Source organism: Mauremys reevesii, linkage group 11, assembly GCF_016161935.1.
Source record: "Mauremys reevesii isolate NIE-2019 linkage group 11, ASM1616193v1, whole genome shotgun sequence".
Lineage (NCBI taxonomy): Eukaryota > Metazoa > Chordata > Testudines > Geoemydidae > Mauremys > Mauremys reevesii.
The window spans coordinates 75,946,629-76,221,709 of NC_052633.1; the positions used below are offsets into that span (position 1 = coordinate 75,946,629).

Below are 275,081 nucleotides of genomic sequence, written 5' to 3' on the forward strand. Positions count from 1 at the left end.
GAGCAACCACAGATGCTACAGACTTTCTAGATAACAGGTCAGAAGTAGTCTCCTTCCCTTGGCCATGAACAAGTTCAGGAATCTTTTCCTTCTTGCTACAAGTTGTCAAACTGTCAGTCGGTAACACAATTAAATCACCTTTATGCTCTCCTTGTGCCCTGGCTGGTATCACCCTGATCAGACAGAGTTGCTGCACCCTTTTCCAACCACACATTAGCAACTGGCAAACTACAAGCACCAGAACTGTCTGGTCTCTGGGATTTTGCTAAGACACTAACTGGATGCAACCTAGTCACAGTGCCATTCCCCCCAGCAGACACAAACTCAGGACCATTCCCTTCCTGGGCTTTAGCTGTATTTACAACCAACTTCGAGACAACTGAATCACCTCAACCATTACAGGCTGACAGGCACCTTCTGTCTGCTCCACAGACACAGAAGAGCCGGAGACACATTCTCCTTTACCAGACACACAGCTTGGGATTTTACTTCCCTTGTCCCAGCACACAGGGCTGTTCACAGACAACTGCTTGGAGACTGGGGTAGCTTCCTTTATAGGCAAGTCAATACTCCTGACAGACACAGGCACATTCCTCCACTGTCACATTTCTCCACACAGGAAACAGGTAAGGGATATGGACACTCATCTTCCACTATCCCTCCTTCCCAAATTGCTGATTAGACAAAGCCATCAGCTCACAAGGCTGCCTAGTCTCCTGCAAACTTTCCCTACCAGGCACATTGCCTCTCCCAACAGATAAGCTGCTGCTCTTTTCACTACACTGAGCTACTTTTAGCAAATCACAGTTACCCATTTCAGGTTTACTTCTACAAGCTGCACTAGCCACCAATCCATTACCCATTACAAATTTACCCTCTCCTTCCTCAGTTAGGGATTTAACCTGACCATCTACTTTAATCTGCTCCTGAGAAACATTTTCCTCACCAATGAGATCTTTCTGCTCTTGATCTAACTCCAGATTCACTTCTGAGACATCAGACAGACATTCAGAAACTTCATTCCCAGACAAACTGCTTTCTTGCACAGACAAACAGATATTTCTCCCCAGGTTATAACTCCCATCTCCCCAGCCATAGCAAAACTGGTTAAACATAGAAAACTGCCCAGAGTAACCCCATATATCAACACAGTTATAAACTGGATTTTCAAGAGGATACAGTCTCTGCCGTTCTTCCCTTGCTTTTTTGACTTGGAGCTGGAGTCTAGCAGTTTCTTGTTGTATTTTGTGAGTCTCCTGCTGCACCTTGCGAGTCTCCTCCTCAGCAGCCAGCACCTCCAGACGTCCCTTACGAGCTTTTTCTTCTCTCTTAGCAGCCTCTCTCTTTCTCTCAGCCGACTCTCTTTCTCTCAGCCGCGCTCTCTTTCTCTCAGCCGCTCTCTTTCTCTCAGCCGCCTCTTTCTCCAGCTGGGCCAAGACTTGCTTCTCTTCCATTCGAATTTTTGCCAGGTCTTGCTCATAATCAAACTGCAGGCTGTCTCTCAAGGCTTGCAGTTTCCTTGCTTTTTGTCTCATGGTCACTGATCTTTAACCAACCAAACTCTCAATCCCACATTTAAATTTTGGATAGCGTGGGGTTCTGACCCAAAGCTTAATTGACCTGGTTCTGTGGATCCTGCCGACTACGCCACTGTGACGGAGCTGTTCTGGCGGGACCCAACTGAGAGTGCCAAATCAGGACCAATTGCTCAAACAGGGCAGTTACAGCCCTAGGCTGGGGTTTTTCCACCTCTAAGGCAAACCAAACCAGCCAGACAAAAGGACTTTGGTCTCACCCCACTGGCTAACCACAAGTCACACAAGCAATTTCCTTAGACACTCCAGTCTCCCAGTATCACCACCAGTGCACTCGTCCTGGGGATAAATGGTTATGAAAACCAACACCCCAATAAAAGAAAAAGGTTCCCTCGATCCCAAAGGACCAAGCCCCAGACCCAGGTCAATATACACATCAGATCTTACCCACAAATCACGCTGTTGCCAATCCTTTAGAATCTAAAATCTAAAGGTTTATTTACAAAGGGAAAAAGGTAGAGATGAGAGGTAGAATTGGTTAAATGCAATCAGTTACATACAGTAATGGCAAAGTTCTTAGTTCAGGCTTGCAGCAGTGATGGCATAAACTGCAGGTTCAAAATTGAGTCTCTGGAAAACATCCCCCACTGGGATGGGTCCTTCAGTCCTTTGTGCAGAGCTTCAGTTTGTAGCAAAGTCCCTCCAGAGGTCAGAAGCAGGATTGAAGACAAGATGGAGATGAGGCATTAGGCTTATATAGACTTTTCCAGGTGTAAGAATCCCTTTGTCTTCACTGTGGAAATTTACAGCAAAATGGTGCCTTGAGTCACATGAGCCAGTCCCTGCATACTCTGCTGAGTCACAAGGCGTGTCTGCCTTCTCTCCATGGGTCAATTGTGTAGCTGATGGCTCTTTAAATGGGCCATCAAGCCAGCTATGCCGGGCTAACATCAGCTTATCTGGGACACTTCCCAGAGGCAGAGCAGAATACAAACTATAGACATTACAGAGCCAATACTTATAACTTTAACTACAAATGATACAGACATATAGACAGCATAATTATAATCAGCAACCCATAATCTGGTCTTAGACACCTTAGATGACCCCCTTTATCTAAGATTTGGTGCCACTGCAGGACCTTGGTTGCAACCCATGTTCTATATGGTCCCAATTTATATCAATAACGTCACAGCCCCATAGGCCGCACCCCGGCCACCCTGTGACGTTTGGAGTGTGAGCTAATCTCTCACTGGAAGGTGACAGGGCCAGAAAGGGTTAATTACCCCCAGACCCACCTGCCCCAGGGCCGAGCTTCAGAGCCTGGTTAGGAAGATCTGTCAATGACCAGAGCTGGGCCATGCAGCCGCCTTGGTAGCGGAGCAGGGGAGGGGTTTGCTCAGGGCTCGGGATGGCAGCAAACAAGGCTTGTCTAGCGCTAGAGCTTCGAGTCAAAGATCAAAACAGGAATATTAACAGTTAGGAAGATGTCACGGCGTGTGGGGGCGTCCGGCCCTGCACCCTCTGCCTGGGGCCCACAGTGACTCTCCGCCAGCCAGTAACACAGAAGGTTTATTGGACACAGGAGCACAGGACACAGCAGAGCTTGTGGGCACGGCCAGGACCCCTCAATCGAGTCCTTCTGGGAGTGCAGGGAGCTTGGATCCCAGCTTGGGATTCCCTGAACTCCCCTCACCCAGCCCCAAACCGAAACTGACCCACCCCTCTCCAGCCGGCTCCCTGCCTTTGTCCAGCTCCCGGGCAGAGGTGTTGACCTCCCCCCGCCCCCGCCTAGCTCAGGTTACAGGCTCAGGTCCTGTCCCTCCCCGGCTCCCCCATCCCCCACGCAGACAGCCCCTGCTCCAACACAGAAGATACTTGAGGGAAATAGTATTATTGTCTCGGTGTCTCTTTGCAGGTTGTGGTGACCTGTATCTGAGCTGTTAATGGATAAATGACCCTGTGCTAATTGCCAGGATGTCTGGGAGAAGGAGAGTTGAGCCGATTGTTTTCTCAGGCTAAAGGCGGCTGGAAATGTATAAGAACCTGGGACACGATCCTGCTTCATCTCAGATCTGCTTTGGGTTTCCCGCAGCGCGGCGCTGGGCTGCAGGGGGTCGGTGGGGGGCTCTCCCCTCGCAGTCAGCGCTGACCCCAATGCCTCATAGCCCTGGGGTCTCCCTGCAGCTGTCGGGGGCCAAGAAGGGGAAACCTTAAGCCCCAAGGATTGAGATCCCCAGTCACTGACTGGAGCCACCCTGAATATGGACCTTGGACTGTAACCTCTGGACTGTTTCTAAAAGGACTTTTGGCAACTACAAGCTCATCTCTGCTGTGTCTGAACCTCAAGAATTGAATTCAAGTCTGTCTGTAGATTGATCTTTCAACCAACACTCTCTCGCTTTTCTTTCTTAATAAATTTTAGTTTAGTTAATAAGAACTGGCTGTAGTGTGTGTTTGGGGTAAGATCTAAGTTATAATTGGACCTGGGTATGCGGCTGATCCTTTGGGGTTGGAAGAACCTTTTCTTTTATATGATGAGAGAAGATTTTCAGGAATCATCAGCATCCCTGACAGGTGTGTCTGGCCGGAGGCCTGGGGCTGGGCACTTGAAGGGAGCTGCGGGGTTTGGATTCTGAGGAACCAGGGAGGTGCTACAGAAGCTGTTCTGTGCTGGTTGGTAAGTCTCAGTATTGGAAGATCCACCAGCGTTTGGGGTTTGTCTGCCCCGGTCTGTTTGCAGCTCACCCTCAGCTGGCTCCCACGGGCAGCACTGTTACACACACCCCTCTCTGTGCCCCACAGGCCACTCCACGCCCACCGGCCTTGGCCCCTCTCTGTGCCCCACGGGCTGCTGCCTGCCCACCCCTGTCTCTGCGCCCCACAGGCTGTTCCCCCCACACTGGCCTCGGCCCCTCTCCGCACCCCACAGGCTGCTACCCCCCATCAGGCATCCCTCCCCTCTTGTCTAACCCCTCAGGGCTGGGGGACGCCCGGCCCCGCCAGGCTCTGCTGGGCTCCTCCTGTGGACGCCCCATGGAAAACCCCTGCTGAGATGGGGCCGGTCGGAGGCAGGCGCCCTTGGAGCTGGCAGGGCTAATGGCAGCAGAGGGTCACTGTGGGGGCCAGGGGGTTGCCGGGAGGCTGGAGAGCCAGGCACCAGCAGGGGTGCCACCCCGGGACAGGCCAGAGGCTCTGGGGCAGGCCTGATGGCCCCAGAGGGGTTATGGGCCCCGGGGGCGGGGGGAGGGAGGACGGGCCCCAAGAGAGGTAACAGGAAGAGCGACCAGCCCCTCGGGGGTTACGGGCCCCGGGGGGTGGGGGTTGTTGTTGCAGGAAGGGGAGCGGCCCCGCGGGGGTTACAGGCCCCGGGGGGTGGGGGTGGTAACAGGAAGGGGAGCGGCCCCGCGGGGGTTACGGGCCCCGGGGGGTGGGGGTTGTTGTTGCAGGAAGGGGAGCGGCCCCGCGGGGGTTACGGGCCCCGGGGGGTGGGGGTTGTTGTTGCAGGAAGGGGAGCGGCCCCGCGGGGGTTACGGGCCCCGGGGGGTGGGGGTTGTTGTTGCAGGAAGGGGAGCGGCCCTGGGGTTACGGGCCCCGGGGGGTGGGGGTTGTTGTTGCAGGAAGGGGAGCGGCCCGCTGGGTTACGGCCCCGGGGTGGGGTTGTTGTTGCAGGAAGGGGAGCGGCCCCGCGGGGGTTACGGGCCCCGGGGGGTGGGGGTGGTAACAGGAAGGGGAGCGGCCCCGCGGGGGTTACGGGCCCCGGGGGGTGGGGGTTGTTGTTGCAGGAAGGGAGCGACCCGCAGGGGTTACGGGTCCCAGGGGTGGAGGTGGTAACAGGAAGGGAGTGGCCCCTGGGGTTACGGCCCCGGGGGTGGGGTGGTAACAGGAAGGAGCGGCCCGCGGGGGTTACGGGCCCCGGGGGGTGGGGGTTGTTGTTGCAGGAAGGGGAGCGGCCCCGCGGGGGTTAACCGCACAAGCCGGCCAAGGAGAGATTCCACAAACAAGCCCGTGGTGGAGCGGGGCCAAGATCCGGGCTGGGCGCCCCTAGGCTGCAGAGCTGGAGCTGGGAGGAAGGGGGTGTCCGCGGTGGGGGGGCGGGGGGGGACCAGCTCTCCCAGCCAAGCGCTGGAGCAGGGCAAAGCGGATTCCCGTGCGCTGACGCTGGGCTGGGCCAGCCGCCAGGATGCCTGAAATGTCCCATCCTGCTGGGGCCTGGCCAGTGGTTAAACTCCACCTCATCTCTGCGCATGGAGCCCAGCTCCCCCCCAGCACCAGGCCCTCTCCCATGGGTCCCCATCAGTGCCCCACCCCACCCACGGGGGGCCATGGGGCCCATCTCAGCCCAGCCAGCTGGCCAGCGCCAGCCCTGAGGAAGCCTTGTGGGGTGAGCTGGGGGCACCAGGCCAGTCGGAGGTGATGGATCAAGAAGCCAGGAGCCCCTTTTCCCCTGGGCCCACCTGGGTCCAGCCGATTCAGGTGCCCAGCCTGGGCCAAGAGGCGCTTTCTGGGTGTCCCTTGCGGGGGCCCAGAGGCCGGCGGGCCGGGCCGGGCGCCAGCTGAGACAGAACAATCTCCTATTTAGACAATAAGACGCCCTGAGCCGAGGGAACGGCCGGCGGGTTCTTCCTACTTAGGAGAAAGGCTCCTCGGAGCCGCATGGCTGTAAAAGGAGCGGGGAGCCGGGCGCGCTGGGGCAGACGGGCCGGGGGGGCAGTGGGGGGCCACGTTCCCAGCCTCTGTGTTCATCACACAATGATGAATCCTTGGGAGAATGCGGGAGGGATGGGATGGGGGCAGGGATGCACAGGGAGAGGCCAGTTCCTGCCCCCCAAGTGGGGGGTGCTGCAGAAAATGGGGCAGGGGGTCCCGGGAATGGATCTGCTGCCTGTGCCCCACACACGTGTCCTCTCAAGCAGCAGCTGAACCTTTGTGAGCTGAGCAGCCGGGTCTCTGGCTCCCCCAGCACCCAGGGCCATGGGGGGCTCTCTGCATGGGGGGTGCTGGTGGCGAGGAGGGATGTGGGGGGGGGAATGGAGGTCAGGCGGCTGGGGGGGGAGGTTGCCTGAATGCAGCTGGTTTCACTCATGTCTAAGTCGGGCCATGACCCCTCTGAAATCCAGCCTCTGGCGCAGCATCCCAGGCCTCCAGCCCCTCCCAGCTGCACCCGGGTGCGGGGCCGAGCTGTGGTTCCCAGGCAGTGGGTCAAAGGGGCAGTGGGGCCGGCCCTGGCGCCTTCCCCTCCAGGCCCTGCTGGGGGCTCAGCCATGTGTATCCTCCCCCTGGTTCCCCTCTCCGCCAGGCCCTGCCCTGTCATGCCCAGCAATGCCACCCCCCTGGGGCTCCCCCCGCATGGCTGTCCTGTCCCCCGCCACTCCCCTGTCACCGTGAGCTGAGTCGGACACCGGCAGTTCCCCGGCTGGTCTCGGCATGGCCTGTTCGCACCCCATCACTCGGGCAGGATTCCCGGGTGTGGTGACGTGGGCCGCTCTGGGTCGCCCCGGCTGCCACCTCTCATCGTTGGTGGAAGATCCTGGTTCTGCTCAGGTCCCGGCTCCCCGCAATCCCCTCTGGGAACCTCCCTCCCAGGCTGGGGGCTGCCTCTGGCAGAGTGGGGCCAGTGAGATGGGCCTTACGGGCTAGTCCCCCCACACCAGACCCTGCCCCCCAGCCCTGTGGTTCTTCGGGGCAGGGCCCCCCTCCCTCTGTCTGTGCACAACAGGGCCCGGTCCCCTGGCAGGGCATCAGGAACATGGTGCATTGCCACGTGCTCCAGCCGGGGGACGCCGTCCTGGCCCACGGACTGAGATCCACAGCGCTGAGCCTGCCCTGGCTACGGGGGTCTCTCACCCCGCTCGGGCTCAGCCACACACCAAGGGGCTGGCGGTGGGAATCATGGCACGGGGGCTCTGGGGATGCAGGAGATCTGGATGGCCAAGAAGATCCCGTCTGGCCCTGGATCGAGCCATCGGAGTGCGGCCTATTGCTCGTGGTTCCCTGTCCCTCGAGCTCAGTGCTAGGCACAGGGACCCAGGAACGAAGAGCAGAATTGGCCCCGGTAGGTGCCTGGTGTGAACAAGTAGGAATTTTCTGGTGTGTGCCTCAGTTTCCCCTGCATGCTGCATTGTTACCCAGGGGGTGGGAAAGGGCTGATAGCTCTCCGGGCAGGCAAAGCGACATAGCCAGGGGGGCCGCCGGGCTCCCTGGGCTGGTCCAGGTGACTCATCACCCGCCTGTCGGCCCGCGCTGGCTGCGTGTCCCTGCAGACGCTGGTGGGGGGGGGCGCTGCCCCCCGAGATGGTACAAGTCTCTGTCCCAGAGTGTGGGGGAGTCAGGGCCCCGCACCCCCACTTCCTGCGATTCCCCGGGGCTCTCAGCCAGCCAGTGACACAGAAGGTTTATTAGCTGACAGGAACACGGTCCCAAGCAGGGCTTGTAGGTACAGAGACCAGGACCCCTCAGCCGGGTCCATCTTGAGGGGTGGGGAGCTCAGACCCCGGTTCTGGGCCTCCCTCCGTCTCCCCAGCCAGCTCCAAACTGAACCCCCCTCCATCCCTCTCACTCAGCCACCCCACCCGGCCCCTCCTCCAGCCTTTGTTCAGTTTCCCCTCCCCCCCGCCCAGCCCAGGCAGAAGGTGTCACCTGGCCCCAACCCCCTCCTGGGCTCAGGTTACGAAGGAGCCGGGCAGCCGCCATCCCTTACGTGCTGGCCGTCAAGTATCATCCCTCAGTGAAGTCCCCCCCTTACTTCCCATCCCCATCTAGTATTGGTGCAGCACCCCGGGGAAACTGAGGCATGCCCCGTGTTAGCAGAAGACAGTAAACTAGTAAAACTCCCATGCGCCATTCCCAGGTTAATACTCCCTGCTCCCTACTCAGTCACAGGCTCCATCGGGGCCTGTCTCCGTGGGACTTGCTGCCCGGGGCTCACGGAGGGGGCTGCAGGCCCAGGGGTCCAGCCCCAGGAGGCGATGAAGCCGCGTGACTTCCCCTGGAGGGAGAGCGAGACCCCTCGGGGACCTGGTCCACTGATGGGGCCTCCCAGAGCCTGTCCCCACGCTGGGGCCGTGACCCCAATCCTGGGGGGGTCTGAGACACCAGGATTCCTCCTCCCTCCTGTGATTTCACTGACACCTGGCGCCTTCCCCGCAATCCCTGTGGGGCATGGGGGGGCGTGTTGGCTGATCCCCAGGCTGGGCTGGGGCAGGGCCCCGCTGATGGGGTCGGATCCCGAAGCGCCAGTCAGTATCTGCAGCCCCTGCCTGCCGCAACCGGGGCTCCCTCCACCCTGCCAGCCGGCTCCCCGCTTCTCCGATTCCTTTCCTACGCCGTGAGGGCCAGACCTGGTGCCTCAGCTCTCCCTGGGCCCGATCCACCCCCGGGTGGCTCCAGCGTAACGAAAGGGGTGAGCCCAGAGCTCGGATCGGGGTGCAGGGATCACGCTGGGCGGGGCACCGCTTGGCAGGAGGAAGCTTGGGGCGGGTATGGACGGGACGCTGCCCATCGCCGGCCAGCCGGCTCCCTGCTCGCTCCAGGCCCAGCCCCTGCCTGCCCAGCAGTGCCCCCGCCCCCTGCGACACAGGCCTGCAATGATCCCTCACGCTTTGGGGCCTGCTTCCCGGTAGCTGCCTCTCCGCGGGTGCTGGAGCTGGCAGCCTGCCGGGGCCAGGGCAGCCGGGCGGGAATTGTCTCCCCTGGCCCATGGCTGGCAGAGCAGAGGGCTTGGGGTGACTCACCGCCCAGAGATTACAGTGATACCCGCAGGGCGAGGGCCCTGTGCAGGGACCTGCTTCCCCCATGGGGGGGACCCCGCTTGTCCCCCGTATGCAGGGGCGGCTCTAGGGATTTTGCCGCCCCAAGCACGGCAGGCAGGCTGCCTCCGGCGGTTTGCCTGCGGGAGGTCCGCCGAAGCCGTGGACCAGCGGATCCTCCGTAGGCAAGCCGCCAGAGACAGCCTGCCTGCCGCCCTCGCGGCGCCGGCAGAGCGCCCCCCGCGGCTTGCCGCCCCAAGCACGTGCTTGGCGTGCTGGGGCCTGGAGCCGCCCCTGCCCCATGCCTTGTGGGGAGCAGGAGCTGGGCCAAGTGGGGGGGCAGGTGGGGTTGGATCGTGGGGCAGGTGCAGGGTGCAGGGGGGTTGGATCGGGGGGTCGGAGTGGGGAAAGGAGTTGGATCGTGGGGCAGGGATGGGGGGGGTCGGGGTTGGATTCTGGGGCAGGCAGGCCGGGGGGGGGGCAGGCGTTTGGATCCTGGGGAAGACCTGGGGGCAGGGGCAGGCGTGGGGGGCGGGGAGGTTGGATCGTGGGGCAGGTGTGGGGCGCAGCGGATTCAACTGTGGAGAAGGCATGGGGGGTTGCAGTGGGGGCAGGGGGGCTGGATCATGGGGCAGGCGTCGGGGGCCGGGGGCAGGTAGGACGGATTCTCTCCCTCACACAGTTCGATGTTTTTCCTCTCCCCCTGCCCCCCTGGTATTGGGATGACACCCCCCCCATCTGGACATACCTTCCCTTTAAAGGCCGGCTCCATCCCTCAGGCAGGGCCCAGCCCCCCCTGGGAGCTGCAGCATTACGCCATCCGCTCCCGGCCTGGGAGGGGCGCCAGCTCTGGGGGGGGCCTGGCTGCCCAGGGGCTCCAGCTGGCCCCGTGGGCTGCCCCTGCAGGGCGGGTCCGGGGGGGAGGACCCCGGGGTGGGGGTGGGCGAGAACAGGCTGTTTGGAAGCAGCCACGCCTCCCCCATGGGTGCACAGGGAACGGGGATGCTCTGGCAGCTGAGGCACCGGCTCTGCGCCCGAACTCCTGGGTCCTCTTCCTGGTGCTGCCTGTGACTCAGTGGGTGGCCTGAAGCTAGTCCCGGGACCGCTCCGTGCCTCAGTGTCCCTGTAGCTGGCTGGCAGGTTCCAGGATCCTGCCCCTCCGCCCACAAGGATGCCAAGCAATCAGGGCCTCTTGTCTCCAGCCAGGGTGTGGGGTGCGGCGCATCGCCCTGGGGCGGGGCTTTGCTGTCTGAGTGTGACGACGTGGGAATGTTCTTAATGTTTTCTCCGAGTGCTGTGTGGGTGCCTCGGTTTCCCCTATGCCTTTCTCCAGTGTCTAGAGGGGTGTGATTGGTGCAGAGCCCTAGGGGGCAGGTGTGATGGTGTCTGCACAGAGACTGGCGACTCCCTGTCTGCTGGCAACTGACGGCCTGGGCCCCTCCCCGGCAAGGTGCCAGCTGAAGGTGCTGGAGACACAGAGATCAGGGGCCTCGTGGCCCGGGGAAGGGACGAAGGCAGAGGAGGGGCTGGACAGTGTCAGTTGGGGGCTGGCTGGGGACATGGAGGGAGGCCCAGACAGACCTCCTGGCCTCCCCTGGCCCCCCACGATGGACCTGACTGAGGGGGTCCCGTTGTCTGTACCCGCAAGGCCTGTCCTGGGCTGTGTTCCTGTCGTCTAAACAAACCACCTGTGTTACTGGCTGGCCGAGAGTCCCGGTGAATCGCAGGAAGCCGGGGGTGCAGGGCCTTGTCGCCCCCAACTCCGTGACACTGAGCGCCCCTGGAAGGGGGGAATTGGGGCGGGGTGTGAGGTGGGCTCCAGACGCTACCTGGGGGCAGGATTGAGCCCCCTGCCTCCTTGGCTGTAGAAGCCTCCCCAGCTGCCGGTGCGGTGGGGTTTCCCCCTCGGCCCGCTGGGTCCCTGGGGGCAGGGGCTGTGTAGCTGGGGTCCCCTCCTGCGCCCACCTGGGGAAACTCACCTGGGTGCAGCACCTGGCATTGCTGCTCGCGCTGCCCCCGGGGCTGAGGGGAGTGAGGAGCAACACCAGGGCTCCCTGCAGCCAGGTCACCGTCCCTCTGCGTAACGGGAGGGCACGGAGCAGCGGCTCCTGGTGTCTCACCCCCCGGCCGACCTGGACGCACGAAGCCCTTGGTGTTGCCCGATGTGTGTGTGTGTAGGGGGGTGTCTGGCACCGAGCCGGGGGCCACGGGCAGAGCCCCCACAGCCTGGCGCCGAGCCAGGGGCCACGGGCAGAGCCCCCACGGCCCAGCACCAAGCCGGGGGCCACGGGCAGAGCCCCCACGGCCCAGCACCGAGCCGGGGGCCACGGGCAGAGCCCCCACAGCTGGGCGCCGAGCCGGGGGCCATGGGCAGAGCCCCCACGGCCTGGCACCGAGCCGAGGGCCACGGGCAGAGCCCCCACAGCCTGGCACCGAGCCGGGGGCCACGGGCAGAGCCCCCGCGGCCGGGCGCCGAGCCAGGGGCCACAGACTCACAGGTCAGGCCCACTCTTGGCCCCGTGTGGTCCGGGGGGGGAGCCCCCTGCAGTGCGTCAGCCCTTCTCGGGGGTCCACTCTCTCTCGGGGTCAGGCCCCTCCTCCTCCTGGAGCTGCACCTCTCTGAGACTCAGCACGTCTGTCTGTGCCGTGGGCCCCCTCAGGGAGTCCCCTCGCTCTGGGCCCCCTGGGTCCCTACCCCCCCAAGGGGATTATACCCCCCGGCCCCGTTCTCTAGCCCGGAGCGACTCTCAGCCAGCGTAACACAGGAGGTTTATTGAGCGTTGAACCCAGCACAGGAAACTCTCCGGCCTCAGGCCTGGCCTCCCTCAGCCCAGCACATCCCAGTCCCCCTGCAGCCAGGGGGGCTCTGCCTGTTCACCCTCTCCAGCCCCGAGCCCCCTGCTCCCAGCTGGGCCTCCGATACCCCCGGCCCCAAGCCCCCCCTGTCCATTGGCTTCTCTCCAGGGAAACAGGGTCGTAAACAGGCAGGCCTGGGTCTCCTCTCAGCCCCCCTCTGGCTGGAGCCGGCTGGGCAGGTCACCGGGGTCCTCTCCCCGCAGCCCATTGTCCCCCACTGGCCAGAACCGGCTGCGACTCCTGAGCCGGGTCTCTGGGTCCCCAGGTCCCCAGTCGCTGGGGTCTCCATCCTCCAGGCCGGGCCGGGTCCTGAGTCCCTCTCCGGTCCCGTGTCCCAACAAACTCCCTCTCCCCTCCCCTCGTTACACCGGTGACACCCGGGGACACTGAGCCCCCCCCGCCTGCAACCCTGGAAAACACAGAAACCCAGCAACCCCCCCCACTTCCTCACAGACGGCGAAATCTGAGGGGCCGGGGGGGGGAGGGGAGGTTCGCCCCGCCCCACCTAGCACGTCAGTGGCGGCGCCCGGGTACAAAGGAGGTGCCCCAGCCCCAGGCCTGTGCCTTGCCCACTAGGGGGGAGGGAACAAGGCCCAGCCGCCCGGGGAGCAGGAGGGGTTAACTGGCCCCCTGCCCATCGGTTTCCTGGGCTATAAATACCGGGCGTGGGGCTGCTCTGAGCCACTCGGCTATTTCGGTCCCGAGCCGCCTGCCCTGGGAATGTGCTGGCCGGGGAGCGGCTCCTGGCGCTGCGGGGGCGGGTGGGGGGCAGCCCTGGGGATGGCGTCAGGGCTCCCAGAGTGACTCAGCCCGGTGCTGGGGAGCCGGTGGGTCTCCGGACCCGCGGGGGGGGCTGGCCCGGGCCCCTGCCCCGGCTGGGCTGTGTAGGGCGGTCCCCACGCAGGGCCTGGGACGGGGTCACGGGGGCAGAGGAGCCCCGGGCTGGGCAGCAGGGCCCCTCAGGGGGGTGGAGACCCTGGTCTCTCGGCCGGGGCTGCCGTTGGTGCCAGTGGGACTGTCCTGCCCTGCCCACGTCCCGACGGGCGCTACGGGGAGCTGAGACCGAGGCCCCTCATCGCACCTGCCCCACCTGGTCTGGGGGGTCCTGCCCAGCAACTCTCCCCCATGGGGCTGCATTAGCCCCAGCGCCTGCCCAAGGCCCAGGCAGCCTGCGGTGCTGGGAGTGTCCCGCTCCCCTGGCCCGGCTGGGGCAGGCGATCACACCGGGGGAGCCCCTCATTTGGTGTATGCAGCACTTTGGGGGCCCTGGGAGCCACCCCCTCCCCCAGCAAGACCATCCAGTCGCCAGCCCCTCACCTCCTGCAGGAGGCTTGTCCCGGCTCCCCCCCACAGGGCAGGTAGGGAAGGGGATGAACCCAGCCGAGGTGGGGCAGGAGTGGTTGGCACCCAGCACATGCTGCATGTTCCAGACAAGAGCACCCATGGGTGGGGAGACCCAGGCAGCCCTGGAAATGCCAGGCCGGGGGGGGGGCAGGGCTCTGGGCTGCGGGGGCCAGGGACACTGGGCTGCGGGGGACCGGGGGCTCTTGGCTGCGGGGGGCCGGGGACACTGGGCTGTGGGGGACCGGGGGCTCTGGGCTGCGGGGGACGGGGACACTGGGCTGCGGGGGGCACCCCGAGCTGTGAGGGGCCAGCGGGGCCCAGTGGTAGTTCCAGGACTGTCCGGCCAGCCCTTGCCCCCGCCCGCTGGCCCGCCCTGCCCCCCTGGAAGCCCCAGCTGTCTGCACTGTCACTCCGGCCCGGCGGGGCTGAGCCGGCTGATGTCAGAGGGATACAAATAGCCGGAGCCTGGGTCCCTCCCCGACTCCTCTCCCTCGGCTCCCGCTCGCTCAGCAGCCTCTGCAGCCACCCCAGCTTCAGCCTCCGCCCGGGCTCCTTCCAGCCGCCACCATGAGCCAGTCGTACTCCTCCAGCCAGCAGCGGGTCTCGTCCTACCGCCGCACCTTCGGCGGGGGCTCCCCGGCCTTCTCCCGCTCCTCCGTGGGGGGCAGCAAGGGCCTGGCCAGCTCCGTCTCCTCCCGGGTCTACCAGGTGTCGCGCGGCCCCGCCGTGCCCAGCCTGGCCAGCCTGCGTGTCACCCGCGTGGCCCCCGTGCGCTCCTACCAGGGCGGCGGGGAGCTGCTGGACTTCAGCCTGGCCGACGCCCTGAACCAGGAGTTCCTGCAGACCCGCACCAACGAGAAGGTGGAGCTGCAGGAGCTGAACGACCGCTTCGCCAGCTACATCGAGAAGGTGCGCTACCTGGAGCAGCAGAACGCCCTGCTGGTCACCGAGGTCAACCGGCTCAAGGGCAAGGAGCCCACCCACGTGGCCCACCTCTACGAGGAGGAGCTGCGCTCCCTGCGCCTGCAGGTCGACACGCTCACCAGCCAGCGGGCGCGCGCCGACGTCGAGCGCGACAACCTGCTCGACGACCTGCAGAAGCTGAAGCAGAGGTGAGGGGGGGCCTGGTGGGCTGGAGTGGGGGGGGACCGGCCTGGGGACCCGCCTGGCCCTGGGCCCTCAGCCCCCCGTCACTGAGCCCCACACACCCCCTGTCACCGCGCCCCACACCCCCTATCCCTGCACCCCATACCCCCTATCCCTGTGTCCCACACCCCCCCCATCCCTGTGCCCCATCCCTGCACCCCACAACCCCTATCCCTGTGTCCCACCCCCCCCTCCCGGTGCCCCAGCCCTGCACCCCCCATCCCTGTGCCCCACACCCCCTATCCCTGTGCCCCATCCCTGCACCCCATACCCCCCATCCCTGTGTCCCACACACCCCCTGGCCCTGTGCCCCATCCCTGCGCCCCACACCCCCATCCCTGCACCCCATCCCCATCCCTGTGTCCCACACCCCGTCCCTATACCCCATCACTGAGCCCCACACACCCCCTGTCACCGCGCCCCATCCCTGCACCCCCCGTCCCTGTGCCCCACACCCCCCATCCCTGCACCCCATCCCCCCCATCCCTGTGTCCCACACACCCCATCCCTGTGCCCCATCCCTGCGCCCCATACCCCATCACTGAGCCCCCACACACCCTGTCACCGCAGCCCATCCCTGCACCCCCATCACTGAGCCCCATTCCTGTGCCCACACCCCCATCCCTGTGCCCCATATCCCCATCACTGAGCCCCACAGCACCCCGTCCCTGTGCCCCACCCCCCCTAACCCTGTGCCCCATCCCTGCACCCCCTACCCCCATCACAGAGCCCCATTCCTGTGCCCCACACCCCCATCCCTGTGCCCCATATCCCCAGCACCCACCCCCAGCAGGGATGCAGCAAGGTGGCACGCCCCAGCATCCACCCCAGAGCTCAGCACCCTTTCCTGCCCCAGCACCTGCCCATCCCTAATGCCCAGGGCCCTGCCCCATACCCCCCATCCCTAATGCCCACAGCGAGTCCGCCCAGGCGGGGTCCTGGGGGGGCCACAGGGTCCTGCCCCCCACTGCGCAGTCAGACGTGACTCTCAGCCAGCCAGTGACACAGGTTTATTCAATGACAGGAACAGGGTCTAACACAGAGCTTGTAGGTACAGAGAACGGGACCCCTCGGCCGGGTCCATCTTGGGGGGGTGGGGAGCCCAGACCCCGGTTCTGGGCCTCCCTCCATGTCCCCAGCCAGCTCCAAACTGACACCCTCCAGCCCCTTCTCTGCCTTTGTCCCTTCTCCGGGCCACGAGGGCCCTGATCTCTGTGTCTCCAACACCTTCAGCTGGCACCTTGCCGGGGAGGGGCCCAGGCCGTCACTTGCCAGCAGACAGGGTGTCACCAGTCTCTGTGCAGACACCGTCACACCTGCCCCCTAGGGCTCTGCACCAATCACCCCCCCATCCCACCACCTAGATACCTGAGAAAGGCAGAGGGGAAACTGAGGCACCCACTGTATTCGGAGAAAACGTTAAGAACATTCCCACTTTGTCACAGGGGGTACCTGGGAGCCCCCTGCCCCTACCCAGACCCAGAGCTCCGTGGCACTCAGCTGCCCTCAGCCCAGGGCCACCGTGCAGCGGTGCCGTGGGGAGGGAGGAGCCGGTGCCCGCAGAGGAGAGCATGGCAGTGCCCGATGCGGCCCACCCAAGGCCAGGCCAGAAACGCAGGAGCCCGAGCAGCACAGCGTGATCTCTGGGGCAGCCCACGGGCACTCCGGGCCCCCGCTTGCTCTCTGCTCCTCCGCACCCTGCGTGTTTGGGGCCATTACGCAGGGGTCGCCCCAGGCACAGGGGGGAGCTGCCCCATCGCAGCCCCTAGCCCCGGGGCCATGCCAGGAGGGGGGCTGGCAGGGGGCTGGCTCATTTCAGCTGTGCAAAGCAGCAGCCCTGAGGGTGCTGTGATTTATGCCAGAGACCCCCCCCCCACGCCTTCCTGTGCCAAGCGGCGCTGGGGCTGAGTAGAGAGCCGGGCCTGGCCTGGCCGCGCTGCATGCTGGGACCGCTCGTCTCCCCAGGCCCCACACGGTCTCAGCACTCAGGGCTGCCTCGTGCCCTCCTGGGGAGGGGAGAGGGGGAAATGCAGCTGCCCTGGGGCCACGCCCGCACAGCCAGACCACCGTGCCCACGACAGCAGGAGCCGAGGGCAGCGAGCCCTGTGGGGTGGGGAGGCCAGGCTCCAGGGGAGGGTCCCGGCAGGCACCATCAGGATCATGCAGCGCTGGGCGGAAACCTGTCTGGGCCCCTACCTCTGCCCCACTCACCCCGCCCCGCCCGCAGGCTGGGCTGCTGGAGCTCTGCCCCGCCCCACAGAACTCGGGTCCGGGGGGGCGCAGCTGGAACCGTGGGAACCCTGAGCCGGCTCCAGGACGTGCAAGGGGAAGGATGTCTCTGCTCTCGGGGGCCAGTCCCAGTGCAGCTAGAGGCACAGAGGGAGCTCGCTGTGGGGGGAGCCCTGCCCTGCAGGCTGGGGGGAGGGAGCTGCACGCTGTGGGGCATGGAGAGGAGGACTTGGCTTTCAGAGGGGCTCCCTGCGCTGATCCCACAGCTGATGCTTAGGTGGTGGCTGGCTCGGGCAGGGGAGCTCCGAGGGCGAGATCTGTGGATCAGGGCGGGCACTGGGCCCCCAGCGGCACGGCTCGTGCTCCAGGCACGTTCTGAGCCAGGCCGCTCCGGACCGGTGCCCGCTTCCACAGAGCAGCTGGGCTGGCTGGCTGGGGTGCCGGACGGGCACAGGCTGAGCGCACGGGACAGGGGAGGGAGCCAGCCCTGGCACCATGCCACACCCAGCCCTGGCACTAAGGGGGTGAGGCTGGAAAGGGGCAGCAAAGGGAGACCTTGTGGGACTGGCAGACTAGGCGGCGTCCTGTCCCCTGTGTCACTGGGGGGGGCCTACCCCACAGACAGGGCCCTCAGGGTCAGGCCCGCAGCCGGAGGGCACCACAGCAATGTCTAGGCCTGGCAGAGCAACACGGGGCAGGTGGGGGAACCCCTCCCACGTGGCTGGAAGATCTGTGTCCAACCCAGCGACGGGTCTGTGCCACCCCCGCCCGCTCAGCCTTGGTGTGCCAAGAGCCCCGGTCTCGTCCGCCGCTGGCACCATGGGGCTGCAGGGACAGGGGACCGTGATCCCAGCCCTCCAGAGAGCAGGGCCTGGGGGGGGCTATGCAGGCAGCCTCCTCCCCGGCCCCTGAGGGCCGGCTGCAGCTCCTCCCAAAGGAAGCGGAGCAGAGACCCAAAGCCCCGGTGACCAGCTCCCCTGCCCTACAGCTCCCGGCGCTGCCAGGCAAGGGCCGGCCATGAGCCGCGCTGGGGGGGCTGGGCCGGGGAGGGGGGGGCCTTGTCTCTGGGCTCCGCCAGGGCTGAACGTCACCGAACTGAACGAAGCCAGAACAGCTGGCGTCAGCGCCCCCCCAGCGGCTCTGCTGTGGCCACCATGAATCGGCAACCTGCACCGGGAGCCCGAGCCGCAGCCTCTCCGGGCAGGACCCCCGGCTGCACTGACCGCGCGGGAAGTCCCTGCTCCACCTGCATCCTCCACCTCCCCATCCGGGGTCCCTGAGCCCCATGTACCCCCCAATTCACTGCCCAGGGCCCCCCCACCTGCACCCTCCACCCCCCATCACCCCATCTGGGGTCCCTGAGCCCCATCTACCCCCCAATTCACTGCCCAGGGACCCCCCCACCTGCACCCTCAACCCCCATCACCCCATCTGGGGTCCCTGAGCCCCACGTACCCCCCAATTCACTGCCCAGGGACCCCCACCTGCACCTCCACCCTCATCACCCCATCTGGGGTCCCTGAGCCCCACGTACCCACCAATTCAGTGCCCAGGGACCCCCCCCACCTGCACCCTCCACCCCCATCACCCCTTCTGGGGTCCCTGAGCCCCATCTACCCCCCAATTAACTGCCCAGGGACCCCCCACCTGCACCCTCCACCCCCATCACCCCATCTGGGGTCCCTGAGCCCCATGTACCCCCCAATTCACTGCCCAGGGACCCACCACCTGCACCCTCCACCCCCATCACCCCATCTGGGGTCCCTGAGCCCCATGTACACCCAAGTCACAGCCCAGGGACCCACCACCAGCACCCACCACCCCCATCACCCCATCTGGGGTCCCTGAGCCCCATGTACCCCCCAATTCACTGCCCAGGGACCCCCCCCACCTGCACCCTCCACCCCCCATCTGGGGTCCCTGAGCCCCAGGTCCCCCCCTTCCCCCATATCGGAGCCCTGTGTCCCCGAATCTCCTCTCCCTGCCCCTGGTATTGCAGCCCCAACTCTGCAGCTCCCCCAGCCCCCCATGCTCCCGCCCCGGCCCCTCGGCCGGCTCCCCTATAAGGAAGGGGCCGGCGTGCGGCGCGGGGTGACCTCAGCCTTTGTGCTGGGCTCTGCTTTTGACTATAATAGGGAACGGGAGGCCAGGCCTCTGGCCCCCAGCCAGCCCGCCGGGAATGCGGAACAAGGGGGCCCCCCCGTCCAGCGCCTGGGGGCTGTGCCGGCCCAGGAGCCCCCTCCCCTGGCAGCCTGCCTGTCCCTGCTTCCTCCCTCTGGCCTTGGGCTGCCCCCTGGACGGCCCTGCCTGCCCCCCAGCCCCCGCCTGACGCCCCCTCTCTGCCCCCCAGGCTGCAGGAGGAGATCCACCTGAAGGAGGAAGCTGAGAATAACCTGGCTGCCTTCCGAGCAGTAAGTGCCCGCGTCTGCAGCCTGGCCTGCCGGGCCCTGGCAGGGACCCCCCCCGGGAGCAGAGAACCGGGCTCCCTGCCCCCTCCCCCGCCGAGAGCCCCAGGCTACAGACCCTCCCTCCCTCAGTGTCTCCAAGCCCCCCCCCGCCCCCCAGCTGGCTGGGCCGGCCTGGGCACCCAGCACCTGGCACCCCAGGGCTCAGCTGTTCCGACTGGCGGCAGGTGGGGCCCAGCGCCAGCAGGAGGTGCCCCGTGGGCACAGAGCAGCGGGGCTGCAGGGTTAGCGTGGGGCAGAGCTCTGCCCACACCCCACACACCCGGAGGGTGACCGCTGGCCGCCAGGTTCCCCCATGGCCCCATGCCAGGTCCCCCCGCCCCCTGGGCACGGTGCCCTGCCCCCCGTTACTGCCCCGGGGCCCTGCCCCCCATTACTGGCCTGGGGCCCTGCACCCCCTGGAGCCCTGCCCCCTGATTACTGCCCTGGGGCCCTGCACCCCCTGGAGCCCTGCCCCCTGATTACTGCCCTGGGGCCCTGCACCCCATGGGGCCCTGCCCCCCGTTACTGCCCTGGGGCCCTGCCCCCCATTAGGGGGGAGGGATAGCTCCGTGGTTTGAGCATTGGCCTCCTAAACCCAGGGCTGTGAGTTCAATCTTTGAGGAGGCCACTTAGGGATCTGGGGCAAAAATTGGTCCTGCTAGTGAAGGCAGGGGGCTGGACTCAATGACCTTTCAAGGTCCCTTCCAGTTCTAGGAGATTGGTATATCTCCAATTATTACCTTATTACCCCATGGGGCCCTGCCCCCCATTACTGGCCCGGGGCCCTGCTCCCCCTGCCCCGAATTACTGTCCTGGGGCCCTGCCCTGCCCCCCACTACTGCCCCGGGGCCCTGCCCCCCCAGTTACTGCCCCGGGGTCCTGCCCCCCCCATTACTGCCCCGGGGCCCTGCCCATCCCCCCAGTTACTGCCCCGGGGCCCTGCACCCCCTGGAGCCCTGCCCCCTGATTACTGCCCTGGGGCCCTGCACCCCATGGGGCCCTGCCCCCCGTTACTGGCCCGGGGCCCTGCTCCCCCTGCCCCCCGATTACTGTCCTGGGGCCCTGCCCATCCCCCCAGTTACTGCCCTGGGGCCCTGGCCACCCCCCCCAGTTACCGCCCCGGGGCCCTGCCCATCCCCCCCATTACTGGCCCGGGGCCCTGCACCCCCTGCCCGCCAATTACTGCCCTGGGGCCCTGCCCATCCCCCCAGTTACTGCCCCGGGGCCCTGCCCATCCCCCCAGTAAATTCCCTGGGGCCCTGCACCCCCTGCCCCCTCCGATTACTGCCCTGCCGCCCTGCCCCCACCCCTTGGTTTCTGTCCTGGGCCCTGCCCAGTGTGGAAGGTCCCCGAGTCAGGGCTGGCTAAGGCCTGTGGTCGCTGCTGACCCGGTGCCGGGGTGTGAGGGGCAGTGGGGCTGGAGCTGGGCTTGGGCTGGGGGTCAGTGCTGGATTGGGGTGACTGGGGGGCTGGGGTGGGAGCTGTCTGGGGGTCTTTGCTGGGGTGGGGGTGAGTGGGGGGGTGGTCTTGGGGCTGTCTGGGGGTCAATGCTGGGTTGGGGGGTGACTGGGGGTCAGCGCTGGGCTGGGGGTGACTGGGGGGCTGGGCTGGGTTGGGGGGTGACTGGGGGTCAGTGCTGGGTTGGGGGGTGACTGGGGGTCACTGCTCTGACGCTGCCCCCTGGCTCCAGGAAATCCGGGACCTGCAGGCCCAGCTGCAGGAGCAGCACGTCCAGGTGGAGATGGACGTGTCCAAGCCAGACCTGACGGCCGCCCTGCGCGACATCCGCGCCCAGTACGAGAGCATCGCCGCCCAGAACATCTCGGAGGCCGAGGAGTGGTACAAGTCCAAGGTCAGGCCGGGCGGCGCTGGGGGCTCTGCTGGCGCCCTGGAGGTGGGGGGGTCGGCACTGGGCTGGGGGGCGTCTGGGGGCTGTGCTGGGGAAGGTGTCTGGGGTCAGGGCTGTGCTGAGGGGAAGGTGTCTGGGGGTCAGGGCTGTGCTGGGGGGTGTCTGGGGGCTGTGCTGGGGGTGTCTGGGGCTGTGCTGGGGAAGGTGTCTGGGGTCAGGGCTGTGCTGGGGCGTCTGGGGCTGTGCTGGGGTGTCTGGGGGCGGTGCTGGGGAAGGTGTCTGGGGCTGTGCTAGGTTGGGGGTGTCTGGGGGCTGCGCTGGCCATGGAGGCGGGGGCTGGGCTGGGGCCCACAGTGCACACACTGCCCCACGCCCCTGGAGCTGGCTCCTGGCTCCCAGTCCGGGGCAGGGCGGCTGGTGTCCGGTCGCAGTGTGGGGCTCTGGGGCTGAGTTGCTGCCCGCCGGGGCCTGTGGGGAGCTCAGAGCAGCGCCAGCCCAGCGCCCGCGGCCGCGTGAGCCCCAGCTGTGCCCCGGCCGCCGGCTCAGCTGCCCTCTCCGGGCCCCTCCCTGCAGGTGTCCGACCTGACCCAGGCCGCCAGCAAGCACAACGACGCCCTGCGCCAGGCCAAGCAGGAGATGATGGAGTATCGGCACCAGATCCAGTCCTACACCTGCGAGATCGACGCCCTCAAGGGCACGGTGAGCAGCGGCCGGGGCCGGGGCCGGGGCCGGGGCAGGCAGCGGCTGGCGGGAGCCGGCCGGGAACCCGCTGTCCGGGCAAACGGCCCCCACAGACGGGAAGGGCAGGGGACAGGCCTCTCGCAGCTCTGCCCCGTCCCTGCTGGGCCCTGGGGCGCTCTCCTGTCTTGGGGTGCGAGCCCCCCGCAGAACCCACTCGCCTTCCCACTCCGGGCCCTCCGTCGCTGCAGCTCCCTGGCAGCCCAGAGCGCCACCCGGGGGCCGAGGGGGCCAGTGCGGGCACGGTCCTGAGCGGGAGCGGCCAGAGACACGGCTGGGGAATCCTGGCTCTGCGGAGCAGCCAGGGACGCCCGGCCCCCGGCCCCCACTGGCAGAGAGCCAGCGATCCGGCCCCCCCACCTGGGTCCAACCCCCCCAAAACTAGCCCTGTGCTAGTCCCATCAGCCTTGTACTGTCCCGGGGTCACGGGCTGGGGGCTCGGGCACCGCGCTGAGTGACACCAGCCAGGACTCTGGGGCAGCGTCTCCCCTCAGGGCCACTCGCCAGGGCCAGGACCCTGCCCGGCTTCAGCGCCTCCTGGCTCTGACCTCGGAGCGTTCAGCCCCCTGCTCACCCCGGGAGCCCCCCACAGCGAGTCCCCCGACCCCTGGGGAGCCTCCCACCCCCCCAAAGGGCCCTGCCCCCCACTCGGCAGCCAGCCGTGACTCCAGCCAGCGTGGGACACAGACGGGTTCTTAGCCGGGAACCCAGCACAGGACAGAGCTTGTGAGCACAGAAATCAGGGACCTGCAGCAAAGTCCAGCTTGGGGGGATCCAGGGCCCAGCATCCCCCCTCCCAGCCCCACATCCCAAACCAGGTGACTGACTCGCTTCCAGCAGCCCAGCCTCAGTCACCCCCGGCTGCCCCCCTGCGGCCTTTGTCTCCTTCCTGGGCAAACAGGGCCCCTGGTCTCTGGTCTCCAGCCCCTCCGGCTGGCTCCGGCGGGGAGGGGCCCAGCGGTCAGTTGCTGGGATACAGGGTGTTGGCCATTGTCTGTGCCCAGGCAGCCAGTCGGGGTCACAGCTGCTCTCTGGGGGTCCTTGCAACAGTCACACCCCCTGTCCCACCGCCTAGATCCTGGAGTAGCACACCGGGGAAACTGAGGCACACACAGTATTCAGAGAAAACATTAAGAACATTCTAGGGGAGGGACAGCTCGGTGTGAGCACTGGCCTGCTAAACCCAGGGTTGGGAGTTCAATCCTTGAGGGGGCCACTTAGGGATCTGGGGCAAAAATTGGCCCTGCTAGTGAAGGCAGGGGGCTGGACTCGATGACCCTTCGGGGTCCCTTCCAGTTCTAGGACTGGTATATCTCCAATTATTATTATAACCCATCCAGCTGCACCAGGTCCCACCAGCTCCAACATGATTCAAAATGAATAGATAACACCCCCCCCAGCCCTGTCCCTGTGTGGTGACCCCTGTCACGGCGTGTGGGGGAGTCGGGGCCCTGCACCCCCGGCTTCCTGCGATTCACGTGACTCTCAGCCAGCCAGTAAAGCAGAAGGTTTATTAGACGACAGGAACACAGGCCAGGACAGGTCTTGCAGGCACAGAAAACAGGATCCGCCCAGTTAGGTCCATCTTGGGGTCCCAGGAGCCCCACAGCCGCACTGGGGGGTCAGAGTCCTGTCTGTGCTTCCCTCCATTCCCCAGCCAGCTCCTGAAAACCCCCTCACTCCCCAGCGTCTCCTCCCCCAGAGGTGTCCCCTGGCCTCTAACCCCTTCCTGGGTTCTCATGTTACATGCTCGGGCATCTTCCCTCAGGCCAGTCCCCCACCCCCCAATGCAGCTCGTCCTCGCAGGCCACCCCCCACTCAGCATTCACAGCCCACAGTAAGAACAGACCCAGTTCATCACAACCCCCCATACACAGCCCCGTCCCTATGGGGCTACCCCCCTGTAGCCTGTCTCCTTGGTCCTGGCTCTGCCCCATCATGGACCCCCAGGATCGGGGCCACGGCCCCAGCGTGGGGACAGGCTCTGGGAGGGCCCATCAGCCGGCCAGGCCCCTGAGGGGTCTCGCTCTCCCTCCAGGGGAAGCCACGCGGCTTCACCGCCTCCTGGGGCTGGACCCCTGGGCCTGCAGCCCCCCTGCCCCCCCCCGTGAGCCCCGGGCAGCGAGTCCCCCTGAGACAGACCCCGAGGGAGACTTGTACCATCTCGGGGGGCAGCGCCCCCCCCGCCAGCGTCTGCAGGGACACGCAGCCAGCGCGGGCCGACAGGCGGGTGATGAGTCACCTGGACCAGCCCGGGGAGCCTGGAGAGTGAAGGTTACAGCCAAGTCCCTCCTGGTCAGCCCAGCCACACTGCAGGGACCCCTCGGTTCGGCTCCGTCTCCTCGTCCGTGGGATCTCCTCTGGCAGCCCCTGGGTGCGCCTGACTGCTCCCTTCGCAAAGGTGGGGCCAGCCACGGTCATTGGCTGCCTGGTGTCTGGGGCCTGGTGACTGGCTTTGCCATTGTCCCCATGGAGTCTCCACTGATATGGGGTCGGCCTCAGCCCGTCCCCCTCCGTGACCCACGTAGCCCCAGACAGCCGGGCGCCATGCACAGCTGTGTCTTACCCTGCCCCGAGTGCAAGCGGTCCCTTCCCCCGCCCAGGTGACACTGCAGCGCAGAGGGGAAACTGAGGCACACACAGGCTTCATACAACGATGATGTAAATTCCCACTGTCCCCCCCGGGGGTGCCGGCTCTGACACGCGCTGTCCCCACAGAACGACTCCCTGATGCGGCAGATGCGGGAGCTGGAGGAGCGCTTTGCCGGGGAGGCGAGCGGCTACCAGGACACCATCGCGCGGCTGGAGGAGGAGATCCGGCACCTGAAGGACGAGATGGCGCGGCACCTGCGCGAGTACCAGGACCTGCTCAACGTCAAGATGGCGCTGGATGTGGAGATCGCCACCTACCGCAAGCTGCTGGAGGGCGAGGAGAGCCGGTGAGCGGGCGTCTGCCCAGCCCGGCCCCTGCCCCTGCCGCCCCGGGTGTCGGCTACTGGGGGAGCCCCAGCGTGGGGTGTCCCCAGGCAGTCCCAGGGCAGGGCCCCCAGCCAGCCCAGCCCGGTGTCTGTGGGGCTCAGGGCACCTCTCTCAGTGTGGCCGTGGCACTAACCCCTTTTCCTTCTCCGTGTGCTGCAGGATCAGTCTCCCCATCCAGACCTTCTCGGCGCTCAACTTCCGGGGTGAGTGCGGGGCAGGGCCCAGGCAGGGCAGCATGGCGGGTGCCCTGAGCCCCCTGCGGTGGGGCTGCAGGAGGGCCCATGGCTGCTGTCTGTGCTCCCAGCCAGCCCTGGCCTGGCCCAGCCTGCCGGCCTGCTGCTTTACCCAGGCCAGCCAGTGCCTGAGCCCCCACCTGCCCCCAGCCCCTCGCCTTGTGCCTCTGCCCCCTCACCCGCCATGGCCAGCTCCTCGCCCCATCCCCCCATGGCCCAGCCCTGCCCCCCACCCCCAGCCCCTCGCCCCATCCCCATGGCCCAGCCCTGCCCCACCCCCAGCCCCTCGCCCCATCCCCCCATGGCCCAGCCCTGCCCCACCCCAGCCCCTTTCCCGTCCCCTCACCCCAGCCTCTCACCCCATCCCCAAGGCCCAGCCAGCCCCCACCCCTAGCCCTCGCCCCATCCCCAAGGCCCAGACCGCACCCCACCCCAGCCCTCGCCCCATCCCCATGGTCCAGCCGTGCCCCACCCCAGCCCCAGCCCCTTTCCCCGTCCCTCACCCCAGCCTCTCACCCCATCCACCAAGGCCCAGCCCGTGCCCCCACCCCAGCCCTCGCCCCATCCCCATGGTCCAGCCGTGCCCCCACCCCCAGCCCCTTTCCCTGTCCCCTCACCCCCAGCCTCTCACCCCACCCCAAGGCCCAGCCCGTGCCCCCACCCCAGCCCCTCGCCCCATCCCCATGGTCCAGCCTATGCTCCCCACCCCCAGCCCCTCGCCCCATCCCCATGGCCCAGCCTGTGCTCCCCACCCCAGCCCCTCACCCCCCGACCCTGCCCCAGGCTGACTCTCCTCCCACCTGCAGAGACCAGCCCAGAGCAGCGGGGCTCAGAGGTTCACACCAAGAAGACCGTGATGATCAAGACCATAGAGACGCGTGATGGGGAGGTGAGCGGGGGGGGCCCATGCACACGGGCCGGGGCTCACCTGGCTCTAGCCATGGCGGGGGGGGGGGGGGGCGAGAAGCCCCAGCTTCCAGGGGTCCCACTGGAGTGGGGTGGGGGGCTCGGATCTGTCCTGGCTCCAGGGGGGGTTTCGGGCCCCCCTCCCGCCCCCGTGGCACTGCACTGCAGGCTGTGCCTAACGTAGACGCCTCGGCCGGGATCCAGGCTCCTGCCACCCACGTGCCCGGGCCCGGTGTGGGCGGGCAGTGCGGCCGGCTGGCACAGGCTGTGCCCTGGTCTCTGCAGGACGGAGATCCAGGGCGACCCGGCCGGAAGGGAGGGTGGCGTTTGCCCCTTGCGCCAGCCCCCGGGCCAGCGCGGTGCCAGTCCCTGGGGCTCCCCGCGGGGGCGCTGCGGGGCTCCCGTCTCACCAGGGCTCTCTCCCGAGCAGGTGGTGAGCGAGGCCACGGAGCAGAAGCACGAGGTGCTGTAGATGGCGCCGGCCGGGCGGCTGCGGAGAGACGATTGGCACCGTCCGTCCCCGCCGATGCCCCCATCTCACCCCACTCCTGCCCCAGCCCCTCCTCCATTGTCCCCAGGGCATAACTTCCCCCGCCTGCCTCCCCCCACACCCCCATCTCTCTCCTGCTTCTGAAGTGCTGTGTTGGGAGCTCGCCTGGGGGGCCCAGAGTCAGAAGTGGGGCTGGGTGTGGGGAGCAGGGGGACACAGGGCCGCAGCTCGGGGGTGGGGGAAGGGGGGGCCATTGCAGGCTCCCAGCAGCAGATTCTGCATCCCAGCCCCGTGTCCCCTGTACTCACGCGCACCTTCCCTGCACTCCCAGGGCCTGGCAGGGGCCTGCCTCCGCCCTGCCCAGCCTGGGAGGGGAGATGGAGACTGGCCAGCCCCCCGCGACCCCCAGCCTGGACCAAAGCCATGGAGCTCCCCGTAGTGCCCATCGCCCGGGGAACTGGGGCTGCTGCCGGCTCCGTGGGATGGCGAGGATGGGGCGGCCCCGGCCCCCAGGAGTGTGCCAGGGTCAGGCTGGGGGAGTCTGCAGGAGGCTCCCCACGGGCAGGGAGCAGGGCGCGGTGGGACCCGCGGGAGCCTAGAGAGGATCCGGGTAAGTGAAGGAAGCAGGCGAGGGAGAGAGAGGCAGAGAGAGATGGACAGAGGCCAAGGGGCTGGGGGCACCGCACCCCCACCCGGCCCCCGCCCCACAGCGTGTACGCGACTCCCCCAGGCTGCTGAAATAAACAACGGAGCACGACCCTGCCTCTGAGTGCTGCTTGCGGAGCCGGGCTCGCCCGCCTGCCGGCCTCTCGGGGGTCTCCGGGCGCACCCCGGGGCAATCCTGCCACTCGCCCCTCTCCAGCCAGGGCCAGCTGGGGGGCTCCCTGCATCTGGGCTGAGGGATTGAAGACAAGATGGAGGAGATGCAGCTTCCTTTTATAGTCTCTTGCCATGTGGCCTCTCTTCCTTTGTTCCAAACACAAGCTGCCCAGCCCATGGCATGAAAACCCCCTTACAGTCCTGGCCATAGGCCTGGCCCTGCCTTGCTGAGTCACAAGGTGTCTCTGCTTCTCTCAGTGGGTCAGTTGTAGCTGATGGCCCTTAATGGGCCCTCAAGCAGGCCAGGCAGAGCTGACACCAGCTTGTCTGGGGTGTCCCCAGCAGCCCAGCACAAGTGTGAAATACAGACAGGACAGAGCCAATACTCATAACTTTAAATACAAAAATGATCCATGCACCCAGAGAGCACAAACAGAACCAGCAACCCAGAACCTCGTCACACCCCTCACTCGACAGCCTCTGTACAATGTTTGGTGCCACTACAGGGCCTTGGTTGCACCAATGATCTGTACGGTCCCAGTTCAGATTAATGATGCCACCTCCCGGGTGCTGGCTGTGAGGTGAGTGTCAGGGGTGACGGGGCGAACCAGGCCCAGGAGCTCCCTGCTGGAGGCCTCAGGGTCCTGCCACATCCATCCCGGGAAAGGAGCAGTGGAGCGAAGTCCTCCAGTGGCCTAGAGAGGCTGTGCAGGAAGCCACCAATCAGGGGCAGGCTACAGGGGCCTGGCCAATCGGAGGGTTGCAGGCCGGTACAAAAGGCGCTGCAGGGAGGCCCAGCCCAGAGGCAGCTCCCTGCTGAGGCTAGAGGGTGCAGGGGGGGCTCTTGGCTGGCAGGGCATGGGGCAGCGAGGGGCCTGAAGGCCAAAGGGCCCTGCGCTAAGGGTGGGGCAGTGCCAAAGGCTGGGCTGTGAGCCGGGGCCAGGGGAACGGAGAGCAGGTGTTTTTAAGGGACACACAGCGGCGCGTAGCTGCTATTCTTAGGGTCCCTGGGCTGGGGCCAGAGAAGGGGGTGGGCCTGGATCCCCCCCAGGCCACTCAGTAAAGTGGCCTACAACTGGACAGCGATTAACCCCTCCCAGAAGGGACCTGAGCTACTCATGGCCCAGCTGAAGAGTTGGGGCCAGAAGAGACCAGGAGGGTGGAACCGGCGCCTCCAGAGAAAGCCCTGGGCGTAGGGCCCCGTACCGGGGCGGGGCCTGTTTAAAGACCACAGACGCACCTGACCAGAAGGGGGCGCTTGTGAGAGGTGGGTGCCAGGCCATTACTCTGATTGGATTTGTCATTGTCTCCTCAAACGCTCCGTTGCTATGGGGACCCAGCCCCCGACAGCTCGGTGACCCCCACACCTACATCTCCTGGCCTGCCCGGAGACAAGCAGCCCTCTTCCGCCCACTGGGTAACAACGCAGCACATAGGGGAAACCGAGGCACAAACAGAACTCACAAAATATTCCCACTTAATGAGAGGGTAAGCGAGGGCTTAGATCCTTCTACAGCTGCGACTCAGTGGCCAGTTCACCAGGGACGGGACGACGTCCTACAGGAGCAGAGGAGGAGGAGGCTGGGTGGGCCCTCGGGCTCCAGGGCGCAAGGGGCAGTGCACAGCTGGGGCAGGGGCCCACAGACAGGCTGAGGGAGGAGCCGCCCAGCGTGAGGCGTAACGCGAGGTGCTGGGTTCCCCACCGGCTCCGGCAGGATGGCAGCGTGAGCCGTGGGGGTGCGGGGCACAGGCTGGAGGCTGGGGTGGGTTAGATTCCTTGTTCCCCAGGAAGGTGGGTCTGAATGACCTGGCTGGGGGGCTGAGTCGCAAGGGGGGGACAGGCCCACGGGTGCCTGAAGCAGCCGCGCCCCCAGCCTGGCGTGTGGAACTGGGCCCGGCCGAGCCGGGAGCTCCCTGGTGCTGGGGTACCTGCGGGGCCGGGCTGAGGGGAGCACAGGAACGCAGCTGGCAGGGAGACTCCTGCCCCGCCGCGCCTGGCCCCACGGGGCTGAGCCAGGGGGGCTGCTAACCAGGGAGCCCCGCCTGGTGTCGGCCAGCAGCTGGCAATGGCAGCCCAGGGCCCCGCACTGCTGTCCAGCCTCTCACAGGTACCAAGGTGCCTGGCATGCGGGTGGGGGAAGGGCCCCTCCAGGAGCTGGCTGGAGGGACCGGGCCTCCAAATGGGGGGCCAGCCCCATGCCCAGGGATCAAGGAGCCTGGGCCCAAACACCGCCCAGCGTGGTGCCCGGCCTGGCTGCAAAGGGGAGGAGAGGCTGCAGCTGCGGCAGCATCCGTCCCTCCCCAGGTGCAGCCCTGGGCTGGGCTCGCTGGAGACCCTGGGAGACATTGGCAGGAGCTGTGAACTCCAGTGTCCCAGCCACATCCCAGCTGAGGCTGTTCCCTCTGTCCCCCTCCTCACCAGCAGCCTGGAACAATTGCTCTGAATTGCCTCGTGGTGTCTGTTAACTCTGAACCCTAATGATGACAAGACACCCCCCAGCGCTGGAATCTGTGCCACACTAAAACTGTGGGCACGGTGAATACATGGGATCAGGAAATGGGCGCCTGGATCCAGGCCCAACCTCCATGCAGCTGCCGCAGGCTCGCCCGGAGGCTGAAAGAGCCGGGAATGTAGGTGGCGTTGAGGCTGCGGCATGTCCCGGAGGAGCAGGGGGCCCTGGGGGGTCTGGCATGGGACTGCTTAAGAGCTGGGCCGGAGCTCAGATGCCGGGGAGCCGTGACTCTGGAGTTTGTTCGAAGCAGCTGATCTGACAGCGACTTGGCCACGGGGTCTGCCCTGCCAACGCTGCGTGTTAGCTCGTGGCGGGGGGGACCGGGCGTTACTTCGGGGCCCTCGGGGAGGCGCCTGCTCCAGCACAGAGACCCCGGGGGGGGAGAGCTGGGGGGTGACAGCAGAGAGCAGACGCTCGTCCCGGCCCAACATGGACTCACCCCGCGGTGACGCGGCCAATGTGTTCGCCCCGAGCGGCCGCCGGCCGCTATTTATAGCAGGGTTACTAATGGGGGCCAGTGCTTGGGGGCGGGGAGGGGGACCTGGCAGCAGGTGGCTGTGGCAGTGCTGCCCATTTCCAGCAGGTGGCAGTGCGGCACGCTGAAACTCCGGACCCGCAGCCCCCTCCTAGCCCAGCCCTGGGCTCCCCCCCCCCCCATAGCTCTGCCGGTGCCCCTCACTCCCGACCCACAGCCCCTGCTAGCCCAGCCCTGGGCTCCCCCCCGCATAGCTCTGCCGGTGCCCCTCACTCCTGACCCGCAGCCCTCCTAGCCCAGCCCTGGGCTCCCCATAGCTCTGCCGGTGCCCCTCACTCCGGACCCGCAGCCCCCTGCTAGCCCAGCCCTGGGCTCCCCCCCATAGCTCTGACGGTGCCCCTGACTCCCGACCCACAGCCCCTGCTAGCCCAGCCCTGGGCTCCCCCCCCCCATAGCTCTGCCGGTGCCTGACCCGCAGCCCCCTGCTAGCCCGGCCCTGGGCTTCCCCGTCCCCCAGCTCTGCCGGTGCCCCTCACTCCTGACCCACAGCCCCTGCTAGCCCAGCCCTGGGCTCCCCCTGTGATGGAGTGGGAATTTTCTGTAATATTCTGTATGACTAGTGAGTGTGCCTCAGTTTCCCCTCTATGCTGCACTGTTCACTAGGTGGCGGGAACAGGTGGTTGATGTTCTGCAGAGGCCCAGGGAGACAGGTGTGCCGAATGCCCAGCTGTGTGGGGCCTGGGCCTCATGTCTGGGGAGAGTCTGAGAAGACAATTTGTCTGAACTGCCCCAGCTGGCCCAGGCTGCGACGTGCTGTTTTCTGGGCTAACCGAGCCCTTTCCGCGCTGTGCCAGACACCCAGTCACCCCCTGCTGTCACCCCACTGGCTGAGAGTCACTGCAGAGGCTGGCGGGGGGCACTGCTCCCTTTGGGGGGACAAGTCTGAGACCTGATGGGGGTTCCCGGCTCCAAGGGTCGGTCCCAGGAGGTGGGGAAGCCCAAGGGCTGACCCCAGGAGTGACCCACGGGACACTGAAGGGCTCTTCCCAGGGACTGTTCCAGAGCACGGACCTGTGAATCCGTGACACCTCCCTGAGCTCTGCCAGTTCCCCTCAATCTCAACCCACAGCCCCTTGCTGCCCCCCGAGCCAGGTGCCCCTGGGGGCTGTGGCTCCTGCTCTGAACAGTGCTGGGTTCTAGTCCCGCCATGCTGAGTCCCTAGTTACCCGGGCGACAGAGCCCAGAGATGGGGGGTGGCCCCAGTCGGACAGCAGGGCCTGCTCCTCGGGGGTGCAAAGAGGCTGCTGGGGGGGACGCTGGGGCTGGCCCGTCCCCCAGCAGGGCAGCAAGCAGGGCCTGCAGGGGCTGGGGTTTGCAGGCGCCCGGTCTGGCTCGTGCGCTGAGTGCAGGGGGCAGGACGTGTTGTTCTCCTGAGGGCCTGAGCAAAGGGCAGCAGAACTGTGCTTAGCCTGCCCTGACTCAGGGGTCGCCCTCCCCGAGCCTCACCGGCTAAGTGGGGGTGGGGGGCCGAAGGCCGACGAGATGAGGGCTGAGGCAGGCGGGTGTGTGGGGATGAGGCTGGCTGAGGAATCCCAGCTGCTGTTTGAGCGGCTCCTGTCCGGCTGCTCAGACTGTTCCCGGAGGGTGATTTGCAGGGCTGGCGTCCCGCCGACGGGGCAGTGAAAGGCAGAGAGGAAACCGCTGGCCGTGAGGGTCTCGGGCCCTGCTGAACGCTGGGTTACGTGGGGAGGCAGCAGCTGCAGAGGCAGTGCCCCCCCCCCCGCTGGGGTAGGAGGTGAACCCCAGAACACAGCTCTGGGTCTTCGCTGACTGACAGCAGCTGTGAGTGGCAGGAGAGGGGAGGGCTTTAAGGGGACAGTCGTTCATCCGACTTTCCCACCACATGGCGGGAAACTGAGGCAGCGGATGCGGCCCAAGGCGCGGGGGGAGCGGGGTCAGGTTTGCACATGGCTGCCTGCTGTTGAGTGGGTTGTGGTGTTTCCTCAAAGCGATGCTGGGTCCCTTGTTAGTTACACACACACTCAGTGTGTGTGTGTGTGGGGGGGTGTCAGTTATTCCCAGGTTACGGGCTCCGGGTTGTGTTTACTTTGTAAAGTAAAACTATTTCCCCGTGTTTATTCCTCCCCCCGCCACACACCTTCTTGTCAACTGCTGCCAATGGGCCATTCTCATTACCACCACAAAACGGTAATCGCCCCCGTAACTGATCTCTCTCCAGCCTGGGTAGGGTAACACCCACTGTGTCCCGTTCTCTGGGTATATATGTAGCTTCCTTCTTGACAGCCGCCAATGCACAGCCGAGCTTTCTGGCTTGGCCTGTGAAGTTCTGAGTCCTGCATGGACGTGTCACTTGCCCACGTGACTCCAAACTCCATCTTGTAGCTGGGATTCTACACGGGGGGCGAAGGGGGGTTTCCACCCAGAAGAGAGAAACCATATAACGTCCTGGGAGACCCTCCATTTCGTCTTCAGCGGGCTCAGGAGATGGCCTCTGCACCCCCAGAGGTTACCGGAGAGAGACTGGGACAAAGGACGTGCTAAGGCCAGGGGTGAAAGTAATTTACAGGACTTATCAGTACTGCAGAGTCCTGAGGGGGCGTGGCCTCATCCAGAAGAGGTGTGGCCTCAATTGGAAGGGGCGGGGCCTCTCAAGATTTAAAGGCGCTGGGGCATCAGCTGTGGCTGGGAGACCCTGGGCCTTTAAATCAACCAGGGGCTCCCAGCTGAAGAGGTGGCTGGGAGCCCCCCGGGGCTCAGGGGCAAATTAAAGGGCCTGGGGCTCCGGCCGCAGGGGGGAGCCCCGAGCTTTGCAGGGCTGGGGCAGGGATTTAAAGGGCCCAGAGCTCCTGCCGCTGAGGGGAGCCCCGAGCCCTTTAAATCCTGGCCCCAGCCCAGCCGCCAGAGCCGCGGCCGGGATTCAAAGGGCTCTGGGCTGCCCGCAGCCCCGGGAGCTCTGAGCCCTTTAAATCTCAGCTGTGGCCGGGATTGAAAGGGCTTTGGCTGCCCGCAGTGGCGGGGACCTCTGAGCCCTTTCAATCCCGGCCGTGGAAGCTGGTGTGGTCCCGCATGGCGCACTGGCTCTTGCCGCTACGCCGTGCCGGACCAGACCGGCTTCCTTTCACCTCTGGCTGAGGCTTGGAGGGGGAGGCGGAGGGGTTGTGTTGTACAGACAAAACGACACAGGAGCTTTTCAGGGGGCAAGACAAAGATGCCACATTTATTATGAAAACAATTTGATTTATGACCAATAACTAATATTTTAATCCTTATACACACACATTATACCTAATACCTACCCCCCGCCCCCCCCCCCCCCATTTACACATACAGTGACCGCCCCGGCCTGGAAACACCCGGCCCCTCACGCCCGGCCAGTGACCGCCCCGGCCTGGAAACACCCGGCCCAGTGACCGCCCCGGCCCAGTGACCGCCCCGGCCTGGAAACACCCGGCCCCTCACGCCCGAGGGTGTCTCTGGACCTTGCACAGCTCCCAGGGTGGAGAAAGCTGGGGACCGGGCGTGTGTTGGGGTCACCCAGGCTGGGCCTGGCCCCCGGCTGGAGCGACACACACTCACTGGGGCCGGGGGGCCCTGCGTGCTGCCAGGCTGGCTGTGAGCGGCCCGGGCAGGGAGCTACGACAGCAAAGCGTCGTGGGGCAGCCGGGGGGGGGTCACAGGGCAGGCGGTGAGGCCCCCCCCCCCCGGGCGGGGTGGCCCCGCGATTGGACTGTGACCAGGCCGCCAAACGAGGTCTTGCCCCCAGCTGTTCAGATGCCCCGTCACTGGGCACGTCTCAGGATCCCCAAATGCAAACGAGCCCCAGTGGTCCCCGACTGACCAGGAATTGATTGACGGACCCAGTGGTGAGTTGCAAGGGGATTTTCGGAGAAAAGCTCCAGTTATTGGCAATCCTCAATTGTGATAAACCAAGCAGAGCCGAGATCAGAAAAGCCATCACCATGATGAAGAACAGGAAGGCGGCTGGACCTGACAACATCCCAGCAGAGGCCCTGAAAGCAGACCTGGATGCTTCAGTGGAAATGCTGTACCCCCTCTTTGAGAAGATATGGGAAGAAGAAGTGATTCCGGCTGACTGGAAAGAGGGATATCTCATCAAAATCCCCAAGAAAGGAGACCTCAGCAACTGTGCCAACTACAGAGGAATCACACTCCTGTCGGTGCCAGGGAAGGTCTTCAACCGAGTCCTCTTAGAGAGAATGAAGGATGCCGTCGATCCACAGCTACGAGATGAACAGGCAGGTTTCCGGCAGAACAGATCATGCACGGACCAGATAGCAACGCTCCACATCATAGTCGAGCAGTCTATGGAGTGGAACTCCTCGTTGTACATCAACTTTGTTGACTATGAGAAAGCGTTCGATAGCGTGGATCGAGAGACCCTCTGGAAGCTCCTTCGGCACTATGGCATCCCAGCAAAGGAGGTTAACCTGATCAAGAACTCATACAATGGTATACACTGTAGAGTGATCCATGGAGGGCAGCTCACAAACAGCTTCCAGGTGCGAACCAGAGTCAGACAAGGATGCTTGTTGTCACCACTTCTCTTTCTCCTCGTCATCGATTGGATTATGAAGATATCCACTTACGAGCGTAGGAACGGAATCCAGTGGACGTTGTGGACCCAGCTTGATGACCTGGACTTTGCCGACGACCTTGCACTTCTTTCGCACAGTAAACAGCAGATGCAAGAGAAGACCAGCGTAGTGGCAGCCATGTCATCACAGGTTGGCCTCAACATCCACAAGGACAAGACCAAGATCCTAAGGATTAACTCCATCAGCAACGACCCAGTCACACTGAATGGAAGCCCCCTGGAAGAAGTGCAGTCCTTCACCTACCTAGGTATTATCATCGACCGGCAGGGTGGCACAGATGCAGACATCAAAGTAAGGATTGGTAAGGCAAGAGCAGCCTTCTTACAGCTCAAGAATATCTGGAGCTCCAGAGAGCTGTCTTTGGCACTAAAGATTCGACTGTTCAACTCCAACGTGAAACCAGTCATAGAATCATAGAATCATAGAATCTCAGGGTTGGAAGGGACCTCAGGAGGTATCTAGTCCAACCCCCTGCTCAAAGCAGGACCAACCCCCAACTAAATCATCCCAGCCAGGGCTTTGTCAAGCCTGACCTTAAAACCATCTAAGGAAGGAGATTCTACCACCTCCCTAGGGAACCCATTCCAGTGCTTCACCACCCTCCTAGTTAAAAAGTTTTTCCTAATATCCTACCTAGACCTCCCCCACTGCAACTTGAGACCATTGCTCCTTGTTCTGTCATCTGCCACCACTGAGACCAGCCGAGCTCCATCCTCTTTGGAACCCCCTTTCAGGTAGTTAAGTCTGCTATCAAATCCCCCCTCACTCTTCTCTTCTGCAGACTAAACAAGCCCAGTTCCCTCAGCCTCTCCTCATAAGTCATGTGCTCCAGCCCCCTAATCATTTTTGTTGCCCTCCGCTGGACTCTCTCCAATTTATCCACATCCTTCTTGTAGTGTGGGGCCCAAAACTGGACACAGTACTCCAAATGAGGCCTCACCAGTGCTGAATAGAGGGGGATGATCACATCCCTTGATCTGCTGGAAATGCCCCTACTTATACAACCCAAAATGCCATTAGCCTTCTTGGCAACAAGGGCACACTGTTGACTCATATTCAGCTTTTCGTCCACCGTAACCCCTAGGTCCTTTTCTGCAGAACTGCTACCCAGCCATTCGGTCCCTAGTCTGTAGCAGTGCATGGGATTCTTCCGTCCTAAGTGCAGGACTCTGCACTTGTCCTTGTTGAACCTCATCATATTTCTTTTGGCCCAATCCTCTAATTTGTCTAGGTCCCTCTGTATCCTATCCCTACCCTCCAGCGTATCAACCACTCCTCCCAGTTTAGTGTCATCTGCAAACTTGCTAAGGGTGCAGTCCACACCATCCTCCAGATCGTTAATGAAGATATTGAACAAAACCGGCCCCAGCACCGACCCTTGGGGCACTCCACTTGATACCGGCTGCCATCTAGACATGGAACCATTGATCACTACCCTTTGAGCCCGACCATCTAGCCAGTTTTCTATCCACCTTACCATCCATTCATCCAGCCCATACTTCTTTAACTTGCCGTCAAGAATACTGTGGGAGACTGTATCAAAAGCTTTGCTAAAATCCAGAAATAGTACATCCACTGCTTTCCCCTCATCCACAGAGCCGGTTATCTCGTCATAGAAGGCAATTAGGTTAGTCAGGCATGACTTGCCCTTGGTGAATCCATGCTGACTGTTCCTGATCACTTTCCCCTCCTTTAAGTGGTTCAGGATTGATTCCTTGAGGACCTGTTCCATGATTTTTCCAGGGACTGAGGTGAGACTGACTGGCCTGTAGTTCCCTGGATCTTCCTTCTTCCCTTTTTTAAAGATGGGCACTACATTAGCTTTTTTCCAGTCATCCGGGACCTCCCCCGATCGCCATGATTTTTCAAAGATAATGGCCAATGGCTCTGCAATCTCATCGGCCAACTCCTTTAGCACCCTCGGATGCAGCGCATCCGGCCCCATGGACTTGTGCTCATCCAGCTTTCCTAAATGGCCCCGAACTACTTCTTTCTCCACAGAGAGCTGGTCACCTCCTCCCCATACCGTGCTGCAGAGTGCAGCTGTCTGGGAGCTGACCTTGTCTGTGAAGACAGAGGCAAAAAAAGCATTGAGTACACTAGCTTTCTCCACATCCTCTGTCACTAGGTTCCCTCCCTCATTCGGCAAGGGGCCCACACTTTCCTTGACTTTCTTCCTGTTGCTAACATACCTAAAGAAACCCTTCTTGTTACTCCTAACATCTCCGGCTAGCTGCAACTCCAAGTGTGATTTGGCCTTCCTGATTTCACTCCTGCATGCCTGAACAATACTTTTATACTCCTCCCTGGTTATTTGTCCAATCTTCCACTTCTTGTAAGCTGTTCTTTTGTGTTTAAGACGAGCAAGGATTTAACTGTTAAGCCAAGCTGGTCGCCTGCCATATTTACTTCTCTTCCTACACATCGGGATGGTTTGTTCCTGCAACCTCAATAAGGTTTCTTTGAAATACAGCCAGCTTTCCTCGACTCCTTTCCCCGTCATGTTATTCTCCCAGGGGACCTTGCCCATCAGTTCCCTGAGGGAGTCGAAGTCCTACTGTATGGAGCTGAAACCTGGAGGACAACCAAAACAACCACCAGGAAGATCCAGACCTTCATTAATAGCTGCCTCAGAAGGATTCTCCAGATCCGCTGGCCAGACACCATCAGTAACATCCACCTCTTGGAGAGGACCCATCAACTCCCAGCAGAGGAAGAAATCAGAAGGAGAAGGTGGGGCTGGATAGGACATACACTACGCAAGCAGCCAACCAACATCACCAGACAGGCACTGCAGTGGAACCCCCAAGGCAAGCGGAAAAGAGGCCGTCCAAGAAATACCTGGCGACGCGACCTTCAGGTTGATAGCAAAAAAATGGGCTATACCTGGAACCAGCTAGAGCGAATGGCCCAGGACAGAGGACTCTGGAGATCTGGGGTTGGCGGCCCATACCCCGGTTGGGGTGACGGGCATGAATGAGTGAGTGATCGGCAATCCGCCCCACCGGCTCCCGGGCGTCCTGGGACCCGGCTCGCTGCAGCTTTGAGGGACTCGCTCGGATTAGAGCTCGAGAAGGGGAAGTTCAAATGGCTGGATTTAAACCCCTGATAAGAGAAATTCAGAGAATTTGAAGAAGTTGTGGGTGATGCCAAGCAGTGACGGAGGCTTTCCCGTGTTTTTGGAAATGTTTATACTGGGCTTGTGGTTTGGAGCATCAGTGCAGCTTGGGAGAATTCCTTTTCTCCTTTGAAAATAACTGTATCACGATGAGCATGAGCCAGGAAAGCAAGAGAAACCGGATTCTCCTCTCATATGTAAGTGGTTTGACTTCAGAACTGAGCCGGGTCGGCTTTGTGCAAGAATTCAGAGGCTATTATCCAAGAAGACGTAAGCTGCAGTTCAAGGAGCAGTCGTTGTCACACAGCACGTTCAGGCTGAGACTGATACTTCCATATTTCTGAATCTTTGAATGTGACGGAGCAGGGAGGGGCAGACAGACCTGGGACTGTCCCGTGGGAGTTTTACTGGGGCTGTCTGCATGGGGGAGGGGAGAGCAGGGGGTGACTTCACTTGAGGGACGGGACCTGAGCCTGTAACCTGAGCTCAGGAGGTGGGGTGGGGCCAGGTGACACCTTTGCCGGGAAACTGGACAAAGGCTGGGGGAGGAACCGGGGGGAGGCTGGGTGAGATGGCTGGAGGGGGGGTTCAGTTTGGAGCTGGCTGGGGAAACTGAGGGAGCCCCAGGGCCGGAGTCTAAGCTCCCTACCCCCCAAGATGGACCTGACAGAGGGGGTCCTGTTGTCTGTACCTACAAGCAGGGCCGGCTTTACGCCGATTCCCCGGAATCGGGCTCTGCACTGAAGAGGGCCCAGTGCCCACACCTAAGGGGGCCCTGCTCCGGGGGTCTTCGGCGGCATTTCGGCGGTGGGGGGGTCCTTCGGTGCCACGGAAGACCCGGAACAGACCCCCCGCCGCCGAAGTGCAGCCGAAGCCCCGGACCACCGCCGAGTATTCCAGTCGGGCCCCTGGGTCATAAAGCCGGCCCTGCCTGCAAGCCCTGCTTGGGACTGTGCTCCTGTCGGCTAATAAACCTTCTGACTCCCCACACGCCGTGACATTGAATAATCTATAATTCTTGAATATTCATTACACTGATCACAGGAACACATCTCTTATCTCATACAAAGAAAGGAAAGAAAAGGCTTCTCCCAGAGACTGCACTGGTCACCGTGCCTGAGCTCCGGAAGGCAAACGCAGTGTCCTAGCTGTGGGGTTCTCTCTCTCTCTCTCGCGCGCGCGTGCAAAAAATGTGCACTTAGTTCCAGGCGGAATTTGTGTGGCTTCAACTTCCAGCCCTGGGCTCATGTTCGACCTTCCGCTGCGGGATTGAAGATTCCCGACATACGGGTCCTTACAGACTGCGACCTTGTCACCCCTTAACCGTCTCTGTTAAACTAAATCCACTGGGTTCTTGTGTCTAGCTAGAGGCAGGTTTTCGAACCTTTCATCGTTTTCTAATCCTTTAATCCATCTTCTCTGTCTGAACCCGCTTCAGTTGATCAACCTCCTTCCTGACCTGTGGGCCCCAGAACCGGCCCCAGGGTTCCAGCAGCGTCACACCAGTGCCAAGGACGGGGGTAAAAGAACCTCTCGGCTCCTACTTGAGATTCCTGTTTATGCAGCCCAGGACCGCACTGGGAGCTCATATTCAGCTGATTCTCCACCATGACCTCAAACTCTTTTTCAGTCCCTGCTTCCCAGGCGAGAGTCCCCCGCCCCGTACGCCCAGCCGGCAGCTCTGCCCCTAGACGCAGAGCTCGACATGTGCCTGCCTTCCCAAGCCAGCCAGGTCTCCCTGGCCCTATTCTTTACCTGCCCCCGAGTGCCGTGTCTGCTGCAAACTTCCTCAGTGATGACTTTGGGTTTTCTTCCAGGGCACTGCTAAAAATGTTAAATAGCACAGGGCCCAGAGCCCATCGCGGTGGGACCCCCCGAGAGGCAGACATGTCGAGTGATGATATTCCATTTATAATTACATTTGGAGACCTATGCGTTAGCCAGCGCTTAATCCATTTACTGTGGGCCATGTTAATTTTATAGTGTTCTAGCTTTTTAATCAAAATGTCACGCCGTACCAAGCCGAATGCCTTACAGAAGTCAAAGTCCATTACGTCTGTGCAGTTACCTTTTATCAGGCAGGCTTGTAAGCTCATTGAAGAGTGAAATCGGGTTTGTTTGACAAGACCTATTTCCATAAAAGCTGCTTGGGGAGGGTGTTTGCAGCAGGTAGCGAGGTGCTGGGGCTCTCCCCACAGTCTTACACGGACAGAGCTTTGCAGCTCGCACGACTGTTGAAAGCTAATTGGAAGAGCGGAGGCTCGAGAGGAGCTGCGGAGTGTGGGTGCTAATTTCCAGCTGTAATTCCCAGCCCTCGTACTGTCGCTGACTGGGCCTGCACCTGTGAGCGTGTTAACCGTTCACTTTCCAACGTGAAATGCTCGCACGCGCTGGCCTAGCCATCGAGGGGAATGAAAAAGCCAAGCCCGACTAAGCAGATCATTTGAAGGTGTTTTTGAAAACTCTGGACTTTGGGGCTAATCTCAGGCTTCCTGGGGTGTGACTCAGGATTTGTGATCTCTTGTGGTTGGCAAGGCTGTGGGGTCGCTGCCCCCGGCCAGGGAAACTGGCTGATTTTGGGGGAAATGGGCCCCCACCCCCCAGGTAGCCCCGCCCGTGCAGTAGGTGTTGGGGGTGTGAGGGTCGGCATAGCAGGGCCAGCAGCCTGGCCTGGCACTCGTGTTCCCCAGCCGGGCGCTCGCACTGTCTGTTCCCCTCACATGTCTCCCGCGGCTCCGTGACAGGGCTGCAGCTGCCTCTCGGAGCCGGCCAGGGGGCTGGGCCGCAGTGGCTCCCTCTCGGCCTTGCGGCTAATATGGAAAGGCCCGAGCCCCCGGCTATCTTTGCAAGTGGAGCTGAGCTGTGCGGGTCCGCGCACTCGGCTCTGAGTGGGGGAGGCAGCCAAGGAATGTGACACATCAGAAGGCAGCTGCTCTTCAGGAGAGGGGGCAGAAGAGCTCGGTTCTGCCGGGCTCCACGGACCTGGGGGGGGACCCCAAGGTCTGAGGCCAGAGGGAGCCTGCAGCAGGGGTCGGGGGCTGCAGGGAGCCGCGCCCCAGGTAGGCGAGGAGCAGGTGCTGGGTCACGGAGCGGAGCTGGGGGTCGATCTCAGCACGGTGCAGCTCCCGGCTTGGCGTGCGGCGTGGGCCCCCTCTGCACGTCTGGCTCCACTGTGCAGGCAGCAACCTGAGACCCAGCCTAAAAATAACCCTGCACTCACCCCCGGAGCTGCGACCTTCGGGGCTTCGTCCGGCTGGGCAGGCACCGAACCGAACGCCACCTGCACCGGGCAGCGGCCTTCCCTCCTCTCGCCCCCTGGCACGTGCCCGGCGGCCGGGGGCAGCTCCAGGCACCAGGCTGTGCGGCAAGAGGGAGAAACGGATCGTGGGGCTGCCCGGGGGTCCAGCTGCAGCTGCCTTGAGTCCAGGGCCCTGGGGACAGGCTCGGCAGGGTGCAGGGCTGCAACGGGAAACCCCGTGAGGGTTGAATTCAGCGGCCACGAGCCATGCACCGAGCCCAGGCGCCAAGCAAATCTGGGGAGGAGGCCGGGGGGCTGGCGCGCACACTGGGGAGGCCCGGAGTGGCCCCTCCAAGTCCCGGCATCCCCCCGAAGCGTGCCAAGGTCACGGCGGTGCCCGAAGCGGGGGCAGCTCGCCCAGCAGCCCCGGTCTTTGTGCGGAAGCTGAAGAACGCGGCCATTGGCACCGGCTGCGACATTCGGCTGCGAGTGGCTGTGGTTGGGAGCCCCCCGCCCCACCTGCGCTGGTACAAAAACGAGGCAGAAATCCCCCCGCGGGGAGAGGAGTATGGTACCCTGTGGATCCGGGACAGCAAGCTGGAGGACGCCGGCGTCTACACCTGCGTGGCCCAGAACGAGCAGGGCGAGGCCATGACGAGCGCCGTGCTGGCCATCCTCGATATGGAAGGTAAGGTGGGGGAGCAGGGTCTGAGGCCAGAGGGTGAGCGTGTGTGTACACAGGGGACCCTGCCCGATGCAGCTGCCTCTGGGGTGGGACACAACACCTCTTACCAGCCGCACGGCCACACTGGGTATCCAAGTGGAACTGCCGGAGCCGAGCTTTGCCATGTGAATTTGCACCACACGCGGCAGGCGATGCCCCGGGAGAGCTCTGAGCAGCTGACGTGTGGGGATGGAGCAGGTGCCCCGGGGCAGGGCTGAGGCCTGTTGTCATACTGGTGAATGTGGCCCTATGGGGCTGGAGACGGGGGCGCTGGCGTGGTGAAGCCCTGCGGGCCGACTGTGGTGAGAGACTGGGAGAGCTGGGGGGAGGGGGACCTGGGGGCCGGTGCAGGGAGCTGGAAAGCCGAGCGCTGGGGCAGGAGAGCGAGCGCGGTGCAGCGGTTACTGGGGAAGCCAGTGGCACGGCGGTGCCAGCCAGACACCGCAGCCCCAATGCACCTTCCAGCTGGCACGGCGAGGGGGTGGGGCCAGCTGAGCCCCACATGGAGCTGCCCAGTTAGAGCAGCTGGAATACGAGCCCCCGCTGCTGGCCAAGGCCTGTGCACCAAGCCCTGAGCTGAGTCCCAGCCAGGTCGCTGCACCTCATGGTGCCCCCCCGACCCTGGGCTACCAGAGCCGGGTGCCATGGGGGGGGTAACACCCTCAGGGGGGCTGAGACAAGTGCCAGACAGCAGAGCCCATTGGCCAGAGCCAGCATGGGCCAAGCCCATTGGTCAGGGACAGTGGGGGAGGGGCACCCTGCAGTGGGCGGTGCCCAGTGGTCAGTTACGGTGGGGGAGGGGCACCCTGCAGTGGGCGGTGCCCGGTGGTCAGTTACGGTGGGGGAGGGCACCCCGGCAGTGGGCGGTGCCCGGTGGTCAGTTACGGTGGGGGAGGGGCACCCTGCAGTGGGCGGTGCCCGGTGGTCAGTTACGGTGGGGGAGGGGCACCCTGCAGTGGGCGGTGCCCGGTGGTCAGTTACGGTGGGGGAGGGGCACCCTGCAGTGGGCGGTGCCCGGTGGTCAGTTACGGTGGGGGAGGGGCACCCTGCAGTGGGCGGTGCCCGGTGGTCAGTTACGGTCGGGGAGGGGCACCCTGCAGTGGGCGGTGCCCGGTGGTCAGTTACGGAGGGGGAGGGGCACCCTGCAGTGGGCGGTGCCCGGTGGTCAGTTACGGTGGGGGAGGGGCACCCGGCAGTGGGCGGTGCCCGGTGGTCAGTTACGGTGGGGGAGGGGCACCCTGCAGTGGGCGGTGCCCAGTGGTCAGTTACGGTGGGGGAGGGGCACCCTGCAGTGGGCGGTGCCCAGTGCTCAGCTGCTCGCAGTGCCCAGTGTTCCCAGGGGGCACATGGCACCGGCCACCCCTGGGTGTCAGGGAAGCGGGCAGCTGGGGGGCTGCTTGGCGCTGTGTGCTGCGATCCCGGGGCAGCCAGCCCCTGGCGGTCTGGGGCTCGCAGGGGGTGCGGCTGGCTGAGAAGGGCCCTGGCCTGCCGCCTGCCTGGCTCGGGGATCCCGGCGGGCCCCTGGTGTACCTCCGGGGAAGGGCCAGTCCAGCACAGGGGGGCCTGGCACTGCCCGGCGCAGCCCCCTTCCCAGCGCCGGACCTGGCCCGGCACCTGGGCTTTGGCCAGCCTGTCGGGTCTGCAGCCGGGGGGAGGAGCAGGACTGGGGCCGTGCCGCCCCGCAGAGCAGCTGGGAGCCTGGGGAGCCAATGGGGCATGGCAGGGTTAGGGGTCGTGCCCCCCCGGTGACTCCTCCAGCAATGGGGGCTGCTGTGGAGCCAGGTGGGGGCAGCTTCTGCCTCGCTGACCCCACTGCTGGCACCATGTCAACGTGAGGGGGCAGGATTGGGGAGGGTCCAGGCCCCCCAGCCCCAGCGCTGCCTCACGCCCCCATGTCCCTGTCCCAGGCTCCCAGCCCCTCCCCACAGGGTCCCTGACTGCATGTGGGGAATAGCTGTGCCCACTGCCTGGGGACCGCAGGGGATTTGGCTCCCAGGGTGGCACAGGCCCTGGCAGTGCTGCCCCTCCCTGGCGGCTCCCTGTGGGGCTTAGCGAGGCGGCGCTGGGCCTGGCCTGCTGGGCAGGAGCCCGAGGGGGGCCAGCCTGGGGTGTCCCTGCCGGCAGTGCCTGGCCTCAGGGGATGGGCAACGGGGCAGGGTCCTAGCTCAGCCGCCCGGCGAGGGTCGGCCTGCGGGAGGGACACAGCACCCTGGCAGAGAGCCCCCGCAGGCCTGCTGCGCCCCGAGAGGTGAGGGGTGCCCACCTGGGGCAGGGCGGTACTGGAGAGGGGTACGCTGGGGGGCAGGCGGGAGCATGCCTGGCGCTGGCAGGATGGGGGGCACCGCATGCTGCAGGGTTATTCTTAGGGCCCTACCTAGTTCACAGCCATGAAAAACGCGTCACATGAAATCTGGTCTCCCCCTGTGAGATCGGGTCCTTTGTGCGCTTCTACCCTGGACTGCACCGATTTCGGGGGAGACCAGCGTGTCTCAGACTGGGGGCCTGACCCAGAAGGGAGCTGCCGGTGGGGGGCGGGGCGCAGGGTTATTGTAGGGGGGTTGCGGTATTGCCACGCGGACGTCAGGGCTGAGCAGCCGGAGAGCGGAGGCGGCTGGCCAGGCACCCAGTGCTGAAGGCGGCGCCCTGCCCGCCGCAGCACAGACGTGAGGGTGGCAATACCCCATCCTGTGCCAGCCTCACGTCTGCGCTGCTGCTGGCAGCGGCTCTGCCTACGGGCTGGGATCCTGGCCAGCCGCCACCGCTCGCCGGCTGCCCAGCTCTGACGGCAGCGCCACCACCAGTAGCAGCACAGACGCAAGGGTGGAAGTTTTGCAACCCCCCCTACAATAACCTTGTGCCCCCCCCCCAGCTTTTTGGGTCAGGACCCCACAGTTCCATGGTGACATTTCAGATTTAAATGGCTGAAATCATGAAATTTACGCTTTTTAAAATCCTGTGGCCAAGTAATTGACCAACATGGACTGTGACTTTGGTAGAGCCCCAGTTGTTCTGGATCTGGTGGGGGAGGGGATGGCTGTACTGCCTTGGGGAGGCTGACGGGAGGGCGTGTTATACTGGGGGGACTGTGGGGTGGACTGCAGGGGACCATGGCTTGCACTGTGTCGTGGGAGGTGGGGGGCCATGGGGGGCCCTGTGTTGTGGGGTGACTATGCCTGCAGTATCAGAGGGGTAGCCGTGTTAGTCTGGTTCTGTAGAAGCAGCAAAGAATCCTGTGGCACCTTATAGACTAACAGACGTTTTGCAGCATGAGCTTTCGTGGGTGAATACCCACTTCTTCAGATGCAAGTGCCTGCAGTGTGGAGGGACCGTGTGTGGCCCTGTGGCGTGGGGGGCCTGTGCCTGCAGTGTGGGGGAAGAAGTGGGGGTCCATGGGGGGCCCTGTGTCATGGGGACCGGGCCTGCAGTGTGGGGGAAGCTGGAGGATCCGTGGGTGGCCCTGTGTCATGGGGCAACTGTGTCTGCAGTGTGGGGGAAGTGTGTCGTGGGGGGACCATACGTGCAGTGTGGGGGTAGTGTGGGGGGGCTGTGTGGGGCTCTGTGTCATGTGGGGACCATACGTGCAGTGGGGGGTAGTGTGGGGGGGCCGTGTGGGGCTCTGTGTCGTGTGGGGACCATACGTGCAGTGTGGGGGTAGTGGGGGGGGCCGTGTGGGGCTCTGTGTCGTGTGGGGACCATATGTGCAGTGGGGGTAGTGTGGGGGCTGTGTGGGGCTCTGTGTCGTGTGGGGACCATACGTGCAGTGGGGGTAGTGTGGGGGCTGTGTGGGGCTCTGTGTCGTGTGGGGACCATACGTGCAGTGGGGGTAGTGTGGGGCCGTGTGGGGCTCTGTGTCGTGTGGGGACCATACGTGCAGTGGGGGGTAGTGTAGGGGGGCCGTGTGGGGCTCTGTGTCGTGGGGGGACCATACGTGCAGTGGGGGGGTAGTGTGGGGGGGCCGTGTGGGGCCCTGTGTCGTGTGGGGACCATGCGTGCAGTGGGGGGGGGCTGTGTCGTGTGGGGACCAAGCGTGCAGTGTGGGGCAAGTTTGTGGGGGGCCGTGGAGGGCCCTGTGGTGTGGGGGGACCAGGCCTGCAGTGTGGGGGAAGTGTGTGGGGGCCCTGTGTCGTGTGGGGACCATGCGTGCAGTGTGGGGGGGGCCTGTGTCGTGTGGGGACCAAGCGTGCAGTGTGGGGCAAGTTTGTGGGGGCCGTGGAGGGCCCTGTGGCGTGGGGGGACCGGGCCTGCAGTGTGGCGGAAGCAGGGGGGACCGTGCGTGGCCCCAAGGGCTTGTTACTGTGCGCTGTGTCTGTCGTGGGTGGGGGCACCTTGCATGGGGGCAGACGGCTCTCCCTGTGGTGCTGTGTGCGCCTGGCTCCCCCCTCACCCGCGCGGCTCCGGGTGATGCTGGCCTGGTGCCCCCTGACACCGGTTCCCGCTGGCCTGGTGCAGTTGCCTTCGCTCAGGATTGTGAGCCGGTGACCCGCTGCGGTGGCCCTTCGGAGCCACGTCTCTGAGGAGTGGAGCAGCCGGGATGCCCTCCCTGACGCCAGCTTTGAAAGTCGTCCTGCCTGGCCGCTCTCCCTGAGAACCGGGCCTGCCGGGCGCCCGGCAGCCCGGAGCGAAAAGCCGTCCCTGCAGCTGAGGTGCCAATCCTGGCCGGACATCCTGGAGCTTTCAGCACGGGCCGTAACCGTTAATTCAAGATTGAGCTTTAGCTCCTGAGACTCCCGGGTTGGCAACGTTACAGCAGGCGGCTGCTTCAGAAGGGGGCCCTGGGGCTGCGTGGAGCATGGGGGGGTCTGCGCAGGTGGGGGCAGCAGGCGGGGCGGGGGCTGGCGGAATCCATGGAGGGCTCGGGCACCGAGCTCCTGAGAGGCGCAGGGGCTGGTGGCACGTGGTGCTGCTCGGTGCAATGGGCATGAGAAGGCGGCAGCACCGTGCCCTGCCTGTGCTGGGAGGGCAGGAGGCTGCGGAGAAGGGAGCTGCGGTAGCCAGAGTGAGTGGAGGCAGTGGGGGGGGGAAGGGCTCAGGGGCCAGGCCGATGCCAGGGCTGTTTACTGGAAGAGCTGGAGGGGGCTGGTGCTGGGTTGGGGGTTCCTCTCGCCCCCCCCGCCCCCGCTTTCATCTGCGGGCCCCCAGCTGACGGAGGTGGAGATTCACCGCGTGAGTGGCAGCCGAGGGGAGATGTCGGGAGACGTGCCCCTGCCGGCGTGTGTCTGACTGGGCTGGCTCTGGCCTGGGGCAGCGGGGAGCCTGATTCTGCCGGCCCTGTGCCGTGGGCACCGCTCACACCTGGGCACCGCCAGCGTCCCGCCCTCCCAGCTGGGAGTTCCGCCCTCGCGGAGCCCGGGGCCGTCGACGCGCTCCCTGGCTGGGCTGAATGAGACCGAAGTGGCAGGCAGGAGGCTGGGACCCCTGGACTGACTGGGGGGCTGCCTGAACAGGGGAAGGGGAGGGTGGGTGTCGACGTGCCCAGCTCCAGGGCAGAGCTCGTGGCTCTCGCTGTGGGATGCGTGGGCCAGGCTGGCAGGTCCTGCTCAGTGAGCGGCAGCCGCCGGGGGCCAAGCTGAAAAGTCTCATCTCATATGGGACCCGGTCCAAACCCCTCATCATTTTAGTTGCCCTTTTCTGAACTTTTTCTAGCGCCAGTCTAGCTTTCTGGAGATGTGACGGCGCTGCCCAGGGGAGCCAGCTGAGGTCACTCAATCAGGGTGAGCTGCAAACAGACCGGGGCAGACAAACCCCAGACGCTGGTGGATCTTCCAATACTTCGATTTACCAACCAGCACAGAACAGCTTCTGTAGCACCTCCCTGGTTCCGCAGAATCCAAACCCCGCAGCTCCCTTCAAGTGCCAGCCCCAGGCCTCCGGCCAGACACACCTGTCAGGGATGCTGATGATTCCTGAAAATCTTCTCTCATCATATAAAGAAAAGGTTCTTCCAACCCCAAAGGATCAGCCACACACCCAGGTCCAATTATAACTTAGATCTTACCCCAAACACACGCTACAGCCAGTTCTTATTAACGAAGCTAAAATTTATTAGAAAAGAAAAGCGAGAGAGTGTTGGTTAAAAGATTAATCTACAGACAGACTCAAATTCAATTCTTGAGGTTCAGACACAGCAGAGATGAGCTTGTAGTTGCCAAAAGTCCTTTTAGAAATAGTCCAGAGGTTACAGTCCAAGGTCCATATTCAGGGTGGCTCCAGTCAGTGACTGGGGATCTCAATCCTTGGGGCTTAAGGTTTCCCCCTCTTGAAACCCAAAGCAGATCTGAGATGAAGCAGGATCATGTCCCAGGTTCTTATACATTTCCAGCCGCCTTTAGCCTGAGAAAACAATCGGCTCAACTCTCCTTCTCCCAGACATCCTGGCAATTAGCACAGGGTCATTTATCCATTAACAGCTCAGATACAGGTCACCACAACCTGCAAAGAGACACACAGACAATAACACTATTTCCCTCAAGCATCTTCCTAACTGTTAATATTCCTGTTTTGATCTTTGACTCGAAGCTCTAGCGCTAGACAAGCCTTGTTTGCTGCCATCCCAAGCCCTGAGCAAACCCCTCCCCTGCTCCCGCTACCAAGGCGGCTGCATGTCCCAGCTCTGGTCATTGACAGATCTTCCTAACCAGGCTCTGAAGCTCGGCCCTGGGGCAGGTGGGTCTGGGGGTAATTAACCCTTTCTGGCCCTGTCACCTTCCAGTGAGAGATTAGATCACACTCAGCACATCACAGGAGACCACATCTGTACACAGTATTCGAGATGTGGGCGTACCATGGATTTATATAAGGGCAATAAGATATTCTCTGTCTTACTCTCTATCCCCTTCTTAATGATTCCTAACATCCGGTTTGCTTTTTTGACCGCCTCTGCACACTGCGTGGACATCTTCAGAGAACTATCCACGATAACTCCAAGATATTTTTCCTGACTCATTGTAGCTAAATTAGCCCCCATCATATTGTATGTATAGTTGGGGTTATTTTTTCCAATGTGCATTACTTTACATTTATCCACATTAAATTTCATTTGCCATTTTGTTGCCCAATCACTTAGTTTTGTGAGATCTTTTTGAAGTTCTTCACAATCTGCTTTGGTCTTAACTATCTTGAGCAGTTTAGTATCATCTGCAAACTTTGCCACCTCACTGTTTACCCCTTTCTCCAGATCATTTATGAAAAAGTTGAATAGGATTGGTCCTAGGACTGACCCTTGGGGAACACCACTAGTTACCCCTCTCCATTCTGAGAATTTACCATTAATTCCTACCCTTTGTTCCCTGTCCTTTAACCAGTTCTCAATCCATGAAAGGACCTTCCCTTTTATCCCATGACAGCTTAATTTACGTAAGAGCCTTTGGTGAGGGACCTTGTCAAAGGCTTTCTGGAAATCTAAGTACACTATGTCCACCAGATCCCCCTTGTCCACATGTTTGTTGACCCCTTAAAAGAACTCTAATAGATTAGTAAGACACGATTTCCCTTTACAGAAACCATGTTGACTATTGCTCAACAGTTTATGTTTTTCTATGTGTCTGACAATTTTATTCTTAACTATTGTTTCGACTAATTTGCCTGGTACCAATGTTAGACTTACCGGTCTGTAATTGCCGGGATCACCTCTAGACCCCTTTTAAATATTGGCGTTACATTAGCTAACTTCCAGTCATTGGGTACCGAAGCCGATTTAAAGGACAGGTTACAAACCCTAGTTAATAGTTCTATAATGTCACATTTGAGTTCTTTCGAACTCTTGGGTCAATGCCATCTGGTCCCGGTGACTTGTCTCTGTTAAGTTTATCAATTAATTCCAAAACCTCCTCTAGTGACACTTCAATCTGTTGCAGCTCCTCAGATTTGTCACCTACAAAAGCCAGCTCAGAAGCTTCGCCCAATCCCCCCGCTGATTCCTGGTTAGTCCTGCCCTTCCCCGGCCGGCCCAGCCCCGCATTAGCAGCCGTCACTTGTGCCCCCTCGGCTTTGCTGCCTGGAGCTGGACCCAGCTCGGGTGTCCTGGCTGGGCTGGGGCATGATGGGTGTCCCATGCACTCGCCTTGGCCTGCTGTCCGGGGCCCTCGGTTCCCTCTAGGCTGCGCAGCTGCACAGCCGGCTACAAAGGGCCGCGTGGCCACAGGGGCCTGGAGAGGAGAGAGGTAGGGGGTGGGCAGGGAGCAAGTTGGGGCATGCAGTGGGGGCCGCTCCTCTGGCCCCAGAGCTCCTGCTGCCGGCAAGAGAGGGCTGGGGGGGAGTCCTCTGGCCCCAGCACCGGGGGCAGCCTGCTCCCCAAACTCCTCATCCCCAGCCCCACCCCAGAGCCTGCACCCCAGCCAGAGCCCTCACCCCAACACTCTGCACCAGCACTGAGCCCCCTCCTGCACCCCAAACCCTCATCCCCCGCCCCACCCCACCGCCTGCACCCCCAGCCAGAGCCCTCACCCCAACACTCTGCACCAGCACTGAGCCCCCTGCTGCACCCCAAACCCTCATCCCCAGCCCCACCCCAGAGCCTGCACCCCAGCCAGATCCTCACCCCAACTCTCTGCACCAGCACTGAGCCCCCTCCTGCTCCCCAAACCCCTCCTCCCCTGCCCCACCCCAGAGCCTGCACCGCCAGCCAGAGCCCTCACCCCAACACTCTGCACCAGCACTGAGCCCCCTCCTGCTCCCCAAACCCCTCCTCCCCAGCCCCACCCCAGAGCCTGCACCCCCAGCCAGAGCCCTCACCCTCCACACCCCAACACTCTGCACCAGCACTGAGCCCCCTCCCACACCCCGAACTCCTCGGCCCCACGCCCACCACACGTCACCTCCATATTGGTGCACAGAGCAAGACTCCTTGCGCACGCGGCTATCACCAATGAGGGGCTGTTGCCCAGCTCTTGCTACGCTCCCAGAGAGCCTCCCTCTCGCAGGCACCACGGCAGCTTGCGGCGGGAATCCAGCGAGGCTCCCGGCCGGGTGCCGTGCCTGGCTGGCTGTCACCCAGCGCCCGGCTCGGGCGGGTACTTCTCCTGCTCCTCTCGCAGGTGGGGCAGCCGGGGCGGGTCCAGTCACTGCGCCCAGTCAGCGGAGACGCAGCCCCCCATGGCCACGCCTGGAACGTGGATTTCAGCCCCGTGGGCAGCGAGTCCCTCCTGCTGCCTGGCCTCTGTCTGATACTTCCCCTCCCTGCAGACGCCAGCAGCTCTCCAGGCCCATGTCCCCAGGGCTCCTGGTCTCTGCTCTCCTGGCTGACACCAGAGCTCCTGTAACCCCCCAACGCACCTCCCCACTGGGGGCCGGCTCGGCCAGGCCCTGCAGCACGAGCCCCGACGGCCCTTGTCGCTCCGCGCCCGGCTGGTGTCACCGCGCACGCTGTGGTGGGAGCAGCTGGGCGGGGGTGGATCCTGGGATAGGTTATCCCAGAACTGCCCCACGGGCCTCTGGGCCCCTCCCGTTGGGATGCAGGGCTGGAGGGGGGGGTCTCCAGCCCGGCCCGCTCTCCGGAGCCGTCTCAGGCCTCCGAGGCCAGGCAGCCTCCTCCCGCTCTGCCCTTCGCAATGCCCTGGGCCAGCCTGCCCTCAGCCCGGGGGAGCTGCCCCCTTCCCCAGCAAAGCTCAGCTGCAGCCCTGCCCAGAACCCAGCCCAGCCCGTGGGCCCAGCCGCGCGGCCACTTCTTCTGTAGAAAGGCCCCAGGGAGGCTAGCAGGCTCCCGCTGCTTCCTGGCCCTGCTGGGTAACCCTGGCCTTCCCAGGACGGGCTCCAGGGCTTTCTGACCTGCCCCTGGCACTCAGTGGGGCGGGGCTCTGCCAGCCAGGACCTGGCCTGCTCTGCCTGGGGTTTACCTCAGTGCTATCCTGCAGCAGTGAGTTCCACAAGTCATGCACTGCAGCCGGCCACACTTCTTACCACCTGCCAAGGTGCTGCCTTTGGAGCAGGGTGACCCGGTGTTAGTCTCATCTCCCCCTCTCCGTGTGCCCAGCAATGGGCAGGCTGGCAGCAATTCCTGGTAGTGGGTTCCGGGGCGGTGCAGGGATAAGAACATAACATCAGAGTGGGTCAGACCAAGGGTCCATCCAGCCCAGTGTCCTGTCTGCCGACAGCGGCCACTGCCAGGTGCCCCAGAGGGAATGAACAGAACAGGGAATCAGCAAGTGACCCATCCCCTGTCGCCCATTCCCAGCTTCTGGCACACAGAGGTAGTGACCCCATCCCTGCCCAGCCTGGCTAATGGCCATTGATGGACCTGTCCTCCAGGAACTTCTCTAGTTCTTTGTTGAGCCCTGTTATAGTCTTGGCATCCTCTGGCAGGGAGTTCCACAGGTTGACTGTGTGTTGTGTGAAGAAGAACTTCCTTTGGTTTGTTTTAAACCTGCTGCCTCTTAATTTCATTTGGTGACCCCGAGTTCTTGTGTTATGAGAAGGAGGAAATAACACGTCCCTAGTTACTGTCTCCACACCAGTCATGCTTTTATAGACCTCTATCATATCCCCCCTTAGTCGTCTCTTTTCCAAGCTGAACAGTCCCAGTCTTATCAATCTCTCCTCATACGTCAGCTGTTCCATACTCCTAATTGTTTTTGTTGCCCTTTTCTGAACTTTTTCCAATTCCAATAGATCTTTTTTGCGATGGGGCGACCACATCTGCACGCAGTGTTCAGGGTGTGGATGTACCATGGATTTATAGAGAGGCAACATGATATTTTCTGTCTTATCTCTCCCTTTTCTAATGGTTCCTAACATGCTATTAGCTCTTTTGGCTGCTGCTGCACATTGAGTGGATGTTTTCAGAGAACTCTCCACACTGACTCCAAGATCTTTCTTGAGTGGTAACAGCTAATTTAGACCCATCATTGTATATGTGTAGTTGGGATGATGTTTTCCAATGTGCATTATTTGCATTTATCAACAGTGAATTTCATCTGCCATTTTGTTGCCCAGTCACCCAGTTCTGTGAGATCCTTTTGTAGCTCTTCCCAGTCTGCCTGGGACTTAACTATCTTGAGTAGTTTTGTATCATCTGCAAATGTCGCCACCTCCCTGTTTAACCATTTCCAGATCGTTTATGACTATGTGGAATAGGACTGGGCCCAGTACAGACCCCTGGGGGCACCACGATTTCCCTCTCTCCATTCTGAAAACTGGCCAGTTATTCCTGCCCGTTTCCTGTCATTTACCAAGTATCAGAGAGGAGCCGTGTTAGTCTGGATCTGTAAAAGCAGCAGAGTCCTGTGGCACCTTATAGACTAACAGATGTTTTGGAGCATGAGCTTTCGTGGGTGAATCCCCACTGCGTCGGATGCAAGTCATGCAATGTCTTTTACCAGTTACTGATCCAGGAGGGAACCTTCCCTCTTACCTGCTCAGGCAGTGAATTACCCACAGGAGACTCCGTCCTGGCCCTCCCCCCAAAACCTCTCAGTGCCACCAGCCCCACTGTTGTACAGACAAAACTACACAGGATCTTTTCAGGGGGCAAGACAAAGAGGCCACATTTATTATGATAACAGTGTGATTTGTGACCAATAACTGATACCTTAATCCTTATACACACACATTATACCTAATACCTACCCCCCCCCGCCCTCCCCACACACCCACCCACACACATGCGCACACACGTTCTGCAGCTGCTGCATAGTTACCACTCCTGGACATAGCTTGAGTTCATGGCTTGAGTTTGCAGCTTGGCTTCGTAGCTTGTGGCGGTAACTGGCCAGGAAAGCCGGGCACAAGGACGAGCTGGGTCTCTGTTGGGCAGGCACCGATGCCCTTCCATGTTGGCAGCAGAATGTTACTCTCCTCAAAGTCTCCCATCTGACCCATCCTTTTTGTAGGCTTCAGTCTGAATCCAGAGTCTCTAGGTCTTGCTGTGTCCTGCTGCCTCTGGGTTTGGTGATTGATCACCCGTCAGTTGCAGGCCTGACTTTCAGCCTGGGACCTGGCTTTGATCTTCCTTCTATTGCACCTTTTCTTTTTAGGGTGGCCTCTGCTTACTTTGTTAGGGCTCTTGTCTGCAGCTTCAGCCGGTGGGGTTTGAACTCTATTTCATCAGGACAGGCTGGGGCTGGAGGTTGATTCCATCATCCATACATGCCTCAGTCACACATCTAAACTAAACTAATAAGATTACAGCAGGGTTTGCAAAACTGAAGGTTGGAGGAAGCTTTTGCAAAATGGAGTGAGCGTTTTAAAATGGGGTTTGAATTACACGGTGGCAAACAGTGAACAGAAGGTACAATATAGACAAGTGTAGTGACTGGTGACCAGAAGTTACATTAATAAAGTGAACAATTAAAAACAATTTCATTTATCAGTTCTACATTATCCCTCTCTGTACATCTGCCTGGTATCCCCAGGCACCCTCCAGAGAGAGGCTGTTCTGCCCTGGGATGAGGACGTGGCCTTAACCCGTCTGGCTTCTCTGCCGCTTGGCCGCCCCGGGGGCTCCTCCTAGGGCCGAGACAGTGGGGGGCTTGTTGGGGGCCTGTGTGATGGGCCGGCTGAGGCTGGGAGGCTACGGAAGAGCTAGAGAGCAGCAGGGCGTGAGGGGGGTGGGAGCGCTTGGCCCCTTGCTGTGGGGCTCTGCTCGGCCTGGCCCACAATGCTCCGTCCTAGTGCAGCGGCTCCGTGGCAGGCCCTGGCTCGGAGGATGGGGGCTCCCCGGCGGCCCTGTCAGCCCTGGCTCAGGCAGGGGGCAGCGCTGGGCCTGCGGGACTAGTGCTGGCTGCACGGGGGGCTTCGCGTGCCGGGGCCGGCCAGCCCGGCCTGCTTGTGATGTGTGCTCCCTGCAGCTGTCCAGTCAGTCACCGCCGCCCCTGCCCCGCTCCCTGCTGCGCTGCTTGGGATTTATTTTTGCCGTGGAATGTGCCAGCCCCTCGGATTCTAACGGGGCAGCAGGCTCTTGTGTTACATGCCGGGAGAGACCGAGAGCCCGGCCCGCAGGCGGGTAAATATAGCACTCGGGCTGCAGGCCGGGCACCTTCGCCTCTCCCCACGGGCCCGAGCGCTCAGGGCTGGGGCCGGGCGGAGAAGGGACGGGTTTCCCCGTCCCTTCCCACGCCGGCACGTCCGGCTCGCTGGCTCCCCCAAGGCCTCGGCAGAGCCGTGCAGGCTGCCGGGCTCTCTGGCAGCAGCACTCACGTCTGCAGTGCACCGGGAGCAGCTGCTGCTCCAGCCCAGACGTGGGCCACGGGCTTGGCCTGGCCATGCGGGGGAGGAGACGTGAGTCTCCTGGGCCCATGCTGCCCCCGAGGATGACCCCAAAGCCCAGTTGGTAACGGTTCGCGATTCCCCGTCTCTGACACGTCCGCTCGAGCCGTCCGTGCCAAGCCCAGGCTGGGCCGAGCACCGACCACGGGACCCAGGGACCAAGTGATTACGGGGGCCAACAAATGAGAAAAGCAGGGCCTGAGGTGGAGGTCAGAGGCTCCAAACGAGGGTACCGGGTGGGGACACCGAGCAGAGGACCCCGGACAGCACCCACTGCTCCTCGAACGCGTCGAGGGAGCCAGCGGCCGCTGCCCAGCGGAACTCAGCCCGGATGCATGAGACGAGGGAGGAACGGAAACAGGCCCCACAGCCGTAGAGCCCCCCTCGTCCAGCACCTCCTCCTGGGAGTAGACGGAGCATTTGGCCAGGGCCAGGAGAAAGTTGACCAGGACATCCAAACAGGATGTTAGGAATAATTAAAAAGGGGATAGAGAATAAGACTGAGAATATATTATTGCCCTTATATAAATCCATGGTACGCCCACATCTCGAATACTGTGTACAGATGTGGTCTCGATATTCTAGCACTAGAAAAGTTCAGAAAAGAGCAACTAAAATGATTAGGGAGGAAAGATTAAAGAGGCTAGGACTCTTCAGTTTGGAAATATATAAAATCATGAGTGATGTTGAGAAAGTGGATAAGGAAAAGTTATTTACTTATTCCCATAATACAAGAACTAGGGTCACCAAATGAAATTAATAGGCAGCAGGTTTAAAACAAATAAAAGGAAGTTCTTCTACCTGAGGAGGTTGTGAAGGCTGGACTATAACAATGTTTAAAAGGGGACTGGATAAATTCATGGTGGCTAAGTCCATAAATGGCTATTAGCCAGGATGGGTAAGAATGGTGTCCCTAGCCTCTGTTCGTCAGAGGATGGAGATGGATGGCAGGAGAGAGATCACTTGATCATTGCCTGTTAGGTTCACTCCCTCAGGGGCACCTGGCATTGGCCACTGTCGGTAGACAGATACTGGTCTAGATGGACCTTTGGTCTTACCCGGTACGGCCTTTCTTATGTTCTTATGTTCTTATGACTTTGTGGGGCCCGGATGGGGTGTGCACGAAGGAACAGGTGCAGCCAGAACCGCAACAAGAGGTTCTGGAGGAGCCGGAATAGGGGCTGCAACCTGGCGCATTCGAGATAGGCGTGCGCCAGGTTCTCCCTCACGCCGCACGGGCACGGGTGTGAACTGCGCCAGGTACACGCCCGTGCTCACGGCTCCGTGAAGGAGCCGCCAGCCGACGTCCCTGGTGGGCCGTGGGACCAAGGTGGAATAAAGGCTGCCCCCCGGCGCTCCTCACCCTCTCGAGGTGGGCGGGAGGTCCTGGCAGCAGGGACGTTGCAGCGCGGTTCACGGGCTTCACTGCAGGGCCAAGCCTCCCGGGCAGGACAGAAACCTCGGTGCCCCAGGCAGGCAGCCCCCCGAGCCGGAGCCTGGGAGCTGGCTACGTAGGGCGGGTGTGTTCCAGGCTGCTGACTCTGGGTGGGGCTGCTCGCTGCCATGAACGGGGCCGGGGCCCAGAGCTCGCGGGGCTGGAGCCGGCATGGTGCATATGGAACAGGAGCCCTAGATGTCGCTTGGGGCTGGCCCTGGCTCCTGCCAACGACACCCAGGACCCCCTGGCTGAGGGTCAGTCACTGCCCGATTGCACAGAGGGGCCCGGCGAGTCTGGCAGCCCAGGGAACAGAACCCAGGAGTCCTGCTCGCTCCGTGTCACGTGGGGCAGCAACGGGCTCCGGGGCCTGATCCCTGCGGGCGCTGCCTAGTGCCCTGCCTGCCGGCTGCTGTCGTGTGGCACGTGACCGGCCCGGGCTTGGATGGCTGTGGGTGTGAGTCGGTGGGGGGACGTCGCCAGTGCGGGGCGTCTGTGTACTGCCTCTGGGGTCCTGAGGGGGACGCTCTGGTGGGGCTGGGCGGGTGGCATGTGCCGGGCAGTCAGGGCATTGTGGTGGATGGAATTTGATCGCTATTGTCTGTCTGTCGTGGTGCCATCCGCAGTGTGCCAGGCGCGGGCAGGCACAGAACGGCACCGGGGGGCAAGGGGGGCAGGGTGCTGTGTCCAGGGCAGGCGGTTATCAGACTAGGGCGTGGAGCTGTGCTGATCCCGGGGCTGAGGGGCGAGGATGGAGGTGTCTCCCTGTGGGTGGGGGGGTCTCTGTGTGAGTGGGGCACAGGGCGGCGTGCTCTTCCGAGGATTGTCTCGGTGGGGCTGGGGGTCCGTGACTGTTCTGGGGGGCGCGTGGGCTGTGAGGACAGCGGGGTGTGGCTGTGATTCACGGTGTGTGTTACGGTCCCTTCTGGGAGCCCCAGTCGTGGGGCAGGCCCCAAGGTGCCAGGGGCTGGACAGATGCAGAGCCAGAGCCAGGCCCTGCCCCATAGAGCTCCCCGTGGGAGCCGAGACGCAGCCCCGGGGCCAGGCACTAGGGAGCAGCGAGACAGGACTGGTCAGCGGGATGGGCAGAGATCCCCGGCCCAGCGCTTCCAGGACAGGTGCAGTGAGCAGGGGTAAGGGAACGGGCCCCCCACAGCCCTGAGCTCCCCGGGCCCCCAGCCCGGCCCCCTGCTCTGAGCTGGGAGCTCCTGCCATCGGCTTCAGGGAGTGGGGAGAGCCCTGCCCCCGCCTCCCCCTGCCTCCCTACTCCTGCCTCCCCTGCCCCCTCCCCCGCCTGTCCCCTCCCTGCCTCCCCTCCCCCACCTGTCCCATCGTGCAGCCCCCCTCCCCCGCCTGTCCCCTCTCCCCGCCGCCCTACTCCTGCCTCCGCTGCCTCACCTCCCCCGCCTGGCCCCTCCCTGACTCCCCCCCGACCTGTCCCCTCCCCCTGCCTCCCCGCCCCTCCCCGCCTGTCCCCTCCCAGAACCTGCCAGCTCCTCCCCCACCTGTCCCTCCCCCTCCCCGCCTGCCTGCTCCCCTCCTCACCTGTCCCCTTACTGCTCCCCTCCCCGCCGCCCTACTCCTGCCTCCTCGTCTCCCCTCCCCTCCTGCCTGCTCTCCTCCCCCGCCTCTCCGCCCCTCCCCGCCTGTCCCCTCCCCTGCCCCCGTCTGTCGGTGGGGGCGGAGGCAGCCCCCGCGGCTGCCTGCGCAGGCTCGGCGGTGGCTCGGTGCGCGGTGGGAGCCGAGCCAGGCCGGGCCGGGCCGGGCCGGGCCATGAAGCGGCGCTGGGGAAGAAGCGGGTCCAGGTGAGGCCGCGGCCGGGCCGCTGTCCAGGGTGCTGCGCGGGGCCGGGCCGGGCGCAGCGCGGGGATCGGTCCCGGGGCCTCCCGCGGCGCCGCGGCTCGGGCCGGTGGGGCCAGGTCCCCGGGCGGGTCCCCCCGGGCCGGGCTGCCCAGACCCCACCAGCCCTGCCCCCGCCCTGCGAGCGCCAGCCCTCTGGCACGGCAGGGGAAACTGAGGCACGGCGCGGGGCGGGTCTGGCCCGGGGTTACCCGAGTGACGGAGCCGGGAGCGGCGTCCCGAGCACCTGGGTCCTGCCCGGCCCCTGCTCCTGCCCCTGGGCCTGGCCCCTGCCCCTGCCCGGCCCCTGCCCTGCTCCTGCCCCTGCCCTGCCCCTGGGCCTGGCCCTGCCCCTGCCCTGCCCCTGCCCCTGGGCCTGGCCCCTGCCCTGCCCCTGGGCCTGGGTCCTGTCCTGCCCCTGCCCCTGCCCCTGCCCCTGCCCCTGCCCTGCTCTTGCCCCTGCCCTGCTCCTGCCCCGGCCCTGCCCCCTGCCCCTGCTCTGCCCCTGCCCCTGCCCCTGGGCCTGGGCCTGGCCCCTGCCCTGCCCCTGCCCTGCCCTGCCCTGCTCCTGCCCCTGCCCTGCCCCTGGGCCTGGCCCCTGCCCCTGGGCCTGGGTCCTGCCCTGCCCCTGCCCCTGCCCTGCTCCTGCTCCTGCTCCTGTCCCTGGCCTGCCCCGGCCCCTGGCCCCTGCCCCTGCTCCCGGGCCCTGCCCTGCCCCTGCCCTGCTCCTGCTCCTGCCCCTGGGCCTGGCCCCTGCCCCTGCCCCTGCCCTGCTCCTGCTCCTGCCCCTGCCCTGCCCTGCCCCTGGCCCCTGCCCCTGCTCCTGGGCCCTGCCCTGCCCCTGGGCCTGGCCCCTGCCCCTGCCCTGCCCCTGGGCCCTGCCCTGCCCCTGGGCCTGGCCCCTGGCCCCTGCCCTGCCCACCCCCAGAGCCCTGGCCTGGCCCCCCTCCCCAGAAGGCCGGAGGAGGCTTTCCGCGGGTTTCCCGTTTCCTGTGGGGGCTGCTGGCACACGCTGCTCCTGCCTGTGGCCACCCCAGCTACTGCCAAAGCAGGGCCCTGGCATCTCCCAGGGCTTTTTGTGACCAGGGTTGGGGGGCGGGGGGCAGAGATGCTGTGGGGCTGGGCCAGGGCTGGGCTTGCTCCGTGTTTCCTGTCCCCAAGGGGGAGGGGCCGGCCAGCCCCAGGGCAGCCAGGAAAGCGCCTGTTAATGGCACTCGATTGCGTTTTCATTTTCAAATGGAGCCAGAATGATCCGTTGACGGTGCCGTTAATCTGCTCATCCATCTTCCCCCGGCCTGGAGCTTGGGCTCCCAGCCAGAGCCAGCGCTGGCAGTGACCAGGGAGGGGACGCCCAGAGTCACGGACTCCTACATGCCAAGGCCAGCAGGGACCGGCAGGAGCATCTGGTCTGACCCTGCAGAGCACGGCCAGAGACCTGCCCCCCCACCCCATTCCTAGAGCGGAGCCGGCAGAGAAACATCCCGGCTTGAGGTTCAAATGGTCAGGGATGGAGAATCCAGCACGACCCGGGTAAACGGTTCCAGTGATTCCTCACCTCCCTGTGACAAATGTCCAGTTCCCTCCTTGGGTCGTGTTAGACCCTCCTGTGCCAGAGTGAGGAGCCCAGGAAATGTTTGGTCCCCATGCGGCTTGTTCTAGGCGTGATCATGTCACCCCGACCCGTCTCTGGTTCAGCTAACTCATGATAGACCCAAAGAGTTCCCTGTCCTGGCTCTGCTCTGCCCCCTCCCCTGTTTATCAACTGCCTCCTTGAACTCTGGGCACCGGATTCCAGCAGCGTCGCACCAGTGCCAAGCACAGAGCCAGATAACCTCCCTGCTCCTGCTCAGGATCCCCCTGCTCAGGCAGGCCGCATCGCATTAGCCCTTCTGGCCGCAGCGCCACACTGGGCGCCCCCAATCAGCTGATTATCCAGCATGACCCCCCCCCACATCCTTGTCAGAGTCGCGGCTTCCCAGGGCAGGGGCGTCTGCCCGACGTGCTTTGTTCCTGGAGCTGGACCTTGACACTTAGCTGGATTAAAACACACATTGTTAGCAGTGATCCAGGTCGCGCTGTATCAGTGACCCGTCCTCTTCCCGAAAGCGCCTCCAATATCTGTGTCTGCTGCAAACTTTGTCCAATGATGAGCTTTTGTTTTCTTCCACGTCACTGATAAAAATGTTAACTGGTGTAGGGCCAAAACCTGATCCCTGTGGGACCCTGGCACGGAGTCACCGGGCAATGCTCTGGAACTAGGGCTGTCACTTCATCACAGTTACCTCACACGAGCAACTCAAAAACATTAACTGGGATTAAACCAATTCATCGCAATGAATCGCACTGTTAAACAACAGAATACCAGTTACATGTATTCAGTGTTTTGGATGTTTTTCTACATTTTCAAATAAATTGATTTATTTTACAGCACCGAATACCCAGTGCACAGGGCTCACTTTATATTATTATTTTTATTATAAATATTTGCACTGTAAAAATGATAAACAAAAGAAATAGTCAAGTATCAGAGGGGGAGCCGTGTTAGTCTGGAGCTGGATCTGTAAAAGCGGCAAAGAGTCCTGTGGTACCTTATAGACTAACAGACGTATTGGAGCATGAGCTTTCGTGGGTGAATAGTATTTTTTAATTCACCTCAGACAAGTACTGTAGTGCGAACTCTTTATCATGGAAGTTGAACTTACAAATGTAGAATTATGTACAAAAAATAACTGCACTCAAAAATAAAACAATGTAAAACTTCAGAGCCTACAAGTCCACTCAGTCCTACTCCTGGGTCAGCCAATCGCTCAGATAAACAAGTTTGTTTACACGGACAGGAGATACTGCTGCCCTCTTCTTATTTACAATGTCACCTGAAAGTGAGAACAGGCGTTCGCATGGCACTTTCGTAGCCAGTGTTGCAAGGTATTTACATGCCAGATACACTAAAGATTCATATGCCCGTTCATGCTTCGGCCACTATTCCAGAGGACATGCTTCCATGCTGATGATGCTCGTTGAAAAAATAATGTGTTAATTAAATTTGTGACTGAACTCCTTGGGGGAGAATTGTATGTCCCCTGCTCTGTTTTACCAGTATTCTGCTGTATATTTCATGTTAGAGCAGACTTGGATGATGACCCAGCACATCTTCATTTTAAGAACACTCACAGCAGATTTGACAAAACTCAAAGAAGGCACCAATGTGAGATTTCTAAGGATAGCTACAGCCCTCGACCCAAGGTTTGGGAATCTGAAATGCCTTCCAAAATCTGAACGGGACGAGGTGTGGAGCTTTCAGAAGTCTTAAAAGAGCAACACTCCGATGCAGAAACTACAGAACCCGAACCACCAAAAAAGAAAATCAACTGTCTGCTGGTGGCATCTGGTTCTGATAATGAAAATGAACTTGCGTCGGTCCGCACTGCTTTGGATTGTTATCGAGCAGAACCCATCATCAGCATGGACGTTTGTCCTCTGGAATGGTGGTTGAAGCATGAAGGGACATATGAATGTTTAGCGCGTCTGGCACATAAATATCTTGCGATTCCAGCTACAACAGTGCCATGCGAACGCCTGTTCTCACTTTCTGGTGAAATTGTAAATAAGAGGAGAGCAGCATTATCTCCTGCAAACCAAACTTGTTTCTCTTAGCGATTGGCTGAACAAGAAGTAGGACTGAGTGGACTTGCAGGCTTTAAAATTTTATATTGTTTTATTTTTGAATGCAGTTATTTTTGCACAAAATTCTACATTTGTATGTTCAACTTTCATGATACGTTCACCAATGTAATATACGCCATCATATGCCATCAATGCCCCTCTGCTATGTACATCGGCCAAACTGGACAGTCTCTACGGAAAAGGATAAATGGACACAAATCAGATATTAGGAATGGCAATATACAAAAACCTGTAGGAGAACACTTCAACCTCCCTGGCCACACAATAGCAGATCTTAAGGTGGCCATCCTGCAGCAAAAAAACTTCAGGACCAGACTTCAGAGAGAAACTGCTGAGCTTCAGTTCATCTGCAAATTTGACACCATCAGCTCAGGATTAAACAAAGACTGTGAATGGCTTGCCAACTACAGAACCAGTTTCTCCTCCCTTGGTTTTCACACCTCAGCTGCTGGAACAGGGCCTCATCCTCCCTGATTGAACTAACCTCGTTATCTCCAGCCTGCTTCTTGCTTGCATATATATACCTACCCCTGGAAATTTCCACTGCTTGCATCCGACAAAGTGGGCATTCACCCACGAAAGCTCATGCTCCAAAACGTCTATTAGTCTATAAGGTGCCACAGGACTCTCTGCTCCTTTCATGATAGAGATTGCACTACAGTACTTGTATTAGGTGAATTGAAAAATACGATTTCTTTTGTTTTTTACAGTGTAAATATTTGTAATAAAAAATAACTATAAAGTGAGCCCTGTACACTGTGTGTTCTGGGTTGTCATTGAAATCAATAGATTTGAAAATGTAGAAAACATCCACAAATATTTAAATAAATGGTGGTCTATTATTGTTTAACAGCACAATTCATTGTGCAATTAATCATGATTATTTTTTTTAATCATTTCACAGTCCTATCTTGAACTACTCCGTATGAAGCCAGGCAGGACTCTGGGGGAGCCTCCTCTCCCTCGGAGCAGCCTGTCTGCAGGGCAAGAAGCTCCCACGGCTTCAGCTCCTGGGTCTCTCCTTGGAGCATTCAGCATCCTCTGCCCCTCCGTGCGCTTCCCCCAGCGAGTCCGCCCAGGCGGGGTCCTGGGGGGCCACAGGGTCCTGCCCCCCCACTGCGCAGTCAGACGTGACTCTCAGCCAGCCAGTAACACAGAGGTTTATTTGTCGACAGGATCACAGCGTAGAACAGAAATCCGTGACTTTCCATCTTGGCTGAACTTCTGAACCTCCCCCGTTCCAGTCCCCCACAGCAGCCTGCCAGCTTCCTGCGCTCTGACCACAGACCCCCATTGCTCCCCCTTCTTTGTCTCTCTTCCAGGCAAAGAGTCACCTGGTCCTCACCTGGTCGCACCCCCCTCCTGGGTCTCAGATTACAAAGGGCACCGGCCATAGCCTATGTGCCCCAGAGGTCTCAGCCAAAGTCACACACCCCTATTCCCACCACCGAGATATTGGTGCAGCGCACAGGGAAACTGAGGCACACACTGTACTCATGCAGAACAGTAACACTCACATACAACGTAACAAGGGAAAAGCCCCACCTCTTGACAGACCCCCTGGAAACACAGCCACTCAATGACGAGTTCCCAGTTACAGTTACCGTTTGAGACCTAGTAGTTAGCCAGTTTTTAATCCATTTCCTGGGTGCTGTATTCATTTTATAATGTTATTGGATCAAAATGTCATGTGGTACCAAGGCAGCTGTCGTAGCGAAGTCTCTGATGTCAGCACCGTCGGCTTTATCATTTCTTACACATTTGGAGTCTCACCAAAAAAGGCTATTCAGTTAGTTTGACAGGATCTGTTTTCTATAAACCCAGGTTGCTTTGCATTAATTCCCAGCCCTCCTTTCATTCTTTATTGTCGAGCCTTGAATCAGCTGCTCCATTCTCTTGCCTGCGATTGATGTCAGGCTGACAGGCCCAGGATTACCCGGGTCGTCCTGTTTACCCCATTTAAAAATTGGCACAACATTAGCTTTCTTCCACACTAAGCAGCCACTGCCTAACTAGTGCATCACGGCATGGGTGTGGGCGTGGGCGTGGGTGTGTGTGCGAGGGCGTGGGTGGGTGGGTGGGCGTGTGGGTGTGCATGGGTGGGTGTGGGCGTAGGTGGGCATGTGCGTGCGTGCATGGAGGTGTGGCTGTGGGTGTGCGCGTGTGTGCATGGGAGGGTGTGTGTGCGTGGGCATGTGGGCGTGGGTGTGTGTGGGCGTGTGGACGTGTGGGGGTGTGTGCGTGGGTGGGAGTGTGCGTGCGTGCATGGAGGTGTGGCTGTGGGTGTGCGTGCGTGCGTGGGCGTGTGGGCGTGCGTGGGCGTGTGTGTGCATGGGTGGGTGTGCGTGCGTGGGCGTGTGGGCGTGGGTGTGCATGCATGTATGGGTGTGTGCACGTGTGTGCATGGGTGGGCGTGTGGGTGTGCATGGGTGGGTGTGGGCGTAGGTGGACATGTGCGTGCGTGCATGGAGGTGTGGCTGTGGGTGTCCGCGTGTGTGCATGGGTGGGTGTGCGTGCGTGGGCGTGTGGGCGTGGGTGTGCGTGCGTGTATGGGTGTGTGCACGTGTGTGCATGGGTGGGTGTGCGTGCGTGGGCGTGTGGGCGTGGGTGTGCGTGGGCGTGTGGGCGTGGGTGCGTGGGTGTGTGTGGGCGTGTGGGTGTGCATGGAGGTGTGACTGTGGGTGTGTGTGGGCGTGTGCATGGGTGGATGTGACTCACGCTCTCCCCAGGCACCTTCTCCCAGTTTGGAGCTTTCTGTAAAAACTCCGAGTGCGCTGGAGGGCAGCGGCTGGTGCTGGGAGACCTCGGGGCAGTGGCTGAGTCAGGGGCCTTTAATGGCTGGATGCTGACACCTGGATGTTGAGACGTGGCCTCTGGGTGGGTGAGGGCTCTGGCTGGGGGTGCAGGCTCTGGGGTGGGGGTGACGCTCTCTGTGTCTGGCCCTGCTGCCTGGCTGTCTCTGGCTGTTTGGCGCAGGGGCTGGAGCGGCAGACGGCAGGGGAGTGGGTACCTGCCTGCCCGGCTCTGGGCCGCGTGGAGCCAGATCTGCCGGGGAGGCAGGAAAGGGGAGTCCCGGGGCCGGGTCTTTGGTCTGTCGGCGGAAGCTGGAGCTCTGCTAGGCGGGTGCCAGGGGCTCCATGTGTCCCCATTGTCCCATTCCTCCCCTGGATGCCCAGAACGCTCCTGCCAGGCCTGGAGTGGGGCAGGGGCGGAGGGTGAAAGTTCCCGTGTTGCTGACTGTGAAATGCCCTGGCCTGGAGCACAGGGCATTATTTCCCCTCCTCTGCCTCCTTGGCTGGAGCCTAGCGCTCCCCCTGGGCCGCGCCTCTGCTGCCGGCACGTCGGGGCACCCGAGGCAGCTCAGGACCTCGCAGGCGTCACAGAGGGGCCCCAGGGTCAGGCCCCAGGGCTCTGTTCCCCGAGTGCCTTTGCTTCCTGCATAACATGCCCTGACGCACACACGGGCACCCCATGCACACAGCTGGGCACCTGTAACACGCACACCCGTTACTGTGCGTACCTGGGCACCGCGTGTATGCACACCCCTTCGCTGCATGCACCGGTTACACCCCCCACGCACACACCTGGGCACCGGTTACACCCCCCCCCACGCACACAGCTGGGCACCTGTAACACCCCCCCCCCGCGCACACACCTGGGCACCTGCAACACCCCCCCACGCACACACCTGGGCACCTGTAACACCCCCCCACGCACACACCTGGGCACCTGTAACACACCCCCCCCGCGCACACACCTGGGCACCTGCAACACCCCCCCACGCACACACCTGGGCACCTGTAACACCCCCCCACGCATACAGCTGGGCACCTGTAACACACACACCCGTTACCGTGCGTACCTGGGCACCGCGTGTATGCACACCCCTTCGCTGCATGCACCGGTTACACCCCCCACGCACACACCTGGGCACCGGTTACACCCCCCACGCACACACCTGGGCACCTGTAACACGCACACCCGTTACCGCGCGTACCTGGGCACCGCGTGTATGCACACCCCTTCGCTGCATGCACCGGTTACACCCCCCCCCATGCACACAGCTGGGCGCCTGCACCACGCCCGTCACTGCCCACATGCAGTAGCGTGACCATATGTCCCCTCAGGCTGGGACAGCCCCCTTTGAAGCCCTGGCCCGAATGTCCTGACTTTTTTGGCAAAATTAAGCATTTGTCCCATTTGCTTTTCCCAATCAGTTGGGAAGAGCAAATGGAACAAATGCCCCATTTTGCCAAAAAAGTGGGGTGTGGCCCCATGACATTATTGTGAACTGGGACCGTAGCGATCATTGTGGCAACCAACCTCCTGTAGTGGCACCAAACATTGTACAGGATTGGCACCAGCGTGATTGGTGGGTAAGATCTGATGTGTCTATTGACCTGGGTCTGGGGCTTGATTCTTTGGGATCGAGAGAACCATTTTCTTTTACTGGGGTGTTGGTTTTCATAACCATTCATCCCCAGGACGAGTGCACTGGTGGTGATGCTGGGAGGCTGGAGTGTCTAAGGAAATTGCTCGTGTGACTGTGGTTGGCCAGTGGGGTGAGACCGACGTCCTCCCTGTCTGGCTGGTTTGGTGCAAAGGACCCAGCCTGGGGCTGTGACTGCGGCTCTGAGCGATTTGTCCTGAATTGACTCTCTCAGTTGGGTCCCGCCAGAACCAGCATCGTTCCTGTAAGAGGCAAGAAGCAGGATTGAAGACAAGATGGAGGCGATGCAGCTTCCTTTTATAGTCTCTTGCCATACAGCCTGTGCTTCCTTTGTTCCAGACACAAGCTGCCCAGCACATGGCATGAAAACCCCCTTACAGTCCTGGCCATAGGCCTGGCCCTGCCTTGCTGAGTCACAAGGTGTCTCTGCTTCTCTCAGTGGGTCAGTTGTGGCTGATGGTCCTTAATGGGCCATCACGCAGGCTGGGCAGAGCTAACACCAACTTGTCTGGAATGTCTCCCAGCAGCCCAGCACAAGTGTGAAATACAGTCAGTACAGAGCCAATACTCATAACTTTAAATACAAAAATGATCCCTGCACCCAAAGAGCACAAACAGAACCAGCAACCCAGAACCTCGTCACACCCCTCACTCGACAGCCTCTGTACAATGTTTGGTGCCACTACAGGGCCTTGGTTGCCACAATGATCTGTACGGTCCCAGTTCGTGTCAGTAACACCACACCTGCTCACAGGAATTCCTTTGCTGGCTACGTATGTTCACCAACTGCAGCTCCTCTGTGCTATGAACATCTACACAGGCGCTCTCCTGCCTGCTTGTGAATCTACCACCGCCAGCCACTTAGAGTCTGGACTCTGGTTTATAGAGATACCAAACAAATCCCAAGTACCTAAGGGTGAGTGTTTGCCTGCTCTCCCCTGCATCCGTGTGAGTTCAGTCGCAAGGCTGTTCTGCTCTGTCCTGAGTTACAGACGCCTCACTCACAGGGTCGGCACGGACACAGTCCTGTCCCAGCACCACTGTCTTCCCCACCAGCTGGCCAGGCACAGCCACTTGGTCATAGGGCTGCTCCACGTTTGTTCTTAACAGCTCTTACTCCACCTGAGACCTTCGCCAAGCTCCCCACACTGGCTCTTGCAAAAAGAAAGTCAGTGGATCCACTCACAACAGAACGTTTCTGGCTGTTAGGAACTGAAACTTCCTTGATTAAATCACATCTACACCCTTCAGTTGCAGCAAACTGCTTGCACAGAGCACCCTGAAAATTCTTCTCTTCACGAATCTTTCTAGGCACCAATTCCCCTTTACCGTGCTCCCCAGAAGCATTGCTCGGCTGAGCCACTATCAACTCCTGAGTTTCACTCACACCCAGAATCACCTCTGGCCCATCCGGCGGATTCCTGCACAATCCCCTTTCAGGCAAACTCACTAGATAGAAGGTCAGAAGCCTTCTCCTTCCCTTTGCCACACACAAGCTCAGGAATCTTTTCCTTCTTGCTACAAGTTTCCACACCATCAGTGGGTAACACAATCAAAACACCTCTCTGCTCTCCTTGCGCCCTGGCTGGGGCATCACCCTGAGCAGACAGAGCTGCTGCACCTTTTTCCAGCCACACGCTAGCAACAGGCAAAGCAACAGCACCCGAATCTTTTGGTCTCTGGGATTTCACTAGGACACTAACTGGATGCACCCTAGTCACAGGGCCATTCTCCCCAGCAGACACAAACTCAGGACTATTCCCTTCCTGGGCTTTAGCTGTATTTACCACCAACTCCGAGACAACTGAACCACCCTCCACCATCACAGGCTGAAAGGCCCCTTCTGGCTGCTCCACAGGCACAGAAAAGCCGGAGACACATTCTCCTTCACCAGACACACAGCTTGGGATCTCATTTCCCTTGTCCCAGCACACAGGGCTGTTCACAGACAACTGCTTGGAGACCGAGGTAGCTCCCTTCATAGGCAAGTCAATACCCCTGACAGACACAGGCACATTCCCTCCACTGTCACATTTCTCCACACAGGACACAGGTAAGGGATGGGGACACTCCTCTTCCACTATCCCTCCCTTCCCAAACTGCTGACTAGACACAATGGCGTAGCTAGGGGGAGAGCAGGGGGAGCGCCTGCTCCCCCGAGCCCAGAATTCCCCAAGTGGCGCCTTTTCCACTTGTCCGTGATTTCAGCGGCACGCCGCTCCGTCTGTCGGCGGCCTTGCGCATGCACCGCTCCGTCTGTCGGCGGCCTTGCGCATGCACCGCTCCGTCTGTCGGCGGCCTTGCGCATGCACCGCTCCGGCTGTCAGCGGCCTTGTGCATGCGCTGCTCCGTCTGTCGGCGGCCTTGCGCATGCACCGCTCCGTCTGTCGGCGGCCTTGCACATGCGCTGCTCCGTCGGTCAGTGGCCTTGTGCATGCGCTGCTCCGTCTGTCAGCGGCCTTGTGCATGCGCTGCTCCGTCGGTCAGGGGCTTTGCGCATGCACCGCTCCGTCTGTCGGCGGCTTTGTACATGCGCCGCTCCGTCGGTCAGCGGCCTTGTGCATGCGCTGCTCCGTCGGTCAGGGGCTTTGTACATGCACCGCTCCGTCTGTCGGCGGCCTTGCGCATGCATCGCTCCGTCTGTCAGCGGCCTTGTGCATGCGCTGCTCCGTCTGTCAGCGGCCTTGTGCATGCGCTGCTCCGTCGGTCAGGGGCTTTGTACATGCACCGCTCCGTCTGTCGGCGGCCTTGCGCATGCACCGCTCCGGCTGTCAGCGGCCTTGTGCATGCGCTGCTCCGTCGGTCAGGGGCTTTGTGCATGCACCACTCCGTCTGTCGGCGGCCTTGCGCATGCACCGCTCCGGCTGTCAGCGGTCTTGTGCATGCGCTGCTCCGTCTGTCGGCGGCTTTGTACATGCGCCGCTCCGTCTGTCAGCGGCCTTGTGCATGCGCTGCTCCGTCGGTCAGGGGCTTTGCGCATGCGCCACTCTGTCTGTCGGCGGCTTTGTACATGCGCCGCTCCGTCTGTCGGCGGCCTTGTGCATGCACCGCTCCGTCTGTCGGCGGCCTTGCGCATGCACCGCTCCGTCTGTCGGCGGCCTTGTGCATGCACCGCTCCGGCTGTCGGCGGCTTTGTACATGCGCCGCTCCGTCTGTCAGCGGCCTTGTGCATGCGCTGCTCCGTCGGTCAGGGGCTTTGTGCATGCGCCGCTCCGTCTGTCAGCGGCCTTGTGCATGCGCTGCTCCGTCGGTCAGGGGCTTTGTGCATGCGCCGCTCCGGCTGTCAGCGGCATCTCAGCGCATGCCCAGGGCCGCCAAAATGCCGCCGAAGGACATGCGCCTTTTTTCTCTGCCGCTCCTCCTCGGCAGCAACCCTGGCTACGCCACTGACTAGACCAAGCCATCAGCTCACAAGGCTGCCTAGGCTCCTCCAAAATCTCCTTGTCCTCCTCGCCCTTGTCCCAGCACCCAGGGCTGGTTACAGAGAAATACTGGGAGAGTGAGGCAGCTTCCCTACCTGGTAAACCGTGTTCTCCACACTGCACGGAGCTGCTTCCAGCAAAGCCCTGCCACCTTTCCAGGTTCCCTTTTACGAGCTGCACCAGCCACCAATCCATCACCCATCAGAAATGTCCCCTTTCCCCCTCAGGCAGGGCTTCAGCCTGACCAGCCACTCGAATCTGCTCCTGAGACACATTGTCCTGACCCATGAGCTCTTTCTGCTCTTGAGCAAACTCCAGATTCACTCCTGAGACATGAGACAGACATGCAGAAACTCCACTCACAGACACGCTGCTTCCCACCAGGCTAGAGCCCCCTCCCCAGCCAGAACATACCGGGTCAAATTCCGGCGACGGCTCCGAGTTCTCCAGCATCCCAACATTGCGAGAAACTGGGCTTCCCAGAGGAGGCAGCTGCTGCTGTTCTTCCCTTGCTCGTTTGACTTGGAGCTGGAGTCTGGCAGTTTCTCGTTGTGTCTGGCGAACCCTCCTCAGCAGCCAGCAGCTCCAGACCCCCCCACGAGCCCCCTCCTCTCTCTCAACAGTGTCTCTTGCCAATTCAGCCCTTCCTCCCCTAGCTTCTCTCTGTCTTCCAGCAGCTTCCTTCCCCAGGGGGCACCGGTAACACCCCCGTTCCTGCCCGCACGGGGCACCTGTTACACACCTGTCCCTGCCCCCACGGGGCACCGGTAACACCCCCGCCCCACGCACACACGGGGCACCGGTAACACCCCCGTTCCTGCCCGCACGGGGCACCGGTAACACCCCCCGCACACACGGGGCACCGGTAACCCCCCCACCCCACGCACACACGGGGCACCAGTAACACACACAGGCCTTTGTCACATACAGGACTAGCACCACTAATCCAAGCAGCCCCCTGCAGCCCTGGGCCTGGTTCCTGGACCCTGGCCCGTCCTTGCAGCCGGACTAGCTGTTACCCAGCGCGTCCCCCGCCTGGGGCTGCGGCGCAGGGAGCCGGAGAGAGCAGCGGTGGTTAGGAAAGCGGGTGCTGCCGCCCCGGAAGCTGCTGGCCGTCCTGCCCCTGCTCTGTGGCGATTTGCCCAGCCGGATGGGCCAGCAGTGCCCCAGTCTGCACTCAGCTCACGGCGCTTCTCTGTCCGCGGCCCCCGGCCAATGCCAGCGCACCAGGGCCCGTCCTCGGCCGCAGCCTGGGGACACGGAACCCCTGGCACCTCTGTAATTGTCTGCAGATCAAAGGCCTGGGTGATGGGCCCACTGACGACTTCCAGCGTCTCACCCCCAGCTCAGCCTGGAGTCGGAGAGCTGGGCTGGATCTCAGAACAAGCTGGGCCGGGGAGCTGGCTCTGGCTGGGACTCGGCCCTGGGGGAAGGCTGGGGACCCCCTCACCGGGACCGTCACTGCACTAGGGACCAGCCCTGCCCTGGCCCCACCCGCATTTCCAGCTCGAACTTCCCGGGCACGGCTGTGCCCACGTCCCTCTGTGCTCCAGAGCCCTGGTGCCCGGGCCAGGCTGGGCACTGGGGCTGCCGGCACGGTGCCGAGGGGCGATGCTGGGCCAGGCGCTGGAGGGATGAGCTGCTCCAGGAGCTTTGCAGAGGGAACTGCCCAGGACCCCCCGTCTCCTCGGCCGTGGGGCTGGGCGCTGGCTCTCGCCGGGCGGCTGGCCGGAGGGGTAACGCTCTTCTCTTTTCCTTTGCAGAAACCCGGCCACTCGCGGCGCTTCGGGCGCTTCACGCATGGTGCGTTGTTCCTGGGACCCCCCCCGGGACCCCCGGCCCCCTCCCCCGCTCTGCCGCCCGGGGCTCTGCACTCCTGTGTGCAGCCAGGGAACAGGCCCTGCCCCCCTCGGACCTCCCGTCCCTTCCCTGGCCGGGCCCCCCAGTTCTCCGGGGCTGCTGCTGAGCCCCGCGGTGCTCACCGGCCCCTCCAGCCAGGGCAAGGGGGTGAGCCTGGGATTGCTCCTGCTGGAGCGTCGGGCTGGGGGGGGTGCAGGGCAGGTGGGCGACAGCCGGGGGGATCGGCTCCCTGGTGGTGGGGAGCGAAGCTAGTGTGGGGCAGGGTGGGGCTGTGATGGGGGCAGGTGTGCAACGTGTCAGGGGGGTCTGTGAGTGTGCACACCCTTGTGAGGAGCTGGGGCGGGGCTGGGCGGGCCGTGTGTCGGGGGGGTCTGTGAGTGCGCACACCCTCGTGAGAGGAGCCGGGGGGTCTGTGAGTGTGCACACCCTCGTGAGAGGAGCCAGGGGTCTGTGAGTGTGCACACCCTCGTGAGAGGAGCCGGGGGTCTGTGAGTGTGCACACCCTCGTGAGAGGAGCTGGGGCGGGGCTGGGCGGGCCGTGTGTCGGGGGGGTCTGAGAGTGCGCACACCCGCGTGAGAGGAGCCGGGGGGGCTGGGAGTGTGCACACCCTCGTGAGAGGAGCCAGGGGTCGGTGAGTGTGCACACCTCGTGAGAGGAGCTGGGGCGGGCTGGGTGTGCCGTGGGTCGGGGGGGCCTGTGAGTGTGCACACCCTCGTGAGAGGAGCCGGGGGTCTGTGAGTGTGCCATGTCGAGGGGGGTCTGTGAGTGTGCACACCCTCGTGAGAGGAGCTGGGGTGAAGCTGAGTGTGCCGTGTTGGAGGGGGTCTGTGAGTGTGCACACGCTCATGAGAGGGGCCAGGGTGAAGCTGGGGGTGCTGTGGCGGGGGGGCTGTGAGTGTGCAGACGCTCATGAGAGGAGCCAGGGAGAGGCTGGGTGTGCTGTGTCGGGGGGGGCTGTGAGTGTGCACACGCTCGTGAGAGGAGCCGGGGAGAGGCTGGGTGTGCTGTGTCGGGGGGGCTGTGAGTGTGCACACGCTCGTGAGAGGAGCCGGGGTGAGGCTGGGTGTGCTGTGTCGGGGGGGGCTGTGAGTGTGCACATGCTCGTGAGAGGAGCCGGGGAGAGGCTGGCTGTGCCGTGTCGGGGGGGGCTGTGAGTGTGCACACGCTCGTGAGAGGCGCCGGGGTGAGGCTGGGTGTGCCGTGTCGGGGGGGGGCTGTGAGTGTGCACACGCTCGTGAGAGGCGCCGGGGTGAGGCTGGCTGTGCCGTGTCGGGGGGGCTGTGAGTGTGCACACGCTCGTGAGAGGAGCCGGGGTGAGGCTGGGTGTGCTGTGTCGGGGGGGCTGTGAGTGTGCACACGCTCGTGAGAGGAGCCGGGGAGAGGCTGGGTGTGCTGTGTCGGGGGGGCTGTGAGTGTGCACACTCTCGTGAGAGGCGCCGGTGAGGCTGGGTGTGCGGGGGCTGTGAGGCTGTGCTGTGCTCGTGAGACGCCGGGAGAGGCTGGGTGTGCTGTGTCGGGGCTGTGAGTGTGCACACTGCGTGAGAGGCGCCGGTGAGGCTGGCTGTGCCGTGTGTCAGCTGGGCGTCTGGGACCCGTGCCACGCTGGCTGTGCCGCTGTCGGCAGGCTGGCGCTGATTGCACGCTGGCTCTGCTCTCTGCTCCCCATTGCACGCTGGCTCTGCTCTCTGCTCCCCATTGCACGCTGGCTCTGCTCTCTGCTCCCCCATTGCACGCTGGCTCTGCGTGTTTCAGGGGCAGCTCCCATGCACGCTGGCTCTGCTCTCCCCGTGGGACCCGCCCCCTCGGCTGAGTGCCCCACTGCCCCGCCAGGCTGCCCGCAGCTCGGCAGGCCGGGCCGATAACCGGCGCTGATTCTCTCTCTCCTGCTGCCCCGATGGACGCTGGCTCTGCTTCCTGCTCCTGCAGCAAAGCTCGGTAGGAAACCGCTCATTGCCCTGGGCCCCGCTGGCCCTGCTGCTCCCCCATTGCACGCTGGCTCTGCTCTCTGCTCCCCCCCATTGCACGCTGGCTCTGCTCTCTGCTCCCCCCATTGCACGCTGGCTCTGCTCTCTGCTCCCCCCATTGCACGCTGGCTCTGCTCTCTGCTCCCCCCCATTGCACGCTGGCTCTGCTCTCTGCTCCCCCCATTGCACGCTGGCTCTGCTCTCCCCCTGCTGCTCCCCCCCCCATTGCACGCTGGCTCTGCTCTCTGCTCCCCCCATTGCACGCTGGCTCTGCTCTCTGCTCCCCCCCATTGCACGCTGGCTCTGCTCTCTGCTCCCCCCATTGCACGCTGGCTCTGCTCTCTGCTCCCCCCCATTGCACGCTGGCTCTGCTCTCCCCCTGCTCTCCCCATTGCACGCTGGCTCTGCTCTCCCCTGCTCCCCATTGCAGGCTGGCTCTGCTCTCCCCCCGTGCTTGGCTCTCCCCTGCTGCCCCCCATTGCAGGCTGGCTCTGCTCTCCCCTGCTGCTCCCCATTGGACGCTGGCTCTGCTCTCCCGCCGTGCTTGGCTCTCCCCTGCTGCTCCCCCCCATTGCAGGCTGGGTCTGCTCTCCCCCGGTGCTTGGCTCTCCCCTGCTGCTCCCCCCATTGCACGCTGGCTCTGCTCTCCCGCCGTGCGTGGCTCTCCCCTGCTGCTCCCCATTGCAGGCTGGCTCTGCTCTCCCCTGCTGCTCCCCATTGCACGCTGGCTCTGCTCTCCCCCGTGCTTGGCTCTCCCTGCTGCTCCCCATTGCACGCTGGCTCTGCTCTCCCCTGCTGCTCCCCCCCATTGCACGCTGGCTCTGCTCTCCCCCTGTGCTTGGCTCTCCCCCCTGCTCCCCCCCCATTGCACGCTGGCTGCTGCTCTCTGCTCCCCCCAGCTGAGCCCCCCCCCCACTGGGGACGCTGGGGCGGAGGGGCTCTGTCTGCTTCTCCCCACCTGTCCCAGGTGGGGTCTTGGCACTTGCCTTCTCCCGCCGCCCAGCAGCGACCTGGGTTAGGTAGGTTGGGGGTTCCCAGCCTGGGAGGCCCCAGTGGTGCTGCCCGCCCAGCCTGCGCCCTCACCACCCCCTTCTGTCTGGCTCCAGACTCGGAGACAGGCGAGGACGACGCCAGCGACCCCCAGGGGATGCAGCGCAGTGAGCTCCAGGACGAGACGCCTTTCAGCTCCCCCACAGGTGAGCGGGAGCCGGCCGGGGCGCTCGAGGCAGCTCTGCAGGGGCTGGGAGTGGGTGGGGTGGGGGCCATGGCCAGTCCTGGCTCCAGTGGGGGGGTGGTAACGATGCTGGTTCTGGCGGGACCCAACTGAGAGAGTCAATTCAGGACAAATCGCTCAGAGCCGCAGTCACAGCCCCAGGCTGGGTCCTTTGCACCAAACCAGCCAGACAGGGAGGACGTCGGTCTCACCCCACTGGCTAACCACAAGTCACACGAGCAATTCCCTTACACACTCCAGTCTCCCAGTATCACCACCAGTGCACTCGTCCTGGGGATAAATGGTTATGAAAACCAACACCCCAGTAAAAGAAAATGGTTCCCTCGATCCCAAAGGACCAAGCCCCAGACCCAGGTCAATATACACATCAGATCTTACCCACAAATCACACCGTTGCCAATCCTTTAGAATCTAAAATCTAAAGGTTTATTCATAAAGGGAAAAAGGTGGAGCTGAGAGCTAGAATTGGTTACATGGAATCAATTCCATCCAGTGATGGCAAAGTTCTTGGTTCAGGCTTGCAGCAGTGATGGAATAAACTGCAGGTTCAAATCAAGTCTCTGGAGCATCTCCCGCCGGGATGGGTCATTCAGTCCTTTGTTCAGAGCTTCAGTTTGTAGCAAAGTCCCTCCAGAGGCAAGAAGCAGAGATGGAGATGAGGCATCAGCCCTTTCTTTTGCCATCTGGCCTCTCTTCCTTTGTTTCAGACACAAGCTACACCAGCCCAGCCCCATGGCATGAAACCCCATCCTGGCCATAGGCCTGGCCTGCCTGCCTGCTGCTGAGTCTCTGCTCTGCTCTCTCTCTCTGGTCTCAGGTTCTGTGGCTGATGGCCCTTGCGGCAAAGGGGCCAGGGCAGGAGACTGACACAGTGTCTGGGGTGGTGTCCCCAGCAGCCCACAAGTGTGAAATACAGACAGGACAGAGCCAATACTCACTATAAAATTAAAAAAAAAATCTGCACCCAGAGAGAGAGCACAAACAGAACCAGCAACCCAGAACCTCGTCACCCCCCTCACTCGACAGCCTCTGTACAATGTTTGGTGCCACTACAGGGCCTTGGTTGCACCAATGATCTGTACGGTCCCAGTTCAGATTAATAACGTCACAGTGGGTGTCCTGGCCAGTCCTGGCTCCAGTCTGGTTGGGGGCCTGGCCGGTGCCAGCTGGGAGCGGGCAGGGGCTCTGGCCGGACCCCTCCAGGCGCCACCTGCCAGTTCACCCCTCTCTGCTCTGCGCAGGGGAGTCGGACACGCTGGTGGACAGCTCCATGAGCACGTCGGCGCTGGGCCAGTCGCAGGCGGAGGAGCGCTCCAGCTGGTCGGGCAGCCAGCAGACGGTGGTGGAGAAGGAGCCGGAGCCCGGCCCCCCAGTGAGGGGGCCCTTCCTGCGCCCCGGGGGCTGGCAGCCGCAGAGGACCCCAAGGCAAGCACATGCGCAGGCCCCCCGCGGCGCCGAGGTCAGGCACCTGGGGGTGGAGCCGCTGCTACGGGCGTCGCGTGCTATTCTGGTGGGCACAAGCTGGGGGTCGGAGGAGAGCCTCTCGGTGGCCAGCGACCCCTACGGCAGCGCCTTCAGCCTGTACAGAGGACGGGCGCTCTCGCTGCACGTGTAAGTAGCTGGGGGAGGCTGCGGAGGGGGCATCGTGCTGGGGCCATCTCCTCCCGACCCCCGCAGCCATCTCAGCCCTCAGCCTTGGGTCTTTCTTTGCCTCCTTCATCCCTGGGGGAGGCACGGGGCCTCTGAGCACGGGGGGTGGGGGCGGGGCTGTGCAGCTGGCAGCGGGAGCTAGTGGGGAGCTGCTCTGGGGCCGCGGGCAGGCAGAGGGCTTGGGAGTGGCAGGGCCCGGCAGGCAGTGTCACGCTCCTGCCCCCTTCCCACCCCCCGGGCCCACCCCCCAGCTCTGCTGACTCCAGCACAGCGACAAAGCCACTGCCCTCCTAGCACTGCAGCCCCCCCTGCGAGCTGCTCTCCCTGCCGGCCCCCCGGCCGCCCTGCTCCCGCCGGCCCAGAGCAGCCTCCTTGGACTCCCGGCTGGGATCCAGGGGCAGGGCCCTCCTGGGGGCAGGGCGCCTTTCAGGAACGGCCCTGGGGACACTCATTCCACCCCCGCTGCGGCCCCTGCCGGGCTGCTGGGACCTGCCTGGCCCAGGGGTGGGGGAATGGGGGGCGCCATCTGCCCAGCTGGCTGCTGTGCTCAGGGGCCCATCCCGCCCGTTCCTGCCACCTCCATCTCGCTGTCTTGTGTTCGAGGCTCCTCCAGGTTATCACCTTCATCGCTCTGCTTCCCGCCCCCGCGGACCCCAGCCCTCCTCGCCCCCTGCCCGCGGGCACAGCCGGGTCATCCCCACGCGTCCAAGGGGCTTGGGGAGGGGGCGGGTCCGTGGGCATCCCGCTGAGCCCGTGTGTGTGTCTGGGTGTGCCCACGTGTGTGCATGCCCGTGTGTGCGTGTATGTGTGTGTGAGCGTGCCCATGAGTGTGTGTGCACGTGCCCGTGTGTGTCTGGGTGTGCCCATGTGAGTGTGCATGTATGTGTGCATGTGAGCGTGCCCATGAGTGTGTGTCCACGTGTGTGTCTGGGTGTGCCCACGTGTGTGTGTGTCTGGGTGTGTGCGCATGCCCGTGTGTGCGTGTGAGCGTGCCCATGAGCGTGCCCACGTGTGTGTGTGGCTGGCTGTGACACGGGGCTGGGGAGATTTGCCTGAGTGCTGCGGCAGCGGGGGGTGAATTCCCCTCCCCCCGTTGCTGGTCCCGCCCAGGGCCCGGCCGTTGAGCCGAATAACCCGATTGCCGTGGTTCGCCCGAGCCTGCTCCCCGCTCGTGGGCTCCGCAGCCGCCCAGCAGGGCTCCAGCTCTAGCAACCCCCAGCTGCCTTGGCCGTGCCAGGCCCCGGGGGGCTGCCGCCCAGCGAGCCCCAGGAGGCCCTGGCCTCACTGCCACCCACATCCGTACCAGCCCGGCCGGTCGGGCTCCCCCCGAGCCCAGGGCTGTGACTGCTCCAGAGCCAGGGAGAGGGCAGGCCCAGGTGCCCCCGGACCATGCCGTGCATGGTAAGACCACAGCACCCCTGGCTTGCTGGGCACAGCCTGGGTGGTATCCACAGCTCGTCCCCTGGTGCCAGCCTCTGTCCCGGGCGCCAGATCCCAGTGGGGCCAGGACCGCGGCCCAGAGAAGGGAGACGCCCCAGTAGCTCCTCCAGCCCCTCTCGCAGGGCAGGGCAGGGCAGGGCAGGGCTGGCTGTCCCAGGCGGGTTCTGGTTCCCTCGGCGGGGGCATTCCCAGCCGGATCTCCCCCACCCCGTCTTTCTGACGTTTATCCAGCCCTGCTCCGGCTCTTGTACCAGGCCGGGGTCGCCCGCATTCACACCCCCTCCCAGCCCCGGGGGGCAGGGCTGCATGCCAGGCTGACTCTGACACCCCCCCTTTCCCTTCTGCCTGCAGCAGCATCCCCCAGGGCGGGTACAGGAGAGACGACCTCAACGGCAGCACCTCGGAGCTCTCGCCGAAGCCTGGGGCAGACCCCCAAAGGCCTCCGGCCCAGGCGCTGGCCTCCAAGCCTCCTGTTCTCTGCCTGCCGTCTCCCAGGGTGGGCCAGTACCCGGCCCAGCCGCCCGGAGCCGCGTCTCAGCCGGCCAGCCGAGGTCCTGGCGTCCCCTCTCCCACGCCCCTGACGCCCCGCCGCACGGCCCTGATGCCGGTGGAGTACCAGGACACGGTCCCCGAGGAGTACGAGGAGAAGGTCCGGAAGCCCAAGTCTCTGGGGTACTCGCAGGCCAGCACGCTGGAGTCCCGGCCCCAGACCCCGCTGAGCGAGACCTCCAGCCGCGTGTCGGTGCTGCGGCCGTCGCCCAAGCTGGCGCGCTCCGGCTCCAAGATCTTCGAGAAGCTGAAGTACTTCGAGGAGCGCCGGAGGAGCCTGGAGCAGAGCGACAGCCCCGTCCCGGTCCACGCCTGGCTGCCCCTGCGCAAGACGCGCTCCTTCGACCAGCCCGACCTGGGCCAGCGCCCACTCACGCCGGGCGGCTCCCGGGAGGAGCTGCGGGACGGGGTGCGGTCGGAGCTGGGCGGCCCGACGTGCCGGCGCCAGGCCTTCCGCCACAAGGCCGCCTCGTTCGACGAGCGGGGCCGCTTCGCCAGCCGGGTCGGCAACATCGAGCTCAGGTTCTCCGAGGAGCTGAGCCGCATCAAGAAGACTGTCTCCAAGCAGCAGCTGATGAGGTCGCAGGAGCTGGCAAAGGCCGGCCTCCCGCGGGCCCCCTCACCCCAGGGCCCCAGCCAGCTCTCTGCCCCCCGGGCGCTGGAGGCCCCGAAAGGCCAGCTGCCCAAGGCCCCGCCGCCTGTGGAGAACGCGCACGGGATCCAGCAGCTGGCCATGGCCAGCGTGGGGCTGGGGGGGCCCGGAGACGGGGCGGAGCGGGCGGCCACGCGGAAGCCGCTGCTCCGGAGCTGCGCCCTGGCCAGCCAGCCCCGGGAGGAGGCCAGAGGCAGGAGGAGTGTGGAGCCGGAAGGTGCTGAGGGCAAGAGGAAGGTGGAGCAGTGCCCCTTATCGCTGGGGCGGGGGGACCTGCCGGAGGCCGGGACCCCCGAGGGAGCCGCATGCCTGGATGGGGGCCCAGCTGGCCGCGACGGCAGGGCCCCCGGGGCTGGGAGCGAAGCCCTGACCACCAGGCCCACAGGCCAGCACGGGCCGCACAGGAAGCGGGCCGTGGGCCAGGAGGTGCGGTTCTTACCCTGGGCCAAGCCCGGGCCGGAGCTCGGAGCCGGCCTGGAGGGGGCCAGGGCAGGGCCGCGCGGCACAGGCAGGGATGCCGAGCAAAGGCAGCTGAAGGTCACAGAGAAGAAGGAAGGTGCCCGGCTGGCTCAGGAAGGGCGACGCGCCCGGAGCAAGGGGAAAAGCCGCCGGCCCCGGCCCACCTCGCCAGAGCTAGGTAGGGGCAGCCGCTGTCCTCCCTGCGGGCGGGCGGGGGCCCCCAGTACCCGCACACAGGGCCCAGCCAGCCCCCTTCGGTCCCGTACGGCCAGGAGCCCCCCAGAGAGCCGGGCACTTTGGGGTCAGAGCTGGGGGCAGGAGACCTGTCTTCAGTTCCCACCTTCCCCAGCGACCCCTTGGGCAAGTCCCTCAGGCAGGGGGCTGACCGCTTGGGCTGCCCCGTGGGCCCTGCCAGGGCCAGGGCGGGCGCGGGGTCGGGGCGTTCCTCGTGTGCCAGCCGGAGAGGCTAACAACAGTATCAGACACGCCAGCCTGAGCCCAGAGTGCCCTGCTGTGCCCCCCCAGCAGCGCGGGGCGGGCACCAACGCACCCTGCTGCCCGCTGCCGGGGAGCGTTACCGCTGGGGGGGGGCACGGGCGCTCCGGCTGGGTCTGGGCAGCCCCCGGGACGAGGGACCCTGGCCCCGGGTGGCTCTGCTCCGGAGCTCGGCCAGGGCAGCGCTTGGGGCTGGGCACACTGCGGGCTGATGGCAGGGACTCCGGGGCTTCGGGAACGTTCTGTACCGTTGTGCTCTGAGCGGGCGGGGCAGAGGGGGGCTGGGGGCTCGGCTCACTGAGTGGGTGTGGGCAGGGCCAGCTTTAGGCCTATTCCACCAATTCCCCCGAATCGGGCCCCGCGCCCAGTGAGATCCCTTCCCTGGCTAGAGGCGCCTTTTTCATTTTTACTCACCTGGCGGCGCTCCGGGTCTTCAGCGGCACTCGGCAGCGGGTCCTTCAGTGCCACCGAAGCCCTGGAGCGAGCGAAGGACCCGCCACCGAAGTGCCGCCGAAGACTCGGAGCCGCCCGGTGAGTACAAGCCCCACGTGGCTTTTTATGTTTTTCTTTTAAGTCATCCCTGCCGGGGCCCTGCCGAAACTGTTCGAATGGCACACGGCTCCCACCCCCCCGCCCCAGGGCTGGCATCGCCGGTGCATGAGCTGAGCCCACTGGGCTTTGCACGAACCCGAAGCCTCCCTGTCTGGGCGCAGTGTTGTGCCCCTGGACGCCTGGCTAGAGAGGGCACCTCCCCAGCTGCACACTGAACTCCCAGGAAGCCCTGCTGCAGGGAGTGTGGGGCAGGTCCCTTGGGAACCCCCCCTGCCCTGCCCGGGTCCAGGAGTGGCCTGGTCACGGTGCCGGGCTGAGAAGCCAACGCAGCTCCCAGCGGGTGCGGCAGGGGGCCAGTCCCTGAGGCCGACTCGCCCATGAGTGCCCAGACGCCCGCTCCATCACCTCCCCAGCTCCCTTTTCTCTTCTGAGCTCCCCCCTCTGCCAGTGCCGGGCGCTGCCCTTCGCGCCCGCTCGTTGGGACCGCGTGCCAGGCAGGGAATGTCACTGCACCGAGGCCCTGGCGCAAGGCCTGGCTCTGGGCGGTGCCCTGCTCTGGGCCGCGGAATAGCCCCAGGCCCTGCCCGCAGGCTGGGGGGCTGGAGGTGACGGGGCAGCCTGGAGCCTGCATTGCTCTGCAGCAAAGGGAGACGGCCAGCGAGCCGTGGGGATTCCCGGGGGTTAGCTTGGGGGAGCTTGTTGGACGCGTGAGGGTCCAGACCCGGGGGAACGACCCCTCTACCCGCCCCCCCAGGCACACCCAGCTGGGATTCACTGCACTGCAGTGAGCTGCCCCGTCACCAGGGGGCGCGCTCCCTGCTGCCTCACTCTATGGCCCTTTCCTGCTGCAGGGACCCTGCTGCGGCTGCTCTTCGTGCCCTGCTCTATGGCTCCCTAAGGCCATTCTCCCATGCATGGGGCGCCCCCTTGGGGCTGGCTCAGGAACTGCCTGCCCATAAAACTGGCTGCTGCCAGCGGGGGGTTAGTGGGGGCACCCAGAGGGGGGGCGTCTCCCTGGCAGCAGGAAGCCTTGTGGGTCTGGCCGGGGGCACCGGGCGCCGTCCCCTCCTCTCTTGCAGGTGGGACCTGCTAGCTAGTCCTGTGTCTCCCCAGAGGAGGGGTCCCCCAGCCCTGTGCCCAAGGTACCCCCATGTGCCCCCCTGGAGCAGGGGTCCCCCAGCCCTGTGCCCAATGCACCCCCATGTGTCTCCCCAGAGGAGGGGTCCCCTAGTCCCAGCCCTGTGCCTGATGTGTCCCCCCGGAGCAGGGGCCCCCTAGTCCCAGCCCTGTGCCCAATGCACCCCCATGTGCCCCCCTGGAGCAGGGGTCCCCAAGCCCCAGCCAGGGTGCCGGGCTCCTTGGCTGGAGCAGCTCATGCTCATCTCTGCAGGTCCCTGGTTCAGTCCCAGGCCTTGGCCAAGGTGTCACACGGGGACCGCTGCCCCCCATGGCAGGGGACGGGTGGGAGCCCAGAGGTGCAGTGGGAGAGCTGGGCAGAGCAGGAGACGCCTCTCCCCTGCATAGCTCGGAGCAGAGATGGCTGCACCCCAGGGCAGAGCCCAGCTCCAGCATCGCTCCCCCCACTCATGGAGGGGGCCCAACTCCCACGCTGGTGCATGAGTCACTGCTTGGGAGAGGTGGGCTGGGCGGGACCCATGGCTGCTGCTGCCCCCTCTGCTCAGCCGTGGGGGGGCTCCACGCAGCCTCTGTCCCTGTCCCGCTCAGTGCCACGGGGCTGATCTCTCCCCGCTCAGAGTCATCCGATGATTCGTACGTCTCCGCTGGCGAGGATCCCCTGGAGGCCCCGGTCTTTGAGATCCCCGTCCAGGACGCTGTGGTGACGGTGGGCGCAGAGGTGCTGCTGAAGTGCATTGTCACAGCCAACCCCGTGCCCGAAGGTGAGCGCCGCAGGCCGCCGGAGCCCTGGGCAGGGCCGGGAGGGGCTGGTGGCGTGCTGGCCAGCGGGGCTAGTGAATCGGGAGCTCGCCCCGTCCTCACACTGACTCGGTGGGTGGCCTGGGGTACGTCCCTTCCTCCCGGGGGCGGGGGGGGCACCAGCGCACGTTCTAGACCACAGGAATCCTGACCTGGACGGGGGCTGGGCCGGTCTCTCCTGGGGGCTGCCAGGTGCTCGCTGCAGAGCCCAGGGCAGGTGCTTCGGGAGTGAAGCTCCGGCTGGGCTGTGCAGCACGTGGGGTTGGCCAGGCGGAGTGGGGCTCAGGGCTGCCCTGCCTGCGCTCCCCTGGGCACCACCTGGCAGCGTGGGGATGTTTGCGTGATGGCCGACTGCACTGTGGAGCTGCCCCTCGTGCCCGGACACCGCGGCCGGGTCTGAGGATGGCACAAGCTGGAGAATGGCAGTGACTCCAGCTGTGCTGGGTGGGCAGGAGCAGGTGACGGAGAGGCCCCGCACGCAGCACCCTGTGGGCAGCCCCGACTCGAGATCCGGGGCAGGGGAACGACGCCCCGGCTGGCAAAGGGCCTTGCCCAGCATCACCCCGAGGCAGTGGCAGGAGGCCGGAGTCTCTGTCCCAGCACTGTCTGTATCTGGGCTGGGGGCTGCTCGGCCCTGCTGCCCTCGCTGACCCTCTGGGGGGCAGGGGAATCTGTGTGGGCAGCAGGGGCACAAGGGGGAAGGGGAGGGAGCAGAGCCCCCTGTTCTCTGTCCAGAGAGACGGGGTGCCCGGCGCGGGCCACCTGCAGCAGCGTGTCTCCAGACCAGCCACTAGGGGGCAGGAGAGTCACGGGAACCGCAGCGGGTCTGATCCTGGCTACACCTGGGGGGCATCATGCCCCCAGAAATAACGGGGAGCAGTGCTGCCCCCCCAGGCCCCAGCGTAGTGATGGGGGTCTCGACGGCGAGGGGCGCGCGGTGCCCTGCCCCCGGCAGTGAGGGGGGGGCCTGATGAGGGGTGCGGGGTGCCCTGCCCCCGGCAGTGAGGGGGGGCCCTGACGGCGAGGGGCGCGTGGTGCCCTCCCCCGGCAGTGGGGGGGGGGGCCTGATGAGGGGTGCGGGGTGCCCTGCCCCCGGCAGTGAGGGGGGCCTCTGACGGCGATGACAGGCGCATGGTGCCCTGCCCCCGGCAGTGGGGGGGCCCTGATGATGAGGGGTGCGTGGGGGGGCCCTGCCCCCGGTGACCTGCCCTCTCCCACCCCAGTGTCCTGGAGGAAGGACGGCGTCCTGCTGAGGGGCAGCGCCGGGCGCCCCATCAAAGTGGAGGGTGAGCGCCACACGCTGCTGCTGCCGAGCGCCCGGGGGGCCGACGCCGGCCTGTACACGGTCACGGCCGCCAACGAGGTGGGGGAGTCGTGCTGCAGCGCCAGGCTGAGCGTGCGGCCGGGTGAGTGCGGGGGCGCGGGGCCCGCGGGGGGGGGCGGCTTAGCCCGAGTGGGGTGACCGGACAGCAAGCGGGGACCAGCGGGACGGGGTGGGGGGACTAGGAGCCTGTATACGAAAAAGCCCCAAATCGGGACAGCTGGTCCCCTCAGCCCGAGGAGGAGGAGCCGCAGGCCGGAGCCGGGCTGGGCGGGGGAGGCCGAGCGCCGGGCAGGCTCCCAGCTCCGCTCCTGCTGTCGCTGGCAGGACCCAGGCTCCCTTACCCTACAAGGCTGTGTCTGAGCCGGGCGTGACGTGCTGCCAGCCGGGAGCCCGGGGGGGCCTGCTGCCCGCTGCCTGCCTGGGCTCCGCGCCCCCCGGATCCCCGGCGGGGCCCGTCAGCGCCTGGCACTGCCCCCAGCCCTGCTCCTCGCCCCCCGGATCCCCAGCAGGGCCCGTCAGCACCTGGCACTGCCCCCGCAGCCCCCAGCCCTGCTCCGCGCCCCCTGGATCCCCGGCGGGGCCCGTCAGCGCCTGGCACTGCCCCCACAGCCCCCAGCCCTGCTCCGCGCCCCCCGGATCCCCGGCCGGGCCCGTCAGCGCCTGGCACTGCCCCCAGTTCCTGGCACAGCCCCCCAGCCCTGCTCCGCGCCCCGGATCCCCGGCGGGGCCCGTCAGCCCCTGGCACGGCCCCCAGCCCTGCTCCGTGCCCCCCCGGATCCCCAGCCGGGCCCGTCAGCGCCTGGCACTGCCCCCAGCCCTGCTCCGTGCCCCCCCGGATCCCCAGCCGGGCCCGTCAGCCCCTGGCACTGCCCCCCCCGCCCTCAGTCCTGCTCTCGCCCCGGATCCCCAGCCGGGCCGTCAGCCCCTGGCACTGCCCCACCGCCCCAGTCCTGCTCTCGCCCCGGATCCCCAGCCGGGCCGTCAGCGCCTGGCACTGCCCCCACCGCCCCAGTCCTGCTCCTCGCCCCCCCAGATCCCCAGCCGGGCCCGTCAGCCCCTGGCACTGCCCCCACCGCCCCCAGCCCTGCTCCTCGCCCCCCCGGATCCCCAGCCGGGCCCGTCAGCGCCTGGCACTGCCCCCACCGCCCCGGCGCTGCTCCTCGCCCCCGGATCCCCAGCCGGGCCCATCAGCGCCTGGCACTGCCCCACCGCCCCAGCCCTGCTCTCGCCCCCGGATCCCCAGCCGGGCCGTCAGCGCCTGGCACTGCCCCACCGCCCCAGTCCTGCTCTCGCCCCGGATCCCCAGCCGGGCCGTCAGCGCCTGGCACTGCCCCGCAGCCCCAGCCCTGCTCCGCCCCGGATCCCGGCGGGGCCCGTCAGCCCCTGGCACTGCCCCCGCAGCCCCCAGCCCTGCTCCGCGCCCCCCCCCGGATCCCCGGCGGGGCCCGTCAGCACCTGGCACTGCCCCCACCGCCTCAGTCCTGCTCTCGCCCCGGATCCCCAGCCGGGCCAGCCCCTGGCACTGCCCCTCGCCCCGGATCCCCAGCCGGGTCAGCGCCTGGCACTGCCCCCACCGCCCCAGTCCTGCTCTCGCCCCAGATCCCCAGCCGGGCCCATCAGCGCCTGGCACTGCCCCCACCGCCTGGCGCTGCTCCTCGCCCGGATCCCCAGCCGGGCCCATCAGCGCCTGGCACTGCCCCTCACCGCCCCAGCCCTGCTCCTCGCCCAGGATCCCCAGCCGGGCCTGCCAGCGCCTGGCACTGCCCCCACCGCCCCAGTCTGCTCCTCGCCCCGGATCCCCAGCCGGGCCTGTCAGCACCCCAGGGCGCCCGGTCACCAGCAGCAGGTTCACCCAGCCCGTGCCAGGGCCGCCCCCCTTCAGCCGGGCTGGGGGGCGAAGCTGCCCTGGGCTGGCCGTGCCCGGGGGGCACCCGGCGGTACCGCCCGCTGGTGCTGGGGTGGGGGCAGCGCCTGACGGTACCGAACTGGACCCCCCTCGGGGGGGGGCACCGCTCCCATCACACCCGGGGGGGCGGGGCCAGCAGAGAGCGGGGCCGGCCTGGCTGCGCCCATCCCCGCGGCGGCGGGTCCGGCCCCGCCCCGGCGTGTCGCGGTCTCCGCTCCCCGGCCGGGCTCGCTGCGGGGATGGAGCCGGCCGGGTCCTGCCGCCAGCCCCTGCGGGAGCCGCCCGCCGCCCGGGGTGAGTCGCGGCCCGGCCCGGCCCGCGGGCGCTGGGACCCCGCAGAGACTGGCCGGGGAGGGGGCGTGTCCCCCCCGGGACCCCCCTGCCCGCACCGGGTGTGCCCGGCTCCCTGCCCCAGGGACCCCTGCCCGCACCGGGTGTGCCCGGCTCCCGGCCCCCCCCCGGGACCCCCCGGCCCGCACCGGGTGTGTCCGGCTCCCTGCCCCCCCCCGGGACCCCCCTGCCCGCACCGGGTGTGCCCGGATCCTGCCCCAGGGACCCTCCTGCCCGCACCGGGTGTGCCCGGCTCCCTGCCCCCCCGGAACCCGCCTGCCCGCACCGGGTGTGCCCGGCTCCCTGCCCCCCCGGGACCTCCCTGCCCGCACCGGGTGTGCCCGGCTCCCTGCCCCCCCCGGGACCTCCCTGCCCGCACCGGCGTTGGCCCCCGAGGATCCGGGCTGTCGGGGGCTCTGGCGGTTCCCCGAGGGGGGTTCCTGCGCTGTGCCCCTAGTTCTGCACCCAGAGGGCTTCCAGGCCACAGAGCCCCCGGCTGGGCACCCCCTGCCTCTCTCCTGGGGGGAGGGGACCTGGGCCACTGTTCCTGCAGCTGGCGCCCCCCCAGCCTGGGCTCCCCGCTCGCGATTAGCCCCTTGTGTACTAGCCCGGGCGGGGGGCAGGGGGTGAGCACGTGGGGGGCCCTCTGCTGTCGGGGGCAGGGGGCACGTGGCCTGTCCCGGGGGTATCTGACCAGGGCTCCCTGGCCTGCGAGTGGCTGGGACGGGGCTGGCAGCCCTGAGCCCGCGATGCTCAGCCCCTGCCCCTCAGCATCCCGCTGCCCCTGCCTCTGTGCAGCTGCTCCGGGCAAGCCAGGGGGCAGGGGCTGGGAGTGCCCGGGGGGCGGCGGGGGCTGGGAGTGCCTGGGGGGGGCAGGGGCTGGGAGTGCCTGGGGCGGGGTGTCCGGAGTGGCTGGGAGTGCCTGGAGGGGCAGGGGTGTCCGGGGAGAGGAGGAGTGTCCGGGGAAGGGGGTGTGCCCAGGGGCGCAGGGAGTATCTGGGAGTGCCTGGAGGGTGGGAGTACCTGGGGCAGGGGCTGGGAGTGCCTGGGGGCAGGGGCGGGAGTGTCCAGGGGCGTGTCGGGGTGGGGCTGGGAGTGCCCAGGGGTGGGAGCTGGGAGTGCCGGGGGGGGCAGGGGCTGGGAGTGCCTGGAGGGCGGGGGGGTGCCCAGGGGGCCCAGGGGGGGGAGTGTCAGGGGGGAGTGGTGGGAGTGCCCGGAGGGACGGGGTGTGTGTCCAGGGGGGGAGGAGGGGAGTGCCCGGGGGCTCACCAGCCAGGCCCAGCCTCCTCCCGCCCCCGGCAGCCTTCAGAGCCGAGCCCCAGGGCCCTGCCCCGGGGTGACCGGCCTCCGTGCTCCCAGAGCCTGTTCCCCTCCGCGGCAGGACCCCGGCGCTGCCTGAGCGCGGCTGCCAATGTCACCTTCAGCCCTGGAGGGGCGACGGGCGGCGGCTGCCTCGTGAGCCAGCCCGGTCCCCTATCTCAGCCCTTCTTGTCGGCCTGGCCTGGCCTGGCCTGGCCTCCTTCCCACGCTGGGCCGGGCAGCCTGGCCTGGCCTGGCCTGGCCTCCTTCCCACGCTGGGCCGGGCAGCCGCACCCCTGCACTCGCCCCTGGGCTCCGGCCCCACGGCCTGGCCTGGCCTGGCCTCCTTCCCACGCTGGGCCGGGCAGCCGCACCCCTGCACTCGCCCCTGGGCTCCGGCCCCACGGCCTGGCCTGGCCTGGCCTGGCCTCCTTCCCACGCTGGGCCGGGCAGCCGCACCCCTGCACTCGCCCCTGGGCTCCGGCCCCACGGCCTGGCCTGGCCTGGCCTGGCCTCCTTCCCACGCTGGGCCGGGCAGCCGCACCCCTGGGCTCCGGCCCCGCGGCCTGGGCTCTGCAGGGGGGCTCCCATGGGGCTGCTGCAGGGCCCCATCCATCCCCTCCTCTCCGGCTGGGGTGTCAGGGTGAGACCCCCCCCCCCAGGGCTTGAGAGCCGGCAGGGCCGGGGGGAGGGATGAGGGAGCTGAGCTGTGTCCTGCTCTGCCCTGGGCGTGCTGCCACCCTGGGTGCCCCGCTGCCCGGCCTGTCCCACGGGACCTCGCCCGCTGCTCCCATCCCAGCCTGGGGTTGCCAGGGCCAGCCGACCCGGTGCCCTTACCCGGCTTTGCTGCCTGCTCTCTCCTGAGCCAGCGCCCCCTGCGGAGAGCCGGGGGTCCCTGCCGCCCCCCCCGGCCCTGGCCAGCCCCATCACGTCGGACGAGGAGTACCTGAGCCCCCTGGAGGAGTTCCCAGCGTCCGGGACCCCCCAGCACCGGCTGGCCGGGCAGCTGCAGCGCACAGTCGACCTCGGCGCCGCCCGCAGCCCGGTGGAGACCAACTTCAAGGCTGCCCCCACCTTCGAGGTGAGGGGGTGGGTCCCGGGGTGGGAGCCCCCCGTCCGCCCGCAGGTCCTGGTGCCCCGGGGTCACTGGGTTGGGCTCTGCCTCCCTGAGCCCTGCCCCCCGGGCTCTGGGACAGCGGCACCCACCTCCTCTTGGCTGCTCTTGCGGTGCTGGGGTGACCCTCGCTCCTGCTCCGGTGCCCGTGGGCAGCCCTGTCTGACGCCCGCCCCCATGTGCTTCCCGTCCCAGCTGGCTCTGGGTGACCTGTCGGTGCTGGAGGGGCAGGACGTCAGCATGAGCATCCGGGTCCGGGGCGAACCCAAACCCATCATCCACTGGTGAGTCCTCCGGCGCGGGCTCCCCGGCCGTGGGGGGAAGGGGTCCCGGGCCCTGGTGCCGTTAGTGTTACTGTAGGAACTCTCCTGCAACAGGGCGGCAACAGTCTGAATGGGAATGGGGCACGGGGCAGGGAGTGGCTGGCCCAGGGGGGCGGGGAATGGGGCACGGGGCAGGGAGTGGCTGGCTTGGGGGGGCGGGGAATGGGGCACGGGGCAGGGAGTGGCTGTCCCGGGGGGGGCGGGGACTGGGGCACGGGGCAGGGCGTGGCGGGCCCAGGGGCGGGAATGGGGCAGGGCCTGTCTCCTCTAGGGGGTGCTGGCTCCCGTCCGGCCCCAGGGGCCGGGAGTGGCCGGCTCAGGGGGCAGGGAATGGGGCAGGGCCTGTCTCCTCTAGGGGGAGCTGGCTCCCGTCCGGCCCAGGGGCAGGGAGTGGCCGGCTCAGGGGGCAGGGAATGGGGCAGGGCCTGTCTCCTCCCGGGGGTGCTGGCTCCCGTCCGGCCCCAGGGGCAGGGAGTGGCCGGCTCAGGGGGGTGGGGAATGGGGCAGGGCCTGTCTCCTCCCGGGGGCGCTGGCTCCCGTCCGGCCCAGGGCAGGAGCAGGGTCTGGCTGGGGCAGGAGGCGGGGGAGAACCGTGGGTTGGGTCAGTGCCAGGTGGGCCACGCTCTCCGAGTGGGGGCCGGCTCTGACTGTCCCCCCCGCAGGCTGAGGAACCGGCAGCCGGTGAAGGTGGGCCGGCGGCTCTCCGTGGCGGAGGGGGAGGGCGGCTCCTGCACCCTGCACATCCTGGCGGCAGAGCGCGCGGACGCCGGCTTCTACGCCTGCAAAGCCATCAACGAATACGGCACCAAGCAGTGCGAGGCCAAGCTGCAGGTCCGAGGTAACGGCCAGGCCTGGCCGCGCCCCTCACGCTGGGCTGCGGGGGGCCGGGGGGCCCCGAGAGGAGCTGCTCCCAGGACAGGGTGAGGCGCCTCTGCCTGGCCCTGCTGCTGCCTGGCCCTGAGTCTGCAGGGACGGTGCCTGGGCCAGGGACCATCCCCAGCGCGGCACCCGGCACTGGGGGGGGGGTGGGGGGCGGGAGAGCTGGATCCCAGGGGAGATGGACAAACTGCTCTGTAGAACCGAGAGAAAAGTCAGATCTGTCCTGCCCTCCATTCCTGCCATTCTGTCCCAGCCCTGGGCTCCCCCCAGCTCTGCCGGTGCCCCTCACTCCCGACCCGCAGCCCCTGCTAGCCCAGCCCTGGGCTCCCCCCAGCTCTGCCGGTGCCCCTCACTCCCGACCCGCAGCCCCTGCTAGCCCAGCCCTGGGCTCCCCACACACAGCTTTGCCGATGCCCCTCACTCCCGACCTGCAGCCCCTGCTAGCCCAGCCCTGGGCTCCCCACCCAGCTCTGCCAGTACCCCTCAATCTCGACCCGCAGCCCCTGCTAGCCCAGCCCTGGGCTCCCCCCAGCTCTGCCGGTGCCCCTCACTCCCGACCTGCAGCCCCTGCTAGCCCAGCCCTGGGCTCCCCCCAGCTCTGCCGGTGCCCCTCACTCCCGACCTGCAGCCCCTGCTAGCCTGGCCCCGGGGCCCCTCTACACACAGCTCTGCTGGTGCTCTGTCACGGAGTCCCCGGGCGCTGCTCTGGAACTGCTCCCCACCAAGCCAGGCAGGACTCTGGGGAGCCTCCTCTCCCTGGGAGCAGCCTGTCTGCAGGGCAAGAAGCTCCCACGGCTTCACCTCCTGGGTCTCTCCTTGGAGCATTCAGCCTCCCCTGCCCCTCCATGCGCTTCCCCCAGCGAGTCCGCCCAGGCGGGGTCCTGGGGGGCCACAGGGTCCTGCCCCCCCACGTCGCAGTCAGACGTGACTCTCAGCCAGCCAGTAACACAGAGGTTTATTCGATGACAGGAACAGGGTCTGAAACAGAGCTTGTAGGTACAGAGAACAGGACCCCTCAGCCGGGTCCATCTTGGGGGGGGGGGGGAGCCCAGACCCCGGTTCTGGGCCCTCCCTCCATGTCCCCAGCCAGCTCCAAACTGACACTGTCCAGCCCCTCCTCTGCCTTCGTCCCTCTCCCGCCAGGAGGCCCCTGATCTCTGTGTCTCCAGCACCTTCAGCTGGCACCTTGCCGGGGAGGGGCCCACGCCGTCAGTTGCCAGCAGACAGGGAGTCGCCAGTCTCTGTGCGGACACCGTCACACCTGCCCCCTAGGGCTCTGCACCAATCACCCCCCCATCCCACCACCTAGATACCTGAGAAAGGCAGAGGGGAAACTGAGGCACCCACCGTATTCGGAGAAAACATTAACATTCCCACTTTGTCACACCCCTTGATCCCGACCTGCAGCCCCAGTCCTGGGCTCCCCATCCACAGCCCTTCCAGTGCCTCTCAATCCCGACCCCACAGCCCCCTCCTACCCCAGCCCTGGGCTTCCCCCTGCTCTGCCGGTGCCCCTCACTCCCGACCCGCAGCCCCTGCTAGCCCAGCCCTGGGCTCCCCCCTGCTCTGCCGGTGCCCCTCACTCCCGACCCCACAGCCCCTGCTAGCCCAGCCCTGGGCTCCCCCCTGCTCTGCCGGTGCCCCTCACTCCCGACCCCACAGCCCCTGCTAGCCCAGCCCTGCCGGTGCCCCTCACTCCCGACCCGCAGCCCCTCCTATCCCAGCCCTGGGCTCCCCTGCACAGTTCTGCTGGTGCCCCTCACTCCCTGCCTGCACTGTAGTGCCAGGCCACGTGTCCGTGGGGTTGGTCCCTGCTGCTGGAGTTTCGTGGCGTCCCGCCTGGAGGAGAGCTGTGCCCATGGGCACACGGGTGGCTCCATCTCAGCCAGGTTCTGCCCCCCGTCCCCGTGTGCCTTGCCGTGCGCAGGACGCCCGTGGCCCGCTGGGCCGTGCTGGGGGCTCCTGGCTCTGGTGTTTCCTTCGCTGCCCCCGCAGTGCCCTGCAGGATGCTGTGGCACCGATCCCTGGGAGACCCGGCACCTCCCGGCCACGCCAGCTGCTGCCCCCTTGCAGACGGCCAAGGGGCAGCGGGAGCCCAGCAGCAGGGCTTGGGCCCAGGCCTCCCACCTCTCAGGCTGCCGGCTGGGGGGGGCAGTTCTGCTGCCTGGGCGCTGGCCTGGCCCATCCCGTTCCCGCCCAGCACGGGGGTCACCCGGCAGCTCCGGTGAGACGGAGCCTGTTTGAGTTACGAGCCGACGGCCGGGCTGGGCTGCAGAGCCCCGGGGCAGACGAGACCCCTGCTGCCCCAGCAGACGCCCAGCCCCGGGGATGCCGTGTGCCCGTGTCCCGTGCCCGTGTGCCCGTGTCCCGTGTCCCGTGTCCGTCTCGGCTGCACTAACCCTGCCGCTTGCTGACTGCGGTTTTTGTCTGTACACAGGGGGAGTGCGCTAAGGGGCCGCGGCCTCGGGGTCTCTCTTAGGCGCCGGACCTCGCCTTGCGTTCTTGCCGTCTGCTCCGAAGGGACGGAGTGACCCAGGGGCAGGGCCTGGTGCCCGGGCCTGGCCCCCGACCCGCCGCCACCTCCTGGACTCTGGGCCGCAAGGCTAATGGACTCGCTGGGCGGTGGGCGGGGCCAGGCCGGCATAGCACAGTGCCGGCGCCAGGGGGCGCTGCTGGGCCACGCCCGGCGGCTGCGTGATGCTGTCTGTCTCGCTCTGTCCGTGTGTCCGCGTCTCTGTGTCCTGCTGCTCCTCGTCAGCACTGCCAAGGAGCAGGGAGCCTCTGCTGAGACCGTGCCGGCCGGGACTGCGCAGCCTGGGAGCGAGCACGCCTGGGGGCGGGGGCAGGAGACCCCTCCCCGGGGAGCAGCCTCTGCCCAGCCAGCATCGGGCGCAGGCTGTGAAGTAGCACAAACGGCTCCCCCCAGTGCACTGTGCCGGCAGGGCCCCTGCGGCACCCCGGGGGTCCCGGCGGGGGGAGCGGCCCCAGGGGGCTGGGGCTGGGGCTGGGACCTTTTTGTAGCTCTAATAAAGTGTGTTTGGTGAAGCGCCGTGTGGTTTGTTCGTGGCACAGACCCCCAAGCTCTGTCCGATCCTCCTGCCCCGTCACCTCTGTTGTGGGGCCAGGCGGCCCCTGCCCTCCGCTGCCTCCTCACTGTCCTAGGGCCACACATCCTGCCCCCCTTCCACGGGGCCTGCCCCCGCCGGCGTGTCCCTGGGGGGCCCTGACCCCGTTCCCGACATGTCCCAAGGGCCCTGCCCCCCCCTTGCCCAGGCACCCTGCCCCTCTCCCATTCATTCCCTGCATGTCCCAGGGAGCCCTGCCCATCCCCCCATTCCCGGCGCGCTCTGCCCCTCTCCCATTCCTGTGTCCCGGGGGCCCTGGGCTCCCTGCATGCCCCCCACCCCTCCCAGCGTTCCCGGTCAGTGGCTCAGGTGCGTTTCTCTCTCCCCAGCGCACCCCGCGAGCCAGGCCCTGGCTGTGCTGGCGCCGCTGCAGGACGTGACGGTCGGGGCCGGGGAGCTGGCGCTCTTCGAGTGCCTGGTGACGGGCCCGCCGGACCTGGACGTCGACTGGCTCTCGCGGGGGCGGCTGCTGCAGCCCGCCCTGCTCAAGTGCAAGATGCACTTTGATGGGCACAAGTGCAAACTGCTGCTCACCTCCGTGCACGAGGACGACAGCGGCGTCTACACCTGCAAGCTGAGCACAGCCAAGGGTAAGGGGCTCCGCCCCCAGCGTGCCGGGGTCACCACTCGCCCGCGGGGGGGTGACACCCACTCCCGAGATCCCTGAGGGACCAGCCCGTCCGTGGGGACCCTCTGGGCTCCCCTCTGCCAGGCCCGGGCTGGGATTGCTGGAAATGCCTCATTTGAGGCTGGAGCCTGCCCTGGGTGGGCAGACCAGTCACCTTAACAACCCGGGGAATTGCAGACCAGTCACCTTAACAACCCGGGGAATTACAGACCAGTCACCTTAACAACCCGGGGAATTGCGGACCAGTCAGCCTAACAACCCGGGGAATTGCGGACCAGTCACCTTAACAACCCGGGGAATTGCGGACCAGTCACCTTAACAAACCGGGGAATTGCAGACCAGTCACCTTAACAACCCGGGGAATTACAGACCAGTCACCTTAACAACCCGGGGAATTGCGGACCAGTCACCTTAACAACCCGGGGAATTGCAGACCAGTCAGCCTAACAACCCGGGGAATTGCGGACCAGTCACCTTAACAACCCGGGGAATTGCGGACCAGTCACCTTAACAAACGGGGGAATTGCAGACCAGTCACCTTAACAACCCGGGGAATTACAGACCAGTCACCTTAACAACCCGGGGAATTGCGGACCAGTCACCTTAACAACCCGGGGAATTGCAGACCAGTCACCTTAACAACCCGGGGAATTGCGGACCAGTCACCTTAACAAACGGGGGAATTGCAGACCAGTCACCTTAAGAACCCGGGGAATTACAGACCAGTCACCTTAACAAACTGGGGAATTGCGGACAAGTCACCTTAAGAACCCGGGGAATTACAGACCAGTCACCTTAACAAACTGGGGAATTGCGGACCAGTCAGCTTAACAACCCGGGGAATTGCAGACCAGTCAGTTTAACAACCCGGGGAATTGCGGACCAGTCACCTTAACAAACGGGGGAATTGCAGACCAGTCACCTTAAGAACCCGGGGAATTGCGGACCAGTCAGCTTAACAACCCGGGGAATTGCGGACCAGTCAGCTTAACAACCCGGGGAATTACGGACCAGTCACCTTAACAAACCGGGGAATTGCGGACCAGTCAGCTTAACAACCCGGGGAATTGCGGACCAGTCAGCTTAACAACCCGGGGAATTGCGGACCAGTCAGCTTAACAACCCGGGGAATTACGGACCAGTCAGCTTAACAACCCGGGGAATTACGGACCAGTCACCTTAACAAACCGGGGAATTACAGACCAGTCACCTTAACAACCCGGGGAATTACAGACCAGTCACCTTAACAAACTGGGGAATTGCGGACCAGTCACCTTAACAACCTGGGGAATTACAGACCAGTCACCTTAACAAACGGGGGAATTGCAGACCAGTCACCTTAACAAACCGGGGAATTGCAGACCAGTCACCTTAACAACCCGGGGAATTACGGACCAGTCACCTTAACAAACCAGGGAATTGCGGACCAGTCAGCTTAACAACCCGGGGAATTACGGACCAGTCACCTTAACAACCCGGGGAATTGCAGACCAGTCACCTTAACAAACCGGGGAATTGCGGACCAGTCAGCTTAACAACCCGGGGAATTGCGGACCAGTCACCTTAACAACCCGGGGAATTGCAGACCAGTCACTTTAAGAACCCGGAGAATTGCAGACCAGTCACCTTAACAACCTGGGGAATTACAGACCAGTCACCTTAACAAACGGGGGAGTTGCAGACCAGTCACCTTAACAACCCGGGGAATTGCAGACCAGTCACCTTATCAAACCAGGGAATTGCGGACCAGTCAGCTTAACAACCCGGGGAATTACGGACCAGTCACCTTAACAACCCGGGGAATTGCGGACCAGTCACCTTAACAAACGGGGGAATTGCAGACCAGTCACCTTAACAACCCGGGGAATTACAGACCAGTCACCTTAACAACCCGGGGAATTGCGGACCAGTCACCTTAACAACCCGGGGAATTGCAGACCAGTCACCTTAACAACCCGGGGAATTGCGGACCAGTCACCTTAACAAACGGGGGAATTGCAGACCAGTCACCTTAAGAACCCGGGGAATTACAGACCAGTCACCTTAACAAACTGGGGAATTGCGGACCAGTCACCTTAAGAACCCGGGGAATTACAGACCAGTCACCTTAACAAACTGGGGAATTGCGGACCAGTCAGCTTAACAACCCGGGGAATTGCAGACCAGTCAGTTTAACAACCCGGGGAATTGCGGACCAGTCACCTTAACAAACGGGGGAATTGCAGACCAGTCACCTTAAGAACCCGGGGAATTGCGGACCAGTCAGCTTAACAACCCGGGGAATTGCGGACCAGTCAGCTTAACAACCCGGGGAATTACGGACCAGTCACCTTAACAAACCGGGGAATTGCGGACCAGTCAGCTTAACAACCCGGGGAATTGCGGACCAGTCAGCTTAACAACCCGGGGAATTGCGGACCAGTCAGCTTAACAACCCGGGGAATTACGGACCAGTCAGCTTAACAACCCGGGGAATTACGGACCAGTCACCTTAACAAACCGGGGAATTGCGGACCAGTCACCTTAACAACCCGGGGAATTGCAGACCAGTCACCTTAACAACCCGGGGAATTACAGACCAGTCACCTTAACAAACTGGGGAATTGCGGACCAGTCACCTTAACAACCTGGGGAATTACAGACCAGTCACCTTAACAAACGGGAATTGCGGACCAGTCACCTTAACAAACTGGGGAATTGCAGACCAGTCACCTTAACAACCCGGGGAATTGCGGACCAGTCACCTTAACAAACCGGGGAATTACGGACCAGTCACCTTAACAACCCGGGGAATTGCGGACCAGTCACCTTAACAACCCGGGGAATTGCGGACCAGTCACCTTAACAAACCGGGGAATTGCGGACCAGTCACCTTAACAACCCGGGGAATTGCAGACCAGTCACCTTAAGAACCCGGAGAATTGCAGACCAGTCACCTTAACAACCTGGGGAATTACAGACCAGTCACCTTAACAAACGGGGGAGTTGCAGACCAGTCACCTTAACAACCCGGGGAATTGCAGACCAGTCACCTTAACAAACCAGGGAATTGCGGACCAGTCAGCTTAACAACCCGGGGAATTACGGACCAGTCACCTTAACAAACCGGGGAATTGCGGACCAGTCACCTTAACAAACAGGGGAATTGCAGACCAGTCACCTTAACAACCGGGAAGTGCCGACCAGTCACCTTAACAACCCGGGGAATTGCGGACCAGTCACCTTAACAACCCGGGGAATTGCGGACCAGTCACCTTAACAACCCGGGGAATTGCGGACCAGTCACCTTAACAACCCGGGGAATTGCGGACCAGTCACCTTAACAACCCGGGGAATTACGGACCAGTCACCTTAACAATCCGGGGAATTGCGGACCAGTCACCTTAACAAACTGGGGAATTGCAGACCAGTCACCTTAACAACCTGGGGAATTGCAGACCAGTCACCTTAACAACCTGGGGAATTACGGACCAGTCACCTTAACAACCTGGGGAATTGCAGACCAGTCACCTTAACAACCCAGGGAATTGCGGTCCAGTCACCTTAACAACCCGGGGAATTGCAGACCAGTCACCTTAACAACCCGGGGAATTGCGGACCAGTCAGCTTAACAACCCGGGGAATTGCAGACCAGTCACCTTAACAACCCGGGGAATTACAGACCAGTCACCTTAACAAACTGGGGAATTGCGGACCAGTCACCTTAAGAACCCGGGGAATTACGGACCAGTCAGCTTAACAACCCGGGGAATTGCAGACCAGTCACCTTAACAACCCGGGGAATTACAGACCAGTCACCTTAACAAACTGGGGAATTGCGGACCAGTCACCTTAAGAACCCGGGGAATTGCAGACCAGTCACCTTAACAACCCGGGGAATTGCAGTCCAGTCACCTTAACAAACTGGGGAATTGCGGACCAGTCAGCTTAACAACCTGGGGAATTACAGACCAGTCACCTTAACAAACGGGGGAATTGCAGACCAGTCACCTTAACAAACCGGGGAATTGCAGACCAGTCACCTTAACAAACCGGGGAATTGCAGACCAGTCACCTTAACAACCCGGGGAATTACGGACCAGTCACCTTAACAAACCGGGGAATTGCGGACCAGTCAGCTTAACAACCCGGGGAATTGCAGACCAGTCATCTTAAGAACCCGGGGAATTGCAGACCAGTCACCTTAACAAACCGGGGAATTGCGGACCAGTCAGCTTAAGAACCCGGGGAATTGCAGACCAGTCAGCTTAACAACCCGGGGAATTACGGACCAGTCACCTTAACAAACCGGGGAATTGCAGTCCAGTCACCTTAAGAACCCGGGGAATTGCGGACCAGTCAGCTTAACAACCCGGGGAATTGCAGACCAGTCACCTTAACAACCTGGGGAATTACAGACCAGTCACCTTAACAAACGGGGGAATTGCAGACCAGTCACCTTAACAACCTGGGGAATTACAGACCAGTCACCTTAACAAACGGGGGAATTGCAGACCAGTCACCTTAAGAACCCGGGGAATTACAGACCAGTCACCTTAACAAACTGGGGAATTGCGGACCAGTCACCTTAAGAACCCGGGGAATTACAGACCAGTCACCTTAACAAACTGGGGAATTGCGGACCAGTCAGCTTAACAACCCGGGGAATTGCAGACCAGTCAGTTTAACAACCGGGAAGTGCGGACCAGTCACCTTAACAAGCGGGGAATTGCAGACCAGTCACCTTAAGAACCGGGTGCGGACCAGTCAGCTTAACAACCCGGGGAATTGCGGACCAGTCAGCTTAACAACCCGGGGAATTACGGACCAGTCACTTTAACAAACCGGGGAATTGCGGACCAGTCAGCTTAACAACCCGGGGAATTGCGGACCAGTCAGCTTAACAACCCGGGGAATTGCGGACCAGTCACCTTAACAACCCGGGGAATTGCGGACCAGTCAGCTTAACCCGGGGAATTACGGACCAGTCAGCTTAACAACCCGGGGAATTACGGACCAGTCACCTTAACAAACCGGGGAATTGCGGACCAGTCACCTTAACAACCCGGGGAATTGCAGACCAGTCACCTTAACAACCCGGGGAATTACAGACCAGTCACCTTAACAAACTGGGGAATTGCGGACCAGTCACCTTAACAAACTGGGGAATTGCGGACCAGTCACCTTAACAACCTGGGGAATTACAGACCAGTCACCTTAACAAACGGGGGAATTGCAGACCAGTCACCTTAACAAACCGGGGAATTGCAGACCAGTCACCTTAACAACCCGGGGAATTACGGACCAGTCACCTTAACAAACCAGGGAATTGCGGACCAGTCAGCTTAACAACCCGGGGAATTACGGACCAGTCACCTTAACAACCCGGGGAATTGCGGACCAGTCACCTTAACAAACCGGGGAATTGCGGACCAGTCAGCTTAACAACCCGGGGAATTGCGGACCAGTCACCTTAACAACCCGGGGAATTGCAGACCAGTCACTTTAACAAACCGGGGAATTGCAGTCCAGTCACCTTAAGAACCCGGAGAATTGCAGACCAGTCACCTTAACAACCTGGGGAATTACAGACCAGTCACCTTAACAAACGGGGGAGTTGCAGACCAGTCACCTTAACAACCCGGGGAATTGCAGACCAGTCACCTTAACAACCCGGGGAATTGCGGACCAGTCACCTTAACAACCCGGGGAATTACGGACCAGTCACCTTAACAAACCGGGGAATTGCGGACCAGTCACCTTAACAACCCGGGGAATTGCGGACCAGTCACCTTAACAACCCGGGGAATTACGGACCAGTCACCTTAACAACCCGGGGAATTGCGGACCAGTCAGCTTAACAACCCGGGGAATTGCGGACCAGTCAGCTTAACAACCCGGGGAATTGCGGACCAGTCACCTTAACAACCCGGGGAATTACGGACCAGTCACCTTAACAACCCGGGGAATTGCCGACCAGTCACCTTAACAAACCGGGGAATTGCGGACCAGTCACCTTAACAACCCGGGGAATTGCAGACCAGTCACATTAACAAACCGGGGAATTGCAGTCCAGTCACCTTAAGAACCCGGAGAATTGCAGACCAGTCACCTTAACAACCTGGGGAATTACAGACCAGTCACCTTAACAAACGGGGGAATTGCAGACCAGTCACCTTAACAAACCGGGGAATTGCAGACCAGTCACCTTAACAAACCGGGGAATTGCGGACCAGTCACCTTAACAACCCGGGGAATTGCAGACCAGTCACCTTAACAACCCGGGGAATTGCAGACCAGTCACCTTAACAAACCGGGGAATTGCAGACCAGTCACCTTAACAAACCGGGGAATTGCGGACCAGTCACCTTAACAAACCGGGGAATTGCGGACCAGTCACCTTAAGAACCCGGGGAATTGCGGACCAGTCACCTTAACAAACGGGGGAATTGCAGACCAGTCACCTTAAGAACCCGGGGAATTGCGGACCAGTCAGCTTAACAACCCGGGGAATTGCGGACCAGTCAGCTTAACAACCCGGGGAATTACGGACCAGTCACTTTAACAAACCGGGGAATTGCGGACCAGTCAGCTTAACAACCCGGGGAATTGCGGACCAGTCAGCTTAACAACCCGGGGAATTGCGGACCAGTCAGCTTAACAACCCGGGGAATTGCGGACCAGTCAGCTTAACAACCCGGGGAATTACGGACCAGTCAGCTTAACAACCCGGGGAATTACGGACCAGTCACCTTAACAAACCGGGGAATTGCGGACCAGTCACCTTAACAACCCGGGGAATTGCAGACCAGTCACCTTAACAACACGGGGAAGTACAGAACAGTCACCATAACACACATGGGAAATGCGGAGCAGTCACCTTAACAACCTGGGAATTACAGACCAGTCACCTTAACAAGCGGGAATTGCAGACCAGTCACCTTAACAAACCGGGGAATTGCAGACCAGTCACCTTAACAACCCGGGGAATTACGGACCAGTCACCTTAACAAACCGGGGAATTGCGGACCAGTCACCTTAACAACCCGGGGAATTGCAGACCAGTCACCTTAACAACCCGGGGAATTACAGACCAGTCACCTTAACAAACTGGGGAATTGCGGACCAGTCACCTTAACAACCTGGGGAATTACAGACCAGTCACCTTAACAAACGGGGGAATTGCAGACCAGTCACCTTAACAAACCGGGGAATTGCAGACCAGTCACCTTAACAACCCGGGGAATTACGGACCAGTCACCTTAACAAACCAGGGAATTGCGGACCAGTCAGCTTAACAACCCGGGGAATTACGGACCAGTCACCTTAACAACCCGGGGAATTGCAGACCAGTCACCTTAACAAACCGGGGAATTGCGGACCAGTCAGCTTAACAACCCGGGGAATTGCGGACCAGTCACCTTAACAACCCGGGGAATTGCAGACCAGTCACTTTAACAAACCGGGGAATTGCAGTCCAGTCACCTTAAGAACCCGGAGAATTGCAGACCAGTCACCTTAACAACCTGGGGAATTACAGACCAGTCACCTTAACAAACGGGGGAGTTGCAGACCAGTCACCTTAACAACCCGGGGAATTGCAGACCAGTCACCTTAACAAACCAGGGAATTGCGGACCAGTCAGCTTAACAACCCGGGGAATTACGGACCAGTCACCTTAACAAACCGGGGAATTGCGGACCAGTCACCTTAACAAACCGGGGAATTGCGGACCAGTCACCTTAACAACCCGGGGAATTACGGACCAGTCACCTTAACAACCCGGGGAATTGCGGACCAGTCAGCTTAACAACCCGGGGAATTGCGGACCAGTCAGCTTAACAACCCGGGGAATTGCGGACCAGTCACCTTAACAACCCGGGGAATTACGGACCAGTCACCTTAACAACCCGGGGAATTGCCGACCAGTCACCTTAACAAACCGGGGAATTGCGGACCAGTCACCTTAACAACCCGGGGAATTGCAGACCAGTCACTTTAACAAACCGGGGAATTGCAGTCCAGTCACCTTAAGAACCCGGAGAATTGCAGACCAGTCACCTTAACAACCTGGGGAATTACAGACCAGTCACCTTAACAAACGGGGGAATTGCAGACCAGTCACCTTAACAAACCGGGGAATTGCAGACCAGTCACCTTAACAAACCGGGGAATTGCAGACCAGTCACCTTAACAACCCGGGGAATTACGGACCAGTCACCTTAACAAACCGGGGAATTGCGGACCAGTCACCTTAAAAAACCGGGGAATTGCGGACCAGTCACCTTAACAACCCGGGGAATTGCAGACCAGTCACCTTAACAAACCGGGGAATTGCGGACCAGTCACCTTAACAAACCGGGGAATTGCGGACCAGTCACCTTAACAAACCGGGGAATTGCGGACCAGTCACCTTAACAACCCGGGGAATTGCGGACCAGTCACCTTAACAACCCGGGGAATTGCAGACCAGTCAGCTTAAGAACCCGGGGAATTGCAGACCAGTCAGCTTAACAACCCGGGGAATTACGGACCAGTCACCTTAACAAACCGGGGAATTGCAGTCCAGTCACCTTAAGAACCCGGGGAATTGCGGACCAGTCAGCTTAACAACCCGGGGAATTGCAGACCAGTCACCTTAACAACCTGGGGAATTGCAGACCAGTCACCTTAACAAACGGGGGAATTGCAGACCAGTCACCTTAACAACCCGGGGAATTGCAGACCAGTCAGCTTAACAACCCGGGGAATTACGGACCAGTCACCTTAACAAACCGTGGAATTGCAGTCCAGTCACCTTAACAAACCGGGGAATTGCAGTCCAGTCACCTTAAGGACCCGGGGAATTGCAGACCAGTCACCTTAAGGACCCGGGGAATTGCAGACCAGTCACCTTAACAATCCGGGAGTGCGGACCAGTCACCTTAAGAACCCGGGGAATTACAGACCAGTCAGCTTAACAACCCGGGGAATTGCGGACCAGTCACCTTAACAACCCGGGGAATTGCAGTCCAGTCACCTTAACAACCCGGGGAATTGCGGACCAGTCAGCTTAACAACCCGGGGAATTGCAGACCAGTAACTTTAACAACCTGGGGAATTACAGACCAGTCACCTTAACAAACGGGGGAATTGCAGACCAGTCACCTTAACAACCCGGGGAATTGCAGACCAGTCACCTTAACAACCCGGGGAATTACGGACCAGTCACCTTAACAAACCGGGGAATTGCAGTCCAGTCACCTTAAGAACCCGGGGAATTGCAGTCCAGTCACCTTAAGAACCCGGGGAATTGCAGACCAGTCACCTTAAGGACCCGGGGAATTGCAGACCAATCACCTTAAGGACCCGGGGAATTGCAGACCAGTCACCTTAACAATCCGGGGAATTGCGGACCAGTCACCTTAACAACCCGGGGAATTGCAGACCAGTCAGCTTAAGAACCCGGGGAATTGCAGACCAGTCAGCTTAACAACCCGGGGAATTACGGACCAGTCACCTTAACAAACCGGGAATTGCAGTCCAGTCACCTTAAGAACCGAAGTGCGGACCAGTCAGCTTAACAACCGGGAATTGCAGACCAGTCACCTTAACAACCTGGGGAATTGCAGACCAGTCACCTTAACAAACGGGGGAATTGCAGACCAGTCACCTTAACAACCCGGGGAATTGCAGACCAGTCAGCTTAACAACCCGGGGAATTACGGACCAGTCACCTTAACAAACCGGGGAATTGCAGTCCAGTCACCTTAACAAACCGGGGAATTGCAGTCCAGTCACCTTAAGGACCCGGGGAATTGCAGACCAGTCACCTTAAGGACCCGGGGAATTGCAGACCAGTCACCTTAACAATCCGGGGAATTGCGGACCAGTCACCTTAAGAACCCGGGGAATTACAGACCAGTCAGCTTAACAACCCGGGGAATTGCGGACCAGTCACCTTAACAACCCGGGGAATTGCAGTCCAGTCACCTTAACAACCCGGGGAATTGCGGACCAGTCAGCTTAACAACCCGGGGAATTGCAGACCAGTAACTTTAACAACCTGGGGAATTACAGACCAGTCACCTTAACAAACGGGGGAATTGCAGACCAGTCACCTTAACAACCCGGGGAATTGCAGACCAGTCATCTTAACAACCCGGGGAATTACGGACCAGTCACCTTAACAAACCGGGGAATTGCAGTCCAGTCACCTTAAGAACCCGGGGAATTGCAGTCCAGTCACCTTAAGAACCCGGGGAATTGCGGACCAGTCAGCTTAACAACCCGGGGAATTGCAGACCAGTCACCTTAAGGACCCGGGGAATTGCAGACCAGTCAGCTTAACAACCCGGGGAATTACGGACCAGTCACCTTAACACACCGTGGAATTGCAGTCCAGTCACCTTAACAAACCGGGGAATTGCAGTCCAGTCACCTTAAGGACCCGGGGAATTGCAGACCAGTCACCTTAAGGACCCGGGGAATTGCAGACCAGTCACCTTAACAATCCGGGGAATTGCGGACCAGTCACCTTAAGAACCCGGGGAATTACAGACCAGTCAGCTTAACAACCCGGGGAATTGCGGACCAGTCACCTTAACAACCCGGGGAATTGCAGTCCAGTCACCTTAACAACCCGGGGAATTGCGGACCAGTCAGCTTAACAACCCGGGGAATTGCAGACCAGTAACTTTAACAACCTGGGGAATTACAGACCAGTCACCTTAACAAACGGGGGAATTGCAGAGCAGTCACCTTAACAACCCGGGGAATTGCAGACCAGTCACCTTAACAACCCGGGGAATTACGGACCAGTCACCTTAACAAACCGGGGAATTGCAGTCCAGTCACCTTAAGAACCCGGGGAATTGCAGTCCAGTCACCTTAAGAACCCGGGGAATTGCGGACCAGTCAGCTTAACAACCCGGGGAATTGCAGACCAGTCACCTTAAGGACCCGGGGAATTGCAGACCAATCACCTTAAGGACCCGGGGAATTGCAGACCAGTCACCTTAACAATCCGGGGAATTGCGGACCAGTCACCTTAACAACCCGGGGAATTGCAGACCAGTCAGCTTAAGAACCCGGGGAATTGCAGACCAGTCAGCTTAACAACCCGGGGAATTACGGACCAGTCACCTTAACAAACCGGGGAATTGCAGTCCAGTCACCTTAAGAACCCGGGGAATTGCGGACCAGTCAGCTTAACAACCCGGGGAATTGCAGACCAGTCACCTTAACAACCTGGGGAATTACAGACCAGTCACCTTAACAAACGGGGGAATTGCAGACCAGTCACCTTAACAACCCGGGGAATTGCAGACCAGTCAGCTTAACAACCCGGGGAATTACGGACCAGTCACCTTAACAAACCGGGGAATTGCAGTCCAGTCACCTTAACAAACCGGGGAATTGCAGTCCAGTCACCTTAAGGACCCGGGGAATTGCAGACCAGTCACCTTAAGGACCCGGGGAATTGCAGACCAGTCACCTTAACAATCCGGGGAATTGCGGACCAGTCACCTTAAGAACCCGGGGAATTACAGACCAGTCAGCTTAACAACCCGGGGAATTGCGGACCAGTCACCTTAACAACCCGGGGAATTGCAGTCCAGTCACCTTAACAACCCGGGGAATTGCGGACCAGTCAGCTTAACAACCCGGGGAATTGCAGACCAGTCACGTTAACCACCAGGGGAATTACAGACCAGTCACCTTAACAAACCGGGGAATTGCAGACCAGTCACCTTAACAACCCGGGGAATTGCAGACCAGTCATCTTAACAACCCGGGGAATTACGGACCAGTCACCTTAACAAACCGGGGAATTGCAGTCCAGTCACCTTAAGAACCCGGGGAATTGCAGTCCAGTCACCTTAAGAACCCGGGGAATTGCGGACCAGTCAGCTTAACAACCCGGGGAATTGCAGACCAGTCACCTTAAGGACCCGGGGAATTGCAGACCAGTCACCTTAAGGACCCGGGGAATTGCAGACCAGTCACCTTAACAATCCGGGGAATTGCGGACCAGTCACCTTAACAACCCGGGGAATTGCGGACCAGTCAGCTTAACAACCCGGGGAATTGCGGACCAGTCACCTTAACAAATGGGGGAATTGCGGACCAGTCAGCTTAACAACCCGGGGAATTGCGGACCAGTCAGCTTAACACTCCGGGGAATTGCGGACCAGTCAGCTTAACACTCCGGGGAATTGCGGACCAGTCACCTTAACAACCCGGGGAATTGCGGACCAGTCACCTTAACAACCCGGGGAATTGCGGACCAGTCACCTTAACTTCCATCCCGGAAAGATAATGGAGCAAATCGTTAAGCAAACAATTTGCAACCCCCCCAGCCACTGCCCCCCTCAGCCCCTAACCGCCCAGCCGCTGCCCCCATGGAGTGGAGAACACGCCCTGAGCCCATCCAGCGGCTCCTGGTGTCAGGCCCCGGGGGTGAGGGGAGCCCTGAGCCCCTCCTGACCTGGTGCTGCAGGATCCCCCAGGCTCAAACCACTCCGCAGCCCCCCCTCCGCCCACGTCTCCATGGGCCCAGCACGCAGCCCCCCCTCCGCCCACGTCTCCATGGGCCCAGCACGCAGCCCCTCACCCCCTGCCCTGTCCTGCCTTGCAGAGGAGCTGACCTGCAGCGCCCGGCTCACCGTGCGCCCGTCGATCCAGCCGCTCTTCACCCGCAAGCTGGAGGACCTGGCCGTGGTGAAGGGACGGACGGCGCGTTTCGACTGCAAGATCAGCGGCACCCCCACGCCCACCGTCACCTGGACCCACTTCGGTAGCAACCCCCCCCGTGGCTGTGCCCCAGGCCCTGCCAGGAGACCCCCCCCATCCCGGCTGTGCCCCGGGCCCTGCCAGGAGACCCCCCCCCCCGCGTGGCTGTGCCCCGGGCCCTGCCAGGAGTCCCCCTCCCCCCGCGTGGCTGTGCCCCGGGCCCTGCCAGAGACCCCGTGGCTGTGCCCGGGCCCTGTCAGAGACCCCCATCCCGGCTGTGCCCCGGGCCCTGCCAGGAGACCCCCGTTGCTGTGCCCGGGCCCTGCCAGGAGACCCCCTTCCCCACCCTGGCTGTGCCCGGGCCCTGCCAGGAGACACCCCCGCCCCTGTGTCTGTTCCCGGGCCCTGCCAGGAGACCTCCCTCCCGGCTATGCCCTGAGCCCTGCCAGGAGACCCCCCCTCCCCAGCTGGGCCCCGGGCCCTGCCAGGAGACCCCCCCGTGGCTGTGCCCCAGGCCCTGCCAGGAGACCCCCTCCCCATCCCGGCTGTGCACCGGGCCCTGCCAGGAGACCCCTCCCCACCTGGCTGTGCCCGGGCCCTGCCAGGAGACCCCGCCTGGCTGTGCCCGGGCCCTGCCAGGAGACCCCATCCCGGCTGTGCCCGGGCCCTGCCCGGAGACCCCCCCCCGTGGCTGTGCCCCGGGCCCTGCCAGGAGACCCCCCGTGTCTGTGCCCGGGCCCTGCCAGGAGACCTCCTCCCGCCCGGCTGTGCCCCGAGCCCTGCCAGAGACCCCCCGTGGCTCTGCCCCGGGCCCTGTCAGGAGACACGCCTCCCCTGTGCTGTGCCCGGGCCGTGCCAGGAGACACCCCTGTGGCTGTGCCCCGGGCCGTGCCAGGAGACACCCCTGTGGCTGTGCCCGGGCCCCGCCAGGAGACCCCTCCCACGACCCCTGCTCCTGGAACGCGGCCAGGGCTGTGATCTGCCTGTGGCGTCCCCTCCCCGCCGCGCCATGCAGCCCTGGGCTGTGCCTAGCTGCAGCTGGCTGCCGGGCCTCTGCTCCAGGCTGCGGGTTCCCCCCTCCCCTGCTGAGGCGGGTTTCTCTGCCCCCGGCTCCAGGCCAGCCCGTGGAGGAAGGCGAGAACGTGCGGCTGCAGCAGGAGCGGGGGCTGCACTCGCTGCTCATCGCGCATGCGGACAGCGAGGACGAGGGGCAGTACGGGGTCTGTGCCGCCAACGCGCAAGGCCAGGCGGAGTGCTCCGCCGAGCTGTATGTGGAGGAGCCGCGGCCGGCCGCCACCTCCCACAGGTCAGAGCCGGCCGGGGCGTGGCTGGGGGACCCTCTGCAGTGGGGCCTGGCCGCCCCAGGGGACCCTCAGGGTGACAGATCCTAGGGGAACGGGCAGGGGGATCTCCCTAGGCGCCATGGGTCAGTGCCAGCCGGTGCTCTGCTCCGCCGCTCGGCGTCTGGCCTGGGGGCCCCCCCAGCTGTCCAGAGAAGTGGTGGGCTCGGGGGCGGGGGGGCCCTTCCCTAGCCCCCCAGGGGACTGGGACGTGCTGTTCCAGGCCGGGATGCTGGCAGCCGTGAGCTCCTGTCCCGGCTCTGGCCTGGCTCCGGAGCTCGCTGCTACCCCCAGCCGTGGCCAGCGCTCGGCCAGGCCTGGCCCCGGTATTTAGGCAGCGTCGCCCAGTTCAGCGTCCGTTCCATCGCCCCCTTCGCGGCCTGCGTGTGCCGTTCCCAGCGTACACACCGCTGCGCTCTGGGAGCGTCCGGGCCGCGTCTCGGAACCGCACCGACCCAGACACACGAGAGCTGCTCTGGGGTTGGTCGGTGACTCAGAGGAGCCGGGAATGGCTCTAGCGGCTGTCGGGTTTCGGAGCTGGCTGTGCAGCTCTCGGCCTCTCCCCCGCCGTTAGAAAGGGGGTTTCTGCTGCAGGGCATTGTGGGCCGTTGGCCGTTGCCGCTTGTTGTGGAAAACCAAAGTGAGCAAAAGTTTCCCGAGGACGCTGCAGCGTGTTCTGGCTTTCCAGGGCGTTATCTCTGGGTACCTGGGAAGTGATCCACAATGGCCAGGCAGGGATGTCCCCCCGCCCCAGCTCACCTCCGTCACCTGGCCGCTCCGCTTCTCCCCCTAGTCCCAGCACTTGTGCTGCGCGTGGCTGGCAGGAGGGGGAACGCGGCGGGGCCAGGGCGGGGATTTGGGGAAGGGGTTGTAATGGGGGTGGGGCAGGGACGGGGAAAGGGGGGGGGTGGGGGTGGGGCCGGGGGCGCGCTGGGAAAAGTTGGTGCCTATGGCTGGGGGAGGGGCTGCAGGCAACTGCAAGTCCCTTTGGGGGTGACCGACGTCAGCCCTTGGGTCACTTGCAGTCACTAGCCCTGCCAGGAGTCCCCCCTAGTTCCCGTGCGCTGTGGGGAGGGGGGCAGCGGCTTCCCTGCCATTCGGGTGCTCAGTAGCCCCCTCCCTTGCCTGCAGGGACCGGCCCCCAGCGCCCTGGGGTGGGGGGCAGGTGTTGGCTGGTGGCTGAGGGTGGGCACCCCAGGAGCAGTGTGGGCTGGGAGTCAGCACTCCCGGGTGCTTCCCCGGTGTCGCGGCGTCCCCGGGCCGTGCTCTGGAGCTGAAGCTCACCCGGCTGGGTGACAGTGCACCCGTAAGGCGTTGGGGGGGCTCAGAAATGTAGGTGTGATAGAACTGGGGTAGGGTGTTGCTACGTGTGCCATGTAACAATCTGTGTACAGGTTCTGGTCTGCTGGTTACGTCCAGCCTTGCTGTGCGCAGGCACCATGGGTGTGGTCGGAGTGATGAACATTGGCTGCACGATGGCTTGATTCCTAAGTAGCCTTAGAACATTTGGTCACTTCCTGGGAAAGGAACGTGCGAGTTCAGTGCTCAGTCAGGAAGCACTTAACAGACTAAAGAGCTTGGAAGGCTCCAATCCCCGTCAGTCGTCTACCTGAGAGGTTCAAGGTAGCCTGTGGGTAATGGCTGCTGCCTGCAAGGCCTGAGTCAGGCACGGGCAGGTGACTTGCCCAGGTGATTCCCAATCTCCATTTTGTGACTGGATTCTACACGGGGGGAGGAGGGGTCTCCACCCACAGAGAGAGTCTATTTAAACCCCTGGGAGACCCCTCCATTTTGTCTTCAGCTGGCTAAAGAAGGAGCCTCTCCACCCCCCCAGGATACTTAAAGGAAACTGGAACAAAGGACAGTGACTGCAGGGGGTGGGAGTGATTGCTGGACCCAGGCTAGAAGATTAGCCTGTAAAAGGGAGATTCTGGATCTGGTGAGGATCTTATCTGTGTTCAGTTTGATTAGACAGAGATTTGTGCATTTTATTTTATTTGGCCTGGTGACTGACTCTGTTCTGCCTGTTACTACTTGGAGCCACTTAGATCCTGCTGTCCGTGTTTAATAAAATCACTTTTTACTGATGAATTAACTCAGAGTGTGTGTTAATACCGGGGGGGGGGACGGGGACAGCTGTGTATCTCTCGCTATCAGTGTTACAGAGGGTGAACAGTTTGAGTTTACCCTGCATAGGCTTTATCCAGGGTAAACCGGATTGATTTGGGTTTAGACCCCACTGGGAGTTGGGCGTCTGAGTGCTAAAGCCAAGCACACTCCTGTGAGCTGCTTTCAGGTCAACCTGCAGCTCTGGGGCACGTGGTTCAGACCCTGGGTCTGTGCTGGAGCAGACGGGAGGGTCTGGCTCAGCAGGACAGGCTGCTGGGGCCCCGAGCTGGCAGGGAAGGCAGGGGCAGAAGTGGCCTTGGCACATCGGGCGGCAGCTCCCGGGGGGGTTCTGTGATCCAACCCGTCACAGGGGCGTAGTCGGCAGGATCTGGGCACAGCTGGTTGCTCTGAGACACTGGTGGTGATTGCAAGTGAGTTTTACCTGTGGTGGCTGGAGAACAGACAAAGTGGTTACTGGTTTGTTATTTTCTGTTTGCTTATTTCGGGTGAGGGAAATACGGACAGAAAAGGAAGCAAAAGAAGTACAAGAAGGAAGATCAGAAGAAACTAAACCTGCCCAGGGTGCAAATTGCCCAGAAAGGCCGAACACGGGGCACTGGGGAAGTCTCTGGTAACTAAGAATCCCCTGAGCTGAGCACACCCCAGTGTCAGTGACCTGCAGAGGCGTGTGGCCCAGCACAAGAAAGCAGGAAAATGACCATCAGTGACGCAGCAACTCAGCTAGAGCTGTCCAGACTGGAAGCAACAGAGAAAGAGAATGAACATGAAAGACTGATGGAGAGGGAGGAGGCTGCCCACGGGAGAGCTACGGAGGCAGAAACAGCCAGGGAGGAGGCTGCCCACTGGAGAGCTACGGAGGCAGAAACACCAGGGAGGAAGCTGCCCACGAGAGAGCTACGGAGGCAGAAACACCAGGGAGGAAGCTGCCCACTGGAGAGCTACGGAGGCCCAGAGGGAGGCCCAGAAGCATGAACGGCTGTTATGGAGCTGAGGAGACAAAACCCTCCTGCTGGCTCCACTTCCCCAAAAATCCACAAATGGGAGCGACTGTGTCCACAGCATGACGAGTCCAGTGATATCGCGGAGTATTTCATCACCTTTGAGAGACCGTGCACCCTCCATGCCATCCCTGAAGGTCAGAAGATGGCCACATTGACTGGCAGAGCTCTGGACACATTCAATAAGATGCCTATTGATGATGCTTCAAACTATGGTAACTTTAAGGAACTGGTTTTGAAACCGTTTCAGGTTACACCTGAAACCTGCAGGGTTAAATTCAGGTGTCTTAAGAGGGGATCTGCATTGAGTAATGTGGCTTATGCCAATGAAACGAGAGGGTTGGTAGGTAAGTGGGTGCGGGGGAAGGCGTTACAAGCTTGGAAGGGATGTGTGATGTGGCTACTCAGGAACACTGCCTGGATGTGTGCAGTGATGCTGTAAAACAAGATGTGTGGGACAAAACGGTCAATGCAGCGGGTGGATTAGCTGCGTTTGCAGACTCTTATGAGCAAGCCCAAACTGCAACTAAACACAAACCACTGGCAGAGGGGTCCAGGGCTGGGGGAAAGCAGAATCCCCGTTTTACCCTGGGTCTGGGAAAAAAGAGGCTGGGCCGTCACCTCCCCATTCTCCTGTTGTTCGTCCCAAATTCCCTGTGCAAGCAGAGGAGCCCAGGAGGTGCTGGCATTGTGAGCCACTGAGCACCTGAGGAGTGAGTGTCCCTCACTGAGTAGAAACAGGCACCAAGTAACACGGGAAGCTGCAGCGTCTCAGAGCCAGGCTGTGGCCTCCTTCCACACAGGAGTTGTAAAGCTTCCCTCCACACAGCCAAGCAAGGAGCAAATCCATGCTGTTAAAATGAATGGTGCAGGGCTTCGGGGATGGTGAATGGTGCAGGGCTTCGGGGATGGTGAATGGGGCAGGGCTTCGGGGATGGTGAATGGGGCAGGGCTTCGGGGATGGCTGAGATTTCTGTGGGCAGGAGGGACCTGATCCAGGAGAAGGATTTGTTGCCAGGTACGATGGCAGGATTAGAGCTGGTCGGGGGTTACAGAGGCCTTGCACCTTTAGCTGAAGTGCACATTTTGCTGGCCAGTGAGAGGTCTGTCATAGCTGGAGCAGGGTCACCTTCCCTTTTGGGCACGCCAGGAGCAGTGTGGGCTGGGAGTCAGCACTCCCGGGTGCTTCCCTGGTGTCGCGGAGTCCCCAGGCCCGTGCGCTGGAACTGAAGCTCCCACGGCTTCACCTCCTGGGTCTGACCTTGGAGCATTCAGCATCCTCTGCCCCTCCGTGCGCTTCCCACAGCGAGTCCGCCCAGGCGGGGTCCTGGGGGGGCCACAGGGTCCTGCCCCCCCACTGCGCAGTCAGACGTGACTCTCAGCCAGCCAGTGACACAGAGGTTTATTCGGTGACAGGAACAGGGTCTAACACAGAGCTTGTAGGTACCACGAGCCGGACCCCTCGGCCGGGTCCATCCTGGGGGGCAGTGAGCCAGACCCCCACGTCTGCCCTCACTCCCCAGCCAGCTCCAGACTGACACCCCCTCCAGCCCCTCCTGTCTGGGCTTTGTTTTTTTCCTGGGCCAGGAGGCCCCTGATCTCTGTGTCTCCAGCACCTTCAGCTGGCACCTTGCCGGGGGAGGGGCCCAGGCCATTCATTGCCAGGAGACAGAGTGTCTGTCTGTGCCGACACCATCACACCTGCCCTCTAGGGCTCTGCACCAATCACCCCCCCTTCTCCAGGCCTGGCCCTGCAGGGCGGCGTGAGAAACCAGACCCCACGCAGCTGCCCTGGCCCCTTCCAGCGGGTGACCCTTGGGGACGGAGCGGAGCTGCCCCCCTCACGACCCGGGGCAGTCTGTGCACAGCCCTCCGGGGAGCAGCGGCTCCCAGCTCAGCGACCCTGGGGGCCCTCCTGGCCAGGGTGCTCTGAGCCCTGCTCCGTGGGAAGATCTGGGGGTTTCCGGTGGCGTGTGGGCCTCAGCCCCCACACTGGTCCCCTTAGAGCTGCCCACGCTGCCCCAAGCTCTGGTGAGGTGGGGGGAGGGGGAGCCCAGCAGTGTGCCCCACTGGCTCCCAGGTGCCCCTGCGGGGCCCGGGCCAGCTGGTGCAGCGGGCGTGTCTTGGCTGTTGCAGCTCCAAGCTGGAGAAGATGCCGTCCATCCCGGAGGAGCCGGAGCTGCCGGAGAACGAGGTGGAGCGCTTCACCATGCCCGACTTCCTCCACCCGCTGCACGACCTGGACGTGGTGGAGTCCAAGGAGGCGGTGCTGGAGTGCCAGGTGGCCGGCCTGCCCTACCCCACCATCACCTGGTTCCACAACGGCACCAAGATCCGCAGCTCCGAGGACCGCAAGATGACCCAGTGTAGGGCTCTGGCCGGGCCGGGCCTGCTCTTCCCAGGGGTTGCGTCACACCGGGCCCGGCCTGAGCCACGGCCGAGGCCCGGCCCCCCTTACCCGCAGCAACCGCTTCTCCAGTCATAGCCCTCGCTGCTCCCCCAGCCTGCCCCTCGGGGGCCCCCTCGGCCAGCTGCTCCAAGGGGACCCGCCAGCAGAACTGGGGTCAAAGTAAATGGAATCACAGCGCCCCCTGCTGGGAGAGGCCGGGCCGGAGTCACCGGGAGCTCCCCCCAGCCAGCGCTTCCGCCCCGCCCCCCACAGCGCCCCCTGCTGGGAGAGGCCGGGCCGGAGTCACCGGGAGCTCCCCCCAGCCAGTGCTTCCGCCCCGCCCCCCACAGCGCCCCCTGCTGGGAGAGGCCGGGCCGGAGTCACCGGGAGCTCCCCCCAGCCAGTGCTTCCGCCCCGCCCCCCACAGCGCCCCCTGCTGGGAGAGGCCGGGCCGGAGTCACCGGGAGCTCCCCCCAGCCAGTGCTTCCGCCCCGCCCCCCACAGCGCCCCCTGCTGGGAGAGGCCGGGCTGGAGTCACTGGGAGCTCCCCCCCAGCCAGCGCTTCTGCCCCATCCCCCACAGCACCCCCTGCTGGGAGAGGCCGGGATGTGGTAGCCAGGAACCTCCCCCCCCAAAGCCAGGAACCCCTACCCCGCCCCCCACAGCGCCCCCTGCTGGGTGAGGCTGGGCCTGGCGTAGCCGGGAGCTCCCCCACACCCAGTGACCCCTGTGCTCCCATCTGCGCACTGTGCCCTGGTTCCCAGCATGCCCAGCTGGTGCTCTGCTCTGATTGGCTGCTCGGGAGCGTAGCACATCAGCATCATCTGTCCTCCTGTGGTTTTCACCCCGTCTCCCCGCAGACAAGGACACCCACCGCCTGCTCTTCCCGGCCGTCAGCCACGCCCACGCCGGCGTCTATAAAAGCGTCATTGCCAACCGGGTGGGGAAGGCCACCTGCTACGCTCACCTCTATGTGACAGGTGAGGGCCCCGGGCGCGCCGGCCTGTGGGGAGCGGGCTCACGGGGCGCGGCCGGGGGGAGAAGGCGGGAGCTCGGGCGCGGGTGGCTGCGGAGTGCCGTGCCGAGGCCGGCTGTCCCCAGGAGCTGCTGCACGACCACAGCCCTGACTAGCCCCTGGCCACGTGGCTCTGTCCCGTCGTCGCGCGCTCCCCTGCTCCTCTGATGGGCCACGGGGGCCCGCGGCTGGCGCGTGCCAACGTGGCCGTGGTTTCTGGTGACTCCGCTGGAGGAAGCCGGGTCTGTGTCTTCGGGGCACTGCCGGGCGCTTGCCCCTACACGGAGCCCCCGAAGCCCTGGGGAGTCACTGGAGCTGCGGTGGCCAGTGGCTGCCCGGCAGAGCAGCCTCTCAGCGGGCAGGACGGGCGCGGGGAGCAGAGCACTGCCAGTGAGTGGGGAGGGGTGGCTGTCCCGTCCCGGATGTCTCTCCACATGGCATGCGGCCCTGTCTCTCAGCTGCTCCCCACACATGCCCGCCATGCATGTGGGTCTGGGATCAGCCTGCCCAGAGGTTGGGGGGCCTGCTGAGCCCCCCCGTGCCATGCCTGCCTGTTTCTTTCAGACGTGGTGCCGACTCCCCCCGACGGGCCGCCCGTTGTGCTGGCCGTGACCGGCAGAGCCGTCACGCTGACCTGGAACAAACCCAAGTGGCTCGACTCAGCCATAGGTGAGCTGGGCTGGGGGCTGGGTGGACAGGCTGGAGACCCCCCACCGCTGGCACCGAGACCCCACGACAGCCCTGGCTTCCACCAGCACCTCTCATTGGGCTTGGTGCATGGCTGGGGGGCAGTGTGGGGGGAAGGGAGCTGGGGTGTCTGGGTGGGGGTGATGGGCGCCCTGCCCGCTGAGAGGCTGCTCTGCCTGGCAGCTGCAGTGACTCCCCCAGGGCTTCTGGGGCTCCCTGTGGGGTCAAGGCGCCGGCAGGACGGACCCCCAGCGCCCCGAAGACGCAGTGGCTGAGGGTCATTAACGCCAGTGGCCCCTGGGCAGCCGCGGCGAGTCCCTGCAGCTGTCACAGGTTGAGCCGGGCCCTGGCAGCGACTCTTCCTGGCCACCGAAAGTTCACCCCAGCCCAGCACGCGGGAGGTGATTATCTCCAGGGGCTGGGGTGGGGGGGAGGGAACAGATGCAGAGTCCGGGCTGTGGGGGAGGGCAGCTGGGCCAGGCTGAGGCTGTAGGGGGCAGCAGGGCTGGGGGCAGGGTGGCCAGGCTGGGCAGGGTCGGGGGGGTTGATGTGGAACAGATGGAGGAAGGTGGGGCAGGGCCAGGGCTGCAGTGGGAAGGGAGAGGGGAACTAGGCCAGGCCGGGGATGGAGTGGGAGGGGGAGAAGGGCTGGGCAGGGCCGTGGGGCACTGGGAAGGGGGCAGTGGGAGGGGGAGAAGGGCTGGGCCAGCCTGGGGAGGGCTGCCCCCAGTGCCTGGGAGGACCAGTGGCCAGGTGGAGCTTAGAGCTGAGCCACATGGGGAGCCCCCCAGGCGTGGTGGCCTGGCTGGGCTGGGACCCATAGCCGTGGGGTGGGGTGGAGATGGTGCCGGGTGGGAGCCCTGAGAACATAGCACGGTCGTGGCCTCTCCTCTGCGCAGACCCCGCCTCGGTGACCTACACCATCCAGCAGCAGGTGCTGGGCACCAGCCAATGGACCATCGTGGCCACCGGCCTGCCAGACACCCGCTGCACATTGCACAGCCTGGCCAAGGGGCCACGATACCTCTTCCGAGTGCTCACGGCCACCCCCAGGAGCAGCAGCAAGCCCTCGCCTCCCAGCGAGCCAGTGCAGCTCCTGGATCGGGGTAAGAGGGGCGGGGGGAGCTCCGGGCCACCACCGGGGAGCTGCCGGGCCCCCTTCACTCTCCAGCCTGGGCTGTCTCCCACAAGGCTTTGCTAGTGACCAGCAGCAAACCCCTCCAGGTGCTGTGATCACTCAGCACAGCCGCATGTGGAGCTCCACACCCAGCTCGATTGCATGAATGCTCCCGGAGCCGGTCACACAGGGAAAGGCACCAGCCCATCCCCCCAGCTCCCCAGCCTTGCACCCCGGAGCTGCATCGTCCGGCCCCGGGCAGACGCCTGGCCAAGTTCATTACCCAGTCGCCCTCCCTCCCTGTGCACAGGGCACGCACCAGCCGTGGTAACCTGGGCTGAGATTTCCCCAGCTCTGGTTTAGGTGAAGTATAAACCAGGTTTATTAACTACAGGAAGGTCGATTGTAAGTGTTTAGCTGTGGGAGGCATAAAAAGTCCGTGATAGTTACCAAAGACAATAAAATTCAAGCACCCAGCCTGAATCTTAAACCGTATTACACTAGGCAGCATTTGGATCAAGCAGTTTTCTCACCCCACTGGATGTCACAGGTCTTCACACGCTGGCTTCTCTCTCCAGCCTGGGGCCAGTCTCCTCAGCTGGAGTCTTTGTCTTCCCAGCATTCTTGTTGCTTCTAGCGTAGGTGGGGGAGGAGAACGGCAAAATCACAGAATATCAGGGTTAGGAGGGATCTAGTCCAACCCCCTGCTCACAGCAGGACCAACCCCAACTAAATCACCCCAGCCAGGGCTTTGTCAAGCCGGGCCTTAAAAACCTCTAAGGAAGGAGATTCCACCACCTCCCTAGGGAACCCATTCCAGTGCTTCACCACCCTCCTAGGGAAATAGTGTTTCCTAATATCCAACCTAGACCTCCCCCACTGCAACTTGAGACCATTGCTCCTTGTTCTGTCATCTGCTACCACTGAGAACAGTCTAGATCCATCCTCTTTGGAACCCCCTTTCAGGTAGTTGAAAGCAGCTATCAAATCCCCCCTCATTCTTCCCTTCTGCAGACTAAACAATCCCAGTTCCCTCAGCCTCTCCTCATAAGTCATGTGCTCCAGACCCCTCATCATTTTCATTGCCCTCCGCTGGACTCTCTCCAATTTATCCACATCCTTCTTGTAGTGTGGGGCCCAAAACTGGACACAGTATCCAGCTGAGGCCTCACCAATGCCGAATAGAGGGGAATGATCACATCCCTCGATCTGCTGGCAATGCCCCTACTTATACAGCCCACAATGCCATTAGCCTTCTCGGCAACAAGGGCACACTGCTGACTCATATCCAGCTTCTCGTCCACCGTAACCCCTAGGTCCTTTTCTGCAGAACTGCTGCTTAGCCAGGCAATCATATCCGCCAACTCCTTTAGCACCCTCGGATGCATTAGATCCAGCCCCATGGACTTGTGCATGTCCAGCTTTTCTAAATAGTCCTTAACCTGTTCTTTCCCCACAGAGGGCTGGTCACGAATCTAAAATCTAAAGGTTTATTTAAAAAAAAAAAAAAGGTAGAGATGAGAGGAATTAATTAAAAAAATGGAAATTCCATACAGTGATGGCAAAGTTCTTAGTTCAGGCTTGTAGCAGTGCTGGAGTAAACTGCAGGTTCAATTTGAGTCTCTGGAATACACCCCCCGCTGGGATGGGTCATTCAGTCCTTTAACATCAGCTTGTCTGGGACACTTCAGACAGACAGCATAATCATATCACCTCCTCCCCATGCTGTGCTGCCCAGTGCAGCAGTCTGGGAGCTGGCCTTGTCTGTGAAGACCACGGCAAAAAAAGCATTGAGTACTTCAGCTTTCTCCACATCCTCTGTCACTAGGTTGTCAGCCAGCTCCCCTAGACTCCTTTCCCCCTCAGATTAGCCTCCCAGGGGATCCTGCCCATCAGCTCCCTGAGGGAGTCAGAGTCTGCTTTTCTGAAGTCCAGGGTCCGTATTCTGCTGCTCTCCTTCCTTCCTTGTGTCAGGATCCTGAACTTGACCAGCTCATGGTCACTGCCGCCCAGGTTCCCATCCACTGTCGCTTCCCCTGCTAATTCTTCCCGGTTTGTGAGCAGCAGGTCAAGAGGAGCACGGCCCCTAGTTGGTTCCTTCAGCCCTTGCACCAGGAAGTTGTCCCCAACACTCTCCAAAAACTTCCTGGATTGCCACTGTCCCTTATTTTATACCCTCGGTGCCGGGAGCCCAGACATGTCCTGCTGGGCTTTGCTGAGTCGCAGGGTTGAGCAGAACCCCAGTGTGGTGCTTGGGCAGTTGTCATTGAATTGTAAATCCCTGATTCCAACTCTCCTGCTGAGACTCTCAAACTTACCACATATTTCAGTAACAACCATCCAGCAAAATCCCAGAACTTCCTACACCCGAACGCTAGACACAGGGGTGCCAGGTGTCCCGTTTCCTGGCAGCTCCGGTCAGCGGTGCTGACTGGGCTGTTAAAAGCCCGACCGGTGGTGCAGGCAGACTCCCAACCTGGCTCCATGTGACTCCCGGGAAGCTGCCAGCATCTCCCTCTGGCTCTGAGGCGGAGGGATGGCTACTGGGGCTGTGTGTGCTGCCCCCAACGCCAGCGCCAGCTCAGCTGCTCCCATTGGCCAGGAATCGCAGCCAGTGGGAGCTGAGGGGGCGGTGCCTGCAGGTGCAGGCAGCACAGAGAGCCACCCCGAACCCCCTCCCAACCCCCTGCCCCAGCCCGGAGCCCCATCCTGCACCCCAAACCTCTCATCTCCAGCCCCCCCGCAAAGCCTGCAGCCAGAGCCCTCACCACCCCACCCCCAGAGTCTGTACCCCCTCCCACGCCCCAACCTCCGCCTGAGCCCGAAGCCCTCTCCTGTCGGAGTCCTCACCCTCTTCTGCCGCAGCCTGCGCCCCAAACCCTGACCCCATCACAGAGCCCACAGCCGGAGTCCTCACCCCCTTCCCAACCCCCTGCCTCAGGCCGAAGCCCCATCCTGCGCCCCAAAACTCTAATCTCCGGCCTAACCCCAAAGCCCGCAGCCAGAGCCCTCAACCCCACCCTCCAACGCCCTGCCCCATCCCGGATCCCCCTCCCACACCCTGAACCCCTCCTTCCTGGCCCCACCCTCAGCCCAGAGCTTATACCCCCTGCCCCATCCCGGATCCCCCTCCCACACCCTGAACCCCTCCTTTCTGGCCCCACCCCAGAGCCCTCACCGCCCCCTGGACCCCAACGCCCTGGCCCAGCCTGGTGAAAATGAGCGAGCGAGTGAGGGTGGGGGAGAGCGAGCGACATAGGGAGGGGGATGGAGTGGGGGGTGGCCTCGGACAAGGGACAGGACAAGGGCCTTGGGTTTCTGCACATAGAAAGTTGGCCGCCCCAGGCATGCGTATTCGGAGAGAACGGGGGGTTGCAGGAGCTCCTGACCTTACCGATCACCATGACACGACCGTGGGGAATGACGGTTCCGGGGGGGCTGCTTTGAGGTACAGGGGGGCCCGTGGCACAATGGCCGGTCCCTTCTCCAGTGGGCAGGGCTGCCGGGGAACCGGGGGGGAACACGTCCCCCGTGGTGAGGAACCCCCATAGCTAGGGGTGTGGTGGGGAGCGGCCCTGCTGGGTTGGTTTCTTTCTGGGCCTTGTCCCTTGGCAGAGGGGCAGAGAAGGGGGCTCAGGCCGGGCCCCCCGGGCCAGGCTGCGGTTGCCGTGGTGACTAGGGGCTGTGTTGGCAGGTCCGTACCTGGAGGAGGCTCCCGTCATCCTGGACAAGCCAGACGTGGTGTATGCAGTGGAGGACCAGCCAGCCTCCGTCACCGTGACCCTGAACCACGTGGAGGCCACGGTCACCTGGAAGAGGTGGGGTGCAGCTCCGCCAGCCCCAGGGCTCGTGCGCCAGGACGGCCACGGCGTGACTGGGACGTCTGTCAGCCAGCACCCTGGGGGGCTCCCTGTGGCCCTGCCCGCTGGGGGGAGCATCTCCAATTCCCCCTGCACCCCCCGAACCATTGCTGAATTGTATACGCAGCTGCGGGGGGAAGGGGGGGGCTCCTAGCAACTCCAGCTCGGTCTCTCTCTGTGGGGAGGGGGCTCCCAGCGACTCCAGCTCGGTCTCTCTGTGGGGCGGAGGGGGCTCTGGCTGGGGGCTCCTGGTGACTCCAGCACAGTCTCCCAGCAGGGGGTGCTGCGGGGGCAGGGGCTGGCTGGGAGGAAGGGGCTCCCAGCGACTCCAGCTCGGTCTCTCCCTGCAGGAGGGGCGGGGACTGGCTGGGGGTTCCTGGCAACTCCAGCTCAGTCTATCCCAGCAGGGGTGGGGCAGGGGCTGGCTGGGGGCTCCCAGCGACTCCAGCTCGGTCTCTCCCTGCAGGGGCGCTGTGGGGGTGGGGGGGCTGGCTGGGGGGGCGCTCCCAGCGACTCCAGCTCAGTCTCTCCCTGCAGGGGGCGCTGGGGGGGGCTGGCTGGAGGGGGGGCTCCCAGCGACTCCAGCTCAGTCCCCCCCAGCAGGGGGCACTGGGGGGGGCTGGCTGGAGGGGGGGCTCCCAGCGACTCCAGCTCAGTCCCCCCCAGCAGGGGGCGCTGTCGGGGCGGGGCGTGGCCGTGCGGCGCTCCCGGTGACGGGGTGTCCTTCCCCCGGCAGGGGCGGGTTGGTGCTGGAGGAGCGGGCTGGCGAGTGTGAGCTGAGCATGGCTGACGACGAGCAGCACTGCCTGCGGCTCTGCCAGGTGCACCGCGGGGACGCTGGGGAGCTCACCTGCGAGGTGAGCAACAGGCACGGCGCGGACAGCTGCTCCATCAGCCTGCAGCTGGCAGGTAGGTGAGGGGTCCTTATCCCGCGTCCCAGCCGGGGGCGGAGCCTGGCCCGAGCCAGTCACACACAGCAGCTGAGGGGCGGAGCCTGGGCACCTGCAGGCCGCAGCCCTCCCCGTCGGGGGGCGGAGCCTGGGCACCTGCAGGCCGCACCCCTCCCCGCCTGGGGGCGGAGCCTGGGCACCTGCAGGCCACACCCCTCCCCGCCTGGGGGCGGAGCCTGGGCACCTGCAGGCCGCACCCCTCCCCGCCGGGGGGCGGAGCCTGGGCACCTGCAGGCTGCACCCCTCCCCGCCTGGGGGCGGAGCCTGGGCACCTGCAGGCTGCACCCCTCCCCGCCTGGGGGCGGAGCCTGGGCACCTGCAGGCCGCACCCCTCCCCGCCTGGGGGCGGAGCCTGGGCACCTGCAGGCCACAGGCCACACCCCTCCCCGCCTGGGGGCGGAGCCTGGGCACCTGCAGGCCACAGGCCACACCCCTCCCCGCCTGGGGGCGGAGCCTGGGCACCTGCAGGCCGCAGGCCACACCCCTCCCCGCCTGGGGGCGGAGCCTGGGCACCTGCAGGCCAGGGCGCGGAGGCAGCCGCCTGCTCCTGCCTGCGCTCAGGAGTGGCACGTCTCTCGGTCCCCAGAGGCGCCGCGCTTCGAGTCCATCATGGAGGACCTGGAGGTCGGGGAGGGCGAGACGCCGCGCTTCGCCGTGGTGGTGGAGGGCAAGCCGCTGCCCGACATCATGTGGTACAAGGTGAGCCCCGGGGGGAGCCAGGGACGCCAGTCAATGGATGGGACCTACCAGTGCCCCTGATCCCAACCTGCAGCCCCCTGCCAGTCCAGCCCTGCCCTGCCCTGCCCTGCCCCCCTGCCCCTGCCCCTGCCCCTGCCCCCAAACCACAGCCCCTGCTCTCCCAGCCCTGAGCTCCCCAGCTCCGCTGCTGCCCCTCACTCCCGACCCGCAGCCCCCTGCTATCCCCACCCCGGCCCCACCCCCAGCTCTGCTGGTGCCGCTCACTCCCGACCCGCAGCCCCCTGCTGTGCCAGCCCTGCCCCCCCAAGGGAACAGGGGTCCTGGTCACCCAGGGTTCTCCAGGAGGAAGGTGGGTCCCAGGTGCTCTGGGAGGGGGCCAGGACCCCTGGCTGCCACGCCGGGTGGTTGTGTCCCTGGCATTGGGCCAATGGTTATGCGGGCCCCAGGAGTGGGTGGCTGAGCTGAGGGGTGCCTGACGCCCACACTCCCCCCAGGACGAGGCGCTGCTGGCCGAGAGCAGCCGCCTGACCTTTGTCTACGACGACAGCGAGTGCTCCCTGGTGCTGCTGGGCGCCACGGCCCGCGACAGCGGCGTCTACACCTGCACCGCCCGCAACATGGCTGGGGAGGTGTCCTGCAAAGCCGAGCTGGTGGTGCGTGCAGGTAGGGCCCTGCCAGGTCCCCCAGCCTCTCGAGCCCTGGGGCCCGGGGCCAGGCCTGGGGAGAGGGGAGCAGGCCTTGGGGACGTGCTCATTGCAATGCCAGCTAGCCCTCGCCCTGCCCTGTGCCCCGGTGTCGGCTGGGCCCTCATGCCGTGGCTCTCCTTGCCTTCCAGCCCAGCCGGAGGCCGCGGCCGCGGTGGCAGAGGAGGGGCATGCGGCCCGGCGGCTGACGGACGACTACGAGGTGCACGAGGAGATCGGGAGGTGAGGCGGGAGGGAGGCGGGTGCCTCTGGCGAGGGGCCATCCCCAGGCGATCGCACAGCAGGGCACTGACCTGCGTTGGCCTGGTGCCCGGGCTCGGCCCTGGGTCCCTGCTCCCAGGCGCTAGGGCTGGGTCTCCCGCCGGGGCAGGGGCAGGGTGTCTCAGCCCCCAGAGCAGGCTCCGTGTCCATGGCCTGGCGCCAGCTTCTCTCCTGAGCCTGGCAGTGCCCACGGGGATGGCTCTTGGCAAGCCCGGGGGGGTCAGCAGCTTGTCCCACCCACAGCGGGCGGGGCTGGGGCTCCCCTCCCTGCATCACGGGGAATCAGGCCCCATTTTGGGGGAGGGAGGAGTCAGAGGCTGCCTGTCTCAGCACCTCCCAGGCTGGCATGGGAGATTGGAGCCAGCCCCGCAGTGTGGACTGGGCAGGGGGTGGGGGTGTCCCTGCAGCTGGGGAGCTCCCCCTCCTGCCCTGCAGCCCTGGCTGCCTGGTGACCCACGGAGCGGCGACGGGGCAAAGTAAGACACGGGTACCGTGGTGCCAGCCAGCCAGTCAGAGCCAGGGGCGGTGGGAGAGCTCGAGAACTGCAGCAGCCAGCAAAGCAAACAGCTCGTTAGGGAAGGGAAGGAGAAGACAGAAAATACCATAATGCTGCTATTAAATCCACACTCCGCCCGCCCCCAAATACTGCGGCAGAGCTGGTCACCCCGGCTCTGAGAGACAGTAGAGCTGGAAACGGTGCGGAGCCGGTTCCGAGTCTGGCCCAGCTCCCACGGGAGGAGATGAAATAGCCTGGAAAGGAGCCGGCCAGGGGGATGCGCCAGGGCTGTATAGTCATGGCGGGTGTGGAGAGTGAGTCGGGACGTGTTTCTTCACACCGCGCCCAGGCAGCCTGGGGAACTCCTCGCCACAGGACGCTGTGAGAGCCAGACTGTAAAAGTCTTTGCTAAGTTCACGAAGGCTGGGTCCAGCAATGACTCTTAGCCAGGACGTTCGGGGTACAGCCCCAGGCTCTGGGTCCCTAAAGCTCCCGGTGCCAGGACCCAGGAACGGGCGACAGGCTGGATCACACGACAGTCACCCTGTTCTGTGCATTCCCTCCTGCCCCGGCCCAGCCGCTGTCAGAGGCAGGACGCTGGGCCGGCCGGATCATTGGGCTGACCCAGGGGAGCCGTTCTTAGCTTCTTTACCCACTGCTGAGAGCGGAGACCTGAGCCCCCTGCCAGTGCTCAGCCCCCGCCACGTGCTGCCCCCAGTCCCTCCCTAGACAGGTTCCCCAGGGTGTCCCAGCCTCCTGCCAGCCCCTCCATTGGTGCCCACACCACGTCCCAGGCTCCTGCCAGCCCCCCGCCGAGCCTGGCCCCCTCCTGCAGCTCCCCGTGTGTTGCAGGGGGGCCTTCTCCTACGTGCGGCGGGTGAGGGAGAAGAGCAGCGGGCTGGACTATGCAGCCAAGTTCATCCCCTGCCGGGCCAAGGCCAAGCAGTCGGCGCGCAGGGAGCTGCAGATCCTGTCCCAGCTGGACCACGAGCGCCTCGTCTGCTTCCACGACTCCTTCGAGAAGAAGAACGCCGTGATCATCGTCATGGAGCTGTATCCGCCGGGGCGTGGCCGGGGAGCAGCCCCGGGGCCTGCCTGGGTCCCCGCCTGCCACTGCTTGGTGGAAGCTCACAGCACTGCAGACCCACGTGCTGCAGTCTGAGATGGCAGTGACAGGGCGCAGCCGTGTGGGGGCGGGGAGATCACAGCCCCGGGGGCCCAGCAGGGAGCAGCACGGGGGGGCTTGCGGCACTGGGGTCCAGGCAGGGCGCAGCCGTGTGGGGGCGGGGAGATCACAGCCCCGGGGGCCCAGCAGGGAGCAGCACGGGGGGGCTTGCGGCACTGGGGTCCAGGCAGGGCGCAGCCGTGTGGGGGCGGGAGATCACAGCTGGGGCCCAGCAGGGGGGATGGGGCTTGGTGCCGGGTCCCGGCAGGGCGCAGCCGTGTGGGGGCGGGGAGATCACAGCCCCGGGGGCCCAGCAGGGAGCAGCACGGGGGGTCTTGCGGCACTGGGGTCCAGGCAGGGCGCAGCCGTGTGGGGGCGGGGAGCTCACAGTGCTGGGGCCGGGCTGTGGGGGGATGGGGCTCGCGGTGCCGGGTCCCGGCAGGGCGCAGCCATGTGGGGGGGCGCGTGGTGTCAGGTCCTGGCAGGCTGGGGCCGTTCTCCTTGACGGGCCCCAGCTGCACGGAGGAGGAGCTGCTGGACAGGATGGCGAGGAAGCCCTCGGTGTGCGAGTGGGAGGTGAGTGCCGGGCCGGCAGCCGCCTGCAGAGCCCTCACCCTCCGCCTGGTTCCACCTGCTGGTCACCTCGGGAACTGCAGGGGCGGGGACCTCGGACCAACCCCGGGGGTGTCACGGCGTGGGGGGGTCAGGGCCCCGCCCCCACGTCCTGCGATTCCCCGGGGCTCTCAGCCAGGCAGGGACACAGGAGGGTTATTCGCCGACAGGGACAGTCCCAGGCAGGGCTTGTGGGTACAGCCAGGACCCCCCAGCCGGGTCCCTCTGGGGGGCGGGGAGCTCAGACCCCAGACCTGGGGTTCCCTGGCTCCTCCCAGCCAGCCCAGAACTGAACCCCCCCACGCAGCCGACTCACCCCCCCCCCCCGGCTCCTCCTCTCCCTTTGTCCAGGCCAAGGTGTCACCTGGCCCCACCCCCTCCTGGCTCAGCTCCCCAAAGTCACCCCCTGCTCTCCCCTCCCCCAGGCAGGCAGCGCCAGTAAAGCTAGAGACATCCCCAGGTCAGCCACCCCCCCCCTCCCGGTGTCACACCGGGGCAGTAACCTGGGTCCCGTCCTCTGCCCGTGGGGGGCTGCTCAGGGGGCCTCCTGCCTGGACACTGCCACCACCGGCCTTGTCTCCTGCAGGTTCGCTCCTACATGCGGCAGCTGCTTGAGGGGCTTCGCTACCTGCATCGCTGCAGCATCCTGCACCTGGACGTGAAGGTGAGCGCGGGGCAGAGCTCCCCCCCAGCGAGCGCGGGGCAGAGCTCCCCCCCAGGCTCCCCGCTGCGGTGCCCTGCTGGGCCAGTGCTTCTCTTTGCTTGGGCTCCCCCACGGCACCTGGACTGGGGGCTCCATCCCCTGCCCTCACCCAGCTCTTGCATGTCACGGCTTTGCTGCCGTGGAGTCCCAGGGCCCTGTGCCCCCCATGATACCATCCCCAGCTGGGCCCTTGCCCTGCCCTGTGGCCCCCCCGGTATCGGCTGGGCCCTCACCCGGCCCTGTGCCCCCCCCCCGGTATCGGCTGGGCCCTCGCCCTGCCCTGTGCCCCCCCCGGTATTGGCTGGGCCCTTGCCCTGCCCTGCCCTGGGCCCCCCCCCCGGTATCGGCTGGGCCCTGCCCTGCCCTGCCCTGGGCCCCCCCCCGGTATCGGCTGGGCCCTGCCCTGCCCTGCCCTGTGCCCCCCCCGGTATCGGCTGGGCCCTTGCCCTGCCCTGCCCTGTGCCCCCGGTATCGGCTGGGCCCTTGCCCTGCCTGCCCTGTGCCCCCGGTATCGCCTGGGCCTCGCCCTGCCCTGCCCTGTGCCCCCGGTATTGGCTGGGCCCTCGCCCTGCCCTGCCCTGTGCCCCCGGTATCGGCTGGGCCCTCGCCCTGCCCTGCCCTGTGCCCCCGGTATCGGCTGGGCCTCGCCCTGCCCTGCCCTGTGGCCCCGGTATCGGCTGGGCCTCGCCCTGCCCTGCCCTGTGCCCCCGGTATCGGCTGGGCCTCGCCCTGCCCTGCCCTGTGCCCCCCCCCGGTATCGGCTGGGCCCTCGCCCTGCCCTGTGCCCCCCCCCGGTATCGGCTGGGCCCTCGCCCTGCCCTGCCCTGTGGCCCCCCCGGTATCGGCTGGGCCCTCGCCCGGGCCGTCTCCCTCTGACCCGTGTCCCCCGCTCTCCCGCAGCCGGAGAACCTGCTGATGGCCGGCAGCGACCAGGTGCGGCTCTGCGACTTTGGCAACGCTCAGTGGCTGGCGCCGGAGGGGGCCCAGTACTGCAAGTACGGCACCCCCGAGTTCGTGGGCCCGGAGATCGTCAGCCAGAGCCCCGTGTCCATCGTCACCGACGTCTGGTAACGGCCCCTGCCGCCCCCGGGGACCCCGGCTGTCCTGATGGGACCCTGCCTGGGAGGCGGGTGGGTGCAGGATGCCCACAGGAGGGGCTGGGGTGAGGTCGGTGGCCCCACACCGCCAGGAAACACAGAGGGGAACCCCGGGGGGCTGGGGCGTGGCGGGGGGCAGGCCCTGGAGTGAGTCCGGGACCCCTTGTTATACAGACAACACGACACAGGATCTTTTCAGGGGGCAAGACAAAGAGGCCACATTTATTATGATAACAGTGTGATTTGTGACCAATAACTGATACCTTAATCCTCACACACACACATTATACCTAATACCTATACACACATACACACACGCACACACACACACCCACTCACACCCACGCACACACACACGTTCTGCAGCTGCTGCATAGTTACCACTCCTGGGCATAGCTTGAGATCGTGGCTTGAGTTTGCAGCTTGGGTTCGTAGCTTGTGGCGGTAACTGGCCAGGAAAGCCGGGCACAAGGACGAGCTGGGTCTCTGCTGGGCCGGCACCGATGCCCTTCCATGTTGGCAGCAGAACGTTACCCTCCAAAGTCTCCCATCTCACCCAGCCTTTTTGTAGGCTTCAGTCTGAATCCAGAGTCTCTAGGTCTTGCTGTGTCCCGCTGCCTCTGGGTTTGGCGATTGATCACCCGTCAGTTGCAGGCCTGACTGTCAGCCTGGGACCTGGCTTTGATCTTCCTTCTATTGCACCTTTTCTTTTTAGGGTGGACTCTGCTTACTTTGTTAGGGCTCTTGTCTGCAGCTTCAGCCGGTGGGGTTTGAACTCTATTTCATCAGGACAGGCTGGGGCTGGAGGTTGATTCCATCATCCATACATGCCTCAGTCACACATCTAAACTAAACTAATAAGATTACAGCAGGGTTTGCAAAACTGAAGGTTGGAGGAAGCTTTTGCAAAATGGAGTGAGCGTTTTAAAATGGGGGTTGAATTACACGGTGGCAAACAGGGACCAGAAGGTACAATATAGACAAGTGTAGTGAATGGTGACCAGAAGTTACGCTGCTGAAACAGGGCAAGTCTCAGTGATTTAAGCCGGAATTGGACTGAGAGTGAAACGCACAAGGGCAGCTGGCTGAGCAGCTCTGGCTCTTAACAAGCATCTTCAGTGTCAATTAGCCAGTTCTCGGGGTAACCGGCTTGATGAATGAAGGTTGTTTCATTCGTAAAACTTTACTTATGAAGTTACATTAATAAAGTGAACAATTAAAAACAATTTAATGTATCAGTTCTACACCCTCCCCTGCTGCACTTGTGCCAGGTGCCCCCCCGGCCTGGGCTGGGGGGCTGGGGGCCTCGGGCTCCTGGGCTGGCGCCCGCTGGCCTGTAACCGTCGCCTTCTCTCCGCAGGCCCGTGGGAGTCATCGCCTACCTATGGTGAGGGCCCCTGCCCCCCGGCCGCCCCTGCAGCGCCCCTGCCAAGCGCCCCACACCGTTCCCATGGAAACAGGCCACGGCAAAGGAAGCAGCCCCTGGCTGGGCCAGGGGCCTGTGGGGGGCCCCCCCATATCAGCCATCCCCGTCCCACTGCCCCCAGCCTCCCTCCCTTCCCCCCCCAGCCGGCCCCATTCCCAGCTGGCCCCAATCCCTCCCTTCCTCGCAGCCCGTCCCACTGCCCCAGCCTCCTCCTTCCCCAGCCGGCCCCATTCCCCAGCCGGCCCCCAATCCTCCCTTCCCTCACAGCCCGTCCCACTGCCCCCAGCCTCCTCCCTCCCCAGCCGGCCCCATTCCCAGCCGACCCCAATCCCTCCCTTCCTCGCAGCCCGTCCCACTGCCCCCAGCCTCCTCCCTCCCCAGCCGGCCCCCAATCCTCCCCTTCCTCGCAGCCCGTCCCACTGCCCCCAGCCTCCCTCCTCCCTCCCCAGCCAGCCCCAATCCCTCCCTTCCCTCGCAGCCCGTCCCACTGCCCCCAGCCTCCCTCCCTTCCCCCCCCAGCCGGCCCCATTCCCCAGCCGGCCCCCAATCCCTCCCTTCCCTCACAGCCCGTCCCACTGCCCCCAGCCTCCTCCCTCCCCCCAGCCGGCCCCAGTCCCTCCCGGGCACAAGCTGGCTCTGGGCAAGGGCCACGCCTGGTGCAGGCACCCGGCCTGTTGGTGGTGGTGTCTTGCCTTCCCGTGTGCGCCACTGCCTGCCCTGCCCGCGGCCCGACTCCCCTCCCCACGGGGCGCCCGGGACCGACTCCTCTCCCTCCCCGCAGGGCCCGACTCCCCTCCCGCAGGGCCAACTCCCCTCCCTCTCCCCATGGGGCCCGACTCTCCCCTCTCTCCCCCCCATGGGGCCCGACTGCCCCTTCCCTCCCCCGCCATGGGGCCCGACTCCCCCTCCCCCGCGGGGCGCTGGGCCGGCTGGCGTCACCCTGGCTCTCCTTGCCGGCAGCCTGACGGGGATCTCCCCGTTTGTGGGCGAGAACGACAAGACGACGCTGCTGAACATCCGCAACTCCAACGTGGCCTTCGAGGAGAGCATGTTCCTGGGGCTGACGCGGGAGGCCAAGGGCTTCCTCATCAAAGTGCTGGTGAACGACCGGCTGTGAGTACCCCGGGGCCTGGGCCCCCCCCCCGCCTGGGGCCATTGCCCCCCCGGGCCTGGGCTGTGGGCCCCACCCTCCGTGGGCCACCCCCCCCCCCCGCGCCTGGGCTGTGGGCCCCACCTCCTGGGCCATCCCCGCGCCTGGGCGGTGGGCCCCACCCTCCCTGGGCAAAGCGTTACGACCATTCCCAGTTCATCCCACCAGCCCCGCGTGGGAGCTGGGGCCTGAGATCCCTGGGCTGTGGCTTGGAGCAGTGACAGAGCCTGGGGCTCAGCCCACGTCCCTGCCCAGGCCTTGGTGCCCCAGTGGGGGGCCCGTGGGTGCCCGCTGGGCCCTGCCACACCCCCCAGGGCTGGTCCCACCCGTCCCCCAGGCTGCTCAGGTCTCCCTCCTGCCACCGCCGGGCTGGGAGTGATGGGGAACGTCTGGGAGCACCCCATGCCAGGGTCCCCCGTGCCCGGTGCTGGAGCTGGGCAGGGAGCACCATAGGCCAACTCCCCCGGTGCTCAGGGACCAGAACTGCCCCAGGCTGCCCCCGCATCCAGAGGGAGATGCCCCCCCTGCCAGGCAGCGTGCCAGGCAGTGCCATGGTGCTCTGGACAGATCCCCTGATTGTGCCAGGGGCCTGATGCCAACCCCATTGCCAGGCCTGGCCCTGCTCCCCCTGGCAGCCGCGTCGGCGCTGAGCCGTGGGGGGGACTCGCCCCGGGTCTGACCAAGGCCCTGCCCTGTTTGCAGGAGACCCAACGCGGAGCAGACGCTGGAGCACCCCTGGTTTAAGGTGAGTGGTCGGCTGGGTCCAGCCCAGGCAGGGACCTCGCATCTGGGGGGCGGCGACGGGCAGGGTGGGGGGGCGGACCAGGGGGGGGCATCAGTGGGCAGGAGGGGGTCTGGCAGGGGTTGTTGGCGGACGGGCCCATCGGGCGCTGGCGGGCAGGAGGGGGTGGCCCAGTGGGCTGGGGGTCGGAGGGCAGGAAGGGAGGCAGCCTGGTGGGGGGTGTTGGCAGGCAGGGAGGGGCCGCCCATTGTGTGGGGGCGTTGGGCAGGAGGGGGCCGCCCATTGGGGGTGCGTGGGGGGTGCGTTGGCAGGAGGGGGCCGCCCATTGTGTGTGGGGATGCGTTGGCAGGAGGGGGCCGCCCATTGTGTGTGGGGTGCGTTGGCGGGCAGGAGGGGCCGCCCATTGTGTGTGGGGGTGCGTGGCGGGCAGGGAGGGGCCGCCCATTGTGTGGGGTGCGTTGGCAGGCAGGAGGGGGCCGCCCATTGTGTGTGTGTGGGGCGTTGGCAGGAGGGGCCGCCCATTGTGTGGGCGGGAGGCGTTGGTGGGCAGGAGGGGCCAGCCCATTGTGTGTGGGGCGTTGGTGGGCAGGAGGGGGCCGCCCATTGTGTGTGGGGGTGTTGGCAGGGAGGGGGCCGCCCATTGTGGGGGCCTTGGCGGGCAGGAGGGGCTGGCCCATTGTGTGTGGGGTTGGTGGGCAGGGAGGGGCCGCCCATTGTTTGTGTGGGGGCGTTGGGCAGGAGGGGGCCGCCCATTGGGTGTGTGTGGGGGGCGTTGGCAGGAGGGGCCGCCCATTGGGGGTGTGTGTGGGGGTGTTGGCGGGCAGGAGGGGCCGCCCATTGGGGTGTGTGGGGGGCGTTGGCAGGGAGGGGCCGCCCATTGGGGTGTGTGGGTGGGGGCGTTGGCAGGAGGGGGCCGCCCATTGGGGGTGTGTGTGGGGCGTTATGGCAGGAGGGGCCGCCCATTGGGGGTGTGTGGGGCGTTGGCGGGCAGGAGGGGCCGCCCATTGGGGGTGTGTGGGGCGTTGGCAGGGAGGGGACGCCCATTGGGGGTGTATGTCGGGGTGTGTTGGCGGGCAGGAGGGGCCGCCCATTGGGGGTGGGGCGTTATGGGCAGGAGGGGCCGCCCATTGTGGCGGGGGCCTTGGTGGGCAGGGAGGGGCTGGCCCATTGTGTGTGGGGGGGGTTGGCGGGCAGGGAGGGGGCTGGCCCATTGTGTGTGGGGGGGGTTGGCGGGCAGGGAGGGGGTCGGCCCATTGGGGGTGTGTGTCGGGGGGCGTTGGCGGGCAGGGAGGGGGTGGAGGCAGCCGGCAGCCCCCAGATGCTCCTCTCCGCTCTCCGCAGACCTTGGCCAAGGGGAAATCCATCAGCACCGACCACCTGAAGCTCTTCCTCTGCCGCAGGAGGTGGCAGGTAAAGGCAGGGGCGGCCGGGGCCCAGGGAGGGCTGGGAGCAGCTGATGCTGCCATGGGGCGGAGATGGAGCGAGTGGGGGTGACGCCCCCAGTGCAGAGGCCTGTGCTCCTGTGGGGGGTGCATGGAGCCTGGCTGGGCCCCTGTGTGGGGAGCAGAGAGGGGGTGGGGGGCTCCCGCGCCAGGCCCAGCGAGATCAGTGGGGAGCAGTTCGTCCCGGTGCTTTCCCACGGCCCCCAGAGCCTGTGGCAGGGCCGGGAACTGAACCTCAGGCCAGCCCCACCCCGAACCACCGGCCCACACGTCCCAGGGACTGTGGGGTGGGGGGTGCTTGAGGCAAAGCCCCTGCCACCCCCTCTGGCAGCTCAGGGGCCTCCGGTCCCGCTGCACAGCTCCCTGCAACCCCCTGCCCAGTTCTTCCCTTCCCCCCACGGCTCCCCCCAACCCCCTGCCCGATTCGCCCCTTCCCCACGGCCCCCAACCCCTGCCCGATTCTCCCTTCCCCACGGCTCCCTGCAAGGGGCTCCCCTTCCCCCACGGCTCCCCCAACCCCTGCCCAATCCCCCTTCCCCACAGCTCCCAACCCCTGCCCGATTCTCCCTTCCCCACGGCCCCAACCCCTGCCCGATTCTCCCTTCCCCACGGCTCCCTGCAAGGGGCTCCCCTTCCCCACGGCTCCCCAACCCCTGCCCGATTCTCCCTTCCCCACGGCTCCCAACCCAACCGCCCCCCCGGCCCTGCAGGCCCCAGTGCAGCTTCTGACCGATCTGCCCCCCGCCCGCAGCGCTCTCAGATCAGCTACAAAGGCAGCCTGGTGCTGAGAGCCATCCCGGAGCTGCTGGAGGACACGTCCAGCCACCTCTCCATCGCCCTGCCCCGGCACCTCAAGGACTCGCCCGCCCTCTCCTCCTCCTCGGACTCGGAGGAGCTGGACGAGCTGCCCCTGCTGCCCATGCCCCACCAGGTGGAGTTCTCCGGCTCCCGCGTCTCCCTCAACGAGCTCCCCACGGACGAGGAAGCCCTGGGCCAGGCCGAGGGGGCGCTGGAGGAGGTCCCCGTGCAGTGGCAGGCGGAGGTGCCAGGCCCGGGGAAGGGGCCCGCGGCGGCGGAGGGGCCTGGCTCCGCACATGAGGACTCCGCCGAGGCCCAGTCGCGGCCCGGGTGCCCCCGGCAGGCCCTGCAGAAGGGCTCCAGCCTGGAGTTCCCGGAGGGGGGGCGCCCGCCTGGCCGGAAGGGTGAGCTGCGGCGGGGCAGCTCTGCGGACAGCGCCCTCCTGCTGGGCCTGCCGGCGGGCGAGGAGCCCCCCCCGGCGCTGAAGAAGGCGGCGTCCATGGAGCTGCCGCGCCGGAGCCCCAGCCCGGGGGGGGCGCATCGCAGGCAGGCCGAGGAGGAGCGCGCCCAGCGCCTGGAGCTCGTGCGCCAGCGCCTGCTGCGGGACGGCCCCATGGAGCCCAGGGTCAGCGGCCTGCGGGGGCCGCTCCTGGAGACCCTGGAGAAGAAGGTGCGGCCCCCCCGGCCCGCAAAGCAGCCGCCCCCGGGGGCCAGGCTGGTGCGGGCGGCCTCCAGCGAGGCGGCCCCGCAGCACCCGCCCCCAGCGCCGCGCCTGCTGCAGAAGAGCAGCTCCTTCAGCCAGGGCGACCTGGAGCCGGTGCTGGTGCACCGCCGCTCGGGCGCCCCGCTCGAGATCCCCGGGACGCGCCTGGAAAGCCAGCGGCTCCAGGAGTCCCCCTCGCTCTCCGCCCTGACGGAGTCCCGGCCCCCGACCCCGCGGGAAAGTTCCTCCCCTGAGCAGGGCCCTGTGCCGGGGGGCGCGGCCGGGCCCAGAGCCAGCTTGGCAGCTGTGGGCAAGAAGCCTCAAGAAAAGCCTCTGCCGCGGCCTGCAGCTGCCCCGGTCCCCCTGCAGGCAGCTCCCAAGCCCAGAGCAGCCCTGCCCGAGCCCCCTGCCCCGGACTCCAGGGCCCCCAAACCCTCCTCCTACGCACAGGTGAGCCAGACCATCCAGCTCCCGCGCGCCCAGCCCCCGCTGCCCGCCCGGAGCCGCGCCCCGCGCCCCAGCCCCGCTGCCCGCCCGAGCCGCGCCCGCGCCCCAGCCCCCGCTGCCCGCCCGAGCCGCGCCCGCGCCCCAGCCCCGCGGCCCGCCCGGAGGCGGCGCCGTCGCGCTCCAGCAGCGCCCTGCCCATCAAGGACATCGACTCGGAGGAAGTCTTCGAGGCCAAGTTCAAGCGGGGCCGGGAGTCGTCGCTCAGCCGCGGCCTGAAGCTCCTCGGCAGGCCCCACTCGGCGGAGCGGCGCCCGGCCAGCCCGCTGGCGCGGGAGGAGGGGATGTACCGGCCCGGCCCGGCCGGGGCACCGCTGCAGCTCGCCAAGGGCCCGGCCCAGAGGGCCCAGTCGGTGCAGGAGCTGCGTGAGCCGGAGGAGGCCAGCTTCATCCGCAGGATGTCCCAGCGCCTGTGGCGCACGCCGCCCATGGAGCGCAAGCAGCCCCCGGAGCAGGAGTCGGGCCGCGAGCCCCCGAGCCGGGGCCGCCGTCTCTCCTGGAGCCTGGGGCTGGGCAGCTCCAAGGACAAGCGGGACTCGGCGAGCCTGAAATCGGAGCCAGGCCGGAGCCAGGCCGGGTCGGAGCCCCCCGGCAGGGAGCCCGGCGAGTCGCCCGTCGTAGCCATGAGGCGGAAGATCAGCTCCACCATGGAGCGCCTCTCCCAGCGCCTGCGCAGCCCCTCGGCCGACAGCGGGGAGGCGGAGGGGCCCGGGGAGCGGAGCCCGCTGCGGAGGTCCAACTCGGAGGGGGAGAACCTGCGCAAGATGGGGATCCCGCAGAACCAGCTGGCGGCACAGTCAGCCCTGGCGCCCTCCGCCGAGTCCTTCCAGTCGCAGAGCAGCACCCGCTCGGAGGCGGGTGCCAGAGGTGAGCGGGGACGGGCCCCTGGGGCTGTGCCTGCTGGGGCCCGCGCCGGCCCTGGGGCAAAGCCAAAACTGCCCTGCCTGGCTCCCAGCCCAGACCCCTGCCCACCCCTGCCTGGCGGAGCTGGGCCCCGGGGAGCAGCACCCCCCACTCTCCAGCCTGCAGCCAGAGCCCCTCTCTGGGCCCGCTGGGAGCGTGGGCGGTGGGGGGAAGAGGGGAGCCCCTGGCAGGGCTTGTCCCGACACATGGCCCCCACCCGGTGGCACCGCGGGCAGCTCCTGGGTGAGGTGTAGTCAGCCTGGCCCCGGCCCCTCTCCCCGCAGCTCCCAGCGAGGGCCAGAGACGCTCCCGGTGGGACCGCTGGGGCCTGTCCCGCGCCAGGAGGGACAAGGCGGCCTCGCAGCCCAGCATCCCGGCCAGCCTGCGGCAGGAGGACGGCACCATTGTGGGCAGGCAGTACGTGCGCAACGAATCGGGTAGGTCCGGCTGTGCCCGTGTCCTGCGCCGGGCGGGGAGCCCCCGGCAGAGGGGGTTGGGGGGTGGCTCAGGATCATGGGGGGAGGTGTGGGGAGAGGCCATTTGGGGGGGCTGCAGCTGGCTGGGACAGGTGGCTGGGGAGCACGTGTGGGGAGGAGAAGGGGGCAGAGCCCCCCAGCCCCCCGGCCGGGAGGAGCCCTGCAGCCCAGCGGAGCCGGGAAACCGAGCCTGCAAAGACGCCGTGTGGGCTGCCGTGCACCCGACGCCCCCGCACTCCGGAGGACAGTGCCCGAGGCAGCGCCGGGCAGCGCCGGGCACAGGGTGCTGGGCTCATGGTGCCCCGCTCTGAGCAGCCTCCCCCTCGCCCCGGGCAGGGACCGGCCCTGGGCAGCTCCCCACAGCAGGGCAGGCCCTGCGGCACCCGGCCCTGGGTGCTCCGTGTCCCGCTGCCATCACACGAAGGGGCAGGGGCAGGGGAGGGGGCCAGGCCGGGGACTGGGGGGTACTTAACGAGGAGCAGCCGATCTGTGCTCTGGGGGTCCCACACTTATCCCCTCCCCCTGGCCAGTCGTCGGAGCAGGGCTCTGCCCCTCCAGGGCCAGCAATGGGGGTGGGAGAGACGCTGAGCCAGGGGCCCAGCTGGGAGCCCCACATGCTCCTTCTGGGGGCTGTGCTCACTGGGAACCCCCATTCCACCCTCACTCACACCTGCCGTGTCCCCTCTGCTCCCCCAGACTTCCCCCCCGTTTTCCACATCAAGCTGAAGGACCAGGTGCTGCTGGAGGGCGACCCGGCAACCCTGTTCTGCCTGCCAGCTGCCAGCCCGTCCCCCAAAATCCTCTGGATGAAGGGTAGGTCTGGGATCTGCTGCCCGGGGGCCCAGGGCTGAGGACTCTGCGTGTGGGACTGGTGCCGGGGGCTCTGTGCCCGCAGGACCGGTGCCGGGGGCTCTGTGCCCGCAGGACCGGTGCCCGGGGGCTCTGTGCCCGCAGGACCGGTGCCCGGGGGCCCAGGGCTGGGGGCTCTGTGCCCGCAGGACTGGTGTCTGGGGGCTCTGTGCCCACAGGACCGGTGCCCGGGGGCCCAGGGCTGGGGGCTCTGTGCTCGCAGGACTGGAGCCCGGGGGCTCTGTGCCCGCAGGACCGGTGCCCGGGGGCCCAGGGCTGGGGACTCTGCATGTGGGACTGGTACCGGGGGCTCTGTGCGTGTGGGACTGGTACCGGGGGCTCTGTGCGTGTGGGACTAGTACCGGGGGCTCTGTGCCCACAGGACTGGTGCCCGGGGGCTCTGTGCCCACAGGACCGGTACCGGGGGCTCTGTGCCCGCAGGACCGGTACCGGGGGCTCTGTGCCCGCAGGACTGGTACCGGGGGCTCTGTGCTCCAGTACGAATAGGTCAAGCAGGTCCTCTCTGGTTTGGGCCCCAGCCGTCCACTTGCGGGCATATCCCTGCGCCCGGTTGACCAGTTGCAGGTATGTGACCTCCCGGGTCTTACGTTGACCCCGGAACCTCTTCCGGTACATCTCCGGGGTCAGCCCAAACTCGCGGAGCAGGGCCTCTTTGAACAGGTTGTAGTCCCCCGCCTCCGCCCCTTTCATTCGGCTGTACACCTCCACGGCGGTGGAGTCCAGTAAGGGGGTGAGGAACTGGATCCTGTCTGCAGGGTCAACCCGGTGCAGCTCACAGGCGTTCTCAAAGGCCGTCAGGAAGGTGTCTATGTCCTCCCCCTCCTTACGCCGGGCCAGGAAGTTCTTATCGAAGCTCTTTGTAGGCTTGGGCCCCCCCTCACTCACCACTGCCGGGGCCTCCCTGCTTTTCAGCTGGGCCAGGTCCAGCTCATGTTTGCGTTGTTTCTCCCTCTCCCTTTCCTCGAATTCACGCTGCTTCTGCCGGTCCTCCATCTCCATCAGTTTGATCTCTCTCTCCAAGTCCAGCCGCCTGAGTTCCACGGAGGCCAAGCGTCGCCGGGATGATTCCCGGCTGGCCGGGGGGGTCACGGTGCCCTCGGTAGCTGGGCTCCCCCTCCCCCTAGGCCTAGGGGTGGGAGGTCTCGGGGAGCCCTCAGCGGCCGGCTGACCACTCCCAGCGGGGACAGACACTGGTGCCTGCGCTGCATCTGCCCGGCTGCTTCCCTCAGAGACAGGGACCGGTTCATCCCTGCGATCTCTCTCCTCCAGCCGGGCAATTAGCTGGTCCTTGGTGAGCTTCCCACAGTGCAGCCCCCTCTGCTTGCACAGCTCCACCAGCTCACACTTGCGCTGCTGGGAATACATCTTCCTGCTGGCCACTCGCAGGCCGGGGTGCTCGCCGCTCCCCACGGGTTCCAGGGGGACCCCTCGTGTGCCAGTCCGTGAGGTCACCCCCGCTCTGCCAGGGTCGAGCTGCAGACTCCTTCGCCCCGGGGATCGCTCACTGTGATCCCCCGGGGGGACCCTGTTACTGCAAAGTCCTGCTCTCTGGCCACACTCGCCCAGGGGTGAATCGCCCCTTCGTTTTACTGCTCCCCAGTCACTTACTGCAGGAAGCGCCGTCCACGGGGTGCCGCCAATCCCACCGCTGCCACCAGTTGTCACAGAGTGTGGGGGAGTCCGGCCCTGCACCCCTCTTCCTGGGACCCACAGTGACTCTCAGCCAGCCAGTAAAACAGAAGGTTTATTGAACAACAGGAACACAGGATACAGCCCAGCTTGTGTTCAGAGCCAGGACCCCTCAATCTGGCCTATCTGGGGGGTTCAGGGTGCTTGGATCCCAGCCTAGGATCCCCTGTAAACCCACCACCCAGCTCCCAAACTGAAGACTGACTCCACTCCACCCTTCCCTTTGTCTAGCCCCAGCCAGAGGTGACGACCTCCCCTCCCCCAGGCCAGGCTCATGTTACAGCTGCAGACCTGGCTCTCACCTACCAACCACACAGACAGTCCCTATTCCATCACACCTGGACCCCCAGGATCGGGGCCTCGGCCCCAGCGTGGGGACAGGCTCTGGGGGGGCCCGTCAGCCGGCCAGGCCCCCGAGGGGTCTCGCTCTCCCTCCAGAGGAAGCCACGCGGCTTCACCGCCTCCTGGGGCTGGACCCCTGGAGCTGCAGCCCCCCTGCCTCTCCCATGAGCCCCGGGCAGCGAGTCCCCCGGAGACAAACCCCAATGGAGACTTGTACCATCTTGGGGGGCAGCGCCCCCTCCACCAGCGTCTGCAGGGACCCGCAGCCAGCGTGGGCCGACAGGCGGGTGATGAGTCACCTGGACCAGCCCCGGGAGCCCAGAGAACAGAAAGTTACAGCGAGACCATCCTGGTCAGCCCAGAGCCCCCCGTCCCTCTGACCTCCCTTTGTCCCAAGGCAGGTGAACCCAGAGTCCTCGGCAGCCAGCACTTAACTTCCTGCCCCCGCCCCGCCCCCGCTCCCCGCCCTTTGTTCCCGAGCCCAGCGGGGGATGCGGCTCAGCTCCCTGCCCAGGGGTGGGGGGTGCAGATCTCTCTGGGGCGCTGGTTGCTGGGCATCTGTGTCTGGGCAGTGGGATTTGCCACTGTCTTCTCAGAGCTCCACTGATATGGGAGCTAAGGCCCAGACAGCTGGGAGCCTGTCACCCCTGTGTTAGCCTGCCCAGAGAGCGACAGGCCTCTCTATCCCCAGGTAACTGCAGCACATAGGGGAAACTGAGGCACATACAGGGTTCATAAAAATATTACACAAAATTCCCAGGTTGTCACACCTAGTCCCTTTGGTCTGGGGTTCTCCCCCTGCTGCCGGGTGCTCCCAGAGGATGCGGGGAGTCGCTGTCGGGGAGGAGACCGGCACAAGACGAGTCTTTAGGCTTTAGTTGATGGTTTCTCCATCCAGATGTGGGGTGTTCCCAGCTCTGAGCCAAGCCTAGCCCGGCTGCTGTCACTGGCTCCTCTTTCAGGGAGAGCGTAAAAATTGCTGTGGGAGAGCAGCTCTTCCATCAGTGTCCAGCCCCGGCCGGGCGCCCGCTCAGCTCGCCCGGCCCGACGGGGAAGTGAGAGGGAGGCAGGCGTTCGCCAGCATCCAGACACGAACTCCCGGTTCTGGTCCCTGTCCTATCGCTGCGAACCCGCAGGCCAGCTGGGCAGATCCCAGCCCCGTCTGGCTGAGCCCTCGGGACCTAGCCATGGGCTGGTGCCTGGCCTGCCTGTGTCACGCCCGTGTGTGCCCATTTCTCAGCCCCTCTCCCTGGTGAGCCTGTGCTGCCGGCTCTGTTCAGGGACCGAAACCTCCCTTGGACCTAAACCCGCAGGAGGCAGAGGGAAGGGGCCTCGGGCCGGTGCCTGCCGGGCGCTCTGATGCCCAGGTGGAGGTTGTTTGGGTATCAGGCCTGCCATGGGGCGGGGGTGCTGCTGCGCAGCTCTGAATGCCGAGCAGCCAGGGGGCTGGGGTCTCGCTGCCGGCCAGCCCTGCTCATCCTCCCTCCCCACAGACAAGCAGGCGCTGGTGTCCGACGCCGCGGTGAACGTCGTCTCGTGTAAGGATGGCCGCCAGCTGCTCTCCATCCCCAAGACGTGCAGGAAGGATGCAGGCCTGTACGAGTGCACCGCTGCCAACGCCCTGGGCACGGCCACCAGCTCGTGCACTCTGGCCGTGGCACGTAAGGGCCCTGGGCGCGGGAGGGCGCTGGCTGCAGCGGGTCCTGTGGGGCGGCCAGGATCGGAGCCGCCCCGTTCCTGCCCAGGGAGCGCTCGGGGGGGGGGGGCTGCCAGGCCCTGTCTGCCAGGCCCCCCTGCAGCCACTGCCCCAGGGCACTCGGGCAGGAGCCAAGGGATGGAGGGTCTGTCTGAGGCCTCCACCAGGGCTGAGCGGGGTGGGGAACAGTGCAAATTACCGGGGCCCGGTGGTCTGGAAGGGGGCCCAGGGCCTGGCTTCGTCGCCCCTGTTTAGCCGGGCCGCCCTTGCTGGGGGGCCCGAACCTGCTCCCCGCAGCCCTGGCCCCCGCGCTGCGGGCGAGGCAAATGCCAGCAGTGCAGACCCGGGGGCTGGTCACTCGACTGGCGAGTAGGCCCCAGCCCTCTGGTGCCACCAGCGCTGCCTGTGACCCTGGTCTGGCTAGGCCGGCCCGGCCCCCTCCCTGACCCCTCTCCATTCCCTGCCTCCCCCTCGGCCCCCCATGACAGTGCGCTCTGTCTCCTGCCAGGCCTGCCGGGGAAGCCGGGCACCCCGGAGATCCCTCAGAAGTACAAGAACACGGTGCTGGTGCTGTGGAAGCCTGCGGAGAGCCGGGCCCCTTGCACCTACATCCTGGAGTGCAGACTGAACGGTACGAGGCCTCCCGCGCCAGCCGGCACCACCTGGGCCCCTGGGCAGGGCTGGCAGGGCCTGGGTTCCCCGGGGGCAGCTCCGGGACCGCGCTCGTCAGTCCCCTCAGCCCTGTGCTGCTCTCCCATGACTGGTGCTGGGTCCCCAGGGTACAACCTGGGACTGTGGGGCCAGCAGCAAACCCCTCCAGGTGCTGTGATCACTCAGCACAGCCGCATGCGGAGCCCTGCACCCAGCTCGATTGCATGAATGTTCCCGGAGCCGATCACACAGGGAAAGGCACCAGCCCAGCCCCCCGGCTCCCCAGCCTTGCACCCCGGAGCTGTATCGTCCGGCCCCGGGCAGACGCCTGGCCAAGTTCATTACCCAGTCGCCCTCCCTCCCTGTGCACAGGGCACGCACCAGCCGTGGTAACCTGGGCTGAGATTTCCCCAGCTCTGGTTTAGGTGAAGTACAAAGCAGGTTTATTCACTACAGGAAGGTCGGGTGGAAGTGGGAGGCATCAAAGGTCAGAGGCAGGTACCAGAGACAATAACCTATATGGGCCCAGTCTGAATCTTAAAGCTTATTCCTAGGCCCTGCCAGTGTCACGGGCCAGGAAATTAGCCCTTCCTGTGAAATCTCCTCTCCCCCATGCCACCGGGGGCGTCCCAGCTGCGAGTCCCGCCTGGCTGGGGAGGGACAGGACTTGTCCTTCCCCTGCTCAGGGGAGGGGGGATCAGACCCACCTCTGGGGACCTTTCGGGTTGGGACCCCCACGGTTACAACACCGTGAAACCTGAGGTGTAACTGACTGAAAACATGAAATTAACCGATTTTCCCACTCTCTGGCTGTGAAATTGATCAAAATGGCTGGTGAGTTTGGTAGGGCCCGACTTACACTAGGCAGCATTTGCATCAAGCACTTTTCTCACCCCACCGGATGTCACAGGTCTTCACACGCTGGCTTCTCTCTCCAGCCTGGGGCCAGTCTCCTCAGCTGGAGTCTCTGTCGTCCCCGTGTTCTTGTGGCTTCCCGTGTAGCTGGGGGAGGAGAAGGCCAGGGCATGCCGCCCCCGTCCCCTATTTGATACCCTCAGCCCGTGTGCCCAGACGTGCCTGGGGGGCTTTGCTGAGTCGCAGAGCTGAGCAGCTCCATTGTGCGGCGCTCGCACCATTGTCACTGACTTGTAACCGCTCGATTCCTGCTCCCCTGCTGGTCACTGATCCCTGGACACTCCTGGCAGCAGAGACTCACCAGGGGCCACCATTCAGCCCCGTCTCCTCCCTTCAGACGTGAACAAGGGGCTCAGCAGATCACACAGCGCCCGTGGCCTGCTCTGTGTGAGAGCTCGCACCCCTGTAGGGGGGTCACAGGCTGTTAGGTGTCACAGGATCTCTGCAGTCTCCAGGCCTCGGGGCCTACGCAGCTCAGGGGTCTGTGGGCAGAGGCACGGGCACCGGCTGCTGGCCCCGCACTGGAGAGCCCCCGGCAGCCCTTCTGAGGGCCGAGGAGCCCCAGCAGCACCTCCGGGTGCCTGCCCCTGCTGCAGGGATGGGATTGAGGACCCTGCTAGGGGCCCCTGCTGCCCAGACCCAGGGCACCATCTCCCTGCAGATCCCAGCGCTGCGTCGAGCTCCCACCGCAGCCAGTGCCCAGCCGGGCGCTGACGGCTGCACGTCCCTCCCCAGGGGAACGCGAGTGGAAGACCATCGGCTCGGGCATCCCCGACTGCTACTTCAACGTGACGGAGCTGCCCGCCAGGAGCACGGCCAGCTTCCGGGTCGCCTGCGTCAACAAGGCCGGCCAGGGGCCCTACAGCAACCCCTCGGCGACGGTGGCCATCGAGCCCGACGGTGAGCGAGCTCCTGGGGGCCCTGGCCCAGCCCCACCCCCAGCGCAGGCAGCAGAGCCAGGCCGGGGACATGGGGATCGTGGGGCACTGGGTGGGGGTGGGGCCTGTTTGTGTGTCGTGGACCAAACTAAAGTGGGGGGTCCCCCTAGCAGGCGGGGGGGGCATGTGCTGGCCTCTGGGGAGGGGTGGGGGGCTCCCAGCTGCCCTGCTCCATGGCTGCGGGGGTTGGGGGGATCCTGGTCGCTGCCCCCCATCTCCCCATGGGCGGGGCGGGGCAGGGTGCTCACTGGCCGTCTGCTCTTTTGTTCGCTGTCTAGATCCCAGCGCTGCCCCCAAGAGAGCCGCTTCCAGCCGCTTCACCCAGCCCCCTCCTGCCCAGCCCGCACCCCAAGCCGTGGGGGCCCCTCCCCCCACCCCACCCCGCAAGCACAAAGGGGTCGTGCACATGCCCGGCCGGGCACCACAGGCGCCTGTTCCCGGGGGCGCCTCTGCCGCCATCCAGCCGCCTCCCCGTGCCGAGGCAGAGCCTGCCCCCCAAGAGCAGCTCAGCCCCCCTGCCGCCCCCCCAGCAATTGCTGGGTCTGGCTCCCCAGAGCTGGCGTTAACGCCATCCAGGGCTGCCCCTCCGCGCCCCCTCGCCACCCACACAACCAGCCAGGCGGTGCAGGGCTCAGCCGCCCCTCCAGCCCAGCCCCCTTCCCGGCTCTCCCCCATCGCTCCAGCATCGGCCACGCCCGTGTCCCCCTCCCCCAAAGCGGCGCCCATGTACATGGTCACCTCCTTTGTCTCCATGCCGGCTGCGACGCCCCCCACGGAAGCCCCGTCCCCTCTCCCCAAAGAGGCGGTGCCATCGGCCACGCGCTTCCCGGGCCGGAGCGCCACCCCGAGCAGGGAGCCCGGCGGCCCCGCCAGCAGGCGGAGCCCCCCAGAGGCACAGGAGGGCACAGCGCTGCGCCAGGGGGTCCCCCAGAAGCCTTACACCTTCCTGGAGGAGAAAGCGAGGTTAGTGCTGGGGTTCGGCCGGAGCAGCTCCTGGGGTCCCCGGCCGTGTGCCACGCTCTGCATTGCCTCGGGGGGGGGAGGGGATCTGAGAGAGCGAGATCCAGGGGGGCCCACCTGACCCTGTGTCCCGGCATCACGGACCCCCAGGATCGGGGCCACGGCCCCAGCGTGGGGACAGGCTCTGGGGGGGCCCGTCAGCCGGCCAGACCCCCGAGGGGTCTCGCTCTCCCTCCAGGGGAAGCCGCGCAGCTTCATCACCTCCTGGGGCTGGACCCCTGGGCCTGCAGCCCCCCCGCCCCCCCCATGAGCCCCGGGCAGCGAGTCCCCCGGAGACAGACCCCGAGGGGGACTTGTACCATCTGCAGGGACACGCAGCCAGCGCGGGCCGACAGGCGGGTGACTCGTCACCCGGACCAGCCCCGGGAGCCCTTGGGCGCCCGGAGAAGTGGAGGTTAAAGCATCGGCCAGAGCCCAGGCACAGGCAGGGAGCCCCATGGCCCAGGCTCTGCCTCAGGCTGCCCCAGCCGGGGCACAAGGCCGGCGGCTGGCCCAGGGCTGAAGAGCTGTGGTGCAGCCCGTGGGGCTCGGCGGGAGGCCGGGCGCTGGGGCCTGGGTCACAGTCCTGCAGCCCGAGCCCGAGGGAGCTGACCCGGGCCAGCCGCAGCCAAACCGTGGGGCTGTTCTCCCTGTGTCTGACGAGCTCGGCTGGGAGCCCCCGCTCCTGCCAGCAGCCGGCTCTAATCCCCCGTCCCTGTTCACTGGCTGGGGGTTGTGCCCCCCCCCCCCGTGACTGGCTTTGCTGGGATTCCCCACGGATGTGGGGCTGGGCCAGGCCAGTCCTTGGTAACCACCCCCCCCAGACAGCCCGGCGACATTCACACCGACATCTCTGAGCCTCCCCGAGAGCAAACCGCCCCCCAGTAACCAAGCAGCTTGTTGGGGAAACCAACACACCAACGCTTCCCCCTTGGCCACGCCCAGGTCGCCCTGGAGCACCTGCCCCACAGCCTGGGGCTCTCCCCTTTGTGGGGTGCAGGCTGCGGCCTGGCAGCCTGCAAGTGGCCCCTGGAATCCGGGCTCAGCAGGTGAAGACCGGCCTGGCGCCCAGCCCAGTTTCTCCGGCAGTGCCAGCACCGGTGTGGCAGGGCTCCCTGGGCTTGGCTCCGGGCAGGGGTGGGAGGGACGCGGGGGGGGGCAGGGAGATGTCCCCGGCATGGCTGCTGCCGGGCCTCACCGAGGCAGCTCCCTGCTGGGTTTGGGGTTCGATCCCCCCAGGCCCAGCCTGGTTCTTCCCGTAGCTTTTGGGTCAGGTCTGGTCCCTGGCACCAGCCGGCATCTCCCCAGCTCAGTCCTGGCCCCCTTGGCTCTCGCCCTCGGGCAGCCCACCCCACTGGCCCCCTTGGCCAGTTTCCTCCCCGGCAGGGAGGCCAGGGCAGGAGCTGCCCCCCGCCCGCGGGAATCTGGAGTCACTCTCGGCCCACGCGGTAAGTGGTGGGGGGGCTGCCAGACGTGCCCCTGCGCCCAGCAGACCCAACCTGCCCCCCACGGGCCTGGCCTCCACCTCAGCTCCTTGTTTTCCCGCTGCTCTGCACGGCCGGTCTCCGGCACAGGGGTGGGCGTTGCTGGACACCAGAGATCCAGGCAGGTCTCTGCAGAGATTAAACAACTTCCCCTCCCCCAGTCAAACACGCAGCACAGGGGAAACTGAGGCACACACAACATTAAGAGAATCCCCACGTGGGGGGAGCTGGGGAGCCTGGCGACTCTGCCTTCGCTCTGTGTCCGCACAGCGGTGCCTAGAGGCGCCTGGGGGGCTGTCCCTGGCTAGGACCCCTTGCAGCCCCGCTGCGCAGCCGGTGCCGACGGCTCTGTCCCCTAGGGGCCGGTTCGGGGTGATCCGGGAGTGCAAGGAGAACGCCACCGGGAAGCACTTCATGGCCAAGATCATCCCCTACGAGGCGGAGAAGAAGCAGAGCGTCCTGCAGGAGTACGAGATCCTCAAGGGGCTGCACCACGAACGCGTCATGGGCCTGCACGAAGCCTACATCACCCCCCGCTACCTGGTGCTGATCGCCGAGCACTGCGCCGGCAAGGAGATCCTCTACCACCTCGTGGACAGGTGGGGGCGGGGCTGGGCCCTGCGCTGGGGGGGGTGGGGCTGGGCCTTGGGCTGGGGGGGGGGATGGGCCCAGTGGGGGTTGGGGGATGGGCCCAGCAGGGGACGGGGGGATGGGCCCTAGCAGCAGGGGCCCAGAGGGGGCGGGCACTGACCCCCTGTAATGATGCAGTTCTGGTGGGACCCAACTGAGAGTGTCAATTCAGGACAAATCGCTCAGAGCCGCAGTCACAGCCCCAGGCTGGGTCCTTTGCACCAAACCAGCCAGACAGGGAGGACGTCGGTCTCACCCCACTGGCCAACCACAGTCACACGAGCAATTCCCTTGGACACTCCAGTCTCCCAGCATCACCACCAGTGCACTCGTCCTGGGGATAAATGGTTATGAAAACCAACACCCCAGTAAAAGAAAAAGGTTCCCTCGATCCCAAAGGACCAAGCCCCAGACCCAGGTCAATATACACATCCGATCTTACCCACCAATCACGCTGGTGCCAATCCTTTAGAATCTAAAATCTAAAGGTTTATTCATAAAAGGAAAAAGAGCTGAGAGCTAGAATTGGTTACATGGAATCAATTCCATCCAGTGATGGCAAAGTTCTTAGTTCAGGCTTGTAGCAGTGATGGAATAAACTGCAGGTTCAAATCAAGTCTCTGGAACATCCCCCGCTGGGATGGGTCAGTCAGTCCTTTGTGCAGAGCTTCAGTTTGTAGCAAAGTCCCTCCAGAGGTAAGAAGCAGGATTGAAGACAAGATGGAGATGATGCATCAGCCTTATATAGGCTTTTCCAGGTGTAAGAACCTCTTTGTTCTTACTGTGGAAAATTACAGCAAAATGGAGTCTGGAGTCACATGGGCCAGTCCCTGCACTTTGCTGAGTCACAAGGCGTGTCTGCCTTCTCTCCATGGGTCAGTTGTAGCTGATGGTCCTTAATGGGCCCTCAAGCAGGCCAGGCAGAGCTGACACCAGGTTGTCTGGGGTGTCCCCAGCAGCACAGCACGTGTGTGAAGCACAGACAGGACAGAGCTAATACTCATAACTTCAACTACAAACCGACACCCCCCCCCAGACAGCACAATCCTAACCAGCCACCCAGAACCTTCCATAGACACCTCATTTGACCCCCTTTATACAAGATTTGGTGCCGCTCCAGGCCCTTGGTTGCAGCCCTGGTCTATATGGCCCCTCCCTCCCCGCAGGTTCCGCTACTCGGAGGACGACGTGGCCGGCTACGTGCTGCAGCTGCTGCAGGGGCTGGAGTACCTGCACGGGCACCGCATCGTGCACCTGGACATCAAACCCGACAACGTGCTCGTCGCCTACAGCAACGCGGTGAAGATCATCGACTTCGGCAGCGCCCAGAGCTACAACCCGCTGGTGCTGCGCGGGCTGGGGCGCCGGGTGGGCACGCTGGAGTTCATGGGTGAGTGCTCTGCGCAGGGGGCGAGTGACCCCCGATCGCCCGGCCGGCCGGAGCCTGACCCGCTCCCCTGCTCTGCCCCGCAGCTCCGGAGGTGGTGAAGGGAGACCCGGTGGGCCCTGCGGCCGATCTCTGGGGGCTTGGCGTGCTCACCTACATCATGTGAGTCCCCTGCGGGGCGCGGGGGGGCCGGGGCTGGGGCCTGCGTGGGGATGTACAAGCTGAGGGCGCCCATGGAGCTCGGGTGCGGGGCGTACAGGGGAATGAGGCGCAGGGCAGGGCACAGCCTGGTCTCTGTCTAACGCAGGGGGCTGCGGGTCAGGAGTGAGGGGCACCGGCTGGGGGGGCTGGGCTGGGCTAGCAGGGGCTGCAGGTCGGGAGTGAGGGGCACCGGCCGGGGGGGCAGGGCTGGGCTAGCAGGGGCTGCAGGTCAGGAGTGAGGGGCACCGGCAGAGCTGGTGGTGGGGAGCCCAGGGCTGGGAGCAGGGGCTGCAGGTCGGGAGTGAGGGGCACCGGCAGAGCTGGGGGGAGCCCAGGGCTGGGCTAGCAGGGGCTGCAGGTCGGGAGTGAGGGGCACCGGCAGAGCTGGGGGGAGCCCAGGGCTGGGCTAGCAGGGGCTGCAGGTCGGGAGTGAGGGGCACCGGCAAAGCTGGGGGGAGCCCAGTGCTGGGCTAGCAGGGGCTGCAGGTCGGGAGTGAGGGGCACCGGCAGGGCTGGGCTAGCAGGGGCTGCAGGTCGGGAGTGAGGGGCACCGGCAGAGCGGCGGGGTGATGTCCCTGGGGGATCCAGCCCTGAACCAGTGAGCGCTGGTTGCCCCTTCACACCCTGCATTTAAAGTCTGAGGCACTGCGGGATTGGGGTGTTTCTGGCCTGGCCCTGGGTTCAAGGGACGCCAGCATTAATCCCCGCGGTGGGGCCAAAGCAGAGGCCTGGGCTGGCGGCAGCGCCGGTGCCGGGCTGTGTCCGTGGCAGCCAGCCGGGCGCGCAGCCCGTGGTGCAGGGACCGGGGGGCTCCTCACCCCCTGTGGTGCCGGTCCCCAGGCTCAGCGGCCGGTCGCCGTTCTTCGAGCTGGATCCCATCGAGACTGAGAACAGGATCCTGGCCGGGCGCTTCGACGCCTTCAAGCTGTACCCCAACGCCTCGCAGGGCGCCGCCCTCTTCATCCGCAAGCTGCTCTGCATCTGCCCCTGGTGAGCGGCCCCGGCACAGCCCCCGCCAGGCCCCGGCACAGCCCCTGCCAGGCCCCGGCACAGCCCCCCCACCAGGCCCCGGCACAGCCCCCCCGCCAGGCCCCGGCACAGCCCCCCCGCCAGGCCCCGGCACAGCCCCCGCCAGGCCCCGGCACAGCCCCCCCGCCAGGCCCCGGCACAGCCCCTGCCAGGCCCCAGCCTGCCTCTCGCACACCCCGCGCCCGGCCGCTGGGCTGAGAGGGGCTGGGAGCCAGGACGCCTGGGTTCTATCCCAGCTCGGGGGTGGGAGTGGGGGCTAGGCCAGGGGCCTCAAACTGGGGGTCGCGAGGTTATTACATGGGGGGTCACGAGCCGTCAGCCTCCACCCCAGACCCCGCTTTGCCGCCAGCGTTTATAAGGGTGTTAAATACATCAAGTGTTTTTAACTGGTCGGGGCAGGGGGGTCGCGCTCAGAGGCTGCTCTGTGCCGGGCTCACCAGGCCAAACGTTTGGGGGCCGCGGGGCTGGGGGGCTGGAACAGGGCGCGTGGGAGTCAGGCCTGGCTGGGCTGGGGCTCCCCGGCAGGAGACGCGGCCGGTCCCTCACCCCGGCTCTCCCTGGCTGTCGCAGGAGCCGGCCCACCAGCAAGGACTGTTTTGCCAACCCCTGGCTGCAGGACGCCTACCTGATGAAGCTGCGCCGCCAGACCCTGACCTTCACCACCAACCGGCTCAAGGAGTTCCTGGTGGAGCACCAGCGGCGGCGCGGCGAGGCCGTCACCAAGCACAAGGTCTTACTCCGCTCCTACCGCGGCTCCGGCAGCCAGCCGCCCCCTGCGCCGGTCACGCCGTAGCCCCGCCCCCCCGCCGCGACGGAGGAGTCGAAGGAACATTCCAGGGGCCGGGCCCGCGGCTCCGGCAGGGCTGGGCCGCTCGGGGCGCAGAGGCGCGTTTGCCCGGGCACCGTGGGCCCCTCCGCCCAGCAGAGTCGGCACCGCCGGGGGCTCACTGCTCCCGCTCCTCCTGCAGGGGGCCTGCTGCAAGGGGCGGGACTTCCTGGTTTGCTGTGCCTGAGGACAGGAAATGCTACGCAAACAGCTGGACTTCCAGGACTAGGGGCTGGCGGGCTGTGGGGGAGGGGAGACGGGCGCCCAGCAGCAACCTGTCAAGGGGGGAGATGGAGGGCCGGGGGCAGGAGCCGTGACGATGGGAAGCCACCAGCATTGTCTGCCCTTTGCGATGTGTCCCCCGGGTTTGGGGGGGCCCGGCCCGGCCCGTGGGGTTCCACCGCCGTTACGTTTCTCCCTCCAGCGCCCTGCGTGCTCTGGGGCTGGGCTGGAGGGCTGCTCACGTGCCCTGTAAGCGGAGCCGCGTCCGTGGTGCTCACTGCCTCCCTCCTGCACCTCTCGGGGGCGCTGTCGCCCCAGTTTGGCTGTCCAGCACCGGCCCCACTCGGTGGCCTCCCTCCCTGCCCCACACGCCCACAGGCTGCCAAATGGGGAGTTTGCATCTGTGCTGAACATGGCTGAGCTAGTTGTGTGACCCCCAGCATCCAGCGCCTGCCCCCCCACACACACACACAGCTCGGGCCCCAGGGAGCGGCTACAACACACCTGCAAGGGGGGGGCATTTTGACTGAGGGCAGCCTGTGGCTTCAGTTCCATCGGAAGTCAGGGAAGCTGGTGCCCATTATGGATGAGGGCAAACTGAGCAGCCCCGGCACCTGGGGAGCTGCTAGGAGTCACCTGCCGTCTCCGGCCACAGTCTGACACGCAGAGCGATGCCCGTGTGCCCCTGTGCACACACAGTGACACGCCTCTACATGCACACACTCCTGTACACACGCACAGCGACATGCCTGTTCACATGTACAGTGACTCCCCTATGCACACACAGCAACATGCCTGTATCCCCCCCCCCACAGTGACGCCTGTACAAATGAACACACAGGGACACACCTGTTCATACGTACACACACATGCCTGGACACATGTACAGTGAATCCCCTATGAATGCACAGTCACATGCCAGTATGTCCCATGCACACACAGTGATGCCTGTACACATGTTCACACAGCCAGGGACACACCTCTACACACACACAACAACACGCTTCTACATACACACACCTGTACAAATGCACAGTGACTCCCCTATGAATGCAGTGATGCCTGTACACACACAGTGACACACCTGCATGTATGAATGCGCCTGTACTCATGTACACACAGACAGGGACACACCTGTACACAGCAATGCTCTGTACACACACAGTGACACACCTGCATGTACATGCACAAGCAGGTACATCCCCCCCCCACAGCGACGCCTGTACTCACGTACACACACACAGCAATGCTCTATGCACACACAGCGACGCCTGTACTCACGTACACACAGACAGGGACACACCTGTACACAGCAATGCTCTGCACACACAGCGACGCCTGTATACATGCACAGTGACACACCTGTACACACACAGCAATGCTCTGTGCACACACAGCGACACACCTATATACACACGACACCCCCATGCACACGCACACACACCTGGAGTGTGGCGACACAGAACGACACTCCCCCATATGCCCCCCTGTGCTGCCCAGCACCAGGCAGTTCCCAGATAACTGCCCCCCCCCCAGGGCTCTGCCCCAGGGCTGCCCGCCCAGGTCTCTGCGCCAGCCACCCCCTCGCTCGACGTGGGACCCATGGCCCCCTCCTCCGCCCCGCGGGTTCGGCTGGACCCCTGGCACTGCGGCCCCCAGAGATACCGCATGGGGTGGCAGCTTTGGTTACAATCCACCCCCCCGCCTGTCCCTCCCGCAGACATCCACCCCCTCCCCCGTCCAGCACCGTGTGCGCCCCCATCCCCATCACTCACAGCCCCGTACGCACAGGCCGGGGCTCCATCCACCAGCACAGAGTGTGTGTGGGGGGGTGCTCGCTGTGTGTGCCCCACTCTCCAGTCCTGGGGGGGGCTCGCTGTCGGGGGCCGGGTTCACTCCTGTCCTGGGGGGGTCCTGCCAGCCTTGGCACAGCCCTGGCTCCCTGGGCGCTGTGGGGCCAGACGGGCCCCGGGGATCTCGCCCCAGCGCTCCCACCCCCTCCCGCTGCCCTGCCCCTCTGCCCCTCCCAGGCTCAGGAGCCCCCCCCAGATGAGCTGCCCGGGACCTCAGCTGCCCTGGGCTCTGGCCCAGCAGTGGCTTTCGCTGGCCCTGAGATGCCCTGCAGGGGTCAAGCCCTGTGAATGGGGGGGGCCTCTTGGCTTCTCCCCTGCCCCCTCCACGGGCCTGTCTGCTGCCTCCAGCCCAGCCCAGCTGCCCCACGGTGCATCCCCCCGGGGGCACTGCTGGCAGGGGGCAGGGACGGCCTGGCCACCCTTGAGCCGGCGGGGGCCGTTCCCGGGGCTGGGGCCGGGGCCGGGAAGGGGGCCCCCCCCGGGCTGCTGCACAGATGCTGCTGTAGCGACAGGGCCTATTTATTGACTTGCTGACGAGGTTTCTGCCGCCCTTGTCCCCCCCCCCTCTCCCCGCTGCGCTCTGGGCTTGGGGTTGCAGTTGCTCTGGTGTGGACGAGCCCTGTGACTGAGAAGCAATAAAGGCCCTGCCAGCCCGGCCTGGCTCCGTGTGGTCACTGGGGGGCCCGGCAGCCCCCCCACTCACAGTCAGCGGGGGCAGGGGCCCGGCCGGGCGCTCCAGGCCGGCTTCAGAGGCGACCGGCCCAACGCCGAGGCTACAAACGGTGCCTGAAAAGGAGCCGCCCTTCCCGGCGCGTTCGTAGCCGGGGTCCCGCAGCAGAGACGGCGCGTGGCCCTGCCGAGCCGCCGACCGGGCTCCCGCGGGACGGGAAGCAGCTCTCGGAAAGAACAGAGCAGCTGGGGACGAAGGGGGAAGAGACCCAAACGAGCCGTTCTGAGCTGCGGCACATCAGGGAGGGACCCAGCTGAAGCCTAGGAAAGCAACGGGCCCCTTAGCCGACGGGGCTACAGCGTCATGCCAAGGGTCAGTGCAAAGTGTCTACCTGAGCTTGATACAAAGTCCCCATGTACCAAGGCTCATCAGGACAAGGTTTCTCTATGAGGCTTTGATACAAAGTCTCATGAAAACAGGTCCCCCATGGGCAGACCCACGACAAGGTTATAGGAAGAGGCGCAATGTAAAGTCATATGAAAATTATCAGAAATTTATCTGCTCTAGGGAGGTGGTGGAATCTCCTTCCTTAGAGGTGTTTAAGGTCAGGCTTGACAAAGCCCTGGCTGGGATGGTTTAGTTGGGGATTGGTCCTGCTTTGAGCAGGGGGTTGGACTAGATCCCTCCTGAGGCCCCTTCCAACCCTGAGACTCTGTGATTCGAAGTGCGCTCAGTAAGGAAGTGCACTTAGGAAGGAAAACTCAGATGCACAGGTACAAACTGGGGACTGACTGGCTCGGTGTAGCACCGCTGGACAGGATCCGGGGTTACAGTGCATCACAAACTGAATGAGAGTCAACAGTGTGATGCAGCTGTGAAAAAGGCGAATCTCATTCTGGGGAGTAGGAACAGGAGCATCGTAGGTAAGACAGGGGAGGTCACTGTCCCACCCTGCTTGGCACTGGTGAGGCCTCAGCTGGACTCCTGTGTCCAGTTCTGGGCCCTGCACTGCAGGAAAGATGCGGATAAATTGGAGACAATCCAGGAGCACAACAGACCTGATCAAAGGTTTAGAGCAGTGGCTCCCAGCCAGGAGTGCGCGTACGCTGGGGGCATGCAGGGGTCTTCCGGGGGGACATCAACCCATCTAGGGATTTGCCTAGTTTTACAACAGGCTACAGAAAAAGCCCTAGTGACGTCAGTGCAAAGTGACATTTCAGACAGACGATGACTGGTTTCTGCTGCTCTGCAGAGCACACCCTGAACTGTAAGTACAATAGTTCTGGTCCAGTCGCTTTCTTTATAATGACATGGTAACAATGGGAAAGTCACAACCTGCCAGTCATCGCGTGCTGCGACACTTCTGTACATTGTGGCTGATTTTGTGAGCGAGTCAGTGTTGAGGTTTTTTAGAAGAGTTTTGAGTAGTTAAATGAGGTGACACTTGGGGGTGAGCAGGACAAAGCAGCCTCCTGTGAGAGGTGCAGTCGTCTGGAAGGGCTGAGCTCCACTGGTTTAGAAAACCTGCCCTGGGGGGGAGGTGACAAACCTGGGCCTGCTTGGTCTGGAGAAGGGACGACTGAGAACAGGCTCCCACCTGCAAAGGGGGTTACAGGAAGGACCGGGAGCGATTGTTCTCCACGTCCAAAAACTGGAACTGGAGTCAAAAAAGAGCGAGGTAAGTTCCTGGAGGCTGGTCCAGCAATGGCTATTCGCCAGGCTGGGCAGGGACGTGCTCTGGGAGTCCCTAAACCCCCAACTGCCAGACGCTGGGACTGGGCGACTGGGGCTGGATCACTGGCTGATTCCCTGTTCTGTTCATTCCCTCTGGGGCACCTGGCACTGGCCACTGTCGGCAGACAGGACACAGGGCTGGATGGACCTTTCGTCTGACCCAGTGTGACGATGGTGCCCGGGGGAGCCAGCTGAGGTCACTCAATCAGGGTGAGCTGCAAACAGACCGGGGCAGACAAACCCCAAACGTTGGTGGATCTTCCAATACTTCGATTTACCAACCAGCACAGAACAGCTTCTGTAGCACCTCCCTGGTTCCGCAGAATCCAAACCCCGCAGCTCCCTTCAAGTGCCAGCCCCAGGCCTCCGGCCAGACACACCTGTCAGGGATGATGATGATTCCTGAAAATCTTCTCTCATCATATAAAGAAAAGGTTCTTTCAATCCCAAAGGATCAGCCACACACCCAGGTCCAATTATAACTTAGATCTTACCCCAAACACATGCTACAGCCAGTTCTTATTAACTAAGCTAAAATTTATTAAAAAAGAAAAGCGAGAGAGTGTTGGTTGAAAGATCAATCTACAGACTTGAATTCAATTCTTGAGGTTCAGACACAGCAGAGATGAGCTTGTAGTTGCCAAAAGTCCTTTTAGAAACAGTCCAGAGGTTACAGTCCAATGTCCATATTCAGGGTGGCTCCAGTCAGTGACTGGGGATCTCAATCCTTGGGGCTTAAGGTTTCCCCCTCTTGAAACCCAAAGCAGATCTGAGATGAAGCAGGATCGTGTCCCAGGTTCTTATACATTTCCAGCAGCCTTTCGGCCTGAGAAAACAATCGGCTCAACTCTCCTTCTCCCAAACATTCTGGCAATTAGCACAGGGTCATTTATCCATTAGCAGCTCAGATACAGGTCACCACAACCTGCAAAGAGACACAGAGACAATAACACTATTTCCCTCAAGCATCTTCCTAACTGTTAATATTCCTGTTTTGATCTTTGACTGGAAGCTCTAGCGCTAGACAAGCCTTGTTTGCTGCCATCCCAAGCCCTGAGCAAACCCCTCCCCTGCTCCCGCTACCAAGGCGGCTGCATGGCCCAGCTCTGATCATTGACAGATCTTCCTAACCAGGCTCTGAAGCTCGGCCCTGGGGCAGGTGGGTCTGGGGGTAATTAACCCTTTCTGGCCCTGTCACCTTCCAGTGAGAGATTAGCTCACACTCCGAGCGTCACACCCAGTCTGGCCGGTCCTGTGTTTTGATGTTCCGCTGGAGGCAGGACAAGCCGTATGGGCTTCAGCTGCAGCCAGGGAGGTTGGGGTTCGCACTCGGGAAAAGCTTTCTAACTCCCAGGGTGGCTAAGCTCTGGGACAGGCGCCCAAGGGAGGCTGTGGGATCCCCGGCACTGGACGGTTTGAAGGTCAGGCTGGACACACCCCTGTCCGGCTGGGTTATGGTTACTTCGCCCTGCCTCAGCGCCGGGGGCTGGACGGGATGATCTCTCGGGGCCCCCCCAGCCCCTCGTTGCCAGGAAGCTGTGAGATCCTGCACTCGCCGCAGGGCCTGCTTGGCCCACGAACCCCAGCACACGAGAGCTCCGGCCACGGCGCCGCTCGGGGCCAGCACACGGACAGGCAGCCCCCTGCTGAGCTTTGGGGCAGGGGGACAGAGGGTGGAACAAGAGACATGGAGCTGCTGGTGAGCAGGGGCCCAGCTGAGCTGGAGACCAAAGAACCGGCTGATGGAAACCACTGACGCCTTCCAGCTCCACAGCCCCCAGCGCCGCTCTGCCCAGCCGCCCCGGGGGTTGTCTCCCAGGCAAACTCACACGGCTAAGAATGGGGGGGGGAATAGGGGGATTGGAGAATGTGGGAAATTTCTAGAATAGTTTTATGAACCGGGACTCAGTTTCCCCACTCACTGCACTGTGGGTGTGAAGGGGTTAATTTCTCCTCCGGGACGGGGGACTGGGTAGGAGGCGCGTAGGCAGCTGGCAGGGCCGCGTTGCTACAAATGAACTCTTGAGAACGGCCCCATGTGGCTGGAGCTGTGTGGGCGAGACCGTGGGGACCTGGGTCAGGGCTGAGAGCTTGGCTGCCCACGGCGGGGTCCTGGGGGCTTCGGGCCAGGGGATGCTGCCGGCCGGAGGCTCACAGGAGCTCAGCTTCTCCCCGCTCTCCTGGGCCCTGAAATCCTGGCTTGCAGGTGACTAGTGGCGGCTGGTTTCTGGACCAGGCTGTGCCACGTCGCTGTGACGCCGGCATGACGCTGCCAGGTTTGACGGCGATGCAGCGAGAGCAGTAAACCATTGGGCCGAGGGCGGGGCGGAGGCTCCAGCACCGGCTGCAGCTCTGAGCCCAGCCTGGCTGTTCTCCGGCTTCAGACAGGAATTCACGCAGGGCAGGTCTCGCCTGGGCTACCCAGACTAGGTGACCACAATGGTCCCTGCTGGCCCTGGGCTCGAGTGGGCTAAGCCAGGCGACGGCACGCCCCCCCCCCCCCGAGCACCGGCTCCGGACGCCCACTGGCCGGGAGGGCCCATGGGTCTGACCCACGCTGGCCGATCAGCCGTTCTCACGAGCTGAGAGAGGGCGGGGGGAGACTTTCCTCCCTGCTGCAGCTCTACATGTGACGGGGCAGTGGCAGCGTCCTGCAATGGACGTGGCGCGTTCTCTTCCCCGCCTGAAGCCAGAGGGGGTTTCCTGAGAGCCCAAGGGGAGGGTGAAGAGAGGGAAGATCCGAGCCCTGAGGCAGCACAAGCTCCAGACGCTGTGAAGACAATCGAGGATCCAAAGGACCTGGAGAGAAGAAATTTGTGACTTGCCTGGACCCCAGCGCTGGGAGCCGGGGAGCAAACGGGGATTTGGAATAGCAGAAGTGAATGTTTCTGTTCTGTATTTGGGGAAAACCAGATCATATAGTCTCATCATATGGCGATAACACTCTTGCCATCCCACTCGTGTCTCTGGAGGACGTTAAACAGCAGCTACTAAAGTCAGACACTTTTAAATCAGGGGTTCAAGCACACTTGCATTTAAGAGTTTTGAAAGCGCTGGCTGAGGCGCTCGCAGGCCTGTTAATGCTGATTTTCAATAAGCTCTGGAGCACTGAGGACTTCGCAGAGACTGGAAGAAAGTGAATGTTGGGCCAGTTTTTAAAAAGGTAAATGGGTGACCTGCAAAATTACAGGCCTGTCTCCCTGACATTGACCCCGGGCAGGATAATGGAGCAGCTGATACAGGACTCAGTTAATACAGAATTAAAAGTGTGTAGTTGTGTCACGGAGTGTGGGGGCGCCAGGCCCTGCACCCCAGGCTCCCTGCGATTCACCAGGACTCTCAGCCAGCCAGTAAAGCAGAAGGTTTATTTAGACGACAGGAACACAGTCCAGGACAGGGTCTTGCAGGCACAGGTAACCGGATCCCCCCTGTTAGGTCCATCTTGGGGCCTCACAGCCCCCACCCGGGGATCAGAGCCCGGTCTCCCTGCCTCCCCTCCCTTCTCCAGCCAACTCCAGTCTGCCCAGCCCCCTCCGGCCCCTCCTCTCTGCTCTGCCTCTTTCCCGGGCCAGGAGGTCACCTGACCCCTTTGTCTCCAACACCTTTAGCCAGCACCTTTGCAGGGAGGGGCCGGGCCATCCGTTGCTAGGAGACAGTGTCAGGCATTTGCTGCATGGCCTTTTGCTGCTAGATACTTAGGAACTGTACCCAGCCCCCAGTGCGAACAGTCCCACTTCGTCACAGACCTTGTGGCCCCCCCAGGACCCCGCCTGGACGGACTCGCTGGGGGAAGCGCCCGGAGGGGCAGAGGATGCTGAATGCTCCAAGGAGAGACCCAGGAGGTGAAGCCGTGGGAGCTTCTTGCCCTGCAGACAGGCTGCTCCGAGGGAGAGGAGGCTCCCCAGGGTCCTGCCTGGCTTGGTGGGGAGCAGCTCCAGAGCAGCGCCCGGGGACCCCGGGACAGTAGTATCATTAATGCCAATCACCAGGGGGTTATGGAAAATAGAGCCTCTCAAACTAACTCGATATCTTTTTTTGAAGTGATTAGAAGTTTGGGTGATAAAGGGAATAGTGTTGTTCTTAGACTTCTGTAAGGCATCTGACTTGGTACCGCACAACATTTTGATTAGAAAACTAGAACCATATAAAATTAACATGGCTCATTAATGGATTAAAAACTGGCTAACTGATAGGTCTCACAATGTAACTGTAAATGTGGAAGTGTCATTGAGTGGGTCCATTTCCAGTGGGATCCCACAGGGACTGGTTCGTGGCTGGTTCTATGCTATTTTTCCTTTTTAGCAACGACCTGGAAATATGACACACAAATTCAGAGCATTTGAGATTGGTTTGTAAACTGGGTGCAAGCAAACAATATGTGTGTAATATGGCCAAATGTAAATGTCTACAACTAGGAACACAGACTGCAGGCCACACTCACAGGATGGGGGACTCTCTCCTGGAAAACATGAGCTGGCCCTGGCGAGGCTGGGGGGCAGCAGGCCCCCGGCTGCGGTGAGTGAGGGGGGCCCAGGACTGTGCGGAGCTTTGATAAGTGCATCCTGGCCCCGCGCAAGGAGGGGGAGGACATGGGTGACTTCCTAGATGCCTTTGAGACGGCCTGCGAGCTGCACCAGGTGGATGCTGCGGACAGGCTCCGGGTTCTCACCCCGTCACTGGACCCCAAGGCCGTGGCAGTGTACGGCCAGCTGGGAGAGGAGGAGAAAGGGAACTACGACCCATTCAAGCAGGCCCTGCTGCGCGAGTTTGGGCTGACTCCTGAGATGTACCGGGAGAGGTTCCGGAGTCAGGATAAAACCCCTGAGGTCTCCTATCTGCAACTGGCCGTCCGCATGGAGGGGTACGCCAGCAAGTGGGCAGCTGGGGCCCAGACGCCGGGGGACCTGGTTAAACTGCTGGTCCTGGAGCAGCTGTATGAGTGGTGCCCATCCGACCTGAGGCTGTGGTTGAGGGACCAAAAGCCAGAGAACCCGCGACATGCAGGGCGGCTGGCCGATGACTATGTGAAGAGCTGGTTGGGGGGTGGCAGGGAGGAGCCCCAAAGGAACAGGCCCGTCGCGACGCAGACAGAGAGTCACCCTGAGACCTCCCAACAGGGGAATCGGGAGAGCCCCCTCCCAAGGGGAACATCCGGCGTCAGGGCCAACCGACCGGCTCGAGGGGACCAATGGGACATGGGCTGCTCTCACTGTGGCCAAAGAGGCCACATACAGACCCAGTGCCCCAGGCTCAGGTACAGACCGGGCAGAACGGACCCACGGAGGGTTAACTGGGTAGCGGCCCAGCTGGACGAGGGGCAGCTTCCCAGAAAAGGGGGGCTGGCAGCTTATCAACTGCTCCGGAGAGAGGAGGGCCCCAAGCCACCTCCTCCGCAGAGCTGGAGGCTCCGGACACCAGGTTTTCTGTTTACAGGGTGGGCGCGGGGCTGCCCCTCCGGAGCGAGTGCCTTGTTCCCCTGGAGGTGGATGGGAGGGAGGCCACTGGGTACTGGGACACGGGCGCTGAGGTGACGCTGGCCCGGCCCGAGGTGGTGGCTCCAGATCAGGTGATGCCCAACACCTACGTGACCCTGACGGGGGTGGGCGGGACCCCATTCAAGGTGCCTGTGGTGAGGGTACACTTGAAATGGGGGGCCAAGGAGGGCCCCAAGGAAGTAGGGGTGCACCCCCATTTACCCACTGAGGTGTTAATGGGGGGGACCTGGAGGACTGGCCAAGCAACCCCCAGGGTGCCCTGGTCATGACCCGTAGCCCAAGCCTGCATGGGACACTGCGCCCTGACCTCGGGAGGGTACCTTGCCCGAGGAGCAGAACCCTGACCCGGTGGGGAGGGAACGGCCAGGGACACGGCCCGGAGAGGCTGCGGCTTCAGACCCAGCCGGTGAGAGAAAACAGATCCCCGTCCCTGCCCCAGCGGCTGAGTTCCAGGCCGAGTTGCAGAAAGATCCCTCCCTGTGGAAGATAAGGGACCTGGCCGACCTGGGGGGGGGGGGGGAACAGACCATGGGACGAGGTGGCCGGAAAAGGTTCCTGTGGGAGAAGGGGCTCCTGTACCGAGAATGGGCTCCCCCAGGGAAGATGGAGTCAGGGGGGATCAGGAGGCAGCTGGTGGTACCCCAGGAGTATCGCCGCCAGCTGCTGCGCCGGGCCCACGACATTCCCCCCTCAGGGCACCCGGGAGCCTGGCGTACCCAGCAGCGGCTGCTGCAGAACTATTACTGGCCTGGGGTCTTTGCCCATGTCCGGCAGCACTGCCGCTCCTGTGACCCCTGCCAGAGGGGGGGGAAGGCCCGGGACAGGGGGGAGATGGCTGTAAGACCCTCGCCCCGCCCGAGGAGCCTGTCCAGAGGGGGGCCAGGGTCAGAAGGGGGGCTCTGAACCCAGAGAGCCCGAATCCCAGCCCCCCAGACTGGAACGTGGGGAGAAGCCCCCAGCCCCATGTGCACCCCAAGGGTGCTGGGGTGGGGAAAGGACATGGGCCGCATGAGCCTTCCCCCCTGCAACCTGCAAGTGCCCTCGAGTCCCCCCGACCTACAGGGGGGCAGGAAACCGGACGGGCCTGGGGTAACTCTCCCCCCACGATGAGGGGGGGGACCCTGGGGCATCCCTGGGAACGTGGGTGGGTTCAAACTTCCCCAGGTCACTGGCTGAAGTGACCCCGCTCAGTTCGGTCTCCAAGGGGGGAGAGGTGACTGTGATGGAGCAGGGACTGTCTGTGTGGGAGGTGGGAGAGCCAGGGAGGGTTTAGGTGAGAGCAGTGCTGAGCTGGCAAAATCATAACAACCGGTTCCCTCCTCACCCCAGGAGGGATCATGGCCCCCCCACCCCCTTTTTTTTTACAGTCAGGTGTGTAAAAACCCGCCGCCGCGTCCCGCCCCGCGCTGCCGGTGCCCAGCATCTGGGTAGGTGAGGTCACGGCCGGAACCAGGGCAGGCCGCGGCCAGAGCCGGAGCCGGGCAGCCGAGGGGGAGGGGAGGGATGCGGGGCGGGGGCCGGGGATGCGGAGCCGGGTGGCGGGGACTCGGGGCAGGGAGGGACGGAGCCGGAGCCAGGCGGCCGGGGATGCGGAGCCGGGTGGCGGGGGGAGACTCGGGGCAAGGAGGGACGAGAGCCGGAGCCAGGCGGCCGGGGATGCGGAGCCGGGCGGCGGGGGACTCGGGGCAGGGAGGACACAGAGCCAGAGCCAGGCGGCCGGGGACGCGGAGCTGGGCGGCGGGGGACGGGACTCGGGGCAGGGAGGGACGCGGAGCCGGAGCCAGGCGGCCGGGGGGGGGACGCGGAGCCGGGCGGCGGGGGGGGGAACTCGGGGCAGGGAGGGACGCAGGGCCAGAGCTGGAGCCAGGCGGCCGGGGGGTCGGGGACACGGAGCCGGGCCGCGGGGTGGGGACTCGGGGCAGGGAGGGATGGGGCCGGAGCCCGGCGGCCGGGGACGCGGAGCCGGGCGGCGGGGAGGGACGCGGAGCTGGAGCCAGGCGGCCGGGGAGGGACGCGGGGCCGGGTGGCGGGGGACTCGGGGCAGGGAGGGACGCGGAGCAGGAGCCAGGTGGTCTGGGGGGACACGGAGCCGGGAGGCGGGGGGGGACTCGGGGCAGGGAGGGACGCGGAGCCGGAGCCAGGCGGCCGTGGTGGGGGGACGCGGGGCCGGGCGGGGGGGGACTCGGGGCAGGGAGTGAGGGGGGGCCGGCGCCAGGCGGCCGGGGAGGGACGCGGAGCCGGGCGGCGGGGGACGCGGAGCCGGGCCAGGCGGCCGGGGACTCGGGGCAGGGAGGGACTTGGGGCCGGAGCCAGGCGGCCGGGGGGGGACACGCGGGGGCCGGGGCACACCGCCCTCCTCGTTCCCTCTACCCCTACCTCAGCGTCCTCGTTGGAGCCTCAGCGGGAAGCCCGCTTGCTTCTCGGCCCTCCCAGGCTTCCCGCGCGAAGAGCTGATTCGCGGGAGGCAGGGGAGGCGAAGCCGGAGGAGCGTTCGTGGCAGGAGGTGGAGGCAGAGCTGAGCTGAGCTGGGCCGCAGCAGCGAGCGCTTGTTACATTTAAATGCCCTTTTAGAACAAGTTCTCCCACGCGGCACAACCGGCTCTAAAATGGCTTCTAAATTTAGCAGCCGGTTCCCGCGAACCGCTGCAGCTCCACTGGGTGAGAGACAGGGATTCAGCCTGTAACCTGAGCTAGGCCTGGGGGGGGGGGGTGACACCCCTGCCCGGGAGCTGGACAAAGGAAAGGAGCTGAGGGGAGGGGGTTGGGTCAGTTTCGGTTTGGGAGCTGGGTGGTGGGAGTTCAGGGGATCCTAGGCTGGGATCCAAGCACCCTGAACCCCCAGAAGGGCGGGATTGAGGGGTCCTGGCTGTGCCCACAAGCTCTGCTGTAGCCTGTGCTCCTGTTGTGCAATAAACCTTCCGTGTTACTGGCTGGCTGAGAGTCACTGTGGGCCCCAGGCAGGGGGGTGCAGGGCCGGACTCCCCCCCACTCCGTGACAGTGACGAACTGGGACTGTTCTTACTGGGGGCTGTGAGTGCTGAGTGGGGGGTGTTGGCCTGGGAGGACGAGCTGCGTTGGGGGGTGGGGCACTGGCCTGAGGGAAGATGCCTGAGCAGGTAACGTGAGAACCCAGGAAGGGGTTGGGGGCCAGGTGACACCTCTGCCCGGGGAGCTGGACAAAGGCTGGGGGAGGGGCTGGGGGGAGGCTGAGGGAGATGCTGGAGGGAGTTTGAGTTTGAGTTTGGAGCTGGCTGGGGGAATGGAGGGGAGCCCAGATGGGCTCTGGCCTCCCAACAGGCCTCTGGTCTCCCTGGGACCCCCCCAAGATGGACCTGTTGTCTGTACCTGCAAGACCTGTCTCAGACTGTGTCAAGGTTCCCTCCCCACGCTGAACTTTAGGGTACAGATGTGGGGACCCGCATGAAAGCCCCTAAGCTTATTTTAACCAGCCTAGGTTAACAGTCACTGCCACCACCAAGCATGTTCCAAATATTTAGGGAGAGCCACTCTGCCTGCCCCCAAATATCTCCCAGTCCCTAACCCCCTTTTTCTGGCTGCTTGAGAATAATCCTCCCCAAACCCCCACACCCCTTTCCCTGGGAAGGCTTGAGAATATCCCCTCATCGCTTCGTCCTGGTGAACACAGACCCAACCCCTTGGGTCTTAAAACAGCGAAGAATTAATCAGGTTCTTAACAGAAGAATTTGACTGAAAGAAGAAAGGTGAAAGGAGAACCTCTGCGAGATTAGAACGCAGGATAATCTCGCAGACAATCAGATTCAAAACACAGAGAGTTTCTCTCTGGGCAAAACTTTAAAATTATGCAAAGAACCCAAATTTATCCCCCCTCTTAGTTGCAGAAGAACTCACAAACAAGGAAATAAAAGTAACCTAACAGATTCCTTCTCTAAATACTCACTGCCCTATGGGAGCGGGATGGCTCCTTCTCACTCTGTCTCCGGAAAAAGCACACGCCCAGCGCAGACAAGAGACTTTTCCCCTTCCAGATTTCAAAGTATCTTGTCCCCTTGTTGGTCCTTCTGGCCAGGTGTCAGCCAGGTTATGGGAGCGTCTTAACCCTTTACAGGTAAAAGAGGAATTAACCCGTAACTGTCTGTTTATGACAACACCCACCCCCCCATCATAGACAGAGCTGGGCCACACTGGCTGTGATTTCTGCCTAGAACTTTAGGAGAAAACAGAGTTAATAAGACACATGCACCTTTACATATACTACGGATTACGTAAAAACTAACAAGATTTTTCACACTTCAAGGACGATTTTAACCAGTTGCTTCTGGGAAACTTTCATGGGAGAGGGCATCAGCCATGTGGTTAGAAGCTCCTGAAATGTGTTGAATTTCAAAACCAAAATCTTGGAGAGCTAAACTCCACCGAAGACGTGTTTTGTCACTGTCCTTGGTGGTGTGAAGCCGCTTCAGCGCAGCATGGTGGGTTTGGAGCTGGAAACGCCGTCCCCAGCCGTACGGGCGGAGCTCTTCCAGCGCATCCACATTCCCTTTCGCTGACTGCCCGGTGGCTTCCCTCTCAGCCGGTTTCTTGCTGAGAAACACGACAGGATGGAATTCTTGATCCGGTCCTTCCTGCATTCAAACTGCCCCCACGCCCCGCTCGGACGCCTCTGTTCCTAGGAACGGTTTGTCGACGTCAGGGGCTCTGACATGAGTGTCTCCTTAAGCTGGTTCAAGGCCTTGGGACACTCGTCAGTCCAGTGCACTGCATCTGGCTGGGTCTCGGCTCAGGTCTGTCAGTGGGGCGGCGATTTGGCCGCAGTGTGGTACAAACGCCTGTAATATCCGGCCAGGCCTCGGAAGGGCTGGACCCGGTTCTCTGACTTGGGGACAGGCCAGTTTTGAGCACCAGCCACCTGGGCCTCTGGGGGTTGATAGTTCTGTGACCCGCCTGGTGTCCAAGGTAAGTCACTCTGCAAAGAGGAATTAACCCTTAACTGTGTGTTTACGGCAGACGGGTTCCTGTCGGCGAATAACCCTTCTGTGTTACCGGCTGGCTGAGAGCCCCGGGGAATCGCAGGCAGTGGGGTGCAGGGCCCTGACTCCCCCACACTCTTTAACAGGGACCCAGGCTGGCTGGGGGGTGCAGGGGGGGGAAGGGGAACCAGGTTGGATGGAGCGTGCAGCGGGTGTTGGGGAGCAGCACCGGGTAGGGGGCAGGGGACGGGCAGCACCAGGGTAGGGGGGCAGCGGGGGACGAGGAGCCGGGCTGGCTGGCTGGGAGGGTGCAGGACGGGTTGGGGAGCAGACAGACACACACACGCGGCCGGCAGAGCCGGCCCAGGGCTGCCCAGCTGCTGCGGGGGGTCCCGGTGGACGGCCGGTATGCGATGAGCCAGCACAGGCTGCAATCCGGCCAGCCCCAATTCCCGCCGGTAGCCGTGGCCAGGCTATATAAGGAAGGCCAGGGCTGGGGCATGGGGGGGGGGGCCCCGGCCAGGCCGCAGCGGGAGGGGGCCCCGACTGGCCAAAGAAGGCGACGTTGGGCCGGGAATGCAGCCGGGGGCTCGGGCGAAGCTGCCCCGGGGGCCCGGCGCCCCGCCCTGGCCGGGGTATAAAGCCAGGCCTGATGGGGATGCTCCAGTCACCCCAGGCCTGGCCAGTCCCCTCCTGCCCCGACAGCAGCTCTTGGCGCGCCCTGGTAAGTGCCCCCCGCCCATCGCAGGAGAGACCGGGGCAGCCCCTGCCTGCCCCCCGTGCCCCCGCCCCACAGCTGCCTGCCCCACAGCTGGGGGGCTTGGGGGGCCTGACACAGCTCAACTTGTCCCAGGGAGTCCCAGTGGGGCACAATCCCCCCATGGGGCAGAGCCAGCCCCCCAGGAAGCAGGGACCCATGGCATTGAGCCCCCAGCACCGGCCCTAGCCCTGCCCAGGACTCCGGGGTGGGGGCACCGAACCTCAGGGGGGTGGGGCCATTCCCCAGGACGCAGGGCTGGGGCAGCCTGGGGTCTGGTGGGGGGGGAAGGGACAGTGCAGGGGCAGGGGCAGCAGGTGGTGAGGGGGTGGGGGGCAGTGAGGGGGCAGGAGCAATGGGGGATGGTAGTAAGTGGATAGCAAGGGGAGCAGTGGGGATGGGGCAGTGAGGATGGGGGTCAGTGTAGGGGTTGGGCGGAAGTGGGTGGGGACAGGGCAGCGGGCGGGGTGGGTGGGCTGGAGCGGGGGGGAAGGGGCAGCGGGTGGGCGGGAGGGGGGGGACGGGGCAGCAGGCGGTGGCGGGTGGTGGGTAGGACGGGGCAGCGGCGGGGTGGGTTGGGCGGAGGGGGAGGGCAGCAGCTGGTGGGGTGGGGGAGACGGGGCAGCGGGCGGGGTGGGTGGGCTGGAGCGGGGGGGACGGGGCAGCAGGTGGTGGGGTGGGGTGGGGAGACGGGGCAGCAGGTGGTGGGGTGGGTGGGCGGGACGGGGCAGCGAGACGTCCAGCTCCGTGGCTGGAGGAAGATCTTGGGGTCTGGGCGGGAGGGGGGCAAACACAGCAGCTCCATGGGAGCCGAGGGTTGGATTCTAGACCCCCCCCCGCCCCATGTCTGGCTGGATCTGCGGGCTGATGGGGGGCAGCTTGGCAGCTCCACCCTGCTCCCGGCTGGCTCTGTAGGAAGGGGCAGGGGGTCCCTGAGGGTCTCGGCTCCCTGTGCTGGGGGGAGTAGGTCCCTGGGGAGGTTCCAGGGGGTTTTAGGGGGAAAAGGGTTTCTAGGGTTTGGTCCCTGAGGGATTTCTGGGGAAGGAGGTCCCAGGGCCTTCTGGGGTCCCTAGGGGGGTTGTAGGGGTCCCCAGCCCACGGGGGTCCCTTGGGGGGTTCTGGGGTCCCTGGGGGTGCCTGAGGGAAGGGGGTCCCTGGCGGGTTCTGGGGTCGCCAGGGGAAGGGGGGTCCCTGGGGGGTTCTGGGGTCCCTGGGGGTGCCTGAGGGAAGGGGGTCCCTGGGGGGTTCTGGGGTCACCAGGGGAAGGGGGTCCCTGGCAGGTTCTGGGGTCGCCAGGGGAAGGGGGGTCCCTGGGGGGTTCTGGGGTCCCGCCCGGGCGCTCAACCGGCTCTCCCTCAGCAGATGTCGAAAGCGGCCCCCAAGAAGGCGGTGGCCCCGCCGCCCCCCGGCTGCACCCTGGACATTAACGACCCACAGGTGCAGAACGCGGCCATCCGCATCCAGGCCTCCTACCGGGGACACAGGTGAGGGCGGGGGGGGGGGGGGTCCCAGCTGTAACTTGGGGCCTGTGCCCAGCTCTGCAGCCGCACCCAGGCGCCACGGGGCCGGGGCTCTGGCCGCTCCCGGCTGCTGGGCTGCGGGGGGCACAGGGTGAGGGCAGGGGGTGGAGGGCAAGGGAACCATGGGGGACGTGCGGGGCTGGAGGCCGGCTGGTGGGCAAGGGGACCCTGGGGGGGTGTGAGGGGCCCTTGAGGGTGGCAGGGAGATGGAGGGCAAGGTGGGTGCAGGGGGCTCTGGGTGAGTGGAGTGCGGGGAGGCACAGGGGGTTGGGGGATTGGAGGGCTGGGGATCTGGGGGCCGGCGGGACTGGGGATGTGGGAGAGTGGAGTGCGGGAGGCACAGGGGGCTCGGGAGGGTCCGGGGGATCTGGGGGCCGGCGGGACTGGGGATGTGGGAGAGTGGAGTGCGGGAGGCACAGGGGGCTCGGGAGGATCCGGGGGGTCTGGGGGGCCGGCGGCACGGGGGGGCCGTGGGACAGTGGAGTGCGGGGAGGCACAGGGAGGCCCCGGGGGCTCGGGAGGGTCCGGGGGGTTCTGGGGGGCCGGCGGGACCCACGCGAGCGCCTCCCGCCAGGTCCCGCAAGGAGCTGAAGGAGAAGGGGCCCCCGCGGGTGCTGCAGGCGCTGAAGGACGTGATGCTGATCGAGGGCAGCGCCGCCCGCCTGGAGTGCCGGGTCAGCGCCTTCCCCGACCCCTTCATCCGCTGGCTCAAGGACGGGCGGGAGCTCAAGGACGGGCCCAAGTATCGCTACGTCTTCGAGGACCCCGACATCGTGGCGCTGGTGGTGCGGGACGGCGAACTGGCCGACCTGGGGCGCTACACCATCGCCGTGAAGAACCCCTTCGGGGAGTGCGCCGACTCCGCCCGCATCCTGGTGGAAGGTAGCGCCCGGGACCCCCGTTCTGCGCTCCGGGACCCCCATTCTGCGCCCCGGGACCCCTGTTCTGCAACCCCCGGACCCCCGTTCTGCGCCCCGGGACCCCCGTTCTGCGCCCCCCGGACCCCCGTTCTGCGCCCCGGGACTGTGCCCCGGGACCCCGAATTCTGTGCCCCGGGACCCCTGTTCTGCGCCCCGGGACCCCCGTTCTGCGCCCCCCGGACCCCCGTTCTGCGCCCCGGGACTGTGCCCCGGGACCCCCGTTCTGCTCCCCGGGACCCCCCTGTTCTGCGCCCCCCGGGACCCCCTTTCTGTGCCCCGGGACCCCTGTTCTGTGCCCCCAGGACTGTGCCCCCAGACCCCCGTTCTGTGCCCCTGGGACCCCCTGCACCTCTCCTGCACTGGCCCCTGTTCTGTGCCTGCAGGACCTCCTGTTCTTTTCCCCACACTCTGCACCCTCTGTTCTCACCCCCCAGAAGGCCTTGCACCCCAGTTCCTTGAGGTGCCTCCCAAGCCCTGCACAACCCCCAGCCACACCCCCGCCCCCGCCCCTGCCCCAGGGAGGGGCCACAGCTCTATGCAGGGTCACACTGGAGACCTCCCGCTGCCCAGAGCCCACTGCAAACCCTCAGACATGAGCCCCTCAGCTGGGTGGGGCAGCCCCTCCTGCCCGGCCCCCCCCACGTCCCCCCCCCTGGGCACCCCCCCTCTGCCCAGCTCCCGGCACGTCCCCCGCCCAGCCCCAGGCACGTCCCCCCCCAGCCCCCCCCCGGGCACGTCCCCCCCCCCGCCCGGCCCCTGGCACAGGGGGCCCCTGGGGTTTGCGTTAGCACAGCCCAGGCTGGCTGTGGCCGGGGGTCCCGGTGCTGGGCTTGTGCCCGCTGCCTCTGCCCATTCCTTGGCTGCCGGGCGGGGGGGCTCAGCTCAGGTGCCCCTCCCCCGTCTAACGGTGTCGTCCCCCCCCAGTCCCTGCCAAGATCGAGAAGGGGCCGGAGAGCACCAAGGCGAAGAAAGGCGCCACGGTCACCCTGACGGCGCACATCAGCGGCGAGCCGGCGCCCGACGTGGGCTGGGCCAAGGATGGGGAGGACATTGAGGAGGATGACAGGTGAGGGGGGGCCTGACCCCCGCCATCGCCCGGCAGGGGAGGGGGACCCTGGGCCAGGTGTCTGGAGCAACCAGGTCCCGGGGATCAGGCCAGGCCTCAGACATGGGGGACTCGGCTCTGGCGCGGGCACCCAGCACGTGCAGCTCCGGGGGGCTCGGGGCGGGTCCCCGGCCCAGGTGTCTGTCTCCAGTGGGCGCCCAGCAGGAGTGCAGCTCTGGGGGGCTCGGGGTGGGTCCCCGGCCCAGGGGCGGGCGCCCAGCACGGGTGCAGCTCTGGGGGGCTCGGGGCAGGTCCCCGGCCCAGGGGCGGGCGCCCAGCACGGGTGCAGCTCCGGGGGGCTCGGGGCGGGTCCCCGGCCCAGGTGCGGGCGCCCAGCAGGTGCAGCTCTGGGGCTCGGGCGGGTCCCGGCCCAGGTGCGGGCACCCAACACGTGCAGCTCTGGGGGGCTCAGGGCGGGTCCCCGGCCCAGGTGCGGGCGCCCAGCAGGTGCAGCTCCGGGGGGCTCGGGGCAGGTCCCCGGCCCAGGTGCGGGCGCCCAGCAGGTGCAGCTCCGGGGGGCTCGGGGCGGGTCGCCGGCCCAGGTGCGGGCGCCCAGCAGGTGCAGCTCCGGGGCTCGGGCGGGTCCCGGCCCAGGCGCAGGCGCCCAGCACGGGTGCAGCTCCAGGGGCTCGGGCGGGTCCCGGCCCAGGCGCAGGCACCCAGCACGTGCAGCTCCGGGGGGCTCGGGGCGGGTCCCCGGCCCAGGTGCGGGCGCCCAGCAGGTGCAGCTCCGGGGGGCTCGGGGCGGGTCACCTGGCACTCCGGGTCTCCAGCCTGGGCACTCACCTGTCTCCGTGCGGCCGGCCCGTCTCCCCAGGGTGTTCTACGACATCGGCAGCAACTCGACCACGCTCACCATCAAGCGGGTGGCCGCGAGCGACGCCGGGAAGTACGAGGTCTTCGTGGAGAACAGCCTGGGCACAGACGAGTCCTTCGCCCGCCTGGACGTGCTCTGACCCCGCTGCCCACACATCGCTGTCACCGGACCCTGCCGGTGCCTCCCGCACCCGGGGCTCGGCCCCCTGGCACGGACCCTGCTCCCGCCAGCGCCAGCACCTCCCGCTCCCGGGGCTCGGCCCCCGCACCAGCCAGCAGAGACCCTGGAGGGAGGCTGCCCCCGCCCTGGGACATGGGCCGGCTGTTAAATGGTGCCAGATCTGACACAGCCACCAGCTCCCCGGGGCGAGGCGGGTGGGGCCCTGGGCTCTGGTTCGTCCCCACCGAGGGCTCCAGGCTGCAGCAGACTCAGCTCTGGGCTCAATAAAGGGGCTGCTGCTGCTTGGTGACGCGTCTCTGCTCCCTGCTTTGTAGCTCTGAGGCGGGGGGGGGGGCAGCACGCCCTGCCCCACGGCCCCCGGCTCATCCTGCCCCACCCGCCAACAGTCATCTGGCAGGTTCCATCTCGTTATCGAAGCCTGCCCCGGGCGGTCACCCCAGGCCAGCCTCTCCCCACCACGCGGCTCCTGGGACCTGCCTGTGGGACTGAGCCACTGCCTGGGCTGGGAGCCTCCTCCAGCACCGAGATGCAGGTGCCATTTCCACAGGGAGCCTTTATCTGGTGCAGAGATGCAGCCACCTCTGGGGTGGGACGTGGGGGGGGGTCTGTTTATACAAGGGTCCCTCGTCTAGCACTGAGGTGCAGCCACCTCTGGGGTGGGGCGTGGGGGGGTCTGTTTATACAAGGGTCCCTCATCTAGCACTGAGGTGCAGCCACCTCTGGGGTGGAGTGTGGGGGGGGTCTGTTTATTTATACAAGGGTCTTGTCACGGAGTGTGGGGGAGTCAGGGCCCTGCACCCCCCACTTCCTGTGATTCCCCGGGACTCTCCGCCAGCCAGTAACACAGAAGGTTTATTAGCCGACAGGAATAGTCCCAAGCAGGGCTTGTAGGTACAACCAGGACCCCCCAGCCCGGTCCCTCTGGGGGCCGAGGAGCTTAGACCCCAGACTTGGGGTTCCTGCCTCTTCCCAGCCAGCCCAGACCTGAAACCCCCCCTCCCCCACTCCAGCAGGCTCCCCTCTCCTTCCCTGCCCCTTTGTCCAGCTTCCCAGGCAAAGGTGTCGACTCCCCCCACCCCCCCTCCTGGCTCAGGTTACAGGCTCAGGTCCCGTCCCTCCCCTAAAGTCACCCCCTGCTCTCCCCTCCCCCATGCAGACAGTCCCAGGTCAACCCACCCCACTCCCTCCTGCGTCACAAGCCCCTCATCTAGCGCTGAGGTGCAGCCACCTCTGGGGTGGGGTCTGTTTATACAAGGGTCTCTCATTTGGCGCTGAGGTGCAGCCCCCTCGGGTGGGGCATAGGAACAGTTTAACAAGACCATGACACGGTTTAAGACAGGAAGTGAGGCGGAAGCCTGTATCCCAGTGAAACTGGAGCAGGATTTCAGTAAGCTGCAGGGTAATGCTCAGGGCTGGCTTTGGGCCGGGGCCCTGGGGCTGCCACCTGACGGGGGTCTGATGACTTCAGGTTCACCGTAATCAGCCCGATGACACCTCGGCCACGCGGGGGTCAGTGGTTACTCCGTGGGGAGCGCGCCCCCTACTGTGGCATCCCAGCAGCTCCTGGGTCGGCCATGGGGGCCCAGCAGAATGTGGGGTCGGGGGCGTCGCTTCGTTCCCAGTCGGAGCAGGAGCCTCCAGACGGAGCCCCCGTGGCCCCCCCGGGGTCCCCCCTCGGGTGTGAACAGCAGCCAGCCTCGGCCCCTGCCCCCGCAGGGTGCCCTGTGGGCATGGCCACTGGCCCCGGGCCCGCTCCAGCTCGTGGGGCACACGCAGGCTGCTGTGCGCGTGGCTGTTCGGGTGTCGCTGGAATCCCCGCCCCAGGGACGGGCACGAAGGCAGAAAAGGCCCCTCCCGATCTCCAGTCCGAGCGAGTCCCTCACAGCTGCAGCGAGCCGGGTCCCAGGACGCCCGGGAGCTGGTGGGGCGGATTGCCGAGAACTGGAGCTTTTCTCCGAAAATCCCCTTGCAACTCACCACTGGGTCCGTCAATCAATTCCTGTCAGTCGGGGACCACTGGGGCTCGTTTGCATTTGGGGATCCTGAGACGTGCCCAGTGACGGGGCATCTGAACAGCTGGGGGCAAGACCTCGTTTGGCGGCCTGGTCACAGTCCAGTCGCGGGGCCATCCAGACCGGGGGGGGGGGGCCACACCGCCTGCCCTTTGACCCCCCCCCCCCCGGCTGCCCCACGACGCTTTGCTGTCGTAGCTCCCTGCCCGGGCCGCTCACAGCCAGCCTGGCAGCACGCAGGGCCCCCCCGGCCCCAGTGAGTGTGTGTCGCTCCAGCCGGGGGCCAGGCCCAGCCTGGGTGACCCCAACACACGCCCGGTCCCCAGCTTTCTCCACTCTGGGAGCTGTGCAAGGTGCAGAGACACCCCCGGGTCCCTTGTTCCTTTAGAGACAGAAACGCACAGCCCGGCCCAGTGACCGCCCCGGCCTGGAAACACCCAGCCCCTCACGCCCGGCCCAGTGACCGCCCCGGCCTGGAAACACCCAGCCCCTCACGCCCGGCCCAGTGACCGCCCCGGCCTGGAAACACCCGGCCCTCACGCCCGGCCCAGTCACACCCGGCCTGAAACACCCGGCCCCTCACGCCCGGCCCAGTGACCGCCCCGGCCTGGAAACACCCAGCCCCTCACGCCCGGCCCAGTGACCGCCCCGGCCAGGAAACACCCGGCCCCTCACGCCCGGCCCAGTGACCGCCCCGGCCTGGAAACACCCGGCCCAGTGACCGCCCCGGCCCAGTGACCGCCCCGGCCTGGAAACACCCGACCCCTCACGCCCGGCCCAGTGACCGCCCCGGCCTGGAAACACCCGGCCCCTCACGCCCGGCCCAGTGACCGCCCCGGCCTGGAAACACCCGGCCCCTCACGCCCGGCCCAGTGACCGCCCCGGCCTGGAAACACCCGGCCCCTCACGCCCGGCCCAGTGACCGCCCCGGCCTGGAAACGCCCGGCCCCTCACGCCCGGCCCAGTGACTGCCCCGGCCTGGAAACACCCGGCCCAGTGACCGCCCCGGCCTGGAAACACCCGGCCCCTCACGCCCGGCCCAGTGACCGCCCCGGCCTGGAAACACCCGGCCCCTCACGCCCGCCCAGTGACCGCCCGCCTGGAAACACCCGCCCCTCACGCCCGCCCAGTGACCGCCCGGCCTGGAAACACCCGGCCGAGTCACCGCCCCGGCCCAGTGACCGCCCCGGCCTGGAAACACCCGGCCCCTCACGCCCGGCCCAGTGACCGCCCGGCCTGGAAACACCCGGCCCCTCCCGCCCGGCCCAGTGACCGCCCCGGCCTGGAAACACCCGGCCCCTCACGCCCGGCCCAGTGACCGCCCCGGCCTGAAACACCCGGCCCAGTGACCGCCCGGCCCAGTGACCGCCCGGCCTGGAAACACCCGGCCCCTCACGCCCGGCCAGTGACCGCCCGGCCTGGAAACACCCGCCCCTCACGCCCGCCCAGTGACCGCCCGCCTGGAAACACCCGGCCCCTCACGCCCGGCCCCGTGACCGCCCCGGCCTGGAAACACCCGGCCCCTCACGCCCGGCCCCTCACACCCGGCCTGGAAACACCCGGCCCCTCACGCCCGGCCCAGTGACCGCCCGGCCTGGAAACACCCGGCCCTCACGCCCGGCCCAGTGACCGCCCGGCCTGGAAACACCCGCCCCTCACGCCCGGCCAGTGACCGCCCGGCCTGAAACACCCGGCCCTCACGCCCGGCCCCTCACGCCCGGCCCAGTGACCGCCCGGCCTGGAAACAGCCGGCCCCTCCCGCCCGGCCCCTCACGCCCAGCCCAGTGACCGCCCGGCCTGGAAACACCGGCCCCTCACGCCCGGCCCAGTGACCGCCCGGCCTGAAACACCCGGCCCCTCACGCCCGGCCCCGTGACCGCCCCGGCCTGGAAACACCCGGCCCCTCACGCCCGGCCAGTGACCGCCCCGGCCTGGAAACACCTGCCCCTCGCGCCCGGCCCAGTGACCGCCCGGCCTGGAAACACCCGGCCTCGCGCCCGGCCCAGTGACCGCCCGGCCTGGAAACACCCGGCCCCTCGCGCCCGGCCCAGTGACCGCCCGGCCTGAAACACCCGGCCCCTCACGCCCGGCCCAGTGACCGCCCCGGCCTGGAAACACCCGGCCCCTCACGCCCGGCCCAGTGACCGCCCCGGCCTGGAAACACCCGGCCCAGTGACCGCCCCGGCCCAGTGACCGCCCCGGCCTGAAACACCCGGCCCCTCACGCCCGGCCAGTGACCGCCCGGCCTGAAACACCCGGCCCCCCCCGCCCGGCCCAGTGACCGCCCCGGCCTGGAAACACCCGGCCCCTCACGCCCGGCCCCGTGACCGCCCCGGCCTGGAAACACCCGGCCCCACACGCCCGGCCCCGGGCCAGCCCCGCCCTGGAAACACCCGGCCCCTCACGCCCGGCCAGTGACCGCCCGGCCTGAAACACCCGCCCTCACGCCCGGCCAGTGACCGCCCGGCCTGAAACACCCGGCCCCTCACGCCCGGCCAGTGACCGCCCCGGCCTGGAAACACCCGGCCCCTCACGCCCGGCCCAGTGACCGCCCCGGCCTGGAAACACCCGGCCCCTCACGCCCGGCCCAGTGACCGCCCCGCCCTGGAAACACCCGGCCCCTCACGCCCGGCCAGTGACCGCCCCGGCCTGGAAACACCCGGCCCCTCACGCCCGGCCCAGTGACCGCCCCGGCCTGGAAACACCCGGCCCCTCACGCCCGGCCCAGTGACCGCCCCGGCCTGGAAACACCCGGCCCCTCACGCCCGGCCCAGTGACCGCCCCGGCCTGGAAACACCCGGCCCCTCACGCCCGGCCCCGCACGCCCGGCCTGGAAACACCCGGCCCCTCACGCCCGGCCCAGTGACCGCCCCGGCCTGGAAACACCCGGACCCTCACGCCCGGCTCCGTGACCGCCCCGGCCTGGAAACACCCGGCCCCTCACGCCCGGCCCAGTGACCGCCCCGGCCTGGAAACACCCGGCCCCTCACGCCCGGCCAGTGACCACCCCGGCCTGGAAACACCCGGCCCCTCACGCCCGGCCCCTCACGCCCGGCACTGCGCCGGCTCACGGGAAAACTAGGAGCCAGACACAGCGCTGTGCCGGCCCCTGCCTGGGCAGCCGCGTATCGGCGAGGATCCCCAGTGCCTCTCGGCTTGTTAACACAGACAGTTCACAATGGTATTAAGTACCAGGGCATCGTTAGTGTTCAGCTGAGACCCCCACTCTATACGCTGCTACTGCACTAAACATTAGACATTCTGTGCACAATATTTTAAAATTCTGCAAAATTCTGCATATTTTATTTGTCAAAATAACACAATTGAATCACACCAGTGTCAATTATTTTGGTCATTTATTTCAAAACACCCGTCAGCAAGTCTGGCTGTAACAATACAGAGAACAGAACAAGATTCAGGAAATGTTTTTTAGCCAAACAGATTCCTTACTTGGCGTATTAGTGCAGAACTCGGAGTGATTCATGTAATGTTACCTGTCAGCTGTGTGCTCTCTCTCGGGAGCCAGGGCGCAGCACCCAGCCTGTCTGACAGCCCCCCCCACCCCCCCACCCCAGTCTCTGCTTGAACCAAATCTGCAGCAGAAGAAAGATTTATAAAAAGCAATGACAAGGCCTGGGGAGACCCACCTAAACCCCTGGGACAAGGGTGACAGGACTAAGGGAACTCCCCCAGGGCCGCCTGGGGGCGGGCGAGTGGGGCAACAGGCCCCAGGCCTCGCAGGGGCCCCCACAAGAGTTTTTTGGGGCCCCTGGAGCAGGGTCCTTCACTCGCTCCGGGGGCCCCGGAAAACTCTCTCGGGGCCTGGGCCCCTGGAGCTTCTTCTGCTCCGGGTCTTTGGTGGCAATTCGGCAGCAGGGGGTCCTTCCGCCCCGTGACCCGCCACCATAGTGCCCCGAAGCCCCGCGGCAGGGGGTCCTTCCGGCCCATGACCCGCCGACCCCAGGCCCCCTGAATCCTCTGGGTGGCCCTGAACTCCCCTAGACTCATTTGCATTGGAGATGGGACAAGGAGGCATCTCCATTAGCTACAGACTGGAGACCAGAGACTCCAAGGCGAGAACCGCACTGAACTCTGGGACCAGAGAAGCAGGGAGCACGGCATGATGGGGGGTCTCTGCACCTGATGTCAATGAACCCGCCTGCACCCCCCCAGCTCAGCCGTTACCAGCCCAATTCTAGTCAGAAATCCTTGGTTGGGATCCAAAATAGTGACGCTCCCTATGGAGCACCGCCCACAGCCAGGATCCAAAATCTGCATCCGCTCCACTGGGACGTCTTCTCCTGCCTGATCGTGCTGGGGGCTCTGCCTGGCTCCAGCACTCCGGCCCCCCAGCTACCACCACCAGATCCCACCTGGGACCCCCGATCGATTCAAGCCCCACGGGGTGGTGAGAACCCAGCTCGCTCCCTCTCTAGGTGTCGCCCCCTGACCCTGACTTGTGTGACTGGTTATAAGTTAGATTGACTATTATCCCTGCGTTGTTTGTTGGCTCCCCTACGGTTATTACCGGCAATACATAGCTGTCATGGTTAAGCCGGTTGCTTCTCTCTCTCTCTCTCCTGGTCGTGGGTGTTTTTTGGTTTCCTCATTCGCTCTGCAGCGACGCTCCTCGGACCTCAGCCAAAGATCCCTCTGGCGCCCAGAAACCCGGTGGGGTTTGCTCATCCAGTGGGTTCAGACCGGAACAATTGTAACGTGAGAGTGGGGAGAGGGACGTGCTGAACCTGTGGCATAGGAGGGGGCAGCTTGGGAGCGCTGATTGACCCGGTCCTCTCAGACGCGCTCTGGGGGGTGTCTGTGTGTCTGATTCTGGGGCTGGAGGAACCCAGCCAGGGGGAGCCGAGGTCCTGCAGGCAGCTCCATTGGGAGGGGACTTGCAGCAGGAGGAGCAGAGCTCCGGGTGAGAACACACGTGACACAAGCAGCACATGGATAGACGTACAGACCCCCCCCAAGAGTAACCCTACTAAATGAGCAAACCCCAGAGTAACAGGCAAAGCTGGTAACGTCTTTCCCGCACCCCCCCACAAGCAGTGACATTATAATGCCCCTGTATAAACCCTTGATCCCTGCGGACAGTTCTGGTCGCCCCATCTCAAAAGAAGAGACCAGAAGTGGAAAAGGTTCAGAGAAGGGCAACAGAAACAACGCGGGGATGGAACGGCTGCCATGGGAGGAGAGAATACGGAGCCTGGGACCGTTCAGCTCAGAAAAGAGCCAGCGGAGGGGAGATGTGACAGGGCTCTAGATCGTGACTAGTGAGGAGAACGCGACTCGGGAGCGTTATTTCTCCCCTCCCATAACACAAGGGCCGGGGGCACCCAGTGACGCTACCAGGCAGATGGTTTAAGACAGACAGGAGGGAGCGTTTCTTCACCCCATGCAGTCGGCCTGTGGAAGTCCTTGCCGGGGGGATTCGACGGCGGGGTCCCCACGCACAAAGGGGCCTGGGGAGGAGGGGTGATTTGGGGAACGTGTGCAGGGGAGGTAGGGGTGCAGAAGTGAGCGTGATGAGGTGTGGCTGGGGAAATTTGGGGCACAGGAGACTGGAGGCAAGTGCAACGTCCATGCCGGTTGTTTTGTGTGTGTGCCCCAGGGTGGGTAAAGCAGCCAGCATGAAACCAGGGAATCTGAGCACAAGTTCCCACGCTGAGGGGCTGCTGATTCCCTCCCCAGCGCTGCTCCCTGGGCACCCACGGGGCTGCTAGCAGCCTGCTGCCGTCATGGGTATTAATAGCCCTGCCTGACCATATCGGGGCTTGTCTGGGTCCCTGGGGCCGCACTGCTGACAGGTGCGCTGGCCACGGGCCTGTCCCTGCCGCTGGCTGGCAGCCTGCCAGCCCCTCGCAATGTCACACGCTCAGGACGCGTCCGTCCCCCCCCCGGCTGCCGGGCCTGGCTCCGCTGGGAGCCCTGGGGCCTGGGTGGGGCTGCAGGGAGACGACCGGGGATCAAGCCTGCCCCACCCGGCACCCATGGGGCAACGGGGCCTCCAGGGCCTAGGGGTCACAGCTGCTTCCAGCTACCTGGGCTGGGGCCGAATCCCTGCAGAGCCCTAGGGCAGGGGGTGATGGGGAGCCCCTCTTCTAACGCCCGGGGGCCCGTCAGCCTGGGCCCCCACCTGTGCCTCTGCCCCCCGGATCTGACCCAACCCCCCCGGCTGTGCGCCCTGCTCCGCCCCCCCCAGATCTGACCCAACCCCCCTGGCTGTGCGCCTGCTCCGCCCCACCCCACATCTGACCCAACCCCGGCTGTGCGCCTGCCCGCCCCAGATCTGACCCAATCCCCCGGCTGTGCCCCGGCTGTGCTCGCTCCGCCCCCAGATCTGACCCACACCCCGGCTGTGCGCCCGCTCCGCCCCAGATCTGACCCAACCCCGCCCTGCGCCGCCCGCCCCAGATCTGAACGCCCTGCTCCGCCCCAGATCTGACCCCCGCTGTGCGCCCTGCTCCGCCCCGCCCCAGATCTGACCCACCCCCGGCTGTGCTCCCCGCCCCGCCCCCAGATCTGACCCACCCCCGGCTGTGCGCGCTCTGCCCCAGATCTGACCCACCCCCGGCTGTGCGCCCTGCTCCGCCCCAGATCTGACCCAACCCCCAGCTGTGCGCCCTGCTCCGCCCCGCCCCAGATCTGACCCACCCCGGCTGTGATCCCCGCCCCGCCCCCAGATCTGACCCACCCCGGCTGTGCGCCCTGCTCCGCCCCAGATCTGACCCACCCCGGCTGTGCGCGCTCCGCCCCCAGATCTGACCCAACCCCGGCTGTGCGCCCCGCCCCGCCCCCCAGATCTGACCTAACCCCCGGCTGTGCGCCCTGCCCGCCCCCAGATCTGACCCCCCCGGCTGTGCGCGCCCCAGATCTGACCCATCCCCGGCTGTGCGCCCGCCCCCAGATCTGACCCCCGCTGTGCGCCCTGCTCCGCCCCGCCCCAGATCTGACCCCAGCTGTGCGCCCTGCCCCGCCCCGGCTGTGCGCCCGCTCCGCCCCCAGATCTGCCCCGCTGTGCGCCCTGCTCCGCCCGCCCCCAGATCTGACCCACCCCGGCTGTGCTCCGCCCCGCCCCAGATCTGACCCACCCCGGCTGTGCGCGCTCCGCCCCCAGATCTGACCCACCCCGGCTGTGCGCCCGCTCCGCCCCCCAGATCTGACCCAACCCCCCCAGCTATGCGCCCTGCTCCGCCCTGCCCCCAGATCGGCTGTGATCCCGCCCCGCCCCCAGATCTGACCCACCCCCGGCTGTGCGCCCTGCTCCGCCCCCAGATCTGACCCAACCCCGGCTGTGCGCCCCGCCCCCAGATCTGACCCACCCGGCTGTGCGCCCCGCCCCCCCAGATCTGACCCAACCCCGGCTGTGCGCCCGCCCGCCCCCAGATCTGACCCACCCCCGGCTGTGCGCCCTCCGCCCCCAGATCTGACCCATCCCCGGCTGTGCGCCCGCCCGCCCCCAGATCTGACCCATCCCCGGCTGTGCGCCCGCTCCGCCCCCAGATCTGACCCACCCCGGCTGTGCGCCCGCCCCGCCCCCAGATCTGACCCACCCCCGGCTGTGCGCCCCGCCCCGCCCCAGATCTGACCCAACCCCGGCTGTGCGCCCCGCCCCCAGATCTGACCCAACCCCCAGCTGTGCGCCCTGCTCCGCCCGCCCCCAGATCTGACCCACCCCGGCTGTGCTCCCCGCCCCGCCCCCAGATCTGACCCACCCCGGCTGTGCGCCCTCCGCCCCAGATCTGACCCAACCCCGGCTGTGCGCCCCGCCCCAGATCTGACCCACCCCCGGCTGTGCGCCCCGCCCCCAGATCTGACCCACCCCGGCTGTGCGCCCCGCCCCAGATCTGACCCAACCCCGGCTGTGCGCCCCGCCCCCAGATCTGACTCATCCCCGGCTGTGCGCCCCGACCCGCCCCATATCTGACCCACCCACCCCGGCTGTGCGCCCTGCTCCGCCCCAGATCTGACCCAACCCCCGGCTGTGCGCCCTGCCCGCCCCAGATCTGACCCATCCCCGGCTGTGCGCCCCGCCCCGCCCCCAGATCTGACCCATCCCCGGCTGTGCGCCCGCCCGCCCCCAGATCTGACCCATCCCGGCTGTGCGCCCCGCCCGCCCCGCCCCAGATCTGACCCATCCCCGGCTGTGCCCCGCCCGCCCCAGATCTGACCCAACCCCGGCTGTGCGCCCGCCCCGCCCCAGATCTGACCCATCCCCCGGCTGTGCGCCCCGCCCCGCCCCAGATCTGACCCAACCCCGGCTGTGCGCCCGCCCCGCCCCAGATCTGACCCAACCCCGGCTGTGCCCCGCCCCGCCCCAGATCTGACCCAGCCCCCGGCTGTGCGGCTGTGCGCCCCGCCCCGCGCCCCAGGAACTACAGCTCCCGGCAGGCCGCGCGAGGACGAGGCGCTGACGTGGCCGGAAGTGGAGGCGCTGAGCAGCGCGGAGACACGTCGAGAGGCGCAGTCACCCCGGTAACGGGGCAGCGGGACCCCGGGACCCGCCGCGCTGCGGCCTCTGCTCCGGGCCGGGCGGATGAGTGGGGCCCGGGGCAGGGCCTGTAACGGGCCGGGGCTGAGTGGGGCCCGGGGGCGGGGCCTGTAAGGGCCGGGGCTGAGTGGGGCCCGGGGCGGGGCCTGTGGGGCCGGGGGCTGAGTGGGGTTGGGGGCGGGGCCTGTAAGGGGGCCGGGGCTGAGTGGGGTTGGGGCGGGGCCTGTAACGGGGCCGGGGGCTGAGTGGGCGCCTGGGGGGCGGGGCCTGTAACGGGGCCGGGGGCTGAGTGGGGGGCTGGGGGGCGGGGTCTGTAACGGGGCCGGGGGCTGAGTGGGGGGCTGGGGCGGGCGGGGCCTGTAACGGGGCCGGGGGCTGGGTGGGGGCTGGGGCGGGGCCTGTAAGGGCCGGGGGCTGAGTGGGGCTGGGGCGGGGCCTGTAACGGGGCCGGGGCTGAGTGGGGGCTGGGGCGGGGCCTGTAGGGCCGGGGCTGGGGCGGGGCCTGTAAGGGCCGGGGCTGAGTGGGCGCCTGGGGCGGGGCCTGCTGGGCCGGGGCTGAGTGGGCGCTGGGGCGGGGCCTGTAACAGGGCCGGGGGCTGAGTGGGGCTGGGGCGGGGTCTGTAACAGGGCCGGGGGCTGAGTGGGGCTGGGGCGGGCGGGGCCTGTAACGGGGCCCGGCGCTGAGTGGGGGCGGGGCAGGCCGGGCGGGGCGTGTGGGGCGTGGGGCTCTCTGAGCCGGTCTGTCTCCCGTGCAGGGTCCGTGAACATGCTGAAGGCCGTGATCCTCATCGGGGGGCCGCAGAAAGGTGAGAGCCGCCCCCGCCCTGTGCCCCCAGCGCCAGGGGAAGGGCTGGGGTCTGCCCCACAGCGCTCCGAGAGTCCTGCCCAGGACCCGCTCGGCCCCTCCCAGCACCTGCTCTGCCTCGTGCCCTCCCGCCTGGCTTGTAGGCCTGGCCCTGGCGTGGGGCACGGTGCATGGAGCGGGCGCTGCGGCCGGCCAGCGAAAGCTCCTGGCTACCGGTCTGGTGGCGGGAAGGAGACGACCCGATCTCCGGGGTCTGTTCAGTGCCACTGAGCCAGCCTGGCCGGGGAGCCCTAGGTGTCTGCTGTCCCCTCAGCCCCTCGTTCCTTCCCGCAGGGACTCGCTTCCGGCCCTTGTCCTTCGAAGTCCCGAAGCCGCTGTTCCCAGTGGCCGGGGTGCCCATGATCCAGCACCACATCGAGGCCTGCACCAAGGTAACGCGCCAGCCGCATGCAAGGGCTGGACCCACCTGTGTGGGGACAAGGGTCGTTTGGCGCCACAGCTCTCAGCTAGAATCGGGGTAAATTCTAGCCTGAGCCCATAGTGGGGCCAGGGCGAGTCCTGGCCCCCGGGAGAGGGAAAGGTGTCACCTGGGGTGGGGGATGGGTTCTCTTCTCACCTAACCTCGCTGTGTCCTGCCCCCCAGGTTCCAAGCATGAAGGAGATTCTCCTTGTGGGCTTCTACCAGCCCAATGAAGCCCTGAGCCGCTTCCTGGTGTCTGCACAGCAGGAGTTTAAAATCCCCATCAGGTGGGTGGGTAGGAGCCCCCTGCCTGGGGCCCATGGCTGGGGACTTTCCATGCTGGGTGGGAGAACGGCCACACTGGATCAGCCCAAAGGTCCATGCAGCCCAGTGTCCTGCCTGCCGACAGTGGCAGGTGCCCCAGAGGGAATGAACAGAACAGGGAATCACCCAGTGATCCAGCCCCTGTCGCCCATTCCCAGCGTCTGGCACACAGAGGCCAGGGACACCATCCCTGCCCAGCCTGGCTAACAGCCATTGATGGACCTGTCCGCCAGGAACTTCTCTAGTTCTTTTTTGAACCTCACTGTAGTTCTGGCCTTCACATCTTCTGGCGAAGGGTTCCACAGGTTGACTGCGCGTTGTGTGAAGAAATTCTTCCTTGTGTTTGAGTCAAACCTGCTACCTAATAATTTCGTAGTTCTTATGTTACGAGGAGGAGGAAATAACACGTCCTTAGTTACTTTCTCCACACCAGTCATGGTTTTATAGACCTCAATCCTATCCCCCCGTAGTCGTCACTTTTCCAAGCTGAACAGTCCCAGTCTCATCAATCTCTCCTCATACGGCAGCTGTTCCACACCCCTAATCATGTTGGTTGCCCTTTTCTGAACCTTTTCCAATTCCAATAGATCTTTTTTGCGATGGGGCGACCACATCTGCACGCAGTGTTCAGGGTGTGGATGCACCATGGATTTATAGAGAGGCAACATGATATTTTCTGTCTTCTTATCTCTCCCTTTTCTAATGGTTCCTAACATGCTATTAGCTCTTTTGACTGCTGCTGCACATTGAGTGGATGTTTTCAGAGAACTCTCCACACTGACTCCAAGATCTTTCTTGAGTGGTAACAGCTAATTTAGACCCATCATTGTGTATGTGTAGTTGGGATGATGTTTTCCAATGTGCATTATTTGCATTTATCAACATGGAATTTCAGTCATCCAGTCACCCAGTTCTGTGAGATCCTTTTGTAGCTCTTCCCAGTCTGCCTGGGACTTAACTATCTTGAGTAGTTTTGTATCATCTGCAGATGTTGCCACCTCCCTGTTTACCCATTTCCAGATCGTTTATGACTATGTGGAATAGGCCTGGCCCAGTACAGACCCCTGGGGGCACCACGATTTCCCTCTCTCCATTCTGAGAACTGACCAGTTATTCCTGCCCCTGTTTCCTGTCTTTTACCCAGTTACCAATCCCTGAGAGAATCTTCCCTCTTAGCCCATGACAGCTGACTTTGCTGGGGAGCCTTTGGTGTGGGACCTTGTCACAGGCTTTCGGAAGCTCTCTATCCACTGGATCCCCCTTGTCCACACACTTGCTGAGCCCTCAGAGAATTCAAACAGCTGGGTGAGGCCTGCTCTCCCTTCCAAACGCTGTGGTGACTGCCCCACAATCCGTGTCCATCTCTGGGTCTGGTAATTCTGTTCTTTGCTGGCGTCGTCTCCTCTTTGCCTGGTGCCGAAGTCGGGCTTTGTGGCCTGTAGTTGGCGGGATCAGCTCTGGAGCCTGAGGCATCTGGGTGGCCTCCTGCCCTAGCGCCCTCGGGCTACCCCCACCTGCTCCCGAGCCCAGCCCCGAGCCCAGCCCCGTGTGGCCAGGCAGCTCTCCTAGCCCTGGGCAACAGGGTCCCTGTCTGCTGCTGTCTTTCCCCTGCTCTGTTCCGCACTCGCTGAGCCCTCCCCTGCCATTCGGGTCTTGCTCCCAGGAGAGGGGCCTGGGACAGCTGTCCTGAGTCCCCCTCTCGGTCCCAACGCTGCACTGGTGCTGCGGCTCACGGACTCACGGGTCGCGCCCACTCTTGGCTCTGTGCGGTCCATGGGGGGAGCTCCCTTCAGTACCACAGCCCCTCTCGGGGCTTCACTCTCTCTCAGGGGGTTAACCCCTCCGCCTCCTGGAGCCGCACCTCTCTGAGCCTTAGCACGTCTGTCTGTGCCGTGGGGCCCTCAGGGAGTCCCCTCGCTCTGGGCTCCCAGGGCCTCCTCACCCCCCATTCTCTAGCCCGGACTGACTCTCCCCCAGCGTAACACAGGAGCGTTTATTGAGCGTCTGAACCCAGCACAGGGAACTCAGCGCCTCCGGCCTGGCCTCCCCCAGCCCAGCACATTCCCCCATCTTCCTGCCTCCAGGTTGGCCCTGCCTGCTCCCCACTCCAGCCCCTGCTTCCCAGCTGGGCATCTGAGATCCCCGGCCCCAGGCCCCCTCTGTCCATTGGCTTCTCTCCAGGGAAACAGGCTCCTCTGGGCCCCCTCTCCCATCCTCTGGCCCCTCTGGCTGGAGCCGGCTGGTCAGGTCACCGGGTCCTCTCCCCGCAGCCCATTGTCCCCCACTGGCCAGAACCGGCTGCGACTCCTGAGCCGGGTCTCTGGGTCCCCAGGTCACCAGTCGCTGGGGTCTCCATCCTCCGGGCCGGGGCCCCGAGTCCCTCTCCGGTCCTGTGTCCCAACAAACTCCCTCTCCCCTCCCCTCGTTACACCAGTGACACCCGGGGACACTGAGTCCCACCCCCCTTGCATGCAAACCCTGGAAAACAAGATAAAAACAAGAGAACCCCCTAGTTGGTCACCCTGCCAGAGCAGGGAAGACTCTGACCATGCTCTGAGTTGGCTTGTACTGTCCCGGGGTCGCGGGCTGGGGGCTCGGGCACCGCGCTGCGTGACGCCAGCCAGGACTCTGGGGCAGCGTCTCCCCTCGGGGCCACTCGCCAGGGCCAGGAGCCTGCCCGGCTTCAGCGCCTCCTGGCTCTGACCTCGGAGCGTTCAGCCCCCTGCTCACCCCGGGAGCCCCCCACAGCGAGTCCCCCGCCCCCTGGGGAGCCTCCCACCCCCCCAAAGGGCCCTGCCCCGCACTCGGCAGCCAGCCGTGACTCCAGCCAGCGTGGGACACAGACGGGTTCTTAGCCGGGAACCCAGCACAGGACAGAGCTTGTGAGCACAGAAATCAGGGACCTGCAGCAAAGTCCAGCTTGGGGGATCCAGGGCCCAGCATCCCCCCTCCCAGCCCCACATCCCAAACCAGGTGACTGACTCGCTTCCAGCAGCCCAGCCTCAGTCACCCCCGGCTGCCCCCCTGTGGCCTTTGTCTCCTTCCTGGGCAAACAGGGCCCCTGGTCTCTGGTCTCCAGCCCCTCCGGCTGGCTCCGGCGGGGAGGGGCCCGGCGGTCAGTTGCTGGGATACAGGGTGTCGGCCCAGATTTCTCTGTGCCCAGGCAGCCATTTGGCATCATACCTGCCCTCTCGGGGTCTCTGCAATGATCACTCTCCCTTATCCCACCACCTAGATACTTGTGTAACACACAGGGGAAACCGAGGCACGCACAGTATTCAGACAAAAGATTAAGAAAGTTCCTGCTTCATCACACAGGTACCTGCAGGAGTACGCGGCGCTGGGCACGGGCGGCGGCATCTACCACTTCCGGGACCAGATCCTGTCAGGCAGCCCCGAGGCCTTCTTCGTCCTCAACGCGGACGTGTGCTCGGCGTTCCCCCTGCCGGAGATGCTGGCCTTCCAGCAGCAGCGTGGAGACCCGCACAGCTTCGTCATGCTGGGCACCACGGTGAGGGGGGGCCGGCTGGGAGCCCCGGGACCCCTCTGCCCAGGTTCCCACTGACACTGTCCCCTTTCCACAGGCCAACAGGAAGCAGTCCCTGAACTACGGCTGCATCGTGGCCAACACGGAGACGTGTGAGGTAAGGGGCTGGGGCCACCTGGGCAGCTGGGGGGGGCGGGGGTGTTGGTGTGCTGTGGGCCCGCTGCAGAGTTCCCAGCATGGCCCCAGCCGGCGCCCGGTGGGGTGGTGCTGGCGAGCCAGGTCGGGGCGCTCATGGCCCCTCACCCCCCAGGTCCTGCACTACGTGGAGAAACCCAGCACCTTCGTCAGCGAGATCATCAACTGCGGCATCTACCTGTTCACGCCGGCCATCTTCCAGCACATCGGCGAGGTCTTCCAGAGGACCCAGCAGGAGCTTCTCCTGTGAGTGCCCCCAGCCCGGCCCCCTGCCCGGGGCTGCAGCCACCACACTCATCTTCCATCTCTCTCTCTTTTCCCACCTTCTCTCCTCCTCACTCGCTGCCTGACCTGCGCCAGGGGCACTTGCCTTGGGTAAGTGTCTGTCGCCCCCTCCCAGCCTGCGTGGGGCATTTAGCGCCAGCTCCCTCCCGGAGCCCTGCTTCCCCCTGCTGCTCCGCTGAAGCCGGCATTGGGCTCCTGGGCATTCGGGGTACCCCTGGGCCCCCCAGCTCCCTGCACTGCTGCGTCACGCAGCCCCGCCCCAAAGGGCCAGCTGGGCGGGGGGACAGATGGGAGTTCAGGGCGGAAGCGCCCCCTGCTGGGGCGGGAGGGGGCTCTGACGCTGGGTGTGTCGCTCTTCGGGGTGCTCTCTGGGGTGCTGGCTCCTACGAGGCTCTCCTGAGCTGCCAGCTCTGTCCCTGCCCGGGCCCCGAGTGGGCAGCCCTCGGGGTGGCCCTGCCAGCGGAGCTGGTGCCGCCTCACTGGGCCCAAGCAGAATCTGACTCACGGCATTTGCCAGGCGGTTCCCTCGAGCAGCCATGACCCCGTGTGACCTTCGGTGACCCCCCTCCCACCGCTCCCTCTGCCCTTCTGCAAAAGGGGCAGGTGGCAAGTGCTGGAGCCGCTGCCCGCGCCTGTGGCCTGCTGGGAGGGGCCCTGGCTGCTGGCAGCGGGAGCTGGCATTGCTGCAGCCCGAGCCCTGGCGGATTGTCGCTCGGGCGCTGCTGGCCAGGTGCGGGCTGGGCAGTAATCCCGGCTCAGCCCTCACCCCGTGCGTCTCGCCTGGCAGGGAGGAGAGCCCCAACGGCTGGCAGCGCGCCGAGGTCATCCGGCTGGAGCAGGACGTCTTCACGGCGCTGGCCGGGCGCGGCAAACTCTACGTCTACAAAACCGACGGCTTCTGGAGCCAGATCAAATCGGCCGGGTGGGTGTGGGCAGGGCAGGCCCCGGGGAGCGGTGGGCGGCAGCGTCCCTTGTACTGTGGGGAGCTGCTGGAGCTGAGCTCAGCTCAGCCCTGTTCCAGTGGGGGGGCGGGGGCCCCGCAGGAGCAGCCTCTCTGCTAGGCAGGGCCGGACGGCGCTGCCGGCCCCAGCAGGAGACGCTCCCTGCCGTGCTGATTGGCACCTTTCCCCCCAGCTCTGCCATCTACGCCAGCCGCCTCTACCTGAGCCAGTACAGCCAGTGCCACCCAGAGAGACTGGCCCCAAACAGCCCCGGGGGGCCCACCATCCGAGGTACCCTCCCCCGCACGGCCCCTCGGCCGGGGCCCGCTGTTCGCAGAGCCCTGCACTCACCCTGCCGGGCACGGGGGGGGCTCCAGGGCGGGGGCTGCGGCTGGGCTCTGGCCAGTTCCTCTCCCCGCCGTCCCCTCACCCTTGTTTGTGTTGCAGGGAATGTGTATATCCACCCGACGGCGTCCATCGACCGCAGCGCCGTGGTGAGTGCGGGGCCGGGGGGGGGTTCTCGGGGCCGGCCTGGGGGGCTCTGCTCACTGCCTGCCCTGCTCTCCCCCTCCAGCTGGGCCCCAATGTCTCCATCGGGAAGGGGGTGACGGTGGGAGCCGGCGTGCGTGTGCGTGAGTCCATCATCCTGCACGGGGCGTCGCTGCAGGTAGGGCGTGTGCAGCCTGGAGCCGTGTGCAGCCTGGAGCCGTGTCCTGTGTTCCCCGACTGCCGAGGCCCCACAAACCCCACACTGGCCAGCTCTGGGGCCCCTCACTCCCGACCCGCAGCCCCCTGCCAGCCCGGCCCTGCTGGGGCCCCTCACTCCCGACCCGCAGCCCCTGCCAGCCCGGCCCTGCTGGGGCCCCTCACTCCCGACCCGCAGCCCCTGCAAGCACGGCCCTGCTGGGCCTCACTCCCGACCCGCAGCCCCTGCCAGGGCCCTGCTGGGCCCCTCCTCCCAACCCGCAGCCCCTGCTAGCCCAGCCCTGGGCTCCCCCCGCCCCCCAGGACACCACTACTGCGGCCACCCTTGTTTCTCTGGTTCCCCACCCGGAGGCCAGGCTGTGCCCGGGGCTGGTGCCCCCCTTACCCGGTGCTGCCCTCTCCCCAGGATCACACCTGTGTGCTCAACAGCATCCGGCCCCTGACAGCCCATCGGGCGCTGGGCCCCAGCTTGAGGCCCCTCCCGACCCAGCCCCTGCCAGCCCGGCCCTCCTCACTCCCGACCCGCAGCCCCTCTGCCAGCCCGGCCCTGGGCCTCACTCCCGACCCGCAGCCCATCACCATCCTGGGTAGGAGTGAGACCCCTCCCCGCTCCCCTGGCCCAGGCTGTGGGGTGGGGGGCAGCCTCGGTCCCCCAGCTGGGATTTCCCTGCGGGGTCCCCCCACTGACAGTGGCTCTGGTCTCCCCACGCAGGCTGTAACGTCACCATCCCCGCGGAGGTCGTGATCCTCAACTCCATCGTCCTGCCCCACAAGGAGCTGAGCCGCAGCTTCAAGAACCAGATCATCCTGTGAGGGGCCGGACGGGCCCGGCCGGGAGCTGGGGACCGACTGGGCCTGGCGGGACGGGCCCGGCTGCAGCGCAGGTGCCTGACCCCAGCCCGTGCGTGGCTCAGTTCCCCCTGCAGGCCGGGCCCTGGGCCGCTCCAGCCACTCCCTAGACAGACACTAAATCTGAACGAGGCCCTGCGTCAGCCCCTGCCTGGCTCGGCCCAGCCCAGAAACCACCTCCCTGGGGTGTCACAGCCCAGCCGAGCCCCGTGGGCCCAGGCCAGGCGTCTGGCTGGGTTTGCCCTGCCCCATGAGCCCCCCGGGCCAGGCGCTGGGAGGGGGTTGTCGCGTCTGCACCGTCCTTGACCTGCCCCTGCAGCGTTAAAGTGTGAAGTCTCGTGGGGGCTGGGATGGCTGCAGGGGCCAGCAAACAGCATCTGGCTGCGAGACCTTCCCCAAGCAGGAGGGGAAGGAATCCGGCCCACGGCGAGTCCCGCTCAGCGTCCGCACACGGAATCGCAGCAGAAATGGAACAGGCCCTTGTGGGGTTAAAACACCAGGCTGGCAGGCGGCCCCTGGGCTGGGAATGGGGGGGAACCTGGGTCAGGAGAGCAGGTCAGGCCCTTGGGGGTGGGGAGAGGGGTGCTGCCCCACGGCCCATAGACCCACATGGGAAGGCAGCTCCCTAACCCCGCCCCACGCTGTGCAGTGAGAGACAGAGCGAAGCCTGGCACGTGGGGCCCACAGGGCAGCCAGAGACCCTGTGTGACGCAGTAGGGAGCGGGGGGATGGGAGAGCAGGGGGTGACTTCACTTGGGGGACGATACCTGAGCCTGTAACTCAGGGGTCGGCACCCTATGGCCCAGGGGCCGAAGGCGGCACGCGAGCTGATTTTCAGTGGCACTCACACTGCCCGGGTCCTGGCCACCGGTCTGGGGGACTCTGTATTTTAATTTAATTTTAAATGAAGCTTCTTAAACATTTTAAAACCTTATTTACTTGACATCCAACACTAGTTTAGTTCTCTATGAGAGACTTACGGAAAGAGCCCTTCTAAAAACGTTACAACGGCTGAGTGGCCCGCGGCCCCTTACCTGAGAGGGAAGGAATGAAGAGTCGGGGGGAAACTGGACAAAGGGAGAGGAGGCGGCGGGGGCAGGGAGTCGGCTGGGGGGTTCAGTTCTGGGCTGCTTGGGGAATCGGAGGGAGCCCCAAGGCTGGGCTCTAAGCTCCTTGCCCCCCGGAAGACCCTGACAGGGGACCTGGTTGTACCGACAGGGCCTGCTTTGGACTGCGTTCCTCTCCTCTAATAAACTTTCTGTTCTACTGCCCCAGCTCAGCTGCCCCTTTGCCCCCCCCCCCCCCCGGGTGGCCCTGGGGAGGGGGGCAAAAGGGGCAGTGACGTTAAAGCCCAGTGCTGTGATGTTGGGGTTTAGGGGCCGCCACTGGCAGCTGCTATTTACCAGTCTGCTGTCCCCTCCCCCCCCTTTCACCTCTGCGTGGATCGCAGCAGCCCCACGCTGCCTCCGCCCTGCCCTGGGGCGGTCTGGGGCCAGGCACCGCAAGGGGGTAGGATTTGAGGGGCTGGCAAGGAGGGTGGGGGAAGGCGCTAGCAGCCTGTGACGGACTCGTGGGGTTGATTGAAGAACTAGCCGGAGCTGAAATGAACGTGGGGCTCATTCAATGGAGTCACGGCTGCGGCTCGCCATGGCTTGTAATGGTGACAGCAGCGGGCAGGTGCGTTTCCCGGGGGCCCTGCGGCGACGGGTTCCTGGCCCTTCTCTGTTCACCGATTTTATCAGCGACCTGCAGGGCGAGCTGGATCCCTTGGTAACCGGCGCCAGCGCCAGCGAGCGCTCGGTGTTTGAATGCAGTGAACTGTAGCTGAGTCCAGCTGGGAGCCCAGTGTGCAGGCCCTGGCGGGGGTGGGGGGAGCTCCCAGGGCAGCCCTGCTGCACCACCAAGGAAAGTGCAGGGAGGGGCAGGGGGTTATTTTCCCTCGGGGTGGGGCCCTGCTGGAGTCGGGCTCCGTGCTTGGGCCATGTTCCAGGGGAGGTGGCAGAGGAGAGTGACACGAACACCTCATGGGCTAGGGAGCCTGCGGGAGCTCCGGCTGTTCAGCTGCACAGACAGGGCCGGGGATGACCCCAGGCGGTAGCGGCAGCGGAACAAACGTTATGCTTATGAGAAGCCCCCGGGATCTTTTTCAATGGCGAAGGCAACACGCTGCGGTTACTGGAGATCCCAGTTAGCAGGTGCAGTCAGTCACACACGCACTGTCCTGCCAGTTACCCGGCCAGAGGGGCCAGCTCAGTTGATCACCGGTAGGGAGGAGCCGGGTTCCGTCGATCACGATACGCTGCTCCAGGGAAGTCTTGGCAGGATGAACCCAGCGTTTCATGGCAAGGCCCCTGTTTATGTAGTGATCTTCCTTCCTTGGGACCAGTGAGTTTTACACCGTCATGCTGCCATCAGTCGCCGTTTTCTTAAATTGTCCTTCTCATCCTTTATCTTGTTCTTTCATCGTCCCTCAGGGAGTTACCCCAGGCTGGGTGTGATCACAGCTCTCTTGGCCCCATTGCTAGGTGCCTGTCCTGTCTTTGAGCGTCGATCTGGCATCTCAGTATCCAGCTCCAGTACATTCACTGCCTGCTACACTATTTACCCTTCCTTTGAAATTATACAAACAGAAACCCTGCCACGCCGCCGCGAGTTCCTAGCAGGCTCTCCAGGCCGGCAGCCAGAAGGTTGAATGCTCCCAGGCTGGGCGCTGCTGCAGTAAGACTCATGTTTAACAGGGAAATTTACCTCCAGAACAATTTCCAGAGCACTTTGGGGGATGCGCCAGCCCCGGCCGCTTTGTTCAGCACAACGCGATGGTTTCCTAGACGCCTGCCCCTGTGTGACAACGTGGGAATGTTCTTGCTGTGGTCTGTGCCGGCCGAGTGGGGAGCATGGACCTGGGAAAGGGCGGGGGGGGTGCTGGGACTGGCTGCCATGGGGAAGGGAGGATACCTGAGCAGGTAACCTGAGACCCCAGGAAGGCCAGGTGACACCTCTGCCTGGGAAACTGGACAAAGGACACAGGCTGGAAAGCGTTTCAGTTTGGAGCTGGCTGGGAAATGCAGGGGTGGCCCGATGGGGCTTGGGCCTCCCAATGGGGCTGTGGCCTCCCTGGGGCCCCCAGATGGACCTAACTAAAGGGGGTCCTGTTGTCTGTACCGACCAGACCAGACCTGTCCTGGACTGTGCTCCTGTCATCTAAATAAACCTCTTGTCACGGAGTCCCCGGGCGCTGCTCTGGAGCTGCTCCCCCAAAGCCAGGCAGGACCCTGGGGAGCCTCCTCTCCCTCGGAGCAGCCTGTCTGCAGGGCAAGAAGCTCCCACGGCTTCACCTCCTGGGTCTCTCCTTGGAGCATTCAGCATCCTCTGCCCCTCCATGCGCTTCCCACAGCGAGTCCCCCCAGTGGGGTCCTGGGGGGCCACAGGGTCCTGCCCCCCCACTGCGCAGTCAGACGGGACTCTCAGCCAGCCAGTGACACAGAGGTTTATTCGATGACAGGAACAGGGTCTGAAACAGAACTTGTAGGTACAGAGAATGGGACCCCTCAGCCGGGTCCATTCTGGGGCCCCACGAGCCAGAGCCCCACGTCTGCCCTCACTCCCCGTCCCCCTCCAGCCCCTCCTCTCTGGCCTTTGTCTCTTTCCCGGGCCAGGAGGTCACCTGACCTCGTTGTTCTCCCCCACCTTTAGTATCCTCTTGGGGGGGGGGCAGAAAGGGCCCCCGGCCATTAGTTGCCAGGAGACAGAGGGTTGGCCAGGAACTGAGGCCCCCAGTATTCAGAGGAAACATTAGGAACGTTCCCCCTTTGTCACAACCCGGCCGGTTCTTTGGTCCTTTCGGGCTGTTGCATAGTTAATTTGACAAGATTGAGGTCAGTGAAGGCGGGTGGTGGGTGGGGGGGGACGGGACGGGGTGAGGATCGTTTCAGGCGCTTCGGCTCGGCCACAGGATTGTTCTGCAAGACTCAGTGATGGGCCCGGTTCCAGGCCAGCGACGCAGGACCCACGGTTCAGGGTACAAGCGGCTCCGCGGGGGGGAGGAGAAAGCCCTGGAAGAGACGACGCAAACTCCCCTCCACGCCCCAGTGCTGAGCTGCTAGACTCCACTGCTCGCCCCGACCCTCAGCCCCCCACCGGGCCCCCCCAGCCTGGCCCCCACTCCCTGGGTGCTGAGCAGGGAGCCCCGTAGGCCCGGGGGGCGTTAGTGAAATTACCTGCGAGCCACTTTCATGGGGGAAAGACCCCGCAGAATGTTATGCCCCCAGCCCCTGGCACAGGAACTGGGGGATGCCCATGACCGTGGGGGGCAGGGCGGGGCAGGGGGCACTGCTGGAGCTGGCAGGGGTTTGCCAAGAACACTGAGCCCAGCCAGCCCCAGTCCCCCCCTCCTGCCAGCCCCCCGCCCCCACCCAAGGCTCCCTGGCCACAGCCGGACCAGCGCGGGTGGAGCCCCCTGCAGGGAGCGGGCGGTACTGCAGCTGCTGGAGTAACACCAGAGCCTCCCACACCAGCCAGTCTCACCCTGGCCCCACACGCTTCCTGCCCCCACCCCTGCTGGAGAGGCCCCCCAGCACTGAGACCCCACCCCCCACCTGAGGGGGCTTCACCTTCATCTGCCCTGGGGGAAAAATTCCTGCCCCCCCCCAGCAACCCACGAGACCCACTAGCTGAGCCCTGGGGGTGACCCAGCTCCTATGCCCCCCGTGCCCCACACACACACTGACAGGCCTGGCTCTGCACAAGCATTTAATAGGAATCAGCCCCCAGCTCCATGTGCTCTGTGCCCCTCACCCACCCCTGGGGCAGCTGGGAGCCCCTGGCTGCCCCCTCATCACGCTGCTCCTCAGGACAGGAGGAGTGGGGGAGCCAGACCCCCAGCTCAGCCCAGCCACCCCGCCCTGGGGCAGGGACCCACAGCTCTGGTGCATGTTCCCTCCAGCACCCCGTGCAGCGAGCGCTGGCGCCTGCCCCCCAGGTCCCACCCCAGGCTCCAAGCCCAGAGCCTGCCCCCCAGGCTCAGACACTGTCCCTGCCCCCCGGCTGCCCCTCCCCTCCCCCTCGGAGCCGTGGGGGGAGCCGTCCAGGGCCTACAGCAGGGAGGGGAAGAACCGGCCCGTCTTCCTGGATCCCAGCACCTGCCGGGGGGGGGGGGAGGGAAAAGAGGTTAGAGTGGGGGGAGCGTCCCCAGACAGACCGACACCCCCCACCAGCTCCCACACAGCGGTGCCCCCCCCGTACCAGCCCGAGGGGCCAGCCTCTCTGCTGCGTACAGCAATAATCCCCCCCGCCCTGCCACTCAAAGGGGCATGACAGCCCCCCCCGGCCCCCCCAGCACTCACAGGGGCATGACGCCCCCAGCCCCTCCCTCACAGGGGCATGACAGACCCTCTCCCTGCCACACCTCCCCCAGCACTCACAGGGCCGTGCCGGACCCCGCCCTGCCCCCTCGCATGACAGCCCCCGCCCTGGCCCCCAGCACTCACAGGGGCGTGACAGGCCCCCTCACAGGGCCATGACAGACCCCTGCCCTGCCCCCTCGCATGACAGCCCCCGGCCCCCAGCACTCACAGGGGCATGACGCCCCCCCCAGCACTCACAGGCCCATGCCCGCGGTGCCCACACAGCTCCGCCGTGGGTCAGGGAGGCAGCAGCCGGTTGGGCTCAGCTGAGTCGAGTTCATCTCGGGGGACGAGAGGGGGCGGAAGAGCCGCTCTGAGGGGGGGGGGGACACACACTGAGTGGGGGAGGGGGATGCCTGCAGCCTCCTGCCCACCCTGAACCCCTCCCACCCCCCAAGAGTCCATTCAACCCTCTGCCCCACTGAGGCTGTCACGGCTTAGCCTGCGCCCCAGAGCTGGGGGGGTAACCCCCTGCAGCAGCCCAGCCCCCCCATCTCCAGGAGCGGCTGGTGCCAAGCGACCAAGGCCCTGCCCCATGGCTGAGTGCAGCTCGGGGGCGAGGGGGTCGCAGTAGCAGAGCGCCAGGCCTGGCCCCTCTAGCAGCCACAGCCCAGGGTGACCCCCAGGGCAGAGAGCTCCCCACACCTGCTCTGTGGGGGCCCCCAGGCTGCACGGTCCCTGCCCCCCCGTCCCGCTGTCCCCAGCAGGGAGCCCCCCGAGTCCCCCATGCTCACCCCGTTTGTTCAGCGCCAGGGGGTCGCTCGCGGCCGCAGGCACCAGATTCTCCAGCTCCATCCCCACAAAGCGCCTCCAGAACTCGGGGGGCAGCGACAGGAGACGAGCCATCACCTGAGGGGGTTGGGGGAAGCCGCTGAGATGCACCTGCCTGGGCCCAGTCACCAGGACGCCTGGGTCCTACCCAGCCCTCACCCCCCCCCCCCACAATGGAGCTGGTCCACCCCCCCTTGGGCTGGCAGTGCACCAGCCCCTAGGAGCCCTGTGGGTCTGACCCCCTGGGTGGCAGCAGGGGGAGAAGGGGGAGGGGCTGCCGTGGGGCAGGGCTGGAACAGACAGTGGTCCCCTCCCACCCTCCGGCAGCTGCCCCTCACCTTGCACTGCTGCGGCGTGTCCTCCAGAATGGCCAGGGGGGTGGGGCTGCTCGTGCCGTGCCCCACCAGCGTGGGCCCGAAGACGCGGGCCAGGTTCAGCTCGTCCATCCTGCACTCAGGGCTCTGAGCGACCCTGCAGGGAAGCCAGGCGTCCGGGCCGCCATGACGGGGGGGGGGGGGGGGGGTGAGTGTCCTGCCAGGACCGTGTAACCCCCACCCCTGCTGCGCCGCCGGGCTCCCAAGCGACAACTCCCAACGAAACTCTGCCAAGCAACCGGCCGACAGCCCCCGAACCCAACAGAGCCCCCTGCCCAGATCTGCAAATGGCCCCTCCCCCACGGGACCCACCGGTTCTCCCGGCCCACTGACACCCACAACGGAGCCCCGACTCCGCGGCAGGGCAGGGCTCGGCTCCCGGGGCAAAGCCGCTAGACCCGGCCAGACCCAACCAGGGACAGGCGGGTCTGGGCGGAATGACCCCAACGCCCCACACGGGGAAGCCAGGAGACACCAGGCCCAGAGGGCACCGGGGCAGCCAGCAGAGACGGGGACAGAGCCACGTCTGCTCCCGGGCGACAGAGTCCATGGGGGGCTGAGCCGCGAGCAGGAGCCGGGATGGCCCCACGCGCGGGCGCTGCCAGGAGCCAGGCCCTGGGAACAGAGGGACCCCACCCCAGGGACCAGCTCTGACGCCCGCTCAGCCTGGAGTCACCGAGCGGCACTGCCGCCCCACGGCAGCCGGAGCCCCACGGCTCACAGGTCCCTCCTGCCCTCGGGGCACCAGCCCCTGGGGGGGGCACTCACGGGTCACGGAGCCTAATGGGCAACCGTGCCGAACCCACAGGCTGGGGGAACCTTTCCCAAGCCCCCCCCCCCCCGGGCCCCCAGGAGCCCCGGGCCCCGGCCTGCCCTCACCTCAGCAGGTGCAGCATGAGGAAGGCCAGCGTCTCCCGGTTGGCGGGGGGCAGTTTGCTCACCACGTGGCACAGGGCAGCCTGGCAGGCGGCCTCGTCCGGGATGTCTGGGGGCAGAGCCAGGAGCCGTGGTCATGGGGAGGGGGGACACGGGTCCTCAGCCGCCCCCCCCCAGTTCAACACCGCCCCACGGCGCCAGCCCAGCACTGGTGGGGCAGAGCGGGGGCAGCGGGGCCAGTCGGGCCCTGGGGGCTTTGGAAAGGCACCAGGGAGACACGGCGCCCGGGCTGTGGGTCGGGGCACTCGCCTCCAAGCCAGGAGTCCCTGCCCCCCGAGAGACTCCCAGCACCTCCCCAGCCTCGGGGCGGGGGGGGTCCACCCAAAACCCACAGGCCCCGCCCCCTATCCCACCCTGCACCCCCCCACCGCAGGCCCCGCCCCCTGCCCCGCCCCACCCCCCCTCACCGGCGGCCCGCAGGAAGACGGGGTGCAGGTGGAAGGTGACCAGCGGCTCCTTGAGGCCCCTCAGGAAGTCCTTGAGCACCCCACAGACCACGTGCACGTCGCCCACGCGGCCCAGCGAGGGCAGCGCCCCCTTGGCCCGCAGCAGCTTCTGCTTCCACTCCCGCACCAGCGGCTCCGCGCCGGGCACCCGGTACAGCCCTGTCTGGGGGGGCGGGGGAAAGGGGGCGTCAGTCTCCACCACAGGGACCAGCCCCCCCATCCACCCAGAGCTCCCCTCTGTCCTACCTCCGTCAGGCCCCTGCGCTCCACCTCGCGGACGCACTGCACCACCAGGGCGGGCACCCGGGGGGCCGTGGGGGGCGCGAAGTCGGCCAGGACGCCCTGCGGGAGGGGACAGGGTGAGGGAGGGGACGGGCCAGGGACCCCGGCAGTCCCCCCAGTACTCACCTGCCGGGGCCGGGGCCAGGGCCCAGGGGTGCAGAGGGTGGGGCAGCGCCCGCGGCACTCGGGGTGCAGCAGCAGGTGGCACTGCCGGCACCGCAGCACCACCCGCCCGAAGCGGGCGCGGGAGCCGCAGACGGAGCAGGACTCGGGGCGGATCACCTGTCAAGAGGGGGGGTCACGGTGCGCCCGGACAGGCCGCCTCCCGCCCCCCAGAACCCACAGCCCCCCTTCCCCCCCACCCTGCCTACCCCAGGGACCAGCACAACCCTGGGACCCCTCCCCCTGGACTGGCTGCCCCCCCCCACCCCCAAACCTGCTCGCCCTGAGCCCCCCGGGACCCGCCCCGCCCAGCCCTGGGGGCAGACGTGGCGGGGGAAGGGGAGCCGGGCAGGGACTCCGGCTGTGGGGCACCCCTGGGGGGGAGGGGCTGTCAGTGGGGCCCGCGCTGCTCCCCACCGTTTTGGAAGTGAAGAGGTGCTGGGGCGGCGGCACCTCCTGTGGGGGGGAGAGGAAGGGGTCCAGCCCCCTGGGCTCCAGCCCTGCCCCACTCTCCGGGCGGGTGTCCGAGTCCTCACTGCTCCCCCACACCGTGGTCAGCTCTGAGGGGGGAGGAGAGTCAGCGGGGGGGCGGGGAGCACAGGCCCCCCCAATGACTCCCACTGCCCAAACCAGCCCCTGGCAGCGCCCCCCCCCAGCCCAGGCCCTCCCGCTCAGGGGGGGGCTGGGCACACGCGGCTGCTGCCAGGCCCCAGCTGCCAACGCAGCCTCCCCGGGGCAGGGCCTGGACCCCCCCCCCGCCCCACGGCAGCCCCCGAACTGGCTCAGTGGAGCCCCGCGCGGGGGAGGGGGGCAGGGCCCAGGGGGGGCTCTGGCGCACGGGGGGGACCTGTGAGCATGGAGAGGCGTCGGCCCTGGCGCGAGCGTCGGCCCAGCACTGGCACCACGGCCGCGGGCAGCAGGCTCCGGTCCCGGCCTCGGTCTTCAGCCACGGCCCCCGCTGGGAGGGTCCCCGGGGGCTCACTCGCCTGGGGGGGAAGAAGAGTTGGAGACTGGAGCTGAGCTGCCCCCCCCAGCCCGCACCGGGGCCCGGCAGGGCAGGCAGCAGAGCGGGGGGCCCCCCCCCAGCCCGCACCGGGGCCCGGCAGGGCAGGCAGCAGAGCGGGGCCCCCAGCCCACACCGGGGCCCGGCAGGGCAGGCAGCAGAGCAGGCCCCCCCCCCCAGCCCGCACCGGGGCCCGGCAGGGCAGGCAGCAGAGCGGGCCCCCCCCCCAGCCCGCACCGGGGCCCGGCAGGGCAGGCAGCAGAGCAGGGCCCCCCCAGCCCACACCGGGGCCCGGCAGGGCAGGCAGCAGAGTGGGGGGGCCCCCCCCAGCCCGCACCGGGGCCCGGCAGGGCAGGCAGCAGAGCGGGGCCCCCCCCCCAGCCCGCACCGGGGCCCGGCAGGGCAGGCAGCAGAGCGGGGGGGCCCCCCCCAGCCCGCACCGGGGCCCGGCAGGGCAGGCAGCAGAGCGGGCCCCCCCCCAGCCCGCACCGGGGCCCGGCAGGGCAGGCAGCAGAGCGGGGGGCCCGGGGGGCCCGGGGAAAGGCGTGTGGTGCCTTTGGGGAGCAGGGCCCGTGCCCCCCCCCCCGAATCCCCCACTCACCCTCCCCGGCCAGTCAGCCAGGGGCGGGGACGCAGGAACACCGGGGACGGCCCCTCCCCCAGCCAGCCTGGGGCTGCCCCCCCACGGTGACCCCGGCCCTGGCGAGCTGCCCCCGGGACGGGCCTGGGCCCCAGGGAAGGGGCCGCTCAGCCCGACCGGGATCCGAGGGCTCCCCGTACTCACGCTGGCGGCTGGCAGCACCCGGTGGCGCGAGCGCTTTGCGGGGACCACGGGGCCGATCAGGGGGGCCAGAGACGAGCGCTGGGGACGGAGCAGACGGGCCAGTGAGAGCAGCCCGGGCCGGGCACCCGCAGCGCAGCTCAACCCCCCCACCCCCACCCGGGCTTCACCCCGGCTCCAAACCACTGCGCAAGGCTGGGGGGGGCTGCGGGTCGGGACTGAGGGGCACCGGCAGAGCCCAGGGCCGGGGCTGCGGGTCGGGACTGAGGGGCACCGGCAGAGCCCAGGGCCGGGGCTGCGGGTCGGGACTGAGGGGCACCGGCAGAGCCCAGGGCCGGGGCTGCGGGTCGGGACTGAGGGGCACCGGCAGAGCCCAGGGCCGGGGCTGCGGGTCGGGACTGAGGGGCACCGGGGTTATTACGTGGCTCAGCTGAGGTCACTTCTCAGCTGTGGCGTCACCCTCCCAAGCGGTTCCCAGGAGCCCAGGCCACTTCTCCCCCCGTCCCCTGGGACCCTCTGGGTGCTGGGGCCACCCTGCATGGGGGGCAGGGTCCCCACCATTCACAGAACTGGGGGCAGAGCTGGGGATGGAACCCAGGAGTCCGGCTGCCCACAAGCCTCTTGCACGAGGCTGCATGGAGCTCCCAGGCCATCTGCCTCCTTCTGCCAGGGCCGCTGGGACCGGCCGCCCCGTGCAGCTGGCTCGGCAGCCCTGCAATGCGGAGCCCGCGCCGGGCCCACGGGGGATGGGCTGTGCTCAGGGTAACGAGCTCCTATCGATCGGGGCCGTGGGCTGGCCCAGCCTCCAGAAACGAACCCCCCCGGCCTCCCTCGCGCCTCCCCTGGGGGCTGGGAGACGCAGGGCCGAGATCTCCCTGCCCCAGCCCTGGAGCCAGCAGCCCCCTGCACAGGCTGCCAGCCAACTCCAGACCCAAGTCCGCCCTGGGCACCCGAGCCCTGACTCACACCTGGAGCAGGAGCCGGCTACCCCCCATGCAGCTCTGCCGATGCCCCTCACTCCCGACCCGCAGCCCCTCCAGCTCAGCCCCGGGCTCCCTCCCACAGCTCTGCTGGTGCCCCTCAATCCCGACCCACAGCCCCTGCCAGCTCAGCCCCAGGCTCCCCCCCACAGCTCTGCTGGTGCCCCTCACTCCTGACCCGCAGCCCCTGCCAGCCCAGCCCTGGGCTCCCCCCAGCTCTGCCGGTGCCCCTCAATCCCGACCCGCAGCCCCTGCCAGCTCAGCCCTGGGCTCCCCGCTCCCCTGCCCCAGCTCTGCTGATGCCCATCAGCTCTCCCAGGCCTCGTCCTCCACCTGCTCCTGTGGGGCTGGGGAAAAGAGGGGATTTCCTGTAACATTTTTATGACCCCTGGGCGACCAGCATGGCCGATGCTTTAACCTTCATTCTCCGGGCTCCCCGGGCTGGTCCAGGTGACTCATCACCCGCCTGTCGGCCCGCGCTGGCTGCGTGTCCCTGCAGACGCTGGTGGGGGGGGCGCTGCCCCCCGAGATGGTACAAGTCTCCCTCGGGGTCTGCCTCAGGGGGACTCGCTGCCCAGGGCTCACGGGGGGGGGGGAGGCAGGGGGGCTGCAGGCCCAGGGGTCCAGCCCCAGGAGGCGGTGAAGCCGCGTGGTTTCTCCTGGAGGGAGAGCGAGACCCCTCGGGGGCCTGGCCGGCTGATGGGGCCTCCCAGAGCCTGTCCCCACGCTGGGGCCGTGGCCCCGATCCTGGGGGCTGGGACTGGCTCATTCTGGGAGAATTTTGGTCCCATCTGTTGAGAATGTGACTGAAGCCAGGAGCCACCTGCCCCAACCCTGGCCCCAGGGCCCTGAGCACCCCCCAGCCTGGGGCAGCTCCAGGCATTTCGCACCTACCGGGCGCTCCTGGGACTTGCGCTTCAGGGGTTTCACCACCGTCACGTCCAAGTCCTGAAAGGAGGTGAGAATGAGGTGGCGCCCAGGCGGGGGTGGGGTGGGCACCCCAGGAGGGTGCAGGGTCAGGGGGCTCAGAGCCCTGGGTCCGTGGGCGATGACCCAGCACGGAGCCACGCTGGCAGCTCCATGCTCAGGCCGTCACCCACACCAGCTCCCCAAGGACCTGCTGGGGGATCCAGTACTGGGGGGCGGGGGAGAAGAGACAGGCACCCCACTGGGCTGGTTACACTAGAAGGCCCCACTCCCGCAGGATATTAACGAGCCGGGACAGCCGGAGTCAGGCCCCTGCAGCGCTGCCCAGAGCATCCCCAGGGCTCGTCTGCCCGGAGCGGGACCCTCACCACGTCGTCCTCGGTGCGGTCGTAGCTGATGTCGGAATGGGACGTGAGCGAGGTGCGTGACTCGTTCACTGCGGACAGCCTGCAAGAGAGACGGTCAGCGCAGGCCGGCAGTGGGGGGCGCTGGCTCCTGCCAGGGCAGCTCCCTCCCCCCCCACAACACCCCCAAGCAGCGCAGCGTGCCTGGCTCAGCCGCCCCAACCTGCTCGGGGGAGTCACAGCACCACAGCTAAGTCAACAAGCAGCCCAAGCACCTATGGGAGCAGAAATCAAACCCACCACTCAGCAGGGGGCTGCGGGTTGGGAGTGAGGGGCACCGGCAGAGCTGGGGGGGGGGCAAGGGTTAGGAGGGGGCTGTGGGTCAGGAGTGAGGGGCACTGGCAGAACTGGGGAGGGGGGTGGCTGCGGGTCAGGAGTGAGGGGCACCGGCAGAGCTGGGGTGGGGATGGGTCAGGGGTAGGAGGGGGCTGCGGGTCGGGAGTGAGGGGCACCGGCAGAGCTGGGGTGGGGATGGGTCAGGGGTAGGAGGGGGCTGCGGGTCGGGAGTGAGGGGCACCGGCAGAGCTGGGGTGGGGTGGGGCAGGGGTAGGAGGGGCTGCGGGTTGGGAGTGAGGGGCACCAGCAGAGCTGGGGGCAAGGGTTAGGAGGGGGCCGTGGGTCAGAAGTGAGGGGCACTGGCAGAACTGGCGAGGGGGGTGGCTGCGGGTCGGGAGTGAGGGGCACCGGCAGAGCTGGGTGGGGATGGGGCAGGGGTAGGAGGGTGCTGCGGGTCGGGAGTGAGGGGCACCGGCAGAGCTGGGGTGGGGATGGGGCAGGGGTAGGAGGGGGCTGCGGGTCGGGAGTGAGGGGCACCGGCAGAGCTGGGGTGGGGATGGGGCAGGGGTAGGAGGGGGCTGCAGGTCGGGAGTGAGGGGCACCGGCAGGGCTCGGATTTGGTTCCAGGTGATTCCCGGATTCCGGCTCGTGCCCGGCCCAGGCCAGGGAGCGTCGCCCGGAGCCCCCACAGCAGACGGGAAATGGCTCGTCCAGGGTCCCACGTGGCCAGCGATGGAGGATCCGCTGCGGCCCCCGGGCGCCACTCGCCCATTAGCCTCTCACCCCATTTCCCGCTGGGGCCTCCAGCCTCAGTGCCTGGCCAGGGGGCACCTCCCCCCGCCCACTCACCTGCTCCCTGGCGCCAGGGCCGTGCCCAGCCGGGGCCCCTCCAGCAGGGCCAGGGCCGAGCGCTGCCCCTCGCTCAGGGCGGCGCTGGGGGATTCCTGCATCAGGAAGTCACAGATCAGCTGCAGCTTCCGTTCCTGGGGGGCAGGAGCAGCCTGTTGGGGGGGGGGAGCAGCTCCACCGGGACCCCTTGCCCAGCCCCCCCAGCTCCCCTCCCCCTCGGGCCAGGGCCCTCCCACAGCCCAAGGGGAGCAAAGCTCAGAACCCCCACGCAGAGCCCCCTGCCGGCTCCAGCCCCCCCCAGCCTGAGCCCCCTCAGCTCCAGCCCCAGAACCCCAGCCTGAGCCCCCTCAGCTTCCCCAGGCCAGCCCTCCAGCCCCAGCAGAACCGCCCCCCAGCCTGAGCCCCCCAGCCAGCCCCCAGCCAGCCTGAGCCCCCGCCCCCAGCCTGAGCCCCCGCCCCCAGCCCCAGAGCAAATCTCAGAACCCGCCCCCAGAGCCCCCAGCTCCCCCTTCCCGCACCTGCTTCTCCAGCTCCGCCTCCGCCCGGTGCCGCTTCCCCATCTCCACCTCCACCTGGTTGCGCGCGTGTTTCAGCTTCACCCGCAGCGCCGAGCACTCGCTCTCCGCCGCCAGCAGCTGCTCGCGGCCCGGCCCAGGTCCAGTCCCAGGCGGCAGCACCTCTGGCGGCAGGACTCGAACCCGCGGGCGACGCGGCTGCAGTCTGGGGTCAGAGGCTTTCAGCGAGCTCGGGGGCGGTGTCCGGGGTCAGGGCTCTCAGCGAGCTGGGGGCGGTGTCGGTGTCAGGGTCAGGAGCTCTCAGCGAGCTGGGGCGGCGGTGTCCGGGGTCAGGAGCTCTCAGCGAGCTGGGGGCGGCGGTGTCGGGGAGGGTCAGGAGCTCTCAGCGAGCTCGGGGCGGTGTCCGGGGGCAATCAGGGCTCTCAGCGAGCTGGGGCGGCGGTGTCGGGGAATCACGAGCTCTCAGCGAGCTGGGGGCGGTGTCCGGAGGGGTCAGGGCTCTCAGCGAGCTCGGAGGGGGCGGTGTCCGGGGTCAGGGCTCTCAGCGAGCTCGGGGGCGGTGTCGGGGAGATCAGGGCGCTCAGCGAGCTCGGGGCGGTGTCCGGGGTCAGGGCTCTCAGCGAGCTCGGGGGGGGCGGTGTCCGGGGGGGGGGTCAGGGGCTCTCAGCGAGCTCGGGGGGGGCGGTGTCCGGGGGGGGGGTCAGGGGCTCTCAGCGAGCTCGGGGGGGTCGGGCCCCTCCAGCCCCTCCCCCTGGCGCCGGGCTCCCCCCAGGCCGGCTCAGCCCCGACGCTGGGTCCGGGGTCAGAGCCGGGTCCCCGGGGCCCTGAACCCACCTTCCTCCACGTCGCAGCTCAGCTCCAGGAGCCGGGCGAGCCGGGCCAGCTGGGCCAGGAGGCCCGCCGCGCTCCCGCGCCATGGGGGGGGATGGGGGGCCCCGGGGTGCTGCTCACCACGCGGCTGCCGGGCCCGGGCCAGCTGCGAGAGGCCCCCCCCCCCCGCGCCTGTATTTAGGGAGGGGCCGGGGCGGAGCTTCAGAGACAGCCCCGCCCCCCAGTGTCCGGCTCCTCCGTGGGGCAGGGCCGGCTTTAGGAAGTGCGGGGCCCAATTCGAACATTTTCGGCGGGGCCCCGGCAGGGATGACTAAAAAAAAACATGTAAAAAAAAGCCTTTCATTTCTTAGCAACCGGTTCCCTGTAAAAAGTTCTGCTTTAAGGAATGTGCCCTGCTTTAAGGAATGTGCCACAGTATGTATTTTTTGTACCAATAGGGTTACCATACGTCCGTATTTTTAAAAATTCCTCCCGGATGGCGATTTAAGAACCAAAAAGCTGGACATGTCTGGGAAAATACGGATGTACGTTAACCCTACCTAAAGTTCTTTTTTAAAAAGATGGGCCTGAACTAGAAATGAGCTCTGTTTCACATGTGTGGGTCCCCACCACTCCCTGGGGGTGTGCTAGGGTGACCAGATGTCCAGATTTTATAGGGACAGGCCCGATTTGGGGTTCTTTTTCTTATGTAGGATCCTACTACCCCCCACCCCTGTTCCAATTTTTCACACTTGCTGTCTGGTCACCCTAGGGTGTGCACATGTGTGGGTCCCAGCTGTTCCCTGCCCCTCTCATTGAAGCAGGTGTGCAGGGTTACTGCCCTGGGAACTGCAGGGCACCAGTGGACATGGGGCTGGCTGCAGGCAGGGCAGGGGCTGACTGGAGGTAGGGTCTGGCTGCAAGCAGGGCAAGGAGTGTGGGGCTGGCTGGAGACAGGGGGATGTGGGGTGGGCTGGCTGGTTTCAGGCAGGGCCGCAGGGGGGTGCAGCAAGGGTTGGCAGGCCTGGAGACAGAGGAGTGCGGGACTGGCTGGCTTCAGGCAGGGGCGTGCGGCAGGGGTTGTCTGGAGACAGGGCAGGGGGTGCGGGGCTGGTGCGGGCAGGGGCTGGCTGCAGGCAGGGGGTGTGGGTGCAGGCAGGGGGTACAGCCCACCCTGTACGGTAAGTGCCTCCTCCTCCTCCCTCCCCCACCAGGGTAGCAGCAGCAGCCCGGGGCTCGGGGGCTATTTAAAGGGCCCAGGGCTCCCCTGCTTCCACCGCCCTAGCCCTTTAAATAGCCATGGGAGCCCTGGGGAAGCGGCAGGGCTCCGGGGGCTATTTAAAGGACCGGGGCAGCAGAGGCAGCTGGAGCCCCCTGCTACCCCAGGACTCTGGGGGTTATTTAAAGGGCCTGGGGCTCCCCTGCTTCTACCACCCCGGCCCTTTAAATAGACACAGGAGCCTTGGGGAAGCGGCGGGGTTCCGGGGGCTATTTAAAGGGCCGGGGCAGTAGAAGCAGCAGGAGCCCCAGACTTTTTAAATAGCCCCCAGGGCTCCAGCAGTGGGGCTCTGGTGGCAATTTAAAGGGCCTGAGGCTCCAGTCCCTGCTGGGAGCCCCAGGCCCTTTAAATTGCCCCCTGGGGAAGCTGGGCCACCCCGGTACAGCGCACTGGCAGGGCTTGGGTGCGGGGCCCTCTTAGGCGCGGGGCCCGATTCGGGGGAATTGGTTGAATTGGCCTAAAGCCGGCCCTGCCGTGGGGTCCCGCCGGTAGCGCGGGCCAGGCCCCCTGGGAGCGGGTCTGGGGCCCCGGGATCCGGCCCCGCAGCGCCCGGCGCCCCAGCACCGGCCCCAGCCCTCAGCCCCCGCAACACCAGGTCCCCGCAGCGCCCGGTGCCCCCAGCACCTGCCCCCAGCCCTCAGCCCCACAGCGCCCGGTGCCCCCAGCACCTGCCCCCAGCCCTCAGCCCCACAGCGCCCGGTGCCCCCAGCACCTGCCCCTCTCAGCCCCCCAGCGCCCGGTCCCCAGCACCTGCCCCCAGCCCTCAGCCCCCGCAGCGCCCAGCCCCTACAGCACCTGCCCCGCAGCGCCCAGCCCCCGCACCAGGTCCCCAGCACCTGCCCCCCCACAGCGCCCGGTCCTGCTTTGCAGCCAGAGGCCCCGGGGACGTGGCTGGGGGCCCCCGGCTGTCGGGCTCGGGGGTGGGAGTGGGGGGGTCACAGGGGGCCCCCCGGTCTCAGGCTGGGGGGTGGGAGTGGGGGGGTCACAAGGGGGACCCCGGGTGTCAGGCTGGGGGTGGGAGTGGGGGTCACAAGGGGACCCCGGGTGTCAGGCTGGGGGGTGGGAGTGGGGGGGTCACAAGGGGGACCCCGGGTGTCAGGCTGGGGGCACTGCCTGGCTGGGGGGATGTTGAGGGAGAAAAAGTGACGTGGCCCCACTTGTGTTGTTTCCCAGCGTGACAAGGTGGGAATGTTCTTAACGTTTTCTCCGAATACGGTGGGTGCCTCAGTTTCCCCTCTGCCTTTCTCAGGTATCTAGGTGGTGGGATGGGGGGGTGTGATTGGTGCAGGGCCCTAGGGGGCAGGTGTGACGGTGTCTGCACAGGGACTGGCGACTCCCCGTCTGCTGGCAAGTGACGGCCTGGGCCCCTCCCCGGCAAGGTGCCAGCTGAAGGTGCTGGAGACACAGAGATCAGGGACGAAGGCAGAGGAGGGGCTGGACAGTGTCAGTTGGGGGCTGGCTGGGGACATGGAGGGAGGCCCAGAACCGGGGTCTGGGCTCCCCCCCCCAAGATGGAGCTGTGTGACGGAGCGGGGAGCGGGGCGGATTTGACCTGGGAAGGTGGCCGGGGAGTTACACTGGGGATGGGAAGGAAGCTCCCTGAGCTGTAACCTGAGCCAGGAGGGGGGTTGGGTGAAGTGACACCTTCTGCCTGGGAGCCTGAACAAAGGACAGGAAGACCAGAGGGGAGGGGGCAGAGAGCTGCTGGGGGGGTTTTAGTTTCAGTTTGGGCTGGGTGGTGCAACGCAGGGAATCCCAAGCTGGGGTCTAAGCTCCCTGCACCCCCCTGAAGGACTCGATAGAGGGGTCCTGGCTGTGCCCACAAGCTCTGCTGTAGGCTGCGTCCCTATTGTCCAATAAACCTTCCGTGTTACTGGCCGGCGGAGAATCCCGGTGAATCGCAGGAGGAAGGTGCAGGGCCCTGACTCCCCCACACGCCGTGACACCCAGTCCGGGGCTGACGCACTGGCCTGGGCTTGCGGTGCCCCTGGGTGCCAGCAGCAGGAGCCCCCTCCCCACGGAGCAGCCAGGCTGCAGGGCACCGGGGGAGGGTTCTGGCCTGGATCTCGCCGGGTTCCCTGCCCAGACCCCGGACGCCCGGCTCAGGCCTGGCCCTGCCATGGAGCCGAGGCAGCCTGGGGTGCACCGCGCCCCTCAGGCTCTGCGGCTGCCAGCTCGGGGCTGGCATGAGGGCCGGGCCGAGCTTCTCGGCTCCCTTCCAGCTGCGCCCGGCTCCACCGGCACCGGGGGGCTCCTCGGGCTGACGCCCACAGGCTGGCCCAGGGCTGCTCCACACGCCGGGCCTGCAGGGTTTCACCGGCTCTGGCTGGGTCATGCCAGGCAGTGCCAGGCCGGCTGCTCTGCTTTGTACCCATCTCCACCCCGACCCGGCGGCCCAGCGCCCTGCACAGCAGCTGTCCCCGGCAGGGGCCCACTCTGGGGCGCCCCCCCCCACTGACTGGGCAGCACCACTCAGTACCGAGCGTGGGGGGGTGGAGAAGCCCCTGCCAGGGGCTCAGCCTCCAGCCCCTGAAGAGTTGAACTGAGCAAACAGATCCCTGCGCCCTGCAACATGCAGGGAGAAGGGGCCACTTGGTGCGCTCTGCTGTCCCGGCCTCGCCCAGCAGGGGGCGCTGTGGGGGGCGGGGCGGAAGCGCTGGCTGGGGGGAGCTCCCGGTGACTCCAGCCCGGCCTCTCCCAGCAGGGGGCGCTGTGGGGGGCGGGGCAGGAACACCGGCCTGGGGGGAGCTCCCGGTGACTCCGGCCCGGCCTCTCCCAGCAGGGGGCGCTGTGGGGGGCGGGGCAGGGGCTCTGGCTGGGGGGCTCCCAGCGACTCCAGCCCACCTGTCCCAGCAGGGGGCGCTGTGGGGGGCGAGTGCCTGGCACCGGCGCCCTTGGGCGCTGGCTGGAGGGGACGGCGTCCTTGGGGCTGAGTGCACTGCTGGCTGCGGCACAGAGACGGCGCGTGCCGGCCCATGTGGAGCGGCGTCTCCAGAGCCCGCCGGCCCCCGGCGCATGCTAAGCGGCTGGGCTGCGTGAGCAGACGGGGACTCACCGCCCGTCTGGGGCTGGCCCCGGCCCCTGCCCCTGCGGCTCCCTGGGCCTTCCCTGCAGCGCGGGGGCTGGGGAGACCCCCCCTGGAAATAATAAACCCCTCTCTGTGCCAGGACTCGGACCCTCCCCCCACAGAGCCCCTCTGCCGGGCCCCCGGCCCTCCCCCTCCCCCCACAGAGCCCCTCTGCTGGGCCCCTGGCCCTCCCCCTCCCCCCATAGAGCCCCTCTGCTGGGCCCCTGGCCCTCCCCCTCCCCCCATAGAGCCCCTCTGCCGGGCTCCCGGCCCTCCCCTCCCCACAGAGCCCCTCTGCCGGGCCCCTGGCCCTCCCCTCCCCCCATAGAGCCCTTTGGCCGGGCCCCTGGCCTCCCCTCCCCATAGAGCCTTTGCCGGGCCCCGGCCCTCCCCACAGATCCCCTCTGCCGGGCCCCTGGCCTCCCCTCCCCATAGAGCCCCTCTGCCGGGCCCCGGCCCTCCCCACAGAGCCCCTCTGCTGGGCCCCCGGCCCCTCCCCTCCCCACAGAGCCCCTCTGCCAGGCCTCCAGCCCTCCCGTTCCCTATCCCCCCACAGAGCCCCTCGGCCTGGCCCCTGGCCCTCCCCCCAAAGAGCCCCCAATGCTTGGCCTGCAGAGGCCGGTCAATGGTCTGGGTGGGATGGGGGGGGGCAGATCCCACAGCTCCCTGGCCATCCTGCAGGTAGCGCCCTCTCCCTGCCTCAATGAGAGCGGCGATGGGGCTGCCCCCCGACCCCCGCAGACACCCCCAGAACCCACAGACTCTGGGAAAGGGGAGACCCCCCCCCGGCACCAGAGACACCAGCCCTGCAAGCCCCTGGCACCCTGTGTGTGTCCCTCCCCCGGCCTCCTCTGGCTCAGGGCGCACCCAGCTGGAGGGGATGGGAGCAGGGGCGCACCCAGCCGGAGGTTGGAGCAGGGGTGTGGGGCGCACCCAGCCGGAGGATGGGAGCAGGGGTGCACCCAGCCGGAGGATGGGAGCAGGGGTGTGGGGCGCACCAGCCGGAGGATGGGAGCAGGGGTGTGGGTGTGCACCCAGCCAGAGGATGGGAGCAGGGGTGGGGGGGGGCACCCAGCCGGAGGGGATGGGAGCAGGGGTGTGGGTGCACCCAGCTGGAGGGGATGGGAGCAGGGGGGGGGGGCGCACCCAGCCGGAGGGGGTGGGAGCAGGGGTGTGGGGGGCGCACCCAGCCGGAGGGGATGGGAGCAGGGGGGGGGGTGCACCCAGCCGGAGGGAGTGGGAGCAGGGGGGTGGGGGGGGCACCCAGCCGGAGGGGATGGGAGCAGGGGGGTGGGGGCACCCAGCTGGAGGATGGGAGCAGGGGCACACCCAGCCGGAGGTGGGAGCAGGGGTGTGGGGCACCCAGCCGGAGGATGGGAGCAGGGGTGTGGGGCACCCAGCCGGAGGATGGGAGCAGGGGTGTGGGGGCACCCAGCCGGAGGATGGGAGCAGGGGTGTGGGGGCACCCAGCCAGAGGATGGGAGCAGGGGTGTGGGGCGCACTCAGCCGGAGGGTGGGAGCAGGGGTGTGGGGGCACCCAGCCGGAGGATGGGAGCAGGGGTGTGGGGCACCCAGCCGGAGGATGGGAGCAGGGGGCACACCCAGCCGGAGGGAGTGGGAGCAGGGGTGGGGGCACCCAGCCGGAGGATGGGAGCAGGGGTGTGGGGCGCACCCAGCCGGAGGGGTGGGAGCAGGGGTGTGGGGCACCCAGCCGGAAGGGATGGGAGCAGGGGTGGGGGGGGCGCACCCAGCCGGAGGGGATGGGAGCAGGGGTGTGTGTGTGTGTGTGTGTGGCACTGGGCCTGGAGATCCCCCCAGCCCCCTTCCCGTGGCTCCGGCACAGCTGCCCACACCCCCAGCGCAGAGCGCTGCAGGCCCCAGGCCCCCTGGCACAGCCGCCCCTGCAGCGGGCAGGTGGCGACGGGAAGCAGAGAATCTCCCACGGTTCCTTCCCCACAAGGTTGAATCTGAGTCAGAGTTTGGAGCGACTTTAATTATGGCTGGATCGATCGGCTCGGCACGGCCGAGAAAATCCAATCGCGGCCCCAGGGGCTCTGGGCTGCATCCTCGCTAAGTGGAGCCGCATGGCGCTGGGGAGACGCCCCCCCCCCATGCAAACAGCGCAAACACCCCCCCCCCCAATGCAAACACTGCTCCAGCTTCGGGCCAGCTCCGCCCTGCACCTCCAGAGACACCCCCCCGCCTGCTGGGGATGCCCCCCCCATCCCAGTCGTAGCTCGGGGAGGGAGCGGGGGTGGGGGGCACCAGGGATAGTCAATTCGTTTTTCTCAAGGTCCAAATTTCATGGTCAAGCTATTGCGAAGGTCCCGACTCCCGAGAAAACCCGACACAAACACTGATCCAAGGAAAGGAAAAGACGTGTCGGGCGGGGTCTGGCCCACGGCTGCCCGCTGGTGAGTGACTACCCCACGGGGGCCCAGGGCTGACTGCGCTGCTGCCTCATCAGGCCTACACGGGAGCTCCTGGCCCCAGGCGCCGCAGGCCCAGTGACTCCCAGAGAAGCGGCCCCACGGGCCCTGGAGCTGGAGCTGGAGCTGGGGGGCTGCCGTAGCCCCTGGCGGGAAGTGGTTTCCATCATATGCAGCAAGGTTACAGTTGGGGCCAGTGGCTCTCAGCAGCCCCACTGTGCACCTTGTTCCAGCCCCTCTGAGCTGCCCCCTGGAGCCCAGCCCCCTTTACCCTGACGGAGCACAGCTGGGGGCGGGGGGGGGGGTGTGGTCATACACCTCGCCCACCACTGACAAGCAGCCACCTCTGGGCTGCAGCTGGCAGCTGTTCAGCAGCCCAGTGACACGGCAGCTTAGTGCAGGAGCCGCCTGTGTCCAAACGACCGGCCCAGGGGAGCCTGGGGGGCTGATGCTTTACCCAGGTCACCCCCCCCCACCCCGAGCTTTTACTGCCCTGAGTCATCACAGCCTGGCTTTGAGTGCTCAGAACTGCACCTCCGGGAGCCCAGCGCCCCCTAGTGCCCTGCTGGGGCCAGCACTGCCTGCCAGGGGAGAGCGCCCCCTACTGACCCCACTTACCCCCTGCAGCACATGCCCCTAGTGACCCACCCCCGCAGCACAACGCCCCCTAGTGCCCTGCTGGGGCCAGCACTGCCTGCCAGGGGAGAGCGCCCCCTACAGACCCCGCAGCACACGCCCCCTATTGACCCACCCCCGCAGCACAACGCCCCCTAGTTCCCTGCTGGGGCCAGCACTGCCTGCCAGGGGAGAGCGCCCCCTACTGACCCCACTTACCCCCTGCAGCACACGCCCCTAGTGACCCCCCCCGCAGCACAGCGCCCCCTAGTGCCCTGCTGGGGCCAGCACTGCCTGCCAGGGGAGAGCCCCCTGTACAGAGCTGCCGCCCCACCTTTGTGGGGCTGGCATGGTCCTGGGTTGTCACAAGGAGCACGGCTTAGCTTGGGGGGGTCTGCCAGGCCCCAGCCCCCCCCGGTGCTGAGATGCTGGGGGTGGGGGGCTCCTTGTGCCGTGGGGGAGGCCTGGCTCGGCGGGCACTGGGGCAGCGGCTGTGTCTGGGGCGGATAATGCCGGCGGCTGGAGCTGAAGGCCCTGCTCCCCTGTTCGAGGCAGGCAGGCTTCCTGGGAATGTTAATGAGCCGTTATCGGCCCGGAGTAATGCGGGCGCTCGGCAGTGGCGTTCCGAGGCCCAATTCAGGCAGCCGCGGCCCCACGGGCCGATAAGCGGGTCGTCCCCGTGTGGCGTGGGATGCAGGACGACTTCACCCTTCAGAGCCCGGTTGCAGACAGGGGTGCCCGGAGCAGCCTTGAATCCCTGCCTGGCCAGCTGGCACTGCCCGGGGGAGGGCACAGCAAGGGGGCTGGGAGCTGGCTTGTGCCCAGCCTTGTGGGCCGGGAGGTGCTGGTGAAGGCTACTGGGTGCCCGTCCCTGTAGCCCGGTGGGTCTGCCAGGCGCACGGAGGGGGCGCCAGGCCTGGGAGCTGGTGGGTGGCCTGCGACGCGTCTCCCGAAGCACCTGCAGATGGATGCCCCAGTGGCTGCCCCGGTGCCCGGAGAGGCTGTTTCCATGGCAGCAGGCAGGCGAGGGGCATCCATCAGCTGGGACCAGCCCACTCCCTGCACCGCACACCTGGTGATTTACGGTGCCACACGCCGGCCACAGGCGCCAATCCCCGCCCCGGGTCAGGGAGTCCAATTAACGCACGGCTGGGAACTAGCCAGACAGCGCTGGGGATGCAGAAAATGAAGGGGGGGGGGCGCTCGGCAGACAGGAGCACGGCGTGAGCATCAGTCTCCAGGGAGAGACAGGCCTGGCACCTGCTTCCGCCTGCAGAGACGTGCTGCTCCCAGGTCCCCGGGGGGGAGCGGGAGGGGTGTCCCCGCAGGCACGGCCGGGGGGCCGGTGCAGCCTGCAGTGCCGGAGAAGGCCTGGGGCCACCCTCTGCTCTGACAGCCGGGCCCTCCGCTGCCCACAGACGTGGTGACTGGGCCCTGGGGCACCGCCTGGCCTGGCTGGACTGGTCAGAGCTCGGCCAAGCAGGGCTGGAGGGGAGACCGCCAAGGAAACCACCTGCTGCAGGAAACTGGCTGGCGCTTCAGTAGGGGGCGCTGCGCTGCAGGGAGCAGGGGGCCAGTGGGGGGCGCTCTCCCCGGCCATCAGTGCTGGCCCCACTGCCCCAGTGTGGCGCTAGGGGGCGCTGCGCTGCAGGGAGCAGGGGGCCAGTAGGGGGCGCTCTCCCTGGCCATCAGTGCTGGCCCCACTGCCCCAGTGTGGCTCTAGGGGGCGCTGCGCTGCAGGGAGCAGGGGGCCAGTGGGGGGCGCTCTCCCCGGCCATCAGTGCTGGCCCCACTGCCCCAGTGTGGCACTAGGGGGGCGCTGCGCTGCAGGGAGCAGGGGGCCAGTAGGGGGCGCTCTCCCTGGCCATCAGTGCTGGCCCCACTGCCCTAGTGTGGCACTAGGGGGCGCTGCGCTGCAGGGAGCAGGGGGCCAGTAGGGGGCACTCTCCCCGGCCATCAGTGCTGGCCCCACTGCCCTAGTGTGGCGCTAGGGGGCGCTGCGCTGCAGGGAGCAGGGGGCCAGTGGGGCGCTCTCCCCGGCCATCAGTGCTGGCCCCACTGCCCCAGTGTGGCTCTAGGGGGCGCTGCGCTGCAGGAGCAGGGGCCAGTGGGCGCTCTCCTGGCCATCAGTGCTGGCCCCACTGCCCCAGTGTGGCGCTAGGGGCGCTGCGCTGCGAGCAGGGGCCAGTAGGGCGCTCTCCTGGCCATCAGTGCTGGCCCCACTGCCCCAGTGTGGCGCTAGGGGGCGCTGCGCTGCAGGGAGCAGGGGGCCAGTAGGGGGCGCTCTCCCCGGCCATCAGTGCTGGCCCCACTGCCCTAGTGTGGCGCTAGGGGGCGCTGCGCTGCAGGGAGCAGGGGGCCAGTAGGGGGCGCTCTCCCCGGCCATCAGTGCTGGCCCCACTGCCCCAGTGTGGCGCTAGGGGGCGCTGCGCTGCGGGGAGCAGGGGGCCAGTAGGGGGCGCTCTCCCTGGCCATCAGTGCTGGCCCCACTGCCCCAGTGTGGCGCTAGGGGGCGCTGCGCTGCGGGGAGCAGGGGGCCAGTAGGGGGCGCTCTCCCTGGCCATCAGTGCTGGCCCCACTGCCCCAGTGTGGCGCTAGGGGGCGCTGCGCTGCGGGGAGCAGGGGGCAGTAGGGGGCGCTCTCCCTGGCCATCAGTGCTGGCCCCACTGCCCCAGTGTGGCGCTAGGGGGCGCTGCGCTGCAGGGAGCAGGGGGCCAGTAGGGGGCGCTCTCCCTGGCCATCAGTGCTGGCCCCACTGCCCAGTGTGGCGCTAGGGGGCGCTGCGCTGCGGGGAGCAGGGGGCAGTAGGGGGCGCTCTCCCCTGGCACTCAGGGCTCACCCCCGTGTCCCAGCAGATGCAACGAAAGGTGCCGTCGTTGGAGTGTGACAGAAATGGTGGAGCAAAGCTGCCAGCTTGGCTGGTGAGTCCCTGGCCCGTTCCCAGCACTGGGTGATAACCCCGCTGTCCTGGCCAAGGTCCCAGTTGGATGAATCCATTCTGCAGTTCAAGCTGGATACAGGATTCTTCGTCACTTCCTGTCCCAAACTGCCACAGCACTGAGACAGCTTCCTCCTCTTCTCTGACAGGGCTACTGGCCTGGTGCCCGGGGGTGTGCGCCTGTAAGTGGGGACGGGCAGTAGCCACGGAAGGAAGGCGGGGATAGGGGGTTCCCTGGGGAGGGGAGACCCAGAGAGAGGGGGCACTGCAGTGGGCAGAACCCCTGAGCAAAGGGCACCGGGGTCTGGGAGGGACCCGGGGCTAGCGGCAGGCCAGGCCATCAGCCGGCAGAGGGCGCTCCGGAGCTGGAAAAGAGCGAATTCCCTGGACAACCAGCAGGAGGTGCCGCACCGGTGAGTCGTCGCCCCACCACAAATGGTGGAGAATGCCCGATACAGGGGCAAGCGCAAGGACTGTGGGACTACTGGCTGGATCCGAGAGACGTGCGGACCCCAAAGTGGAGACAGAAGATGGACTATTACTGTGTGGCCCGGCTCACCGAGCAGCCAGCGGGGCTGCTTCAGCTGCTGCGGGGCCCGGCACACGGACCTCATTGGGGGCCAGGCACCTGGGGCAGGAGGCCGGCGCCGAGGCCGAGGAACCGTTGGGCCTGTGGGGAACTGGGGCACCGGAGAGGGAATTCCCTCGGGGACTCACAGGGCCCAGCGAAGCCCTGAGGTGGCCAAAGAAGGCCCTGTGCCACAGGGGGGCATGTCCGACGGCCTTGCCCCCAGAGAAGGAGGGGGAGGCCGGAGGATCGGGCTGGGTCTGAAACTGCCCTGGGGGGGGGGTGAGGACCAGGGCCCTAGAAAGGAGATTGTCTGGGGCAGAGAGGCCCCAGACAAAATGGGGGACCCACGCGGGAGCTGAGAGGGCTACGGTGGGGACCCAGAAGGTGGCCTCATACAGTGGAGAGCCTGCAGCAAGAGAGGGATTCCCTGCGGGCCCAGCTGCGAGGGACGCTGGGGCGATAGGGATTCCCCCCCCCATGAGTATTCTTATGGGGGAGGGTGTGTAGCGGGGTGGTGACCCCGCTCCTGCCCCGGGAGAGGGCTGCAGTGGGGAAAAGCCGCGGAACCAGCGCACCCGCCGCAGACACTTCTGCCCTGGCCGCGGGACCGGGGAAGGGCGGCGAGCGCGCTGCCCTGCTTGGGGCGGCGTAATTTCTAGAGCCACCCCTGGCTGGAGAGCAAAGCTCTGGGGGCAGAGGGGGGAGCTGGCTGCTGGAGGGAGTCCCCTGGGAACAGACCGGCCAGAGCCTGAAGCGTGGGGGGGGGGCGGTCACTCCAGCTGGGCTGGGCTCCTGACCTTCATGTCTCGGACCTCCCTACTCTGATTGCAGAAAACCGAACACCCCTGCCCCGCCCCCGCCCCTTCTCTGCGCCCCCCCCACTCACTCCATCCCCCTCCCCCCTCGCTCACTCTCCCCGGCGCCTGGGGGTGGGGTGCAGGGGCTCAGGGCCGGGGCAGGGGGTGGGTTCGGGGGGAGTTCGGGGGCACTGCTCCCTGCACAGTGGCCAGTCTAGGTGGCTCCGTCCCAGTGGGACTCGCTGCCCCAGCTCACAGGGCGGCTGGCGCCCTCAGGCCCAGGCTGGAGTAGCTCGTGGGGTCCCTCCCTGTCCAGTATCTTCGGGAAGGGCTGGAGAACGGCGGGGGAGGAGGCTTGACACCAAGCAGGATTCGAATTCACAGCGACCTCGACAAACTGGAGAATTGGTCTGAATTCAACAGGCTGAAATGCAAGAAAGCCAAGTGCAAAGCACCAGGGGTGGGAAGGAAAAATCCAGTGCCCAGGTCCAGCCTGGCTGGAGAGGGCCTGGGAGCAGGGCCCAGGCCTAGGGGTCACGGGGAGAAGATCAAGCAGCCCCTGCACCCTGTGGGTGGGATAGTGGCTGTCCCAGGCATTCTGCAGCACCAGGCTGCCCCCCCGGTGCCTCCTGCCGAATGCCGCCCGCCCACCGGTGCCGCCCGCCCGGTGCCTCCCTCCCAATGCCACCCACCCGGTGCCGCCCGCCCGGTGCCACCCGCCCGGTGCTGCCGACCCAGTGCCGCCCGCCCGGTGCCTCCTTCCCAATGCCACCCATCCGGTGCCGCCCGCCCGGTGCCACCCATCCGGTGCCGCCCGCCCGGTGCCTCCCTCCCAATGCCACCCATCCGGTGCCGCCTGCCTGGTGCCGCCCGCCCGGTGCTGCCGACCCAGTGCCGCCCGCCCGGTGCCTCCTTCCCAATGCCACCCATCCGTGCCGCTGCCGTGCCACGCCATCCGGTGCTGCCACCCATCGGTGCCGCCCGCCCTGTGCCGCCCTCCCAATGCCACCCATCCGGTGCCGCCTGCCTGGTGCCGCCCGCCCGGTGCTGCCGACCCAGTGCCGCCCGCCCGGTGCCTCCCTCCCAATGCCACCCATCCGGTGCCGCCCGCCCGGTGCCTCCCTCCCAATGCCACCCATCCAGTGCCGCCCACCGGTGCCGCCCGCCCGGTGCTGCCGACCCGGTGCCTCCCTCCCAATGCCACCCATCCGGTGCCGCCCGCCCGGTGCCTCCCTCCCAATGCCACCCATCCGGTGCCGCCTGCCTGGTGCCGCCTGCCCAGTGCTGCCGACCCAGTGCCGCCCGCCCGGTGTCTCCCTCCCAATGCCACCCATCCGGTGCCACCTGCCTGGTGCCGCCCGCCCGGTGCTGCCGACCCAGTGCCGCCCGCCCGGTGCCTCCCTCCCAAGGCCACCCATCCGGTGCCGCCTGCCTGGTGCCGCCTGCCCGGTGCTGCCTGCCTGGTGCCGCCCGCCCGGTGCCTCCTTCCCAATGCCACCCATCTGGTGCCGCCTGCCTGGTGCCGCCCGCCCGGTGCTGCCGACCCAGTGCCGCCCGCCCGGTGCCTCCCTCCCAATGCCACCCATCCGGTGCCGCCTGCCTGGTGCCGCCTGCCCGGTGCTGCCTGCCTGGTGCCGCCCGCCCGGTGCCTCCTTCCCAATGCCACCCATCTGGTGCCGCCCGCCCGGTGCTGCCGACCCAGTGCCGCCCGCCCGGTGCCTCCCTCCCAATGCCACCCATCCGGTGCCGCCTGCCTGGTGCCTCCCACCCAGTGCCTCTTGCCAGCTGATCCTGCGTCCAGCCCTTCACTCGTGCGCCGCTCCCTGGCTCTGAGCTCTGACAGCCACATGCCAGTGCACCTGGGGGACACGGGGGCTGCCCCGAGCCCCTGCTCCAGGCAGCTGCACCACAAACAGTGGGGGGAGGGACCCCGGCCCCTGCCCGCCCTCGGAGGGTGCCCGTGGATGGGACGCGCTGCACCTTGGCTTAGCGGTGGGGGTGGGGGTGGGCTGCCTGGGCTCCCGCTTACCCCCAGGCGGGGTGGGAGCCGGCAATTCTTTGGCGTCCCAGAGTTCACCCCCCTCTGCATCCTGCTCCGCTGGCCCATGGGCTGGCGCCCAGCCGGCCTGGGCAGGTTCCCGGGGCCGTTCAGCAGGGCGGAGAGCGCCGGGATTAATGGCACTCGAAGGCTCTCCAGCCCCAGCTGCGAGCCAGCCCCGCGCTCTCAGCCTCGGAGCCGCCTGCCAGGCCGAGTTCCCAGCCAGAGTCATTACGTGGAGAGCTTGGTTTTAATGCCGCCATCTGATGCCTTCGCACTGAGGAGCGGAACAACTGTCGCGGGTATTTTCCGCTCGGCGCTACACATCTGGCTCTGCCGGAGAAAATCCGTCTCTGCTACCGACACGGGATTCAGAGGAAATCCAGCCAGCTGCAGAGAGAGCCCGGCTGGCGCTAGCCAAGTCCGCCCGGCACCTCTCCAGAGCGCCGCTCCGGGGGGGGGGGGGCAGCCCAGCCGCCATCTCGCCGAGACCCCCGGGGCTCATGGGAGCAGCACTGGCAGCACCTCGTGCCCGGAGCTCCCTGCAGCAGGGCCAGGCCCAGGCCGAGAAGGGGCAGCGGAGCCTGAGCAGGACACCCGAGACGGGGGCTGCCTGGCTCGGCTGCAGGGTGGGGCCGGGAGGGTTTGCAGGGCAGTGGGCAGAAGGGGCGAGTGCAGGCGGAGCTCAGCGGTCGCTGGCCCTGGCGCTGCCCAGCCGCGACCTCTGCTTTTCCGTTCAGCTCCGAGCCTCGTGTCCCCACCTGCTTCCTCGGCTGAGTCCGCACACGCCCTGGGGAGCCCAGGGAGAAAGTGAGCGACCGTCGTCAGCCCCGTGCCCGGCCTGCGCATCCCAGAATGGCCACGGAGCCAGGTCCCTGCGCCCCCTTCAGCCCCTCGGCACCTGGGCTCCCCCACCCCTCTCCTGCCCCACAGCATCCTCCCCCTGCCCCATGGCATCCGGGCTCCCCCTGCCACCCCCTCCTGCCCCTCGGCACCTGGGCTCCCCCACTGCCTCCCTGTGTCATGGTGGCTGGGACGGTTCGGGAGTGCGGCTGGGACCAGGAATGGTTCAGAGCCGACGTCTTTGAGGGGCAGATCCTGGGTGTTGGGGTCCCAGAGCCGTAGGCAGCCTCTGCCCCCACTCTTCAGGGCCCCACACACCTGGCCTTAGCCTGAGGCTCAGCGAGCAGCACTGCACACCCCTGCGGGCCAAGGGCAGAGCCTTCCCCTGGGCTCACGGCTCTGAGACGCCCCCCGTGACTCCTGGGGCAAATGGGGGAGAGTTCTGTGCTGTGTTTATGGGAAAACGTGACTCAGTTTCCCCGCTCACTCTGTACTGTCACCCACTGGGTGTGAAGGGTTTAATTTCTCCTCTGGGACAGGGGACTGTGTTGGAACCTGGTAGGCAGCAGGCAGGGCTGGCAGCGACAAATTCCCACATATGAGTGGGACGGAGCCAAACTCCAGCAGCTTAATGAGACCAAATCAGAGGCGGATAATCTCCAGCCCAGGCTGCTAAAGGAGCCGGCACAGGAAATTGCAAGCCCAATAGCACAGATTTTAATGAATCCATAAACTCGGGTCGCACCCTCTGACTGGAGAATTGCGAATCTAGTTCCTAGAGTAAGAGAGAAAAAGAAAAGTGATCCCGAAAACTCCAGGCCTGTTAGTTTGACTTCGATTGTACGCAAGGTCTTGGAACAAATTGTGAAAGAGAGAGCAGTTAAGGAGATGGAGGTAAATGGTAATAGGGATAAAATACATCTTGGCTTTACAAAAGGTAGATCGTGCCAGACCAACCTCATCTCTCTCTTTGCGAAGATAACCGATTGCCTAGACAAAGGAAATGCAGTCGAGCTAATCTCCCTGGATGTCAGGACGGTACGTGATGCAGTTCCACAAGGGAAATGATTGGTAAAAGTGGAGAAGATGGGGTTTAACACAAGAATCGAACGGTGGATAAGGAACTAGTTAAAGGGAACGAGGATCCTTGTGGTATCTTAGAGACTGTGTGACGAAGTGGGAATGTTCTTAATGTTTCCTCTGAATACTCGGTGGGTGCCTCAGTTTCCCCTGTGCATTTCTTAAGTCTCCAGTGTGCACAAATAGCTGAAACTCTGTCTCCTGGCAACAAATGGCCGGGGCCCTTCCCCGCTGCAGGGGGATGCTAAAGGTGTTGGAGACAGAGAGACCTCCTGGCCCGGGAAAGGAACAAAGCCCAGAGGAGGAGGGGCTGGGGGGGGGGTTAGTCTGGAGCTGGCTGGGGACGAGGAGTGAAGTGCAGACGTGGGGGTCTGGCTCACTGCCCCCCAGAATGGACCCGGCTGAGGGGTCCCGGTCTCTGTACCTACAAGCTCTGTTTTAGACCCTGTTCCTGTCATCGAATAAACCTCTGTGTTACTGGCTGGCTGAGAGTCACGTCTGACTGCGAAGGGGGGGGCAGGACCCTGTGGCCCCCCAGGACCCCGCCTGGGCGGACTCGCTGGGGGAAGCGCACGGAGGGGCAGAGGATGCTGAATGCTCCAAGGAGAGACCCAGGAGGTGAAGCCGTGGGAGCTTCTTGCCCTGCAGACAGGCTGCTCCGAGGGAGAGGAGGCTCCCCAGGGTCCTGCCTGGCTTGGTGGGGAGCAGTTCCAGAGCAGCACCCGGGGACTCTGTGACAGACTAACACAGTTATTTGGGCATAAGCTTTTGTGGGCTAGAACCCACTTCATGAGATGCATGGAGTGAAATACAGTAGCAGGTATAAATATACAGCCCATGACAAGGTGGGCGTTGCCTTACCAAGTGCACCGGGGCGCACTGAAAGGGGAGCTCTCTGGCTGCGGGGAGCTTACTGGGTCGTTCCTCAGGGGTCAGTCTTGGGACCGATCTGATTTAACATTTTGGCACAGGAAGTGGGCGTGTGCTAAGAACACTTGCTGATGCCCAAAGGTGGGAGGCGTTGCCGGTACCGAGAGGCTGGAATGTCGTACAAGCTCTGGGGACCTGGAGTCGTAGAAATGGGAGGATGTTTCATCGTGCAAAGTGCCAGGTCGTGCATCGGGACTAACAAGAAGAAGGTTTGCTGTAAACGGGGGATTTCTCGGTTGGCAGTGCCAGCGGAGGAGAAGGAGCTGGGTGTATTGGCCGATCACAGGAGCACTATGAGCCGTCAGTGTGATGCGGCCGGGAAGGGCCCCGGCAGTGCTAGGGTGCAGCAGGGACAGGGAGGTGTTAGTGCCGTTCTCCAAGGCCCTGGTGAGGCCTCGTCTGGCGTCGTGTGGGCAGTTCTGGTCTCCCAGGATTGAGAACGATGACTCCAAACTGGAACAGGTGCTGCAGCAGGGTGTGGCCATCCTTTGCCACCAATCTCTGAGGGAAACCACCACTCACCTGTGGGGTCCACAGGTGCCCACAGCAGCATCTCTGGGCGGGGGGGGGGCAGGACACAGCAGAGCCACCCAGCTTGGGCTGAAGCCCCAGAGAGCGGCTGGCTGTGCGAGGACTCGGGCATGGTCCGGGAGCAGCCCCCCAGCACAGACCCGCCAGAGCCCTTGGACCCAGCTACCCCCGAGCGGGGGGGGGGGCAGACTGCACAGAGCATGGCGGAGACCCGCCGCCGAGAGCCCCGGGCGGGGAGGAGCCTCCTCCCACTGGGTCGGTTCTGCCCCTCCCCACTGACCTCAGTGCTTGAGGGTGGGGCCCATCGGGCGCCCAGGGGGGTGGATTCAGTTGCCCGATTTCAGGCCCCTGTTAAGTCTTTGGGGAGAATTGAACCCAGCCCTTTGCTGCTGGCGACCTGGGCAGCTCGGCTCCCCACGGCACTGAGAGCCCAGGGAAATGCCCCCAATCCCGGCGCCCCACGTGGGGCCGTGGCACATCGCTGGGCACCATGTGTGGCACCACCATGGGGCAAGTCTACCCGCGGCCAGAGACGGGGGATCCCCCTCCCGCCCCGGGACAGGCCGCAGGGACGTGTGCAGCCCCCGGATGAACCGGCCATTTTGCAGCCACATCCTGCCGGGGCCGGGATTGCTCTGCATCCAGCGCAAACAACGCTGCTCTCGGCTGGTCGCTCGCTGGGCGTCCCCGGAGCTGCAGGCCAGGTCTCTGCTCACTAACGCAGCCGTGGGGACCCGCGGCGTTCGCCAGCCCTGCCGCTGCCTACGGCGAGGGCAAAGCCAGTCGCTCACCAGCCCCTGGCCGTGACCTACTCGCCAGTTAGACTGAAAGAATCTGGGGGCTCGTTAGTGCAGCTGCTAACGGCTCCAGCAGCTTCAGCACAGGGCTCTGCATCCCGCTGGCCGGCGGCTCGGCTGGCAGCTGGGGTGTGGTAGGGAGCGGGGGACGCCGTTCCACATTCCAGCCGCTCCAACAAAATCCACAAAATCTCCCAACTTTCCACCGGCCCAGGAGGGTCATTCCGGGGGGCAGGGGAGCGTTACCCGCACTCTCTGGGGCCCCCGCCTTTACCCTTCCGTGGGCTCAGGGCACAACCCCAATCATGTAAGCACCCCCATGCGTTCCCAGTCCCATAACCCGGTTAGTTCATGTACCCACCCGCACGCAGTTAGGGGGTAACCCGACCGGTTCCCTGCCGCCCCTCCGGCCGCCAAAGTGGGCAGAGCCAGTGGAACTTGCACCCGCCCCCAGAGGTGAGGGTGCAGGACAGGAAGTACAAAAGCCCAACCCCAGAGCTCAGTAGGGGCCCGGCCGCCGGAGAAGCCAGACGCCTGTGGCCGAGCTCCCGGTGGGGAGACTCCTGCAGTCTGCGGCCGACCCGAGGACTGGCCAGACGCCCACCACACCCTGCCGCTCGCCCGGTACCCAGAGGAGCTGCCAAGCCTGCCGCTCGCCGGGTACCTGCCAAGCCTGCCGCTCGCCGGGTACCCAGAGGACCTGCCAAGCCTGCCGCTCACCGGGTACCTGCCAAGCCTGCCGCTCGCCGGGTACCCAGAGGACCTGCCAAGCCTGCCGCTCGCCGGGTACCCAGAGGACCTGCCAAGCCTGCCGCTCGCCGGGTACCCAGAGGACCTGCCAAGCCTGCCGCTCACCGGGTACCTGCCAAGCCTGCCGCTTGCCGGGTACCCAGAGGACCTGCCAAGCCTGCCGCTTGCCGGGTACCTGCCAAGCCTGCCGCTCGCCGGGTACCCAGAGGAGCTACCAAGCCTGCCGCTCGCCGGGTACCTGCCAAGCCTGCCGCTCGCCAGGTACCCAGAGGACCTGCCAAGCCTGCCGCTCGCCGGGTACCCAGAGGAGCTGCCAAGCCTGCCGCTCGCCGGGTATCCAGAGGAGCTGCCAAGCCTGCCGCTCGCTGGGTACCTGCCAAGCCTGCCGCTCGCCGGGTACCCAGAGGACCTGCCAAGCCTGCCGCTCGCTGGGTACCTGCCAAGCCTGCCGCTCGCCAGGTACCCAGAGGAGCTGCCAAGCCTGCCGCTCGCCGGGTATCCAGAGGAGCTGCCAAGCCTGCCGCTCGCCGGGTACCTGCCAAGCCTGCCGCTCGCCGGGTACCCAGAGGAGCTGCCAAGCCTGCCGCTCGCCGGGTACCTGCCAAGCCTGCCGCTCGCCGGGTACCCAGAGGAGCTGCCAAGCCTGCCGCTCGCCGGGTACCCAGAGGACCTGCCAAGCCTGCCGCTCACCGGGTACCCAGAGGACCTGCCAAGCCTGCCGCTCACCGGGTACCTGCCAAGCCTGCCGCTCGCCAGGTACCCAGAGGACCTGCCAAGCCTGCCGCTCACCGGGTACCTGCCAAGCCTGCCGCTTGCCGGGTACCCAGAGGACCTGCCAAGCCTGCCGCTCGCCGGGTACCTGCCAAGCCTGCCGCTCGCCGGGTACCCAGAGGACCTGCCAAGCCTGCCGCTCGCCGGGTACCTGCCAAGCCTGCCGCTCGCCGGGTACCTGCCAAGCCTGCCGCTCGCCGGGTACCCAGAGGACCTGCCAAGCCTGCCGCTCACCGGGTACCTGCCAAGCCTGCCGCTCACCGGGTACCTGCCAAGCCTGCCGCTCGCCGGGTACCCAGAGGACCTGCCAAGCCTGCCGCTCGCCGGGTACCCAGAGGACCTGCCAAGCCTGCCGCTCGTCGGGTACCCAGAGGACCTGCCAAGCCTGCCGCTCGCCGGGTACCTGCCAAGCCTGCCGCTCGCCGGGTACCCAGAGGACCTGCCAAGCCTGCCGCTCGCCGGGTACCTGCCAAGCCTGCCGCTCGCCAGGTACCCAGAGGACCTGCCAAGCCTGCCGCTCGCCGGGTACCTGCCAAGCCTGCCGCTCGCCGGGTACCCAGAGGACCTGCCAAGCCTGCCGCTCACCGGGTACCCAGAGGACCTGCCAAGCCTGCCGCTTGCCGGGTACCTGCCAAGCCTGCCGCTCGCCGGGTATCCAGAGGAGCTGCCAAGCCTGCCGCTTGCCGGGTACCTGCCAAGCCTGCCGCTCGCCGGGTATCCAGAGGAGCTGCCAAGCCTGCCGCTCACCGGGTACCTGCCAAGCCTGCCGCTCGCCGGGTATCCAGAGGAGCTGCCAAGCCTGCCGCTCGCCGGGTACCTGCCAAGCCTGCCGCTTGCCAGGTACCCAGAGGACCTGCCAAGCCTGCCGCTCGCCGGGTACCTGCCAAGCCTGCCGCTCGCCGGGTACCCAGAGGAGCCCATGGTGCTGGATCCCTTGGACGCAGGTACCTTTGGAAGGGGAGGCTGGAAGTAGCCCGGGGGCAGCCGACCCTCGTCTGGCAGCACCACACCCAGGGCCCATGTCAGCGGTTGTCTGCCGCGGGCAGGGCCCCACTGGTGGCTGGGCCTGCGTCCCCCCTGCCACCCACCCACGGGTGTCAGTCTCCCCCTCTCCCTGGCCGCTCAGAGCCAGGACCTGGGCCTGTCACTGAACTGTTCACTCAGCCCCTGCCTGAGGGCCTGGGCCGCTGACTGTTTGCCGGCCAGCCCGGCTAATTCCCCGACTCACCGGACCGAAGTAACCAGGTGACCTGGTTCCCAGCCACCCCAGAAGGGGGGAGCCCCGGCCGAACCCCTGCACTGACACACTGCATCTCCCAATCGCGCCGGGAACCCCCCATTCCTCATTCATGCAGGGGTGCGGTATCTCACACAAAGCAGGCCACGGACGCTGTGATATGAAAGGTCACGCTCTGCCCAACCCCCTTGTTCTGTCCAAACGTGCGTCTCGTCGGTGGGCAGGAAGCCGGGTGGTTGTCACTGAAATACGTTGTAAGTTGGCTAGTGCCGTACAAAGAAGGCAGATCACTCCCTGGAGGGCTCAAACGCGTGGGTCGGTGAAGAAGTGGTGGGTGGTTGTCACTGAAATACGTTGTAAGTTGGCTAGTGCCGTACAAAGAAGGCAGATCACTCCCTGGAGGGGCTCAACACCCACTGATCAGAGGGCAGCGGGAATCAGGGATTTACAACTCGATGGGGGCTGCCCAAGCACCACACTGGGGGGCTGCTCAACCCTGTGACCCAGCAAAGCCCATCAGGGCAAGTCTGGGCTCCGGGCACAGGGACTGAGGGTATAAAATACGGGACACAGAATCACAGAGTCTCAGGGTTGGAAGGGACCTCAGGAGGGATCTAGTCCAACCCCCTGCTCAAAGCAGGACCAATCCCCAACTAAATCATCCCAGCCAGGGCTTTGTCAAGCCTGACCTTAAACACCTCTAAGGAAGGAGATTCCACCAGCTCCCCAGGGAACCCATTCCAGTGCTTCATCACCCTCCTAGGGAAATAGTGTTTCCTAATGTCCAACCTAAACCTCCCCCACTGCAACTTGAGACCATAAGAATGGCCCTATTGGGTCAGAGCAAGGGTCCATCTAGCCCAGTATCTTCCGACAGTGGCCACTGCCAGGTGCCCCTGAGGGAATGAACAGAACAGGGAATCAGCAAGTGACCCATCCCCTGTCGCCCATTCCCAGGTTCTGGCACACAGAGGCCAGGGACACCATCCCTGCCCAGCCTGGGTAATAGCCATTAATGGACCTGTCCTCCAGGAACTTCTCTAGTTGTTTTTTTTAACCCTGTTATAGTCTTGGCCTTCACAGCATCCCCTGGCGAGGAGTTCCCCAGGTTGGCTGTGCGCTGTGTGAAGAAATACGTCCTTTTATTTGTTTTAAACCTGCTGCCTAGTAATTTCATTTGGTGACCCCTAGTTCTTGTGTTATGAGAAGGAGTAAACAACACGTCCTTATCTACTTTCTCCACCACTCATGATTTTATAGACCTCAATCCTATCCCCCCTTAATGGTCTCTTCCCCAAGCTGAACAGTCCCAGTCTGATTAATCTCTCCTCATACGGCAGCCGTTCCACACCCCTAATCATTTTTGTTGCCTTTTTATGACCCTTTTCCAATCCAATAGATCTTGTTTGAGGTGGGGCGACCACCTCTGCACGCAGTGTTCAGGGTGTGGATGCACCAGGGATTTATAGAGAGGCAACGTGATATTTTCTGTCTTATTATCTCTCCCTTTCTTAATGATTCCCAGCATTCTGTTTGCTTTTTTGACTGATGCTGCACCTTGAGTGGATGTTTTCAGAGAACCCGAGTGCAGGTGGGGCGGGGTGGTGGGGGTGCGGGCAGGGGCAGGGGCGGGGTGCGGGCAGGGGCAGGGGCGGGGTGGGGTGCGGGCAGGGGCAGGGGCGGGGGTGGGCACTATCAGGACAGAAGCACCTTTTAACAGCCCATATTACACTGTTCCATGTCCTTTAGAGGGAATGTGAGGATGTGACTCTCGGCTTCTTAGCTCATGGCTGCTGCTGCTACTAAAGAAAAAGGCCTCAGACCTGGGGGGGGGGGGGGGATTCTAGATTGTGGGTTAAGACTAAGTGGATGGTGTCACGGATTCACTGGGCGATGCTCTGGAGCTGCTCCTCACCAAGCCAGGCAGGACTCTGGGGAGCCTCCTCTCCCTCGGAGCAGCCTGTCTGCAGGGCAAGAAGCTCCCACGGCTTCACCTCCTGGGTCTCTCCTTGGAGCATTCAGCCTCCTCTGCCCCTCCGTGTGCTTCCCCCAGCGAGTCCCCCCGGCGGGGTCCTGGGGGGCCACAGGGTCCTGCCCCCCCACTGCGCAGGCAGACGTGACTCTCAGCCAGCCAGTAACACAGAGGTTTATTCGGTGACAGGAACAGGGTCTAAACCAGAGCTTGTAGGTACAGAGAACTGGACCCCTCGGCCAGACCCCTCACTTCCCATCCCCAGCCAGCTCCCAAATGCAACCCCCTCTGGCCCCTCCTCTCTGGCCTTTGTCTCTTTCCCGGGCCAGGAGGTCACCTGATCTCTTTGTTCACCTTTAGCATCCCCTTGCAGCGGGGGAAGGGCCCCAGCCATGTGTTGCCAGGATACAAAGTGTCGGCCATTTATGCACACTGGAGACTTAAGAAATGCCTAGGGGAAACTGAGGCACCCACAGAGTATTCAGAGGAAACATTAAGAACAGTCCCACTTCGTCACAGATGGGCTGCAGGAAAACCCCAGGCATCTCTGCCACAGAGTCCCAGGCTGGGTGCTCTGGCACCGCTCGGAGTGAAGCCAGGCAGGACACGGGGCAGCGTCTCCTCTCAGGGCCACTCTCACCGGGGCAAGAGGGTTCTTCTTCGAGTGCTGGCCCTGTGGGTGCTCCACTGGAGGTGACGCTGCGTCCCGGCGCTGTTGATCGGAGATTTTCGGTAGCGGTGCCTGGTCGGGACGCACGCACTCAGTTGGTATCTCCCGTCTCGTTGGGATCTTCCTGAGTGCGTGCGTCCCGCACCCCCCTCTGGGCTTGGCTACACTTACAAATTTGCAGCGCTGCAGCAGGGTGTGAAAACACACCCTCTGCAGCGCTGCAAATTGCGGCGCTGCAAAGCGCCAGTGTGGTCAAAGCCCCAGCGCTGGGAGCCGCGCTCCCAGCGCTGTACGTTATTCCCCACAGGGAGGTGGAGTACGGACAGCGCTGGGAGAGCTCTCTCCCAGCGCTGGCGCTTTGACTACACTTAGCGCTTTGAAATGCAAGTGTAGCCAAAGCCTCAGTTCCTTCTCTACCGCCCTCGGCCGAAGCCGGGACTCGGGGCAGTGCTGAGCCTCTTCCCTGGCCTCTGAATGAAACAATTCCATAGACATAGTTCGTTAGTAAGAGCCTGGTTCTTTCCCTTCCTTTCGAATAGTTACTGAGTTTAAAAAAAAAAAAATGCCTCAGGTTTGTCTCCCACGGAGACTCTCTCCCCTGGCGTTACTAGCTTAATAATGCCGGGGGCTGCAGGATTCCCGGCATGTGCTTCTGTCAGTGTCCAATGGGCACTCGCGCTGTGTGACGTGCCTTGGTGGACACATGTCCCTGCCAAGTGTGTCCACTGCACGAGCCTCAAAACCAGGGCTCGTCCTGACAGGAACCTGCCGCTGAAACTGCTGCTCATGCAGAAATCCCTGCAGCCGCCTCTGGAGACAGGTAATGGCAAACCCACTCCCTCACGCTCCCCGGCCAGGTCCGAACCGACCGGGAGCCCGGCTTCACCCTCTCTGGAGCAGAGACAAGAAGCTCTGCAGCTGCCTATGGAGCAGGGCAGTAAACCTGCTCCCTCACGCTCCCCGGCCAGGTCCGAACCGACCGGGATCCCGGCTTCACGCTCGGCTGGCTCTGGCGGGGAGGGGCCCGGCGGTCAGTTGCCAGGATACAGGGTGTTGGCCATTGTCTGTGCCCAGGCAGCCACTCGGGAGTTTGTTGGGACACAAGTATCAGAGGGGTAGCCGTGTTAGTCTGGATCTGTAAAAGCAGCAAAGAGTCCTGTGGCACCTTATAGACTAACAGACGTTCTGCAGCATGAGCTTTCGTGGGTGAATACCCACTTCTTCTTGCATCTGAACAAGTGGGTATTCACCCACGAAAGCTCATGCTGCAGAACGTCTGTTAGTCTATAAGGTGCCACAGGATTCTTTATTGCTTTTGTTGGGACACAGGGACCGGAGAGGGACTCGGGACCCGGCCCGGCCTGGAGGATGGAGACCCCAGCGACTGGGGACCTGGGGACCCGGCTCAGGAGTCGCAGCCGGTTCTGGCCAGTGGGGGACAATGGGCTGCGGGGAGAGGGACCCGATGACCTGCCCAGCCGGCTCCAGCCAGAGGAGGACGGAGAGGAGAGGGGGCCCAGGCAACCCTGTTTCCCTGGAGAGAAGCCAATGGACAGAGGGGGCTTGGAACTGGGGCAGGGCCGGCTCTCACTTTTTTGCCGCCCCAAGTAAAAAAAAAACACAAAAAAACGCGCCCCCCCCAGCGCCGCCCCCCCCAGCGCCGCTGAACCGAAACCAACCCCCCCAGCACCGCCGAACCAGAACCAACCCCCCAGCGCCGCCCCACCGAACCAAAACCAACCCCCCCCAGCGCCGCCCCGCCGAACCAAAACCAACCCCCCCAGCGCCGCCCCGCCGAACCAAAACCAACCCCCCCAGCGCCGCCCCGCCGAACCAAAACCAACCCCCCCCAGCGCCGCCCCAGCGAACCAAAACCAACCCCCAGCGCGCCCCACCGAACCAAACCAACCCCAGCGCCGCCCCACCGAACCAAAACCCACCCCAGCGCCGCCCCGAACCAAAACCAACCCCCAGCGCCGCCCGCGAACCAAAACCAACCCCAGCGCCGCCCGCCGAACCAAAACCAACCCCCAGCGCGCCCCTCCGAACCAAAACCAACCCCCAGCGCGCCCCACCGAACCAAAACCAACCCCAGCGCGCCCGCCGAACCAAACCAACCCCAGCGCGCCCCACCGAACCAAAACCAACCCCCAGCGCGCCGCCGAACCAAAACCAACCCCAGCGCCGCCCCGAACCAAAACCAACCCCCAGCGCGCCCGCGAACCAAAACCAACCCCCCCCAGCGCCGCCCCGCCGAACCAAAACCAACCCCAGCGCCGCCCCTCGAACCAAAACCAACCCCCAGCGCCGCCCCACCGAACCAAACCAACCCCAGCGCGCCCCGCGGGCAAAAACCAACCCCAGCGCCCCTCCGAACCAAAACCAACCCCCAGCGCCGCCCGCCGAACCAAACCAACCCCCAGCGCGCCCGCCGAACCAAAACCAACCCCAGCGCCGCCCCGAACCAAAACCAACCCCAGCGCGCCCGCGGGCAAAACCAACCCCCAGCGCGCCCGCGAACCAAAACCAACCCCAGCGCCGCCCGCCGAACCAAAACCAACCCCCCCCAGCGCCGCCCCAGCGAACCAAAACCAACCCCCAGCGCGCCCCACGAACCAAACCAACCCCCAGCGCGCCCACCGAACCAAACCAACCCCCAGCGCGCCCCACCGAACCAAAACCAACCCCCAGCGCGCCCGCCGAACCAAAACCAACCCCCAGCGCCGCCCGCGAACCAAAACCAACCCCCAGCGCCGCCCGCCGAAACAAAAACAACCCCCAGCGCGCCCGCCAAACCAAAACCAACCCCCAGCGCCGCCCCACGAACCAAAACCAACCCCAGCGCGCCCCACGAACCAAAACCAACCCCCAGCGCGCCCGCCGAACCAAAACCAACCCCCCAGAGCCGCCCCGCCGAACCAAAACCACCCCCCCCCAGCGCTGCCCCGCCGAACCAAAACCAACCCCAGCGCCGCCCCTCGAACCAAAACCAACCCCCAGCGCCGCCCACGAACCAAAACCAACCCCAGCGCCGCCCGCCGGGCAAAACCAACCCCCAGCGCGCCCGCGAACCAAAACCAACCCCCAGCGCGCCCGCCGAACCAAAACCAACCCCCAGCGCCGCCCGCCAAAACCAACCCCCAGCGCCGCCCGCCGAAACAAAACCAACCCCCAGCGCCGCCCGCGGGCAAAACCAACCCCAGCGCCGCCCGCGAACCAAAACCAACCCCCCAGCGCTGCCCCGACGAACCAAAACCAACCCCCCCAGCGCGCCCCGCGAACCAAAACCAACCCCAGCGCTGCCCGTCGAACCAAAACCAACCCCCAGCGCGCCCCTCCGAACCAAAACCAACCCCCAGCGCCGCCCCAACCAAAACCAACCCCCAGCGCCCGCCGAACCAAACCAACCCCCAGCGCGCCCGAACCAAAACCAACCCCAGCGCGCCCGCGGGCAAAACCAACCCCCAGCGCCGCCGAACCAAAACCACCCCCAGCGCGCCCCGCCGGGCAAAACCAACCCCCAGCGCCGCCCGCTGAACCAAAACCAACCCCAGCGCCGCCCGCCGAACCAAAACCAACCCCAGCGCCACCGCCGAACCAAACCAACCCCCCAGCGCCGCCCCGCCAAACCAAAACCAACCCCAGCGCCGCCCACGAACCAAAACCAACCCCAGCGCCGCCCACCGAACTAAAACCAACCCCCAGCGCCGCCCCGAACCAAAACCAACCCCCAGCGCCGCCCGCCAAACCAAAACCAACCCCCAGCGCCGCCCGCCGAACCAAAACCAACCCCCCAGCGCTGCCCCGACGAACCAAAACCAACCCCAGCGCCGCCCCACCCAAACCAACCCCCAGCGCGCCCCGAACCAAAACCAACCCCAGCGCGCCCGCCGAACCAAAACCAACCCCCAGCGCCGCCCGCCGAACCAAAACCAACCCCAGCGCCGCCCGCCGAACCAAAACCAACCCCCAGCGCCGCCCGCGAACCAAAACCAACCCCAGCGCCGCCCGCCGAACCAAAACCAACCCCCAGCGCCGCCCGCCGAACCAAAACCAACCCCCAGCGCGCCCGCCGAACAAAACCAACCCCAGCGCCGCCCGCCGAACCAAAACCAACCCCCAGCGCCGCCCGCGAACCAAAACCAACCCCAGCGCCGCCCGCCGGGCAAAACCAACCCCCAGCGCGCCCGCCGAACCAAAACCAACCCCCAGCGCGCCCCGCGAACCAAAACCAACCCCAGCGCCGCCCGCCGAACCAAACCAACCCCCAGCGCCGCCCGCCGGGCAAAACCAACCCCCAGCGCGCCCCGCCGAACCAAAACCAACCCCCAGCGCCGCCCGCCGGGCAAAACCAACCCCCAGCGCCGCCCCACCGAACCAAAACCAACCCCAGCGCCGCCCGCCGAACCAAAACCAACCCCAGCGCGCCCGCAACCAAAACCAACCCCCAGCGCGCCCCACGAACCAAAACCAACCCCCAGCGCGCCCGCCGAACCAAAACCAACCCCCAGCGCTGCCCGCCGAACCAAAACCAACCCCAGCGCTGCCCGCGAACCAAAACCAACCCCCAGCGCCGCCGGGCAAAACCAACCCCCAGCGCGCCCGCGGGCCAAAACCAACCCCAGCGCCGCCCGCGAACCAAAACCAACCCCAGCACTGCCCGCCGAACCAAAACCAACCCCAGCGCCGCCCGCTGAACCAAAACCAACCCCCAGCGCCGCCCGCCGGGCAAACCAACCCCAGCACCGCCCGCGAACGAAACCAACCCCACAGCGCGCCCGCGGGCAAAACCAACCCCACAGCGCGCCCCACGAACCAAAACCAACCCCCAGCGCCGCCCACGAACCAAAACCAACCCCAGCGCGCCCGCCGAACCAAAACCAACCCCCAGCGCCGCCCGACCAAACCAACCCCCAGCACCGCCCGCCGAACCGAAACCAACCCCACAGCGCCGCCCGCCGAACCAAAACCAACCCCAGCGCGGCCCGCCGAACCAAAACCAACCCCCAGCGCGCCCGCCGAACCAAAACCAACCCCCAGCGCCGCCCGCGGGCAAACCAACCCCAGCGCCGCCCGCGGGCAAAACCAACCCCCAGCGCCGCCCACCGAACCAAAACCAACCCCCAGCGCCGCCCGCCGAACCAAACCAACCCCAGCGCCGCCCGCGAACCAAAACCAACCCCAGCGCCGCCCGCCGAACCAAAACCAACCCCAGCGCCGCCCGCAGAACCAAAACCAACCCCCAGCGCCGCCCGCCGAACCAAACCAACCCCCAGCGCGCCCGCCGGGCAAAACCAACCCCAGCGCGCCCGCCGAACCAAAACCAACCCCAGCGCCGCCCGCGAACCAAAACCAACCCCAGCGCCGCCCGCGAACCAAACCAACCCCCAGCGCGCCCCGCCGAAAAAAACCCAGCGCCCCGCCGAACCAAAACCAACCCCCAGCGCGCCCGCGAACCAAACCAACCCCCAGCGCCGCCGAACCAAAACCAACCCCAGCACCGCCCGCGGGCAAAACCAACCCCCAGCGCGCCCGCCGGGCAAAACCAACCCCCAGCGCCGCCCGCCGAACCAAAACCAACCCCCAGCGCCGCCCACCGAACCAAAACCAACCCCAGCGCGCCCGCCGAACCAAAACCAACGCCCCAGCGCGCCCGCCGAACCAAAACCAACCCCAGCGCCGCCCGCGAACCAAAACCAACGCCCCCAGCGCGCCCGCAACCAAACCAACCCCCAGCGCGCCCGCGAACCAAAACCAACCCCAGCGCCGCCCGCGAACTAAAACCAACCCCAGCGCCGCCCGCCGGGCAAAACCAACCCCCAGCGCGCCCGCCGGGCAAACCAACCCCAGCGCGCCCGCCGAACCAAAACCAACCCCCAGCGCGCCCGCGAACCAAACCAACCCCCAGCGCCGCCCGCGAACCAAACCAACCCCCAGCGCCGCCCGCCGGGCCAAAACCAACCCCAGCGCGCCCGCCGAACAAAACCAACCCCCAGCGCCGCCCGCCGGGCAAAACCAACCCCCAGCGCCGCCCGCGAACCAAAACCAACCCCCAGCGCGCCCGCGGGCAAAACCAACCCCCAGCGCCGCCCGCCGAACCAAAACCAACCCCCAGCGCGCCCGCCGAACCAAACCAACCCCAGCGCGCCCGCCGAACCAAACCAACCCCAGCGCGCCCGCGAACCAAAACCAACCCCCAGCGCCGCGCGGGCAAAACCAACCCCCAGCGCGCCCGCCGAACCAAAACCAACCCCCAGCGCGCCCGCGAACCAAAACCAACCCCCAGCGCCGCCCGCGAACCAAAACCAACCCCAGCGCGCCCGCGAACCAAAACCAACCCCCAGCGCGCCCGCCGGGCAAAACCAACCCCCAGCGCCGCCCGCCGGGCAAAACCAACCCCCAGCGCCGCCCGCGAACCAAAACCAACCCCCAGCGCCGCCCCGCCGAACCAAAACCAACCCCCCGGCGCCGTCCCGCCGAACGAAAACCAACCCCCCCAGCGCCGCCCCGCCGGGCAAAACCAACCCCCAGCGCGCCCGCCAACCAAAACCAACCCCAGCGCCGCCCGCGAACCAAACCAACCCCCAGCGCCGCCCGCAACCAAAACCAACCCCCAGCGCCGCCCGCGGGCAAAACCAACCCCCAGCGCGCCCGCCGAACCAAAACCAACCCCCAGCGCCGCCCGCGGGCAAAACCAACCCCAGCGCCGCCCGCCCAAAACCAACCCCAGCGCGCCCGCCGAACCAAAACCAACCCCAGCGCGCCCGCGGGCAAAACCAACCCCAGCGCCGCCCCGCCAAACCAAAACCAACCCCCCAGCGCCGCCCCGCCGAACCAAAACCAACCCCCCGGCGCCCCCCCGCCCCACCAAAACCAACCCCCAGCGCCGCCCGCCGAACCAAACCAACCCCCAGCGCCGCCCGCCAACCAAAACCAACCCCCAGCGCCGCCCCGGGCAAAACCAACCCCAGCGCGCCCCGCGAACCAAAACCACCCCCCAGCGCCGCCCGCGAACCAAAACCAACCCCAGCGCCGCCCGCCAAAACCAACCCCCCAGCGCCGCCCCGCCGAACCAAAACCAACCCCCCAGCGCCGCCCCGCCGAACCAAAAAGAAAATCAACACCCCCCCCCCCCCGAGTGTCGCCGCCAGGTCCGGGGCTGGGGCCACGGGATAGGCACCTCTCCCCAGGCCATAGCAGGTCCGGGGCTGGGCTGGGCTGGGGCCGGAGGAGGGGCACCTCTCCCCTGGCTGTAGCAGGTCCAGAGTTGGGGGAGGAACAAGAATTCTGACAATGGTATTGGTCCATTACTAGATGGAAAAGGTCGAATTATCAATAATGCAGAAAAAGGAGACGTGTCCAGTGAATGTTACTGTTCTGTATTTGGGGAAAAACAGATCATATAGTCTCATGATATGGCGCTAACGCTCTTGCCATCCCACTCGTGTCTCTGGAGGACGTTAAACAGCAGCTACTAAAGTCAGACACTTTTAAATCAGGGGTTCAAGCGCACTTGCATTTATCTGCCAGGAGACTGAGCCAGGAGCATTTGAGGCCGTTTTCTTCTGGGTGAGCAGCGACTGGGACGCAGGCAAGGCCATTTCTGACAGTGCCCCCCACCCCCCAGGTCCTAAGCAGCGATTTTAACCCTCCAACCGTGCGACTCACCCACCCGGTTCCAGTGACACCAACTAGATGGAATTTCTGCTCCTCGATGAGCGATTCCAATTCGCCGTTTGCTCCCTGGCTCCCAGCGCTGGTGTCCAGGCAAGTCACAAATTTCTTCTCTCCGGGTCCTTTGGCTCCTCGATTTTCTTCGCAGCGTCTGGAGCTTGTGCTGGCTGAGGGCTCAGATCTTCCCTCTCTTCACCCTCCCCTTGGGCTCTCAGTTAAACCTCCAGCCTGCTCTAGCCGGCCGGTCCCTGGGGACATTGGTCCCCTTGTACTGAGGGGCAGCCCTCACCCTCTCGCGGTTCCCGGCCAATGGGAGCTGCAGAGCCGGCTCTTGGGGTGGGGGCAGTGCGCGGTGCCTCCCGGCTGCCCATGTGTCAGTCTAGGGGCTGCAGGAGCTGCCTGGAGCTCTTGGTGTGCAGTAATAGTGAAGGACCCCCAGCTTTGGGCGGTGACTGCCCTGCTCTGAGCAATTTGCCCTGAATCGCTGCTCTCAGTGGGGTCCCGCCAGAGCAGCTTCGTTACAGGGGGGTGTTGGTCATTGTGGCAGTGGAGCTACGGCTGCAGGTTTTGTATCCGTTGCTCTGGCAGGGTCTGGCACCGCGTTGAGCAGGTGTGCCCGGGTCTGTGGGGAGCCTGCTTCTGATGCTGAGTGGAGAGGGGCTGGGGGGTGTCTGAAGGCCGGGGGGGGCTCAGGAAAGAGTTCTTTCAGGGTGGGTTGTAGGTGTTTGATGATGGCCAGACAATCACTGCGCTCTCGGATGAACTCCCACAGGAAAATGATAAAAGAGAAAAGCCCCCTGTCCCCTGGGGGTGAGCACGTCTCACAAAGCGATCGCTCCACGGCTGACCTCTCCCTCCTCAGCCTCCGAGGAAACACTTTCCAAAGACAAATCTTGGAGCTTAAATTCATCACTCTGCTAGCCACAAACTCAGGGCCTGCCCGAGACTCTGGATTTATGGCTTCTTACAACAGTCTGTCACCCACTAACCCCCTCTTGTCCTATGGCTGCAGAGGTGGAAACGGGCCCCTCCACCTTGCACGGTCCCTTCATCAGGCGGGATTCCGAGCAGCGGGTTTTGGGTTTTGCTTCGGCGCGGCAGGGGCTGCGTGCTCAAAACATTTCTGCTGACAGGGGTGCGCGATGCGAGCCCTGCCTGGGAATTCCTGCTAAAGCCGTTGCACCCGGCATTAGCTGGGATGCTCCAGGACCTTTCCCAGTCCCGACGAATCGCTCTGTGTGGCTCCAAAGTGTGTCTCTCCCGCCAGAGAAGTGGGTCTAAGAAAAGCTATTCCCTCCCCACCCACACGACTGCACCCAGCTACACAGCATGCAATAGCGGCACGAGGATATTTCTCTTTCCGAAGGGTTCCCAGCGGCTGCCCGCTGAGCGAATGTTTCCAGGGAGCTGCCCACGATGACCCCAACAGCTCTCTTGTGTGTAACAGCTAATTTACTGCCCAGCCGATGGTCTGTGTAGCGGGGATGATGTTTTCCAATGTGCATCACTTTGCGTTTATTAACCTTTCGGTCGGGTCTGCACTGTGGCCTAGTGTTGCTCTAACTCCGTCACTCGGTGGGACGATGTCGTTACACCGACCTAATCCCACGTACCAGCGCTGTTGGCGGGAGAGCGTCTCCCCTTGGCACAGGGCATCTTCCTGACAGCACGAGAGCTGCAGCGTTTTAAGGGTGGACCTGCCCTGAATGTCATCTGCCATTTTGCTGCGCAGTCACCCGAGGCAGGGAGGGCGTGGGGGTTAGGGGGGGCAGGGATGGGGGGGAGGGCGTGGGGGCCGGGAGGGGAGCAGACAGGGAGGGTGTAGGGGCTGGGGGAAGGGGGCCAGAGAGGGGAGCGGGGTCAGACAGGGAGGGTGTGGGGGCTGGGGGGGGAGGGAGGGGAGCAGGGTCGGACAGGGATGGGGTGGGGATGGGGTGGGAGCAGGGATGGGGGGGAGGGCGTGGGGGCCGGGAGGAGAGCGGGGCTGGACAGGGAGGGTGTGGGGATGGGGGAGGGAGGGTGTGGGGGCCGTGGGTGAGTCAGAGCTGGGGGGCAAGCAGGGCAGGGGCTGACCCCCCCAGGCTCCCAGCCACGCTGTGTCGGTGCCGCTCTGTTTGCTCCGGGGTCTGTGATCCCAGCGACACGGGCACAGCCTGGCAGCGTGCCAGGCGTGATGCCGGATTAGTGCTGGCTCCTACAAACGAGCGGTTAATTATCATAATCTGGTAATTGAGAAAAATCTAATTATGCGAAGCTAATGGATTTAGAGCTGTGCGGGGAGCGCGGCCCCTGGGCCCGGCTGACATCCCACTCCCTGCCGCAGGGGACCCAGTGCCAGCCGGCCACGCAGGGGATGGTCCTGCCACGGGCCGGACTCCCGGCAGAGCCTGGCAGCGGGGGGGCTGGAGGGGCCAGAGACGGGAGTAGGGGGTCACTGGACCCTGGGGCTCAAGGGGCTGAGTGGAGGCTGGGGAAGGACACAGCAGGACAGAGCAGAGCCCCAGGGCCGAGACGGGGCAGGTGTCTCGGGGACTCAGGACTGGCATCGGGGAGCAGAAGGGGGCAAGGGACGGGGAGTGCTTGTGGCGCAGGGCCGTTGGGAAGGGGTGTTTGGGGTGCAGGGCCTGGTGGGGGGCAGGGAGTGTCTGGGGCATGGGGGGGTGCTGGGCCTGGTGGGTGGGGGCTGGGGGTGTCTGGGGCACGGGACGGTGTGCTGGGCCTGGTGGGTGGGGCCGGGGTGTCTGGGGCACGGGGTGCTGGGCCTGGTGGGGTGTTTGGGGCACAGAGGGGTGCTGGGCCTGGTGGGTGGGGTCCAGGGGTGTCTAGGGCACGGGGACGGTGTGCTGGGCCTGGTGGGTGGGAGCCGGGGGTGTCTGGGGCACGGGGACGGTGTGCTGGGCCTGGTGGGTGGGAGCCGGGGTGTCTGGGGCACGGGGACGGTGTGCTGGGCCTGGTGGAGTGGGAGCCGGGGTGTTTGGGGCACAGGGGGGTGCTGGGCCTGGTGGGTGGGGGGTGTCTGGGGCATGGGGGGTGCTGGGCCTGGTGGGTGGGGTCCGGGGTGTCTGGGGCACGGGGTGCTGGGCCTGGTGGGTGGGGGTGTCTGGGGCACGGGGGTGCTGGGCCTGGTGGGTGGGGGGTGTTTGGGGCACAGAGGGTGCTGGGCCTGGTGGGTGGGGGTGTCTGGGGCACGGGGGGTGCTGGGCCTGGTGGGGGGTGGTTGGGGCACAGAGGGGTGCTGGGCCTGGTGGGTGGGGTCCAGGGGTGTCTGGGGCACGGGGACGGTGTGCTGGGCCTGGTGGGTGGGAGCCGGGGGTGTCTGGGGCACGGGGGGTGCTGGGCCTGGTGGGTGGGGGTGTCTGGGGCACGGGGTGCTGGGCCTGGTGGGGGGTGTTTGGGGCACAGAGGGGTGCTGGGCCTGGTGGGTGGGGTCCAGGGGTGTCTGGGGCACGGGGGCGGTGTGCTGGGCCTGGTGGGTGGGGTCCAGGGGTGTCTGGGGCAGGGGGCGGTGTGCTGGGCCTGGTGGGGGGGCAGGCCCCGGGGGACTCAGAATAACGGCAGAATGGGTAGCTGGGTCTGAACGTCAGGGAACGGGCTTTGGTGGGGGCCGGGGCTGTGGCCTGGGTTTTTCCCGGGCACAGCGCCTGGCCCAAAAGGCCCCCCAGAAGTAGGGGGGCAGGCAGGGGATGGCTGCAGGGGGGAAGGGCTGGGAGCCCCGAGGCGTCGGCTGAGCCTGCCCGACACTCTCCATTGGCAGAGCCCGGCGCAGCATGGCTGGCAGCTCTGCCGTCGCTCCTGCAGAGCTACAAGCCAGTCGCTGGGCCTGCCAGGCCGCAGGCTCCTAGCCACCAAAGGCTGGCCGGGCCCTCGCTAGCCATGGGGCCCAGTCCCTGCGCGGAGGCAGGGCCCTCGCCCAGCCCTGCCCGCCGTTCGGCCGCCTGTTCTCAACCCCTCCGATGACGGAGACTCCACGGCCCCCCTGGGCTTGGCCGGCCGGCCAGAGGGGGAGGGAGATTTTCTGAATGTCCAACCCCGGCTGCCGGGCCCGTGCTCAGCGCCTGGGAACAAATCGTCACCCTCCTTTTCATAACTGCTCTCAGGTCCCCCCCAGTCTCTCCTCTCCAGACTAAACAACCCCAAGTTTTCCAATCTCCCCTCGTAGCTCAGGGTTTCTAGCCCTTTCGTCAGCTTTGTTGCCTTTCTCTGGACTTTCTCCACTTTGTCCACGTCTCTCCTGAAATGTGGCGCCCAGAACTGGACACAAGTCTCCAGCTGAGGCCTAATCAGCACGGAGCAGAGCGGGGAAAATACTGCTCCTGTCCTGCTTACGACACTCCTGCTGATGCAGCCCAGAATGAGCGGCGCTTCTTTTGCGACAGAGTTACCCTGGTGACTCATATCTGGCTTGTGATCCACTGTGACCCCTTGTGACAAAGGGGGAATCTTTTTAATGTTTTCTCTGAACACTGTGTGTGCCTCAGTTTCCCCGGTGTGCTACTCCAGGATCTAGGCGGTGGGACGGGGGGGGTGACTGTTGCAGGGACCCCCAGAGGGCAGCTGTGACCCCGACTGGCTGCCTGGGCACAGACAATGGCCAACACCCTGTATCCTGGCAACTGACCGCTGGGCCCCTCCCCGCCGGAGCCAGCCGGAGGGGCTGGAGACCAGAGACCAGGGGCCCTGTTTGCCCAGGAAGGAGACAAAGGCCGCAGGGGGGCAGCCGGGGGTGACCGAGGCTGGGCTGCTGGAAGCGAGTCAGTCGCCTGGTTTGGGATGTGGGGCTGGGAGGGGGGATGCTGGGCCCTGGATCCCCCCAAGCTGGACTTTGCTGCAGGTCCCTGATTTCTGTGTGTGACGTTATTGATGTAAACGGGGACCATATAGAACATGGGTTGCAACCAAGGTCCTGTAGTGGCACCAAATCCTAAGTAAAGGGGGTCATATAAGGTGTCTAAGACCAGGTTCTGGGTTGCTGGTTATGATTATGCTGTCTGTATGTCTGTGTATCATTTTGTAGTTTAAGTATAAGTTGTGACGGAGCGATTCTGGCGGGACCCAACTGAGAGTGCCAAATCAGGACCAATTGCTTAAACAGGGCAGTCACAGCCCTAGGCTGGGGTTTTTCCACCTCTAAGGCAAACCAAACCAGCCAGACAAAAAGGACTTTGGTCTCACCCCACTGGCTAACCACAAGTCACACAAGCAATTTCCTTAGACACTCCAGTCTCCCAGCATCACCACCAGTGCACTCGTCCTGGGGATAAATGGTTATGAAAACCAACACCCCAATAAAAGAAAAAGGTTCCCTCAATCCCAAAGGACCAAGCCCCAGACCCAGGTCAATATACACATCAGATCTTACCCACAAATCACGCTGTTGCCAATCCTTTAGAATCTAAAATCTAAAGGTTTATTTACAAAGGGAAAAAGGTAGAGAAGAGAGGTAGAATTGGTTAAATGCAATCAATTACATACAGTGATGGCAAAGTTCTTAGTTCAGGCTTGCAGCAGTGCTGGAGTAAACTGCAGGTTTAGATTAAGTCTCTGGAACATCCCCCGCTGGGATGGGTCCTCAGTCCCTGGTGTAGAGCTTCAGTTTGTGGCAAAGTCCCTCCAGAGGTCAGAAGCAGGATTGAAGACAAGATGGAGACGAAGCATCAGGCTTATATAGACTTTTCCAGGTGTAAGAATCCCTTTGTCTTCACTGTGGAATTTTACAGCAAAATGGAGCCTTGAGTCACATGAGCCAGTCCCGGCATACTTTGCTGAGTCACAAGGCGTGTCTGCCTTCTCTCCATGGGTCCATTGTGTCCTTAATGGTCCTTAATGGGCCATCAAACAGGCTAGGCAGAGCTAACACCAGCTTGTCTGGGAGGCTTCCCCCAGAAGCACAGCACAAACTTGAAATATTGACAGCATAGAGCCAACATTCATAACTTCAACTAAAAATGATACACAGACATACAGACAGCATAATTATAACCAGCAACCCATAACCTGGTCTTAGACACCTTATATGACCCCCTTTACTTAGGATTTGGTGCCACTACAGGACCTTGGTTGCAACCCATGTTCTATATGGTCCCCATTTATATCAATAACGTCACATAAGTATTGGTTCTGTAATGTCTGTAATGCTCTGCTTCTGGAAAGTGTCCCAGACAAAGCTGATGTTAGCCCGGCATAGCTGGATTGATGGCTCATTAAAGGGCCATCAGCTACACAATTGACCCATGAAGAGAAGGCAGACACGCCTTGTGACTCAGCAAAGTATGCAGGGACTGGCCCATGTGACTGAAAACTCCATATTGTTTTGCTGTAATCTTCCACAGTGAAGACAAAGGAATTCTTACACCTGGAAAAGTCTATATAAGGCGAATGCCTCATCTCCATCTGGTCTTCAATCCTGCTTCTGACCTCTGGAGGGACTTTGCCACAAACTGAAGCTCTACACCAGGGACTGAGGACCCATCCCAGCGGGGGATGTTCCAGAGACTTAATCTAAACCTGCAGTTTACTCCAGCACTGCTGCAAGCCTGAACTAAGAACTTTGCCATTACTGTATGTAATTGATTGCATTTAACCAATTCTACCTCTCATCTCTACCTTTTTCCCTTTGTAAATAAACCTTTAGATTTTAGATTCTAAAGGATTGGCAACAGCGTGATTTGTGGGTAAGATCTGATGTGTATATTGACCTGGGTCTGGGGCTTGGTCCTTTGGGATTGAGGGAACCTTTTTCTTTTATTGGGGTGTTGGTTTTCATAACCATTTATCCCCAGGACGAGTGCACTGGTGGTGATACTGGGAGACTGGAGTGTCTAAGGAAATTGCTTGTGTGACTTGTGGTTAGCCAGTGGGGTGAGACCAAAGTCCTTTTTGTCTGGCTGGTTTGGTTTGCCTTAGAGGTGGAAAAACCCCAGCCTAGGGCTGTAACTGCCCTGTTTAAGCAATTGGTCCTGATTTGGCACTCTCAGTTGGGTCCCGCCAGAATCGCTCCGTCACACTGTGCTCACAAGCTCTGTCCTGTGCTGGGTTCCCGGCTAAGAACCCGTCTGTGTCCCACGCTGGCTGGAGTCACGGCTGGCTGCCGAGTGGGGGGCAGGGCCCTTTGGGGGGGTGGGAGGCTCCCCAGGGGTCGGGGGACTCGCTGTGGGGGGCTCCCGGGGTGAGCAGGGGGCTGAACGCTCCGAGGTCAGAGCCAGGAGCCGCTGAAGCCGGGCAGGGTCCTGGCCCTGGCGAGTGGCCCCGAGGGGAGACGCTGCCCCAGAGTCCTGGCTGGCGTCACTCAGCCCGCGACCCCGGGACACCCTGTGACGAAGTGGGACTGTGCTTACTGGGGCTCCTCCCTGCCACCCCCCGACCGGCTCTTCACAAACTCATCGGCCAGCCGCTCTCCCTGTCGCGGGTTCTCCGGCTTTTGGTCCCTCAACCACAGCCTCAGGTCGGATGGGCACCGCTCATACAGCTGCTCCAGGACCAGCAGTTTAACCAGGTCCCCTGGCGTCTGGGCTCCAGCTGCCCACTTGCTGGCGTATCCCTCCATGCGGACGGCCAGCTGCAGATAGGAGACCTCAGGGGTTTTATCCTGACTCCGGAACCTCTCCCGGTACATCTCAGGGGTCAGCCCAAACTCGCGCAGCAGGGCCTGCTGGAATGGGTCATAGTTCCCTTTCTCCTCCTCTCCCAGCTGGCCGTACAATGCCACGGCTTTGGGGTCCAGTAAGGGGGTGAGAACCCAGAGCCTGTCCCCAGGATCCACCTGGTGCAGCTCACAGGCCGTCTCAAAGGCATCTAGGAAGTCACCCATGTCCTCCCCCTCCTTCCGCGGGGCGAGGATGGACTTATCAAAGCTCTGCACAGTCCTGGGCCCCCCATCACTCACCGCCGCCCGGGGCCTGCTGCCCCCCAGCCTCGCCAGGTCCAGCTCATGTTGACACTGTCACTCTTTCTCCTTCCGGTCATGTTCCCTCTGTCGCGCCTCATGTTCCCTCTGTTCCTTACGATCCTCCAGCTCTCTCAATTTCATCTCTCTCTCCCATTCCAGCCGCATGTGCTCCACGGAGGTCGAGCGTCGCCGGGAAGATCCCCTGCTGGCCGGGGGGGTCACGGTGCCCTCGGTGGTCGCGGGGCTCCTTCTCCCCCTCCCCCTAGGCATAGGACTGAGGGGTCTCGGGAAGCCCTCAGCGGCCGGCTATCTGGGCTGCATCGGCCTGGCTGCTTCCCGCAGAGAAAGGGATCGGTTCATTCACGAGATCTCCCTCCTCCAGTTGGGCAATCAGCTGGGCCTTGGTGAGCTTCCCACTGTGCAGCCCCCTCCGCTGGCACAGCTCCACCAGCTCACACTTGCGCTGCTTGGCAAACATCTTCCTGCTGGCCGCTCGCAGGCCGGGGTGCTCGCAGCTCCCCACGGGTTCCAGGGGGACCCCTAGTGTGCCAGTCCTTGAGGTCACCCCCTCTCTGCCAGGGTCGAGCTGCAGACTCCTCCGCCCCTGGGACTGCTCGCTGTGATCCCCCGGGGGACCCTGTTACTGCAAAGTCCTTCTCTCTGGTCACACACTCCCAGGGGTTAATCGCTCCTCCAATCACCCCCTTTGCTTTACTGCTCTCCAGTCACTTACTGCAGGAAGCGCCGTCCACGGGGTGCAGCAGATCCCACCGCTACCACCAGTTGTCACGGAGTGTGGGGGACCCAGGGCCTTCACCCCCGGGCTCCCTGCGATTCACCAGGACTCTCAGCCAGCCAGTAAAGCAGAAGGTTTATTTAGACGACAGGAACACAGTCCAGGACAGGTCTTGCAGGCACAGATACCAGGATCCCCCCTGTTAGGTCCATCTTGGGGCCCCAGGAACCCCACAGCCCCCAGTGGGGATCAGAGCCCTCTCTCCGCTTCCCTCCTTTCCCCCGCCAGCCCCAGTCTGCCCAGCCTCTCCTCCCGGGCCAGGCGGTCACCTGACCCCTTTGTCTCCAACACCTGCACCTTTGCAGAAGAGGCCCAGGCCATCAGTTGCTCGGAGACAGAGTGTCAGGCATTTGGGTGTGGCCCTTTGCTCTGCAGCAACCACACACCCTGATCCACCACCTAGATATTGAGAACTGCACCGGGGCACAGCACCCACAGGCCCCAGTGCGAACAGTCCCACTTCGTCACACCTCTCCCCCCTTTGAGACCGAACTGAGCGGGGTCACTCCAGCCAGTGACCTGGGGAAGTTAGAACCGACTGTTCGCACTGGGGGCTGTGGGTGCTGTGCCCTGACTCCCCCACACTCCGTGACTCACCCCCAGATCCCTTTCCGCAGTGCTCCTCCCTAGGCCGTCATGGCCCGTTTTGTGTGTGTGCAACTGATTGTTCCTTCCTGAGTGCAGCACTTGGCATTTGTCCTGATTGAATTTCACCCTATTGACTTCAGACCATTTCTCCAGTTTGTCCAGATCAGTTTGAATTTTAATCCTGTCCCGCAAAGCACTTGCCACCCCTTCCAGCTTGGTATCGGCCCCAAACTTTATCAGTGTGCTCTGCGTGCCATTCTCGAAATCACTGCTGAGCTATTGACCAGAGCCGCACCCAGAACTGATCCCCACTCGTTATGTCCTTCCAGCCTGACTGAACCACCGCTAACGACTCTCTGGGAACGGTTTTCTGAGCAATCATAACTGAACCTAGGGCCGGGCTGACCCACCTCCAGGACTGGCAGTGACCTGGAGCTCCCGGAGCATTTTAGCAGGTGAGGAGGGGTCCCCTGTCACGGACTCCCAGGGCTCGTGCCCACTCTCAGCCCCGTGTGGTTCCTGGGAGGAGCACCCTTCAGTGCGACAGCCTTTCTCGAGGGCCCCTCTCTGCCGGGGTCAGGCCCCTCCACCTCCTGGAACCGCACCTCCCTGAGCCTCAGCACGTCTGTCTGTGCCATGGGCCCCTCAGGGAGTCCCCTCGCCCTGGGCCCCCCGGGCCTCCTCACCCCCGAAAGGGTTGATGCCCCCTGCTCTCTAGCCCGGAGCGACTCTCAGCCAGCATAAAACAGGAGGGTTTATTGAGTTGAACCCAGCACAGGAAGCTCTCCTGGCCTCAGGCCTGGCCTCCCCCAGCCCAGCACATCCCAGTCCCCCTGCAGCCAGGGGGGCTCTGGCTGCTCTCCCCAGTCCAGCCGCCCGCCCCTCGCAGCCAATCATCCAAAATCATCTCCCCCAACAGCTCCTCCCCTGTCCATTGTCTGCAGTCCCAGCAGGGCCGGCTCCAGGCACCAGCCGAGCAAGCTGGTGCTTGGGGCGGCAGATTCCAAGGGGCGGCTTCCGCCCAAACCCTTTTTTTTTTTTTTTTGCGCTTTGCCGCTTCCGCCGCCCCTGCAGGTTTTTTTCTTTTGGTTTGCTGCTCCTGCGCCCTGTAGGGAGCTGCTGGGAGCGGTGCCAGGTGTGCAGCAAGCCCGGCACGGCAGCCCGCGTCCCTCCCTGCCTGCCCGCCGGAGCGCGCGGAGCCCTGCCAGCAGGCGGCGCGGCGGGAGGGGCCTCATGGCGAGCGCCCCGTGTAAGGAAGCCCTGGCCGCCCCCTTCTCTCTTCCCCCCGCCCCCCCGCTAGCTGGGGTGTGCACACCGCTGCCCGGGGTCTGCAGGGCTGGGAGTCCCCCCGCCCCCCCGCTAGCTGGGGTGTGCACACCGCTGCCCGGGGTCTGCAGGGCTGGGAGTCCCCCCGCCCCCCCCCTAGCTGGGGTGTGCACACCGCTGCCCGGGGTCTGCGGGGCTGGGAGTCCCCCCGCCCCCCCGCTAGCTGGGGTGTGCACACCGCTGCCCGGGGTCTGCGGGGCTGGGAGTCCCCCCGCCCCCCCCCTAGCTGGGGTGTGCACACCGCTGCCCGGGGTCTGCGGGGCTGGGAGTCCCCCCGCCCCCCCGCTAGCTGGGGTGTGCACACCGCTGCCCGGGGTCTGCGGGGCTGGGAGTCCCCGCCCCGCTAGCTGGGGTGTGCACACCGCTGCCCGGGTCTGCGGGCTGGGAGTCCCCGCCCCGCTAGCTGGGGTGTGCACACCGCTGCCCGGGTCTGCGGGGCTGGGAGTCCCCCCCCCCGCTAGCGGGGGTGTGCACACCGCTGCCCGGGGTCTGCGGGGCTGGGAGTCCCCCCGCCCCCCCGCTAGCGGGGGTGTGCACCCCGCTGCCCGGGGTCTGCGGGGCGGGGAGTCCCCCCGCCCCCCCGCTCGCTGGGGGGTGCACACCGCTGCCCGGGTCTGCGGGGCTGGGAGTCCCCCCGCCCCCCCGCTAGCTGGGGTGTGCACACCGCTGCCCGGGGTCTGCGGGGCTGGGAGTCCCCCCGCCCCCCCGCTAGCTGGGGTGTGCACACCGCTGCCCGGGGTCTGCGGGGCTGGGAGTCCCCGCCCCGCTAGCTGGGGTGTGCACAGCTCTGCCCGGGGTCTGCGGGGCTGGGAGTCCCCCCGCCCCCCCCCTAGCTGGGGTGTGCACACCGCTGCCCGGGGTCTGCGGGGCTGGGAGTCCCCGCCCCTAGCTGGGGTGTGCACACCGCTGCCCGGGGTCTGCGGGGCTGGGAGTCCCCGCCCCTAGCTGGGGTGTGCACACCGCTGCCCGGGGTCTGCGGGGCTGGGAGTCCCCCCGCCCCCCCGCTAGCTGGGGTGTGCACACCGCTGCCCGGGGTCTGCGGGGCTGGGAGTCCCCCCGCCCCCCCGCTAGCTGGGGTGTGCACACCGCTGCCCGGGGTCTGCGGGGCTGGGAGTCCCCCCGCCCCCCCGCTAGCTGGGGTGTGCACACCGCTGCCCGGGGTCTGCGGGGCTGGGAGTCCCCCCGCCCCGCTAGCTGGGGTGTGCACACCGCTGCCCGGGTCTGCGGGGCTGGGAGTCCCCCCGCCCCCCCGCTAGCTGGGGTGTGCACACCGCTGCCCGGGGTCTGCGGGGCTGGGAGTCCCCGCCCCGCTAGCTGGGGTGTGCACACCGCTGCCCGGGGTCTGCGGGGCTGGGAGTCCCCGCCCCCGCTAGCTGGGGTGTGCACACCGCTGCCCGGGTCTGCGGGGCTGGGAGTCCCCCCGCCCCCCCGCTAGCTGGGGTGTGCACACCGCTGCCCGGGGTCTGCGGGGCTGGGAGTCCCCCCGCCCCCCCGCTAGCTGGGGTGTGCACACCGCTGCCCGGGGTCTGCGGGGCTGGGAGTCCCCCCGCCCCCCCGCGACCGGGGGTGTGCACACCGCGGCCCGGGGTCTGCGGTGCTGGGAGTCCCCCGCCCCGCTAGCTGGGGTGTGCACACGCTGCCCGGGGTCTGCGGGGCTGGGAGTCCCCCCGCCCCCCCGCTAGCTGGGGTGTGCACACCGCTGCCCGGGGTCTGCGGGGCTGGGAGTCCCTCTGCACCCGCGCTCCCGCCGCCCCGCAGGGATTTTTTTTTCTTTTTTGTTTTTTCTTCCCTTTGCTGCTCCGGCCGGCAGGTTGGTTTCCCGCCGCCCCCTTGCTGCTCCGGCCGGCAGGTTGGTTTCCCGCTCCCCGCCCCCCCCTCCGCCCTTTGCTGTTTCCGCTGCTGCGCAGGTGTTTTTTTTTGTTTTGTTTTTTTGCTTGGGGCGGCAAAAAAGCCAGAGCCAGCCCTGAGTCCCAGGTAAACAGGTCACCTGGGCCCTCTCTTCCCTTCTTTGTTCCCCCCCCAGCTGGAACTGGCTGGTCAGGTCGCCTGTCAGCCTCTCCTCTCTCCTGTCCGTCATTCCCCTCTGGCTGGTCAGGTCACGGGGTCCTCTCTCCTCAGCCCATTGCCCCCTCCACCTCCGGGCCGTTGTCCGGGGTCCCGACTGCCAGGCGAGGTCACACCTGGCCCTCTGCACAACAAACCCTCCATCACCCCTGTGACGGAGCGATTCTGGCGGGACCCAACTGAGAGTGCCAAATCAGGACCAATTGCTCAAACAGGGCAGTTACAGCCCTAGGCTGGGGTTTTTCCACCTCTGAGGCAAACCAAACCAGCCAGACAAAAGGACTTTGGTCTCACCCCACTGGCTAACCACAAGTCACACAAGCAATTTCCTTAGACACTCCAGTCTCCCAGTATCACCACCAGTGCACTCGTCCTGGGGATAAATGGTTATGAAAACCAACAGCCCAGTAAAAGAAAAAGGTTCCCTCGATCCCAAAGGACCAAGCCCCAGACCCAGGTCAATATACACATCAGATCTTACCCACAAATCACGCTGTTGCCAATCCTTTAGAATCTAAAATCTAAAGGTTTATTTACAAAGGGAAAAAGGTAGAGATGAGAGGTAGAATTGGTTAAATGCAATCAATTACATACAGTAATGGCAAAGTTCTTAGTTCAGGCTTGCAGCAGTGCTGGAGTAAACTGCAGGTTTAGATTAAGTCTCTGGAACATCCCCCACTGGGATGGGTCCTTCAGTCCCTTGTGTAAAGCTTCAGTTTGTAGCAAAGTCCCTCCAGAGGTCAGAAGCAGGATTGAAGACAAGATGGAGATGAGGCATTAGGCTTATATAGACTTTTCCAGGTGTAAGAATCCCTTTGTCTTCACTGTGGAATTTTACAGCAAAAATATGGAGTCTGGAGTCACATGGGCCAGTCCCTGCATACTTTGCTGAGTCACAAGGCGTGTCTGCCTTCTCTCCATGGGTCAATTGTGTCCTTAATGGTCCTTAATGGGCCATCAAACAGGCTAGGCAGAGCTAACACCAGCTTGTCTGGGAGGCTTCCCCCAGAAGCACAGCACAAACTTGAAATACTGACAGCATGGAGCCAACATTCATAACTTCAACTAACAATGATACAGACATACAGACAGCATAATTATAACCAGCAACCCGGAACCTGGTCTTAGACACCTTATATGACCCCCTTTACTTAGGATTTGGTGCCACTACAGGACCTTGGTTGCAACCCATGTTCTATATGGTCCCCATTTATATCAATAACGTCACACCCCCTCGCTACACACGCAGCATACAGGGAAACTGAGTCCCGCACACTTTGTATCTAACCCTTGAAAAAACAAGAAAATTCCCCACTTTGTTACATCCCCGCTGCAGGCCCAGTGACCCACCTTCCCCTCTGGGGCACCACGTGGGGCAGAGGGAGAGAAAGAGACAGCAGGGCCAGGCTGGGCACCACCCCCACAACAGCACCTCTGGTCTCGTAGCAGGGTGGCCTCCCTGGTACGGTGGTAGCCGTACCAGGTGGTAGCTCCTGCCACTTGGGGCTTTAGAAGAGCCCTGGGAAGGGGCTTTAGGCTGGGCTGATTGGAGAAGTGGCTGCAGCTGGCCAGGGGAGCCAGAAGGACAGTCAGTCTCTCTCTGTTTGTAGCGGGAGATGGGCCTGGCTGCAGGGAGCTGACACAGGGTACCTGAGTGGAGCAGGGTTGGGGAGCGGCAGAGGAGCTGGGGAGCTCCTGCCTGGAAAGCCCCAGGCTGCGGCCTAGCATTGGGCTAACAGGTACTGGGGGTTGCAGAGGGCAGCCCAGGGGTAGGCCAAGGCAGCAGGTCCAAACCCTCCTAGCCAGTGCTGAGTGGCTGATACTGCAGCCTGCCCCAGGGCGTGGGGCTAGACAGTGACTGGCAGTAGCCGTATACTGAGGCAAAGTGGGGCTAGTGGGGTGGGGGATCCCCTGGGAGGGGGAGACCCAGTTAAAGGGGCCCCGGGGTCCTGGGAGGGACACGGGGGCCAGGAGAAGACAGGGGGATCACCGGCCTGCAGAGGGCGCGCCGAACGCTGGACTGAGCTAATTCCCAAGGGCGACCAGCAGGAGGCGCCGCAGGGGTGAGTCCGGCCCATTACAGGCCCTCTCCCTGGGCAGCTGGCTAATTGCCAGGAGAGCCACTGGGCGTGTGTATAAACCCCACACGGGCAAATGAGGGGTTAATTGGAGCCTGATTGCTCAAGTAGCCTCTTTCCTGCACTTGGGGGCAGACTTGGGGGGCAGGTCCTGCTAGGCCACGGCCAACCACGAGGGTGTGGGGCTGTCACGGGGTCCCCGGGCGCTGCTCTGGAGCTGCTCCCCACCAAGCCAGGCAGGACTCTGGGGAGCCTCCTCTCCCTCGGAGCAGCCTGTCTGCAGGGCAAGAAGCTCCCACGGCTTCACCTCCTGGGTCTCTCCTTGGAGCATTCAGCATCCTCTGCCCCTCCATGCGCTTCCCCCAGCGAGTCCCCCCGGCGGGGTCCTGGGGGGCCACAGGGTCCTGCCCCCCCACTGCGCAGTCAGACGTGACTCTCAGCCAGCCAGTAACACAGAGGTTTATTTGATGACAGGAACAGGGTCTAACACAGAGCTTGTAGGTACAGAGAACAGGACCCCTCAGCTGGGTCCATTCTGGGGGGCAGTGAGCCAGACCCCAACGTCTGCCCTCACTCCCCGTCCCCAGCCAGCTCCAGACTGACACCCCCCTCCAGCCCCTCCCCTCTGCTCAGCCCCTTTCCCCGGCCAGGAGGTCACCTGACCCCTTTGTCTCTAACACCTTCAGCCGGCACCTTTGCAGAGGGGGGGCCCAGGCCATCAGTTGCTAGGAGACAGAGCGTCAGGCATTTATGTGCACTGGCCCCTTGCTCTGCAGCAATCACCCACCCTGATCCCCCCACCTGGATATTAAGAGCTGCAGAGGGGACACTGAGGCACCAACACCGTATTCAGAGCAAACATTCAGAACGTTCCCAGTTCGTCACAGGGGCAGGTCCTGCTAGGCCATGCCCAGCTGCCGGGGGGGTGGCAGGGCAGGTCCCGCTTGGCGGCGCCCAGTCGCTGGCCCAGGATCAGGGGTTTTCAGCCTGGGGACTCGGGCTGGTCCGGATTTCCAAAGGGGCCGCCTGTGCCAAAGGCTGGAAAGCCCTGGCCCGACCGGCCCAGGCCGGCTCCCATTGGAGGGCCGGGCTGGGGGTGTAACCCACACGCTGGGGGGCGAGGGGCTAATGGGAGCTGAGAGCTCTATTAGTGGAGCGGGGGCGGGGGAGACCCCCCCAGCCTCCCCCAGGCCCGGCCCATTCACTCCAACAGGAGACAGTGCTCTGCCCTGCGGGGGTCACGGGCTGCAGAGCCTGGCTGGGGGTAGCCCTGGCCCCCGCTGCCCGTCCCCAGGGCCCCTCGGGGGCTGTCGGGGCTGTGTGAGGCGTGCTCCTCGGGGGGCTGGCAGGGGAGCCCCAGGCAGCGCCCCCCCCCCCCAACGCTGGCAGGACACTGGGGCACCAGCCTGCCTGCTCCCCCCGAGCTGCTGGTGCTTTGCCGAGGATCAATGAGGCCTCTGGCTCGCTGCCCCCGCGCCGTCCCTGGGGACACTCGGCCTGTGCTTCCCACGGCTGGGGGACCCGCCGCGCTCGGCTGTTCCGGGCTGTGTGGCGAGCTAAGTGTCTCTGCGGTCTCAGCACTTAGCCTGTTTACCGTCAGCAGGCCCCCGGGGGCCGGGGGGGCGGGGGCTGCTAACCGTGCCCGGGGCCGGCTCGAGCTGTGCCGTGCAGAGGGGCAGAGACGCGGATCCGGCGGCACTCGCTGTCCCTGCCGTGCCCTGCACCTGGTGCGGGAGTGTCGGCTCAGCTGCCTGCCGGCGCCATGTGGGCAGAGGGGCCCTGCAGGAGGCCCTCTCAGCACCAGGCCGGCCCCAGGCTGGTCGCGGCCCATCGCCAGGACAGCAGCCAGGCCGTGCACCCACCGGGCGGCTCCTGCCACGCAGAGCTGGCCACCCCCCAGCCCTGTGCCCCCAGCCTGGAGCAGTTCGCCAGCCGCTCCACGCTCCACGGCATCCACCACATCTTCGCCCGCGGGCCCTCCGTGGGCCGGCAGCTGCTGTGGACGCTGGCCTTCCTGGGCTCGCTGGGCCTGCTGCTGCACGTCTACGCCGAGCGCGTGGGCTACTACGTCCAGTACCCGCACACCACGCAGCTGGAGGAGGAGACGGTGCCCCGCGCCGCCTTCCCGGCCATCACCCTCTGCAACCTCAACCGCGCCCGCCTCTCCCAGCTCACCGGCCACGACCTGCACTGGGCCGGCGAGCTCCTGGGCCTGCTGGACAGCGCCCACCAGCCGCTGGCGCCCGAGGCCCTGGAGACGCTGGCCGGGAAGCTGGCGCTCAGCCCCGAGGAGCAGCGCCGGCCCTTCGACCTGCTGGAGCTCTACGAGCGCGCGGGCCACCGGCTCGACCTCGGCCACATGCTGCTCGGCTGCCGCTTCGTCAACGAGACCTGCAACGCCAGCGACTTCCAGACCGTGAGTGCCCGGCCCCCTCGCGGCGGGGCTGGGGGCACGGGGAGAGGCTGGGGGGCCGGCGGGGCTGGGGAGGGGCTGGGGGCACGGGGAGAGGCTGGGGCCGGCGGGGCTGGGGAGGGGCTGGCGGGGCTGCGGGTACGGGGAGAGGCTGGGGGAGAGGCTGGGGCCGGCGGGGCTGGGGAGGGGCTGGGGGCAGGCGGGGCTGGGGGCACGGATGACATTTGAGCTGGGGTCTGAGGCTGAAGGGCTCCTAGCAGCGGAGGGGGTGGGGAGGGGCAGTGTCTGTCTGGAGCTGAGCCCAGAGTTGGCTGAGAGTTTGAGCAACGCTGTGGAGCCCCAAGGGCCTGGGGGGGGAGGGGCAGGTGGTGCTGGGGGGCCGGTGGTGCTGGGCGGGGGAGAGGCAGGCGATGCTGGGGCAGGGCAGGGGCACTGTTGGATCCCAGGGGAGGGGCTGGCTGGCACTGTCAGGGCCCCAGGAGAATGGCCGGCGCCGCTGGGGGCAGGGGCAGGCGGCGCTGGGGAGGGGCAGGCGGCGCTGGGGCAGGAGGCGCTGGAGGGAGGCGCTGTGGGGGAGGGGCAGGTGGTGCTGTGGGGGAGGGGCAGGCGGCACTGGAGGGGAGGCGGCGCTGGAGGGGAGGCGCTGTGGGGGAGGGGCAGGTGGTGCTGTTGGGGAGGTGCAGGCGGCGCTGGAGCGGAGGCGGCGCTGGAGGAGGCGCTGTGGGGAGGGCAGGCGGCGCTGTGGGGAGGAAGGTGGTGCTGTGGGGAGGGGCAGGTGGTGCTGTGGGGGAGGGGCAGGCGGCGCTGGAGGGGAGGCGGCGCTGGAGGGGAGGCGCTGGGGGGAGGGGCAGGCGGCGCTGTGGGGGAGGGGCAGGTGGCGCTGGGGGCAGGGGCCGGCGGCGCTGTTGGACCCCAGGGGAGGGGCTGGCTGGCCCGTGCCCAGGGTGGCTGAAGAAGGGGGATGTGGGAGGGGGCTCCCCGTGACCGGGTCGAGGAGCAGGCCCTGAGCAGGGGGCCCCTCGGCCGGGTCGGCGCGTGGGAGACGAGCGGTTTGGGCTGGCGCGCGAGCCCGGGGGTGTGGGACTGGGACTGGGCCTGTCTGTGCCCAGCGCCCCCTGCGCCGTGGGGCAGGACCTGCGCCGTGGGGCCGGGGCTGCTGGGGCTGCTGGTGCAGGAGTGAGGAGCTAGGACCTCTGTACTGCCCCCTCCATCCTAGGGGCTTCCCCCCCCACGCTCCTTCGTCCATCAGTGCCCCCCTCCCCTCCTCCCTCCGTGCCCCCAGGGTCCCAGCTCCCCTCGCCCCGGCCAGCTGGGATTTTCAGGCCAGTCCCCCCGTGCTGACCCAGGGGTGGTCCCCTCGTTTCCCCCTGTGGAGCCCCTGACACCGCCCCCCCCCCCCAGCCAGAACTCCTGGGTCCATCCCCAGCTCTGGGAGTGGAAGGAGCAGCTCCCTCCCCGTGGGGCAGGGCTCGCTGGCTGCGCTTGGAGCCGGAGATGGGCGCTGAGGATCGTTAGCCCTGGCCTCCCGCTGCCCCCATGGCCTGGCCGGCGCGAGGGGCTCCCGCGGCTGAGCTGCCCGTCGTGCGGCGCGTCGGGAGCTGCATGCGAGAAGGCCCCTAATTCAGTGTGACGGCTCCGCTCAGTGCGATAATGAGAACAAAGTGAGGCTGCCGCGCGCTCTGTGCTGCCAGGTGTCAGGCCGCTGGCGCTAATCCCAGCCGAGCGGGAGGAGACGACGCCGGGGGAGGGGAGGCTCTGGCTGCTGTGCTGCGAGTGGGCCCCGTCGGACCCATGCACTGGGGCCGGCCCCACGGCGGGCGGGCGGGAGGGGGCCGTGGGCCTGGGGCCTGGCAGCAGGATAGGGGGCCCCCGCCTGGCCCCCCGCTGAGCGAGGAGCTGCCTTTCCTGGGCAGACCAGGCCGGAGAGCTGGGGGGCCCCGCGGTGCTGCACCGGTGGGCTTTGGGTTCGGGCATGGGGGGCCGGCAGTTTGGGGCTGGCATGTCCTCCCCGCTCAGGCTGAGCTCCTCCCGCCCTTGCATTGGGGCTGGCAGGGGGAGCTGGCGTCCTTCTGCCTGTGCCCTGCATGGGGCTGCGCCCCGGACCTGTGGGTGCTGGGCCAGAGCCCAGGGTGCAGGGTGCAGGGCAGGCTGGGGGAGGTGCATCCCGGGGCTGCCCCCTGCTCCCAAGCCCACACCCCATGCTTCCCGGCCTGCCCTGCCCAGAGCACCTGTGAGTCATGGCAGACGGGGCCCCCTCAGCCCACTCTCCCCCCGCCAGGATGGGGCCCTGGCCCACAGCCTGGGTGTCCCAGGGGGTGCGGTGCAGGGCCCGATCCCGGCGCCGGGAGCAGGCGGGCTCAGGCGTGTGCTGCCGGCTCGCGGCCCTCGCAGGCTGGGTCCGGGCCGTTTGGCCGTGGGAAGGGCCATAGCGAGGCCCTGGCACTGCGGAGCGGGCCCTGCCCCGGGCAGCGTGCCCAGCAGATGGCTGCGGAATACCAGCCCCATCGCTCCCGCTGCCACTCGCGTCCTGGCTGCGGCGCCGGCCCCTCCTCCTCGTTTGCCAGCCATTCTCTCCCGCCTGCCAGGTGCGGCCGGCGTGGCCGCCTGCCAGCCAGCGTGGGGGGGGCGGGGATCCTGGCAGTGCCCCCGAGCCGCGGTGACGGGGAAGGCGCAGCTGTGCCCGGCTCAGCTTGCCGCCCCCTCCCCGGGCATGCTGGTGCCCGGTCCTCACGGATCATTCACTGCAGCCCCTGTGCGCTCCAGGGAACCGTTCGCCCCTCCTCGTGAGGGCAGGTGTCCCAGACCCCCAGGATCGGGGCCACGGCCAGCGTGGGGACAGGCTCTGGGAGGCCCTGTCAGTGGGCCAGGCCCCCGAGGGGTCTCGCTCTCCCTCCAGGGGAAGCCACGTGGCTTCACCGCCTCCTGGGGCTGGACCCCTGGGCCTGCAGCCCCCCCCGCCCCCCCCCATGAGCCCCGGGCAGCGAGTCCCCCTGAGACAGACCCCGAGGGGGACTTGTACCATCTCGGGGGGGCAGCGCCCCCCCCCGCCAGCGTCTGCAGGGACACGCAGCCAGCGCGGGCCAACAGGCGGGTGATGAGTCACCTGGACCAGCCCCGGGAGCCCGGAGAATGAAGGTTAAAGCATTGGCCATGCTGGTCGCCCGGAGGCCGGTCACGCTGCAGGGACCCCTCGGTTCAAGCTCCATCCGTCAGACCCCTGGGCGCGCCTGACTGCTCCCCGCAGCCCCCACGTAACCCCCTCGCTTGCAGTTGCATCTGCCGTTGTCTTCTGCAGAACTCCGTGGTTATGGGGCCCAGCCCAGCCCCAGACACCTGGGAGCAGAGAGCAGCAGCCCTTCCTACCCCAGCTAACCCTGCAGTGCGTGGGGGAAACTGAGGCACACCCCGGTGTTACACAGCAATGACAGACAATTCCCCTGTGCGTGTTCTCGGTTCGCCCGGTGCCGGCAGGTGGACCAGGAGGGAGGCAGTGGCCCTGGCAGAGCACTGGGCACTACATGTGCCCGCTGGCACCTCCCCTTGGAGGGGCCCTGAGCTCTGGCTTCTGCCCAGCCCCATGTTCTGCTGCACACCGGAGCCAGCCCTGCCGTCACGGAGAGGACCCCACGCCCTCCCTGCCAGGCCTGGTGCCAACGCGGTGCCTGGGCACATAATGGGCTGGGACTGAAAAGCCTCCACATGGCATCAGTGTGTCTAATCGTTGGTTTCGGAGCCAGCCTCGGGCCTGGCTGCAGCGGGGGCTACGGGTGCTCGGAGCCGTCCGGTCACGGGGTCCCCGGGCGCTGCTCTGGAGCTGCTCCCCACCAAGCCAGGCAGGACTCTGGGGAGCCTCCTCTCCCTCGGAGCAGACTGTCTGCAGGGCAAGAAGCTCACATGGCTTCACCTCCTGGGTCTCTCCTTGGAGCATTCAGCATCCTCTGCCCTCCGTGCGCTTCCCACAGCGAGTCCGCCCAGGCGGGGTCCTGGGGGGGCCACAGGGTCCTGCCCCCCCACTGCGCAGTCAGACGTGACTCTCAGCCAGCCAGTGACAGGTGGTTTATTAGGCGACAGGATCACAGCGTAGGGCAGAGCTTGTTAGCACAGAAATCAGTGACTTTCAGCCAAGTCCATCCTCGAGGGAGGGAGCCCAGAGCCAGGCCTGTGCTCTCCCCCCTTGGCACAAGCCAGCCGAGACCGACTCCTTCCAGCTGCCTGGCCCCTGCCCGGCCCGTTGCTCCTCCGGCCTTTGTCTCGCTTCCCGGGCCAGAGTCACCTGGTCGCATCCCCCTCCTGGGTCTCAGGTTCTGAGGGGGGGGGGGGGCGGCACAGCATCCCTGCAGGCAGCGGGAGCAGCCCCTGCAAAGTCACACGCTTGTTCCCATCACCTAGACACTGGTGAATACACAGGGAAACTGAGGCACACACAGCATTCATGACTCACATACGACATAAGGGGAAATCCCCCCTCCTCACACATGGGGCTGGTGTGGGGCCGGCGCAGGGGCTGTGGGGGTTTGTGTGTGCGGGGAAGGGGGGGTGTTGCAGCATCCCCGGAGCTCTAACACCATGTGGGGGGAGGGGCCCTCGGCCATGAACCCAAACCCGACAGAGCCACTTCCCCTGAACCTGCTGGGGCCAGGCCAGACCAGGAACCCCTCAAATGGGGGTTGACAGCATCCCCCCCTCACACACACACCAGGCCCCAGGGGGAGCTCAGCACTTGGCCTCTGCAGACACAGGCAGTGGGGGGGCTTGTCCCTGGGCACCCCTGGCTTTCCAGGGCTTCCCCCACCCATACTCCCCACTGCCCCATGGCCCCCCATGCCATGCTCTCCCCTGCTGCCTCGTGACCCTGCACCCCACATTCCCCCTGCCCCATGCCATGCTCCCCCCGCTATCCTCCATGCCCCCTCTGCCCCATGGCCCCCCATGCCATGCTCTGCCCTGTGGCCCTGCACCCCACAGTCCCCCTGCCATGCTCCCCCCGCTATCCTCCATGCCCCCTAAGCCCCATGGCCCCCCATGCCATGCTCTGCCCCGTGGCCCTGCACCCCACATTCCCCCTGCCCCATGCCATGCTCCCCCCGCTATCCTCCATGCCCCTCTGCCCCATGGCCCCCATGCCATGCTCTGCCCTGTGGCCCTGCACCCACATTCCCCTGCCATGCTCCCCTATCCTCCATGCCCCCTCTGCCCCATGGCCCCCCATGCCATGCTCTGCCCCGTGGCCCTGCACCCCACATTCCCCACACCCCATGCCATGCTCCCCACTATCCTCCATGCCTGCCTGCCTGGCACCCCCCAGCTTTGGGTCCCCCCCCAGCCCTGCTCCGCAGTGACCTTCCCTCTGACTTTGCTGCCTCACACACTTGTGGGCTTTTTTTACTTTCTATTAATAGTTTTACCCCCTTAAATTATTGATCCGTATTTACAGCCCGAGCGAGCAGCTGAACAGCGGCTGGGAATAAATCTCAGCTTCGGGACAGGAACCACTCGGGGCCGGGCTAGCAGGGGCTACGAGTCGGGATTGAGGGGCACCGGCAGAGCTGGGGGGAGCCCAGGGCTGGGCTAGCAGGGGCTACGAGTCGGGATTGAGGGGCACCGGCAGAGCTGGGGGGCTGGCTGCCCAGCACACCTGCGCTAGGCAGTGTCCCCCTGGTGCTCCCTTTCCCAAACCCCAAATCCCAGCATTTCCTGCTGTCATGGCGTCCCCGGGCGATGCCCTGGAGCTGCTCCCCACCAAGCCAGGCAGGACTCTGGGAGCCTCCTCTCCCTCGGAGCAGCCTGTCTGCAGGGCAAGAAGCTCCCACGGCTTCACCTCCTGGGTCTCTCCTTGGAGCATTCAGCATCCTCTGCCCCTCCGTGCGCTTCCCCCAGCGAGTCTGCCCAGGCCGGGTCCTGGGGGGGCCACAGGGTCCTGCCCCCCCACTGCGCAGTCAGACGTGACTCTCAGCCAGCCAGTGACACAGAGGTTTATTCGGTGACAGGAACAGGGGCTAACACAGAGCTTGTAGGTACAGAGAACGGGACCCCTCGGCCGAGTCCATTCTGGGGGGCAGTGAGCCAGACCCCCACGTCTGCCCTCACTCCCCGTCCCCAGCCAGCTCCAGCCTGACACCCCCTCCAGCCCCTCCTCTCTGCTCAGCTCCTTTCCCGGGCCAGGGGGTCACCTGATCCCTTTGTCTCTAACACTTTCAGCCGGCACCTTTGCAGGGGAGGGGCCCAGGCCGTCAGTTGCTAGGAGACAGAGTGTCAGGCATTTGGGTGCACTGGCCCCTTGCTCTGCAGCAATCGCACCCCCTGATCCCCCCACCTGGATATTAGCAACTGCAGAGGGGACACTGAGGCACCCACACCGTATTCAGAGCAAACATTCAGAACGTTCCCAGTTCGTCACACCTGCCCCCTGGGGTGTGTGCCGGCCCCACGCGGGCAGGGAGCCGGGCACCGGGGCGGCGAACGCCGCTATCTCTGCGGCTCAGGCGGGAACACGTGTGCGCCGGGCGGGGGGTGAATTAGTCACGCTGGCTCGGAGCCGCGGGACCTGGAGAACGCAGGAAATGAATCGGTGGCGCGCAGGGAGCGGCTGGGGGGGCTCTGGGGCAGCTGGGGCTGGGCTGGCAGGTGTCAGGGGCTCCCAGGCCTGTGCTCTCTGTGCCCCGTACGGCCCCTGGGGGGACCCCGCAGTGCGACAGCCCTTCTCGGGGGGCCACTGCCTCTCAGGGGTCCAGCCCCCGCACCTCTCTGAGCCTCCAGCCTGTCTCTGCCGTGGGCCCCCCAGGGAGACCCCTCGCTCTGGCCTCCACCCCCAGAGGGAGCAATGCCCCCCTCCCCCCATCTCTAGCCTGCCGTGACTCTCAGCCAGTACAAAACAGGAGGGTTTATCGTATGTCTGAACCCAGCACAGGCACTTCTCAGGGCCTTGGGCCTGGCCCGTCTCAGCCCCGTCCAGCTGGGTCCGTCCCCCTCCCCATGGGCTCCGGCTGCTCCTTGTCCCAGTCCAGCAGCCCCCTCCTATAGCCCCTCCCCCACAGCCCCCCTCTGTCCTGTGTCCTCGGTCCCAGGCAAACAGGCCACCTGGGCCCCGCTCTCCCGTCCTTTGCCCCCCCGGCTGGACAGGTCACCGGGCCCCTCTCTCCGCAGCCCTTTGGCCTCCCCCGGCCAGAACCGGCTGGCTCAGGCCGTCAGCCCTCGGGCCCCATCTCGGGTCAGGGCGGTGGCAGCGAGCCCCAGGGGTGGGTGTCGGGGAGGGGCTCTCGCTTGCAGGTGGGGGGCCCTGTCCCGCGCTGGCTGCTCCGGCGCTGCCCACCCCTGCGCAGGGAGAAGATCTGGGGGCTCGGGCCGGGTATGGAGCCTGGGGACCATGCGGCAGGATGCTCCAGCGTCTGGGGCAGCGCCCAGAGGGTGCCTGTGGCAGGGCCTGTGAGGGCATCGGGGGGTGGGTTGGCCCCTCTGCCTGGGGCTGGGCTCTGTGGGGTGGGGCAGGGTGGGGCGTTGCCTGGCTGAGTGGGGCTGGCGCTGCGCCCTGCCCCGGGCCCTGCTCCCCCAGCCAGGCAGGGCGAGGACGCGGCTGGCAGGAAGCCCCGGGCCCGGCGCCTCCCAGCCAGGCAGGGCGAGGACGCGGCTGGCAGGAAGCCCCGGGCCCGGCGCCTCCCAGCTGCCCGGCTCTTTCCAGCCTGGCCTCTCCTCTCCCTCCCGCGCCAGGAGGCTGCTCAGCTCCCGGGGCTGCAGCTTTTCCGCAGGGTCCCCCCGTGTGGCGCGTGGCAGCCTGGCCTGTGGGACTCCCTGCCACAGGGGCCGGGTCTCAGCCCTGCCAGCATCAGCCCCCCCGCTGCTGCTCGGAGCGGTGCCAGGGGGTGGGGGAGGGCTGAGCAGTGGGGGGGCAGAGTGGTGATGGGGGCAGAGCGGTGCCGGGGGGGCTGAGTGTGGGGGGCAGAGCAGTGGAGGGGGCAGAGCGGTGCCGGGGGCAGAGCAGTGGGGCAGAGCAGTGGGGCAGAGCGGGGCCGGTGCCGGCGGGGGGGCTGAGCAGTGGGGGGGGCAGAGTGGTGCCGGGGCTGAGCAGTGGGGCAGAGCGGTGCCGGGGCTGAGCGGTGGAGGGCAGAGCGGTGCTGGGGCTGAGCGGTGGGGGCAGAGCGGTGCCGGGGCTGAGCAGTGGGGCAGAGCGGTGCCGGGGGCTGAGCAGTGGGGCTCTTGAGGCTGATTGCGATTCCGCCCGGCGGGGTGCGGAACCTGCTGCAATCGGGGATTTAATTATCTCCTGCGGAGCAGCAGGAATCCCGTGCGGGGTGGTTACTCCCAACAGGGGCCACGTGGGGCTCAGGACCTTCAGCTGCCTGAGCGAGGTGGGGGTGTCCTGCTGCTGTGCCCCCATCCCCAGGAGCCTGGCGCCTGGGCTGTGGCATTGCCCCATGTATCCCCATGGCGCCCCCAGCTGTGACACCCCAGAAACCCCTGCCCCTCCCCAGCACCCCCAGCTGTGACACCCCAGAGACCCCTGCCCCTCCCCAGCACCCCCCAGCTGTGACACCCTCACAGACCCCTCGGCCCTGCCCTGCTCAGGATTCTGCACCCTCCCCCGGGGCATGGGGCAGGAAACTCTTCACTTCACACACCAGCAGAGCGGGGGCGGGGGGGGGGATCTCCTGTGCCCAGGGCACCGATCCCTGGCCTGGTCAGGGCCACCGGACCCACTGCAGCCCAGGGGGGCCTGGTCCCCGAACCTGTCCCTAGGCTGCCCGAGGGGAGCCCCCCCGTGCCCTGGTCCTGTGGGGGTTAAGTGCTGCTGGGCTGTTTGCGGGGCGGGGGGGGGGGGGCGCTGAGCAGCAAACGATACCCAGGGCTGGAGCTGCGGCAAATCGCAGCTGGGAGCCATAAATCTGCCTCCCTCCGCGGGCAGGGAGCGTGAGACGGGAGCTTATCTCCTGCCTGCCAGCCGGGCTGCAGCCCCCCCTCGGCGCTCCGCACGCCTGCGCCCCGACCCCCGGCACGGCCGCCTGCACCCCAACACTGCGCCCCGACCCCCCGGCACGGCCTGCGCCCGACCCCGGCACGGCCGCCTGTGCCCCAACACTGCGCCCCAACCCCCGGCACGGCCGCCTGTGCCCCAACACGGCCCCCCGACCCCCCCGCACGGCCAGCGCCCCGACCCCCCGCACGGCCGCCGGCACCCGACACGCTGCGCCCGACCCACCGCACGGCCTGCGCCCGACCCCGGCACGGCCGCCTGCACCCCAACACTGCGCCCTGACCCCGGCACGGCCTGCGCCTGACCCCGGCACGGCCGCCTGCGCCCCGACACGCTGCGCCCCGAGCCCCCAGCACGGCCGCCTACTCCCTGACACCCCGGCATGGCCGCCTGCACCCCAACACTGTGCCCTGGGCCCCTGGTACGGCCGCCTGCACCCCAACACGCTGCACCTCGACTCCCCGGCACGGCCGCCTGCGCCCCCACACTGCGCCCCGATACCTCGACATGGCTGCTTGCGCCCCGACACCCCAGTACAGCCGCCTGTGCCCCGACCCTGCAGCACCCTGACACTGACACAGCCGCCTGCGCCCCACACAGCTGCCTGCTCTGTGCCGTGCTGTGCCCTGACCCCCAGCAGCGCCGGGCCGGGCCAGGCCTGACACACGACTCGAGCCAGGCTGGGACCCGTGTGACCAACGTGGGAATGTTGGTCCCTCCGTTTCCTCCTGTGTCCCAGGCTGTGCCCACACCAGGGCAGGTCGGCAGGGACCGCGGCCCCCTTCAGCACATCCTCCTCCCTGCGAGGCGGGAGCTGCAGCCATGGGGGGTCCCCCACCTGGCTCCCTTTGCACCCCGCTGAGCCCCGGAGCCGAGTGACTCTGAGCCTCTCCCCTCAGGGCTCCTGGGGCCAGGCCCCGGCCATCAGGTGCCAGGTCCCGAAGCACCTCGGCCGTTCTCTGCGCCGGCAGCTAGGGGCAGCCTCACCCGCCCACCAGGGGCTCAGCAAAAATCACCCCCTTGTCCCACCACCTGGGCATTGTGTACAGGGGAAACTGAGGCACACAGTATTCATGCAAAGCATTAAGAAAACCCCTCCCGCTTCGTCAGAGTCTGACGCTGGGCAGCGGAGAGGCCAGGCTGGGCTGGGGCTCCTGCGGGGCAGGTAAGGCTGGCGCGGTGCCCAGGTGGCACCTGGGTCCAGGGCCTGTGGGGCTGGCTGGGGCAGTGCAGCCGGCAGGAGCTGTGCTTCTCTCCCCGGGTTCACGGTGGAGCTGGCAGAGTTGCTGTTCCCTGTAGCCCCCTGAGGCTCTGTCATGGACTCACGGATCGTGCCCACTCCTGGCCCCGTGGGGTCCGTGGGGGGGGCTTTCAGTGCGACAGCCCTTCTCGGGGGTCCACTCCTGGGGTCAGGCCCCTCCACCTCCTGGAGCCGCACCTCCCTGAGCCTCAGCACGTCTGTCTCTGCCGTGGGCCCCCTCGGGGAGTCCCCTCGCTCTGGGCCCCCCGGGCTTCCTCACCCCTGAAGGGGATTATACCCCCCGGCCCCCCGTTCTCTAGCCCGGAGCGACTCTCCCCCAGCGTAACACAGGAGGTTTATTGAGGGCTGAACCCAGCACAGGAAACTCTCCGGCCTCAGGCCTGGCCTCCCTCAGCCCAGCACATCCCAGTCCCCCTGCAGCCAGGGGGGCTCTGCCTGCTCCCCCTCTCCAGCCCCGAGCCCCCCTGCTTCCCAGCTGGGCCTCCGATACCCCCGGCCCCAAGCCCCCCCTGTCCATTGGCTTCTCTCCAGGGAAACAGGGTCGTAAACAGGCAGACCTGGGTCTCCTCTCAGCCCCCCTCTGGCCCCTCTGGCTGGAGCCGGCTGGTCAGGTCACCGGGTCCCTCTCCCCGCAGCCCATTGTCCCCACTGGCCAGAACCGGCTGCGACTCCTAAGCCGGGTCTCTGGGTCCCCAGGTCACCAGTCACTGGGGTCTCCATCCTCCAGGCCATCGGCCGGGTCCTGAGTCCCCTCTGTCACGGAGTGTGGGGGAGTCCGGCCCTGCACCCCCCTGCCTGGGACTCCCAGTGACTCTCAGCCAGCCAGTAACACAGAAGGTTTATTGGACAACAGGAGCACAGGATACGGCCCAGCTTGTGTTCAGAGCCAGGACCCCTCAATCTGGCCTTTCTGGGGGGTTCAGGGTGCTTGGATCCCAGCTTGGGATTCCCTGCACTGCACCCCCCAGCCCCAAACCGAAACTGACCCAACCCTCTCCAGCCGGCTCCCTCCTTTGTCTAGCTTCCCGGGCAAAGGTGTTGACCTCCCCCCGCCCCCGCCTAGCTCAGGTTACAGGCTCAGGTCCTGTCCCTCCCCGGCTCCCCCATCCCCCCCACAGACAGTCCCTGCTCCAACACACCTCTCCCCCCTCCGAGACTGAACTGAGCGGGGTCACTGCCCAGTGACCCGGGGAAGTTCGGGGCCCCCTCTCCAGGACAACGCGTCCACCAGAGAGGTCCTTTGGGGCCATCTGCCTGTCCCAAGTCAGGGTAAAGGAGGAGGGTTGGGCGTGGGGCTAGCAACTCCACCCCGTAAAAATCAGCTTGCTACAGAAACGCCAACAATAGAGTTAACAGAGACTTTTAGCCTGGAAAAAGAAGGGTCTTCAACTCGAAGACGCATGACGCTGGGTGGTGAAAGCCGCGAGGAAGCCACTAAGCCGATCACCCTTCTTGCAGCCAGGAGGATTACCATCGGCACATGGAACGTGAGGACCATGTACGAGTCAGGAAAGACGGCGCAGGTTGCAGCAGAGATGAGGAGCAACAACCTGACCCTACTAGGCATTAGCGAGACAAGATGGACGCAAGCTGGACAGAGACGACTGTTGACAGGAGAGCTGTTGCTGTATTCAGGACATGAAGAGAGCGACGCACCCCACACACAGGGAGTAGGCTTCATGATGTCCAAGCAGGCACAGAGAGCACTGATTGGTTGGGAGGCACATGGTCCCAGGATCATCACAGCATCCTTCAGAACTAAAATGAAGAGGATTAAGATGAATGTTGTTCAGTGCTACGCTCCAACCAATGACAGTGAAGAGGAGGACAAAGACTACTTTTACAACAGACTCCAGAAAATATTAGAGACTCTCCCAGACAAAGACATTACCATCCTTATGGGAGACTTTAATGCCAAAATTGGATCTGATAACACAGGATACGAACAAGTCATGGGGACCCATGCTCTGGGAGAGATGAGTGAGAATGGAGAAAGATTTGTGGATCTGTGTGCACTTAACAATCTGGTCATAGGAGGCAGCATCTTTCCTCACAAGCGGATCCACAAGAGTACCTGGGTATCGCCAGCAGGCATGACAGAAAACCAGATCGACCATGTCTGCATTAGCAAGAAGTTCAGAAGATCCTTGCAGGACGTTAGAGTTAGAAGAGGAGCAGACGTGGCGTCCGACCATCACTTAGTGGTGGCCAGATTGAAGCTGAAGCTGAAGAAGAACTGGATAGATGCGTCAGACAGAAGAGCGAAGTACAACGTCAACCTTCTGAAGGACCATAAGACCAAGGAAGATTTTGGATTGACGCTGAAGAATAAGTTTTCAGTACTACAGGATCGGTCTGAGGAAGAGGAAGACAGTGTACTCAACAGATGGCAGAAAGTGAGAGACACGCTTAGGTCAGCATGCCAGGAAGTGCTTGGAATTAAGAAACACCAGCAGAAAGAGTGGATCACAGCAGAGTCCTTGACTAAGATAGAAGACAGAAAGAAGAAGAAGGCAGCAGTCAACAACAGCAGGACTAGAGCAGCAAAGGCCAAAGCTCAAAAAGAGTATGCTGAAGCCCACAGAGCAGTGAAGAGGAATATTAGGAAGGACAAGAGAGATTATGTGGATGGACTGGCAGCAGAAGCAGAGCAGGCAGCATACAGCGGTAACATGAAACAGCTGTACGATACTACCAAGCGACTGTCTGGAAAGTTCAGCAAGCCAGAACGTCCCGTTAAAGACAATCAGGGAAAGTCTATAACAGGAATAGAACAACAGATGAACAGATGGGCGGAGCACTTTGAGGAACTCCTGAACAGACCAGCACCACCAAATCCACCAGACATCGACCCAGCCAACGAGGACCTCCCAATCAATTGCGATAAACCAAGCAGAGCCGAGATCAGAAAAGCCATCCCCATGATGAAGAACAGTAAGGCGGCTGGACCTGACGACATCCCAGCAGAGGCCCTGAAAGCAGACCTGGATGCTTCAGTGGAAATGCTGTACCCCCTCTTTGAGAAGATATGGGAAGAAGAAGTGATTCCGGCTGACTGGAAAGAGGGATATCTCATCAAAATCCCCAAGAAAGGAGACCTCAGCAACTGTGCCAACTATAGAGGAATCACACTCCTGTCGGTGCCAGGGAAGGTCTTCAACCGAGTCCTCTTAGAGAGAATGAAGGATGCCGTCGATCCACAGCTACGAGATGAACAGGCAGGTTTCCGGCAGAACAGATCATGCACGGACCAGATAGCAACGCTCCGCATCATAGTCGAGCAGTCTATGGAGTGGAACTCCTCGTTGTACATCAACTTTGTTGACTATGAGAAAGCGTTCGATAGCGTGGATCGAGAGACCCTCTGGAAGCTCCTTCGGCATTATGGCATCCCAGCAAAGGTGGTCAACCTGATCAAGAACTCATACGACGGCATACACTGTAGAGTGATCCATGGAGGGCAGCTCACAAACAGCTTCCAGGTGCGAACCGGAGTCAGACAAGGATGCTTGTTGTCACCACTTCTCTTTCTTCTCGTCATCGATTGGATTATGAAGACATCCACTTACGAGCGTAGGAACGGAATCCAGTGGACGTTGTGGACCCAGCTTGATGACCTGGACTTTGCCGACGACCTTGCACTCCTTTCACACAGTAAACAGCAGATGCAAGAGAAGACTAACGTAGTGGCAGCCATGTCATCACAGGTTGGCCTCAACATCCACAAGGACAAGACCAAGATCCTTAGGATCAATTCCATCAGCAACGACCCAGTCACACTGAATGGAAGCCCCCTGGAAGAAGTACAGTCCTTCACCTACCTAGGTATTATCATCGACCGGCAGGGTGGCACAGACGCAGACATCAAAGTAAGGATTGGTAAGGCAAGAGCAGCCTTCTTACAGCTCAAGAACATCTGGAGCTCCAGAGAGCTGTCTTTGGCAATAAAGATTCGACTGTTCAACTCCAACGTGAAATCAGTCCTACTGTATGGAGCTGAAACCTGGAGGACAACCAAAACAACCACCAGGAAGATCCAGACCTTCATTAATAGCTGCCTCAGAAGGATTCTCCAGATCCGCTGGCCAGACACCATCAGTAACATCCACCTCTTGGAGAGGACCCGTCAACTCCCAGCAGAGGAAGAAATTAGAAGGAGAAGGTGGGGCTGGATAGGACATACACTACGCAAGCAGCCAACCAACATCACCAGACAGGCACTGCGGTGGAACCCCCAAGGCAAGCAGGGCTCCTCCTCCCCCTCCCCCTAGGCATAGGACTGAGGGGTCTCGGGAAGCCCTCAGCAGCCGGCTGCCCACTCCCAGCGGGGACAGACACTGATACCTGTGCTGCAGCTGCCGGGCTGCTTCCCTCAGAGACAGGGATCGGTTCATTCCTGCGATCTCCCTCCTCCAGCCGGGCAATCAGCTGGGCCTTGGTGAGCTTCCCACTGCGCAGCCCCCTCCGCTGGCACAGCCCCACCAGCTCACACTTGCGCTGCGTGGCATACATCTTCCTGCTGGCCACTCGCAGGCCGGGGTGCTCGCCGCTCCCCACGGGTTCCAGGGGGACCCCTAGTGTGCCAGTCCTTCAGGTCACCCCCTCTCTGCCAGGGTCGAGCTGCAGACTCCTCCGTCCCTGGGACCGCTCGCTGTGATCCCCCGGGGGGACCCTGTTACTGCAAAGTCCTTCTCGCTGGTCACACTCTCCCAGGGGTTAATCACCCCTTCGTTTTACTGCTCCCCAGTCACTTACTGCAGGAAGCGCCGTCCACGGGGTGCAGTCGATCCCACCCCTGCCACCAGTGGTCACGGAGTGTGGGGGAGCCCGGCCCTGCACCCCCGGGCTCCCTGCGATTCACCAGGACTCTCAGCCAGCCAGTAACAGGGAAGGTTTATTGGACAACAGGAGCACTGGCTACAGCAGAGCTCGTGGGCACAGCCAGGACCCCTCAATCTGGTCCTTCTGGGGTTCAGGGTGTCTGGATTCCAGCACAGGTTCCCCTGCAAACCCCCCACCCAGGTCCCAAACCGAAAACTGACCCACCCCTCTCCACTCGGCTCCCTGCCTTTGTCTAGCTCCCCGGGCAGAGGTGTTGACCTCCCCGCCTAGCTCAGGTTACAGGCTCAGGTCCTGTCCCTCCCCGGCTCCCCCCTCCCCCATGCAGACAGTCCCTGCTCCATCACACCCTCTCCGGTCCTGTGCACCAACAAACTCCCTCTCCCCTCCCCTCGTTAAACCCGGGGACACTGAGCCCCACCCCCCTGCCTGCAACCCACAAAAATCCCCCACTTCCTCCCAGGCTGTTATCCCCCCGCCCAGGCTGTCTGCAGAGCCCGGGAGGCAGCGCCCGGAGCTCCTGCCACGTAGACGTAACTGTTCCCATTGCAGCTACCCGCTGCTGGCTCCATGCGCCCTGCCCTCTGGGGCCACGCAGCCCACCCGCCTCCCCCAGGGCAGGGCAGAGGGGCAGGGTCTGGGCTCCCCCAGGGCGCTGGCAGGGCCGGCTCGTGGCCCCCTGCTCACACCCTTAGCCCAGTGACTAGCAGGGGGACGCTGTGTCCTGGCTCTGGCTTGGCGATGATGCGCAAGCCGCCCTGGGCTTTTCTCCAGGGCTGGATCCTGGCCAGGCCCATCTGCCCGTGGCTCCCGAGGGCCCTGCCAGAGCAGCCTGGTGCCAGGGCCGCTGCCCGGGAGCCGGGGCACAGACCCACCAGCTCGGCCTGTGGAGCCCTCAGCTGCATGCCCTGCCCGTCGCTGCGTGGGGCCGAGGGTGCGGGCAGTACAGGGCTGGGCAGTGACCCCCGAGCTCTGGCACCAGGCCCTGAGCGTCACGTACAGGGGGTGGGCAGGTCACAGCAGTCCCCGGCCCGGAGGCCCAGCCCGGCTTTGGCACTGAGCCGACCCCATCCCAGAGACCCTGCAGGGCCTTGGGGTGACACCAACCTGGGACCTGCCCCGGGCCCCCCGTTTGCTGCCCAGGCGGTCGCTGTGGAAACTGGACGGGTCCTGCCAGCCCAGCGGTGAAACCCCCGGCCCCGAAGGTGGAGCCCCTGCCCTGCACTCGAGCCAAGGGGCCATGGGGGGATTGACCTGGGGATGGTGCATGGAGCTGTATTGAGACTGGCTGCATGGGGGATGGGATACCAGGGTGAGGACACCTGAGCCCAGGAGGGGGGTGGGGCCAGGTGGCACCGTCTGCCCTGGGAAGCTGGACAGAGGCTGGGGGAGGAGCCAGGGGTGGCCGGAGGAGATGGCTGGGGGGTTCGTTTGGGGCTGGCTGGGGAAGTGCAGGGGCCCCAAAGCTGAGGGATCAGCTCCCTGCGCCCTGGGGACTTGGTTGTGGGGTCCTGGTTGTACCCACAAACCCTGCTTGGGACTAATAAACCTTCCGCTTTACGGGCTGGCTGAGAGTCCCGGGAATCGCAGGACGTGGGGGTGCGGGGTCCTGACTCCCCCACATGCCGTGACAGGCCGGCAATGGAGCCTTCGGCCCCCGGGGGCGCTGTGATGTGAGGGGTGCCCCGTGGAGCGTGGCCTGCACGCAGAGCGGGGTGGTGTCGGCTCCGGCGCGGCTCCAGGCCAGGTGCTGCTGATGGGAAGGGACTCGCCCGCGGTCACACGGCCGCTCCCCCCTGCACTGCACCGGGTGGCCCCTGCCCCCCCCCCCCGAGCGGCACCTGCTGGCCTGGCCTGGATGAAGCTGCGTGGGAGCGAAAGGGTTAAACTCTCTTGCCCCGGTGCCCGGCAGCTGGGGCCGTGGGTCTGGGGCAGGCAGCCGGCGCTGGCCGAGGTGTGCGGTGCCGAGGGCTGGATTAACAGACCCGGGAGGCTCCGAGCACCCGCGCCAGCCGGGAGCAGCCATCGGCCCTGAACCCTCATAAATCTCCCCAGGGCGGCCGCCACTCGCCACCGTGGATTTGATTTGTCAAATATTCAAATGAGCTGAGGATGGAGCGGTGGCCGACGCCTGCACCTCTGCTCCCGCCCATGCATCATCCTGCTCCCTGCCCTCGCCGGCGCCGGCAGCGCGGATAAATCAGCCGCCCGCGCTGCTAAAGAGGAGCTGATTGCTTCGTGCCGGAGCGGGGCTCACCTGGGAAATCACGCGGGGCCCGGGGGGGGCTGGGGTGCCGCAGCAGGCAGCAATTTATTGCTTTGATTTGCCGGGGTTGGTTTGTTCCCAAACGCCCGCTGGGGAATTGCGGCCCCGGAGCTGTAATGCCAGGCCGGACGCCGGCTCGTTAAAGTGTCGCCGCCCATAATTCCTCCCACATTAGCGTTCCCAGGCAGCCGGCTCCCAGCCTCCCGCCCCGTGGCCATTGCTGGACAGACAGAGCCAGCTCCTCCGGGGAGCCGCGCCCCCAGGCCACAGCATCAACGTGGAGGGGACCCCAGGCTGGGCCTGTGTGGGGAGTGTCCCGGGGTCCCCGGGCGCTGCTCTGGGGCTGCTCCCCACCAAGCCAGGCAGGACCCTGGGGAGCCTCCTCTCCCTCGGAGCAGCCTGTCTGCAGGGCAAGAAGCTCCCACAGCTTCACCTCCTGGGTCTCTCCTTGGAGCATTCAGCATCCTCTGCCCCTCCGTGCGCTTCCCACAGCGAGTCCCCCCAGTGGGGTCCTGGGGGGCCACAGGGTCCTGCCCCCCCACTGCGCAGTCAGACGTGACTCTCAGCCAGCCAGTAACACAGAGGTTTATTAGACGACAGGAACAGGGTCTGAAACAGAGCTTGTAGGTACAGAGAACGGGACCCCTCGGCCGGGTCCATTCTGGGGGGGTGGGGAGCCCAGACCCCGATTCTGGGCGTCCCTCCATTTCCCCAGCCAGCTCCCAACTGACACTGTCCAGCCCCTCCTCTGCCTTCATCCCTCTCCCGCCAGGAGGCCCCTGATCTCTGTGTCTCCAGCACCTTCAGCTGGCACCTTGCCGGGGAGGGGCCCAGGCCGTCAGTTGCCAGCAGACGGGGAGTCGCCAGTCCCTGTGCAGACACCGTCACACCTGCCCCCTAGGGCTCTGCACCAATCACCCCCCCCCAATCCCACCACCTAGATACCTGAGAAAGGCAGAGGGGAAACTGAGGCACCCACTGTATTCGGAGAAAACGTTAAGAACTCGCTGAGCAGGGCTGGGGGTGCCACCCCTCGGGGCAGCAGTGGCTGGGCTGTCTGTGGGGCTGAGATGCTCTCTGAGTCTCTTGTGCTGCAGGATGCAGAGGCAGAGCTAACTAGGGGGCTTTTGTGGGGGCTCAGAGGTGCAATTGCTGCTAAGCTGGTGGGAGGGCTCAGCCTGACAGCTGCTGGGGGGCAGGGGCTGGGGTGGCCCTGCTAGCTGCTGGCACCCCCAGAGCTGTGTGAAGTGGGAGGACCTCAGGATCTCTCTGGGTTGCAGTCGGGAGCAAACGGCCCTGTGACACGACACCTCCCCCGGGCTGGGTGGTGAGCTCCTGTGAGTGGGGGGCGGGGGCCGTTTGTTTGTGGGGCTGTCAGCGTGAGACGGGAGGCCCAGCGCGCTCCGGGGCCGGGGTTCTGCCTGTGGGCACGTGTTCGCGAACCCCAGCCAGCGCCTGGTTCCTGTCCCCTCTCATTAGACGTCTCTCCCACCCCCAGGCTCGGGGCGGGCGAGAGGGGCTGCACTGGGGGGAGAGGGAGACGTGTGATTTTCCAGGTTCCAGGCTGGGGTCGAGCTGGGTCGTGTTGTGAAGCGGAAGCCCTGGGTATTGAACCAGCCCTGGTGCTGCCGACCCCCCGCTCCCGGGCAGACGGTTACGCCGGGACTCGGGGGCTGGGCAGGGCAGGGACATGCAGAGGGGTCCCTGCAAGGCGATGTGGGGCTGGGATCCCTGGGTCCAGGAGGGGCCAGGCACAGGCACAAAGAGCCTCGCCTGGCGCTGCCCGTGGAGGGGGCGAGCGGCACACGCCAGGCCAGGGATCCCATGGCAGAGAGGCTGGAGGCCCAGCATGGAGGGGGCTGGGGGTACAGGAGGGAGCAGCTGGCGTTAGGGCACTTTGGCCCAGCGCCTGCAAAGCCCTGTGGCCCCGGCGCAGGCAGCAGTTTCCTTCGGTGGCCACATCCGCCCCATACAGATGTTTCCCCCGCTCGGCGCTGCCTGCCCAGGCCTGCGCCCTCCCCTCTTCCCTGGGCATGGAGAGTGCCCAGCGGCTGCTGGCGCAGCCCCCGCCCTTCTCCCTGGGGGCAGGGGATGGGGGACAGGGGCAGCGCTCCTGCTCCCATGTGCTGGGGCCTCCCCAGGGCTCGGTGCCTCGGTTTCCCCCCGAGGAGCAGCCGGCTGAGGCCAGGGGTCTCTCTGCAGAGAGATTTGTTTGGCGGTGACACTGGGGCTGCGCTGGCTGAACTGACCTGGTGTGAAGCCTGTGGGGATGCGGCGAGTTGCGTCCAGTTCACACCTGTCCGTCTCTGGCTGCTGCTAAACTGGAGTCAGCCCGGTTTGATCCGAGCTGCACACGACCTCCCTCTGCATGGAGATATGGCCCATGCCAGGGGCGTCGTCCTGCAGCGGCTCCCCCCACCCCGCGCACCGACTCCCCACCGGATCTGCCTCCCCCCGCGTCTGGCCCCGGCCAGAGAGCTGCCCCACGTCCGTTGCCCGGGCAGAGCGCTGCCCCACGTCCGTTGCCCGGGCAGAGCGCCTCCAACCGCTGATCTGCCCATCCGTCTCCAGGCGGAACTGGCCGAGCTCCCAGCCGTGATTCCCTGCCAGCTCCATGGAGACGAGCTCCCAGCCTGGCCTCTCCGAGTGGGGCTTCCCCGTTGGATCCATCTGTCGCTGAGGTTTTCCACAGGTTCAGCAGCCTCAGTTTCCCTTCTGTTAATTTCTCTCTGGCCCAGGGTGTTCTGTGTGGTCTGAGCCAGTCCCTGGACCTCCCAGGCCTCAGTTTCCCCTTCTAGGGTTTGTGGCAGCCCCGTGCGTCCCCCTCGCCTGGCCGCTGGCTGCCATGTCCTTCTCCACGCTGACCATGGGGTCTGAGCTGGGGCAGCTCCCTAGATTGCTGGACTCCAGATTAAACCTGGCCAGCCATACCCGTCCCCAGGCACCCAGGCCCCATTCACTCCCCAGCCTGCGCTGGGCACGTTCCCCTCTGCGGGATGGCTGGTTCCGAGGGACGCAGGGTCCGAGGCGTCTGCCACCCAGTGTCTCCCGCTCGCTCACCCTCTCCCGAGTCCCTTTGCTCCATCTTTGTCACGGTCCCTCGGCACTTCTGGGCCACTCTGCAGAGGTTCGTCCCCTGCCCCCACCACCGTGGTGTCAGGGCAGCGTGGTCGGGCACTGGGCATTGGCCGGGGTGCTGTGTTCCCTCACCTGGCCCGGGCGCGCTGGGTGTGCCGGGGTCGTTGGGGGCTTGAAGCTCTGCCTGGCTCTGGGTTTCTGTCGGAAGGGGATGGGCACCGCGCCTGGCACAGGGTGGGGCCCCAGCCTGGGGCCTGTCTCCCGCCTGGACAAGCTTCTCCCTGGTGGTAAATGCTGGGCTGTGTCAGCCCAGAGCTGCCGATCCAGGCGGAGGAAAGTCAGTGGGGAGCCGGGCTCTCTGCTAGCGGAGCGTCCTCAGGGCTCCAGGGTCCGTGCCCAGCTGCTGACGGCTCGAGTCCAGCCGCGGGCACAAAGCCAAGATGGGCGGCCCCTGAGCCAAGCAGTGTCGGGAGAAGACGTCGCCCGCGATGGTGCCATCGGAGAGCTCTGCGAATCCTCCACCCTGGACAGACCCTCCAGCCAACGGAGCCTCACCAGGGTGTGTCCCTCTGCCCACAGCATCACCCCGTCTGCTCGCGGCCAGCGCCAGCCCTGCACCCCGGTGCTCCCCGCTGGGCTGCTTCCTGCAGCCGCCTGCCCTCGCTCAGCCCTTGCTTTGCTCTGCTCCCTTACGAGGGACGGATGTTGGGGTTACTGGACAATTAACCGGCACCGCTCGCCAGCCTTCCCTGAGCCCGGAACCACACCTGCTTTCTCCAGCCCTCTGGTACCTCCCCAGTCCTCGATGGTTTGCAAACTCCTGAGCCGGTTCACTGCCGGCCGATCCAGACTTTCCATTAGCACCAGGGGTGCATGTGTGTAGAAATGTACTTCGCATTAGCATCACTTTTCCATTTCCAAAGTGCTGCAAAAACCTGAGCTAATCTTCCGAGCTATTTTTTAAGCTCCTCATTACTCCCTAATTGTTCAAACTTCTTGTCTTTTCTTTCTGATTAAAAGCACATTTGAAAAGAGCAGTTCAGTATCTCAGCTATTTTAGAGTCAAATGAATTCCAGCCCCCTCCTCATTTATTAATAACCTGCTCTCACGCTGACACCGCTTCCCCGGGGGCTAGTAAAAGCCTGAGAAGAGACAAGGTGACAGCAGAGCTCCAGAGGGAGGCATTCAAAGGGGGTTACAAATCTATCTGTCTGTCTATCCATCTAACCCCAAACACTTCCTCCGTCCATCCATCCATCCATCTAACCCCAAACACTTCCTCCATCGATCCCTCCATCCATCTAACCCCAAACACCTCCTCCATCCATCCATCCATCCATCCATCTAACCCCAAACACCTCCTCCATCCATCTAACCCCAAACACCTCCTCCATCCATCCCTCCGTCCATCTAACCCCAAACACCTCCTCCATCCATCCCTCCATCCCTCCATCCATCTAACCCCAAACACCTCCTCCATCCATCCATCCGTCCATCTAACCCCAAACACCTCCTCCATCCATCCCTCCGTCCATCTAACCCCAAACACCTCCGCCCTCCATCATCCATCCATCTAACCCCAAACACCTCCTCCATCCATCCCTCCGTCCATCTAACCCCAAACACCTCCTCCATCCATCCCTCCATCCATCTAACCCCAAACACTTCCTCCATCCATCCCTCCATCCATCTAACCCCAAACACTTCCTCCATCCATCCATCCATCCATCCATCCATCCATCTAACCCCAAACACTTCCTCCATCCATCCCTCCATCCATCTAACCCCAAACACCTCCTCCATCCATCCCTCCGTCCATCTAACCCCAAACACCTCCTCCATCCATCCCTCCGTCCATCTAACCCCAAACACCTCCTCCATCCATCCCTCTATCCATCCATCTAACCCCAAACACCTCCTCCATCCATCCCTCCGTCCATCTAACCCCAAACACCTCCTCCATCCATCCCTCCGTCCATCTAACCCCAAACACCTCCTCCATCCATCCCTCCGTCCATCTAACCCCAAACACCTCCTCCATCCATCCATCCATCCATCCATCTAACCCCAAACACTTCCTCCATCCATCCCTCCATCCATCTAACCCCAAAAACCTCCTCCATCCATCCCTCCGTCCATCTAACCCCAAACACTTCCTCCATCCATCCCTCCGTCCATCTAACCCCAAACACCTCCTCCATCCATCCCTCTATCCATCCATCTAACCCCAAACACCTCCTCCATCCATCCCTCCGTCCATCTAACCCCAAACACCTCCTCCATCCATCCCTCCGTCCATCTAACCCCAAACACCTCCTCCGTCCATCTAACCCCAAACACCTCCTCCATCCATCCATCTGTGATGAAGTGGGAATGTTCTTAATGTTTTCTCCGAGTGCTGTGTGGGTGCCTCAGTTTCCCCTATGCCATTCTCAGGTATCTAGGTGGTGGGATGGAGGGGGGTGATTGGTGCAGAGCCCTAGGGGGCAGGTGTGACGGTGTCTGCACAGAGACTGGCGACTCCCTGTCTGCTGGCAAGTGACGGCCTGGGCCCCTCCCCGGCAAGGTGCCAGCTGAAGGTGCTGGAGACACAGAGATCAGGGGCCTCGTGGCCCGGGGAAGGGACAAAGGCAGAGGAGGGGCTGGGCAGTGTCAGTTGGGGGCTGGCTGGGGACATGGAGGGAGGCCCAGACAGACCTCCTGGCCTCCCCCGGCCCCCCACGATGGACCTGACTGAGGGGGTCCCGTTGTCTGTACCCGCAAGGCCTGTCCTGGGCTGTGTTCCCGTCGTCTAAACAAACCTTCTGTGTTACTGGCTGGCCGAGAGTCCCGGTGAATCGCAGGAAGCCGGGGGTGCAGGGCCTTGTCGCCCATTAACTCAGTGACACCATCTAAGCACACACTCCCTCCCTCCATCTGTCCATCCATCCATCCCCATACACTCCCTTCATCTATCTATCGATCTATCTGTAACGGGGGGGGGGGTCACGGCGTGTCGGGGAGTCAGGGCCCTGCACCCCCACTTCCTGCGATTCCCCGGGACTCTCAGCCAGCCAGTAACACAGCAGGTTTATTAGCCGACAGGAACAGTCCCAAGCAGGGCTTGTAGGTACAACCAGGACCCCTCAGTCCAGTCCTTCTAGGGGTTCAGGGAGCTTAGACCCCAGCTTGGGGTTCCCTGCGTTGCACCCCCCAGCCCAAACTGCCAAATCCAAACTCCTCCAGCAGCTCTCTCCCCACTCCCCCCAGCGCCTCCTAAAGGTGTCACTTCTCCCCACCCCTCTCCTGCTCAGGTTACAGCTCAGGGAGCTTCCTTCAAGGGAAGTCCCCCATCCCCAATGTAACCCCCAGGTCAAACCCAGCCCGCCCCCTGCTCCGGCACAGGGGGTTACCCTGCTCCTGCCCTGAAGGGCTTGAACCAGCCCGGGGGCAGGTTGGGGCTGGGAGCTGCTAGGCTGGGCTGATTGGGGGACGTGGCTGCAGCTGGGCCAGGCCCCAGTCAGGCCCAGCTGGCCCCTATAAGAGGCTGGGAGCCAGGTGCTAAGAGAGTCTCCCTCTGCCGGGGGAGGGAGATGGGAGATGGGCCTGGCTGCAGGGAGCTGGACACAGGGTACCTGAGTGGAGCAGGGCTGGGGAGGAGCTGGGGAGCTCCAGCCTGGAAAGCCCCAGGCTGCGGCCTCGCGAAGAGCTAACAGGTCCTGGGGGTTGCAGAGGGCAGCCCAGGGGTAGGCCAAGGCAGCAGGTCCCAACCCAACCTTGCCAGTGCTGAGGGGCTGATCCTGCAGCCTGCCCCAGGGCGCGGGGCTAGACGGTGACTGGCAGTAGCTGTATACTGAGGTGAGGTGGGGATAGTGGGGGGGTCCCTGGGAGGGGGAGACCCTGAGAGGAAGGGGTTACTGCCGGGGGCAGGGCACCAGGGTCCAGGGAGGGACACAAGGGCCGGAGGCCAGGCAGATCACCGGCCTGCAGGGGCGCTTTGGGCTGGAAATCGAGCTAATTCCCAGAAGTCACCAGCAAGAGGTGCCGCAGGGGTGAGTCCGCACGTCTACACTGTCTATCGAGTCCCCTTTCTCTTTAACTAGAACCACCATAACGGCGTGTCTCTGCCTCCCCCGCCTCGACCAGAAAGACCCACTAGCGTCTAGTGGAGAGTGGGCAGGTGTGGGGAGGGTCGGCTGGGTGAATGGGGATGTGAAGGGGGGTGGGTGGCTCACTGGGTGAGTAGGTTGGTGCATTGCTGGGTGGCTCTCTGGGTGGGTGGGTGGAAGGTGAGCGGTGGGTGGATGTCTCTCTGGGTGAGAGGCTGGAGCGTGTGTGAAGGCAGTGGGGGGTGTCTGTGTGGGGG

At 65.1% G+C, this 275,081-nt stretch overlaps 5 protein-coding genes across 9 annotated transcripts; 4 read left to right on the top strand and 1 right to left on the bottom strand.

Moving 5' to 3' along the window:
• The first annotated feature begins 13,916 nt into the window (after nucleotides 1–13,916).
• On the top strand, nucleotides 13,917–27,257 carry DES (desmin). 3 transcript variants are annotated; one of them, XM_039494838.1, is made up of 7 exons: nucleotides 13,941–14,512; nucleotides 21,026–21,157; nucleotides 21,728–21,853; nucleotides 24,611–24,831; nucleotides 25,031–25,074; nucleotides 25,911–25,993; nucleotides 26,441–27,257. In XM_039494838.1, exons 1-7 carry the CDS (start codon nucleotides 14,051–14,053, stop codon nucleotides 26,480–26,482), a joined length of 1,110 nt encoding a protein of 369 aa, XP_039350772.1. In that variant the 5' UTR covers nucleotides 13,941–14,050; the 3' UTR covers nucleotides 26,483–27,257. The 3 variants fall into 3 exon arrangements, with proteins under 3 accessions (XP_039350771.1, XP_039350773.1, XP_039350772.1); XM_039494839.1 differs by lacking the exons at nucleotides 21,026–21,157; nucleotides 21,728–21,853 and adding an exon at nucleotides 19,209–19,269 and having other exon boundaries at nucleotides 13,939–14,595; nucleotides 24,680–24,831; XM_039494837.1 differs by lacking the exons at nucleotides 21,026–21,157; nucleotides 21,728–21,853; nucleotides 24,611–24,831; ... (1 more) ...; nucleotides 25,911–25,993; nucleotides 26,441–27,257 and adding an exon at nucleotides 19,209–19,605 and having other exon boundaries at nucleotides 13,917–14,595.
• Nucleotides 27,258–41,440: 14,183 nt separating this feature from the next.
• Nucleotides 41,441–149,312, top strand: SPEG (striated muscle enriched protein kinase). The gene is made up of 42 exons (XM_039495073.1): nucleotides 41,441–41,988; nucleotides 74,983–75,072; nucleotides 76,352–76,721; nucleotides 78,552–80,038; nucleotides 82,662–82,805; nucleotides 84,066–84,248; nucleotides 88,571–88,782; nucleotides 89,011–89,099; nucleotides 89,801–89,976; nucleotides 93,472–93,732; nucleotides 106,369–106,527; nucleotides 107,580–107,769; nucleotides 113,068–113,297; nucleotides 114,181–114,300; nucleotides 114,900–115,004; nucleotides 115,922–116,128; nucleotides 119,834–119,957; nucleotides 120,736–120,908; nucleotides 121,536–121,648; nucleotides 122,143–122,311; nucleotides 122,484–122,574; nucleotides 123,962–124,162; nucleotides 124,790–124,850; nucleotides 125,473–125,550; nucleotides 126,490–126,656; nucleotides 128,047–128,073; nucleotides 129,073–129,225; nucleotides 129,965–130,007; nucleotides 131,346–131,414; nucleotides 132,198–133,420; nucleotides 133,504–134,318; nucleotides 134,639–134,791; nucleotides 135,527–135,643; nucleotides 139,225–139,392; nucleotides 139,936–140,058; nucleotides 141,729–141,893; nucleotides 142,210–142,894; nucleotides 144,774–145,013; nucleotides 146,211–146,434; nucleotides 146,518–146,593; nucleotides 147,473–147,622; nucleotides 148,232–149,312. The coding sequence occupies exons 1-42, from the start codon at nucleotides 41,568–41,570 to the stop codon at nucleotides 148,452–148,454; spliced, it is 10,275 nt and encodes a 3,424-aa protein (XP_039351007.1). The 5' UTR covers nucleotides 41,441–41,567; the 3' UTR covers nucleotides 148,455–149,312.
• A 3,494-nt stretch (nucleotides 149,313–152,806) lies between these two features.
• Nucleotides 152,807–168,807, top strand: SPEGNB (SPEG neighbor). The gene is made up of 5 exons (XM_039494846.1): nucleotides 152,807–152,910; nucleotides 165,530–165,651; nucleotides 166,262–166,569; nucleotides 167,532–167,673; nucleotides 168,530–168,807. Exons 2-5 carry the CDS (start codon nucleotides 165,530–165,532, stop codon nucleotides 168,666–168,668), a joined length of 711 nt encoding a protein of 236 aa, XP_039350780.1. The 5' UTR covers nucleotides 152,807–152,910; the 3' UTR covers nucleotides 168,669–168,807.
• A 10,312-nt stretch (nucleotides 168,808–179,119) lies between these two features.
• Nucleotides 179,120–188,193, top strand: GMPPA (GDP-mannose pyrophosphorylase A). The gene is made up of 15 exons (XM_039495074.1): nucleotides 179,120–179,202; nucleotides 179,974–180,024; nucleotides 180,357–180,454; nucleotides 180,667–180,770; nucleotides 184,126–184,318; nucleotides 184,392–184,451; nucleotides 184,605–184,735; nucleotides 184,850–184,864; nucleotides 185,562–185,696; nucleotides 185,909–186,006; nucleotides 186,163–186,209; nucleotides 186,290–186,382; nucleotides 186,827–186,874; nucleotides 186,992–187,007; nucleotides 187,133–188,193. The coding sequence occupies exons 2-15, from the start codon at nucleotides 179,985–179,987 to the stop codon at nucleotides 187,231–187,233; spliced, it is 1,179 nt and encodes a 392-aa protein (XP_039351008.1). The 5' UTR covers nucleotides 179,120–179,202; nucleotides 179,974–179,984; the 3' UTR covers nucleotides 187,234–188,193.
• Nucleotides 188,194–192,005: 3,812 nt separating this feature from the next.
• Nucleotides 192,006–202,348, bottom strand: LOC120374720 (rac GTPase-activating protein 1-like). Of its 3 annotated transcripts, none has more exons than XM_039494828.1 (16): nucleotides 202,212–202,348; nucleotides 201,381–201,582; nucleotides 200,863–200,996; nucleotides 199,702–199,780; nucleotides 199,301–199,354; nucleotides 197,430–197,507; nucleotides 196,490–196,628; nucleotides 196,060–196,202; nucleotides 195,607–195,762; nucleotides 195,445–195,540; nucleotides 195,160–195,361; nucleotides 194,696–194,801; nucleotides 193,781–193,913; nucleotides 193,406–193,520; nucleotides 192,870–192,984; nucleotides 192,006–192,411 (listed from the first exon to the last, which is right to left on the bottom strand). In XM_039494828.1, exons 1-16 carry the CDS (start codon nucleotides 202,292–202,294, stop codon nucleotides 192,360–192,362), a joined length of 1,887 nt encoding a protein of 628 aa, XP_039350762.1. In that variant the 5' UTR covers nucleotides 202,295–202,348; the 3' UTR covers nucleotides 192,006–192,359. The 3 variants fall into 3 exon arrangements, with proteins under 3 accessions (XP_039350762.1, XP_039350763.1, XP_039350764.1); XM_039494829.1 differs by having other exon boundaries at nucleotides 192,841–192,984; XM_039494830.1 differs by lacking the exon at nucleotides 195,445–195,540.
• Between the last annotated feature and the right edge of the window lie 72,733 nt (nucleotides 202,349–275,081).

Bases quoted from the DNA above. Each gene is read 5' to 3' on its own strand.
- DES (XM_039494838.1), top strand. From the start codon at position 14,051: ATGAGCCAGTCGTACTCCTCCAGCCAGCAGCGGGTCTCGTCCTACCGC. The intron at 14,513-21,025 runs GTCGACACGCTC...GCCCAGCTGCAG, and splicing joins TGCGCTCCCTGCGCCTGCAG to GAGCAGCACGTCCAGGTGGA. The intron at 24,832-25,030 runs GTGAGCGGGCGT...CGTGTGCTGCAG, and splicing joins CTGGAGGGCGAGGAGAGCCG to GATCAGTCTCCCCATCCAGA.
- SPEG (XM_039495073.1), top strand. From the start codon at position 41,568: ATGCACCGAGCCCAGGCGCCAAGCAAATCTGGGGAGGAGGCCGGGGGG. The intron at 76,722-78,551 runs GTAAGTAGCTGG...TTCTGCCTGCAG, and splicing joins CGGGCGCTCTCGCTGCACGT to CAGCATCCCCCAGGGCGGGT. The intron at 147,623-148,231 runs GTGAGCGGCCCC...TGGCTGTCGCAG, and splicing joins CTGCTCTGCATCTGCCCCTG to GAGCCGGCCCACCAGCAAGG.
- SPEGNB (XM_039494846.1), top strand. From the start codon at position 165,530: ATGTCGAAAGCGGCCCCCAAGAAGGCGGTGGCCCCGCCGCCCCCCGGC. The intron at 165,652-166,261 runs GTGAGGGCGGGG...GCCTCCCGCCAG, and splicing joins GCCTCCTACCGGGGACACAG to GTCCCGCAAGGAGCTGAAGG. The intron at 166,570-167,531 runs GTAGCGCCCGGG...GTCCCCCCCCAG, and splicing joins CGCCCGCATCCTGGTGGAAG to TCCCTGCCAAGATCGAGAAG.
- GMPPA (XM_039495074.1), top strand. From the start codon at position 179,985: ATGCTGAAGGCCGTGATCCTCATCGGGGGGCCGCAGAAAG. The intron at 180,455-180,666 runs GTAACGCGCCAG...CCTGCCCCCCAG, and splicing joins ACATCGAGGCCTGCACCAAG to GTTCCAAGCATGAAGGAGAT. The intron at 185,697-185,908 runs GTGGGTGTGGGC...CTTTCCCCCCAG, and splicing joins AGCCAGATCAAATCGGCCGG to CTCTGCCATCTACGCCAGCC.
- LOC120374720 (XM_039494828.1), bottom strand. From the start codon at position 202,294: ATGGCGCGGGAGCGCGGCGGGCCTCCTGGCCCAGCTGGCCCGGCTCGC. The intron at 193,521-193,780 runs GTGAGGGGCAGC...CAACCCCCTCAG, and splicing joins ACACGCCGCAGCAGTGCAAG to GTGATGGCTCGTCTCCTGTC. The intron at 192,412-192,869 runs GTGAGTGCTGGG...CCCCCCCCCCCG, and splicing joins GGCACCGCGGGCATGGGCCT to GCAGGTGCTGGGATCCAGGA.